Source organism: Chenopodium album, chromosome 1 (genome assembly GCF_948465745.1).
Source record: "Chenopodium album chromosome 1, dcCheAlbu1.1, whole genome shotgun sequence".
NCBI lineage: Eukaryota > Viridiplantae > Streptophyta > Magnoliopsida > Caryophyllales > Amaranthaceae > Chenopodium > Chenopodium album.
Genome location: NC_137834.1, coordinates 86,335,027 through 86,617,743, shown reverse-complemented (window position 1 = coordinate 86,617,743; position 282,717 = coordinate 86,335,027). Strand labels below are relative to the sequence as shown.

At 34.1% G+C, this 282,717-nt stretch overlaps 31 protein-coding genes and 2 pseudogenes across 37 annotated transcripts; 23 read left to right on the top strand and 10 right to left on the bottom strand.

Annotated features, from left to right (window-relative positions):
- The first annotated feature begins 2,802 nt into the window (after positions 1-2,802).
- On the top strand, positions 2,803-15,060 carry LOC145560379 (alpha-mannosidase-like). 4 transcript variants are annotated; one of them, XM_081621632.1, is made up of 29 exons: positions 2,803-3,126; positions 3,247-3,330; positions 4,106-4,194; positions 4,297-4,471; positions 4,603-4,722; positions 4,846-4,932; positions 5,031-5,102; positions 5,215-5,328; positions 5,504-5,604; positions 5,811-5,904; positions 6,150-6,317; positions 6,449-6,538; positions 6,819-6,884; positions 6,965-7,021; positions 8,014-8,233; positions 8,334-8,467; positions 8,928-8,990; positions 9,067-9,123; positions 10,262-10,333; positions 10,589-10,636; positions 11,316-11,432; positions 11,765-11,830; positions 12,341-12,453; positions 12,584-12,668; positions 13,247-13,357; positions 13,436-13,531; positions 13,674-13,721; positions 14,472-14,540; positions 14,665-15,060. In XM_081621632.1, the coding sequence occupies exons 1-29, from the start codon at positions 2,917-2,919 to the stop codon at positions 14,866-14,868; spliced, it is 3,030 nt and encodes a 1,009-aa protein (XP_081477758.1). In that variant the 5' UTR covers positions 2,803-2,916; the 3' UTR covers positions 14,869-15,060. The 4 variants fall into 4 exon arrangements, 3 of the variants coding, with proteins under 3 accessions (XP_081477758.1, XP_081477765.1, XP_081477773.1); XM_081621639.1 differs by having other exon boundaries at positions 3,073-3,126; positions 4,106-4,202; XM_081621647.1 differs by lacking the exon at positions 2,803-3,126 and having other exon boundaries at positions 4,329-4,471.
- Positions 15,061-16,990: 1,930 nt separating this feature from the next.
- On the top strand, positions 16,991-21,177 carry LOC145624705 (protein EARLY-RESPONSIVE TO DEHYDRATION 7, chloroplastic-like). The gene is made up of 4 exons (XM_081677801.1): positions 16,991-18,136; positions 19,025-19,191; positions 19,880-19,964; positions 20,749-21,177. Exons 1-4 carry the CDS (start codon positions 17,163-17,165, stop codon positions 20,939-20,941), a joined length of 1,419 nt encoding a protein of 472 aa, XP_081533927.1. The 5' UTR covers positions 16,991-17,162; the 3' UTR covers positions 20,942-21,177.
- A 2,490-nt stretch (positions 21,178-23,667) lies between these two features.
- Positions 23,668-29,348, top strand: LOC145560369 (histidine kinase 1-like). The gene is made up of 13 exons (XM_081621621.1): positions 23,668-24,069; positions 24,187-24,432; positions 24,538-25,332; positions 25,415-25,662; positions 25,839-25,998; positions 26,179-26,305; positions 26,454-26,543; positions 26,642-26,827; positions 26,943-27,012; positions 27,143-27,185; positions 27,394-27,534; positions 27,694-28,770; positions 28,869-29,348. Exons 1-13 carry the CDS (start codon positions 23,824-23,826, stop codon positions 29,082-29,084), a joined length of 3,645 nt encoding a protein of 1,214 aa, XP_081477747.1. The 5' UTR covers positions 23,668-23,823; the 3' UTR covers positions 29,085-29,348.
- A 1,527-nt stretch (positions 29,349-30,875) lies between these two features.
- Positions 30,876-34,224, top strand: LOC145560359 (proteasome subunit alpha type-7). Its single transcript, XM_081621611.1, has 3 exons — positions 30,876-31,206; positions 32,932-33,346; positions 33,823-34,224. Exons 1-3 carry the CDS (start codon positions 31,034-31,036, stop codon positions 33,976-33,978), a joined length of 744 nt encoding a protein of 247 aa, XP_081477737.1. The 5' UTR covers positions 30,876-31,033; the 3' UTR covers positions 33,979-34,224.
- A 3,201-nt stretch (positions 34,225-37,425) lies between these two features.
- On the top strand, positions 37,426-39,450 carry LOC145624695 (uncharacterized). The gene is made up of 3 exons (XM_081677790.1): positions 37,426-37,537; positions 37,830-37,943; positions 39,086-39,450. The coding sequence occupies exons 1-3, from the start codon at positions 37,520-37,522 to the stop codon at positions 39,215-39,217; spliced, it is 264 nt and encodes an 87-aa protein (XP_081533916.1). The 5' UTR covers positions 37,426-37,519; the 3' UTR covers positions 39,218-39,450.
- Positions 39,451-45,548: 6,098 nt separating this feature from the next.
- LOC145624686 (protein POLLENLESS 3-LIKE 2-like) lies at positions 45,549-47,878 on the top strand. The gene is made up of 4 exons (XM_081677778.1): positions 45,549-45,934; positions 46,024-46,236; positions 46,327-46,482; positions 46,963-47,878. The coding sequence occupies exons 1-4, from the start codon at positions 45,764-45,766 to the stop codon at positions 47,869-47,871; spliced, it is 1,449 nt and encodes a 482-aa protein (XP_081533904.1). The 5' UTR covers positions 45,549-45,763; the 3' UTR covers positions 47,872-47,878.
- A 504-nt stretch (positions 47,879-48,382) lies between these two features.
- Positions 48,383-50,460, bottom strand: LOC145624676 (L-ascorbate peroxidase 3-like). Its single transcript, XM_081677767.1, has 9 exons — positions 50,327-50,460; positions 50,080-50,204; positions 49,914-49,963; positions 49,444-49,509; positions 49,307-49,355; positions 49,126-49,208; positions 48,923-49,002; positions 48,749-48,851; positions 48,383-48,658 (listed from the first exon to the last, which is right to left on the bottom strand). The coding sequence occupies exons 1-9, from the start codon at positions 50,449-50,451 to the stop codon at positions 48,494-48,496; spliced, it is 846 nt and encodes a 281-aa protein (XP_081533893.1). The 5' UTR covers positions 50,452-50,460; the 3' UTR covers positions 48,383-48,493.
- A 372-nt stretch (positions 50,461-50,832) lies between these two features.
- LOC145624666 (L-ascorbate peroxidase 5, peroxisomal-like) lies at positions 50,833-53,493 on the bottom strand. The gene is made up of 9 exons (XM_081677758.1): positions 53,171-53,493; positions 52,972-53,090; positions 52,719-52,768; positions 52,382-52,447; positions 52,221-52,269; positions 51,983-52,065; positions 51,763-51,842; positions 51,523-51,625; positions 50,833-51,249 (listed from the first exon to the last, which is right to left on the bottom strand). The coding sequence occupies exons 1-9, from the start codon at positions 53,305-53,307 to the stop codon at positions 51,148-51,150; spliced, it is 789 nt and encodes a 262-aa protein (XP_081533884.1). The 5' UTR covers positions 53,308-53,493; the 3' UTR covers positions 50,833-51,147.
- Positions 53,494-55,674: 2,181 nt separating this feature from the next.
- LOC145560337 (L-ascorbate peroxidase 3-like) lies at positions 55,675-58,775 on the bottom strand. The gene is made up of 9 exons (XM_081621596.1): positions 58,584-58,775; positions 57,998-58,116; positions 57,829-57,878; positions 57,491-57,556; positions 57,307-57,355; positions 56,704-56,786; positions 56,500-56,579; positions 56,272-56,374; positions 55,675-55,977 (listed from the first exon to the last, which is right to left on the bottom strand). The coding sequence occupies exons 1-9, from the start codon at positions 58,706-58,708 to the stop codon at positions 55,882-55,884; spliced, it is 771 nt and encodes a 256-aa protein (XP_081477722.1). The 5' UTR covers positions 58,709-58,775; the 3' UTR covers positions 55,675-55,881.
- A 9,145-nt stretch (positions 58,776-67,920) lies between these two features.
- On the bottom strand, positions 67,921-71,615 carry LOC145560348 (L-ascorbate peroxidase 3-like). The gene is made up of 9 exons (XM_081621604.1): positions 71,408-71,615; positions 70,589-70,707; positions 70,099-70,148; positions 69,852-69,917; positions 69,619-69,667; positions 69,008-69,090; positions 68,758-68,837; positions 68,550-68,652; positions 67,921-68,212 (listed from the first exon to the last, which is right to left on the bottom strand). The coding sequence occupies exons 1-9, from the start codon at positions 71,530-71,532 to the stop codon at positions 68,120-68,122; spliced, it is 768 nt and encodes a 255-aa protein (XP_081477730.1). The 5' UTR covers positions 71,533-71,615; the 3' UTR covers positions 67,921-68,119.
- An 11,512-nt stretch (positions 71,616-83,127) lies between these two features.
- LOC145560309 (protein ALTERED PHOSPHATE STARVATION RESPONSE 1-like) lies at positions 83,128-88,595 on the top strand. The gene is made up of 4 exons (XM_081621568.1): positions 83,128-84,084; positions 84,179-84,396; positions 84,519-84,742; positions 87,528-88,595. Exons 1-4 carry the CDS (start codon positions 83,313-83,315, stop codon positions 88,312-88,314), a joined length of 2,001 nt encoding a protein of 666 aa, XP_081477694.1. The 5' UTR covers positions 83,128-83,312; the 3' UTR covers positions 88,315-88,595.
- Positions 88,596-89,169: 574 nt separating this feature from the next.
- LOC145638015 (L10-interacting MYB domain-containing protein-like) lies at positions 89,170-90,579 on the bottom strand. Its single transcript, XM_081688991.1, has 2 exons — positions 90,226-90,579; positions 89,170-89,691 (listed from the first exon to the last, which is right to left on the bottom strand). The coding sequence occupies exons 1-2, from the start codon at positions 90,577-90,579 to the stop codon at positions 89,170-89,172; spliced, it is 876 nt and encodes a 291-aa protein (XP_081545117.1).
- A 2,951-nt stretch (positions 90,580-93,530) lies between these two features.
- Positions 93,531-94,552, top strand: LOC145638004 (uncharacterized). Its single transcript, XM_081688985.1, has 2 exons — positions 93,531-94,014; positions 94,113-94,552. Exons 1-2 carry the CDS (start codon positions 93,531-93,533, stop codon positions 94,550-94,552), a joined length of 924 nt encoding a protein of 307 aa, XP_081545111.1.
- A 14,970-nt stretch (positions 94,553-109,522) lies between these two features.
- Positions 109,523-117,103, bottom strand: LOC145624656 (cell cycle checkpoint protein RAD17-like). Its single transcript, XM_081677746.1, has 12 exons — positions 116,619-117,103; positions 116,466-116,523; positions 116,184-116,269; positions 116,037-116,084; positions 115,455-115,511; positions 114,008-114,110; positions 113,303-113,610; positions 112,839-113,190; positions 111,871-111,996; positions 111,002-111,200; positions 110,844-110,904; positions 109,523-110,249 (listed from the first exon to the last, which is right to left on the bottom strand). Exons 1-12 carry the CDS (start codon positions 116,844-116,846, stop codon positions 110,004-110,006), a joined length of 1,872 nt encoding a protein of 623 aa, XP_081533872.1. The 5' UTR covers positions 116,847-117,103; the 3' UTR covers positions 109,523-110,003.
- On the top strand, positions 117,003-122,014 carry LOC145637992 (polyphenol oxidase, chloroplastic-like; annotated as a pseudogene).
- An 8,947-nt stretch (positions 122,015-130,961) lies between these two features.
- On the top strand, positions 130,962-135,598 carry LOC145624649 (3-dehydroquinate synthase, chloroplastic-like). The gene is made up of 8 exons (XM_081677736.1): positions 130,962-131,420; positions 132,329-132,479; positions 132,559-132,726; positions 132,809-133,035; positions 134,039-134,162; positions 134,716-134,778; positions 134,855-134,998; positions 135,235-135,598. The coding sequence occupies exons 1-8, from the start codon at positions 131,083-131,085 to the stop codon at positions 135,364-135,366; spliced, it is 1,347 nt and encodes a 448-aa protein (XP_081533862.1). The 5' UTR covers positions 130,962-131,082; the 3' UTR covers positions 135,367-135,598.
- A 1,289-nt stretch (positions 135,599-136,887) lies between these two features.
- LOC145560320 (rac-like GTP-binding protein RHO1) lies at positions 136,888-140,311 on the top strand. 2 transcript variants are annotated; one of them, XM_081621579.1, is made up of 8 exons: positions 136,888-136,986; positions 137,263-137,543; positions 138,726-138,813; positions 138,902-139,011; positions 139,113-139,176; positions 139,496-139,560; positions 139,650-139,715; positions 139,810-140,311. In XM_081621579.1, the coding sequence occupies exons 2-8, from the start codon at positions 137,445-137,447 to the stop codon at positions 139,909-139,911; spliced, it is 594 nt and encodes a 197-aa protein (XP_081477705.1). In that variant the 5' UTR covers positions 136,888-136,986; positions 137,263-137,444; the 3' UTR covers positions 139,912-140,311. The 2 variants fall into 2 exon arrangements, with proteins under 2 accessions (XP_081477705.1, XP_081477712.1); XM_081621586.1 differs by lacking the exon at positions 136,888-136,986 and having other exon boundaries at positions 137,124-137,543.
- A 3,570-nt stretch (positions 140,312-143,881) lies between these two features.
- On the top strand, positions 143,882-145,078 carry LOC145624640 (ubiquitin-conjugating enzyme E2-17 kDa-like). Its single transcript, XM_081677723.1, has 4 exons — positions 143,882-143,988; positions 144,172-144,314; positions 144,472-144,599; positions 144,701-145,078. The coding sequence occupies exons 2-4, from the start codon at positions 144,245-144,247 to the stop codon at positions 144,947-144,949; spliced, it is 447 nt and encodes a 148-aa protein (XP_081533849.1). The 5' UTR covers positions 143,882-143,988; positions 144,172-144,244; the 3' UTR covers positions 144,950-145,078.
- Positions 145,079-145,265: 187 nt separating this feature from the next.
- On the bottom strand, positions 145,266-157,240 carry LOC145560298 (vacuolar protein sorting-associated protein 35A-like). The gene is made up of 22 exons (XM_081621559.1): positions 156,930-157,240; positions 156,741-156,837; positions 156,504-156,627; positions 154,736-154,921; positions 153,985-154,072; positions 153,384-153,440; positions 153,187-153,276; positions 152,975-153,097; positions 151,578-151,652; positions 151,357-151,416; positions 151,013-151,129; positions 149,200-149,439; positions 149,059-149,124; positions 148,715-148,804; positions 148,095-148,184; positions 147,752-147,841; positions 147,041-147,109; positions 146,881-146,961; positions 146,670-146,777; positions 146,472-146,575; positions 145,880-145,993; positions 145,266-145,763 (listed from the first exon to the last, which is right to left on the bottom strand). The coding sequence occupies exons 1-22, from the start codon at positions 157,020-157,022 to the stop codon at positions 145,553-145,555; spliced, it is 2,373 nt and encodes a 790-aa protein (XP_081477685.1). The 5' UTR covers positions 157,023-157,240; the 3' UTR covers positions 145,266-145,552.
- Positions 157,241-158,592: 1,352 nt separating this feature from the next.
- LOC145560291 (heavy metal-associated isoprenylated plant protein 27-like) lies at positions 158,593-159,681 on the bottom strand. Its single transcript, XM_081621551.1, has 2 exons — positions 159,595-159,681; positions 158,593-159,003 (listed from the first exon to the last, which is right to left on the bottom strand). The coding sequence occupies exons 1-2, from the start codon at positions 159,673-159,675 to the stop codon at positions 158,605-158,607; spliced, it is 480 nt and encodes a 159-aa protein (XP_081477677.1). The 5' UTR covers positions 159,676-159,681; the 3' UTR covers positions 158,593-158,604.
- Positions 159,682-161,562: 1,881 nt separating this feature from the next.
- LOC145560281 (protein FREE1-like) lies at positions 161,563-169,234 on the top strand. Its single transcript, XM_081621541.1, has 10 exons — positions 161,563-162,650; positions 163,029-163,115; positions 163,210-163,341; positions 165,074-165,199; positions 166,955-167,020; positions 167,128-167,238; positions 167,560-167,652; positions 168,389-168,422; positions 168,612-168,682; positions 168,831-169,234. Exons 1-10 carry the CDS (start codon positions 161,835-161,837, stop codon positions 168,906-168,908), a joined length of 1,614 nt encoding a protein of 537 aa, XP_081477667.1. The 5' UTR covers positions 161,563-161,834; the 3' UTR covers positions 168,909-169,234.
- Positions 169,235-175,260: 6,026 nt separating this feature from the next.
- LOC145624630 (GDSL esterase/lipase EXL3-like) lies at positions 175,261-179,084 on the top strand. The gene is made up of 5 exons (XM_081677711.1): positions 175,261-175,605; positions 176,555-176,685; positions 177,370-177,606; positions 178,212-178,467; positions 178,720-179,084. Exons 1-5 carry the CDS (start codon positions 175,299-175,301, stop codon positions 178,911-178,913), a joined length of 1,125 nt encoding a protein of 374 aa, XP_081533837.1. The 5' UTR covers positions 175,261-175,298; the 3' UTR covers positions 178,914-179,084.
- An 8,086-nt stretch (positions 179,085-187,170) lies between these two features.
- LOC145637973 (GDSL esterase/lipase EXL3-like) lies at positions 187,171-189,693 on the top strand. The gene is made up of 4 exons (XM_081688963.1): positions 187,171-187,359; positions 187,764-187,997; positions 188,807-189,062; positions 189,499-189,693. The coding sequence occupies exons 1-4, from the start codon at positions 187,171-187,173 to the stop codon at positions 189,690-189,692; spliced, it is 873 nt and encodes a 290-aa protein (XP_081545089.1). The 3' UTR covers position 189,693.
- Positions 189,694-190,876: 1,183 nt separating this feature from the next.
- Positions 190,877-193,916, top strand: LOC145624624 (GDSL esterase/lipase At3g14820-like). Its single transcript, XM_081677700.1, has 5 exons — positions 190,877-191,235; positions 192,209-192,339; positions 192,490-192,723; positions 193,214-193,469; positions 193,557-193,916. Exons 1-5 carry the CDS (start codon positions 190,938-190,940, stop codon positions 193,748-193,750), a joined length of 1,113 nt encoding a protein of 370 aa, XP_081533826.1. The 5' UTR covers positions 190,877-190,937; the 3' UTR covers positions 193,751-193,916.
- Positions 193,917-194,155: 239 nt separating this feature from the next.
- LOC145624614 (F-box protein At4g35930-like) lies at positions 194,156-197,696 on the bottom strand. 2 transcript variants are annotated; one of them, XM_081677687.1, is made up of 6 exons: positions 197,050-197,696; positions 196,095-196,630; positions 194,973-195,047; positions 194,743-194,852; positions 194,517-194,663; positions 194,156-194,291 (listed from the first exon to the last, which is right to left on the bottom strand). In XM_081677687.1, exons 2-6 carry the CDS (start codon positions 196,491-196,493, stop codon positions 194,273-194,275), a joined length of 750 nt encoding a protein of 249 aa, XP_081533813.1. In that variant the 5' UTR covers positions 196,494-196,630; positions 197,050-197,696; the 3' UTR covers positions 194,156-194,272. The 2 variants fall into 2 exon arrangements, with proteins under 2 accessions (XP_081533813.1, XP_081533805.1); XM_081677679.1 differs by having other exon boundaries at positions 194,156-194,663.
- A 13,522-nt stretch (positions 197,697-211,218) lies between these two features.
- On the top strand, positions 211,219-215,870 carry LOC145624606 (protein PIN-LIKES 3-like). Its single transcript, XM_081677667.1, has 10 exons — positions 211,219-211,797; positions 211,895-211,974; positions 212,066-212,190; positions 212,548-212,669; positions 213,014-213,181; positions 213,279-213,371; positions 214,170-214,270; positions 214,385-214,437; positions 214,523-214,708; positions 215,263-215,870. Exons 1-10 carry the CDS (start codon positions 211,660-211,662, stop codon positions 215,388-215,390), a joined length of 1,194 nt encoding a protein of 397 aa, XP_081533793.1. The 5' UTR covers positions 211,219-211,659; the 3' UTR covers positions 215,391-215,870.
- An 871-nt stretch (positions 215,871-216,741) lies between these two features.
- Positions 216,742-219,837, top strand: LOC145624596 (protein PIN-LIKES 3-like). Its single transcript, XM_081677655.1, has 10 exons — positions 216,742-216,933; positions 217,077-217,156; positions 217,705-217,829; positions 217,927-218,048; positions 218,287-218,421; positions 218,504-218,596; positions 218,753-218,853; positions 218,954-219,006; positions 219,095-219,280; positions 219,510-219,837. Exons 1-10 carry the CDS (start codon positions 216,799-216,801, stop codon positions 219,635-219,637), a joined length of 1,158 nt encoding a protein of 385 aa, XP_081533781.1. The 5' UTR covers positions 216,742-216,798; the 3' UTR covers positions 219,638-219,837.
- A 6,251-nt stretch (positions 219,838-226,088) lies between these two features.
- Positions 226,089-230,584, top strand: LOC145624587 (protein PIN-LIKES 1-like). Its single transcript, XM_081677645.1, has 11 exons — positions 226,089-226,223; positions 226,462-226,541; positions 226,699-226,823; positions 226,922-227,043; positions 227,482-227,645; positions 227,723-227,828; positions 228,409-228,509; positions 229,018-229,070; positions 229,199-229,387; positions 230,052-230,189; positions 230,286-230,584. The coding sequence occupies exons 1-10, from the start codon at positions 226,089-226,091 to the stop codon at positions 230,174-230,176; spliced, it is 1,200 nt and encodes a 399-aa protein (XP_081533771.1). The 3' UTR covers positions 230,177-230,189; positions 230,286-230,584.
- Positions 230,585-231,273: 689 nt separating this feature from the next.
- Positions 231,274-235,865, top strand: LOC145637942 (protein PIN-LIKES 1-like). Its single transcript, XM_081688941.1, has 9 exons — positions 231,274-231,488; positions 231,580-231,704; positions 232,752-232,873; positions 233,084-233,254; positions 234,127-234,219; positions 234,665-234,765; positions 235,176-235,228; positions 235,321-235,509; positions 235,729-235,865. Exons 1-9 carry the CDS (start codon positions 231,274-231,276, stop codon positions 235,851-235,853), a joined length of 1,194 nt encoding a protein of 397 aa, XP_081545067.1. The 3' UTR covers positions 235,854-235,865.
- Positions 235,866-247,457: 11,592 nt separating this feature from the next.
- LOC145624580 (protein PIN-LIKES 3-like) lies at positions 247,458-256,564 on the top strand. The gene is made up of 9 exons (XM_081677634.1): positions 247,458-247,761; positions 247,863-247,987; positions 249,823-249,944; positions 250,089-250,265; positions 250,591-250,683; positions 250,888-250,988; positions 255,601-255,653; positions 255,755-255,943; positions 256,366-256,564. Exons 1-9 carry the CDS (start codon positions 247,547-247,549, stop codon positions 256,488-256,490), a joined length of 1,200 nt encoding a protein of 399 aa, XP_081533760.1. The 5' UTR covers positions 247,458-247,546; the 3' UTR covers positions 256,491-256,564.
- Positions 256,565-261,279: 4,715 nt separating this feature from the next.
- Positions 261,280-266,966, top strand: LOC145624572 (protein PIN-LIKES 3-like; annotated as a pseudogene). Its single transcript, XR_014110450.1, has 10 exons — positions 261,280-261,415; positions 261,569-261,648; positions 261,850-261,974; positions 264,660-264,781; positions 265,112-265,300; positions 265,401-265,493; positions 265,615-265,709; positions 266,058-266,110; positions 266,212-266,400; positions 266,557-266,966. The product of XR_014110450.1 is annotated as a protein PIN-LIKES 3-like (transcript).
- Positions 266,967-267,597: 631 nt separating this feature from the next.
- On the top strand, positions 267,598-270,689 carry LOC145560260 (protein PIN-LIKES 3-like). The gene is made up of 10 exons (XM_081621520.1): positions 267,598-267,735; positions 267,846-267,925; positions 268,084-268,208; positions 268,293-268,411; positions 268,779-268,967; positions 269,112-269,204; positions 269,306-269,400; positions 269,632-269,684; positions 269,770-269,958; positions 270,148-270,689. Exons 1-10 carry the CDS (start codon positions 267,598-267,600, stop codon positions 270,270-270,272), a joined length of 1,206 nt encoding a protein of 401 aa, XP_081477646.1. The 3' UTR covers positions 270,273-270,689.
- A 27-nt stretch (positions 270,690-270,716) lies between these two features.
- LOC145560271 (diacylglycerol O-acyltransferase 2-like) lies at positions 270,717-274,409 on the bottom strand. Its single transcript, XM_081621532.1, has 9 exons — positions 274,038-274,409; positions 273,859-273,933; positions 273,685-273,770; positions 273,077-273,183; positions 272,842-272,997; positions 272,573-272,659; positions 272,340-272,437; positions 271,407-271,494; positions 270,717-270,990 (listed from the first exon to the last, which is right to left on the bottom strand). The coding sequence occupies exons 1-9, from the start codon at positions 274,229-274,231 to the stop codon at positions 270,889-270,891; spliced, it is 993 nt and encodes a 330-aa protein (XP_081477658.1). The 5' UTR covers positions 274,232-274,409; the 3' UTR covers positions 270,717-270,888.
- Positions 274,410-282,717: the final 8,308 nt, after the last annotated feature.

The window sequence follows — 282,717 nt, the reverse complement described above, 5'->3', positions numbered from 1 at the left end:
TCGTGCTTAAGTTCCTCAGGGGGAACACAAAGAGAAGAAGAGTTTCCAAGGGGGAACACAAAGAGAAGAAGTCTAAACGTACAAACGTATTGTTAGACTTTGTATGCAGTTCCTAAGAAGAATGAGAAGTAGTTCTTTGCAAGGAATAAGCAACAATTCGTATGTGAGAACAAGAGAAGAGAAGTTCCTTTAAAGGAACATAAGCTTTGGAGTAGAAGCTTCAAGACAGAAAAATAGGAGTATATTTTTCTAGGAATCATGTAAGTATGTTGGACACGAGAAATTGTTTGGAACATGCCTATGGAACTAAATTGGAACTTCAGTCTCGAAGGAACTGACAGTCTGGAAGGAACTGGGTGTTGCTGACCAGCCAGTTCCTTACGGTTGAGTCTAAAATTCGTGTATAAGAGAAACACACGTTTACACAGCACTAGAAGTCAGTTTTCCATGTTAGTAGTCATTGCATTATCTTTGCCTACTTTTTAGGTAATTAGTTTTGACTTGGTATAATTTATTTTAAATAGATTTTATTTTTTAAAAGATAAGTTTTAAAAAAAATAAAATCTGATTTTCTTTTTAGTCAAAATGATATTTTATTCTCTTTATTTTCTCCTATATTTTAGGGATATGTTTTAGGTTGTTTCCTATCTAATCTCTAATTGGTTTAATATTTCAAATTAAATAGGATAGTTATTTTGGGATAAAATATTTTTATAAAATATTTATTTTTAATGAATAAATTCCGAATCAGTTTTTAATTGATAAAAATCTGATTTGGTTAGTATTTTATTTTCTTGTATTTTCTATTTTTATTTATTAAGTTTTTGGAAAAATAAAAATTACTTTTCACGTTTAATTTGAAACAGCTTTTTACTGGAGAAAAATAAGGAGATCATGGAGAACATGTTTTTAACTCCAATCCATGTCTTCCATTACTTCTTATGTTCATGGAGTTAATGGAGATAATGCCTAGAATTTAGGAAGCACTACTATTATGGTTGAAGATAATGGGGTGAATGGGTTTGTCTTTGAAGCACTATAAAAAGAGAAGTTTTCATTCATTCCAAATGGTCTGGCTTAATTGAGTCATTCCATAATGGAGTTTATCCAAAGTGGTAGAGCAGTAGAAAAGAAATATATTTTCTCTCCACGTTGGTAAGCCAGTTTCTCCAGGTTCCAAGTTCCTTACATATCTCAAAGTGTCCAACATATTAGTTTTATACATTATATCTTTTATATGTATTTAAGAGTTGTTTAAGGGTTTGAGTGAACTCTTGTAATGGGGAATTAATAAGGGTTTGAGTGAACTCTTGTATTGGGGTGAGAACTTGAGTGAGTTCTTTGTATGTAGAGAAGGCTTTGAGTGAAGCTTGAGAGAAAGAGAAAGAGTAAAGTTTTTGAGTGAAGTCTTGAGTGAGAAGAGAGGTCTTTGAAGGAAGATTTCGAGCTGCAACTATTAGAGGAAATAGTTGTTGGGGATATGAGTTCGTTGAGGAACTCGGTAGAGGCTCAAGTTCCTCATAGGTTGTAACAGAGTCGTTGGCCTATTTTAGTGGAATGTTTCGAGTCAAAATCCCTTTGGGTCGAGGTTTTTCACTTCCTATTTGGCCTAGGAAGTTTTCCTCGTAAAATCTCTCTTGCTCTATTTCTCTATTGCGTTAAGTTTCTTTTAATTCCGCAAAAAGTAACTAGCAATATCCATACTATAATTCACCCCCCCCTCTTGTAGTATTTCATCTAAATAACATTAACCTTCATTTCTCCCTTTTTTTCTTAGGGTTTTCAATTAATTCGACGGCAAAGAAAATTACGGTGGAGAAATTCAGCAGGAAATCAAAAATCAATTTGAAGCATTCTCACGAAATGATGTATGTTCTAATCAAAACAAGAATTTTCAGAGATCGAAAAGCATTACAAAGTACATTACCTATTTAAGATGGTTCACCTAAAAATGTAAATGTTTGTTTGTTTGTTTTTGTTTTTTGCTACTATTTAAAATCACATGGGAATGTTCAATTGATTCTTTACTGTTTGCTGCATAATTCATGATACATGAGTGTAAATTCTACCGCATTTAATTAATTTATTTTTTTTATTAGGGAAGATAATGAATTAATCAATTTTGAAACAAAAGTGGGCACATTTTGATGCATATAAATACAAACAAATGTCCCTGTCTCTTTGTTTCTGGTGATATTTTGAATTTTTTTTTTAAATGTTTTTTTAAGTGTTATCCATAAACTGACAAGAATTTATAATTGAGTCAGAGTACATAATAATGAAAAAAAAAAAAAAAAAACTGGGCTGAGGGGGTTGATTTAATAGTTTTGTTGTTCATGTGTACATGATTGATAAATTTCGGAAAAAAGCTAATTATAGTATTTGAATGATTTTTCTGGTCCTTATAATGTGGTAATCGTTTCCTTCAATGTACTTGCGTATTCATTTGACATAGATTTGATTTGGAATGTTAAAGTGGAGTATGAGCTGTGAATGTGTTAATGAAACGGACTCTTATGTACCCTTTTGTTTGTACCACTTTCCTTTTTGGCCCGCCCCTTTGAATTCACCCTCTACTATGTATAACTATAAAGCGTTATCACTTTACTCTCACAGTCACTACATTTGGTCCCACTAATGTCACGGAGGAAATAGAAGCAATGTTGTCTAGTGCTATAATTAGATGGTTGAACTAAGTAGTCTTTTTGAGGGGCCTAGCTCTTTTAATGGCGGGCGGGGAGAAAGATGTGTATAAATTAAACAAATGGGTGGGTGGCCTGGTGGTCCTACTACTAGTTCTAATAGTGTACTGTGAGTTAGTGACTAATGTCAAATGTCCCAATTCATTTAGATACTCTGATAAAAGGTTGCTAAATTTTTTTTCACTCTATTGATCAATCTTTTGGTGTACTGGATATGGGGAAACCTGCTATGAGTATATCTGTTGTTCTTTTTGTATTAGCTGTTTTCGGGTCATTCGAGTTAATCTGTTGCATCAAGTACAAAACCGGTGCTGGTGTTGTAAATGGTAAATTGAATGTTCATTTGGTTGCACATTCACATGATGATGTTGGGTGGTTAAAGACAGTTGATCAATACTATGTTGGATCAAATAATAGCATTCAGGTTATAAAGTGATTTTAGTTTTCTTGTTTACTGTGGTCAGAACTCAGAAGGGGTTGTGTAGTAGCTTGTTTTGGCTGCTGGATTGTTGCAGTACAATTGACATTGTTTTTTTCTTTGTAGGGTGCTTGTGTTGAAAATGTTTTGGACTCGGTTGTGGAAGCATTGCGGCGTGATCCTAATCGGAAGTTTATTTTTGCTGAACAGGTTAGTGTTTTGAACAACTGATTCTTTGGAATATTTAGTTAGTTGTTACTGGTATAATGTTTGTATAGGATGATAGATTGCTTGAATGTTTGATTATTGTCATATTATTCCAATTGCTTTGCAACACACAGTTACAAACTCAGGTGCTGATGGTTTTAGGCTCCTGTAGTCATGAATGAGCTTTGTCAACTTTTGTCCAGTTTAATTAAGCTACCTGCAGGGTATCTGCTCTATGGTTTTGTACGATAAACTAGGCTCGTGATGTGTAATTATTACCTTCAATTTTGGGGTGATAATTGTCCTAGTGTTACTTACAAAAAATTGAAGAAAATTATTCATTTAAATGCTCAAGATTTCAAGAGATCTGCACTGTTTTGGGGCATTTATTAACAAAATGTAGAGAGGACTATTAGGTGTAGCTACCTCAGTGTTAAAGCGTGTGAATTTATTGTAAAATGCTTTCAGCTAATGGATTGAAAATAATGTAGTAAAACTAGTAATTTTCAGTAATATAGTAAATGATTGGACCTAGATGATGTACAAATGTAAGAATAACTACTTACGAACTTTTCAGTAGTAACCTGACATAATTAACACATTGGGTTTGACTGCTGCTGTTTATTGAAAATTGTTCACATGAATGGAAGTGGCTAAGTTTGGTGCCAATATGTTCAATGCTATTGTTGACTGAAGTAGAGCTTTTGCTATAAGTTGAGACCAGTCGTAATAGGAAGAATCTCTGTAACATAATGGAAGCACTTTATATTTGTATCAGGCTTTCTTTCAGCGATGGTGGGTGACCCAAGAAAAGGAAATACAAGAGGAAGTGAGAAAGTTGGTGGATGCTGGACAGTTGGAATTCATGTAAGTCAGTAAGTGGCAATGTGGCAGCATTGTGGTTTATATTTTGTGATTTTGGTGCTGAAAAAACTATGTGATCAAGGCACATCTCATTCTGTTATGTAGTAATGGTGGCTGGGTCATGCATGATGAAGCAGCAAGCCATTATGTAGACATGATTGATCAAACAACACTGGGTCATTACGCTATAAAGAAACAGTTTAATAGCATACCTCGTGCTGGATGGCAGATTGACCCTTTTGGACATTCTGCTGTACAGGCTTACCTCCTTGGAGCTGAGGTATGATATTACTCTGCCTGAATCCTCTTTTTTTCGGACTATGATATTTCATGATCTTTGTATATGGGATATACATTTACTGTTTGACTATAACTTTGCATGGCTCTCAATGATGTATTATATTCATGTAGCTTGGTTTCGACTCAGTGCATTTTGCAAGGATTGATTATCAGGACAGGGCTGTACGCAAAGATCATAAATCTCTAGAAACTTTATGGCGTGGATCAAAGACGTTTGGTAGCTCATCTCAGGTTGACTTGAATTTTATATATAGAATTCTACACTACTGTTGCTTTTTTTAAAAATAAAAATAAAAATTTTGACTCATTGCATCTATTTTTTTTTTTTTTTTTTTGCTCATTTGAACCTTTCAGATATTTTCAAATGCATTTCCTGTTCACTATAGTCCGCCAGATTCATTTCATTTTGAAGTGAAAGATGAGCGTTCCATCCCTGTCCAGGTTTTTTTTTTTTTTTTTTTCACCATAGAGTGATGTGGCATGAAATCATTTTTCTGCTTATTCTCTTTCCTCTTATTTGTTTCGTGATGCAATTGTAGGATAATCCCCATTTATATGATTATAATGTTGCTGACCGAGTCAATGATTTTGTTCATGCTGCCATTACGCAGGTAAAGTTTTTAACTTTATACACTCTTTGATAATTCTGTTTCTGAAGAAGTTGATTACTGCTAATCAGTCACATAATAATTAAATTGTAGCTGATAACTTGTTACCCTATAGGCCAATGTGACTCAAACAAATCACATTATGTGGACAATGGGCGATGACTTTCAGTATCAGGATGCTGAGACTTGGTTCAAGCAAATGGACAAGTTAATCCATTATGTTAACAAGGTAGTGTTCTAATGACTTCTTCTTAGCTCTTGTTAATGGAGGTTTTACAAGTCAAAGACCAAATGTTTGATACCTATAAATGCTCGCTGGTTGTCCTGGTTCTGTACACAATCTATTGGAGTTGGTTTTTTCTACAATTTTATGGGTGTTAAGATCTCATTGATGCATATTGTAGGATGGACGAGTGAATGCTCTCTATTCAACTCCTTCTATCTATACGGATGCTAAACATGCTGCCAATGAGTCTTGGCCTCTTAAATCTCATGACTATTTCCCGTAAGTGATAGCTGACCTTCTGTAATCTCTATATTCACCTTAACCCCTTTGCTTTTGTCTGTCTATTGTAACCACATTGTCAGTTTGTCACACAAGCATGCACTCACACACACTGTTCAAATGCTTTGGATGATTGGATCTCAAAAATTGTAGTAATATGGACTTTCTTCAGTGGTGCTATTTCTGATTTTCGAATTTTCTTACAGTTATGCGGATGGTGATCATGCTTACTGGACTGGATATTTCACTAGTCGACCATCCTTCAAGCGTTATGTTCGGGCTCTCAGTGGATATAATCTGGTAGTGCATTTGATATTTCTGTCGTATAGACCTTTCTAGATTCAAAATAAAGAGGGTCTTCTTCTTACAATTCTCTCTTGAAATAATTAGCTTCATGAAACCTAATAAATGTGAGCTATTCAACATATAAATTTTCCTTTGTTCCATACTTGTTTTCGGCTGTCTGAATTAGACTTCCTTTATATCGCTTTGACATGCAGCATTTAGTGATATGTTTAGATGTGCTAACTTTGTGTCTGTAATAGGCAGCACGGCAACTTGAATTTCTTTCTGGAAGGAGAACTGCAGGCCCAAACACATATAATTTAGGGGAAGCATTAGGAATCGCACAGCATCATGATGCAATTACTGGTACTGCTAAGCAACACACTACAGATGACTACATGAAGCGCCTTGCAGCAGGGGTTTCTGAGGTGAATAAATATATTTCTTATGATTCTTAACCTTTTATTTTTACTTTTCTACTAATAAGGAAGCTTTAAGATTGGGCCATCTCATGTTACCTCCTTATGTAACTTCTAATATATAGTGATTTGTATTTTAGGCAGAAGCTGTTACAAACTCAGCACTAGATTGCCTACTGGATAAGAAATCAAAAGGTCTTTGCAATACATCCACATTTACTTTTGACCAGGTAAAGTTTGATGATAGCAATGTTCATACATCATAATATTCAAGCTTTTTGTGTACTTTATCTTTGGCAGCAGGAGGGGTGACTTCATAATTTGGGAGAATTGAGACTGCTTTTCCTGTTTGTTTTTTTTGATATCAAATTAGCATAAACTCCATAAAGAATTGAAATGCCACTAACAAACCCAACTGATTTTTTCATTGTTATCTGACATGCCAATTATGCATGTATTGGTTAATTTTTGTCCATTCTCCCTTATATTTCTACTGAAACCTCTCAACAGTGTCAACTTCTCAACATAAGCTACTGCCCCTCAACTGAGCAAGAGATTCCAAAGGGGAAAAGTTTGGTAATACATCATTTATCTCTACTTATTGTTATTAAGTAGCTGATTGCTAAAAAGATATAATCTATTTCTCTTTGCTTCAGGTCGTAGTTGCATATAATCCACTTGGATGGAATCGAACTGATGTCATCAGAATCCCAGTGAGCCCTCCTTATTTTACTCCTGTGTTTTTTATTGGTCTGAAGATTTTGGGAGAAAAATGTTTTGCACTTGTTTAGTGTGAATCTTCTTAGGTGATTATCATTTGTTTAAATAGCGCAAAGTTTTGTAGTTGACATGGTCATCATCAATGAAACAGAATGTAGAGGCAGAAAAGCTACTTAATAAGATAAATAGTCTATTTAAAAGCCTAAGTTAGGGATAACAAGCATCAACATTGCCTGTTTGAGGCTGCAGAACAGGGTAGAATTTGTGCAGCCTGTAAAAAGTTTTTGGCTGATAATCAAGGTGCAATAGTCTTTCTAAAGGATTGTTCTGGGGAAGGTGCACTCAAGGAATGTATTGTTTTTTTCTAGGAAACCTGGTGAATAAAAATCATAAATAAATATATATATATATATATATATATATATATATATATATATATATATATAATAAAATAAAAAAATTTGCCTTATCATGGATTACATACTAATAGAATTTGCCAAAATATTCCAATGGGTGGTTGAAATTTATGTGAGCAGCAGTTGGAGAAATTTCTCAATTCAGTTATTTCAGGAAGTACTTTATCTCAACTAATTATGGGAGGACATAATGGATTTGATTGAGAGTAAAACAAATATTCCTGGGCCTCAACCAAAAGCTTAAGCTGATGTTTGAGGGCCCAAGAATATGTTTTATACTGCTCCGATACCATGTTAGAGGACCATCTCAACCAAAAGCTTAAGTTGATGATCGAAGCCCAGGAATATGTTTTATACTCTATTAGGGTTTTTTTAGAAGTTCTAAGCAAGTGGTGGTAATTCTTTTTCCTGATACATTCATTGGCCTGATATTGCTAATGCGAGGCACTACTAGGGAGTAGGGAGATTATAAAGCTTCATAAATTATTTGATACAAACTTGCTTACACTGCACATTGTTATTCAAAAATGACTTTGCTTTTGATGCATTGTAAATTATCTTTTGGCCAGGTTGATAATGCTAATCTTTTTGTCCAAGATTCCTTGGGCAGTGTGATTGAATCCCAGTATCTTGATATGGATAATGTGACCATAAACTTGAGGAACTTATATACCAAGGCCTACCTGGGAAAATCATCAAAAAAGGTCCCCAAGTTCTGGCTTGCTTTTGGAGTCTCTTTGCCACCATTGGGTTGGAATACATATTTTATTACGGAGAGAAAAGGAAAGGGTAAACATCTTTTTGTTTTTAAAATTTTGGATCAGTTTCTTAGCTCACAATATCTGTGTGTTTTTTTTAATCATCTCTTTTTGTTTTGTATGCATCTTAGGACGGATCAATAGAAGCAATGTAACTGTTGTGGACAGAAAAAAGGACCAGATAGTTGATATTGGTCCAGGAAATGTGAAGATGTCATTTTCTTCATCTGGTCAACTACTAAAGATGTCCAATTCTGAAAGTGGGGTGAGGCATCAGAAATTTAAACTGTAGTACATTATATTGCAGACTGGAATAATTGTTAATTAGCTGACTTGATTTCTTGACTATGGAGGCTTTTACGCATAGGGAGCTTTGAGTTTAGCTATCATGAACTGAAAGTCAATCTAATTACTACTCAGGAATAATTACTAAAATTTATTTTTGTATAAAAACTTTACACATCCAAAGAAATGTCACTGTGATGATTGAGCCTGCCTAATATCTCATGAAAATAAACATTTTTGAGATTTTGATGGGTTTTTTTTAACCATTCATGGTGTCGCTTAAAACTGGAAATGAAGTCCAAACTTTATGAAGGTTCATCAAATAAAATCTGTTTCTGGGCATCACTACATCAACATTTGCTTAGTTTCTTTCATCTATCTACATTTTAGTTCAAATCATCAGTAATAAGTAATTGTGGATTTTGTCATATTTTTTCCAGGTTGATGTACCATTACAGCAAAGCTTTCTTTATTATACAAGTATGGGTGGCGAGGATGGTCAGGTATGAATCTCATTACTGAATTAAGTGATTAGTACTGAATTAACTGATAGGTACATTGTTTAATTCTTATTGGCAGGCATCTGGTGCATATATTTTCCGACCTTCTGGTGATCCAACTGTCATCCACAATAAAGTATGCTCATTTCTTTTGTTAGTATCTTACTATCTTATAAGCCTGAATGGGTATAGCAACAAGCCTACACAGTTGATTAAGTTAACTTTGCTGAGAATTTTTCACGCTTCTCTTTTCTTTGGCATCCACAAAGTTATTGATTGGAATCAATATAAGAGGGAAGGGCACATTAGGTAGTAGTGTTATGATTCAGTTATTGGTGTCTTGAAGAATGAGATAGTTACTTAAAGGAAAAGCTCTATAAATAGAGCATATTAGAGAGAGGGAATTCATGTTGAATATTGATGAGAGTACTGCTAATTTTGTTTTTGCTAATGGGAGATAGCAAGCCTCTCAAATGCCTGTAAGGCTAACTATCCTATTTTATTGCTGATTTCCAGATACGATGTCAGATTGAGCATTGTCTTCTTTCCTTAGTTTATCTATTTAAAATCAGTCCAAAGCTCTGCTGATTCTTTGGAGCTATAATTTGAGCAATATTTGTGTTTTTTTATTGATAATGTTTTGATGTGAGGGTGTATTCTATTCACTTGATTTTCATTAATCTGAATTTGTTAGAACTTATTTGAACGTAACTTATCTGAACTTATTAGACAGAACTTATATTAGCTGTAAAGTGAGCTTGGGTAGCCCTTATTTACCCTTACTAGAATTTATTTATCCCAAACTTATCTTATTTGAACTCATTAACCTCATTTCAACTTATTTTTCATGAAATGAGTGGAAATAAAGTAAACAAAACACGGCCTAAGTATTTACTTCATTATGCTTCCAAATTCCAATATACTAGTGGAGGCCAGACAAAAGCTTTGCATTTGTGCATATAGAAAGATCCCTATTATTACTATCTGGATATAATATCACTTCTGATTTCTGGTTGTAAAGTATTATGCGTACTTCTATTTTATTTGTTGTCAAGTTTTACTTGTTTCAGCAAGCACTGCTATAACCCTGTTGTAAAAGAAGAATTCATTCACAGTTGGAATATTTTTAAATCCTCTTAGTAAAAAATGTACCATGCATGTGTTGGTAAGATATAGGGCTGTCTAATTTTGTTTATTTACTCACTGGTGATTAAAATTTGGATGATTGATTGAGAGCTATATGCCTGACTTATTTCTACCCTTTTTTCTTATAGGAGCGTATGGTAGTTGTTCGTGGAGTACTTGTGGATGAAATTCACCAACAGTTTGACTCGTGGATTTACCAGGTTCTGATCTCATACTATGTCTCATTGCGAGAAAATAGTGATGATGTGCAATAAACAATGCATTTGGTTTTTTTAAATCCTCTCTTGAGAAAACTATTGGATCATTCATGCTCTATGAATCCTGCATGATGAAAAATCTTCTTTAGTATAAAGGATGTTGACCCTTTACAATCAGAATATCAATTGGGGCAGTTTGGTATGATATATTGCTCCTCTTCCAGTTAAAATCTGATCACAATTTTATGTCTCTCCTAGGTGACTCGCCTATATAGGGACAAAGATCATGCTGAGGTAGAATTTACGGTAAGTTCTTCACCTTTGCCTCTCCTTGTAAACTTTTTATGGAATAGAGTAATAAACAGTTTATTTGGGAACTTGGATTAAATGAGGAAAACTCAGCAGAACTCTACAAACTAAGGAAACTGTTAGTCTGTAGAAATACAATGTGTAAATTCTCTAGTTTTGTATGGTTTATATAGTTTTCTGTATTTGCATTTCTTTAAAACTAATAAAAAAATGGGTAAATACAAGTTAGTCTCTGAGATTCACAAAATTTGTTTATCACATGGCAATTTTGTAAATAAATCAACAACTTTTTCTATAAAAGTGGGTCCTATAGTGATGATGACTGGATAAAGTTGTTGGTTTATTTACCAAAATGCCATGTGATAAACATATTTTGTTTATCCCAGAGATTAACTGGGGCTTCCTCTAAAAAAATTGTGGAAAACTAAAGAAATGTATTATGAAAGGCAGTTTCAGCTATACATTTCCATTTTTCCTCTCATTTATACACCAATCAATGAAGTACTACGTGAGTTACTGTACGATAGTTTTTCACATCAATAGCAAATAACAAAACTATTGAAAAGTAGAAATATCTACACTTTTTGTAAGTAATACTTTTCCATGAATAACTACAATACTATGAAACTGCTTTACATGTTTGTATATGTGATTTCTGACAAGTTTTTGATTGAAGATTGGTCCCATCCCCGTTGATTTCATTGGCAAAGAGGTGATCACACGGATGGAAACAAAATTGGCCACAAATAATGAGTTCTACACTGACTCCAATGGAAGGGATTTTCTGAAACGGGCAAGTCTTTTTCTATTTGTTGCCTTTTATATCCAGGATCTTATTCCTCCTTGGAGTGGAACCCCTTAACTAGTTATTTCATTTTAATTTTCTGTTTTCCATACCTGGTAGCAGTATTGTCCTCAAATCTTTCTCCTTGAAAGTTCAGTTTCTGTTAGGTAGCCTTCATGTGTTCTTCAAATCTCGGGTCTCAAATCTCAAGCAGCAAAGAGTGAACTGCAATAATTGTCCCTGTGGCAGCAATCATCTAAAGTGCTTTTCATTTTCTTAGTTGTGATAATCTATCCTTTGTGCTATAATGATTCAACAGTTTTTGTTGCATAATTCTGCAGATTCGGAATTACAGGGAGGACTGGAAACTTTCAGTGAATGAACCTGTGGCTGGAAACTACTATCCGGTAAAATACTTTCTTTTTTAATTCCAAATGAAGATTCATTTTTCTGGTTTTTGCATACTCACCTGTAATTTTATTCTTAACAAGAAAGTAGTATATTCACCTATCTGGCTACTGCAGAGAATGAACTTATGGTAATTCAGTATATTAGATGGGGTGTTTATCATTTACTCCTCTGTGTCTCTAGACTTTTACTTCATGCAAAGCAAATCAGCAGTAAACCCTGATTCTGCTTATACTGTTCCATGATAGATTGGAGTAAAATTTGCAGATGAAGCTTTAATAAGATAGATGCTTGTGCTGCTTTTTATCTGTTTTCTCTGGGAATGCAAGTGTACCACCATAGCCATACTATAATATTAGGTTGATTTTAAGCCTCTAGGTTCAGTTACTGTTGAGATACTTGTAAACTCTGGAGCATTTTATAATCCTATTTTGCATTCATCTACTTGATTGATTTTGATATTAATATTCAAGTTTACTTCATGCTTACTTTGCTTCATGTGTTTTCAGATTAATCTTGGGATATATGCTAATGACAGCAGCTACGAGTTCTCAGTTTTGGTGGATCGTGCCACTGGAGGAGCCAGCATTAAAGATGGTCAAATTGAACTAATGCTCCATAGGTTTGGCATCTTTTGACTTGTATATATTGTTTTTCTTAATTGAAGTTGTTATAATCACGTAGGTATAACCTGGTGCAGTATGAGGTTTTTCCCCTTCTTTATTATGGCTTCTCTGTTTTTGTGAATTAAGGCGTCTACTAGCTGATGATTCTAGAGGAGTAGGGGAGCCCCTTAATGAAGAAGTTTGTATTGAAGACTCATGCAGTGGACTTACAGTATGATGCTCTGCAGTAATAACTGTGTTTTCTCATTCCCTTATGTTTTCAAGATTGCAATAAAAGTTTTTCTTAGTCTTGTGTCCGTCTTCTCCTTGTGCCTATGTACATGTTTTACATTTGTTTAAACTATTTGTTTACTCTATTACTAAACAAAAACACCTGATTATGCCTGAACTGAACTGATCTAAATTTGAAACTGAACAGAATTCGAAATAGACCCAATTTAACCCTGTGGTAACCCAACTAAAATCTGTTGAAGTGGTTTATTTTCCAGGTCATAAATCTGAATTGAGATAACTAAGTGCATGATTTATCGAGTGACTTTAACTCTAGTTGTGAGATATCATGGTATGCAAACAAGTTGATTTCTCCTGCTGTCCTGCATAACCTCTGTATACTTCTGAAAGCTCTATTGGGGAAGGCGGGAAGTGAAGTGATTCCTCTAATCATTTTGTTATTAATTATATCATATTTTCACTGTTTCATGTATTTACCATGTGTATGTGTATAACTGTATACGACAACTTATTGCATCAATAGCGGAATGCATCATTGAGCTTGCCATTCTTGGCCAGATTCGCGGACACTATTATGTGAACATCCACAAGTTAGGAGCTGGTGCTCAGTGGCGCAGAACCACTGGTCAAGAAGTCTACTCTCCTCTACTTTTGGCTTTCACGCATGAGGTATGGCTTAAATATTAGCAGATAACTAAAGCAAATTGCTATCTACGTGATTTTAATATGGTCAATCACCACGTACAGAACCTAGACAGTTGGAAGGCTTCTCGGTCAACAAAGGCAACCTCTATGGATTCAAATTACAGCTTACCTCTTAATGTTGCTTTGATAACTCTTCAGGTACCTGTTAATTCATTATGATTCTGGCTAAGCAACTTCTTGTTTCGAAATTGATTCTCAAAAGCTGCTCCCAATGAAAGTATGTGTATTTTCATGCTTGCCTTTCAAGACTTGTCTAACTGATCAATGCTCAACTTTACAGGAATTGGAAGATAAATATGTACTACTCCGCTTAGCACATCTTTATGAGGTAAAACCTTTGTTTCCCTTTGCCCTTAATTCTTCATTTACTTTCATTTGAATCAGACCGAGGCTTTTTTTTTTTTTTAGTTCTATAATATCTCTGAACATATAGGTATCTCAAGTTTGCATACGGAGATCTTCTAGTGTGGACCTTATCTAAAGAGAAGTGCAGACACTTACTGCAACGATATTGCACACAAAAATCTTGAGATTATTAGATACACTCCTGAGGGTAGGGAAACTATGACATCTACAATCGACCTATTGCAAAAAATTTAAATTTCACTTGCACAAGAGAGCATAAACTGGCTAGCAATATGGTGCACATCAATATTGTTTTGGGACTTTCCCTTTGAAATAGCAGTTATATATTGACATCCTAAATCCCACTGAACTGAATCTTTCTGTATATTATTCAGCTCATAATTTGCAGAAAAGGGCACCCTCAAAATAGAGTTAAAAGTTAATATAGAATTTCTGGGCTAGTCTGACATATCCGATCCCCTTGATTATTGGATACAGAACAACTTGGTATATTATCTACCATATACGGAAAACCATTATTTGAAGTTGCACTTTGGTGCAGAAAACATCTTAAGGAGTTTTGAAAGTGCTGATAATCTAATTTATTGTGTCCTTGTGCTACATCATATAGTTTTCTATAATAACTTATTCTAAATGTTCTTATGCTATTACAGTTGTAGTAAGCTATATTTTGTCTTTCCATTCTTATTATTTATGGTTCTAATGTGTTTAGGCTGGTGAAGATGCTGAATACTCGGGAATGGCCATCGTTGAACTAAGAAAGATTTTCTCTGGAAAACAGGTTTGATTCATTAGCTACTCAAGACTTCATGGTCTAGGATTACAATCATATTTCTTTCCTTCCTTATCATCGACATTAGAAACTCTTAGCGACTTGCATTCTGCTGCACACAATATGTTTTCAGATAAAAGAAGTAAAGGAGATGAGCTTATCAGCAAACCAGGAGAAGTCAGAGATGAAAAGGCTAAAATGGAGAGTTAAAGGAGAAGACACGAGTAACGTGGGAGCACGAGAGCACATCCCTCTTAGAGGAAGTCCTGTTGATGGTTCCACCCTTGTGGTTGAGCTTGGTCCTATGGAAATCCGTACGTTTTTGTTGAAATTCTAAATCATAAGTTCCTCATTTCAAAGTTACTAGGCTTAAAATTATGAGCAATAAATGTATTTAAGTTTTAACACCAAGAAATTACTTGTATAAATGTATTACTTCGTACTTGTATGTTTTATTAAACAAAATTCATGTAAAAGCACCGACCCTGTTTTATACAATTACTCGGATAGTGAAAAGTATAGTTTTAAATTGCTCAGGACATGTGGTTGGTCTTTCCAAAGATGAAGTTTTTATCAATATCAAGACTCAAAGAATAAATCAAATAAAATATAATAATTATCTGCCTCCAATTCTCATTGTCAATTTAGTCAACACAAACTTTAAAAAAAATCGGGTGTACATCCACTATAAAGATAGACTAATTTGATCAAAAGTTACCCCTAAAATAAATAAAAGTTACCCTAATATGCATAAAAGTAATCCAATACAAATAAAAATTAATAATAAAGAATCACATTTTAAATGACTAAAATTCAATTATTAGTGATTGAATGTAATTAAATTACCATTATAAAACTTTTCTTATTTTCTATATATATAAAAATTGTATTATGTTTAAAGTTATCCAAAAAAAGGCAAAAAGTTACTCTTAAATTAGGTAAAAGTTACCCTTATACTGCTCGGTGTACAATAATATTAGTGTAAATCGGGTGTATACAAAAGTTTTTGTTTAGTCAAATTGAAAATAAAGTAATTCTTTTAATAAAATGATCTAATAGTTGCATACGTAACTCATCAAGAAAAGATATACATACACGTAATTAGATGTGAGAGTAAATTTATTATGCTTTCAACTAAAAACCTTTTAGACCGTAGTTTAATGTCAAAGGTCATATGTTTTGGTATAGAAAAAGCTTATATATACAAGTTTGTTAGTTAATTATTTAATTTAATGTTATTGACTAAGTTTTTTAATAGGAGTGTCTATTTGGTGTTTAGTTTGAATATAGCGGTCACATTCAATCCCATCCAAATTTAAATCCGATTTGGAAAAGTTGAGTCCAATCAATAAGATTTGATTAATTTTTTTTTTTCCTTTCCAAAATTCAATTCGTTCCAACTCAAGTTAGATTTTGATAGTTTGGATCCAATTCCAAATCTGAATTATAATGAACTGCCATTTTTTTCGAGCCAAATGATTTGCAAACTGGCCTACATTGGTCCATATTCCCGAAATATGTCTTAGAGTAGATTAAAACAAGTTAAGATATGGTACTCCTTCCAACTCATAATAACTGACACAGTTTTTATTTTCACCCGTCTCAATATAACTGACACATTACTAAATACAATATTGGACCACTAATTAAAAACTATTTTTCTCTACTCTTCCATGACCCAATGATTTTTGGGAAACAATTTCTTAAAAGGATTCTTATTTTTTTAAAAGGAATCTTTTTATAATATTTCACTCAAAGTTTTCTTAGGCTATGTATCCATCCCAACGTCCTAGATATTTTTGGATGGAGGGAGTATGCTTCCTACAATTTTTTTTTTAATCCTATTTAATTTTTTTTTTAATCCTATTTATAAATTCAATCAAATTTAATCCTATTTTTAAAAATTTGATTCGAATTCCTTATTCAATTTAGTTAAAATTCAATCACATTCTACATTAACCAATGAAAGTAGTAATAACAAGGGCCTGTTTTCATTGACTGAACTCAGCTGAACTGAACTGAGCTGGACTTAACTGAACTGAAATGAATATTTTATAAGAGAAGGAAATTAGGAGCTGAACTGAAATGAATATTTTATAAAAGAAGGAAATTAAGAGCTGAACTGAACTGAAATGAATATTTTATAAGAGAAGGAAATTAGGAGCGGAGCTGAATTGAATTGAACTGAGCTGAGCTGAACTGAACTGAACTGAACTGAATTCAATTGAATTTCAACATATGAGAACAAACCCTAATACTCTCTTTAGAGTTAATTAACAATAATCCTAAAATCCATTGTAGCCGATCTAACCCAAATCTAATTAACAATATCCAAACTACCAACTCGACCCGATCTGACTCGAACAATCCAATTGCCACCTCTACTCGACAGGTCGGTAACTCAAACAACTCGGTTAAGGGTAAATCTTAACGGTGCGAGCGCGGGAGTTGCACAATTCCCAACAATAAATCAAATCCAAACAAACTGTCTCCCTTACGCGGACTTCCCACGTCAACTGTATTTTCTCTCTCCTCTGCAACTTCGCCATTAAGCTTTCTTCTTCCTTCATCTTCCTTTATATACCTTACCATTTTCACTTTTCTCTCACTTTCTTCTTCATCACAACAACAATGGCGTCTCAAGAACTCCCAAATCGTCGATCTTCATTGTACCCTGATATTGATCAATCTAACCCCAATTCTTCATCCCCTTTTTTGTACAATCAAACTCCTAACCCTAACCCTAATTCCCAATCTTCTAATTCTCTTTACCCAACTCTTCATAGGTCAGATCTCGTCGATAATCTATTTCCCGATGATTATCAACGAAACCCTAATCCTAATCCTACCCCTAACCCTAACCCTGATTCTGTTCCTGGTACTCCATCTGCTCCACCTGAGCTCGAACCCGAACCTATTGAAGAAACCCTAATCACTGTTCCAGGTGCGGTTGTTCATCTAATTGATAAGAAGTACAGTGTTGAGCTTGGAATGGGCGATTTCACGGTTCGCCGCATTCGTCAAGGGGTAAATACTGTCGCTGTTTTCGCTTGTGTTTCGGAGGAGGTGCAATGGCCGTTGGTGAAAGAAGAAGCGATTGTCAAAGTTGATGATTCGCATTATTTTTTCTCTCTATCTGATTCGGATTCGGGTTCCAAAGAAAAATCAGATGATGTTTTGAATTATGGACTGAGTTTTGCTTCAAAGGGGCAAGAGGGTTTGCTGAGGGAATTAGATGCTATTTTCGATGGTTTCGGGAATTTTACGGTGCAGAGCGTTTCGGAGAAGAGTAGGGGAGATTTGGCGGGAGTGGGTGTTGCTGGTGAGATTTCGCCGCAGGAATTGAAGTGTGATGAGAAAAAGAAAGCGGCGATGGAGCGGAGTTGTGGGGCGTATTGGACGACATTGGCGCCCAATGTGGAGGAGTATAGTGGGTCTGCTGCCAAGTTTATTGCGGCCGGGTCAGGGCATGTGATCAAGGGGATTTTGTGGTGTGGGGATATCACTGTTGATCGGTTGAAATGGGGGCATGAAGTTATGAAGAAGAGGCTTGATCCTGCTGAGAAGAAGGAGGTTGATAAGAATACTTTGAAGAGGATCAAAAGGTTTGATTTTTTAAATTAAGCTATTTTTTTTAACTTCTTATGCCTACCTGTTTGTACTGTTCTAAGAGTTGTTCTATGTATTGTTTATTTGTTTATATACAGTTGTGGTTGACATCTTAATTAAGTTTCTGTTATTACTATATATTTTTTATTCTTAGTTTAGTTGATGACTTGTTGAATTGTCTTCATTTGAAACTGTTTTGTTAGAAAGTTCCTTTACTAGATTACAGGATTAGGTATCGAAAAAATAATCAATGTTGACATTATTTTTTAACTATAAGATGGTCAGTGCAAGAAAGTAGCTTTAAATGTAGAAGACTAGAAGGGTGATGCCGTGATGGGGCTATTTCCTCTTTTATTTAGGATGCTGCTAATTGAAGAACTTTTGTATGTTTTGTGTATGCACTATGGAACAATGAGTACGGAGTAATATAAACTGTTTTACCTTGCATGGAAATTATATCAGTGGAAATTGACTTTCAAGCTTCACTTTACTTTAGGGGGGGGGGGATAGAGGAGGAAAGTAAGAAATGAGGTTTGAAATGTGATGTATGTTCTGAAAATGAGAAGAAGTTTGGCAAAAAAACATTTTCAACACAAGAAATCTATGTGTAAAATGCAACCCACGATTAACCTAACAGGGCTATGTAGGAAAACATGCAATTATGGTAGTCAACCCAAGTCTGTCATGGATTGTGTGTTTGTGTGTGTTATATTTTTCAAAAAAATGAATTAAAGGTGCAAGCTTTAATTATTACTGTTCAGTTCGATATACCTAAGTTTTGGTTTTAGTAAATGAAGATTTCTGATACCTATTTTTCAACTTTAGGTATTAGTGGTATCTGACAATCTAACATTGTCAATGAATATGCTTTGCTTGTCTTATAGGGTGAAGAGAATGACAAAAATGACCAAGCAGGTGGCAACTGGAGTGCTGTCTGGGGTTGTTAAAGTATCTGGATTTTTCACAAGTTCAGTTGCAAACTCAAAAGTAGGAAAGAAATTCTTCAGTCTATTGCCTGGAGAAATGGTCTTGGCCTCTTTGGATGGATTCAGTAAGTTCCCTTGCCTGTTTCAGTTTTTGCCTGTTTTTATTCTTTGACATTACTTTGTTCCTTAAGTAAATTTCTAGTATAATTCTTCAGAATTTTTGTTGACTGAATGTAACATCATGATCTGTGTTTTATGCGAATTTTCTGTAGAAAGTGGCTTCTTGAAATTGTTTTTAAAGCCTTAGTCATAGTTTTCCACTTTGTAGCAGTGCAGGTTCTCCTGTTGATTATTATAGCCATTGTAGCATCAGTGGCTCAAAATATGTCTCACAATTTCTGTTCTGTTAGCTGATATTGCATCTCTTATGTGCTTGATGAAAATTTATTCTGGTGATAATACTTTTTTCTTTGAATGTAGTCTTTTAATGTCAGTTGAAGAATTCATGTTTTATGCCAATTCTAGATCAATCATTGCTGTGTGTTTTCTTCTCTGTTTCTTCTGGAGTAATAGAATTATTTACGTAGTTCATTGTTCGGTCCTACTGGTCTGAATGTTTACTGGCACATATGATATACTTTTTGTTTATTTGAGGGGTGGACCTGTTTAAGACTTTAAGCTGTCAATGCAAACTATATCTCCATTGAACTTACCATTCTTGCTGCGTGTTAAGATGACTTAATATAATGACTTTGGGCTTGTTTTGATAGTAGTGTGTATTTAATTAAGTCGTATATTTTGTTTTCTTAACAGATAGAATATGTGATGCCGTTGAAGTAGCTGGAAAAAATGTCATGTCAACATCATCTACTGTGACAACTGGACTGGTGACACACAAGTAAGTGCTCACTTTTTCCCCCCTGACTAATCGGAGAAATTTTCATACAGTTTTTAGCTTTTCAAAACCTTTTTATCTCAGGATTTCTTTGTCATGTTCTCATCTTCTTAGTTTGAAACTTTGAATTGACCTTGGTATACTTTCTGAGCCTCCGAGGATTCACGTATTCTATATAATGTGATGCACAAGACAACTAGTTGCTTGTGAAGTATGCATGCTATTAGGGGCAAGGCACTCTTTAACCGGAGAATATGAGTGGCCATGTACTAAGTAGAGAAGGCTAATTGCTGAATCCTGATAGAATTAATTGTTAGAAAGAACACATGTATGTTTCATTCACTTATTGTCATCTAATTAGACATCTCTGATGGAGGCATGTCAATCGTTACTGATTAAAAACACTTCCCTTAATCGCCTAATTCTTTTGTGTTGCTGGAGCCTGGAGATAAGGAGCAAACTATAGCTGGTTGAGTTGAGTTAAAGTGCGAGACTGAGTAGAAGAGAACTCATTTAATTTACATACTTGGCTTTTGTTTGTGAAGAACCATACATAGACCACTCTCCCCCCCCCCCCCCCCTCCCCTTCTTTTGCAGTCCCAACTAAAAAAGTTAAAGGGAAAGAAAGAAGGTAGGGAGGTCAAATGTCGGTTTAGCTTTTTAGCTGTCCTTCGTCTATGGACTTCAATGAAATATTATATAAGCTAAAAATAATCCACCTCTTGGTCGTTAGAATATATATGGGGGAGAAATAGTTGTAAATGATGCCTTTTGTGTTTCAATGCAGATATGGAGAGGAAGCTGGTAATGCAACACATGAAGGGCTCGGTGCAGCTGGGCATGCCATTGGTACTGCTTGGACTGTGTTCAAGATCCGGAAAGCCTTGAATCCTAAGAGTGTCCTTAAACCTACCACTCTAGCCAAAACTGCTGTTAAAGAAGCTGCTCGTGAAATGAAATCTCAAAAGGGCTCGAAATGATTCTTGCTTTGCCTGGGAGACCCTTTATCCACTTATGTATGAACTGAGCTGTATACTTGTATCTGTAATATAGTCCTTGAGTTTCAAAGCTCTGTTTTTGTTATAGACTAGCTTATTCTTGTAGCTTTGTATCCATGGCTTGATCCATTTGCTTTATAACAGAACATCATCTTGAAATTGGTGCTTGCAAGTGATTACTGTAATTAAAATTTTACTTGCTGATTATCTTTCTTGTATACGAGGTCCTGCGCTGAGGAATTAAATTGGTGCTTGCAAGTGATTCCTGTAATTAAAATTTTACTTGCTGATTATTTTTTCTTGTATATGAGGTCCTGCACTGAGGATTTCACTTGTTTTGTTTTTTATGTTGCTGAATTATGAGGTACCTAAGATTTTCTCTGGTTCATATTTGCAGTGGTATTACATGCATCAGAGATCAACAGTTCGATTATATATGGTTGTACTTGTGTGGATGTAAACTAGCTTTGTTGATTATGTCGTGGAGGTAATATTCTTGGACTGGGATCGAATCTTGTCTATGTTTGTGTCTCTCTTTAATTTACACCAAAAATAGTACTCGTGTTTCGTATTTATTGTACATGGGGAACTTTTTGTGACTCTTGTTAGGTTTTAGAGACAGGGCAATATGGGGCTCAGACATAGAAGAGCACCTCTGCTTCATACACATGTATTAAATGTCACCCACCAACATGAAGCATGGGGATAAGATCACACCACTTTAATTTTTATTATGGTGTATTTTGATTGGTATTATAGATCCAATTGGGAACTTTTAAGGATTTGTTTGGTAGAAACCAATAAATTTTTATTTTCTTTTTTGAACTACTAGAAACCAATAAAATTTTATCATGCATTTTCCTCCCAGACAATTGGACGACTGTGATTGATTTTTCAAAGACAGCTGCACCCAGTTACCTTCAGTTGTGGACATCTACTGTGCAGTTGCTTGGCTTTCATAAATTGGTTTGAATAATGACACTAGTTATCTAGTGATTAGGAATCGTTAATGCAATAATAGACGAGATTTGACCTTCTATTGTTAGAATGCTCCGTAATGCATTACAGAGTACTGTACTAGATAAGCTAGCTGATAATCACATAATTAAATAATTATTCTTAAAAGTGAATAAGTTATTTTTTTTTCATGTAGTGGCGCACTAGGGATGATATTTGTTGGTCATACAGTAGGAAATTTCAGATTCCAATTTAATCTAAGCACATAAAAGTTGCTTTGTTACGTGTAATCTGTCAATAATTCATTTATTCTTGTTTGTACTTTGGCTCGTATTGTATAGTTTTGTATTTTAAATACATGCATTTTATTTCTTGTTTCTGCAGTCTGCACCACTACCCATCACTACCTTTAATCCTTTACTCTCTCTTTCTGAACCACCCAATAACAATTCTTTTCTTGTATACCAAGTGCAGAATCGGATAATCAGATTGTATATAAATAATGCATTCTCCCTTGTACGGAATTAATACTCGTGTATACTATTTCAATGTCGGTATATGATTGAACTTTATAAGAAAATCTTGTGCTTCGTATCTTTCTTTGCTCTACTTGAGTTCAGTGAGTTTGATTGGGATAAAAAGGCAATTTACCACGTTTATTGGTTCTAAAGGAGTATGAAATGAACTGTTTAAAGCTCACTAGAATATATTATGTAGATAATATTTGTAGAAGTAGAACATATTCTATGTCATATTAAGGATAAGTTTGACTCTTTAATGAGATGATAATAGTATAGGAATATTGTGGAGATCTATTAGAACCCCATTTAGGAAGCTTCACAAGTAAACAATTTCTGCAGTTGCAATACTTAATCATACATTTGATGGGTTAGTTTCTCATGCTGTAGGTTCACTGGATTTGTCATCGTCGTGGCGTCGATAATGTTACGTGACATACCCAGGGCCTATGGAGTCATACACTTACATGCCTTGGCCTGTCGATTTCCATAAGCCGCCCCACTAGTCTTAAATTATAATCCTAATTATATAACATGGATGTCATCTAATCCTGTCCTACCTCTGTGTTCTTTCATGGGATGTCTTTATCTCTTTAGTGAAATGAGAAAAAGGAGATTTGGTCTTCTTACCTAAGTTTTACCTATCTTGTTTTTACTAAAGCTTGTTTCTTTTTACACCTTATTGTAAAACATATGTGCACTTTCATCTCTTCATAATAAATAAAAGCAGGGCAGGGCAGGGCATCCAAGAGGATTTTCTCTCATTACTGGACCATCTAATAACTACGGAGTAGAATTATTTTTTATTTTTTTTTAAAAAAACCCGACCGTCCAATTACTGGAGAGAATCCCGATCTTGGGGACCCATTATATATAATTCAAGTTACCCAAGTGTTTAGTACATATTATAGTACATGATTTACTACCAGCTTTGGAGAAGAATAATTGACAGATAGGGTACTTTTCACTACTTTTAGTCTGTTCTAAAAAATGTAAAATCAGTCTCTATCTAAAAGTTTGGTCTCTTCATTAAGACAAAGTTCTATAGCCACTAATTTTTGGACCTTTTTCATCTATAATATTCAATCATGAAAGTATTTTTATATATTTAATTATATCTTGTTATGAATTTTGTTGTTTTACTGAAATTTCTGTACAATATGGTGCAATGGTTATATTATAATGGAAGGAATTCTAATTGTGGATGAGTAAGATAGCCACCATTTTAGCTCTCCACTTCAGAAGCAACAGCTTATGTCATCTTCCAGGCAGAAAAAAAAGGATAAGAAATAAATTTTTGTACTCAATTATTCTAAGTACAATTCTAAAACCTTTAATGGGCTGAGTTTAGTGTTTTTCTTAGTGAGTGTACAAGAATTTTCAATTTCAATGGCGGAAAATTCAAACAAAGCTTCATCAGAACCGTCTTCACCAAAGACACCACCGGTTGAATCTCCTAGGAAAAATAATGCATTCATTAGTAGATTCTTATGTTTTGGCACCACTTGTAAAGGAAGTCCGACTCTGAGACTAAGAAGGCGTCTTAGAGGTGATGTTGAGGAGGAGTTTCAGTATGCTAGCTCTGATTGCTTGTCATCATATTATAGTGTTTTTGTGGTCCGCCTTGCTATTATGGTATGTAAAAGCTTGATATTCACCTTTATATCACATTCATGAAAGTTGTCAGATTTTACAAGGCATTTTATTAGTCTTGGTAATATTGGTTTATTTCTTGTGTTTTGTTTCTTGCAGGCTCTTCTGGCAATTTTGATAGGGATGCTAACTATACTAACATGGCACTTTACTCGCGTCTACACTACAAAATCCTTGGATAACCTTGCTTCTGGACTTCGTTATGAGCTCCTTCAACGCCCCTTGTTACGAATGTGGAATATAGTTAACTCCACAGTTGAGGTAACAACAGCACAGGTTAACCTCTCAGAGCTTATCTTCAAAAAGTACAACACCAAGCCAGTAGTTCAAGAAAATCAAGTTGAGGTTGACTGTCAAACTTTTCCCTTTTATCTCTTCTTCCTCTTTGTAATGTTTGAGTTTGTCAAATCTTGCTACTAATTTTTGCAAAAAATAACCTGTAATCTGCAGTTATATCAAATGATGAAGGATGTAATGTGGGCGCTATTTGCAAGTCACAAAGCACTTAATTCAATGACAATAAATTATAGGAACGGGTTTATCCAGGCTTTCCATAGAGATCATAGAAACAACAAAACTTTCTACATCTATTCTGATCTTGCAAATTATTCAATAAGTGCTGCCTCCTATGAAGTGAGCAAGGTTTCTTCTCATCAGCTTTGGAATGATCAGTCAATACAAGGAAACCTTTCTGCAATCTGGTATCGTGAGCTACTTGATCCTGTCAGTGGTGAGAAGATAGGAAAGCAAGAGCAAATTCCTCCTGACGACTTGATAAATGTTGCTGGACCTTCACAAGTACCTGATGGAGTTGCTTCGTGGCATGTATCAGTGAGCAAGCATACAGGTTCACCTTTGCTTTCTGCTGCACTGCCTGTATGGGACCCTTCCAATGAGAGTATAGTTGCTGTAGTGGGTGTTACAACTGCACTGTATAGTGTCGGACAGTTGATGAAGGAGCTTGTTGAGGCTCATAGTGGTCACATATACCTTACCTCTCAAGAGGGTTTTTTGCTAGCCACTTCTACTAATGCCCCTCTCTTGAATAATTCAACAAAAGGCCCTAAGCTCGTAAGGGCTGTTGAGTCAGAGGATGATATCATACGGCAAGGTGCTCAGTGGTTGCAAAAGGAGTATTCAAACAAGTTTCCTCCGAGCTATGGAGTTCATGAAGAGGATATCAAGCTTGGAGGCAAGAAATATTACATCGACTCCTTTTTCTTAAATTTGAAACGACTTCCTATGGTAAGAACTCGGTAACAGTTGAGACTTTGAGCCATTGATTGTTCCAATACGATTTAAGTGCAACATAAAATTTTGTCTGCAGGTGGGTGTAATTCTCATCCCTAGGGAATATATAATGGGGAAGGTGGATCACAGAGCTTATAAAACATTGGTGATACTTATATGTGCTTCCGTCTGTATCCTGGTAATCGGATGTATTTGCATATTGATATTGACTAATGGAGTATCAAAGGAAATGAAACTAAGAGAAGAACTAATAAACCAACTAGATGCAAGAAGACGGGCAGAAGCATCAAGCAATTACAAAAGCCAGTTTCTAGCAAACATGAGGCAAGTACTAGTACTTGTATTTGAAACCTTCTTATTTCACTGCAAAGTTTATAAGTCAAATGTGTTTCCATTACTTGATTTTAAATTTATAGAATTTTGTGACATGTAAATGTCTTTGTGGTTGTTGATTTGTTTCTATATCTTGGAAAGTAAAAGTTTGGCTCTGTGTGTAACAGCCATGAGCTGCGAACCCCTATGGCTGCAGTGATTGGGTTGCTGGATATTCTAATTTCTGATGATTGCCTCACAAATGAGCAACATGCAACTGTTTCTCAGATTCGTAAATGTTCAAATGCACTTCTCCGTCTTCTTAACAACATTTTGGACCTCAGTAAGGTACCATACATTCAAGCAGCTTGCCTATCTGATAGTTGAAATCTGTTATGCATAGCATTTGTCTTAGATACTGAACTTCTGAAAATATTAGAATATCTGTAAAGTTAGTTCAGGATGTAATACATGATGCTTGAGCCCAATTTCTGAAATTTGTAATTTTGTAAAATAAAAAAAAAACAGGTTGAATCTGGGAAACTTGTACTTGAAGAAGCAGAATTCAATTTGGGTAGAGAACTTGAAGGACTTATTGACATATTTTCGGTTCAGTGTATCAACCACCATGTAGAAACTCTTTTAGATCTCTCGGGTATGTATGTACAACTAGTCAATCTTCTCTTTATGTTGTAGTAAAATGTGTTGCTTTCTTGCAAGAACAATTGGTTTTACAGTCAGTATATCTTATAAGAATACCCTGATTTTTTCTAAAAATACTTTGTTAAACTGTTGCTTTTCAGATGACATGCCTAAGTTGCTTCGAGGAGATTCTGCACGAGTGGTTCAAATATTTGCAAATCTTATCAGCAATTCTATCAAGTTCACAACCTGTAAGTACAACTTTGTTTCATGATGGTATTAATAGCTCTTTTAAGCAGAGGAGGATTAGATGGTATAGTATTACAACTCAATTGTTTTGTCCTTGCAGCTGGCTACATAATCTTAAGAGGATGGTGTGAAAAAACTGGTAGTTGCAGCAACACCGGAAGGCTTCCTCTCAATCAAGGCTCTTCTTCAATGGTGAAGTCAAAGCAATTAGGATCTTTCATGAAAAACCCATACAGAAAAGAAAACAAAGTGAGACTTTGGTTTGAAGTCGAAGACACTGGCTGTGGTACGTACCTAGTAACCCAATGATCTACTAGAAAGTCTATACCATTATAATTTTACTCTATATGTTACTCGTCTTTCTTTAATTAATCACAATAATTTAACTCTCCTTTGATCAGGTATCAATCCAAATAAATGGGAGTCTGTATTTGAAAGCTTTGAGCAAGCTGACCCATCAACTACAAGAATGTGAGCATTTTACTTGATCCTCCTACCAAGTCTTGACATTTAACTATCTGTATGATACTATGTAATCTAAATGGTACTATGTTAACTGATCAAGTCTCTAATGTAGAACGTCTTTTGTTATCTTATTTAGGCATGGAGGCACTGGCTTGGGCCTTTGCATAGTACGAACCTTGGTGAGTGCTCCTCCCTCCTCCCCCAATCCCCCTGTCCTGATTTTACAAAGCAATGAAGAGAAGTACAATGACTTTCTGATAACATTAGTGGCTTTACAAATCTCTGTGTTATACTTTATGAGATGCTGTCTAGTGTCAAGATTAAAACTGCAACCTCGGTATTCTTTTGTGTCCACCCACCTTCTGATGACTTGTAACCATATGACAGGTTCGTAAGATGGGAGGAGATATAAAGATAGTTGAGAAGAATGGGCCTGGGACATTGATGCAAATATCCTTGGTTCTTGGCTCTTCCTCGAATATTCCTGAACAGCACATTCAAGTAGAACTCGCTGACCATAACTTGATGGTCAGTATTCCTAGAGCTTCATTAGTGTTTTTGATAAAAGTATTTATTAATGATAATAATTGATCATACTATACACTTTATTAAGATGGCATTGCTTTTATAAATGAAATTATGCTGAATGTAGTTTTCCATGAAATATTGAAAATTTTCTGAATGTAGGTACTACTTGCACTAAGTGGCAGTACAGGAAGGTTAATTATGTCCCAGTGGCTAGATGAAAAGGGGGTTTCTACATTACAAGCGTCTGATTGGAATGAACTAACACAGATGCTTAGAAGGATTTTTAAAGACAAAGGTCCACCTGATGACAATTTCATTGACATACAAAACCAGATAGAACCATTCACTGCTAAGGATGTTAAACGGTCACAGATTATTATAGTCGTTGATATTGGTTTGCTTGACTTGAGTACCAATATCTGGAAGGAGCAGCTGAACTGCCTCAATAGATATGCAGACAAAGCAAAGTTTGCTTGGATATTAAATCATGACACGCCTAGTTCAATCAAGAAAGAGCTTCGAAGAAAGAGGCACTTTTTGATGGTTAACAGACCGTTGTACAAGTCAAAAATGATTCAAATTTTGGAAGCTGTCATTAAGCAAAGGGATATTGAAGTACAGTTAAAAAGTGAAAGTGCTTCCGATTCAACAGAAGGGGAAATGCATGAATGTCTCGAGGTGGATCCAATTCATTATGATGCCTCTAGCTCTGAGGATTCTGATAAAGGCGATGTTGGACATTTGAGCTCTGGAAGTGCAAGTCAAACTGAGACAACGAAAAGGCAGAGAGGTGTAAAACCATCATTCTCACAATTATCAGCTGCAAACAACTATCTGCTTGAGTTTGATGAAGATGGCTTTCCTGAAGGTAACCGTGACAGTCAGAGAGATTTTGATGACAATAGAAACACTTTGATCAGCAGCAGCTCTGAAGAAAGGAAGGATGTGCATTTTGCAAAGAATTCGAGTGAACAGAAATCACTAGAAGGAATTAAAATCCTCCTTGCAGAAGATACACCAGTTCTTCAGAGAGTGGCTACAATAATGCTGGAAAAAGTAGGAGCTAGAGTGATGGCTGTCGGAGATGGATTACAGGCAGTAAACACTCTCAAATCCTCTCTAAACGCAGAAGGATGCTGCACAACATCTCCCTTACCAGAAGGAGCAGCAAGTGTTATAACTCCAACTCTAAGCCGGAACTTTCCTCCATTTGACTTAATTCTGATGGACTGTCAGGTAATACACTTCATTGAACTATACTGGTTATCCATTGAATTCAGTAATAGTTAATAAGTTCCTGATTACCTACAATATACTGTCTTGTGACTATGCAGATGCCACAGATGGATGGTTATGAAGCAACAAAAGAGATTCGAAGATTGGAATCAGGAACAAGTGTCCACATTCCAATTGTTGCACTGACAGCCCACGCAATGTCGTCTGATGAGGCCAAATGCTTGGAGGTGGGCATGGATGCTTATCTAACAAAGCCAATTGACTACAAGCTTATGGTATCTACCATTCTATCACTAACCCGCAAAGCGGCTTGAGCTTTTTTTTTTGTACCCCATCATTTTTGATGAATCGCGTTAGCCTATAGCAAGCACAGGTTTATACAGTCATACTAGTAAAATAATAACAGTAGAGACTGAGCTTATTAGCATGTTTTGTAGAAAGCAAAAGTTGTACATAATTGATCCTTCATACATCCTGTAAATTTTGTAACTGTAATGTGATATACTGGTAAGTATGCATTACTAGCACAGTTGAATATTAACTGATGTAAAATGTATATAATGCATTTGACCTGTATACATATGTAATCTCATTTCAATACCTTGTTTGCATTAGGCCTTTAATTGAGGAACATCCTGATTGGACCTGTGTGGGTCGGGTCGCAACCCATTAGATACTGGCCCATTTTATTATTAAGGGTAAAGATTCTATTACTCTAAAGTGAGTACAAAATTTGAATCACTGTCATAATTGAACTATGTATGTTTTGTTTGGTTCCTTATCCTTTGTAGAGGAAAGGAAAGGAAAATGTTTAGCACCTAAGAAATTTATTTTTTACCATTGAAAAAAGTGTTTATTACCATTTAAAATACCAATCAAAGGAAAATAAAAAAATCATTTTTATTATTCGTCTTAATGTGTGATTTCACACTACTTACCTATTAGTGGGCGTATTAATGGTTTGAAAATCATTTTCGTCGCGGGAACGGATATGATGCGTTGATCGCGGATTGTGACACAGTTTTCCCAATGTTGATTTAATTTTGAAGTTTTGTAGAAAATTATACTCGTACTTGGTAACACTTTTACACTTTTAGAATAGTTAAGAGTAAAATTGTAGAGGACAGAGTCATCAGAGGAGAGACATGAATCTTTCACTGTATCTTTAAATAGAAAGTAACTTTTGAGTGAAATCAGAGAGATAAGGTTCAATGCAAAGTGATTTGGGATTGGAATGTTTAATTCGCCCAAGATTGTGGTTTTTTGAAGCCTATTTTTGATACAAACGATTTCGATTTGATCAATTGAAAAATTACAATCCAGCCTAGTCGAAATGATGCAGCTGGGTTTAATACGGCGTGGGCTTATCATGTGCTCACACATACACATATTAGAAATTACACCATGGCCATGCCGACGTACGTATGTAACACACTATATAAAGTGTCCAATTATATTGCACTCAATGGGCATGAAGACACATACTAAATTACTAAGCAAAGAAGGAGAGGACACATTACACATAACATAAGGAGTAACTACATAAGCTACATTTATAATCACTTGCCGTAGTTATCTTTTCGTTCTTTTTCCATTCAATAGGATTCAAAACTTATCCATAAACTTCAATTACTCTAATTATGTCTTATATTACTATCTTATTCATTTATAACGATGGCCATCGTCGCTCTCATTATAAATGATTAGGATAGTAATTCAAATGTTGTTAGTTGTACAACTTACAAGTTTTAAGTAACTTTTAAATAATACTCCATACTACTTTGTAAAAGATAGTACATGTGTTTGTTTTTCATATGAATATAACCTCCTACTCCAAATACTCTGTATTAATGAATTTATTATTACTCATATTATATATTACGTATCTGTTCTATCCGTATCCGTATCCATTTTAGTGCAACCTAACATATCATAATTTTTTTTTAAAGCACAAGCACAACTAAATATATTCATATTTATATTTACACTTGTCCATTGATAATTTTTACAAATTCTAACAAACAAATTTTTAATACGGAGTATTAATAATTTAATACTACGTATTAAAAAGAAAAAGAAAAAAAAACAAGGAAAAAAAGCAAAAGTAGAGTCTGAAAAGGGTGTCTTGTTGCCCAAGTTCTGAAAAAGCATTTCGATTAACACCGGAGACGAACCCTCCTTCATCTCTCCCAACACTCAACTCACTCGATCAACTTCCATTTTCAGAGGAGAGAGAAAGTGAACCAAACTCAGTTCTACAACAATGGCGAGATACGACAGAGCCATTACAGTCTTCTCACCTGACGGTCATCTCTTTCAGGTCGAATACGCTCTTGAAGCCGTTCGTAAGGGTAACGCTGCCGTCGGTGTTCGTGGTACCGATACTGTTGTTCTTGGGGTTGAGAAGAAATCTGCTGCTAAACTTCAAGATTCCAGGTTTTCTTTTGCTTTCTCCATTCGATTTTCATTGTTTTTTGTTTTAGGGTTTCTGATTTGTTGCGGAAGGGGGTGATTCAGGGTTTAAGCTTTGATTTATATGATTTTAGATTTCTGACCTAATTTTGGGGAATTTACGATTTAATTAATGATTTTTGCTTGCTTGTGTGATTTTGATTGCTTAATTTTGTGTTCACTGGAAATTATTGATTGACTGTATCATAGCAATGAAAATTTTCCAGATTAGGTTAACTTGATTGATTGTACATGAATTGATGAACAATTGTAAACTGTAATTGAGGAAGATCTTTCCTTAGGTTTTGTTTAAGTTATTTTGATTGTTTGAAGGACAAAGGCAACAACTTGGTGAGACACATATATTGATGTATTCTTGTATCTTCGTTGGTGCCTAAACACGGAATCACGACTGCCAAGCATATAGATCATTATAGAGCTCATTTCATGAATGTATGAATTTGATTTCATTTATGTTTGTGTCTTCGTTTGTGCTAAGAATTGAATCACTGGTATCTTGGATATCATCAGGTCACTATATAGCTTTGTTCCATAGATGGTGGAGTGATTCGATTGAATACATTTGAATAGATTTTGATGGGTTAGCTAGCAGGTTAAACTCGTATTATGTGCAACGAGGCTCTCATAAAAGGCATAAAAACCTGAACCATGAAGCGTTCAATGTTGTATGCTACGTACATGATGACTAGTATGCTCCAGATATTGGCTTTCTTGCTTTCCATTTGGATATAATGTTCAATACACTACATTTTCTTTTACATTTTGCCTCCTATACTGTGATCGAAGCCTCAAAGGCAATAAAGTTTTAGTTTATCAAAGTATTGGCTTTTAGGGGGTGTTTGGTATGAATATTGAAAACGGAGTGGAGAGGAAACAAATAAGAGAGAGGAAAGAAATCATTAAACTCTTACCTTTTCATTTGCTTGGTTTGACCATGTAAAGGTATCACTTAAGCCTATGGGGTCGTTTGGTATACTAATTTTAGATGTAGGAAACGCATTCAATTACGTGTTTCTATTTTTAGTTGTTTGGTATGGGTTAAAAGTAACAAATACCATTTCCAAAGGGTAACAAAATCCCCTAATTTGTTACCCTTGACAAACTAGTGGAAACAAAATACGTTTCCTTACTCCATCACAATGTACTCAAATTGTTTCCATTCCACTAGGATACCAAACATATTGTAAAGGTAACGTTTATCATTAACCTTTCCCCTACTTAGTTGAATCCTTTCCATTTCATTTACGATGCTTATACCAAATACTCCCTAAATTCCTTTCTTTTTGTTTGAGGAGTGTAAGGCTAATTGTTACCTTAGGTTTTACCGAGGGTAACAAATATGTGGAAACCATGGTAATTGTTACCCAAACCTTCTAATCAAACACTTGGTAATGGCAATAGTTGAATTGAATTTGTGTCCAACTCATAAAAAAATTCTTACCAAACATGCTCTTAATGTCATCATATCTGTTCTCCAGTGTTTTAGAGTTCTTTACTCACTGTAATTGTTCTAGCATCATGTATCAGAGCGTATTGAGTGTCAATACTCTCTGATATATAGTGTTTTAGAGCTCTGTTTCTTCTTTCCCTTCTTTTTTCGTTTTGAAAGTGCGAGTTTTGAAAGTGCGAGAGGCATGACTTCGCGCCTTCTGTGTTATATATAAAACACCGTGTTGCTCTCATTTGCAGGTCAGTCAGGAAAATTGTAAACCTCGACGATCATATTGCTTTAGCGTGTGCTGGTCTTAAAGCAGATGCTCGTGTTCTAATAAACAGGGCACGTATTGAGTGTCAAAGCCACAAACTGACCTTGGAAGATCCAGTAACTGTTGAGTATATAACTCGTTACATTGCTGGACTTCAGCAGAAGTATACCCAAAGTGGTGGTGTTAGACCATTTGGGCTGTCCACTTTGATCGTGGGATTCGACCCACACACTAATGTACCTGCACTGTACCAGACAGATCCATCTGGCACCTTTTCAGCTTGGAAGGCTAATGCAACTGGAAGAAACTCTAACTCAATAAGAGAGTTTCTAGAGAAGAATTATAAAGAAACATCTGGGCAAGAAACTGTCAAGCTGGCTATTCGTGCATTGCTTGAAGTAAGTTGTCTTCAAAATTTATTTTATTTTAAAGTAGTGACATTATTATGAACTTCAACTGGTAAGATCTTGCTGTAAAATCCTTACTTATATGTTGCCCATCACCTAGAGGTATTCCTTTGAACATACCTGTCAAATATTTGGTAAAGCTGCCCAAAATGTCATGGGTTGACTCATAATTTAGGGAACTGACGTGTGATGATTACAGTTTGATAACTACATTCTTAATCCTTAGAGCATGTTTTGAATCAATTAGTTGATACTGTAATATATACTCATACTTTGAAATTGGTAGTTCTAAAGCCCGGCCTTGATGTTGTACATTGTTTAGACATTGCAGCTTTGCTACCATCTTGTACAATCTGTTTGAAGTTTTGAAGGTGGATGTAATAATTGATAAGAATATGCTTTTGGGTCTGGAGGTCTGTATCATTGCTACCATATTAGCGACTGACTTTGTTCCAAAAATTTCTCAGGTGGTTGAAAGTGGAGGAAAGAACTTGGAAGTTGCTGTGATGACGAAAAAAGGTTTGCATCAGCTTGAGGAATCTGAGATTGATGCCATAGTTGCAGAGATTGAAGAAGAAAAGGCAGCAGCTGAGGCCGCAAAGAAGGGTCCTTCTAGTTCTTAACTTGCAGACTTATGAATTAGGTTGTTCCTTTCGAGTTTTAATCTATTCCAATTTCTGCTTCTTGTTTAGCTCTAAACTTCTAAAGTGTTGACGAGTCAGACTTGGATTTCATGTATGTGCTGCTAGCTTGGCTTATTAGCCCCGTGATATCATCTGAAAAGCCATCAATCAGTGGTAGATTTGTTGAATCTTTTGGTATTTTGCTTCATTATGACCTTAGTAAAAGTACCTTGTTGACTCTGGCAATTATTTTTAGTTTCGATTAATTGGATGGTGTGAATTGTGAAGGTCAGTGGGTACTACTATTTGCATAGTCAATTACACAATGATGGACACTAGGGGTGAGCAAAAATTCTGGGTACCAGGAATTGGAACCGGAACCGGTTATGAACTGGCGGATCTGGAACTGGAATTAGACCCGGTGGTTCCAATTCCGGGTAATAAATTAAGGACCCGGTTATAACCAATTCCAATTCCAATTCTAAACTATTTGGAACCGGAACCGGTGGGGTACCTGGTTACCTAATATGTGCTAAGCTAAATGAATTTTAAATAATAAAAATATGTTAAATGTTTCTAATTTGTAAATTAAAAAAATATTATTAATACCTAACATAAATACAAATAGCTTAATGCATATATTAATATAAGTATTAAACGCTAAAAAATGAACCTAATTAGAATAAGAATTATAATTTGTATTATATTTTAACAATTACATACATGAGTGGGTACCCGGAACCGATACCCGATGGTTCCAGTACCAATTCCTAAATTTTAGGACCCGGTTGAACTAATTCCAATTCAGGATCCGAATTTTAGGACTCGGTTCCAACCAATTCCAAGTTCGAACCCTAAAATTTTGACCGGGTGCCCGGTTTGCTCACCCCTAAATTGGACACTCTTATTCAACTAGAGAGGAAAGAATGGCTCCAATGTTTATTTTGGTCTTTTAATTGTCGCTGCTTCAATTAGAACTAGCCTTCTGACCCGTGCAATGCACGGGTTGTTTATAGATATATAATACAAAATTTTTATTTTATAATATATTTTTACTGTAAAATAAATAGTTTATAAAGAAGAAGATGGGGTGAAAATTGAATGTAATTGTAGAAGATATTAAGGTCTTGTTTGGTTGGCTAAATATTTTGTGGGAAGTCAAAATTTCCATGAATTTCATTTTCACCCTCTTGTTTGGTTGACACAAAAAAGTGAAAATGGGGGTAATGAGAATTCATGGGAATTTTGACTTCCCATAAAACATGAGAATTCACTTACCTTACCCACCCTTGGTAACTTGAAATTCCCATAGGAATTTATAGGAATTTACTTCCTCCATTCTTGACCAAACAAATTTGTTAAATTCCCATGATTTAGATGATAGGAAATTATTTCCCATAAATTGAAATTTCATGGGAATTTACACTTTCCTAATAAACCAAACAACCACTAAGTTGGGGAAAGTGAACCATGCAAGCAACATTCATTTTTTTTATACATGTACTTAATTAAAGTGTTTTTTTTAGAAAAAAATGAGAAAGGGGATTTTATAAAAAAAAAAAAAAAAAAAAGGTCAAATGAGGTGACATGTGGGCCATGTGACATTGGTGAAAAATAAAGTTAACATGCAGCTTGATGGGGATGGTTTGTGTTTTTAAATACTAAGGGCTTGTTCTCATTTACTGAACTTAGCTGAAATGAACTAAAATGAAATGAATATTTTATAAGAGAAGGAAATTAGGAGCGGAGCTGAACTGAACTGAACTGAACTGAACTGAATTTCAACATAAGAGAACCGACCCTAAGTATAGAAGTATAGATTATTCGTAAATGCTCTACGCTCAGTACAATATTTTGCATTGGTTAATCTAGGGGCTGCAAAACATATCGGGATTCAGTAATTCATTTGCAGGTTATTATAGAATTCACCTCTTTTTTCATAGCCGAGTATTCTAAATGGGTATTTGATTTGCATGGGTAAATAAACCGTGTATAATCGCTATTAAACAAATACATTAATGAAAAAAAAAGTTGAATTTGATTATTATGAAAGCAATAGAAATTCATTTATTTGCAGATTATTGTAGAAATCAACTTACTCCCTCCGTTAATAGTTATGTGCAACTTTGGAGCACATAACAGATACCAATGCAAAAGACGGGAGGCAAAGATTAGAGGAAAATAAGGAAGTTATTAATAGGAGTGGAGAGAGAAAATAGGAACCCCCCACCCCACTTGCAAATTTGGAGGGGAATTTTGATTTTTTTTTTGGAGGGGTATGTTTTCCCCCCTAAATTTTCACCTTAAAATTCAAATTTGGGGATAACATAACATGATTCATTCACCATTAAAGAGGCTTATAAATACCAGCCTTCCTCGTAGCACGAACTTTGGGGGGTGTCCTTTCCCTCTTAGATCTAGGTTTTTTTGGAGCCACAACACTCGCCTCGCCACTCTCAGCAACTAGATCTACACCACCCTCAAAGAAAATCAAACGATTTCTTTCGGGACTCACCTTGACCCTCCTCCCTTTTGATTCTATCATCCTCCTCAATACTTTTAAGGACTTGACCCAAGGCTCTATAAGTGTACAAAGTACAGTAGGGACCAGTTTCACTTGACTCCTAAAATTGACGAGAGAAAGGAGAACCCGTCTCAAAGCAGTGGATGAGGTTTTGGATCAGTTTCTCCTCACCCGATCATTTGTCGCCATGTAAGCATCTTTTAAAGGATCTAGGTTCACTATTGTTGTGGGGGACTTTTTTGTGAAAGATTGAAGAAAATAAGAGTAGATCTGGAGGGGAAGTGAGAAAATCGCAAGTGAAGATGAGAGAGAACCAACCATTTTGGTGGTTGGGAATGTGAGTAAATGAGGAGAGAAGGGGGGAATTGGGAAAATAAAAGGAGGGAATCATTAATTTAGCAGAATCTGATTAGTTTTAGGTTAATTTGATTAGTATATAATGAGGGTAATAATTAAGAAATTAAATTTTTAAAGTAAGGTAATATTGTAATTTCCAACCTTTTTCTTTACTAAAAATAAGAAGAAAATGGAAAATTGCACATATTCCTAATCATCCCGAAATGACAAAAATTGCACATAACTATTAACGGAGTTAGTATTAATATTCTCATACATATAATTTGTGTATAATCGTTATTAAACAAATCCATTACTAACCATAAAAGTCAAACTTTAGCATATAAAAAAACAACAAAGCGTAGATGTTTTTCATAATTTCAATATGAAGTAGTACAAATTTTAAAAGAAAGGGGCAGAGGGGAATTACGGGAGTATGTTGTTGGGGTCTAGTAGAAAAGTCTCACAACCAAGAGGTTATGCAATCAAACTCTACTAGAGTCACTTTAGGTGGGTCGTGTAGTAGTAAGGTCTTTCTTATTATTAGTAAAATAAAAAATACGTAGTAAATAAAAATTGAAAAAGTTAACCACTTGAACATAAAAAGAAAGATCACAAGGGAAAAATAGATCAAAGAAAGAACGTATTAATTTGAGTAAGAAGAAATATTCAATCTGGAAGATGAAAGAAGATTACGAGGTTCAGTACTCCAATCTTTAATTTTCCTAAATACTACGTATTAATTAATTTATCTATGAAATTTTCATTTCTGTAATTCAACTTCATCGCAAATAATAATACTGTATATTTCCCAGTTCTTCTGAAATTTCCTTCAAAATCAAAACCCTAACTCTGCTCTGTAATCAATCTAGTTACTCTCATACTTCATTTTGTGAGCTAAATTATTTATTCACTTGTTTAATTGCAATTTTTTTTTAGTAATAATCGAATTGATTTCAATTCCAATTTTTAATTTTTGGGTAATTTGCAGACAGAAGAGAGAAAACAAGCTGCTGCAGATGTTTTGTTCAATTACTCCAAATTTGTAGCGGCTTGTATTGGTAATCGTGTTCGTCCCGGTGATTTGAGAATGCATCTTATGAAGGTAGTACATCAGATGATTAATTTATGTTTTTGTTGTTTTTACTCCGTATTTTGGTGTCAAAGGTGCCACAAAGAGCAATGATGTAGACGTGTTGTTTTTGTCTTTACGACTTTAACCAACTAAGCTAATTGACGTCTTTAATAGTTTCATTATTGATTGCAGGTTTGTGTGATTGATTCTAATAGTCTTTTAGATGAAAATTTATGCCATGAATTTTGTGGGATGACTCATTAGAGAGACAGATTATCATTCTTATCAACCATAAACAAAAACACTGGAAAAAAAAAAGGATTACTAAAACTCGTAAATAATGCGCTATCTTTAGTTCAGAGGAAGTAATTCTTGGCTTCAAGGCAGATATAATGTAAAACTATTTTGTGCTCCATTCTTGTTTTGATATTATTCCGAAACGAGCATTTAGTGAAATAATTGGGGGAAGGTTGTTGCTATGCCATTTAGGTTTTGATTCTGAACAAATAAGTATGCAATGTTGTCAATTTATGTCAAAGATGCTAATCTTACATGAACTATTGACCTATATCACTTGAACTCGACTGCTAGAATAATGGTGTTTGTTCTCTGTATGAAATTTTGCCTTTTTATTTTATCCAAAAGGAGTGTTAAGCTATACATGCCTTGTTGGAGTTTTAAGTACTTGGCACTGGTATTTAGATAAAAGGAAGAGTTCGAGTAATTTAGAAATTGGATTAGATAACAATTAGCAGCTTTATTGTCTTGATGTATCTACATAAAACTGAATTCCAATTCTACTTGATACTCAAGTCTTGTTTAAACTGGCTTATATTGTTACAAGAACTGTTTGTTTTGCGGTATTTTTACCAAATCCTAGTTTCCTTTTGTGGAATCATGCTTCTCTATGTATAATTGTATCTTAATGATGTTGATGTAAAGGATACAGGTAGTGAAACTGTTGATTACATGGAGAAGTTAAAGCAGTTTATAATTAAGTGCTCAACTGCTCATAAACAAGCAAGCATGCCTTCCGATTTTGTGCAAATAAATTGACTTACCTAAAGTGCTATCTTGCCCACTGGTTGTGTGCTCTATTGAACTTAGACTTGAATAAAATTTTAGGATTAGATTTATCTTATCATGATATATTGCAAGTTTCTACTCTCCAGGAAATATCTGGAATACCAACATCTCTGAAGCGGGAGTCATTTCCAGTTGCAGCTTCTCCAGATGCAATGGGCGAATCATCAAGTTCTGGTACAGCTAGACTCGATAAATCAGATAGCTTTCGTGCACTATGAAACTCATGGACCAAAAGATGTGGACCTATATGTGCACTAGGAACTGGTCATGGGTACTTGCTATCTTTTGGTTTTGTTTTCTTTGGGATGATGGGAATATGTATAATACCAGCTACCAGCTAGTGTATACACATCTGATATGATTGTATGAATTGTATCTCTGTCAAATGGGCAGAAACATTATATTGTAGCTGTGATGTGTGTGAAATTCTCATCGTTTTTGTACATGTCTACCATGAGCTTTGGTGAAGTCATGAATGTTGTGTCCAAATCTAGAAAATCTAGTTATACAAAGTACGTACTCCGTAGTTAGTAAAAATAATTTTCTACCACCTGAACCCGAATGTCATTTAATGACTCTTTCTCCTTTCATTTTTCTCTCTTGATGATGCCAACCCAAAATTGATATTGGTTGTTTTTACTCTTAAACCTCGGTATACAGATCTTGTTTTAGGTTCAGACCAAAAACGTGAATACAAATGACTTACCGATTTTAATTGAAAAAAAAATTCGTAAAAAATTCAATACCGATTCATAAATGAGTATATAATAATCCAATTAAAAAAAGCATTATTCAATCGTTCAAAATTAATTCCCCATTTGTTTCTAAATAATTTTATCACTTGTTTCTAACTCATGACTAGTAGAGCTGTCAATTCGGGTAGTTAAGTCGATTAGGTCTCGATTTAAATCAAGATCAGGTTATGTCGGGTCAATCTAACTTCAGATCAGGTTCAGGTTGGGTCAATTTCAGTTCAAGTTATAACGGGTCGTTCACCTTTTCGGATATAAGTCGGGTTCAATTCGAGTTAAAATCAAATCGGGTTCAATTTTAGGTTCGAGTTGTGTTGAGTCGGGTTTGGATGGGTTAACAAGATGGTACATTCAGGTTCGGGTTAGTGTTGAGTCGGATTTTGGTTCAAGTTCAATTCTAATAATATCGATGTGGCCAAGTTGAACTATATAATTACCCCTTCCATAATTTGATCAAGCATCATCAAAATTTTATTAAACCTATATATAAGCTGAACAAAAGATTTTATTAAATCGGATTGAGGGTTTACAGAATTATACCAGTATATAAGCTGAATAAAAGGTATATAAAATTTTATTAAACCTTCTATGACTCGGGTTCATCTTTGTCCGTTAAGGTTGGGTTCTCGGGTCGGGTCAGTTTTTGACAACTCTAGCTATAATCCACACTTTTTGAGGAAATTTTGAGGTTTCGGGGCCCGGTGGCAAAACGTGTTGAGTCCCTAGGGGATATAAATCGGGGTCATATAATGCCGTTTGAAACCATATATGACCATTATATATTGTCATAAACGTACGTGGTAGGCTTGAGTTTACGAAATCAATGCAAGTTGTGAATGGGTAAAATGACCGTTTAAGGGCATATTGGATGGTTCCACCGACCCAATTAGACACCCGTAGGGTATTAAGGACCATGGTAAACATCTCGACAATTTTTTTTTTTCCGGACGAAAAATGGTTAAAAAATTACAAAATTGAAGGATATAATAATCCACGCTTTTGAGGAAATTTTGAGGTTTAGGGACCCGGTAGCAAAAAGCCTTGAAACCCTAAGGGATACATCTCGGGTTCATATAATGCCGTTTGAAACCATATATGATCATTATATGTTGTCATAAATGTCTGTGGTAGGCTTGAGTTTACGAAATCGGTGCAAGTTGCGAACGGGTAAAAAGACCATTTCAGGACATATTGGATGGTTCCACCGACCCATTTGGACTCCCGGAGGTTAATAGGAACCATGGTAAACATCTTGGAAATTTTTATTTCCTAGCGAAAAAAGTTCAAAAAATTACAAAATTGAAGGCTATAATCCACGCTTTTTGATGAAATTTTGAAGTTTCGGGGCTCGGTGGCAAAACGTGTTGAGACCCTAGGGGATATAAATCGGGGTCATTTAATGCCGTTTGAAACCATATATGACCATTATATATTGTCATAAACGTACGTGGTAGGCTTGAGTTTACGAAATCAATGCAAGTTGTGAACGGGTAAAATGACCGTTTAAGGGCATATTGGATGGTTCCACCGACCCAATTAAACACCCGGAGGGTATTAAGGACCATGGTAAACATCTCGACAATTTTTTTTTTCCTCACGAAAAATGGTTAAAAAATTACAAAATTGAAGGATATAATAATCCACGCTTTTTGAGGAAATTTTGAGGTTTCGAGGCCCAGTGGTGAAAAGTGTTGAGATCCTAGGGTATATATCTCGGGGTCAATTAATGTAGTTTTAAACCATATATGATCATTATATTTTGTCATAAACGTACGTGGTAGGCTTGAGTTTACGAAATCACTACAAGTTGTGAACGGGTAAAATGACCGTTTAAGGGCATATTCGATGGTTCCACCGACCCAATTTGACTCTCGAAGGATATAAGGGACCATAGTAAACATCTCGGCAATTTTTATTTCCGAGATAAAAAAGGTCAAAAAATTACAAAATTGAAGCCTATAATCCACGCTTTTTTAGGAAATTTTGAGGTTTCAAGGCCCGGTGGCGAACAACCTTGAGAACCTAAGGTATACATCTCAGGGTCATATAATGTCGTTTAAAACCACATAATATCATTAAATGGTGTCATAAACGTCCGTGGTAGGCTTGAGTTTACAAAATCGGTGCAAGTTGCGAACGGGTAAAATGACCGTTTAAGGGCATATTGGTTGGTTCCACCGACCCAATTGGACTCTTGGAGGGTATTAGGGACCATGGTTAGCTTCTCAACAATTTTTATTTTCGGACGAAAAAATGTCAAAAAATTACAATATTGAAGGCTAATCCACGCTTTTTTAGGAAATTTTGAGGTTTTGGGGTCCGGTGGCGAAAAATGTTGAGACCCTAGGGAAAATATCTCGGTGTCATATAATGTCGTTTGAAACCATATATGATTATTATATGTTGTCATAAACGTAAATGATAGGCTTGAGTTTACGAAATTACGACAAGTTGTGAAGGGGTAAAATTACCGTTTAAGGGCATATTGGATGGTTCCATCAACCCAATTGGACTCCTGGATATAAGGGACCATGGTAAACATCTCGGCAATTTTTATTTTCAGGCGAAAAAGGTCAAAAAATTACAAAGTTGAAGGCTATAATCCAGGCTTTTTGAGAAAAATTTGAGGTTTCGGGGCCGGGTGGCGAAAAGCCTTGAAATCCTAAGGAATACATCTTGGGGTCATATAACACTGTTTGAAACCATATATGATCATTATTTGTTTTCATAAACGTCCGTGGTAGGCTTGAGTTTAAGAAATCACTTCAAGTTGTGAACGGGTAAAATAACCGTTTAAGGGCATATTGGATGGTTCCACCGTCCCAATTGGACTCTTGGAGGGTATTAGGGACCATGGTTAACATCTTGACAATTTTTATTTACGAGCGAAAAAAGGTCAAAAATTACAAAATAGAAGGCTATAATAATCCATGCTTTTTGAGGAAATTTTGAGGTTTCGGGGCTTGGCAGCGATAATCCTTGAGACCTCTAAGGGTACATCTCGGGGTCATATAATGTCGTTTGAAACCATATACGATCATTATATGTTATCATAAACGTCCGTGGTAGGCTTGAGTTTACGAAATCACTACAAGTTGTGATCGGGGAAAATGATCGTTTAAGGGCATATTGGATGTTTCCATTGACCCAATTGTACTCCCAGAGGGAATTAGGGACCATGGTAAACATCTTGGTAATTTTTAGTTTCGGGCGAAAGAAGGTCAAAAAATTACAAATTTGAAGGCTATATATCCACGCTTTTTTGAGGAAATTTTGAGGTTTAGGGACCCGATAGCGAAAAGCCTTGAGACCCTGAGGGATACATCTTGGGGTCATATAATACCGTTTGAAACCACATATGATCATTATATGTTGTCATAAACGTCCGTGGTAGGCTTGAGTTTACGAAATCACTTCAAGTTGTGAACGGGTAAAATAACCGTTTTAAGGGCATATTGGATGGTTCCACCGACCCAGTTGGACTCTTGGAGGGTATTAGGGACCATGGTTAACATCTTGACAATTTTTATTTACGGGCGAAAAAAGGTCAAAAATTACAAAATTGAAGGCTATAATCCACGCTTTTTGAGAAATTTTGAGGTTTCGGGGCACGGTGGCGAAAAGCCTTGAAACCCTAAGGGATACATCTTGGGGTCATATAATGCCGTTTGAAACCATATATGATCATTATATGTTGTCATAAACATCCGTGGTAGGCTTGAGTTTACGAAATCACTACAAGTTGTGATCGGGTAAAATGACCGTTTAAGGGCATATTGGAAGGTTCCATTGACCCAATTGTACTCCCGAAGAGTAATAAAACCATGGTAAACATCTTGGCAATTTTTAGTTCTGGGCGAAAGAAAGTCAAAAAATTACAAAATTGAAGGATATAATCCACGCTTTTTGAGGAAATTTTGAGGTTTCGGGGCCCGGTGGCGAATAACCTTGAGACCCTAAGGGATACATCTCGGGGTCATATAATTCCGTTTGAAACCACGTATGATCATTATATGTTGTCATAAACGTCCGTGGTAGGCTTGATTTTACGAAATCACTTCAAGCTGTGAACGGGTAAAATGACAGTTTAAGGGCATATTGGATGGTTCCACCGAGCCAATTGGACTCTTAGAGGCTATTAGCTAGGGACCATGGTAAACATCTCGGCAATTTTTATTTCTGGGCGAAAAAAGTTCAAAAAATTACACAATTGAAGGCTATAATAATCCACGTTTTTAAGGAAATTTTGAGGTTTTGGGGCCTGGTGGCGAAAAGTGGCAAAATTGAAGGCTATAATCCACCTCATTGTACGAGTATAGGCTAGGTTAAGATCATTGTCGGTTAGACAGTCCTCGGGTCGGGTCAATTTTTAACAGCTTTAGGGTCACAATACTTTTCGTCACCAGGCCCCGAAACCTCAAAAATTCCTCAAAAACTGTGGATTATATATCCTTCAATTTTGTAATTTTTTGACCGGAAATAAAAATTGTCGAGATGTTTAACATGGTCCCTAATACCCTCCGAGAGTTTAATTGGGTTGGTGTAACTATCCAATTTGCCTTTAAATGGTCATTTTACCTGTTTTCGTACAAGTCTCTTGTATTGGCTATAAGCTCTCACGGAGCCTTTATGTTGCCGGATAATGTTCATATATGGGTCCACACAATATTATATGATCCCGGGATTCATCCCGTAGTGTTCCCTAAAATTCCAACACCAGCTCCCGACACCTCCTAAATCGCTCCGATTTCGTGTATTATAGTAGAGTTTTCGATTCGGGTAATCAAGTCGAATTTGGGTTAGGTCAAATCATGTCTCGGGTTGAATTAGTATCTGGTTATGTCGGGTCAATCTAGCCTCATATCAGGTTCAAGTTTGGGTAGGTCAATTTCAGTTGAGTTTATTTTGGGTTGTTCACCTTTTCGGATATATGCCGGGTTCTATTCGAGCCAAATTCAGATTGGATTCAATTTCAGGTTCGGGTTGTGTGTGAGTCAGGTTTGAGTTGGTTAATAGATGTTACATTTGGGTTTGAGTTAGTGTTGAGTTGGGTTTTGGTTCAACTTCAATTCCAATAAATATAGATGTGCTCAAGTTGAACCTATATAATTATGTCTTCCATAATTTGATTGGCATCAGGATTTTATTAAACCTATATATGAGTAATAGAGAACAAAAGGTATATAACCTGAATCGGATTGTGGGTTTACAGATTTGTACCAGTATATAAGTTGAACAAAAGACATATAAATTTTATTAAACCTTCCATGACTCGGGTACAGGTTCTAATTGGGTCGGGTACTAGTTCGGGTACAAATTGTTTTTGGGTCGGATTAAATCGGTTGACGGTTACTCTCAGGTCGGGAGTAGGTTCGAGTTCAGGTCAAAAAGTATTGGATCAAATCGGTTGTCGGTTAACATATGGTTAGGTTCAGGTCAGGTTACAGGTCTCTAGTTTCACCCCATTGTCCGGGTACAGGTTGGGTTAAGATCATTGCCGATTCAGATCGAGTTCTCAAGTCGTGTCAGTTCTTGACAGCTCTACTCACGAGTTTAATACTTTAATCTTGTCTTGACATATAATCCAAGAAATCTCACCCCAAATCGATCTATTCCCTTTTCTATAATTCTATTCCCATTACTCCATTAGGCAGATTAATGGGCTGATCCAGGCCCAATCACCTTAACAATAGCACAATACACCACCGTATATCTGTAACGGCTACTTGAACAATCAATTATAAAAAAAAAAAAAGAAAAAATAAATAAACAAACATAGTACCGTTGCTCAACGGTAGAATTTCAAACCAAATATCTACCTTGCCCTTTCCCCTCTTCATCTCCGCTCCCCTTCCTTCTGCCTCCTCCTCATATCTCTCTCTCTCCTCTGCTTAAACTGCACTTGAGAGTCTGATTATCTGCATTTTTATCTAATCCCTCTAATTATTTAACTTAATTTAATCTTCATTACTAATAACTCATAATCAAACCTTAAAAAAAAAATCAGAAAAAATGCAAGAAATGTGGAATGGTCCTCCTGGGTTTAGGCCATCAAAATCAGCTTCAGCACCTTGTTCTCCAGCAAAGCCGCTTTCGATGCCTCGAACCCGGTCCGAGTCCTTCCACATTACCCATAAAGTTCCTGTTGGTGATACTCCTTATGTTAGAGCCAAACATGTTCAGGTTTGTGTATAATTCAGTACTAATGTCATTTTTTTTTTGGGTTGTGAAATATTGAATTTTGGTTTTGGTTTTTGGGTTGATTTGATCAGTTGGTGGATAAAGATCCAGAGAAGGCGATTCCTCTATTTTGGGCTGCAATTAATGCTGGAGATAGAGTTGATAGTGCTCTTAAAGATATGGCTATTGTTATGAAGCAGCAAAATCGGGCTGATGAAGCGATTGAGGCTATTAAATCGTTGCGAAGCCGGTGTTCGGAGCAGGCTCAGGAGTCTCTTGATAACATTCTCTTGGATCTCTATAAGGTAGTTTAATAGAGCTTTCACAATTGACTTGAAAAATAATTGGTGTACATTTTATTGGTAATTGATCAATTGGGGTGTTTGTTGTTGCAGAGATGTGGGAGATTGGATGATCAAATAGCTCTTTTGAAGCACAAATTGTATTTGATTCAACAAGGGTTAGCATTCAATGGGAAACGGACGAAAACAGCGCGATCTCAAGGGAAAAAATTTCAGGTCTCAGTTGAGCAAGAAGCCACTCGTTTGCTGGTAAGAAATTAGTCCATAAAATCATTCAATTGTTCAGTTGGTTATAAATTTATTAATATTTTAAATCACAACAAATTCTAGCGTGATACGGTCTCATGTTATGTAACATCACCCCTATATCTTACTTTATCCGAAACAACAGTTACATCTTACCTTTTTACGTGTGCCAATGTAACATTGCGGGGTATGTATAATTAAATGCGTATTTTTGTTAAATAACTCCTACATTCTACTTGATCCGAAACAATTGTTACATTAAATCTTTTTACACATATGTAATTGTATGTTCCAAAACAGTTATAATGTGTACATAAATCACAAATGAGGGTCAATATTGTGTTTGTGAAATGGTGACAATAGTCAAACTATAACAATTATATTAATTAAAATTATTATGTCACAAAGCTTTTGTGGAATGGTGACAAAAGTTAAAGTGTAACGATTATATTAACACTAACCCTCATAAAATTATTATTTCAGGGAAATTTAGGATGGGCACTGATGCAGCAAAACAACTATGTAGAAGCAGAGGATGCATACAGAAGAGCATTATCTATTGCACCAGATAACAACAAGATGTGCAATCTAGGCATCTGCCTAATGAAACAGGGGAGAATCGTCGAGGCGAAACAGACTCTCCGGCGAGTGAAGCCGGCAGTAGCGGATGGGCCGAGAGGGATGGACTCCCACCTCAAGGCTTATGAAAGGGCACAACAAATGCTTGCAGACTTGGAATCAGAGATGATGCAGAAAGCAGGGGACTCTGTTTCAGAACAGAGCAGGCTTTTCAATACTTTCTTGGGATCTTCCTCACTTTGGCAGCCTCAACCTTGCAGAGAAACATATACCTGCCAACCAACCAGCAAAATCCCAGATGAATTTCCTGATGAAAACACAAATTCCAACATTTTATCAAACAATAATCAGAATTTCCCACCAAAACCAAATGGGTTTTTACCAATGGGAAATTCTTGGAATATTGATGCTCCCCCATTTTATTCCTCCAAATTGGGGGGAACCCAATTCAATGAGACCCTTAAGAGGACGAGGTCCGGGAGCGCGGCGAGTTTTGGAAATGAGAATAACAATCCAGCAGTGGAGGAGGAGACTATCAAGATTAGTAGTAAAAATGGTAATCAAGAGAGGGAAAATAAGATTTTGAGGAGGTCATTGGAGGAACCACTTAATAAAGTAGCTGATTTTTTGCCAGATGACAAAGATTTTGAAGATGCTATAATTTCTGCAGTTCTGAATACAATTGATACAGAGAATTCTGCTGCTGAAGTTAAGATAATCTCACAGAAGTTTGAGGTGAAGAAGGCTGCTGCAGTTGACAGGAGGCTGAAAGTTTTTCAGGATATAACTTTGTCTTTGAGTCCTAGGGCTTAACAAAAAAAAAATTGAGTCTTGGATTGATTTAATTTAATTCACTCAATTTATGCTAATTTAATTAATTTAGTATAATAGGAGATGCACTTGTTCTCCTTTTTCTTGATCTTCTTACAATGTTTAACTTTCAGCCTGCTGCTGCATATTGGTAGTAGTTTTGGGGATTAAGAAATAGTTTTAATTGTTTAACCAAGGAATTATTTATATCACATGAAGATAATAAAGTTTTTATTGTCATTTATCTCAGTCTCATCTTACCTTGTATATGCTATTTGGTCCTTGTTGCCATTATTTGGCCTTTATAGCATTGATTAAGCAAAATTATCATTTAGCTAACCGTATGCATTTTAGTTATGGTTTCTCTTTATTCCGTACATTGTTATTTGTTAGAATGTAACACTATTATCGTTTAGCTAACCTTAGGGTTTTCTCTTTATTCAGTACATATTTAGAATGTAGCGCCATAACAGTTACGTATCTAAAGTTTTTGTTTACATAATTAATGCAACATTTCGAATGAGATGGTATTCATTTCCTTTATTGCTTAAATTAGGGAACAGTAAAGAAATTCTCAGGTTTTATTTGGTACAGTACTATATATCAGCATTTGTATTTGTATTCTCTATTCATTCTTGTTTAATTCATACAAGATAATTACAGTAACAGAGACAATTACACCAAGTGCAGCCTTAGAAACTATCTTCCTCCAAGGAAGGGGTGGATTGAACCCCAACTCTGAGAGCTTCTTGTGTGATTCTGCATAATCTCTGAAGAACGCGTCTTCATCCTGATATTTTAAACGATCTCATCAGTTAATTCAGCAGCTAATTTACATGCTCAGAACTGTAAATACACTGTGTTGAAAGCAGTAGATTACCTTAGCATAGAGCTCAACATAGCGTCGAAATTTAGGATCATCTACAAGGGCCTTATCAGTAGGAAGTTTCAATAGCCCCCGTCGTTCACCTCTCAACAACTCTCTGATAATATTACAAGTGTAAGTTGTTTGTTACATCAATGGCTAAATGACATTTTATGATTTTGAACTTACACATAATATGAATTGTCGAATTTCATAGGGTCTTTAGTCCAAAAGCCTTCGTAACCTGATATTTCCTTATGCGCTACACCCTAGATGTTGTACCAGTGACCAAAAATGAGCAGATCAGCAAAATATCAACCAGTTTGGTTTATAAAAAATCAGGTGGAAAGAACAAAGTTGTAACGTTGTGCTAAGGTCTAATAATAGTCTACCAGTGTGTGGCCTCCTGATAGCGCGACAATATCCTTGTCAGTAAATCCCATTCTGTTAAATACTTCTCTCAAATGTTCAGCACCTGTAATCAAATAGATGGTCTTAGTAACATGTCCTTCATACAAACATGTTACCAGAAGATTACTCATATTACTTATGAGATAGTTGTAGAACACACACCGAAATCTGCATTAGGAAGGCGTCCTTCCTCTGGAGATTCTGTGGAGTCCTGTTATTAACATCGATATTAGATAAGAAGTACTACTACATATAACAGATAAAGTGTTCTTGTAACATGTATGTATGTACTGTCTTACCACTCGTCCAGGAACAAAGTCGATGGTTGGGCCACCTGTGACTTCAACTGCAACAACTCCAGCAAGCTGAAAGAAACAAGGGATGTTTGAGAATGAGCTTAAACAGATTGCAGTGGCTTAATTGATTTAGTTATGATAAAGAACATTGTTGAGCATCTAACACTAGTCTAACCAATGTAATAGGTTAAGAAAGTGAAATTAAGCTAGGTACTTGTTTAATTATTAAAGTTGACATCTAAATTTGTTGACTTATTAGCAAAGGAAGGAATGCTTAGAGAAATTCCTTTCTTCTAGATTAGGAAAACTGGTTACATACATTAAATCACAAAAAGAACAGCTCATATGTAGATATTTACGTGTATGTTCATAGTTAACTATCATGTTGTCTCAACCCGGCTTCTGAATAGAGGGATCATTGTGAAAATAATAAATCAATATTTCAAAAAAGTATACGTGACTGATTATTCTACCTGATAAAGATCCGCATAAGTGATCTTTGGGTGTTTAGCCTTTATTTCTTCTGAAATGAACAACAAAAAAAATTTATTAGAGGAAGTTTAATTACTGTTGCTAGAAATTCTTATCCATATACACAAGAAATTAAACCAGTGTTAGGACTAATTAGTTAAAGCTCACCACAAAGAGCAACAGCTGTTTTGAGGCCACGGTTGGCTCTATGCTCCATTTCTTCCTCGTTTCTGATTGAGCCATTCGGGCCTCCTGTTTTCGTCTTTTCATCATATGTACCTGCATCATGCCATCTACGCCACCAGAAGAAAACATGAAGTAAGCAAACATTGAATAAATTTTTTTTTAAAAAAAAAAAAAAAAAAAACCATTAGTACATATTAGTGGAAAATTTGATGCAAGAGAGATTACATACGCTAAGCGAAGCATGCTAGGAGCACATTGCTTAGTAGAGATGAGAGCGCGAAGGTCTCTTCGAGCTCTCTCAATTTCCTTCAAATATTCACCATCCACTAACTGTTTTTTTCCTCTTCCTATCATATTTGTAAAACTTGGAGAAAATGAAAGTGTAGTCTTGGACTAATGGTAAAATATTGGCTATTAATATATAACGAGCTTCATTCGAATATGAAGAGTTCAATTCAAGTTAAGTGAGGGAATTAACAAAGGCAAAGGATTGAATTAATTACTAGAACTGTCCAAGTAAGGGATTGCTTTTATGCTTTTGCTTGTATAAAAGGGAACAGTGAAAATTTGAAATGAGTTTATTCAAATCCCAAGCAAATGCTTTAGGTATATATTTCAATTTTTAGGAATATTGTTGTTTAATTGTAAGATTGATCAAATATCCAATTATTCAATTTTACAAAATCACCACCTCAAAGCGCCAAAATAATTCGAAGATAGATAGAAAATCATTGCTAAGGCATAAAATGTCACCTAGTGATCACAGAACATGATATCAATAAAACTTAGCAACAAGCCAAGTTTTTCTCAGTACATGAGGTAGGGGACTGGGGATTGTACCAGTTTCGAGCAAGTGAACTCGTGCACATACAATTTTCCCCATTATTAGCACTCCTTAATATTACATATATAATACTAGTACATTACTAGGGAAAGTTTATGATTCCACATTTAATTCAAAATAACAACATAGAGTATTAGATCACAGCCTACAGGAACATCCACTACATATCAGTCTAGGCTGCCATCCATTCATGCATCTTCTACCTTTCAGGCTTTCTTAGAGTGGCAGCATGGATGCCCTGGGTGAAACCCGAGCTCTGACATCTTCTTGTGTGAGTCCGCGTAGTGTGCAAAGAAGACCTTTTCATCCTGCCAATTCAAAACAGAATGAATATTGATCAGTTCCTAATCTGACAAAATAATTCAGAACTCAATTAGCTGCTGTCATAAGAGCCTGCAAATCAGAGCCTTGCATAGCTCATTCTTTCGTTCTGCCTGATAATTACGCAGAATACTCTCTATCACTATTCAGAGCCTGCAGATTAAGCCTTATTGCATAGTTCATACTTAGCACTAGTATTCAGAGCCATATTACAGAGTAATATAGTACTAAAACAGTAAGAAATGGATATGCTGTATTACCTTAGCATACAGTTGAACATATTTACGGAAATCAGGGTCCTCAGCAAGAACTTTGTCTGTAGGGAATTGCACCAGTCCAGGAGTTTCACCCTTCCTCAAGTTTCTGATCACAAAAAGAAACTAAATCTCTTAGTAAACATTGTTAAGACAAATAATTCATATATGGAAATTCTACATATTTACATGAATATATATCTTGTTAATGTAATAACTTCCATTGAAAATACAATATAATCTTACACATAATAGGAATTGTCAAACTTCAAAGGATCTTTGGTGAAAGGACCATCAAAACCCGATATATCCTTGTGTGCTCGACCCTGTAAGTTAAGTAAATTTTAAGCTAAAATGTGTACAAAATAAACAATCATTACTAGATTGGTCATTTTTCCATGAAAAAAAAAACAGAACAAATGAAGTTAATACAGATTGCCAAAGGATTATAGAAAAATTAGCTTACCAAAGTGTGAGCTCCAGATAGAACCACAATATCCCTATTGTTCAAGCCCATTCGATAAAATATATCCTTCAAATGCTGGGAACCTACAATGATACATAGAATCCATACAATTATCAACTATACATGTAAAAGATAGGAATGATACAAAAATAAACCACATAAGATCTCATACGCGAATCTAGCTAGATTAAATCATGGCCTTCAATGCTTGAAAAAAGATCAAAGTGTTTTTATTTACCTCCATTAGGGTTTGGAAGGTCTCCGCGGTCTTGTTGATCCAGAGCATCCTATTTGAACGAACCACAATATATATATTTGTAAGGTACAGTTATGATAATCAATTAATAAGGATGATTTTGAGATACACTCTTTCAAATTTGATGTTGATGTGTCACTTACTGGTCGACCAGGGATAAAAGGAATAACAGGACCTCCAGTAACTTCAACAGCAACAACACCAGCAAGCTGAAACAACAAAAATACAGTAGATGCATGCTGAGAAGTTAGACCATAGTACATGCAGTTTCACCGGCAAAATTATGTAGGTACACTACTTTGTGTTTCATGATTGTTGTCACTTTACTAATTCAAATTGCACAGGTTGACAGAGCTCTAGCTCTAATTAATTCTATCCAAAAAGCAGTAATCTTATCACTTAAAACTCTAAGTGTAAAGATAGATAGCACAATAATAACTCATTATCAACATCTTTTTTTTTTCTCAATTAGAAATTTACCTGGTAAAGGTCAGCATATGTGACCTTGGGGTGCTTAACCTTCACTTGTTCTGAGACAACAGATGGCCGAAACTTGTGTTAGAACTTAGAAAAGTAACTTGAATACCTCCATACCCATACTTAGGGCCTGTTCTCATACGTTTATTTTCAGTTCAGTTCAGCTCAGCTGAGTTCAGTATATGAGAACAGGCCCTTACACACACGCACACATGTAGGAGAAAGGAGAAAACAGAAAGCACAAAGTAGGTCTCACCGCAGAAATCAATTCCATTCTTAATACCGCCGTTGGGAGGGTTGTTCAGTTCATTCCTAATCGAACCATTTACGCCTCCGGTTTTTGTTTTGGTATCATAAGTACCTGCATCATGGAATCTAATACACCAAAACCAACAAATTAAACAAGAATGTTTAGGGGGTGAATGGGGAGGATTAAATCAAAGAAGAAAGATTACGCTAATCGAAGAACAATGGGAGCAAATTTCTTGTTGTTCTGAAGAAGATGATGTAGGTCTTTACGAGCCCCTTCAATTTGTTTCAAGTATTCGGCATCCACAATGTGCCCGGCTCGCGATTGTTGTTGATGTGCCATGGTGCAACACAATTTCTATTCAAACACTTAGTAATAAAAATTAATTAATTAAGCAGATTACTGGAAAATGTATACAAATTTGGATTGTCAATGTTTATATTTATACAAGGTTTGTATAATGCAAAGAAAATTCGCAAATTATTAAACTTATTCCAAGTTTTCACGTGCCAAAATTTTTAAGAGTAATTTATTAATATTGTATAGAACTATTTAAAAATTGTACGAAATGTTTCATTTTCATGGGTGACTACTTCTGATTTTTTAATTAGAAGCATCCAATTCTGTGAAAAAAAAAAAAAAAAAGTATGAAGTTGATCCTCATCTATATTTGCGTACATAATCTAGAAAGAATAAGATTCAATAATTTAATTAGTTATGAAAATAAGATACAATAATGGAAGTACATACCACATGATTGGAGCAATTTACAATCAACTTGAAATTTTCACCACTCATTCATTATATTATAAGATAGCATCACAAATTGATAAAATGGTGAAATTAATAATTAAGGATACAAATTTGATTAAAAATTTTCACCTATTTCTTTTTTTTTTCTTCGTATATAGGTCGTGTTGTGGTAAAAAGTTAAAAGATTAAATGTGAAGCTGATTGTGATGTTATTAGCTGATCTTGACTATTTGATTATATTAGCTAATTTGACCAATTGATTGTACTAGTTGACTCTATAAAAGTGTTAGACTTTTTAAAGTTGTTTGAGTAAGTAATGTGAATGTAACTGTTAGGGCCTATATATATTTAGTGTGTAGATTAGATAGCTAACGGGCCTAGTTCATGAGCCCTAATCTCTTGTATATATACACTACTCATACTCTAATATAAATCTCAGATTAAAGGATATTTGACAATTCATATATTAAGAGAATTAAATTCTGTCAAACATTCAAATTTAGTCTTGTCAAGGAACCGAATTCAATTTTGTCAAAAAACTTTGCCAAAGATCAAAGAAAAAGGAAGTTTCGATTCTTTCACTCTCAATCTGAAGACTATACACCCCAATATGAAAGAATTGGGACCAAAATTCATTAATATAATGCTAATTGATCATACCCAATATGGAAGTATCTAATACCATTCGACATTACACTAGCTTTAGATTATGGCCAATTGAAGGTCAATTGAGTTTCCACTCGATCTTTTTTCTATTAATTAATTAGCAATATTAAGATTCTAAAACACTCACAATTAAGGCATTTTTTATGTACACATAAGCTAAATTTATAGTTCTTGTCTCTCAAAATTAAAATACAACTTCATGAAACCCATTGTAATCAACTTGTGAGTTATTTCACAACTTGAAAAATAAACTAGAAAACATTGTTTTAAAAGTCGAGAGAATTGGCCTGTGCATGGTACAATGTCTTACACGTGTTTATAGGCTTTTAACAATAGGAACAAACTTAGAATACAACAAAAATTCATATTTTGTGCACATACCATAGATTAGATGATTGTGTAGCGACATCACATATAAGCCACTAATTGAATAATGAGGTTTATAACGCAGATGAGGTAATCGTAATGGGAAAATGGTATTACTTTTATAAACAAGTAGAATTATTTTTTTTTAATAGTCAAACAAAAGAAAAGGGGTTATACTCTCAATTGAACAAATAAATTGGAGTTCTTATAGACAAAATAAGGTTATACACTCATGAATAATTAAGATAACTCATATTTTTGAATATAGGTGACCTCTTATATGAACAAATGTGACCACATAATGGATATGATCAATATCTCAATTATTTTTATCATCATAAACTTTATTTAACGTGGTTTTCAAATAATTCTAACTAATCATTTAAAGTTACCTTAATATTTCAACACTTTATCATTTCAGGTGCCTAAAATATATCACGAAACAAATTTAACGTTTTTTTTTTTAACCAAATTAGTATTACGTTGTCTCAAACGAACTCTCAAATCAAATTTAAAAAAAAAAAAAAATAAATAAATAAAAATTACACTGGCTAATGACTACTCCAGCAACATATTATTGCATGCTATCTCCAGCAACATATTGTTGTAGACTTTTCTCTGATCTCTTCCGTTTAACTATCTCCAGCATTCCAGCAACATATTGCATGCTATGCTAATAAGTAGTTCCGAACAATTCTATAATATTGTATACAAGATTTTTTTTTTTTTTTTTTTTTTTTATCATATACAGATGAATGAATAGGTTGGGACTAATTGTACCAATTTCAATTAAGAAATAAAGAAATCTCAAATAACACTTTGAAACACTAGAAGTTATAATTAGCATTAAGTAATAGTAGTACATCCTAGCTAGTACATCTGGACGTGCTACCATTTATATAAAATAGTAGTAGTACATAATACTAGTACAACTTTAAGGGAATTATTCTAATTAAACTTGAAATCTCAAATACAACATCAACACCATTAATTAATAAGGATACATACTACATACAACCAAACCATAGTACGTACTACAGATATATTAACATATACGAACATCCATATATAAGACATATCAGTCTAGCTTATTAATTAGGTTGCCATATCATGCATGAATATGCAATGACTTCAAGCTTTAGCACCAGCTGGGCTGGGTGGGTGAAACCCGAGCTCCGACATCTTCTTGTGTGATTCAGCATAGTGCGCGAAGAAAGCTTGTTCATCCTGCCATTGTTAAACAAATTATTCTTGATCAGTTCATTTGACAAATTACCAAGTATCATACAACTAGCAAATACTAAGATCCATGAATTTACAAGTAATGTCGATCTACAGTCTCAGCTCAACTCAGCTTAAAAGAACAGGGTCTTAGACTTTTTTTTTTTTTTTTAACAGAAATAGGGTCTTAGACTTCACAGCCTTACATTACATAATTTAATCGAATAATACTACCACGAACCCAATAATATTGAAATAAATCTAATAAATAATGTTCTATAATTTATGAGAGTGTATTACCTTAGCATATAGTTGGACATATTTATTAAAAGCAGGATCCTCGACGAGAACTTTGTCCGTGGGAAATTTCACCAATCCAGGTTTGTCAGCCTTCCTCAAGTTTCTAACATATATAAATTTAATAAAAAAAACCTTATGAGGGTAACATAAATTAAGCAATCAAAATATATAATGTTGTAATTTAATTGGAACTAATTAACTCTTGTAATATATTACGTATAATCTTACACAAAATAGGAATTGTCGAATTTGAAAGGTTCCTCCGTGAAAGGACCATCAAAGCCAGATCTATCTCTGTTTGCTCGACCCTGTGATTAAATACGTAAAACATAATTAAAGTATAAAATTGCTTGAACTAGTTATAGTATGTAGGAATTAAATAGTTAAATGTTCTCTTCATCTCATGTAAAAAAGGTGTAGGAATTGGCGTACCAATGTGTGAGCCCCCGATAAGACCACGATATCCCTATCTTTAAAACCCATTCGATTAAATATATCTCTTAGATGTTTGGCATCTGACAAAAATAAAAATAAATACATTTATCAATTATTAGTCACAAATTCACAACAAGTATGATGTATAAAAAAAATTAAAATAAAATAAAATAAAGGTTGAGATCTAATCTCAACATATAAGGATAGGTTCACTTCAGCTTAATTTCAGCTCAGTTCAGTTAAGCTCCAATTAGTTCAGTTCAGTTCAGCTCCTAATTTCCTTCTCTTATAAATATTCATTTCAGTTAGTTCAACTCCAATCAGTTCAGGTGAGTTAAGTTCAGTTCCGATCAATTCAATTCAGTTCAGCTCAGTTCAGTAAATGCGATTACTTCACATTTTTTGCTAGCTAGAACAATGGTTTTATTGAATCAACTTGTATTAGTGAGGTTTGATTCAATGACCTTTGAATTGAAGCAATATTTATACTTTAGTACTAATAGTCTTATTTCAAAGAATAAAAATAAAAAAATAATAGTCTAGACTCTAGAACTAGCATAAAGATATCCATAAAGATGACGAACTAGTGTTGCTATGTACCTCCATTAGGTTGTGGAAGAGCACCACTGTCTTGTTGATCCTTAGAATCCTATTTGGAAAAGTCATAAAAATAAATTGTAGAGTGAGATAATTGTAATAAAAATGGATATTTAATAGAAAAATAAAAGTACACAAATCATTGAAAAAAAAAATTGAAGTTAATGTTCCATGTAACACGACTTACAGGACGACCAGGAACAAAGGCAATTTTAGGTCCTCCGGTTACTTCAACCGCGAGCATACCAGCAAGCTACGTCAAGAACAATACAATTAATGAAAAGTGAATTGTACTATATATGTACACCCATTCGTTACCTTTTCTCAAAAAATAATAATAATAATAATAATAATAATAATAATAATAATAATAATAATAATAATAATAATAATAATAATAATAAAATAAATTAAAATAAAATAAAGAAATAAAAATCGTTACTAATTCAAACGACAAATATTTGGGAATGGAGAGGTAATAATCAAATTTTAAATTTATTGTAGTCAATTAATAAGAAATTTTACCTGGTAAAAATCAGCATAAGTAACCTTTGGGTATTTAGTCTTCACTTGCTCTAATATAAGAAAGTAACAAAATATGTTAATTAGTCAAGTGATACAAGTATGTATAAGGTAAACGCATACATCCATAAAATAGCATTCTATGTGAGGAGATTTCAAGTAATAAGCTTACCCAAAAAATCAACAGCAACTTTGAGACCATTGTTGGGAGGGTTGTTCAACTCACGTCTAATTGAACCATTTGGACCCCCTGTCTTCTTTTTAGCGTCATAAGTTCCTGCTTCGTGAAATCTGTAACACCAGAAGTAAATTAGAGGCCTTAATTAAGATGGGTTCGTTGTTTGTTTTAAGCTATACTATGTATTAATTACCTCATATTAATTAAAGTGTGCACAAAAGGTTTATTTATTATTATTTTATTGACACTCCATATTTTAAATTAATCAAATTAATTATATAGAATAACATTAAGTTAAACAAATTTTCACACGTACAACGTAAATGTGTAATATCTATCACTAACACAAGGTATTGAGTGTTCCACAATATATAATGCAATATTCGACCAACATATTGTATCCCACTTTATTATTTATTAGTTACTCAATTCAACTAAACTAGTATGCATCCATCCACACAAAATAAGTGCGAGACAATTATAAGTAAAATTGACTGAATAATACTAATGCAAATTGAAGTATACATTACGGAGAAAGTATATATATTATTATGAGAGAAAAGAGAAGAAGGATGATTACGCTAAGCGAAGCAAAATGGGAGAGAACTTCTTGTTCTTCTGAAGAAGATCAAGGAGATCTTTACGAGCACCCTCAATTTGTTTCAAATAGTCTACATCAACAACGCTCTTTGTGGTAGCTGCCATGGTACCTTGTTAATAACTTCAAATTTCTTTTAAGTGGAAAAATATATAATAGGATTGATATAAGCTAAGATATACAAATATGAGTTCATGGATAGGCTATTTATAGAAGTTCCTAAGTACGTAGGAAGACCATAAAATAATTAAAGTTCGTTAAATTTTATTCCAAGTTGTCACATGCATTGCAATTTGCAATCGTTTTTTTTTTTTTCGAGAATTATTCCAAGTAGTGATAATAGTAGTTAAATAATGCAAGATATGTTACATTTTCATGGGCGGCTCTCGATTAAAGCATTTTATTCTATATTTTAAAAAACTAAAAAAAAAAAAAGTAGGAAATTTAAATAGAGTTTAGTCTCGTCTCTATTTAGTATAATACTCCATTTTAAATATCTCTCACTTTAATCGTACATGTTTGCCAACGTAAAACTTTGACCATAAATATTTTTGATTGAATATTATAATATATAAAACAATTGAATTGTAATAAACTACTCATTTAGACGAATCAAACAAGACTTAACATGACTATATATTTACAGAATATTTAATATAATATAGAGTATGTATTAAGAGTAACTTAAAAGATTCTTTTATCTTATGAATTGAATAATATCAAGATTTTTAAGTGAGAAACATTTATAAAATAAAAAAGTACTCGTTTTATTTAATTTAGGCACAACCTATCATTTTGGATTAACACAAGTATACAACTTAAGGTTGGTGAATGGTGACCATGTGGCATGCACTATTGCGAAGTTCCCTCGCCTACCCCGGGTTAAAATTTTTGTGTGAGATTAAAATGTAATTCTCTTGTCACAAAAATAAAAATAATTACACAAAACGAGAGTATAATCTATTACCAATTCACTCTTTTTACAACACAAACCAGTATACACTCCGTAATTTTTGCTATGTTTTGTAGATTTTATTGTTTAATTTGCCATCTAAAATTAACAATAATTTTCCTTTGTCATCATAATGCTTCAATTCACTGCCAAATTTTAAATCGAATTATCAACAAGTACAGATATTCTTGGAAGTTCATGGATAGATCAGAAGACGGAGCCCATGGAGGTAACCTAGTCAAGTAAAACTCATCATGAAGTATCAAGGAATTTTGTTTATGGTAAAAGATCATAATTTTAATTTACACTTATATTAAAAAAATTAAAAAAAAAAAAACAGAACACTAATATTAGTGTACAACGAGCAGTATAAAGATAACTTTAAGCCAATGCAGGATAACTTTTTGCCCTTTTTTGGGTAACTTTGAACATAATATATGGGTAATAAAATTACTTTCAATCACAAATCTCGCCCTTGTGGCTCTCTAAACACCAAAAAAAAAAAAAAAAAGTCATTTAAAATGTGATTTTTTTTTTTTACCAATAAAGCGTAGATTATTTTTATTTGAATTGGGTTACATTATTTATACCGATTTAGTACGGAGTACCTTTTATTCATTTTAAGGGTAATTTTTTATCACTTTAAGAGATCTTTATTATAGATGTACAGTTTTTATTGTACACTCGATTTTTGTAAAAGTTTGTCTAAGAAAAAGTCGAAACACACCAATTATGGAAATAAATTTAACGTACTCACTAATATAAGTAAACGAGTACATATTACTAGTACATGCATACTACTTAAAGGTGATCAATTCGATCAACTACAACTAAAATATAGAGCAACAATTTTGATTGGTGCAGCAAGCCACATCATGCGGCAGGAATTACCCGAGTTTTTTTCTTAGGGGTTACTTGAGTTTTTCAGTTTGGGGTTACTTGAGGTTTTTAGTCAAGGGTTATTTGAATTACTCGGTCAAAGGTTATTTGAGGGGTTCGGACAAAGATTACTCGAGGGGTTCATTCGGTTAAGGGTTACTCAGTTAGGGGTTACTCGAGTTTCTAAGTCAAGGGTTACTCGAGTTTCTCAGTCAAGGGTTACTCGAGTTTCTCAATCAAGAGTTACGTTACTGGAGTTATTCGGTCAGGCCGCATGCAATAAATTGTAACTCGAGTAACCCTTGACCAAGAAACTCGCGCAACCCCTGTAACTCGAGTAACCCCTGACAAAAAAAACTCAAGTAACCCCAGTAATTCGAGTAACCCATGACCGAGAAACTCAATTAACCTCGTAAACTCGAGCAACCCCTGAACGAGAAACTCAAGTAACCTCGAAAAACTCAAGTAATTATTTTCATAGATAACTAGATTAATTACTTTGCGATGCACGGATATAATAAAAGAATTTATAATTGTGTAAATTTCAAACACATATCAGTTAAAATATGTAAAATCTTTGTATTACATACGGTATTATAAACGTACACCAAACTACAAAAATTAAAATACTATAAACAAAAGAAAATTCACCTCTGCCTTAAAAATTAGCAAACTTTGTAATTGGATGGGATAATCACATATATAAAAGGTTGATATTTGTTTTCCTTAAGATTTTTAAAAAGTTCTTAAAAAAAAGTAATGAAAAATTGAAAACTAAAAAGTTTATGGTACTGCATTAAAATACTTTGCAATCAATAGATTTTTTTTTTAAAAAAAAATATTAAAAGGAAAAAAAAATGTTTAGGCGGGAAAAAAAAAAAGGAAAAGTCGACAAGTGTAGAGTTTAAAAAAAAATGATGATGTCAGCGGTTGTTCCTTTAGTAATATTTATAGATTTTCATAGATCGATAATTATTTAACCTATAGCATTTTCAATAAGATAATTTTCATAGATCGATTAGCATTGGTAATTAGAATATGTATCATTGATAAAAATTACTCTTTAGGGCATGCTTGGATTGGAGATAATACATTAAGGGGGTAATAAAAGTCAAACTAAGCAAAATGAATGTGAAAATAGGGAAGAAGGAGATAGTGATGGTGTGATTGTAACAAAATTATGTAGTGATGGTATGGTGTGAGGTGAAGAAAGAGGAATCAATACCCTCATTTTGGGGGTAATAGTTACACTAGGGGGAGGGTGGGTAACTATTACCCTCATTATGAAAGTAATAATTCATCCATCTCTCTCTTTTTCTCGTGGCACAATTAGTTTAATTCATTTGGAAGCACCATGTCTCCTACAACAACACCTCTAATTACTTTTGTTTTTTCAAGTTTGACTTTTATTACCCCCTTAATGTTTTACCCCCAATCCAAGCATGCCTTTAGCCTGAATTTTCATAAATCGTTCACCGACCGTCATTTAATTTAACTTTAAAATATAGTAGTAGGTGCAAATCATTGTAACCTGTGTGTTTATTTTTTGTACAGAATATTGCTTTAATAAAATTAACCTAACAGGATCTAGATTTAGCACAAATTAAAAAAAAACGAAAAGATGTTAATCAGTAAGATTTAGCGAGTGGTACACTATAATAGAACATTAGTAGCATAAGTAGGATAATGATTTAATAATTTGAGCATCTTGACCTCAAGTCTTCAAGCACCATGTGTCTCATAAATTCAATTCAAATATTCCCTTTGAATTACTATTATTGAGTACAATTCCAAACATTAAGTTATGTTAAAATTTCAGTGCTTTATCCATTTTGTTTGGATAGAAAGAAATAAAAGGAAGAGAAGAGAAAGGAAAGGGGACAAATTCTCTTATTTAGGTAAAGATTGGGGGAAGGAAGGGAAAAGAGGGAAGAGATTATTTTTCCTTCTCTTTTTAATAAGCATAATCCCTTCTATATTAGAGAGATTTGGAGAGAAAAAAATGGAGCTCACCTCTTCCTCCTTTTCTTTTCCCTTCCCTTCCTTCCCTCCTTTTTTTTTTCTCGCCTTCCTTTCCTTCCTTCTTTGATATCCAAACAAATTAAAGTGTTAAGGTGCCTAAAATGTGTTATGAAATAAATTTGCTTAAGTATTGTATGTTGTCTCAAACTAGAGCTGGACATCGTGCTGTGTCGGGCCGTGAAGGTGGCTTGTGTCGTGTCAGGCCACCAAATGGCACACCCAGCCCACGGCACATTATTGACTTGAACCGAACCCGACTATAACCCGAGAATGACTTGACCTGATTCTAACCCGCAAATTATTAACTTGAACAGAACCCGACTCGAACCCAAGAATAAACCTAACCCGTGAAAACCCAAATTAAACCCGACCTATTGTTCACCCGACCCAAATCTAACCCGACCTATTATTAACCTGGCCCAAACCCGATAAGAAGTAGGACCCAACGTGACCCAACTCAAGCATGACCCAATCCGCATAGGTTATGGAATTAATTAAAATTGACCCGACCAGAGTTGACCCGACCCATTCTTACCGACCCAAACTCGACCCCTTTACCCGAATTGACAGCTCTACCCGACCTACAAAATTTCTCAAAAAGTGTGGATATTAGCCTTCAATTTTGGAATTTTTGTCTTTTTTTCATCAAGAAATAAAAATTGCCTAAGTGTTTACTATATCCCTTAATACCCTCTAGGAGTCTAATTGGGTGGGTGAAACCATCCAATTTGCCTTTTTAAATGGTCAATTTACCGATTTACAACTTGCACCGATTTCATTAATTCAAGCCTACCACGAACATTTATGACAACATATAATGATAATAAATGGTTCCAAACGACATTATATGTCCCCGAGATGTATCTCCTAAAATCTCAAGCCTTTCGACACCTGGCCCCGAAACTTCAAAAATTTCTCAAAAAACGTGGATATTAATCTTCAATTTTGGAATTTTTTAACTTTTTTTCGCCCGAAAATAAAAATTTCCGAAATGTTTACGATGGTCCCTAATACCCTCCGAGAGTCCAATTGGGTGGGTGGAACCATCCAATTTGCCTTTAAACGGCCAATTTACCGGTTTACAACTTGCACCGATTTTATTAACTCAAGCCTACCACGAACATTTATGACAGCAAATAATGATCATTTATGGTTCCAAACGGCATTATATGACCCCGAGATCTATCCCATAGAATTTCAAGACTTTTCGACACCGGACCTTAAAACCTCCAAAATTTCTCAAAAAGCGTGGATATTAGCCTTCAATTTTGGAATTTTTTGACTTTTTTTTCGTCCGCAAATAAAAATTGCCGAAATGTTTACCATGGTCCCTAATACTCTCCGGGATTCCAATTAGGAATGTGGAACCATTCAATTTGCTTTTAAACGGCCAATTTACCGGTTTACAACTTGCACCGATTTACCGGTTTACAACGACCAATAATTAACTTGCACCGAACCTGACTTGAACCAAAATTGACCCAAACCCATTTTATACTGTCAAAACCCGAATTTAACCCGACTTGTTACTAACCTGACTTGAATTCAACCAGACCCGTTCCTAACCCAACCCGAATTTAACCCAACCTGTTACAAACCTGATCCGAAATCAACCTGACTTATTATTGACCTGACCCAAATTCAACCCGACTTGTTATTGACCCGACCCAAATTTTACCAACACAAAAATTCAACCCGACCTGTTTCTAACCCGACGCAAAATTAACACGACTTGTTATTGACCCGACCTAAATTCAACCAAAATTGTTCATGACCCGATTTCAAATCCCCTTAAATGCAATTTAGACCACCTTATTATTGTTGATCAAAGCATTTTGTCTGGAGAGATCAAGTCGGTCTAGGCCGGCAAAAGAAAGGAGCATCATCCTCAAATTTAGGATTTAAATATAGTATATATTTGTTGTATGGTCAAAGGAGATAATTATCTTCCTAAATTATAAATTATACTTCCCTAGTATATTGCCATATATATTATAGTCAAAGGAATTTATTAGCTTGATAAAAATGATAATAATATATTTATGTTTACTTGAACCGAATATCACCTGACTTGGAAATGACCCGACCTGATTGTAACCCGCATATTATTGACTTGAACATAACCCGACTTGACACTAAGAATGACCCAACCTGATTATAACCCGCAAATTATTGACTTGAACCGAACCCGACTTGAACCCGAGAATGACCCGAACTGATTATAACCTGCAAATTATTGACTTGAACCGAACCCGACTCAAACCCGAGAATGACCCGACCTGAGTCTAACCCGCAAATTATTGACTTGAACCGAACCCGAGAATTACCCTAACCCGTTTTGACCCGTGAAAACCCGAATTAAACCTGACATATTGTTCACTCGACCCAAATGTAACCCGACCTAAACCCGGCTCAAATCCGATAAGAAGTATGACCCGACGTGACCCGATTCAAGCATGACCCAGCCTAAACCCGACCCTCATAGTTTATGAAATTAATCTGAATTGACCCGAAGCGAGTTGACCTGACCCACTCTTACCCGATTCGTTTACCCGAATTGACAACTCTAGTCGAAATCATGATGGGGATGGGGATGGGGATGGGGATGGGGATGGGGGCGGAATCAGCAGGACGAGGGAAGGGAACGAGTAGGGATCGATCGGATCGGGACTGAAAATTCTTGGGGAAGGGGGTTGGCGTCTTGGCGACTTGGCAGGACGTCGGCACGGTGGGTAAGGGGTCTGGGATCGGCCGGAGTAAGGGAACAGGGCTAGCATGGTGGGCGGTGGGAAGGTGGTTTGGTTAGTGGAGTGGGAGGTGGGTTTTTTTTTTTTTTTTTTTATTTTATTATTTTGAACCTGGTTTTTTAATTAATTATTATAGTTTTTTATTTTTCTTTGAAAAATTTAACTTTTTTAATCAATTAGGTACAGACACATGGCAGATGTATGTGACCGTTGGGACCATTAGAAGCAAATTCATATCAAAGTTCAGATTATTATAAAATAATAGAAAGTTGGGATTATTTTGGGCGAATGAAGCAAAGTTGAGATTATTCTTGTCAATTTTTACTTTATTATTTATATTTTTATAATATTCATTTTTATTCTTTTTATTTTTATGATTTATAGTTTTTTTTTTTAATTATTATGGGTCGTGTTGGCGGGCCAAAACGTGACGCCCACAGGCTTGTACCGGGTTCGTGCTAAAAGTTTTTTTTGTTCATGGCAAGGCCCACCCCTCGTTCCTCGTGCGGCTGTGTCGTGCCGCTAACGGGCTTGTGCCGTGTCGGGCTTTTACTGTGAGCCTGTGGGCCAGTTTGACCCATGCCCAGCTCTATGACTCAAACTTTCTTATCTATCAAAAGATGACGTATCAAATAAATCTACCCATAGTGTCTATTATTTAAGTGCCGTATTCTTTTATTAACAATTAAAAGATTTGAATTGTTAAAAACACAAAATAAAAATAAAAAATAATAATAATAATAATAAAAACGATTTGATAAAATGTTAAGCTGGCTATTGTTATTTTTGTAGATTTTTCTCTATTCTCTTCCATTTAACTATGTCCATGTTGTATACTATATTAAGGTCATGCTTGGATTGGGGCCTTGGGGGTAATATATAAAAAAGGGGTGATAAAAGTCAAGTTAGGAAAAACATAAGTAATTAGAGGTGATGGTATATATGAGAGATAAGGTGTTTATAAATGAAATAAGTACAAGTATTTGTAACTTGTAACATGAGGAAAAGAGAGAGGTGGAGGAATCATTATCCTCATTAATTATGAGGATAATATAGTTGCCCACCTTCTCTCTAGTGTTCTTCACCTATCACCACACCACCATTACATAAAACTCCTTGCAATCATTCCATCACTATCGATCTCCTCCTCCCCTATATTTACATTCGTTTTGTTTAGTTTAATTTAACTTTTATTACCCTAGTGACACATTGCTCTCAATTCAAGCATACCCTAAGCTTTCCTGAATAAGTCTACAATGTTCTTATTGTATACTCTCTCCGTCCCTAAATTACATTCCTCTTTCTCTCTATTATGTGAGGAATAAATGTTAGAAAGAGGAATGTAATTTAGAGACGGAGGGAGTACAAGATAATGTTTATTGTGATCATATATATGCAGATGAAATGATGATCGAATAGGTTGGGATTGCACCAATCGATTGCAATTAAGAAAAAACGAAATCTCAAACACGTACACTTTGTAACATTATTAGAAGTTATGATATGATTAGCGGGCATTCAATAATAGTAATACATCCTAGTACATGCTACCATTTATGCGTAGTATAAAATAGTAGTAGTAGTAGTAGTACAGAATTCTAGTATAACTTATGGCCTGTTTGGTATGGAGCATTTCATTGAAATGTTGGAATTGGATCAAACACCTTGTTTGGGTAATCCAAAAAATTTAGAATTGGAATTGGCCCAATTCCAACCCACTTAAACTTAAGTTTATTTTTCATAATTTGAAATCCAGCATAAAAGTCTGTCATTTGAAATCCAAAAAAATAACGACAATGCATCTTTCTCTCTCCTCGTGCTTTCTCTCTCTTCTCGTTTGCTCTCATTGCTCGTTTGCTAAGAATTTGTGCGAAACCACATCTCTCTACAAGGGTTGTTCAATTTGTTTAGCTTGAATTTGTTGTGTTATTGGTTAATTTCTGAGAAATTAAGGTTTTATTTTCTATAATCTTAGGTTTAATTGTGTTGGATCTTCTTGGTAATTCTCTGATTTTCCTTCAGATTTTATTTTTTTCCTTTGAATTGGCCTAACTTTCCTCCAAATTGGCCCAATTTTCTTTCTATAATGTATTTTGTTTCCAATTGAATTTCGAAGTTGTATGCATGCTTTGATTGATCTGTAAATTTTTTATCTAATGATGATTTGCTATGTTTATTTCATTATGTGTAAGATTATTATCTTTAAACCCTAAAATCCTGAATTAATTGTTGAAATCAATTGTTCACTGCAAAGAAAGGAGCAATTTTGTTCTAGACATGTTGCTGCTAGTAAGCTAATAGTGTAATTTCCAAGGAGTCTGAATTCCAAAGGACAAGACAAAGTGTTGTGAATAGGTTCGTAAAACAATGGATTCGATGAGTTCAATATGATAAAAAGATGTATCGAATTAGCAGAGTTAGTCTAAATTTTATATGTAATGATGAATTGATGATGATTAGTAGATTTAATTTGTTTAAGTGGGAGTGAACTTGAATTACAACTTTGATGTAAGTATGTTGTATTTTTGTGGTGATTTTATTAGAAGAATTTGCCTTTGTTTGAAATTCTGAATTTGAAATACATTGTATTACCAAACATCTTATTAGCATTTGAAATTCCAAATTCCAAATTCATAATTTCCCAAACAAATGACTTGGAATTGAATTCTAGCAATTCAAATTCTGGAATTGAATTTCACTATTTGAAATGAAATAAGAGTATCCAAACGCAACCTAAAGGAATTATTCAAACTTGAAATCTCAAATACAACATCAACTAACACAAGTAATTAAGGATACATACAATAAACCATAGAACTACATATATATAGAAACATCGATCCATAATACATATCAGATCACTGATATCAGTCTAGCTTATTATTAGGTAATCATGCATGAATATGCAATGACTTCAATTAAGCTTTAACACCAGTGCTGGGTGGGTGGAACCCGAGCTCGGACATCTTCTTGTGTGATTCAGCATAGTGTGCGAAGAAAGCTTGTTCATCCTGCCATTGTTAAACAAATTTACTCTTGATCAGTTCATTTGATAAATTACCAAATATCATACTATATTGATCAACTATATCTTAGCTTTACTGGAAATTTACTAAGATCCATAATTAAACTCACAAGTAATACCTATATAACTAGGTCTTTTTCTTTTAGACTTAATTCAGTTCAATTCAGCTCGGCTCAATAGAACAGGACTTTAGTCTTCCCAACCTTACATACATGATTTAAACAGATAATACTAACTTCGGCCTCTGTCTCAAAATACATGATACGTACATAACTAGTACATGTAACACGTATTGTGCACCCAATACATAATTAATGTGTTACCTTGGCATACAGTTGAACATATTTGCTAAAAGCAGGGTCCTCGACGAGAACTTTGTCAGTGGGAAATTTCACCAGTCCAGGTTTGTCTTCTTTCCTCAAGTTTCTAATCAACCATAAATTAAGTTAAAATCTTAAGAATAAAACTTAAATATAAAAGCATTCAAAAGAGTAAAATATATAATTGGAACTAATTCTTGTATAATCTTACACATAATAGGAATTGTCGAATTTGAAAGGGTCCTCTGTGAAAGGACCGTCAAAGCCAGATCTATCATTGTTCGCTCGACCCTGTAAGTTAAGTACATACAAAATAAAGGTTTAAACTTGTCTGAATTAGTAATTTAAATGTTCTCTTCATCGATCTCATTTTAAAAATTATATGTACGTCAACTTTAAATTTGTTAGTAGATTAATTGTTGATCGTGAAGTGAAGAAACTAGAGGTTATTATTGGCGTACCAGTGTGTGAGCACCCGATAAGACCACAATATCTCTATCGTTCAATCCCATACGGTAAAATATGTCTCTTAGATGTTTGGCATCTGAAAACCAAATTATCCAAATTATTATCAATTGCGCAGTCATAGAAAAAAAAAAAAAAAAAAACCCCTTAGATCTCAAGGTTTAGCATGTCATATACAGGGTTCAATCACTTAGGACAATGAGGGGGACTGTGGGAGTAGCTCCTTAGCGTTATTAATTGACAGGACACAATTTTCTCTCTCTCTCTCTCTCTTTTTTTTTTTTTTTAATGTGAAATATACATTTTAGTACTCATTCTTATTTTTACACTTGGGGATTAAATGTATACCTGTATTAAAAAGTCCATAATATAATACACAAGCTTATATTTCTATATAAATTTAACAAGGTGAATGAATCTATTGAATCAACATCTACGCGTAGTAAGGTTTAATTTGATCCATGACCTTGAAATCATAAAGTCAAACGAGTAGGATACATTGACTTATAAATGTGCATAACACGTTATACGTATACTACTTATCATCTAGAGTAGTACGGAGTATAAATTAAAGATGAAACTAGCTTTAAGTATTATTGTTATGTACCTCCATTGGGATTTGGAAGAGCACCACTGTCTTGTTGATCCCTAGAATCCTATTTAAGCAGTCACAAAAATAAAATGTAGGGTGAGATTACACTAATTAAATCTATCAAAAAAAAAAAAAAAAAAAAAAAAAAAAAAGATTACTTTAATTAAAGCCAGCAAAATCGATAAATAAAAATAAAAGTTACAAGAAAATCATTTTAAAAGTCTATGTTAGTTTCATGTAACACTTACAGGACGACCGGGAATAAATGGGATTTTAGGACCTCCGGTTACTTCAACCGCAAGCACACCAGCAAGCTAACATCAACAACAATGTAACCAATGATAAGTTAAATTAACTGTACTATATTCAAGTATTTATATATAAATGCGCGTAATTACTAATTTAAACGACAAACATCCAAGAACGGAGAGAGATAATAACAAGATTTAATTTATTGTATGTACAAGTAATACAATAATCACAAAGAAATTTCACCTGATAAAAGTCAGCATAAGTAACCTTGGGGTATTTAGCTTTCACTTGCTCTGTAAGATATTAAGAAAACCACAAGTCAATAATAAGTTTTCCTCCGTTCTTTTATTATTGCACCACTTGTCTTTTTAGGAAGTTTCACAAATATTACACCATTTCTTCTTTAGGAAAAAAATTATTTGTGTTTACACTACAAATACCCAACATACCCTTGCTTTTTCACACTTACTTTTTAATTTATCAATATGTCACATGGGCAATTTTGTATTTTTACCTTTCTCTCTCTCACTTTTTTCCACTACCAAAATATTTATACCAAACCCTTATGGTGCAATAATAAAAAAAAACGAAGGAAGTATAAGAATACAAGGTCAGAGCGTCCATACCCACACACGTGTACACATTCACACAGAAGGAGAAGGGAATGAAATAACAAGGCAAAGTAGCATTTTAGATGGTTAATTTTATGTACGTAGTATGTTTGACTACTCACCGCAAAAATCAACAGCAACTTTGATACCGTTGTTAGGAGGGTTGCTCAACTCACGTCTAATCGAACCATTTGGACCTCCTGTCTTTGTTTTAGCGTCATAAGTTCCTGCATCATGAAATCTACACACCAAAACCAATTCAGGATGGACCTTATAATATATGGGCTTATTAATTATTTTGAAATATATTATATTTTCAGTTACACGACTAAGTAAGGTTGTACAAGTACTAGCTAGTTATAAAATAATAAGAGGGTGTGCAAAGGTTTTATTTATTATTAAAATTTGTACATATTAGCATTCAATATTTTTAAATCAAACAAATAATATGGAATAATGATAACTTCTTTTATTTTTTGACGGGAAAACAATGATAACTTTGGGACAAGCTTGTTTGGTACTTTGATTTGGGACAAAGACATCAATTCTTTTTCTCGTGGAAAAACTCAATGTTTCACAGTTTACTTTATACTACATATGAGAGAAAATGAACACAAAACTATATTGTTCATGTAACTTTCTACCAAATATAAAAATTAAAGGGACTAGTAAATAAAAAAAGGGACTTGGTTTATTTGAGTTTAAGTTAAACAAATGTCGAAAACCTGCACCTCAAAATAAGTTGATGATAATGCATGCAGTTGTAATACAATTTCAATTTTCTACTTTTATACAGTTATATACGAGGTACCATTTTATGATTTAATTATATCCGACTAATCTAGTAGGTATCCATCCACGCAATAATGGACAGATTAGATCCATCTATATATGCAATGTTATAAGAAATTTAGGGGAGAAAAGAGAAGATTGATGATTACGCTAAACGAAGCACAATGGGAGAAAAATTCTTGTTCTTCTGAAGAAGATCAAGAAGATCTTTACGAGCACCCTCAATTTGCTTCAGATAATCTACATCAACTACGCTCTTTGTTGTGGCTGCCATGGTACCTTGTTAATAATAACTTCAAATTTTTTTTGTAAGAGGAAAAATAGAATATGATTGATAAGCTAAGATATACAAATATGGCTTCGTGGATAGGGTATTTATATAAGGTTTCAAGTACGAAGGAAGACTAAAACAAATGGTAAAAAGTCGTTAAATTTTATTCCAAGTTGCCACATGCATTGCAATCGATTTTCACATTAGTAAAATAATGCAAGATATGTTACATTTTTATGGGCGGCTCTTGATTAAAGCATTTTATTCTATTTACAAAAATAAAAATAAGTTTATCTTCGTCTCATTTTACTTTTTTCTTTTCTTTTTGGTTCGTAAGGAGAAGGGTCCTATCGGATTGTAACCACTTACAGGTTCTTTTGGCCCCGGATAGTATTAATTTATTAACTAAAGAAAATTTAGGCATAAATCTATCATTCGGACTACATACAATGTATAGTTTAAGATGTTTTAAGGTTGGTGACTTGCTATTGAATATTTTGATTTCATGAACTAATTTACATGTGAGTGAAAGTGTTCTTCTCATGTAAAAAATAAAGGAAGTATAAAGACGTGTATTTCATATTGAAGAAAAGTAAAAGCCGTGTTCATTTTATAACATTAAGGGGGTAATTAACTCTTCTTATTGCTATGTATAAGATTTTGAGATGAAATCTTCTTGAATTTTTTAAGTAAGACGCCTTGTGATGGGAAAGCGAGTTGCTTTAAGGTACCCGCTTGTTAGCGTGTAGCCCGAGTACTTGGGTTGTTTTACAAGGAAGACGCCTACGACTCTACGAGTATACATTTCGGTGTGTTAAAAATTAACAAATTTTTTATCATCATAATGCTTCACCACCAAATTTAGTCCATGAACAATATTATTAAATTTATTAATATAAGCTTTTGTACATATTATCAATTACGATTAATACATGGCTCCAATTATTGCCTATGTAATTATTTTTTCTATACTTTTATAGCATTGCTCAATAAAATAAGTTGCATAGATCGTTTAGCATTGGTAAAAAGAATATATTTAGCCTGACTTTTTTACATCGTTCACCGACCGTCGTTTAATTTGACTTTGAAATATAGTAGGTGCAAATTATTGTAAACTATGTGCTCATTTTTTTTTGTACGGAATATTGCTTTAATAAAATTATCCGAAGAGGATATGGAATTAGCACAAATCAAAAAACGAAAAGATGTTAATCACTGAGATTTAGCGAGTGGTACACTATTATATTATAGAACAAAAGTAGCATAGGTATAAGATATTGATTTAATAATTTGAGCATCTTGACCTCAAGTCTTCAACTACCATGTGTCTCATTTATTCAAATCAACTATTTAAATATTATGGTTCAAAACAATTTAATAATATATGACGGATTAAAGGTATAATAATAATTATCATCATAATAATACTCTCACTTAGAATGAGTTTGGTGAGATTCGAACCTTGTGTCTAGAAATCGGAGAACTATCCAAGTATTCTAGCCTTGTATCTTAAATAATTCCTCCGTTTTTTTATTATTGCATCATGCATGTTGGGTGCACCGATTTTGGTAGTGGGAAAAAGGAAGAAAGAGAAAGGGGCAAAAGTACAAAAGTATCCATGTGATTTAAACATGAAATAAAGAATCAAGTGTTAAAACTAAGGATATACTGGGTATTTGCAGTGTGTATACAAATATTTTGTTTCCTAAAATAAATATGATGTAATATTTGCAAAACTTCTTTAAAAAGTAAGTGGTGCGATATTTAAAAAAAAATGAAGTATAAATTATATATACAAATAAAAATACTCCTATTGCTAACCTTTTTTATTAGCTTATTTAGGTCTCCTTTCACTACAAAAAATTGGCCTTTTAGCAACAGGTGAAATCCGTTGCTAATTGCTAAAAATCCGTCGCTGGACATAGCTAGCTACGGATTTATCAACGGAATCACTCCGTTGGTAAAAACCTTGTCGCTAAATGAATTTAGAGACGGAAAAAAAAAATCCGTCGCTGGACTTAGCAACGGAAAAAAAAATCCGTCGCTGGATTTAGCAACGGAAAAAATAAATCCATTGCTAGATTCAGCAACGGAAAAAATGTTTTGAATCGAAAAAAAAGCTGCTATTTGGGTCGACCTCACTCGGGTCAACCCGACTCGGCTTTCCATGTAACGCTCCTTGAATCTCCAATCGCAATATTACTGTTAGTAGGAGTCGAACCCGTGACCTCAATGTCAAATATTGATACTCTTACCAACTATACCAAATATTATTTGTTTACTTTTACGCACATAATTGATAATAAATGAAAGAAATATTAGAGACGGAATTTAAAATCCATCTCTAGTTTAGAAACGGAATCGGAAAATCCGTTTCTAGTTTAGAGATGAATTTAACTTACATAATTCGTCTCTAATGTAATATTTTAAATAATTAGTTTAAAAAATTATCTAGAGACGGAAAATTATCTAGAGACGGAATAAAAAATCCGTTGATCATATTAGCAACGGAAAAAAATAATCCGTCTCTAACTTAGCAACTAAAAAAAAAATCCGTTGCTAACTTAGCAACGGAAAAAAAATCCGTCTCTAAATTTAGCAACGGAAAAAAATCCGTTGCTAGATTCATCAACGGAAAAAAAATCCGTTGCTAATTTAGCAACGGGAAAAAAAATCTGTTTCTAATTTAGAGACGGATTTTCAATTCCGTTGCTAATTTAGCGACGGAATTTTTAAATTCCGTCGCTAAATTAATTTAGAGACGGATTTTTTGATTCCGTCTCTAATTTAGAAACGGATAAAATTCCGTCGCTAGAATTCTGTTTCTATATGGACATTTTTTTGTAGTGTTTTAAGCTCTTTAAATTAATTACCCACTTGAGTAGGTTGATTAAAGTTGTGACAAAGAAAGATTGTTAAACCAGTTGCAAATCCATGTTATTATAGGAATCAAATTCTATCATATATATCTAAATCCACTATTGTTTGATTTGGGACCGAATTAATTCTTGTCTAAGAAGTTTGTAAAAGGGAAGAAGAAGGCAGATTAAAGGGAGTTTCGATTCCAAAAGTTTTGCTACATTACACCCCACTATGAATTTAAAGAACTCGAGCCAAAATCATATTAATGGAAGCTTCTATTCCAAAATCGTATTACTTGGTCATCATATATATATAGGCAACATGGAAGTATCAAATTCTATTGAGTATGTTCACTATTTGAGCATGTTTCCATTCATTTATTTCTTCAAAATGTTACTCCGTAATTAATGGGTGAAAATATTTTTATGTAACATAATTAGTTGAGTTTAGTTTGCCATATTTTAGATCAGACAAGAGAGTCATCTTATTCAAATAAACAACCAATAGTCTAACGTAGAATGAGTATAAGGTTTGCTATTCCAAAAAAAAAACGAGTATAAGGTTTAAAACTATTGAAAGAGTCAAAAGGGAAGAAATAACAATGCAAGTTGCTATCATTGACCAAATTATTGTCAAGAGAGGTTGAGGAAGATTCCTACAAACAAGGTATAAACTGATTTGGATTGGTAAAATGCGTGTGGTCAAATTGTTAAGGAGAAGATCTAGGGGGTAGATTACGTAATTTAAGGGATGTGGACAAACACATGCATGGAATGCGGAATATTACAAGGACTGCTACGTTATTGAGGGAAAATTGTATGTTCGATCCCTTCAACAACAATTGAGACTAAAACCTAACCACTCATAATTAATCTCCAAATATGGTTTAGCCTTGAGAGTGAATCCGGTGAGAACACTAAAAAAAAAAAAAAAAAGTATATTATTACTTAGAAACTTTTTGTTCGATTACTTCCACCGTCAATTTTTAATCATTTTTAATCTTTAAGTTTTGATTATTTTTCTCTTACAAATTTATTTCAAATGTAAAAGTGACGGAAGGGGTACATTTTAGTGTGTTATAGTAGTATCAATTCTTATGTTTTTCTCACTTGATTCTTTCCATTTCTTTCCTTGATATTTAATCTTTAGATTATGACAACCAAAATCAGTAAAATGTTCTTCCTTCAGCCTCCTACAGTTCCAATTGTTTATTTTATAAATGCATATGGACCAGCAATACATTCAGCCAAATTCTATTCCCACTCACACTAACCCTTCTCCCTCAAGGACCATCCACCACTAGCTATTGCTATAATTCAACTCTCTATTCCTTCTATTTCTTCCGTTATATAATAGTTGCAACTTTGAAATATTACATATGAGACAAAAAAATTCAAAGTTGCGACTAATATGTAACGGAGGAAGTACCTTCCTTAGCCAATCATCCGTTTGTACCACCAGGCTACAGTACAAAATCAAAACCTACTAAATCGCTAATAACAAGGAGGGAAAATTACCTCCATGGTTAATCGTGTTTGTTACAACTACTCCAAGAACGGGTACAGCATACAATCAATGTCGTTAAGATATACTACAATATTATTTAGGCTACTATTTTAAGCCTAAAATGCTAACTAAGGAAACTAAGAAAGCTTAAGGAAATGTAAAGTGTTGTGGTTTGATTGTGTGATTCTGACTACTCTCGTTGCTTACATAGAGTGTGATTGCTGACGGTTTCACCCATTCAGTTTTCTCCTTTGGAGCCAAACTTCATTCTTACTCTAAAATCAGATTCGTAAATAATACTGAGCTTAGTATTCTTAAAGCCAAGTACAATTTGGGCTGCATGACTTAACACTAAGCCCATTCGGCCTAAAGGCAAGTGTAATTTGGGCTTGTGTCCTTAAAATAAAGTCAAACAAATATTTTTAAAAAAAAAGGAAAAAAAAATGGTCTAACAATAAGTTAAATAATACGTAGTACTCTTAAAATTTTTGATGAATATCAAGAACAATTTATTAAAACTAAAGTATGATTTTTTTTTATTTTTTTTATTTATTTTTATTTATTTATTATTATTGTTATTATTTTATTTTTTTTTTGAAGAAATATACTACAGCCGTATGAACCAAATTTAGAATCTATAATAATGGCATATAATTTGGGCCAGCATCAAACTTAAGATTAATTTTTTAGTATAGACTTCACTACTTAAGAACTTAAGATCCATAGTCAAATTTAATACTCCCTCCGTAATAATATATATACAACAATACAAGTAGTAAACATAGTCTCTAATAATAAAGGGCCTCTATTATATACGGAGTACCAAGTATAAGTATATATAAGTATAACCCAATAATATTATAACCCAATAAAAAAGTTGATGACCACCAATGATTTGAACAATCATTGGCTTTGATCTAAAAAAAACAGACAATACAGTGAAGCAAGTGTTGATGTCATATTAAGATAAATTATAAATATCATAAGGTTTACGTACGTTCATTTATTGCATGCAGGGAGGCCAGGAACGCTGATTTTCTCAAAGCAAGTTCCTAGCACGTACAGTATTCCCCATTACAACACGTTGTTATTACACACCTCAAATTCATACCATAATAGATATAGTACAACATTGCCAATTAATTCTTGAAGTCATTATATATAATATATATGAACTCCAAGAAATTAATTTTAACGTTCATTATAAAGACTGTTACAGTTAACAGCCATTATATGGCCTATATATGGCCATATATGTATAGCAGGCAATTTAGCAGTAGCCTGGACAGCAGCCATTTCCGGACGAATAGGGTTGAGCGTATCCATATTGTCCGGGACAGCAGCCATCATTGACTTCGCCGTAGGGCTTAGCACACTGATCAACCTCCTCGTAGCATCTGTTGTCTTCATACATGTTGGATCCTTGATAATTGAATCCTAGCTCGGACAACTTCTTGTGTGAATCCGCATAATCTCTAAAGAATGCTCTTTGATCCTGACAATTTCAAACAATATCGTCTTTATAAACCAAAATTTACTTACAGAAATTAATAGAGTATAAAACATATTTCTGGGCCTCAACCATCATCTTAACCTTTTGGTTGAGTTGATCCTCTAACAGAAATAAACCTAATGTGATGTTTACTTAACAAAGTGGATCATCATACGAGAAAACATGTGGCAAAAAATAAAATTTTAGTAGACTAAATTTGTGCATGATAGTGAAGTTGACATACCCTAGCGTAGAGCTCAACAAAGGGACGGAAGCGAGAGTCAGTTAAAAGAGCCTTGTCAGTTGGAAATTTCACCAATCCTGGGGTATCACCTCTTAGTAGTTCTCTGATCAAATCACACACAAAAAATAGTCAAATTCATGATATTAGCCCATTATAGATGTGTCATGTTGATTCAAGAATGTTCAGATGTACACAACCTATTCTTATTAGCTAACTTAAAAACAAATATTCGAGATATTGTTTTTGATACATCAACATGTATGTGAAAGAAGTTTAGGGTGCTATGATATATAGATTGGAGTGTATTACGTACAAGATAGATATAAAATCATAAAATAGTGATGCATCGTATGGATCGAAAAAGGAAAATGTTTGAACAAGTTGATATTTAAAGTACTTACACAATATTTAAAGTACTACACGAGTCATGCTATTTTACTCAATATTCATGCTATTTTTTGAGGAAATTCAAGTTTATCTCCTAGATAAACATGATAAGTATATCCCAGGATACTTTCATAAAAATGCAGTAAAAGTGGGGTTATTTATGTAAATTTGACATTAAATGAAAATTCAACTCCGTCAAATATTGTTTGTCACTTTGGTAAACAATTGTTTCTGGAAAAATCATCGAAATGTAATTTTCGTCAGCAAATTCTGTCAGCAATCATTGGTGATGCACGGTGGTGATGGTAGATATGGTGGTTATGGGGTTTGTTTTTCTTCTCTCTCCTCATCTACATTTTCTTATGTTTTTATGGCGGAATGGCTGCCCGATTTAGCCGCAAAGCGGCAGTTAGGTGATGCTTTCCCTAAAGGGTTTGTATGGCCCTACTTTACACACTTTGCTATTAGGGTTTTTATTTGTTCGGCCGGCAGGGCTACCGCCGCGAAGCGGCGTCACGGAGTTAGTTTGTGGCGGAATTGTTGGCGGTGGAACACGAGACTCTTTGACGGTGGTGGCTGTGATGGATTTTGGAGAGGAAAGGTTAAGGTCGGGGGGAATGGCGTCATCTTCTTCCTCTTCGAGCTCTTCCATGGCTTCACACTAGTAACGGCATGCCTTCAAAAAGTTTACACTGTTAAGTTAGTGGGTCTTTCATTTTTTTAACTTTTTCCTTTTTATTTTCAGATTTAATATTATTTTATATAACTTACACAATTCCATATGCATTTATTTACCAATTTGCCATGGGATTTACCAATTTTGTTTATCTAGGAGATAAATGGGGTCTCCTCCTATTTTTTTCTATTTTTTTTAACAAAGAGTACATTAAATGAAGAACAAATTAAATTTCATCCTAACAAGGCTAAAAGAAACAACAAACCATAGACCAAACAAAACAGGCAGCACACCAAACCCAACCCATAGACAAGTCATAGTGGGCTAGTACAGGTTGCAGCTTGACCCTTTTTCAAAATCTTTAAGGCCGGCTAATTCTAAAATTGGGCCTTTTTGGTTCAACGAGCTGGTAACCTGGTATGGACTTGATTGAAGATCCATACTAGAGTGATACAGATTTAAGATCCCATAAATATCTAAATATGATCTGTTTAGTACAACATGAAATGACTCTGATCCTAATTCTATTGCTTGGTTCATGAGTTAATCTAATAAGATCGCATATAACTATATTTGCTAATATGTATAAATCATAAAAGATCATCAAAAGAAGAGGTTTGAATAATAATGTAAACTTATGAATAAATAAACAAAGTGAGTAAGAAACTAAAAACTAGATCATGATTCAAGAATGGGAAGGGAATACTCACTGCACTCAACTTTTTGGTGATGTTAGCACATGGAAGTGATAAATCGTGATCATTGACCCACACTACTTACACTTTGTGTAACATACAACCAATATGGCAACATACCATCCTCAATTCCTCATATATAATAGTCATAACGTTTTTTATGATCGTCCATATTTTTAAAATTATAAAGTGACTTATAAGTTTATACATTGTTTATTTTAAAATTGGATATTTGCATCAATTTGATATTTTTAAGAATGCCAATACACATTTTAATGATTGATATTTGTAACCTTTTTTTTTTTTTTTTTTTTTTTTTTATATCGAGGGAGATATTTATAACTATCTATTACTCATACAATGCAAGTAGTTTATAAAAAGAAACCTTCACATAATACTGTATTATATATGTGGCATTGGTAATTCAAATTAGCTCAATATATCCTTCATGTCTATTAATTACATATTACCACTAGGCACTAAGGACATGTTCACATTTACTTAATTACAGTTCAGTTCAGTTCAGCTCCAATCTATTCAGTTTAGTTCGATCAGTTCAGTTCAGCTCCAATCTGTTCAGTTTAGTTCGATCAGTTCAGTTCAGCTCCTAATTTTTCTCTCTCATAAAATATTCATTTCAGCTTAATTCAGCCCTAAGAGGGTATTTTATAAATTATTGAAGAAATTAGATGTTCAAAAATGAAAATGCATTAGCATAGCCATTAGCATGATGATTTTTTTACATGCAATATTACATCTTAAGTTATCATAATATGTGCATGTTAACGGTAAAGCACATGGCAACAAATATGCTGGCAACTTCTGCATTGTAGTCGACAGTAGAGATCCAGTTTGTCAGTTATTGAGTACGAGTACATACGAGTATTCAATTTTCCTCCACTCTCATGCATGTCGTAGTTTCTTACTGTATTAATTAAGCTCACTATAGCTTGAATTTAATATTGTACTGTCAACATGATGATTGTACTTTGTATTTTGCAAGTTAAATGTACAAAGATTTTACGTATAAAGTATAATACATACAAGGTTGTATTTGATTTGTTATGATATTAAGGGCATGTTCTTCAGTTTAATTTCATTTTAATTCAGTTTAGTTCAGCTCCAATCAGCTTAATTCATTTTCTAATTTCATTTTCTCATAAACAATTTATTTCAGTTCAGTTAATCAGAACAAGCCCTAAATTAGAAGAAAAATTAGATAAAATTAGTTTAATTAAGTTAAAATCAGATACGAAGTATATGTACATGTTTTCTACATTTTCATATACAGATTAATTAGTTAGTTAGATTTAAATAAAATTTAACAAAAAATGTTCAAAGAAGACAAATTCTTCCACGATGTTTTAATAAATTTAAGCATTTTTATCTACACTTATTAAGTATCAAAATAAAATAAAAAAAAAAAAAAAAAATCCAAATATACAAGTTGACAAAATAAGTTTCAATAAGTTGCTAAACACTTGTGCAAGTAAAATAAGTTTTTTTTAAAAAATTTATTTTATTTTTTAACAAGCAAAAGAAGTTAAATACTCCCTAACCTCTTACAAGTCAATATAAGATACTTGTACAAGAGAACACACTCAAAAAGTGCAAATAAAATGAGGAAAACGATGAACAATACGTATATGAATATTGCAAAAATTTAATCAATTTACAAGTATCATTTTAAATTTTTAATACTCATATGTCACCAACTTTTGTATATGAATAGTGTAAACTTTTTTAAAAATACATCTATTTATAAATGAAGGGTGTACTTTTTTTTTTCGCCAAAGTCTCATCGTTATAATTATAGGGTGTAATTGTTTAAAAAAATAACGGAGTACTCCGTGTATATATATAGGGTGTTATTAAGAACAAATGAAATATTTATTCACCTACTTAAATGGGTACGATGTACACGATTGACGACTTTCCTTAAAAAATGGGGAAAAAATAGAAAATGATGGCTCATTAAAAACTCGTATTTAAATGCATAATTTTGTAATCCGCGTCATCACATTAATGTGGTCGCACCCAACACCATTAATATCAGAAACTGAAACATTCCCAAATAGGCAAACAGGCTAGCTATGCCCGTTGCAATGATCAATTTACAACTATACCCCTAACGCCCAAATTAAATTAAATTAAATTATTTAAAGAAAAATATTTTTCATTGTCTCCTTGCAAATCTTTGTTCACAGGTTAGTTAAGTGCATTAATGCATTCGCTTGATTGTAGTTTGTACAAATACTCTTCAAAATTTAGGCACATTACTCCCTGTGTTTATAAATACTTGTTCCACTTCTCATTTTCAACCGTTTTTAAATACTTAATTCATTTCCTTATTTGGAAATCTTTTACAATATTTGAATAATATTTCACACATTTCGAACTATATGGTCATTTTTTTTTTTGATAAAATTATGTGGTCAATTGACTATTGTTTCATTTACATTACTGATCCAATAAAATACTGTACTAATTTGTTTTTAATGTTGCGTAAAATATCTCTAAATTTGACATTATTATCTGACACTAATAAGAGGTGTAAAGTGATTAAAAAAAAAACAAAAATAAGAGGTGTATAAAATATGATGAACTAGAAAAAATGGAATATAGTTTGAAGTAAAAAGAAAATAATTGATCCAATCTTTGAGCCAAAAGGTATAAGAATCTGGTTTATAGTTTATAGTTTATAGGTTCTATCCCGTGTAAAATCCTTTTTAAAACCAATATTAAAACAAAATGGTTTCAGTTTGTTAATGAGTCGTGACCAATTGATTTGCCAAATCAACGAAATTTGTTTATCTGAGTATTTAATCGTTTTTTCATCTACAAGTGAGGGACACATGCATAATTTGGTACATAGTCTTTTAGATGGTCAACTAATAGTGTCAAAGGCAAGTTGAATAAAATCATTAAACAGCCGTAAAAAGCACAAAACTATTGACCAAACTTTTGCACATATTTACATAACATGCCACCAGACTAACAAGTTTCGTTAATCTGGCAGATTACCTGGTATTTTCCGTCATTAATTATGTATTAATTTTTTAGTATAAGTTTTTTTTTTCTTTTTTTATTTATAATGTCGAAAATTCAAGCATCCAATTTCGAATATGAATCTATACAATTTTGGCAACAATCAACCCTAGTTTGTCTTCTTTGGACACGATTCAAGTAGTGTAAGCTATAAACTACTCCTAATACCAGTATAAAAACTCCAAATTTTAACCTATCATGAAAAATACTTGAGAATCATAAGATAAATACGAGACTACGAGTAACATTAACACGCATTTGACTATATGTTGACTATATGAGGATGCAACGTATTGAAGATTTGAAGTACAGAGTAGTAGTCAACATGGTTCAAACTTTCTGTTGTGAGACTTCTAACATTACCTAGTACAAAACCACTGTCTGCGAGAGGACTCATTTGTCATTTTACCTCATTAAACATTCTTCATCCATGCAAACCCAAGCAAGGGTAAAATCGTCAGTAAAAAAAAAGTTAAAAAAAATCCAAATTACTGGTATAAGAAACAACTATTAACGGCACTCTGCCCCATGCTTCATTGTGCTCCTCTGTTTCTCTTTCTCTCCCTTTCTCTCTCTCTCCTCCAAAAAAAAAAAGCAGATTTCTAGAGAGAGAAAACACAACAAAGCAACCTTAATCACACTTAAAACCCAGCGTTTTGAATCCCTTTCTTCTTCTCAAAAGATTCAACCCTTTTCTTTTCATTTCACTCTTCTTCTTCAAAAACAGAGTTTCTCAATTAAAAAACAGAGCTTTTTTCTTTTCTTTTGTTGTTAACTCTTCAAAAATGGCGTACCCTCCATAACTCAAAAACCCCATCTCCAAATTCACTCAAAAACCCCAATTTTTTCCACCCAAAAATCCAAAATCCAAAAATGGGGTGTTGTGTATCAAGAATTGACAGACAAGAAATGGTATCAAGATGCAGAGCAAGAAAACGATACATGAAACAATTAGTTGAAGCTAGATTATTCCTTTCATCTTCTCATTCTTTTTACCTTCGTTCTCTTCGTTCAACCGGCTCCGCTCTCCTCCAATTTTCCACCGGAGAATCCTCTCTCCTCCACCACCACCACCACCACCACCACCTCAACCGCCGTGAAATCCCACCGTCTCCGCCGCCTCTACCGCCGCTCCCACCAACACCACCACCTCCGCCATCAATGTCACCGAGCACCGATACATGGACAACCACCACTTCAAACACAACAAACACCTCAGCTCTTCCTCCTCCGCCGCCGCCACCGCCGCCTCCGGTTGCCGGTTCCACGTGGGATTTCTGGGACCCTTTTGTTCCGTCTTCGGGTCCGAGGAGTGGGACCGAGGAGGAGGAGTGGGAAGAGGAGGCTCGTACTACTACTAATACGATTTCCGCCACTAATACTACTAATGTTACGGTGACTCCGATGAGGGCGGCGGCGAATGTGGCGGCGCCGCCGTCTGTGGTTAGTGGGTTCTCGAAAGAGAGTGAGATGGCGGTGGTTGTTTCGAGACAAGGGAAAGAATTAGTTGAGATTATTAAGGAGTTAGATGAGTATTTTCTAAGAGCTGCTGATGCTGCTAGTGTTGTGAATGGGGTTTTAGAGGTTCATACCTTTTCTAATCTCTCCACTTCTTCTACTAATTACCATCAATTAAACTCCTCAGGTATTTATTTATCTTGTTGAATTCTTGTTTTGAAATGATTTCATGTAATTTGTTAATTGTTTCGATGATTAAGTAAGTGTTATCGATTTTGTAGGGAAAATGCATAATAATGGGAGGAGTTTAAGTTCAAGTTGGAGCCCAATGTTGTGGGGTTCAAGTGGTAAGTTAAATGGGTTAGGATGTGGTAAGTTATTAGGAGATGATATAATGGTTGGAAGAATGGGAATGGTTAATAATGTCAATGGTAGTAGTCATTGTTCTACTATTGAGAGACTCTATGCTTGGGAGAAGAAACTCTTCCATGAAGTCAAGGTAGTGTTCTAGTCAATTCTCAACTTTCATGTAGTCGTGATTTGATCTCAGGTCTTGGATAACACGTGCTCGCGAGACATTATTATTATTAATGAGATTTGAATTTTTATTGATTGGATCAGAATGCGGAGAAAATAAAGATGGAGCATGAGAAAAGGGTGGAACAACTAAGGAGATTGGAGGTGAAGAGAGCAGATTATTTTAAAACGGAGAAAACAAAGAAAGAAGTGGAGAAATTAGAGTCACAAATTGAGGTTGCTAGTCAAGCCATCCAAACAACTTCTAATGAGATCATCAAATTAAGGGAAACTGAGCTTTACCCTCAACTCCTTGACATTGTTAAAGGGTATATTTTCTCACTAATTTCTTTTTCTAATTAACAAATTTAGTATTATAATTAGTGATAATTTTAATTCAATTGGCCTAAAAATAGAAATATGATCTAATGATGCATAAATTTGGAATGTATGATCACATGTTTTAGGCAGTGGTAGTGCCAATGTATAATTGTGATTCACGTGCACTATGTTGTCCTTAGTTGATTGTCATTTTGCTTGAGTAATGCTAAATTACTACCTTTCCAACATTGATCTCATTATCTCAATTGGTATAAGTTTAACGTTTTTTAATTTGAATAGTTGATGATAAACGTCACATGGTATGCTTAATTGTCAATGAATCTAATCTGAGATTCTGGGATTAGGACTAGTAAGAGGAATCCGAGTATGATACCACCTCCTGAACTACAACCCATTTAATTCTTGACTCTTGAATGATTGCATATGCATGAGTAATGAGATTATGCCTTTAGTTTAGAGACTTTGATTATACTTTGCTAATCTTTGCGTGCTTCTCATTACTAATCAATTAACAATTATTTGGAGGAAAAGTAATAAAGCAATAGTTCTCTAAGCAAACTTTTTTCTTTACAGTTTATGCTTTGGTAAAGATTTAAAAATTAGTGAAAGAAAACAAGTGTGGGTTTCCATTGAGTAAAAAGGCAGAGATAATTTTTTTTTAAACCATAAATAGGAAAGTTACTAGTAATTTGAAACGACTTAAAAAAGAAAAATAGAGCACTTAATTTGAAACAAAATGGGTGAGGTCAACTATTTGGAAAATTTTCAAGGTCAGAAGAAGATGTGCCATTGTTCATTATTTACCACAGTAGGTTAGTACTAACAGATCCCATGCTGAAGAAAGAGATACTTTGATTTTAAGACTTTTGACTGCCTTTATTTTCACTTTTTACTACTCCTAAGACTTGAATTGACCCACTTTTTGCATATAATCCAAAATATACTCCTGTTTTTTAGTAGTACTTAAGAAAATTAAAATAGACAAAATTAGGTTTGAAATACGTAAGATTGCTGGTTGGTAAACCATAAAACACATCTTAGAGATTTTTTTAAAAAAATAAAAATAAAAACAAGTACTTCTTAGCCCGTACTATAATTGAGGTAAGTATATTGTTGCAGCGTGCAGTCATATATAGTACTACGTATGGGTTGGAATTGGACCATTCTGTAAAAAAACACAAAAATTTAATGTAACTTGACTGTTTATGTTGCACTTTTGCATCTTATTGAGGTGTTTTGTTCTTTATATCCGGACTTCTGATGTGTAAAGGATGTAATGAATTGTATTCTTTGGAGAAACGTGGTCTGACTTGTCCACATGCATCATGGTCTAGTCTTTTTCGCAATTTTATGTCCCCGTCGTTGGATCAACTTCTGATTCAACAACGGGGTTGAACTGCAACTATTGTTTTCTCTAGTTATACTTGAATTAGATGGAGATGAAAGAAAATTACTTGCATAGTAAATGAATAGCCTTAATTTAAGCGTAATTAACATTTCAAAGCATTCTTCTGTTTAGTCCTTTTCAAGTCCTAGAACTAATTCCCTGTACACTGATTCTTTTGGCTGTATTCAGTAAAATCACTATGGACTAATATGTAATTTATGTCATGTTTGCATGAAGTATTGACTAAATAGGTAATGTCGTGATTTTTGTGTTTGCAATAGTTTGTTTCGAGGTTTGGAGGGTCCTTTAAAGTTACATTCAGGAATGATTTCCAGTTTAACTCCTGTGCCTTGATCAATGCTCCTATTTCTTAGTCTATTGTAATCTCTTTGATCCACATTAGGCTAAAACTCGGATCGGATACGGATTCGGATACTGGTTTTCAAATTTTCGGATATCCGATATCCGAACTAATATCCGAAATATAAGGCTACAACAGTAAATATAAATATATTTTCATTAAAAAAATTATGATATTCTTAAAAAAATAAAACCAAAATGACACTCTAGATTTCACTTTCTCACTCTCACTAAAAAACCCTAAAGTCCTCTTTCTCTCTCTAAGTTGGCCGCCACCCCACCCTTCACAGCCGCCGACTCCTGCTCACGGCGCTCACACCTCACACCACTCAGATCTTCTTCTTTGTTCAGTCGTTGTCCTAATTTTCTATTTTAATTTTCGATTTTCTTCGTTCAGCCGTCGCCAATTGCTAATTTGTTCTCCGTTGCTCACCAAATCGTCATTCATCGGTATCCTCTAATAAAGGTTAAAAGGATTCATTAGTTGTTGGGAATTTTGATTTTCAATATGTGTATGTGTCGATCTCCTCTGATGATGGGTTTGCTTGCCAATTTGTTGGTCTTCTCGCCAAATGAAAAAGCTGCTAGCATGCTACTGTAATGGAGAAGGTTATTTTTTTTTTTTTTTTTTGAAGGATAATGGAGTAGGCTTTTTGTATTTGTGAAAATTGATTAGACTTTAGTTTATTATGTATGTGAATTTGATGGTCTTTTAAAAGACTACTACTATAGCATACTGTTTAGCTTAATGATACATAAAGCAATAAAAATTAATGTGATATGTAAAATAGTTGTAATCAATTTTCATATTGGATAATGGATATCCGAAACATCCGATCCGAATGATTTCGGATATCGGATATTGGATATCCGAAATTTTCGGATCGGATTTGGATATCAAAATATGATATCCGAAGGTTCGGATATCCGATCCGAAATCACATTTCGGATCGGATATCCGATCCGTGAACAGGCCTAATCCACATGCTAATTGTTTTAGTTTTTTTTTTTGGGACGATGTTTAGGTTTATGTGCATGTGGAGGAGCATGTACGAATGTCACCAAGTCCAAATGCACATAGTGGATCAGCTGAAGTTCCTCAATGCCATACCATCCAACGAACCCACATCTGAGATCCATCGTCAGTCCACATTGCAACTCGAGGTGGAGCTCCAACAATGGCATCAATCCTTTTGCAGCGTAGTAAAAGCTCAACGGGATTACATCCGTTCTCTCACTGGGTGGCTTCGTTTGAGCCTCTTTCAGTTCAACAAAAACCCACTAATGAGATCAATCCAAGACTCCACAATCTACTCCCTTTGTGAGCAATGGCAGCTTGAAATCGATAATGTCCCTGACAAAGTGGCGTCGGAAGGAATCAAAAGTTTGTGGACTGTGATCCATGCCATAGTGATTCAACAAGCTGAAGAACTTAAACAGAAGAAGAGATCAGAGACAGCCAATAAGCAACTCGAGAAAAGGGCGATTGAGCTAAGGACATTAGAGGCAAAGTATGGACCATACTCGATGCCGGAGATGTCAAGTTCAAGAAAGGGGCGGGACCCTGTAGGAGAAAAACGAGCAAAAGTGGACATGTTGAAAGCCAAGGCAGAGGAGGAGAAAGCTAAGCATGAAAAGGCAGTTAGTGTATCTAGGGCCATGACACTAAACAACATGCAGATGGGGCTTCCCCATGTTTTTCAGGCAATGACAGGCTTCTCAAGCGTCTGTAAGCAAGCTTTCGAGAAGGTATACAACGAGGCCAAAAATATGGATCAAGAGCTCGATGTTAAAAGGTTAATGATGGCGTAGAAGCTGAAGCTAAAACCAAGTAATAGGTGACCTTCTTTCCCCAAATCTTTCCCCTGCCCCCCATCCGCCCCCTTTGTATAGCTCCATCTTAGCATTAGGAGGATGTTTTAGTTGATTAAATGAAAAGCTTTAGTATTAGCAAATTGGAGACCTATTAGTATTTACTGCTTTTTAGAATTTTAGATGTTTAAACTTAGTATTATTATTATGTATTTAAATCAAGTTTTAGTAAAGTTTTGAGAGTGCTATGAGCAATAACAAACACCAGCAGCAGTACAGAATCTAATTGCATAACTGTGAATCTGTCAGGTTTGTAAATTGCACCGTTTTAAAAAGCAATTGATTAGTACTAACAAATTTATACTACACTAACTTTCTGGTAAGTGCAGAACTTTGTGTTTTTCTCGTGAATATACACGTTATATGCACTAACCGCCTCGCTTTTTATATTTCCCCAATTATTCCATCCAATATACTGAAAAGAATGGAGTAAAAGTTGCCATAGGCATACAAAACAACCAGCTAAAGAATGCATTGCCATCATGGTGCTAGTCTCCTACATGTGAGGAGCAAATCTTATGCTCTTACTTTTTAGTTTCTACGAATATCACTTTTTCGTTCATCCACGATCCACCTATAGACCCTATCAATGGTATCGGGCTAAATCTAGTTCTTCAAATGGAACAAAATCTATTGACATGAACGATGAAGCATGCAAGTGCTATGTGCTAGCCAATGGATGAATTATTCCTATGTGCTGTAGTTTTGTTAAATCTCGGCTATGTACTAACCATAGTCCGGTGTAAGCCACAGCTTAGTACTTGAGTGTATGTATATCAGCAAGCTAACCTATCTTTATGAACTAGAGGGTACTTTGCACTTACCCTGTAACCACATCAGTCGCTTATCAGCTTTCAGTGACAAAAACATCTCCCTTGCTCCTGGATTATTAAAAAGATCAAGAGCACCAAAGTAGACCTGTTTATCAATGTCACCCAACTCATCCAAAGCATTTACACACTCGGATATGGTATATCTCTGACTGCGTTGCTGAATTGCTTCTGCCCTCATTCTTGATGCAGCTGCCATCTCGAATATTGCATCAGCCATAACATCCTCAAGCCCCTTCCGTCCTCTCTTACGGTTGATTTGGTTAGGGGTTTCAACACATAGAAACTTCTCTTTCTCATTCGCCACACAAGCCACTTCCTCTGATTCTGCTGAGCAGTCCTCTGTAACGTTGCTCACAGGATCCAGACCTCCTTTTTCAGCTAGTCCATTACTCTTTTCAGTTTTGACAGTTTCGGAAAATAATATGCATAATTGCTTATAGATTGGACAGCCAGTGGCTCTCAAAGTATCAGCATCAGGATGTTCCTGCACATTAACAGGATTCCATCATTCACAAAATGATAACTTACATTACACCTTTATTCATACAATGTACGTAAGTTGAAAAAAATCAACTTCTTTTTAATTTGTAAAACGTGTCACAAGACCCTAGAAGAATTGATAAAGAAAATGATGAACAATATCAGTTCCTAATTCAGACCAACATATAGTAGATCAACAGAAAAGCACGCGTCTAGTGATACTAACAGAAGGGGAAGAAGGAAATGAAACACCAACAGAAGCTAATGAATACTCGTATTGTCCATCTTTACATTAGTTAAAGAATGTGAGAAGTTCTGACAAGAAAAGACCGTAAATCCTTCCTGAGATTGAAGGGTGTATCACTAGTGCACACTACTCCACTGCCAAGAAGAACCTTCAAGCGCGGTAAGGAGGGACAAGAGGGAAGGAATGCAGAGAACTTATAATGCACAATTTAATGCAACAATATATGTAACACTCGAGACAACATTTTTGAAAATATTTCTTAACCAATAAACTCGAATGATGAAGCTGTACCTTAATGTACTGATCCCATGCTTTATCTTCAGCTATAATAGCACCAGTATTTTCAAACCAACAGAAGCCCTCTTGATCAAGAAGTGACTTGACAGTAGCATACATCTTCTTCAAGACGGAACATCGATACTTGAGCTGCTCTCTATCCCATCTCAAGCCAGTTCTCCTGTAAAACTCATCACACATATACTTCCATTTGTTACCCACCGAAATCTTTTGACTGTTCCTCTGATTAATCTGATCAACCATCAAATCAACTAGCACCTTAGTAAGGGACATTGTCCACTTTGCCCTTCCCGGTTGTTCATGCTGCGTGGACAACAACCTCCCTGATCGTGTAGCTGGACTAGACATACAAAATTTCGAATAGGGTGTCGAGTGATGACTACCGAGTTAAGACCCTACACGGGTACAATCACAAGAAATGTTGGTAACACTTGACATGCTCAATCAGGCAGTGCACTATACTACACGGCTACACCTAAAGTTGTATAAGAAATATAACATAAACCATGATATTCCTAGTATTTCATCAATGTGTCAAGAAAAAACCATGTACATTGGGACAGAACATCCTAAAGACCGTGAATTACAAACGTTGCAATTAAGAGGGCATAGACACATACTCGGTACTCCCCGTCTATTCAAAAAACTACTACGGTCCTACGGAGTACCGAGTATGTAACTACAATAAACTTGGAAATGTAATGTTTTTTTTTTTTTGTTAAAGACCGTGGAAAGGCAAACGTTGCAACTTCTTTGCCGTGCATTTTGCATTTTACCATCGAAAAAGCTAATAATCAGATGAAAACTTAACAAAATAACACGTATAGCATGAATTACCTACACAATTCTACAACATATTCACAAAAAAAAAAAAAAAAAAAAAAAAAAAAAAAACAGAAATTCTTATAATCTTATCTGATTAAATCAAAAATTTTGATTTTTGCAAAGAATAGGAATTCCGGGCCATAAAGTGATCAGGGTGAAATTAACTTCAAACAAAATGTATGATCGAGAATCTTCGAAAGTGCTTTTTTTTTATTTTTTTTATATGCGTAGAAAGTAACAGAAGATGTATAGAAATTATGTAAATGCAAATTTAAGGGAAATTAAGGATTTTTTTTTTTATTTTTACAAACCTGTGAAATTGACAATGGAAACCACACTATTTGTCTGTTCATCAGCTTTTTGGCACCAAGCAAGCGAGCGATCAAGCAAAAGAGAAACTGAACTGCTATTTGTCGCTCCCAAATTACCAGGTAACGCTCCCTTTTTTACTTGAATGGACCACTATGCCCTTTATGCAATTTGGGTTATAAAAAGAACCTTGTTCCCCATTTGGACACCATACATGAAATGGTCCCCTTACTTCACGACATTACTGTCCCGAGCTTCCCAAAATCGGTCCCCACGACCTTGCAACCAAATCGGTCCCCACGACCACCTAAATTTTCTATTTTCAAAAATTGTTAAATTTTCCGACGGGTCTTGGGTCATGGACGGCGAGTGGAACATACGTACGCCGGAGAATGCGTCGGATCATTCTGTAATTTTTTTTTTTTTTTTTATTTTCGGTAATTAGGACATCCGCCTAAAATTTCCGGATGTTCTAGGTACATCCGCCTAAAATTTCCAGATGTACCATGGAACATCCGGAAATTTCAAGCGGAAGTGGGATCCGCCTAAAAAATCCGGATGTTCCATGGTACATCCGGAAATTTCAGGCGGATGTACCAAGGGACATCCGGAAATTTTAGGCGGATGTCCCTATTATTTTTTTTTTTTTTTTAAATGTTAAGTACGTTTATTAAGTTTTTTTTTATGTATTTTTTGTTCGTGATCTTGTGATTATTGTTGTGATTTAGTATTTGATAATTAATGTTATTTTGTTGTATTAATATGATTATTAGTAATATGTTTATTTTTTGTTTCATTATTATTATTATTATTATTATTATTATTATTGTTATTATTATTGTTATTATTATTGTTATTATTATTGTTATTATTAGTAATATGTTGATATTATTGTTGTTGTTGTAGTTGATATTATTATTGTTGTTGTTGCTGTTATTTTTATTGTTGTTGTTGTTGTTGTTGTTGTTGTTGATATTGTTATTATTAATTAGTAGAAATATAATTTTGTCACCTATATTATTATTATTATTATTATTATTATTATTATTATTATTATTGTTATTATTATTATTATTTATTTATTAATTAATGTTATGGTCTTATAAATTGTTTTGTAGTTGTTGTTATAATTTTTTATTATCATTAATATTGTTATTGTTTTGTATTTGTTGTTATTATTATTAGTATTGTTATTAGTATTGTTATTATTATTATTATTATTATTATTATTATTATTATTATTATTATTATTATTATTATTATTATTATTGTTTTTATTATTTTAATTATAATTATTATTATTATTGTTTTTATTATTATTATTTTGACATAAAGCATGTTTTGTTTAATTTGTATAGGATATGGAATCTGAGGAAGGCGGTGACGGTGTGAATTATAGTGGGAATTTTGTCACCGATACGTTTTTTCCTACATTTGACGATGCTGTTACATGGGCTGATGGTGTTTCCATAAATTTGGGATTTATATTGGTGAAATCGTCTTATAACAAAACCAGAGATGGTCGGCCGTATCGGTATTTGCGATGTGATCGGTCACGAAGGAGCAAGCCGAGAGATTTGGAGAACGCGATACGGAAGGACACCAAAACCAAAGCTAATGGTTGTCCATTCTACATCAAGATATATTATGATGTCAGCACCGAAAGTTGGAAGATCATTGCGAAAAATGATCACACCGGGACACATAACCACCCAATGATTGTGTACCCAGAGGGTCACCGTAAAGTGAGCGGATTGAGTCCGGGTGCAAAACAGGTTGTGCGGGACATGACAAAGTCCAAGGTTGCTCCCCGTAACATCATGTCCACTATTGCCGAGCAATTTCCTGATGATCATCCAAACATCCGACATATTTACAATTGCCTAAATGACTTCAGGATGGAGATGTCCGAAGGAAGAGGAGTTGTTCAGCAATTTCTTCATCTGGCGAGAGAGAGTAAATACATTTACTGGTTCACGAACGATGATCACAACGTTTTGCAACATGCATTTATGGTGCACCCGATCATGGTCAACATACTCCGCACATACCCACATGTCATAGGTATGGATTCTACTTACAAGACCAATCAATATAACATGCCTTTCTTTGAGATAGTAGGCGTGACACCGACAAACCAGAATTTTTTAGTTGGATATGTTTTCATGCGCGACGAGTGCACGGGTAGCTATTGGTGGGTGTTGCAGAGATTAAGGGAGTTGATTGGGTTTGATAAAGAGCCATCTGTATTTATTTCAGACCGTGATCTTGGGCTATGTGCGGCTTTGAGAGAAGTCTTTCCAGGGACGTCACATTTACTCTGTCTATGGCACATCAACAGAGATGTGGAGGCTAAGGTGACGAAGATGTTTGGAAACAAGAAGGTTGGTGTCAGTTTTAGAGCTGGGAGATGGTTCAAAATCGTGAATGCAACAACACAGGCGGAGTATGATCGTGCTCTAACTGCCATGCAAGTGAGGTGGGGAAAATATCCGGAAGTGATTCAGTATGTTGAGAGAACTTGGCTTTGTCATAAGGAGAAATTTGTGAAATTTTGGACGAACCAGGTTCTTCATTTTGGTAACACCACCAACTGCAGAGTTGAGAGCCAACATTCAGCAGTGAAAACTTGGTTAGAATCATCCACAGGTTAGTTGTATTATTTTATTAGTTGTTCTCGTTGTTACTTAATTGTAATTGTATTAATTGTAATTGTATTTGAATTTACTAATTAGAATCATTGGCAGGTGCTTTGGATACCGTATGGGCCCGAGTCCATTGTCATATCGGTAATCGCATCATACAAATTCGTAATGACTTGGAGGCATCAAGGTCTAAAATTGGTCAGATGTACAGACAGTTGCCACTGTCACGTATAAATGGCAAAGTGTCTCAACATTGCTTGAAAGTTCTGGATGACGAGACGAAAAGGATGCGAGATTTGAGTTACCAGGTCCATGAACGGTGTGGATGTGCTATGCGTCTGACCCATGGTCTTCCATGTGCTTGCCAGATACATGATTCGATAGTTGCACAGACAGGATTGTATAGCAGCCAAATTCATTCTTTCTGGAAGATACTGGTTATTGGTGATGGTGTTAACATTCCTGAAGTGGTAAATGATTCGACAATAATAACAACAACAAATATAACCTTAACAACAACAATAACTAACAACAATAACTAAAAACAACAATAACTAACAACAATAACTAACAACAACAACAACAACAAATACAAATTAACAACAACAACAATAACCATAATAACAATAGTAATAACACTAATATCAACAACTATAATACTAATCATAATTCAAAATATTAATAATAGTACTACTAATAACAACAACAACAAAAAATTAAACAACAACAATAACCATAAAAACCCTAATATCAAATTAGTTTAATAATAATACTAATCATATTTTTAAAAATAATAACAATAATAATAATAATAACAATAATAACAATAATAACCTTAACATTAATAATAAAAATAACAAAATCCAAAAAAAAAAAAAAAACAATAATTAACAACAACAACAATAACCTTAACATTAATAATAAAAACCTAATATCAACAAAATAATAAAAATTATCATATTTTTTTAAAATAATTACATTACAAAATATAATAAGCACAATAATAACAGCAACAACAATAATAATATCAACAATAATCACCATAACACTTCAAAATAACAAAAAAAAAAAAACAAAATCCGAAAAAAAAAATAAAATTAACAATTTTATTAACGGGCCAAAAAAACAAAAACCAAAAACAAATAAAAAAAAAAAAAAAAAAAAAAAATTGGAACTTCCGCCCAAAATTTCCGGAAGTTCCATGGAGGATCCGCCTGGAATTTCCGGATCCTCCATGGAACATCCGAAAATTCTGGGCGGATGTCACTTCCGCCCAAAATTTCCGGATGTTCCATGGAGGATCCGGAATTTCTAGGCGGATCCTCCATGGAACTTCCGGAAATTTTGGGCGGAAGTTCCTGGGATCCGAAATTAAAAAAAAAAAAAATTACCTCGTCTCTACCATCGCCGCCGCCGCCTCCGCCGCTGCCACCAGCGCCGTCGAAGGTCCTCCCTCCGAATCTCAGCCTAATCCGCCTCGAATCACCCATTTTATTTTGTGTTTATGATGATTGTTGTTTTTTAAAAAAATGAAGAACGATTTTTGAATTTTATTAAAAAAAAAAGAAAAAAATAGTTTTAGAGAGTTAGAGAGTAAGAGAGTTTGAGAGTAAGAGAGTTAGAGAGAGAAGTAAAGAAGTGAGAAATGTTGGCCGGAAAGGAAAAAACCGTATTTATAGATTAGGGGTAAAATTGGAATTTCAAGAAAAAAAGGGAGCGTTACCCGGTAAAATGGGAGCGACAAATAACAACACCCAAGAGAAAGGGGAATTTAAAATTATTATTTTTTGATGGGGAAATTTGGAAATATGTTTTTAAAACGAATGAGAGAAAAATAGGGTTAAAACTTATAAGCAACAGTGTTGGGCCAAAACCTATACCCAAATGGTTTTTTTTTTTTTTTTTTTTTTTTTTCTTTTAAAAAAAAAAAATATACCCAAATGATTTCTTATACGAATATTATTGTTTTTTTTTTTTTTTTGAAAACAAAGGATTTCTTATACTATTAGTTGTATAGATAATGTATTTTTTTCCCCTTTACCTTAACCCTCAAATAATACTGTATTTTATTTACTTCATAGTTATTCATTTTTTTCACAAGTCATGCACTCAAGAGTATAGGAGAGGATAAGAAAATACCTACTACTAAATACTCATTGGTAACATTCAAATCCCAAACTTTAAGGATTTGGGTTAAACACTTTACCAAGTAAGCTAACACTTAGGTCTCGTTTGGTTGGATGTGGGAAATGCAAATTCATTAAAAATTCATATTCCCATGTAATTAGAATTTTAAGAAATGTTAAATTGTGATTGATTAACCATGAAAAGTAGAAATGCTCTTAGAAAGTTCAACTTACCTAGGTAATTAAATACCTCCATTTTGTGGGCAGACTTTTCATGAATTTGTCAACCAAACAACTCCAAAGAATTTCAACTCCCCATGTTTTTAATTGTCAGCCAAATAATACCCTTGTTGGTAGAGCTGTCAATTTGGGTATTCAAATCGGGTTTGGGTCGGGTCAAATTAGGTCTCGGGTTAAGGAAATTTTGACATTTGCTATCACTTTAAACACCACGCTTCACATTTGCTACCTATTTAATTTTTTTTTTTTTTTTTTACTTTAATACCACCTAAAATAGAGTTTGTTAAAAATCACTACCACTTAACAGAAACCGTTAAGGTTCCGCTAAGTGGGGCCCAATATTTCACTAAATAATAATTTAATTTATTAAAAAAAAAAAACAATTTAAAACAAAATCCCCAGCCATCGAAACCACCAAACAGCCACCTTCCCCCTTCCTCTTCCCGACGCCCAAACCTTCCCCTGACGTCGGCGAACCCCCAGACCATATAATGCCGTTTGAAACCATATATGATCATTATATGTTGTCATAAACGTCAGTGGTAAGCTTGAGTTTACGAAATCACTGCAAGTTATGAACGGGTCAAATGGCCGTTTAAGGGCATATTGGAAGGTTCCACCGAACCAATTTGACTCCCGGAGGATATTAGGGTGCATGGTAAACATCTTGACAATTTTTACTTCCGGGCGAAAAAAGGTCAAAAAATTACAAAATTGAAGGCTTTAATCCACGCTTTATTAGGAAATTTTGACGTTTCGGGACCCGGTAGCGAAAAGCCTTGAAAGCCTAAGGGATACATCTCAGGGTTATAAAATATCGTTTGAAACCATATATGATTATCATATGTTGTCATAAACGTCCGTGGTAGGCTTGAGTTTACGAAATCACTACAAGTGGTGAACGGGTAAAATGACGGTTTAAGGGCATATTGGACGGTTCCACCAACCCAATTTGACTCCCAGAGTATATTAGGGACCATGGTAAACATCTCGGGAATTTTTATTTTCAGGCGAAAAAAGGTAAAAAAAAATTACAAAATTAAAGGCTGTAAATCCACGCTTTTTGTGGAATTTTGAGGTTTCGGAGCCCGGTGGCGAAAAGGCTTGAGACCCTAAGGGATACATCTCGGGGTTATATAATGTCGTTTGAAACCATATATGATCATTATATGTTGTCATAAACGTCCGTGGTAGGTTTGAGTTTACGAAATCACTACAAGTTGTATACGGGTAAAATGACCGTTTAAGGGCATATTGGACGGTTCACCGACCCAATTTGTCTCACGGAGTATATTAGGGACCATGGTAAACATCTCGGGAATTTTTATTTCTGGGTGAAAAAAGGTCAAAAAATTACAAAATTGAAGGCTATAATCCACGTTTTTTGTTGAATTTTGAGGTTTCGAGGCCTGGTGGCGAAAAGTCTTGAGACTCTAAGGGATACATCTCGGGGCTATATAATTCCGTTTGAAACCACATATGATCATTATATGTTGTCATAAACGTCCGTGGTAGGCTTGAGTTTAAGAATTCACTTCAAGTTGTGAACGGGTAAAATGACCGTTTGAGGGCATATTGGACGGTTCCACTGACCCAATTGAACTCCTGGAGGGTATTAGATACCATAGTAAACATCTAGGCAATTTTTTTTCTCTAGGAAAAATGGTCAAAAAATTACAAAGTTGAAGGCTATAATAATCTATGCTTTTTGAGGAAATTTTGAGGTTTCGAGGCCTGGTGGTGAAAAGTAAACATGGGCACGGGCCGTGCCGGCATGCGGGCGACACGGGCCCGGCACGACTCCGGCATGGCACGGCACGGCGGCCCACCTGTGGGCCGTGGGCCGTGCTGTGAACACTTTTTTGGAAATCGGCACAGGCACGACACGTAGCACGGCGGGCGGCTGGCACGTGGGCCGGCACGCTGGCACGACCCGCCGGCACGGCACGAGGCATGGCCGGGCACGACACGAGCCCGCCAGGCACGGCCCGACACGGCCCGTGCCAAATTACTGTTGGAAACTAGCCGTTTTTGGCCGTTTTCCAACAGCTATAAACGGCTAGTTTCCCACCCCATTTCCCACCCAAATCCCCTATAAATATCTCATTATTTCCTCCAAAATTTTCACAATTCATCAACTCATCTCTTCTCTCTTATTCTCTAATTTTCTTACTCTCAAATTCTCAAATTCCTACAAATCCTACAATCTTGCTCTCTTTTGTGAAAAGAAAAAAAATTCCTACTCTCTTATAAATTTTACATCTTTACTATTATTACTTTTATTAGTCTACTACCAAAAAAAAAAAAAAATTTATATTTACATTCGGAAAATTATAAATTTGGGAAAGCATTGAAGCGTCATTGTAAGATCTAACTCAACTTTATTTTAATTTGTTATTATTATTATTATTATTATTATTATTATTATTATTAGTATTATTATTATTATTATTATTATTATTATATTTTTGGAACTACTTAATTATATAAAAACTACTTTCTATTTTAATTGTGGGTTATTTGGATTGTTGAAATCTGTCTAAGGCGGAACCTGGGCTCTGGACAACGTCACTCCTAACCTCTCCTACCTGGGAACTCATTGATCCAAGTAATCTACTATTATTATAATTATTTTTAAAAATTTAATTTATATAAAAACTACTTACTAATTCTTATTCTTATTGTTATTATTATTGTTGTTAATTGTTATTATTATTGTTATTGTTACTTTGTTATTGTTATTTGTATTATTATTATTATTGTTATTGTTACTTTTATTGTTATTATTATTAATATTAATCATGGCATCAAACCCGAACGCTTCCTCCTCCTCTAGAAAAGCCAAGTCAAAACGTAGGGAATCACCAAACCCAAACACTTCAATGCTTATGCCCCCCCCCCCCCAACATGCCCTTTCCCTCCCCTAACATGCCCTTTCCAAACACTTCCACCCCTTTCTTTCATCCCCAAAACACGGGAGGGCAAGAACAAATTGACGATATGGCTCCTTGGACTCAATTTCAACAAACCCAAATTTCAACAACATGAATTTTCTTTTCCTCCTCCTTCCTAAGGTAGCCAAACACAAGCCTCCGGGTCGAGTGAACAATCCACCCAAATTCCCAACACCCAAAGTCCTAACATATTAGAGTGGTGTACCGAAGATGAATTTTGCTCAAACCAAACGAAAGAGTGAAGTTTGGTCACATTATCAATCGAGTAAAAATGGACAAAAAGCCAAGTGTCGGACTTGTGGTAAAATTTTCTCGGCCGATACCAAGGGAGGGACGGGATACCTTAGTAGACATTCAAAAAAATGTGGTGGACCATCTAGTGATCCAACCCAACCCAAAATTTCTCAATTCCATCCACAAGGCTTCATTTACAATTACGAGAGGGATAGGGATGAACTTGGGAGAATGATTGTACATGCCGAACAACCTTTTCTTTTTGTCGAAAATGATTCCTTCAACAACTACATTAACCGAGCACTACAACCAAAATACAAAAATTCTCCCCAAAAATCGTTCGATCTGCTGCCATGAAGACTTATCTAGAGTACAAATTGAAATTAGTAAATGAATTAGCTAATCTTCCTAGTAGATTTTCTTTAACCGCCGATGCATGGGATGGTGGATACGGACTTCACTATTTATGTGTTACTTGTCATTGGTTAGATAATGAGTGGTTGTTACAAAAACGCATCATACATTTCAAAATGCTTGAATACCCTCATACCGGTCTTAACATTTCACATTATTTAATGGAAGCCATTGATGCATATAGTCTTAGGGATAAAATCATCTCTATGACTTTTGATAATGCAACTTCTATGACATATAGTGCGAATTTGGTCAAATCCCAATTGACCGATGTTATATTAGATGGAGATTCACTTCATGTTAGATGCATTTGTCATGTTCTTAACTTGTGTGTGAAGGATGGAACACAAGCAATTGGTCCATTTTATCACAAAATAAGGAATGCTATTATGTCAATTAATAGCTCTAACTTGAGATATCAAGAATGGAAAGGTTTTTGCAGGCAACAACGGATAAAAACCATAAAAATAGCACCGGATTGTCCAACTAGGTGGAACTCCACCTATGAAATGTTGAGTCGGGCAAATCGAGAACAAGGTTCATTTAACACTATTTTATAATATGAAATTTCCACAGTGTGCTTTACTAGAAGATGATTGGGTTAATTGTGAAAAATATATGCAGTCTTTACAATTACTATATGGTATGACACATTGTTTTTCTTCTGTATATAATCCTTGCTCTCATTCTTTTCTTAGCAATGCATGTTTACTTGCACAACTTTTTGCGGAACACCGATCACAACATGTTTATCGTGGATATCTTCCATCCATGGAGGAAAAATGGCGTAAATATTACACCGATATTCCTATGATTTATATTTTTGCTTCTATTTTAGATCCTAGGCAAAAATATGATGGCACCTTTTTATTAATTGATATTTATTATATTAACATGAATTTTGAAGATGATGTTGAAACTTTTAAAAATAAGGTGACTAATGAGTTTTTTTCTTTATATAGAGTTTATGAAAGTAAATATGGAACCGTGTCTCGATTTACCCTTTCTCAAACATCCAAAAATGTAAGTAAACAGGCCAAAGGTTTATTTGCACAAGCTGCTAACATGATGTCCAAGTTTTCAGTTACAGAATCATCATCAAGTAAGAAAACACAAAGCGATGTTTCGGAGTTGCAAATGTACTTAAGTTACGACTTCATGAAAGGCATGGACGATGAAGAGAAGTTTGGCCTCGACATCCTTGATTGGTGGAAATCACAAACCGTGAAACATCCAATTTTGTCGGCAATGGCTCCTGAAATTTTTGCTATCCAAGTCTCCTCCGTTGACTCCGAAAGAGCTTTTAGTGCGTCGGGACGAGTTTTAGACGATAGAAGAACAAGACTAAAACCCGAAACACTTGAAATGTGTGTTTGCTTCAAGGATTGGCTGGATGCCGAAACTCGTTCTCAAGATCGTACTTATGCACAAAACGACGACGAGGATGAAGGAACGTCGACTTCTTTTAGTTCTCATACTTCTCAATCAACTCAATTGGCGGATGAACTTGAACCTCTAGGAGACGAAGACGAAGACGAAGACGAAGACGAAGGCGAAAACGAAGACAACCAATAATAATTACATGATTACATATTTACATTATACACTATTGTATAATTTTTGTATTATCGAACTTCGTATTCCGTATAATAAATGAAGTTATTCATACACTCTTGTACGATTTTTAATTATCATTAATTATTTTGTATTATTGAATTATCGTACATTCGTACCGACTACCGTCATTTAATAAAATAAGTTATTCTTCAATTTTTTGTGTTTTCGGATTATCGCACTCGTATTTTTTTTATTATATGCATTGTTGTTTTTTGCTAAATTAATAAAATTGTTTTTATTTGTTTATATAAACTTAAACATAATTATTAATTAGATAAATAATTTATATAACCTAAATTAAAATAAAGTTGTTCAAAAACTGTAAACAAAATATATTAACATTAACATAAACATAAATTAATCACATATGTTAAGTTGTACTAAAAAAATATATCTCGTTTAATTCGTTTCTTTTTTCATTTATTAAAAAAAAATAAAAAAATAAAAAAGGGTGGCACGGTTTGGCCCGCGGCCCGGCACGACACGGCCCGCAAGGCACGTGGGTCGTGCCGTGCCGTGGGCTGGGGTGTGCCATTTTCAGGCACGGCCCGCCGCAGAGCCGGCACGACACGGCCAGGCACGGCCCGCAGCGCCACGGCACGGCACGTTGCCCATGTTTAGTGAAAAGTGTTGAGACCTTAGGGTATATATCTTGGGGTCAAATAATGCCGTTTGAAACCATATATGATCATTATATGTTATCATAAACGTACGTGGTAGGCTTGAGTTTACGAAATCACTGTAAGTTGTGAATGGGTAAAATGACTGTTTAAGGGCATATTGGACGGTTCCACCAACCCAATATGACTCCCAGAAGATATAAGGGACCACGGTAAACCTCTCCACAATTTTTATTTCTGGGCGAATAAAGGTCAAAAAGTTACAAAATTGAAGGCTATGATCCACATTTTATGAGGAAAATTTGATGTTTCAGGGCCCGTTGGCGAAAAGCCTTGACACCCTAAGAGATACATCTCGGGATCATATAATGTTGTTTGAAATCATATATGATCATTATATGTTGTCATAAACGTCAGTGGTAAGCTTGAGTTTACGAAATCACTACAAGTTATGAACGGGTAAAATGGTCGTTTAAGGGCATATTGGACGGTTCCACCGACCTAATTTGACTCCGGAGGATATTAGGGGTCCATGGTAAACATCTTGGCAATTTTTACTTCCGGGCGAAAAAAGGTCAAAAAATTACAAAATTGAAGGCTATAATCCACGCTTTATTAGGAAATTTTGACGTTTCGGGACCCGGTAGCGAAAAGTCTTGAAAGCCTAAGGGATACATCTTGGGGTTATATAATGTCGTTTGAAACCATATATGATCATTAGGGTTGTACACAGTTTGGTCTGGACCGTAACCAAACCAGACCAAACCGTATTTTAGCGGTTTGGTTTGGTTTACGGTTTATAAAATTACGGTTTGGTCTCGTTTTTTTTTTGTAAATATGGTTTATGGTTTGGTTTGGTTTTGCAAAAATTATAAACCAAACCGAACCGTAAACCAATAAACCGTATTTTAATATTTATATAATTTTTCAATAATTTTTTTTTATATTATATAAAAAAAATTAAAGAATAAATAAAAAAATCATGAAAAATAGAAAAAAACTATGCTGTCAATACTCTATAATTAATGACTATAATGTAGTACTCATATGAATATCTTTTATTGTTATGTATTATTTTTATTATGTGTTAGCACTTGATATTTTTATTGTAACTTTGTAGTACAATTTAATCCGTTTGGGCTACTTATTTAAACATTATTATAAATTAGTGAAGTGTTATTTGACAATTTTTGGAAAAAAAAAAATATCATCTCATCATAAACCGTAAACCAAACTGCACCAAACCGTATTATTACGGTTTGGTTTGGTTTGGTTTGGTTTCAATACTAATATGGTTTGGTTTGATTTGAAAAATTTACCAAACCGTATTTTGCGGTTTGGTTTGGTTTGGACTCAAACCGCACCAAACCAAACCATGTTCACCCCTAATGATCATAATATGTTGTCATAAACGTCCGTGGTAGGCTTGAGTTTACGAAATCACTACAAGTTGTGAACGGGTAAAATGAGTGTTTAAGGGCATATTGTACGGTTCCATCGACCCAATTTGACTCCCGGAGTATATTAGGGACCATGGTAAACATATTGGGAATTTTTATTTTCGGGCGAAAAAAATGTCAAAAAATTACAAAATTCAAGGCTATAATCCACGTATTTTGTGGAATTTTGAGGTTTCGGATCCCGGTGGCGAAAAGTCTTGAGACCCTAAGGGATACATCTCGGATTTATATAATGTCGTTTAAAACCATATATGATCATTATATGTTGTCATAAACGTCCGTGGTAGGTTTGAGTTTATGAAATCACTACAAGTTGTGAACGGGTAAAATGAAGGCCATATTGGACGGTTCCACCGTCCCAATTTGACTCCCGAAGTATATTAGGGACGATGGTAAACATATAAGGAATTTTTATTTCCGGGCGAAAAAGGTCAAAAAATTACAAAATTGAAGGCTATAATCCATGCTTTTTGTGGAATTTTGAGGTATCGGAGCCTGGTGGCGAAAAGTCTTGAGACCCTAAGGGATATATCTTGGGGCTATATAATTCCGTTTGAAACCACATATGATCATTATATGTTGTCATAAACGTTCATGGTAGGCTTGAGTTTACTTATTCACTTCAACTTGTGAACGGGTAAAATGATCGTTTAAGGGCATATTGGATGGTTCAACCGACCCAATTGGACTCTTGGAGGGTATTAGGGACCATGGTTAACATCTCGTCAAATTTTATTTACAGTCGAAAAAAAGTAAAAAAAAATTACAAAATTGAAGGCTATAATCCATGTTTTTTGAGGAAATTTTGAGGTTTAGGAGCCTGTGGCAAAAAGCCTTGAGACCTTAAGGGATACATCTCGGGGTCATATAATGCAGTTTGAAACCATATATGATTATTATATGTTGTCATAAACGTCTGTGGTAGGCTTGACTTTACAAAATTATTACAAGTAGTAAACAGGTAAAATAGTCGTTTAAGGGCATATTGGATGGTTCCACCGACCCAATTCTACTCCCGAGGGGTATTAGGGACCATGGTAAACATCTTAGCAATTTTAGTTCCGGGCGAAAGAATGTCAAAAAATTACAAAATTGAAGGCTATAATCCACGCTTTTTGAGAAAATTTTGAGGTTTCAAGCCCGGTAGCGAAAAGCCATGAGAACCTAAGGGATACATCTCGGGGTCATATAATTCCGTTTGAAACCACATATGATCATTATATGTTGTCATAAACGTCCGTGGTAGGCTTGATTTTACGAAATCACTTCAAGTTGTGAACGGGTAAAATGACCGTTTAAGAGTGTATTGGATGGTTCCACCGACCCAATTGGCCTCTTGGAGGGTATTAGGGACCATGGTTAACATCTCGGCAATTTTTATTTACGGGCGAAAAAAAGTAAAAATAAATTACAAAATTGAAGGCTATTGACAGGGTAAAAGTCATATCCCCAAATCAAAAGTAATACCTAAATCCTCTAACTAATGTAGATAGGGAAGTAGGGTCAAATCCACAGAGAAACGGATCTTTCTATTCCTAATTAACTAATATGATCTAGATTATTAGGTAACCAATTATGTGAATTTGAATAATAAACTAAACTATGGAGATCAAGAATAGGGAGAAAATAATATATAAAAGGATCTAGGGCATAGGTTCACCAATAAATAATACTCCAGAGTAAAACATAATAATCAATCATTGACATTGCATAAATAACATGATTAACAGGCTCTCGCAATTTATTAATCAACATAGATCTAACAGGCTCTCGCAATTTACTAGATCTAAGTTCCTATTGAAAATAGCCTTTAATATCAAATTAACATCTGCTCGATTCATCAATTCAATATTGCTATACTTTTACAAGCCATAATTGTAAAGCGTTAAAACAATTCAACAAGAAATTACATGCAATATCAAGAATCAATAATAGTCAGTCATCAATGCATCAATTAACCAGATCGTAAAGGGCTTTCGCTATGTATTACAATCACAGAATTAATCTACCGGTATTAAATCTCATCTCTCGAATCTCGACTTAACCATTTACAAATTAATCTACCTATTAAAACTAGACCTAAACATCAATTCTCATATGTCGAATCTCGAATCAATATTGTCAAACTCATGCATAAAAGATCAGGCCTAATCTAGTCACAGAGCATTAAATCAACCAATAGGAAATTAATCTAGCATTGATAATCAACAACAATAAATTACCCCTTCATATTATTTAAGGATCCCCATAAACCCTAGAAATAAAACTACTTACACATGGTAAAAACTGAACTAATCAAAGCCATAAAATAAAACATAATTAAAGGAATAGAATAAATAACTAAGATTAAGATAAAAGAAATAGTTACCAAACAAATCTGGAATTAAGAAAGTAATTAAGAACAAGAGTTGAGAAAAAAGTTAAGAGAGAGAAAAATCCTAAGTAGAGAGAGAAAATCTAAGAAAAGAAGGTAATCCCCAAAATTACGTACAAATCTCGTACTTAAAACATTCCCTAAAACAAAAATTAAAACTAAACTAATCAGGTCCCATAAAAACATGCGCCCGATCGGGCCCGCCTTTTTCTTCACACTCTATCTGGGCAGCCGCGCCCGATCGAGCTAACGCTCACCCGATCGGGCACGCCTTCTTGCTGGTGCTCTTCTTTGCGCGCCCGCCCGATCGGGCGCAAGCTTGCCTGATCGGGCCCGGTCTTCTTCTTTGAGGCTCGGATTTCGATTGGGCTCGATTCCTCGGCCCAATCTAAATTTCCTCATCGGGTCTTGATTAAACGATCCGCTAGCCTCGGTGTCTCATACCGAGCCCTTAGTCATCGGCTTTCACCGATCCTGGGCTTCAAAAGTGGTCGTGTCCTTCTAGCTTCCGTAGTTGATCCATAAAGCCCGGGAAAATGCTCCAAGAGTGCAATTTCCTGTAAAATTCAACTAAAACTACGAAAACACTAGAAAACACATATTAGTAATAAAAGTGGCTCGAAAGAGCCAAAAACACTACTAATTATGACCAAGGAACGAGGGTAAATTACTATATAAAATGGACATATTAGGTATAATCCACGCTTTTTAAGTAAATTTTGAGGTTTAGGGGCCTGTGGTAAAAAGCCTTGAGACCTTAAGGGATACATCTCGGGGTTATCTAATGTCGTTTGAAACCATATATGATCATTATATGCTGTCATAAACGTCCGTGATTGGCTTGAGTTTACGAAATCACTACAAGTTGTGAACGTGTAAAATGACCATTTAAGGGCATATTGGATAGTTCCACCGACCCAATTTGACTCACGGAGTATATGAGGGACCATAGTAAACATCTCGACAATTTTTATTTCCGGGCGAAAAAAAGTCAAAAAATTAAAAAATTGAAGGCTATAATCTACGCTTTTTGTGGAATTTTGAGGTTTCGGGGCCCGGTGGCGAAAAGCCTTTATACCCTAAGGGATACATCTCGGGGTTATATAATTCCGTTTGAAACCACATATGATCATTATATGTTGTCATAAACGTCCGTGATAGGCTTGAGTTTACGAAATCACTTCAAGTTGTGAACGGGTAAAATGACCGTTTAAGCATGTATTTGATGGTTCCACCGACCCAATTGTACTTTTGGAGGGTATTAGGGACCATGGTTAATATCTCGGAAATTTTTATTTACGGGCGAAAAAATGTAAAAAAAATTAAAAAAATTAAAGGCTATAATTCATGCTTTTTAGGAAATTTTGAGGTTTAGGGGCATGTGGTGAAAAGTCTTGAGACCTTAAGGGATACATCTCGGGGTTATATAATGTCGTTTGAAATCATATATGATCATTATATGTTGTCATAAACGTCCGTGGTAGGCTTGAGTTTACGAAATCACTACAAGTTGTGAACGGGTAAAATGACCGTTTAAGGGCATATTGGACGGTTTCACCGACCCAATTTGACTCCCAAAGTATATTAGTGACCATGGTAAACATCTCGACAATTTTTATTTACGGTCAATAAAAGGTAAAAAAATTACAAAATTGAAACCACATATGATCATTATATGTTTTGGGGCCCGGTGGCGAAAAGCGTTGAGACACTAAGGGATATACCTCAGGGTTATATAATTCCGTTTGAAACCACATATGATCATTATATGTTTTCATAAACGTCCTTGGTAGGCTTGAGTTTACGAATTCACTTTAAGTTGTGAACGGGTAAAATGACCGTTTAAGGGCGTATTGGATTGTTCCACCGACCCAATTGGACTCTTGGAGGGTATTAGGGACCATGGTTAACATCTCAGCAATATTTATTTACGGGCGAAAAAAAGTAAAAAAAAAAATTACAAAATTGAAGGCTATAATCTTCGATTTTTGAGGAAATTTTGAGGTTTAGGGCCTGTGGCGAAAAGTGGCAAAATTGAAGGCTATAATCCACCCCATTGTTCGATTACAGGCTGGGTTCAGATCATTGTCGATTAAGGTCTGGTCCTCGGGTCGGGTCGATTTTTTACAGCTTTAGGGTCTCAATACTTTTCGCTACAGGACCTTGAAACCTCAAAAATTCCCCAGAAATCTGTTGATTAATTTTGTAATTTTTTGACCTTTTTTCGCCCGGAAATAAAAATTGCCGAGATGTTTACCATGGTCCCTAATACCCTTTGAGAGTTTAATTGAGTGGGTGGAACCATCCAATATGCCTTTAAATGGTCATTTTACCCGTGTTCGTACGTGGCTCTTGTATTGGTTATAAGGACTCACGAGGCCTTTACGTTGTTGGATAATGGTCATATATGGGTCCACACAATCTTATATGATCCCGGGATTCATCGAATCCCGTAGTGTTCCGTGTAATTCCAACACCAGCTCCCGACACCTTCTAAATCGCTCCGATTTCGTGTATTATAGTAGAGTTGTCGATTCGGGTATTCAAGTCGGATTTGGGTTGGGTCAAATCATGTCTCGGGTTAAATTAGGATCTGGTTATGTCTAGTCAATCTAGCCTCATATTAGGTTCAAGTTCGGGTCGGGACAATTTTAGTTGAGTTTATTTTGGGTCGTTCACCTTTACGGATATATGTCGGGTTCAATTCGAGCCAAATTCAGATCGGATTCAATTTCAGGTTCGGGTTGTGTGTGAGTCAAGTTTGAGTTGGTTAATAGATGGTACATTCGGGTTCGAGTTAGTGTTGAGTTGGGTTTTGGTTCAAGTTCAATTCCAATAAATATCAATGTGCTCAAGTTGAACCTATATAATTATGCCTTCCATAATTTGATCAGCTTTATCAAGATTTTATTAAACCTATATATGAGTAATAGAGAACAAAAGGTATACAAGCTAAACGGATTGTGGGTTTACAGATTTGTACTAGTATATAAGTTGCACAAAAGGCATATAAATTTTATTAAACCTTCCATAACTCGGATACAGATTCTAATAGGGTCAGGTACTAATTCGGGTACAGATTGTTGTTGGGTCGGATTAAATTGGTTGACGTTTAATCTCATGTCGGGAGCAGGTTTGGGTTCAAGTCAAAAAGTATTGGATCAAATCGGTTGTCGGTTAACATATGGTCAGGTTCAGGTCGGATTAGGTCACTAGTTTCACCCCATTGTCAGGGTGCAGGTGGGGTTCAGATCATTGCCGATTCAGGTCGAGTTCTCGTGTCGGATCAGTTTTTGATAGCTCTACTTGTTGGTTATAAAGGTTGGTTATAACTTTATACTAGTAAATCTGGTGTGTTACCAATCTTACAATGAAACTTTAACAAATAACCAAGATGTTGACATAACTTTTCTGAAAATGAGGGAACTTATAGTTAGCTTTGCAGCAGAAACAGTATTATAATTACATGCTGCATAATTTCCAAAACATGGCTTCATCAAACATATCAATCGCATCCAATTCTGATTAGCATCACATCAATTTTCATGCAAGCTTGTCATCTGCATAAGTTATGGGTCACAGATGTATACAAGAGTCATCAAAACGTGACTCCCCCATCAGATCAACCTAATATTTTCATTTTATATACAACTTAAGTTATAATACAATACTCTATTTTCTCAGTCCCTCTAGGGTGCTGGCCGATCTTTTAACCAGAATCCCCCAAAAACCATATGTGCGGGACTTACTAATGACCTGCTTCCTCAAGACCAAAACATAAGTAGCAATGCTTTCGGGTTTTCCCTCATAGAGAGCAATGCTTCCCTTGAAGCTTTGCGATGAGATTCTTCCTCCAGACATGATCGCTTCAAAATTGATTGTGTATGAGCTGAAAAAAGAAACAGCCAATAATGGCAGATTCTGACTACCTCAGGTACAACCATGAAATAATAATTACCATTCTTCAATGTCATCATCAGTTAAGTCACTAGCTTGATTTTGGGGATTCATCTGATCAAGTTCATCAACTTCAAGTGAATAATCTTGTACTAAGCTTTTGTTAGCATTAGCACAGTTTAAAGGCGAAGATGCTCTATAACCAAGCCATTTAAGTGCCGGCCTATAATCAGTGCAGATAACAGAAACATTGGACAAGCCTATACTATAACAATGGTCAAGCCTTTGCCTCTCCATCTCATGCTGCCATGACAAAATTGAGAATTGATTAATACAGTTACAGCAATAAGTTCCTTTTTTTTTTTTGGACAAGAATAAGCTCTATTTAGGACATAAGAAAACAGATAAGGCTCCAAAAAGAAGCCGCTATGGCCCTACAGATTCTAAATTGTAATATCAATATATCATGAACGAGAAGGATGAAAAGATTTTCCAAGAATTTTATCAAGTACCATTAAAAAAAAAGAATCCAAAAGATTTTCCAAGAATTTTATCAAGTACCATTAATCTGCCACTTTCTTGCATAAAAGCCTCACTCTTCTACTACAAAATGGCAAGATAAAAAGGTGCTAAAAAGCCATAGAAAAAGTAAAATGATTATTTTTGACCACCAGATTCCAACAGAAAGAATAATATTCCCATCATAATCCACAAGCTTATATGAAGAAAAATGAATCAACCGCTTTTGGTTCCATGGCTACTAATCATCCCAAGTAAGGAGTATATGACAGACCAAAAAGCTTTATATATATATATATATATATATATATATATAGGGGGGGGGGGGGGGGGGTCTTCCAAATATACCACAACAGTACAATGATAAACAGAACTCACCATATTGCGCCTTGTTGATTTCTCTGCCTGCCAAAGATTAGGGCGACGTATAGAGTGCCACCTATCAAACACAAAGGTAATTGGCACATAACTCAGTAGATGTATGAATGGCAACCTGCACGAAATGTAATAAGAAATACATAACACGATTGTCACACCTGGAAGGGGAAGGATGAGCATTTCCAAAGAGCACCCCACGCACAGCTACTGAGGCAGCAGCTGATTGAATAACATTTTCTGCTTCATAATTTCTAGCCAAAGTTCGATGAACTGAGGAAAGAAGGCAGTCAGCATCACTCAAATATGATGCCACAGTCCATGCATCTTCAATTGCTTCCTGACTGAGAAAATCTAAAACTGCGAGAAAAGGTGCAAGAAACGAGAACTTACTGTCAGAAAATGTATTTGGGTGCCATCCATTTTAGGATTAGCTAATAATTAACCTTGACTGCTCAAAGTTTTTAAGACATTGACATTCGAACATTTATTCCATGCAGATACATAGCATAATTCACAATGACGGTTCTCAATACAATCTTCAACAGACCTAATGCATTTAAAATCCACTTGTGTGCAGAAATTTCTCCTGGAAGCAGAAAACAACTGTTCCAGTAGCACTTAATTATGTAAGTTATTTAAGAGTGCGTGTGTGGGACTTCTGAGCTTCCTGGGATGCTATTCCACTTCCTAAGAACTGAGCTGAAGCTAGGAAAACGATTCTCACACAATTTAGTATTTCTGAGTGTGTGGGACTCCTGAGCTTCCTGGGATGCTATTCCACTTCCTGAGAACTGAGCTGAAGCTAGGAAAACGATTCTCACACAATTTAGTATTTCAGTTTACACTTTTTTTCCAGGAGTTACAGGAGTTTACTCAGTATTTAAGATGAAGAAGAAGAATCGTGTGCTCTCTACTTTGGCCTGAAGAGTTATGCTGTGCTCTCTACTTTGGCACGGACATTAAATATTTCACAAGTCCTAGAATAACCACAAAATACAAAGCACTGGTTAAAATTCAAAAAACGCACCATTTTCATGCAGAAATTCAGCTACTGGCCTTGCTTGCCCATATGCTTGACAAAGAACCTTTTCCGGAGCATCCATCTTCAAAGGTAATCTTGTAAATTCTTCTTTCAGATGAAATCCATCTTCACCTACAAAGTAAGTAACAGTTATTGCAAGCATAGAATAAAAAAAATTAATAATAATAAAATAAAAAAATAAAAAAAAAAAAAAAAAAAAAAAAAAAAAAAAAACTCAAAACTAAGAGTTGTACTGTTGAAGATATTTAGTTTTGAGGTTTTCTTTTTTTTTTTTTTTTTTTTTTTTTGGTTGGGGTGGAGTATTGAATGCAAGACAATTAAAATTTGAATGCAAAGTGATCTTTATATAGAGCAATTATACTCCAAGTATCCTAGAAAGCATTACACCAAGCCTGTAAAGAAGCTCCAGCCTTTGGTAAGGAAGACCAAGTTAACTTTCTGTTAATAACTAAATGTTTGTTTGTAATTAAACCCCCATCCAATATGCACAATTCCAAACTCACAATGAATACATTAACACAAGCAGTTCACGTCCTTTCAACATAGTCCATTGTACTTTGTAAAAAAGAACCGTAATTTACAGCAGTAAGTGGCATTATGATTTGAAAAGATGAAATAGAATAATTACACACACTAAAAGGCTGTAGGCAGATTATCATCTTGAACTTGAAGGGTTGAAGTCCATACAATATAGTTATGAAGATCTCTCAAGATGTATCCCAGTAAGCTCTTAAACGTCCTTTGCACAGCACAACCATCCACCAGCAACCCAACCCAACCAAAATAAATAAATAAATAAAACCCATGATAAAAACAGTTAAGGAGAGGTCTTGGGCAGGAGCAAATTTCAATCATCTATTTGTGTAGTTGCTACTATCTGCACTTAGTTACACAATCATTTTTTCAGCAGCAACAGGCAAGCAAACACAACTTAAGCTGTAATAAATGCTTACAATGTGACATGGTACATTCAGTGTCTCTTTTGTTGTGTAAAAACTTCCCAAGGCCGTGAAATAAAGATAGTGTTTGATCCCTGCCAAATGCCAGAGATGATTCAACATCCTTTTCACCATGATCATGAGCTTTAACTTCTGAATCAGAGGTGTATTTCTCAGTTGTCACAAGATTCTTATTCTCTTGTCTCAGACCAGCATACTGCAAAGTCGTGATAGCATGTCTGATATCACCTCCACTTGCATTGGCTATCAAATCTAACTGCTCACGGCTTATGTTGCAATTTTCTTGTTTACATATTCTGGAAAGCACCTTCTTAATTGAATTTACTGTTATTGGATTGAAAGCCATCTGAAAATTTTAGCAGAAATAATACATAAAAATTCAAACATTGCCTGAATTATTACCCACCCCCCTAACTCTATCCCCCAGGAAAAGATAGATACAGTTCAGAAACGGAAACCTTGCAGGCGCCAGCACCCTCTAGAGATGAAGAAAGTTCTTCCCAAAAGCGCATGCCAGCATCAGCAGAGTCAGCTACACTATAATCAGTAATCAAAATCACTGTCGGTACTTGTACTGAATTAACAAGAAGTTGCAAGCAGCTGAGAAGTCTTTCTTGAGCAATTCTTCCATTTGCTACGGGAAGATCTTCAATCAAGAGTACCATGGGCTGCTTTGACCTATTAAGGGATGATGAAAGCATCCCATATTTCCTAGCTCGCTCCGCAAAATTCTCAAACTCATCCAACTTAGATATGTAACGTACCCCTAGAAGTAGACAAGTAACTTGTTATATGCTAACAATAATTCAGCAGCTGTAGATTATCAAATGCAATAATTGCAAGTACATGAATATCAAGGTCCACCTTTTAAACTTAAGAACCAAATTCCCTACTTAGTCCAATAGCAGGGGGGGGAGGGGAAGTAATTGCTTTGAACAACTAAAATTTTCCTCAGCATTTAATAAATAATAAAACACATTTCAAAACAGCATACTCAGCTACTACATTTAATCAATTATTACCACAATTTACTCTGTTTAACCTTACATTAAAGTCAACTTGTTCTTACACCTCATGCTACATCAACAGTATTCATCAAGAAATTGTTGAAGCAGATAACAATACTATAGAAAAAAAACTATGGACATAATAGTAAAGGTTACCTGCATTCGAGTTATGAACATGCTCCTGCCAAATTGTAGGAGTAGGTGTATTCCATTCACAAACTTCAGCTCCATATTGAGATGCAACAACACGGACCGTTGCCTAGTCACGAAATTACTAATCAGCACACGATTAAGGATAACTACACATCCAAAGCCACACAGATGGAGGAGGTCAACCAGTTCGATTAAACTGCAAGGGTACATCTAGGCCAAAAAAAAAAATGAACAAGGCTATTCACAGGAAATATAAATGAAAATTTACAAGGAGTCATCACTGACAAATAGTGGATGTAAATTGAGCACAATTTTGCTCAAACGCAAACATGGATATCCTATTACATTAAAATGTGCAGGCATTCAGCTACATTGATGATTGATAAGAATAACATGTTCCAAAACTACACAAGGTCTAGAGAAAACTGTCCAGCCTCAAATACAATAAGGGCATGGAATTACAACAAATGAAGTAGTTATTGTATAAGACAGAGGAGGGAGGGGGAGGGAATGAGGGAGTTATCACCCTCATATGGGGTTATCCACCACCACACTAAGGTGAGGTATTACATCTAAAACGATGGTATTTGGTCCCCTTCCCTCCCCCTTGTCCATTAATTACTACATAATCCCTTAAAGCACCACCTGAACTCATCACCATTCTTTCTTTTTTTTCATTCAACCCTCATACAGATTACGCCTAATCCAAGTGTGCCCTCAACAATAACATGTATTAAACGGATCTTAGAATATGCCACAACCACTAAGTTGTCGAAGTATCTTCTTTTAACAAGCACTCCATATGCCACAACCCAACTTTGATAGTACAAACCACTAAAGACCCCACAATATGCGGTAATTACCAAGTCACTATTCAGTTCACCTTTACAAAAATTTCTGCATAAATAAGTTATAATCAGCAAAAATAATCCTAATAAGTAAAAATTGGTTAAATCGGCAAAAATCAGTAACCTCAGTGCAATAATGACCATTGTGAATCAATATACCGTTTTAGAAATTAGTATATTCAGTTTTAATTAGTAATTATAACTTCAGTTCAGTAGAGATCAGCTAAACTGAATAAGACCTAAGAAAATAAAATGGAAACACATATCCAATTCCTACCAGCTGCAAACGACAGATGTCACTGATGATCATGCATACCAGCAACATATAAAGACAAGAATGCCACTGATGATCACACAAATGAAGGAAACACATTGCCAAGAGTACTGGTCAGACGAGCAAAGGCAAGATATGGAAATCAAACTCAAACTATCAATAGACAGTCACAATTAATATGAGTGATAGCATTTCATACATAAGATTAATGGAATGTCATGGGGCTACTCTTAGCCTTTACTTCACATCTATACAGCTGTTTAGGACTTCATGCACCACAATAAATACTAATGAGGAAGAGATCAAGACAGGAGGTAGAGCAACATACAGATTTTCCAGTCCCCGCTTGGCCTGTGATGAGGAGAGCATAATTTTGGGATCCTCGCTGCAATGCAGATTAACAAAACATAATTATCAACTCACTGCTTCAACTAAAGTAACTAAACACAAACAATGCAACCAATGGCAGTGCACGTTAGACATAATGAATTATTATATACTGTCACTGGTAGCACAGTTTTTACATTGCCGAATCATCCCCATTGGCCATGGCCATGGCCATGAGGTTGCTAACAGTTCAAAAACTCGAAGTCAAAATTAATCTTATCACCACGTGATATCATCCAGGTTAGTGGACACATTTTTGCCTTGATAAGCATAGCAAGAAATCTATAGGACACTAGTTGGGAACTTAAGGCTTGTATATGATTATTGAATCAAAGGAAATCATCGCTAGTAGAAAGCAAAATGGAGGATCTAATTGATTAAGATAAGTCAATTTCTTCTATGGCTTAGAAGCAACAAGCAATAACACCGAATACATGTATTAAAAAAGAGATCCAAAATTCTTAGCATGTAACAGAAGAGCAAGACATTACATCATATCAGTATTCTCCAAGCACTAAATTACCTTTGGAATCATCAATTTTTCCTCAAACCACATTCTGACTTCTTCCACCTACAAATTAACAAATTGTGGGCATAACCGATCAGCATCAATGAATACACAACAGACAATAGTATCACATTCAATCATTACATTAAAAACTTGGTTTACCTTCTTTTTATGAACAGCTAGCTCTTCCAAAGAACGTGGTCTATACTTATCAACCCAAGACTCCAACCCGTCGAGCCTCCTAGAATCTAATACAATTTCCAAACAAACACAAAATCTCTAAACAAATAAGAAAATAGACGAATATCATCATAATTAACCAATTTCATTATCACCTTATGTTATTCCAGCTTGATCACAATATAAACAGTAGTCCAAATTATAACTTGTATCATTTTTTTATGTTTTAAAACGGAACAAATAGATGTACAGTACATAGCATACCAGTAGATACCTTACACCCAGCAAAATCCTCGGCCAAATCTCCAGAAAAAAATTTGAACTGTATTTCAAAAAAAAAAAACAAGTAACATCAACTCTCAATTAATAAGAAAACAAACACAACAAATTAACTAAATCAATCAAAAAGAAATTCACCTCATCAAAATTTGATAGCAATTCAACGGAAGAAGCAAGAGATTGAGAGAGTCGCGCCTTCTTCGCCGTCGTCGTTTTAACAGAAGAAGTTATTCTAGACTTTGAATTCGATGCAGATTTTGAATTTCTAGGATTCGACTTGGAATTTGAAGTTGAGCATTTTCTAGCAGGGGTGAATTCATCGTCGTCTGACGATAAAACAACAACAGTATTGCGTCTTTTTCCCATCGAAATTGCAAACCCTAACGAATTGTTTGCGAAATTAGTTGATGAAGATTATTGAAACAATCAGAAACCCTAGTTTTCTGACAAGGAACATCATCAGAGTTGTGGAGGTATAGAATTAGTTTGAAATTAAGCGCGAATTTGTAGATTGAAGCACAAATGGTGAATGGCAATGGAGGAGAGAGAAAATGGAAGACGAAAATGGAGAAAAGAGGGTATGCTCTGAGACTGAGTGCAGAGAGTGGGGAAAGTTTAGGTTCGAAAAAGCGCGGGTGTCATTTTGTATTCCCAATTTCCCATCCGTGGCGTACCTTAGAAGAAAGTTTTTTTTTTTTAAAAAAAAAAAAAAAAAATATCTGCCCCGTTCGGTTCATTGGAGCTTAGCTCCGACTACATCTAACAAGAGTTATCTGTGTTTGGTGGGCTCAAACTCGAAACCTCCCTTAAACTACTTAAATACTTAACCACTTGAGCCAACTCTTGTTGGTTTTAGAAGAAGCTATAACAGTGTTGTTTTTTATTTTTTCCATTTGTTTGTTGTGTGTTTTTTTTTCTTTGACAAGAATTTCATTAAAAGAATAACAACTTATAACCTACAAAGGGTAAAAGAAACTAAAAAAATTACAACCAAACATGCAAACAAAAAAGGGAAACCTTATGAAACATAGCATAACACCATTGATGACCCCCGAAGCATAATCACATCTAATGATCAGTTTGGCTGTTTTGAATCCCTTTTGCAGGCAATAGAAACAGGATTTGGCTATGGCGGAGGATCAAATATGGTGGATGCAGAGTTGGCAAAAGCAAACACAACAGAATACAAACCAAGCACGAAATATTCAAGGAAGTGTTGAGAATTTACAACTTGTTTAATTAAATGGATCAATATGACATGATATATTTACTTGAACACCTAGTGATCAAAGTCAGCCCGACCTGAATATGGGCGGGCTTTGGGAAAAATTTTTGGGCCGCCTTTAGATTGGGCCTACCCTTTTTTGTCCCAGGCTCTGGGCATGCATTTTTAAGAATTTTAGTTATGCCCAACTCGTAAAGCCTGCTAGACTTGGTCTTATATTACAAGTTTGGGCAAGCATTTTTTTTGGCCCAACCCGACCAAACTGGCTTAATTTTCTTGCCTTGGCCCAGCCCGGTCCACCCATAAATCACCAACATGGATTAGTTTAGTATTGAATGTTGAGATTTCTAAAGTGAAATCAACACAACTCAACGGCTCAACCCATCTTTGGAAAGGATATAAGAGAACTAGTGTTAAAGGTTTTTAAAACATAACGGGTTTGTACACAGCAAGTACAACACGACACGACACGCAGGGGCGAAGCCAGGATTTTAAAGCTTTAGGGGCCGACTAACACTTTAATAAAAATAAAATAAAATAAAATTAATGTGAACATGGTTGGATACTCTAATTGTATGGAAAAAAAAAATTCATTCAATCTTTTTTTAAACCATGCATTCTACTAAAATATATACAAAGTATTTGTTATATTACTTTGTATGAGATATCCTACATATCACAATTATCAAAATAATAACATACATATCAATCTTGATGATATACAAACACTTCCTCTATTCTTCTTGCATATATGCCTAGATTTATTAAGACAAGCTTCATAATATATTTCGTTAGCTATCAGTATATCTAATTAAGTACGTAGTATAAACATTACCCAAAAAAAAAAGAAAAAAATAACATACGAAGTAATGGATCATATATAAAAGTTTAGTAATGAGTAAACTAATCCTAGTATTTAATCCTTAAACCTTAGCAATTAACATAAAGAAGAATTTTACAAATTATTTTAAAAAATTAAGAAAATAAAATAAAATTATTGATTGAGTAGTGAAACAAATCAACAATGACAAAGCCCTCGGTAATTGGGATTTGAAAAATAAAAAAAAAAACTAGTCTTGTTAGTTAGGAGGCTTGATCCCAGGACCTTAAACACCAATCAATGAGATCCAAACCACTATGGCAAGCCTTCAATATATGCAAATAAGTAACAGGATTATTATTTATCATAAATATTTATAGGGGCCAAAGTTAAAATAATAAACCACGAAATTGGGCCATGGGGGGCCGGGCCTCCACCCGCCCCCCATGTAACTTCGCCCTTGACGACACATTTGCTAGCTCCCTCAAATATTGCAAATCAATATAGTTAAAAGGTGCAAGGAGGTAAAACTAATTGGTAATAATAAGAGTAATCACTCTACCTAAGTAGAATCATATGTCCTTTTTGTGGGCTTTCTATAGGTTTTAAAAGTTTTAACAATAAGGAAATAAAACAATTACTGCGCATAATATGTAGCACCGATTTTCATTAAATTTGCATATAATATAAAACGGTAGTAGTTAATATTGAGCATTATACACTAAGGTGCGCCCAAAAGTTATGATAATCAAAGTAGTTACTCCGTATTAATTAAAAGCTGGTTAAGACAATCTATCGAACAGTTGGTGAGCATGAATTATAATTAGTCTAACAACAAGTACGTAATTAACAACTTACAAATTAAGCCATAAAACTGAGTAATCTCCTTGTAAGATAAGAAAGCTTACTAAATTAATTTCCCACCACAATGTATTCCCCAAAACATTCTAACTATCCATTTCAAAAAGCCTTGTCGTTGCCCTACACCGAATATCTCATGCAAAGTAGCTAAAAATGATGACCAGAACCCCAAACCAACCAATAATAATGAAGGGAGTAGTGTCAATATGTTTGATAGAAGAAATATGCTCATTGGGCTAGGAGGCTTGTATGGTGCCACCACCACTTTAGGTGGCGCGCCATCCACCCTTGTTGCCCCTGTGCAAACCCCAAATGCTAATGCATGTGGGCCGACGGATTTACCCTCAAATGCCCAAGGCCTAAATTGTTGCCCACCAAGGGCCACAAGCATAGTGGACTATGTTCTTCCAACCCTTCCTAGCACCTTAAGGGTTCGACAACCGACCCATTTGGTTGATGACCAATTTAAGGAGAAGTTTGTTAGGGCTATGTCCTTAATGAAAGCCCTACCTTCTAGTAATCCAAGAAGTTTTAGCCAACAAGCTAATGTGCATTGTGCTTATTGTAATGGAGGTTATTCCCAATTAGGGTTTCCAAATATGGATCTTCAAGCTCATAATTCTTGGCTTTTTCACCCATTTCATAGGTGATATCTCTACTTCTATGAGAGAATATTAGGCAATTTGGTTGATGACCCAATTTTGCCTTACCCTTTTGGAATTGGGACACCCAAGCGGGCATGACAATGCCCACAATCTACACAGATCCGAACTCTCCCTTATTTGATCTAATCCGAGATAGGGGGTCACCAGCCCCCAAAGGTGTTGGATCTGAACTACGATGGTATAGATACCAATGATTTGCGGATCAAGACATGATCTCAGCTAAGCTAACGGTCTTGTTCCTCCATATGGCGAATAACTCAAGAACCGCGAGGTTGTTCCTAGGGGCACCTTACGGGGTTTTCCCAACCCGGGGGGTGGATCTGTTGAGAACGTATCTCATGAGACCGTTCATGTATGAACGGGTGACCGTAATCGGTCTAATTTTGAAAACATGGGTAATTTCTACTCCGCCGCACGTGACCCCCTATTTTACGCACACCATGCCAACGTGGACCGTTTGTGGTCCGTTTGGAAAACCTTAGGGGGTGATAGACAAGATTTTACCGACCTGGATTGGTTAAACGCGTTGTTTATATTTTATAATGAAAATGCACAAGCCGTTAGGGTTCGAGTTAGAGATTGCGTAGGTTCACGAACTTAGTTATAATTACCAAAACGTTGACTTACCTAAAATCAATGCACAGCCTACTCAAACCTCAACATCTCGAGTAAGAAGTGTAACAAAAAAACAGCCAATGCCATGGAACCGACCTCAAAATCAAAGAAAGTCATTAAGTTTAATTACAGTGTAGGGTATTCAATACAAGCGAATAAGTTTGAATAAACGACCAACAATATCTACATGCTTCTGCTTCTGCTTCCCACCAATATCAGCTCTATCTCTTCCTCCTCCCTATCCTAACTGTAATAGATTATACATAAAATAAGAAAATATAAAATAAATAATAAATTAAAATAAAATAAAATAATACCTCGGTACAATTTCACAAGACTCCAATCTATACACTTGAGACCCCTTCTTCTATCGTTGCCCTCTATGTTATAGTATTCTCGTGATGTTAAAGTGTAAACCTCCAAACGGTCATTTCTATAATAAGTGTCTACCTTTTTGTTGTTCCGCACAACGTGATCCATAACCCAACTGTCAAAAAACTTGAACCTAGTTTTGTAACCCACCACCCTATCTCCATCACGGACCTGTTTCATGCCGGAACTTTATTCGACCTAAAATGAATGGTTTGCTACAGGGTTAATAGAGGCTTGAATCATATCTTTTAAGTGTTTGTGGGGATGATAGGACCAGTGGTGGATCACTAGAATTGGCCACTCGCGGTAATTATCTTCTTCCCTACGAGCAAAATATTCCCTTATTTTATTAGCAAAAATTAAAAAAAAATAATTTTTTGGCATCGGTTAACCGGTGCCAAAAACTTTGAATTAATTTTTTTTAGGATGTTTTGAAACCGGTTTGAACCGGTGGCATTTTAAACCACTTATTGACTAAGGGGTTTTGAACCAGTGCCAAATTTGTTTTCTCACGTAGTGTATGATTTAATATGATAATTATGATTATGATTATGATTATTGTTATGTCAAATTATATAATTTAACGTAATTTGTTAATTAACGAATTGTTTCACGTAATTTATTAATTTACGAATTGTTTTACGTAATTTGTCAATTTACGAATTATTTCATGTTATTTGTTAATTGACGGAAAACTTTTTTTTTTTTTGGTAAGTAAGTAAATATATTGCTATAAAAAAACTTTACAAAATATACATAGATACAAGCCTGTCAAGCAGGCAACACCAAAACTCCACCAGACCCACAGGTCACACAAACCCCTAGGTTCCAATTCCAAAGGTGCCACCTTCTAGGAAGGGTTCACCAAAGAAACCAGAACACCAAACAACCTAGAATCCCTATAATCTTCTTAGGAAGAACACAGGGAACTAGAAAGCTAACAAACAACAACACAAACAAAAAACAACATCCCTAAAAAAAACTAGTTACATTTGAGGCAATGTAACCATTTACAATCATTCCTAGACCACTTAGTTCCTATCATTTGCTGACATCTACCCAGAACTTTAATTTTAACTGACTGAACAGTTTTGTCTGGGTGTATGATTGCTTTTTGCCAGAAAGCATGATTCCTGGCAAACCAAATCTGGTAAATCACAGCAGCCAATGCAGAAATCATCACCTTCTGCCTAATCTTGACCTTGCATCCATCTTTCCAGATCTTCCAAGCATTTTCAATACTGTACAACATAATAGGAAGATTGAGCCAAATGCAAATCTTGCTCAAGCATTTATAACTGTAAATACACTCAAAGAACAAGTGATTAACAGTTTCAGTGTGCAGACCACACAGCAAACACCTATCATTATCACAAGCATCAAACTGAATTAGTTTATCTCTAGTCCTCAGTCTTCTCAGCATTGCAAGCCAGACCACAAAACAGTGCTTAGGAACATTATATCTACCCCACACCCATTTATACCAAGGTACTTTATCCATATGACCTTGAATCCATCTGTAACAATCAGCAATTCTGTACTTCTTATTCAACCAGTTGTTTGTCATAAAACCATCTTTTAATTCCTCCTTCACTTTGCACAACAATTTCCAACCCCAACCAGCATCTTTCTTAGGAACATGATCCCACCAATCCTGATCCTTGATATAAACTGCATGCACCCACTTAACCCACAGAGAATCGGTCTTCTTTGCAATCTTCCATACATAACTTCCCAAGGCAGCTTTATTCCAAGCTAAGCAATCCCTGATCCCAAGACCTCCAGCAAACTTAGGTCTGCAAATCCAATCCCAAGCCAAAGGAGGTGATCTAGTAAGGGTAGCTTTCCCATCCCATAAGAAGGCTCTACACAACTGCACTATCCTGAGCATAACCCTTAAAGGGATTAGAATGCACTGAGCCCAATAAGTATGAAGGCTCATCAAAACTGCATTAACCCAAACAACTCTAGCACTATAAGACAAGTTTCTAGTGCTCCAGCACTGCAGTTTACACATCATCTTATCAATCAAAGCATCATAGTCTTTCACTTTTAGATACTTATCATTCAAAGGGATACCCAAGTACTTGAAAGGCATCTCACCTGTCACAAATCCAGACAACATCAGAATATCATTCTTAATATGAGTGGGAACATTTCCAAAATAGATGGCTGATTTCTCAGTATTAACCTGCAAACCAGATCTCCTTTCAAAGGTTTTAAGAGCTCTGATTAAGAACTGGATTGAGCTTTTATTTCCATAACAAAACAACATTAAATCATCAACAAAAATCAAGTGATTCAAGGCCAACTTCTCACATCTCTGATGAAATTTAAAATCCCTTTGCTTTCCTATTTTCCTTAACATTCTTGTCAAATATTCCATTATGAGAACAAAAAGAAGAGGAGACATTGGATCACCTTGTCTGATCCCCTTTTTACCAGCAAAAAATCCATACTGACCCCCATTGATCATAAGAGAGAAACAAGGAGTTCTAACACATTGCATAACCCACTGCACAAACTTCACAGGAAAGCCCAAATTCATCATCATCCCTTCAATAAACTCCCAACTAACTGAGTCATAAGCTTTCCTAAGATCCACTTTAATAGTACATCTAGGAGGCTTCCTTTTATTACTGTATCCCTTTAACATATCCTGGCAAACCAAAATGTTGTCAAGGATAGATCTCCCTGCAACAAAAGCTCCCTGGAAAGAGTCAATTAGGAAAGGGAGCACTTCCCTCAGTCTCTCACAAGTCATCTTAGAAATGATTTTATACATCACATTACAGCAAGCAATGGGTCTAAACTGAGTAACCCTATTAGCATTCTCCACTTTAGGGATCAAAGTGAGGGTAGTAGCATTAATCTGTTTGAGAAGCTTTCCATCCACAAAGAAATCTAGCACGGTTTTAGTAACATCAGGACCTGTCACCTTCCAAGTAGCTTTAAAAAACTTGTTAGAAAACCCATCTGGGCCAGGAGCTTTATCATCTTCAATACCCCAAACTGCTTTCTTCACATCTTGAGTATTAAACTCTTTACACAATCCTTCACTCTGAATAGTATTAAGACAGTACCCCTCACTAATAACTTCCAGATGAACACACCCAGTTGCATCAGCTGAAGTTCCTAACTGCCCTTTATAAAAATCCAAGAAAGCATCACACACCTTACCAGGATCAGACACCACACTCCCATCATCCTCTACAATTGAGTGAACTCTATTTTGGATTCTCCTTTTCCTTAAGATAACATGAAAATAGGCAGAATTTATGTCACCATCCTTTAACCAATGAATCTTGGCTTTTTGCTTTAGAAATTTATACCTAGTTGAATGAGCATTATTATAAGCCTGTCTAGCTTCTCTCTCTGCCGAAATCAAATCTTCATTCCTGGGATCATTTTGCAAATCAGCTTGAATGCCAGCCAACTTCTTTTCAGCAACAGCATCAGCAGTTTCCACACAACTAAAGTTAACCAAGTTTAAAGACTTAAGCTTCTTCTTGGTTTCAGCAAGCTTTTTAACCACTTGAAACATAGCAGTTCCCCTTATATTTATAGCCCAAGCATCCTTAACAGCATTCACCTACATATTAAAAAATCTAAAGGGATTCCTCATTTGGACACTATCTTTCAACCATTTCACAACACAAGGACAATGATCCATAAGACCCTCAGGGAAAAAGTTAGCTTGCATATCTGGAAAAGTATCCAACTATCTATTATTAACTAAGACTCTATCAATCTTAGTACTCACTCTATTCAAACCATCCTGCTTGTTATTCCAAGTGTAAAACATCCCTCCAGTTTTCCAGTCAAACAAGCTTGTATCACATAGACATTGCCTAAAAGGTTCCACCTCATCAATAGAGACTACAGAGCCAACTCTATCTTCTAATTACAGCACATTATTGAAATCACCACCCACCATCCAAGCACCCTGCATATTTACATCCAATTCCCTTAATTGGTCCCACAGCTCCTTCCTCTGAACAGTAGTATTCAATCCATACACCATAGTCAACTCAAATTGACTATTAGTTGCTTTGTGAACAACTGTACAATGCACCAACTGAGTCTCAGCCCTGACAACACAAACATCAAACACCTGGGGCATCCAAACCACCCAAACCCTACCAGCATCATGTTTTCCATAATTGGCACAAACAGACCAATCATTACCCATTCTAGCAAAGACTTCCCCAAACTTGTTTCTCTTCACCTTGGTTTCAAGAAGACCAAATAAACCTATACTATGTTGCCTCAAAAACCATAAGACATCACATAGTTTACTAGGCATATTCAGTCCCCTTACATTCCAAAAACCAAAATTATCCATCAAAAAGATGAGAGCATTCCCCCACCTCAAATACACTGAATCTATTAAAACACTGGCTGAGCTTCCCTTTATCATTCTGAGTCTGTGAAATACCCCTCCCTTGCTGTCCATGAGCTATTTCACCCTCAACACCTTTGTCAACAACACCCTCAGTGCTGTCCTCCCTTGAAGCCACATTAATATCATTACTACCAGTTGTCCTGCTCCCAGGCACTGTTTCCTTTTGTTGCATAGAGTTCTTCTTCACCACTGGTCTCCACACCTGCTTCTGCTGAGCTTTCTGCTTCATTCTGGCTTGTACCTTGTGATTAGGGCATTAAGGATCAGCATGCCCCATACCCCCACATACCTTACAAATAATAGGTCTCCACTCATACTCTATCTTCTGAGTCACATTCAGCCCATTCTCATCCAGAAACTCAATATGTTCTGGCAGAACAGCATTGAACTTCACCATCACCATTATTCTAGCAAAATCCAACCTCTCCTTTATAGCAGTTGCCTTGTCAGTTCTAACAGGCCTACCCACCAGAGAGGCCAATTTCATTAGAGCATTTTTCCCCCAAAACTTCAAATCTAGCCTGCCATTCGAATCCACACTGGAACCTCATCAATAGTTTCCTCAGTAAGATTCATCCCCTGAGCCCATTTCTTCATGATCACCGGCTTCCTATCAAAGAGGACAGGTCCTGCTCCTAAAGCCTTATCCCTCCCATCAACAGATTTAAATCGAACCAAGAAAACCCCATTTGACATTAAAGACACCTTGTCCACCCCAAATTTGCCCCAAACTCTTCGAACAAATCCAGTAATGACTGCCAGAGGTGGTTTGGCACAAATAATGTAACACACCAGAGCTGAATTCCAGAAATCAACCTCAGGTTGCACATCATCTAAAGTTAATTGAATCTTCCCAGACTTAGTCTTATCCCCAGCATTTGAAGTTTTCCCCCCCGAAAAATTCAATCCCTCATCATTAGTATTTCGAAACAACTCATGTTTCCAGTTCAATTGAATAGGGTCAGGATCACGAAAAACAGAGGATTGCATTTCAGGGTTCACACTAGGAGTCACAGAAATTGGGAAAACATCATTCATAGTGCAATTAGAGTAACCAAGCATCAATAACGGAGTAGGGTTATCATATTCAAGAACACTTGCACAACATGCATCAGTTTTAAGGTTTTCATCAATGGCGACAGAAGAAGAATGAATTACTTCAATCCATCGATTAAACTCCTCCTGGTGCAATGCCCGATCCTCCTCAGTCACCTCCATCATCGGAGCCTCATTCTCCATTAAATCATCAAGCCAGGTTTGCACCGAAACATCTTCCGAAAGCATACTCTGTTCTTGCTGTTTCGTGAAATTTCTCGTTCTGGATCCAGAGAACTGCTTCGCCTTTTGCTTCTTCTTTGATTTTGACCCCGAATTCTTGCTTCTCTTCCCCTTTTTTCTCTTAGCCATGAAGATCGAGCTTGAAATCGAAGATCAAATCAATGGGTTTCAATCGAGTTCAACCTTTCTCTCTCTAGATCATGAGACTTTCTCTCTCTACGTTACAACTAGAATGACTTTTATTCTCTTGATTTGATTGTAACTAATAGGATGCACGAGAATGATCCTTATTAGTGTAGACCTCTTTCATTGATTTGCCTAGACTATTGCATGAGAATGAATTGTTTAGGTAGACCCTTGTGTTCTTTGGCATATTGACGGATAACTTAAATATACTTTATTATGAATATTATATGTTGCTTGATTATATTTATTTTTATTGCTTGATCACACCTTTTATGCATGTTTAAAGGGAATTTGTATTTGTAATCACGTTTAATAAGATAATTAATAATCTTGTTTAGGATTAATTTGATTATAAATCAAGTGATCGTCAATAATAGATTTATTTGTGCATTAATATTCAACCAACATAGATAAACAGGTTTAGGGTAAACCTAATGATTGCATATTAGTCAGACACCTTATATAATTAATTACTTTAATTAGCTCTTTTAATCAATCTACATCTACTTTCAATCCGTCCTCTAAAGTCTCACCAGATTATACATCGATTCCAAACCCATCAGCTTCCATTTCAGGTGGATGTCTACTATGCACCCTTACTAATGCTATCTTTCCAGTTCACAGCTTGGGCTTGAATATATTTATGTTCCCAATGAGTTCATCATTAATTGTTTTTCATGGCGAAAAATTGTTTTTTTTTTAGTCTCTTTTATGACTTGTATGGCAATCCCTTCGCTTGGTGAAACAAATTCCCAAGTAGAAAACGATTGATAGTAAGGATTTCTAAGTTGGTTTGAGATCAAATAGAGCTTTGAATGGATGGGTTAATATAATAGGAATGGTGGTTAGATTCTTAAATGACTCCCATTTTGAATTAATGTTTTTCTTTCACTTGATTTACCCACTCATTTTTATGAGATGTACTCAAAATGTCATAACTGTAATTTGCCCTGGCTCAAACTTGATTTTTTCTGCAAGATTAATGATTTGGTCTTTGTTAATAGTTCTATGAGTATCCTTTATATAAAATCATTTGGGCAAACAATATATGATATCCAACATGCAGCATACCAATTCTATTAATGGTAGCTGTTCTCAAGGTATAATTTTGGTAAAGGCATTATCATGATTTATTAATATTGAAATAATTCCATATATCCTTACTGTGAAATTACAACACCACACAAACTAGCTACCATATTCTTTACGTCAATGATTATATATTCGTATAAGATTTACAAGTTCATGATATGCATATATAATTAAATGGGCATGTGTTTATTTTTGTTTTCACTGCGTGCCATGTAGCTAGTATTGTATAGTAGAGTTAAATATAAAAGGAACTTAAGTTGTATATTACGCTTGCCATGCCACGAAAAACGATATAATGTTTGTCTCTTCTTCTAGGCCATTAGTATGATATTAAGTTGTATAAAATGGAATGTTTTGTTTCAGGTTATAGAACCGTATCTTGCTGAGGCCTTAGTAAGGCAGGTGGATGAAGTTGCTGAGTGTATGAAAACTCTGAATCGTTGAGACATAGAACTCTAAGTACAGTAGACAAAAATATTTTGTGAACTCCAACTGTTTTTTTTTATCAAAGTTATGGCAAACTACTGTATGACATTATTTTCAGGGGAGGGGAGGATTTATCAGAGGTGGCGAGTGGCGTGGAGGAACGGTGAGTGACGGTGGTGAGCGGAGAAGGGGCGGCTAGGTGGTGGGGGTAGGTTAGAAGGGTGATGGTTGGTGTGTATTTGGTGAGGATTTCTTCATTTCTTATACTTGTAGGTTTTTGTTCTAGTGATGTTGATTTTGATTAATTTAGCAATTGTTTATACTAGAGTTAGCAGTGAAGTGTGACAAATTTGTCATGTCTGTTGCATGTCTTTTATGCATTGTTAATATGTGATTTGTGTAGGTTATATTTGTATTTGATATGTATGGGTATTTATTCTTTATACAAACTAGAGACTTGCTGCTTTTGTTTTACAATGGATGCACATTTTTTTTTTCAATTAAAACCTACTATGTTGATCATTAATTATTCTGTTCACTAATTAAAATAAATAAATAAATAATTTTTGAATACATACATTGAGACCAATTCAATGATATTCGAACTTTCAAAGTTAGCAAATGTATAGTGCAATAAGTCAAACGTTGCATCTATTTTGAAATGTAAATGGGTATGTCACTTCGAGGTGCAGAAACATGGAATCCTTAACCAATAGCCAGTCGGCCAACACTTTCCTTGACACCTCTAATTGCTAGTTTGATAGGTGACATACTGGTTACAAGGAAAGTATCATGCTATGTCCATGGTAATGCAACCCAAATTTATCACTTTGATAAAACTCGATTGCTAATTAAGTGGCCTTTGTATATATAAGTAAACAAACATAGTAAGCATGAGATTTTCATGATATCAACAAATTTTTATAAATATGGGGTGTTCACTTGTTGATTTTTTTCTTATGAAAATGTCATGCCGACGAATTATTCTGATGGATTTATATACAACATATCCACCTGATTCGCAGTTTTCATTTACCATCGTGATATTGGACTTGCTCGAGGTGAAGTAACTTTACCATGGGCCATGGGGCATTGGGATATGACTTTCCTTATTCCGGGTTGAGTTCCAGTACCGTGATTACGGGTCAGTGAAGGTTTATCGCCTAATTGTCGTCTTCTATCTGCACAGGTAACAAGGATTAGCCGCCCTCGGGGTTTGTTCCAAGGAAAATCGCTCCGCTGTGATTAGTGAAGGTTTTTTTTATTTTTTTTTATTTTAATTTTTTTTTTAAAATCTGCCCCGTCCGGTTCACTGCAGCTTAGCTCCGACTACATCTAACAAGAGTTATCTGTGTTTGGCGGGCTCAAACTCGAAACCTCCCTTAAGCTACTTAAGTAGTTAACCACTTGAGCCAACTCTTGTTGATTTTAGAAGAAGCTATAACAGTGTTTTTTTTTTTTTTTTTTTTTCCATTTGTTTGTTGTGTGTTTTTTTTCTTTGACAAGAATTTCATTAAAAGAATAACAACTTATAACCTACAAAGGCTAAAAGAAACTAAGAAAATTACAACCAAACACATCAAATCAAACATGCAAACAAAAAAGGGAAACCTTATGAAACATAGCATAACACCATTGATGACCCCCGAAGTATAATCACATCTAATGATCACTATTTGTTTATCCCCATTAACTTTGGAGCCGAAAAAAGCAAGAAACGCTTATTGGATCAACCCTCATACATATTATATTTCGTATTATATGAACTTATTAGCCTTTAGTCACTGCTTTATATTATCCAAACTCATTTTAATTAATAATTTTTTTTAAAAAAACTTATATGAATTTATTATTATAACGTGTTTTGAGTGGGACTTTTGACACCATATGACCAATTGTCAAAGAAAAAGATAAACCTTCTAACACTGACTAAGGGAGGGCATGTTCTCTTCAACTTAAGTTTAGTTCAATTCAGTTCCTAATATCCTCCTCTCATAAAATATTCATTTCAATTTAGCATTAATCAGTTCAGTAAATCAGAAGAGGCTCTATAGTTTGTTAATTTTTTTTTGGGTTTTCCTAAGCTGTACCCCTAAGGTATTCGAGTTTCTATGGTGTACCCATACTTTTTCAAGTTTCTAAGCCGTGCCCTTCAACTCCTTATCAATATTAAAATGTACCCTTATTAGTTGTTTAAAAGTTATTTGAGAGTGTGATTTCGTGGCTTCAGTTTTCATTATTAGGGTTGCGGTGGCTAAGATTTCTTTCTCCTACCATTTCCTTACCTTTTATCATCTTTCTATTAAATTTATAGTTAACTTTAGGTGACGTGGAAGTCCCAAGGAGGGTATCATTCATTAATGGTAGTGAGTTGAGGGGCACAAGTTAAAAACTTGAAAAAGCATGGTACACCTTAGAAACTCGAATTATAGCTTAGAAAAAAACTTTTTTTTTTTTTTGGAAATTTAGTTAAAAAAAACAACTCCACCTACCAAACGTTTCGTTCTCACAGCCACCACAAATCCAAAAAAAGTGCGGGCTCTTTCCACCAACCCCCTCTCTTCAACTACTACATCTTCTTCCTCCCACCATTAGGAGAGAGAAACTTTCTTCACTCTCCCTCCATTTCTCTCTCTTTCTTCCAACCTCCCACTTTCATGGCGGCCTCAGCTCACCCTTCTTCTCTCTGCTTCTCCCTCAACCCCACCTCATCAAAAACCTCGATTTCAAAGTCAACCAACCTCTTTGTTGGTGGGTCTTCCGTCAAATTGAATTCGGATAATTTGGGCTCTAATCGAATTGCAGTGAGTGTTGGACGGGTTAGATCGGCGATTCATGCGAGTTCGACTCAGTTAACCCCTGCTGAGTCACCCAGTAGTAGTAAGATGACGAGCTCTTCTAGGGTTCCTAACATTGTTGATGTTAATTTGGGGGATCGAAGTTATCCTATTTATATCGGACCTGGTCTTCTTGATCAACCTGAACTTCTTCAAAGGTATTTTATCGCATTTTATGATTTAGAATTTTAATTTGAAGGAAATTGGCGAAAAGACTGATTTTTGTTTTGTTGAATAATGTTCATAATTTGAATCGCATTTTACAATTTGGAATTCTTATTTGTTGGAAATTAGTGACATTAAATTTTCTAAAGACAGATTTTACTTACGCAAATATGTTGAATAAATGTTATTTTTTATGAATTATATGTTGCTGTTGTTATGAGCTACTCGCATGTATTTTTTGTTTGATGCTGGAAAATTTTGGCCATTTTTCTAAAATGATAATGGTAAGGATTGGATTTCGATGATACCTTGATTTAGAACAAATTAGTGAGGGAGGGTGAGAAAGACACATGCACACATTTGTTTACTGGCATTAGGATTACATTGTTTGTAGAATCATATTCATTTTGGGGCCTATAAAGTGATGAACTTCAACTTTGATGAATTGTTTGTTATTCATATCCTTCTAGGGTATAGAGCATAGTGGAGAATGTAAGAAAATTGAGAAAATAATGGAAAAAATATTCTAAGAAAAATAAGATCATTTTGGGGCCAATTATTGTTAAGAAATATACATAGATCATGAGCAACCAAAGATCTCTATATGACAAATATGAGAAACAAATTCAAAATTATTATCAGGTTGATGGATGTTTAGCACTTCTCACAATATTTGGGAATTAACTCACGAAGTAGATTAGGGGGAGCAGTCACATTAATGCCCCAAAACTAGAAATATGTTCAATCATTGAGCTTAGAGATTGGAAAACCAAAAATTATACCCTTTCACGCCCTTCAATATAGCTATCAAATTGATAGTAAATTACTACGTAGTAAATTAATGCTTTGATTGAATGCTTTGAATTTGTTTCAACTGATCAATGTGTTATTATTTGGTTAGGCATGTGCACGGAAAGAGGGTTCTTGTGGTTACGAACACCACTGTTGCACCTTTGTATTTGGATAAAGTTATCAATGCTTTAACTAAAGATAACCCGAACGTATCAGTAGAAACTGTGATTTTACAGGATGGAGAGCAGTATAAGGACATGGTATGTGTCTTTGACTTCGACTTTTGCTTAATAGTGATTGACTTGGTCTTTTAATACATGATTCTTTTTGGTATGATAGGATACTCTAATGAAAGTCTTTGACAAAGCTATTGAGTCAAGGTTGGATAGACGGTCCACATTTGTGGCCCTTGGAGGTGGTGTGATTGGTGATATGTGTGGATTTGCTGCAGCTTCTTTCCTGCGTGGAGTTAACTTCATTCAAATTCCAACTACTGTTATGGCCCAGGTTTGATCCTGACCTATTTATTGTTTTACATTACTATGTAATGCTATGTGTATGTGTTTGTGCTGATGACATTCATGTTCAGGTGGATTCTTCAGTGGGTGGAAAGACTGGCATAAACCATCCGCTGGGAAAAAACTTGATTGGGGCTTTTTACCAACCTCAATGTGTACTTGTTGACACTGACACATTAGACACACTGCCTGACAGAGAATTGGCATCTGGGCTCGCTGAGGTAATAAAATATGGTCTTATTAGGGATGCTGAGTTCTTTGAGTGGCAAGAGAAGAACATGGATGCATTGATGGCAAGGTATTTGAATCAATCATCAACTCCTAATTTTTTTCACCAGCACCCCTACCTCACCACCTGTTAATTTTACCTTCTAACAAATGGAACTGTTGGTTATGACTTCTTTGAAGGAGATCACATTAACTTAATAACTGCATTATATGGTATTTAAAGCCTTTAGCCAACACTGCAATTTGTCTATTTTTCCACCCTGAAATCAAAACTGTGTTGTACAGGTTATGTAACTCTATGGGATCTTTGGGCTTTGTAGTAGGCTAGAGAAAGAAAATGTGCGCTTTTAGCTGGTAACTTCAACATTCAGGAAGCCTTTTTGAGGGAATGTACCCAAACGAAATTAGAAAATTACAAAATGAAAACAACTTGTACCTTTCATTAGTAATGCTGCATCATTGAGCTGGCTGAAGAATGGTTGCCTTACTAGTTGCTTATGCTTCATACTTTTCTCATCATCTTATCTGAACATTTTAAAACTTATCAGGCCTTATCCGCAAGACTTGCTACCCAATGAAATTAATTTTCGCAAAATATATTGTTTCATGGTGAAAAATGAGACATTAGTCTGCTTAAAAATTATAACTTATAAAGCATCGAGAAAGCTAACAGTTTGCCCATCCCCTTTTGTCCAAGGTGTCCGAATGGTTGTATTCTAAGGATCATGGTTAGGCAAACTTTGGCTTTTCAGTCTTTTATTTTTATTCCTAGTTACTAAAGGATATATTTATTGGTTATTAGAATGCAAAAAGATAACCTATCGTGCTAAAGAACGTGTCAGGATTCCAAATACTATGCTATGTGACAATTTGGCTTGTTTGACATAGTTTGGATGTTGATGCCTTGGGTAGATAACCATAGTACATTTTTTGAAGTTTTTTTTTTAATGAATGATGATAGTAAGTGACAAGAGGCTTGTTTGACATTGTTTGGATGTTGATGTGGTTTTAGAGTTTGAGCTTATATCCATTATGGCTGACTAAAAGGTTGTGTCTATTGGCTTGATTTGCAGGGATCATGTTGCCTTTGCATATGCAATAAAACGCTCCTGTGAAAACAAGGCCGAGGTTGTATCTTTGGATGAGAAGGAAGGTGGACTGAGAGCAACATTAAACTTAGGTCACACTTTTGGACATGTGAGTTCTATAATCCCGTGATATCTTTTTCAAATTCTTTCTTATTGAAATTTATTTTAGCCAAGCTGTTAACACCTTGGAGAAGAAAACTTTTGAGGCAGTGTCGGGCATCTGTGAAGTATCTTATATGTTCTACTTGTAAAACGTGCCTTAAATCCATTACAAGCAATTGCTGAACTGAACAACATGTAAATATGTAAGCAATTAGTATTGCATATCTAAGATACACCCTGTTGAGAATTTTGAAATTGAAATTTCAAGCCTGAGCTCTGAAGTCTGAAACCTGGGCTTAAACTGTAAACACTTGCAAGTACTTTATAGTTAGGCTAACTCAGATTTTCTTTCAATCAATATTTACTTCAACTGTACAAGTTAACTTAAGTTTGAGTTGTTTCAGTATTCATCGTCTAAATGAATCCTGTAAAGTTTGTAGACTCAGTAACCATATGATGTGGGACCACATGTGTTCACCTTGGAAAGAGTTTTGGTTTGTGATGTACATGTAAATTTCATTGGTGTTGATCAGTTTGGCTGTTTTGAATCCCTTTTGCAGGCAATAGAAACCGGATTTGGCTATGGCCACTGGCTTCATGGAGAAGCGGTTGCAGTTGGAATGGTATGTCTCTGTCAACCTATTCACTGGCTCTTACGTTTTCATCATCTTCTGCTGATTTGGATTTTTTTATGTTCAGGTCATGGCTGTTGACATGTCACACCGTCTTGGTTGGATAGATGAATCACTAGTTGGGCGTGTTCATAACATCTTAAAAAAGGCTAAGCTACCTATTGCTCCTCCTGAAAGCATGACTGTCGAAATGTTCAAGTCCATTATGTCGGTAAGCTTAGATGACATACTATTGTAGTACTTTTAAACATTTGAAAATTCATAATATGCCCATGCTTAAATTTATTTCACCTATTGTGAAGGACATGTTATATAGTTAGAATTATGTCATATCTTTCATTATGGGAGATTTAGACTATTTGCCAGCTCCATTTCTTCCAGACAGAAGGATTACTAATTATATACCTATCATAAACTTATCTATGTCCATGTAAATCTAACTGGCAGGTCGATAAGAAGGTAGCTGATGGTGTGTTGAGGCTCATCCTTTTGAAAGGTCCCCTTGGAAACTGTGTATTTACCTCAGATTACGATAAAAAAGCACTGGACGAAACTCTGCGTGCCTTTTCCAAGTCCTGATTCGTGATATTAGTATATACCCACTATTCTTTTTGTAACCAGTGGATGGTCAAGCAACCATACCATAAAAAGTGTATCAACTCAACTATATGAATCATTTGTTGTTTTTATATGTAGAAACGGAAATAGTTTCTGTTGTGAGATGAAATACCTGATAGAGTGATGATAGATACACGATGTAATATAACCCTAATAATTATCAAGTAGAAGTTCTCGAATTAGCGTTTTTCCTTATGGGAAGCTTCTCCATCGAATGATCCCGAGTTTCAATAAAATTCACCATGTACTCATACTGCTCGATGTTTAGTTGTTTACAATGTACACTAACCATTGTTCGATGCCTTACCTACGCAGGACAGCTCAAACAAGGATCATTCATTTACGCAATTACACCAAAATGGGCACATCAAGTGGTAGCTGTATATTTATTCTAAAACACTTATGCATGCATACAACTTGATCATTGATGACGACGTGCCCGTTCTTATTACCAGTATATACTATACAGGCCATTTTAATAAATTGACATGAAACTTTGAATATTATTATAATCCGTATGAATTTGGAGCATTTGAGAGTGATATCAACCCGATTTCACGGATGAACAACTACCTGTTTATGGTCCCCCCAACTTATTACTTATACCCTTCTTTAATCTTCACTTATAGCTTCAATCTACTTCCAGAGTCTTGATGTTTAATTTCCAGTTTTCAAACTCGTGATTTCCGTGTTTTGAGCTGTTGTATTAAGGATGGCAATGATTGAATGGGATGACAAAAAATCATTCGAGAATTGAGATCGAGTTGTTCTAAAAACTTTGATGAGTTGAGTTATGGTCGGTTCAAATTCATATGAGAAGTAAATTAAGAAAAGTTTATGTTACAAAAGTAGTTTCTAGTCTTTCTACAAATAAATTTTTAACTCGCCATTACTAATTCACAATAACTCAAACTTGACTAATGTCCTATCCGCCAAATTATGTTTGACTACTTAAAAATGTCATTATAGAAGTCAATGCATATAGTTACAAACCAAAATACAAAAGTCAATGCATCTACATGTGGGTATTATCTTTGTATTGGGACATTATAACCATACAAATTCTCATTTTATCAATTGAATATGTGATTTTCCTAGGATTAGTTATTAATTAATCCCTAGCTACAAAATCGACAATCAGAACACCTGACCAATATTCGAAACTACATGACTCAAATTGATGATAAATACCACCAAAATTAACCCATCAGCTCTCTTAAGATAGATTTTAAAATTACGAGTACTTGACTTGATGAAACTCGACCTAACCTACAAGTAAAAGACACATACTGTAATTCAAATAATGTCTCAATTTACCTAAAACCCGATCTGTCTATCCTAACAACACAATTGCCACCTCTACGCCTCGCCTATCTCTACGGTAGTTATGCAAGGGGGGGGGGGGGGGGGGGGGGGGGGGATAAAAACGAGAGGAAAGAGGGGAAAGGCGTGGGTAGTAAAGCGTAAAACACGTTAGAAGAAGAAACAATCACCCACAAAAACAAAAAAATTAAAAAAAAAAAACACACACACATTATTCATTCATTGAACGCTTCAACGGCATTGTTTCCCGGTTCTCAGGTAACTCCTCTCCTTTCTTCTCTTTTACCTTCTCTCTCTATTTTCTCTCTCTCTTCTTCTATCTTCTTCCCCCAATTTTTTCTCTGATTAATCTTTATTACCAGATCTATTCACATTAGGGTTACATTTTTCGTCATTTCTTCCTCTCAATTTTCTCCATTTTTCATCCACATTTTCATTTCCTCAAATTAGGGCTCCGTTTTTCTAGGGTTTCATTTTTGTTTTTGTTGCGCAATGTTTGATGTTGTGATCGGGTTTCAATTTCTTCTTTTACAGGTTCCTTCATGTGGTGTTGTAATTGAGAAGCGATTTTGATTTTTTTTTTTTTTTTTTCAATTTTTTTGAATTTGAATTTGGGGGAAAATTAGCTTTGTTTTTATTTTTTGATTGATCAAGGTGTAATTTGAGGGGGTTGAATTTTGAGGAGAAGAAGAAATCGTGATTGTTGAGAAAAAAAAATGAGTGCTTCGAGGTTCATAAAATGTGTTACAGTTGGTGATGGTGCCGTTGGTAAAACTTGCTTGTTGATTTCTTACACCAGCAACACCTTTCCTACGGTCTGTTTTCTCTCTCTCTTTCGTTTCAGAATTTCGCTTCGATTTCATGGAAATTATTTGATTGTTTTGTTAAATTCGTCTCGATATATACTTTTACAATCATTTTTTTAACTGTTATGTAAGGTTTCAATTGTGCTTTGGGAATTGTTTTGAATTGTGTGATTCATGGATTTGATGTGGATTGTTTTTTGAATTTTAATGTTGAATTCCAGTAATTCTTCAAATTCAAGGAAAAAAAAAGCAATTAATTTGGTAATGATTGAATTTCTAGTTATGTTGATTTTTTTTTTTTTTTTTTTTTGGGTGCAATTGGGTAAAATTTAGGTTGACGCAAACATTTAAAGGCAGTTTTAGGGGAATTCAGCCATTTTTGAGCTTGAGGATTGATTAACAGTGTTTATAATTCTGATGATATACGATGTTAGTCATGAATAGTATGGTTGATTTATTTTTTTATTATTTTTTTTAATTAACGTAAGGATTGTCTGTGGAGGAGGCGAATTGAGCGTTTAGTTTAGGATTGCCGTTTGTTTCTTCCTTTTACGCGAGCTGTATTTATATAGACAACTCATTTGAAGATTGGATTCAAGTTTTGTGAAAGAATTCTGTTTCTGACCACACAATCATGGATCTTCCTGTCAGGGATATATTTTTGGTTACCTTGCAAAGTAGGAGATGTATTAGTTTCTAGTAGTTGTGATTGTAGTTTGTACCTTTGCTTCTTCTATTGTAAGTTATTTAGTTTGTGGTCGGGAAGTTTCTGTTTAGCTGGATTTGATGAGATTATTTGTTTTTGGCTATATCTTGCTCAGAACATTAATATGATTTGTTCTGTTGAATTCCTTGGGTTTTTGGTTACTCGGCAAACCTCTTTTGCTAAGACATTCTGTTTCTAAGGTTTTTCTTTGATGTATTGAAATCAGATTATTCTGTTACTCTGATTTCCTTTGGTACCATGTGTCATTTACTTGTTTAAAATTGTCATCAGATATGACCCTTGAGGGATTGCAAAATATAGAAAACATGACGTATCCATGTCAGATATTCTTAAATTTGTGAAGAGTCTGAATATGAAATATAATGCAAGTAGTTTGTGAATTGTGCTGAGCTCTACTTCCCAAATTGTTGGTCCTGTTCTGCTATTCTTTTATTCTCTTAAATTTAAATCTTTGATGGAAACAGGATTATGTACCCACTGTCTTCGACAACTTCAGTGCAAATGTCGTCGTTAATGGGGCCACAGTTAATCTGGGGTTATGGGATACTGCAGGTAATGGCTTTATATCTGCTGATTAATCTCTTTGGTTGTGTACTTAATTATTCTCTCTGTACGACTCAAATTGTTATTTGTGTTACAGGACAAGAGGATTACAACAGATTAAGACCTTTGAGTTATCGTGGAGCAGATGTCTTTATTCTTGCTTTCTTCCTCATTAGCAAGGCTAGTTATGAAAATGTTTCTAAGAAGGTAAACATTGTTTGAATAGTTGTACTACTGATAAGGAAGCATTAATGTAAATGAGACTCTTGGTGTTTGCTAATGAGCTGTTGTGGCCACTTAATTTTCAGTGGATTCCCGAGTTGAAGCATTATGCTCCTGGTGTCCCCATTGTTCTTGTTGGAACAAAGCTTGGTCAGAATCATACTTATCTCTTTTGTTTTGTCATTTTGCATTTCTGTCTTATACTGTCATTTCTTTAGTGTAGTAACATTTCTAGAAGTTCTGATCACCCTTGGAAATTTAGCTTTTTTTTTTGGGTTATCATATACTATTTGAGTTTTGATTTCGGTAAATATGTGCTATTTTTATATCTAGTTGGTTGAGAATTTTTCTGGTTGTTGGAACCTTTGTGTTCTCATTTAGCAAGCTTAGCTTTCTGTCTCTGATAAAGGGTCTTTTAATTTAATTTTCTGACGTAGAAGTTATTCCTACTTTTGATGCATGACATTAGATCTTCGGGATGACAAGCAATTTTTCATAGATCACCCTGGTGCAGTTCCAATCACTACAGCTCAGGTAAAAAAGAGTTGTACTCTGCATATGTTTCCCTATGGTCTGTTATGTTTAGAAATCACATGGACCAAATTATTTCTGTTGTTGTTCAGGGTGAAGAATTGAGGAAGCTGATTGGTGCTCCTGCTTATATCGAATGTAGTTCAAAAACACAGCAGGTGGGTATTTGTTTTCAGGTTGAGATAGTTTCACTTTCCAACTTGTTTGTGCCTTTTGAGTCACTAACTTTTGAACTTTGAATTTAAAATGCAGAATGTCAAGGCAGTATTCGATGCAGCCATTAAGGTTGTGCTTCAACCACCAAAGACAAAGAAGAAGAAGTCGAAGGCACAGAAGGCTTGCTCCATATTGTAATTGTGTCAGTTGTAAAGAGAAACAAGCCCTAGTTCGAGCATTCCATCTCGCGTTCGACCTTTTTCTTTCACAATCAAGCTTGAGGATACAGGCAGGCTTTTTTAGCGTATGATTTCTTACTGATTGTACTTAGGTTCTTTTGTGGAGCATCAGGTTGTTTCTTGTTGCTTTCTGGCATTACATTACCATCTAATTTGTGGTTTTGGTTCAGTATTAAATATAAGGTACTGGAAGATCCCAGTTTAGGAAAGGACCGATATTTTTCCCCCTTAACCCTAGCAGAGCAGTTAAATTCATTTCTTCACAACTACTTGTTATGAAGATGTTTGCCTCTGGCTACATTTTTTATGTCTCTTTGATTTCTGTAGTTTAAAGTTTAAATATCGCGCTATTTTTTCAATACGATGTTTTTCTCTGCCCCCTTTTGATTAGTTGATGCTGGAGTTGGTGCCCAAACAGTTCATAGTAGTTGGCTGAACCACTCTCCTTTTGGGAATCTTGTTTGCAGAGGTTGACTCCAACTAACATTGTGTTGGTTGAGCAATGAGCCACAGATTATAAGTATATTTATTTATGGTGATCATGATACTTTGTGTATGACATGATTAGATAGATTGTTAATGTAGAATATTTGGCTGTTCTTGGAATGTTTGATTATGTTGGCTTATTCTATTAGCCGCCCACGTTCTTGGTTGCTGATTTCCTGAAATGCGCATATTCTATGGCCGATTTTGTACGTCTGAAATAAATAATACCTTTGCTATATTGTATAGTTTCTGGTTAAAAATACGTTTAAAAGTGACCCGCTTTCTCTGGGGGAGGTGATGAAATTATGATTGTGATCGCTCTCTGCCTGGTGATTGAATGACCTACTTGATTCGGCCTTTCATGAGTACATACTCAGTATTATAGGAATGACTCTGAGGCTCATACGCTTGGGAGCATTGTGTTTGAAGTTCAGATTGAGCGTCCAGTCTGTCTATCTACAATTTCAGATTTTTTTCACTCTTTTAAAGGAAAAAAAACCTACCAAACTAGCTAACCCTCTTAGGTCAACTAACTTAATTGCATAGGTCAACGCTTGAGAGTTGAGGCAAAAGGTAAGGTTATCTCTTATTCCCAAGCATGTAGGTGGTGATGAGTCCCGAACCTGTGACTTTGGCCTTTAGATGTTCTTACGAATAATTGTTGTATGGCACAATGGCTCCAGCCACCAGATATGGTCATCATCAACAATCTTTTAGTATGTCCTGTTTAGATTAGCAAGATAATATATAGCTGGATTAGCATCTATATTAGTGATGTTCTTTAGCTGGATCCAAGTTGTGCGCTATGTAAAATTGTAAGGCCTAACTTTAGAGAAAAAAAAAAAGGTTGAAGCAGAACACGTATGCTCATATTAACAAATTGAGACTGGCTAATTGGCTAAACAAGGCTTATTTTGATTGGCTGAAGTATCAATCGCATACCAAGTTTTGACTATTCTATATTTCTATAGGTAGCCAAACATTCAATCATTTGCCAAAATTATGTTAATGAGGGTATAATTATGCAACATCATTGTTATACAAACTTTGTTTATAACAATTACTCCGTATTAACTATGAACAGACAAATCTATTTAAAGGTTTGTGTCCTGAACTCATTATTACATTACATTTTATATTATGTTCTGGCGGAGTCCACTCACCTTCAACTTAATTTGAGAAAATCACCTCATACTTTGTAATTTTCGTTAGCAATAATCCACTTTAAAAAAAAAAAAAAAAAAACAAGCCTCTCCACAACCCTCTTATCGCCATTGTTCTTACTCTCTTGGTGAGATGTGAATGACATTGTGATTAGGGAACGTAGTAATTCTTACCATCTAGCTTATATTCAGGTAACCTTCTATAAATGTGTATAAACACCTTATATTATGTATGCACACATCATGAGAAACACGTCTAATGCAATTATCTATCCAAGATGTTTTTGATTATTTTTTTTGTATGTTTCAACTTCTTTCATATCTTTGAGAAGTACTTCCAAAACCATTAGAATACAAAGAAAGCATAAGAATACAACAATCTGTTGGTAAAATAAACAAATTTAAAGCTAAAGAGAAAGACAAGTTTAGAGAATCAGAACAAGCAAATCATATTAAAATCAATGTCCTAAAGATTAACATGTGGCATTGACTTTTCCTTTAATAAACTATCGCTTATAATACGAGTAAATGATTCTATTCTGTAAACACTCAGTAATCCTGAATTTAATTGTTGTATAAAAAAAGCAGAGTTTTTGTCTGAGACAATGTGTGAAACAAAAAGTATACAAGTATAATATATTGATATTCCTAGGTGCTACATGAGGCTGTTCTAAGTCTGGCCGTTTGGGTGTCGAAACAATCGAATCGAAGCAATAATCCGAACCACAGCAGGAAAATGAGTTCATTCTGTTAATACTGGCTCTCCAAATATTGCCATATTGGCCTCACTTAACTGTCTAAGGTTTCTAGCAAATAGCAAATTAATCGTGCTCTGACATGAAAACATAACCAAATTTGCATGTATTGTTCACCCATATTAGAGTAAGCCGTATATTCACCAAGAGTATGAGAATATGACAAATTACTAAAGAGCGAAAAGATGGTAGAGCTATAAACTGATAGAATCTTATTAGAATTGTCTCGATATTTAGTTTCAATATATATGTAACTTTTATAATGTTTAAAAAATACAAATTTAAAGATATCTTTTCAACTTTTATATATACATTAGAAACTGTTTAAAAAGTCAAATGAGACAAACAAAAGGGAACAGAGAAAGTAAACTTGGCAAAAAAATTCTAATCTTGAACTGAAAGACTCATAATCTAAATAGATTAAATTGAGGCGAGGCAAACCTAGGCAATCAGCCTGATTTACAAAATTTTGTAAATCGGGAGCTTATGTGGGCCCCATAGCGTACGGCATATTAATTTTATAATATTTTGTACTTTTCGTCGTTAAGGACGGATTGCTACCGTTACTGTGGGCCATATAACGGCACCATTAACGTCGTTAAGAACAAACCCAATTGAAATTGAGAATAACTTAAAAAATTCGACTGTGTATTTTGGAACTCCATTGACATCTTCATTCAGATCTGTTTTCCCATCCTTGAGGGGCTCTGAAGATGACATAGGTAAACAAAATAATTCTTATTAACAAACAATGCATGCTTTAACATTACAGTAAAACATCAATTTCAAACCAAATATGCCAACCGCAAATGAAATACTGCCGCAATCAGAATATCAATATCAATTCGTGAATTTGATTCTATAATTATACATAAACGCATTAATAATACATGAAATTCACTTACAGCGAATCCACTAAGCCAATGAACTACGAGCGACAGCTGGTATGATTTTAATTCAAAATTCGACAAAGTATGAATTGTTCGAACATGTGAAAGGTGATCTTCAATTGAAATCGCCAGGTATTACAAATTGTTGACTAATTTCGAGCGGAGAAGATCCCAATTGCAATATACGACATCAGAGTTCGTCCAAGAATGTACTACAACAGTCGAAATTTTCATCGGAAAGGATTATCTCCAATCGAAAAAAAAACAAGGGTAATTGAAATTGGGAAAGTGAAAAAAACGGAGGTAACGGCATGTTACTTCGTTGACTGAGGAAGGCGTTAGTCAAATATTATCAGTTAACCCAAAGGTTTCAGTGATGTAACATACTTATCCCTCACTTATTAAGGTTAGTTACCAAAATACCCCTTGATGTGCGTTGGATGTAAATCTGGCTGATCAACTAGTATTTCCTCAATTGAGACAGACCAATATGAACAATCCATTTTTGACCTCTATTAAATTTGCGCGTTGAATTTGCCCACAGAATCATATAGCAAAAGGTTTAGATTGTGATTTGACATAAGGAGTACACATATTGATTATATTCAACATGTACATCATCTCTGCTCTGGACAAAAGAATTTAAATAAACACTTTTCATGTTACCAATTGTAGGTTAAATTAATGGATGGTGCATTGGTGCTCATCAGAAACTTTGAAAGGAATAACATCCAGCAATTTGGTAAGTCGGTCGATTCCCTGAACTATTAGAGGAAAATTTCATTCAGAATATATACCTTCCAGCTTTCAGTCCATTAGTTAAAACAATTTGAATTCTCTTCCTACATAAAGTATATTCTTTTGTCCTCTTATATAATAGACATGAAAACGCTTACATTTTAGCAAGCAAACCTCCCTTTTTCAGTTGCTCCTACTCGAAAAAGAAACGAAAAAACTGCTAAATACCAAGAACTGATAACCATCTAGGTATCAGCAAGATGGCGATGAAGAGGATTCTAAAAGAGCTTCAAGATATAAGGAGAGATCCTCCTACATCATGTAGTGCAGGTTGTTAAATCCTCCTAACACATAATTTTGCCATGCAAGTAATCTTGTCTTATCGAGAGAGGATTCTCTTCACTCGGCCTAGTTGTTGAAGAGAATCCCGATCTTAATCTCAGCTAATTTGTGTGTACTTATATTGTGCATTTCTTGATGAATTCAGGTCCTGTGTCTGAAAACTTATACCAGTGGCAAGCAACAATTATCGGCCCTGCCGATTGCCCCTATGCTGGTGGCGTCTTCCTTCTAAGTATTCACTTCCCCAGTGATTATCCCTTCAAACCACCAAAGGTATGTCATTGCTCAGTTTATAACAAACTCTGTCTTCGTAATAAAGATTTTATATTTACTAAAACTTTCATGAGCATGAAAATCTGTAAAATTGATGACAGGTTGCCTTCAGAACCAAAGTGTTTCATCCAAACATAAACAATAACGGGAATATTTGCCTGGACATCCTCAGGGATCAATGGAGCCCTGCTCTCACTATATCCAAGGTTTTACTATCAATATGTTCTCTACTTACAGACCCAAACCCTGATGATCCTCTGGTTCCAGAAATCGCTCACATGTACAAGAAGGATCGAACCAAATACGAGACAACAGCTCAGAGCTGGACGCTCAAGTATGCAATGAATTAAGTGCTCGAGTCTCTCACCTTAAAGCATCAAGTTTCTTGATATTTTTCCCCCATTGTAACACTTCAATTCAAACAAGCCTTTTTCTATGGCAAGGAAATGCATTTATTACCAAATATTGCTTCTGTCTCATCTTATGTACCTTGAAATTCTAAGTAAATGAATAAACTGAGTTCACATAATAGCACTGCAGTAATATAATGTAAAAAACTTTGGTAACGGCAACAACAATTAACTTACTCCGTACTACTAATAAAGTGGCAAAATTACTGGGAATCGACACCATGCAGTCGTGTGTATATATAATAATAAATGGAAACCAAAAAGTGGTAAAGATATAAAGGGTAAATTATACACCATTTTACCAGTCATTGCAACCAAAGTAATGCCGCATAATGAAGCAACTTGCAGACACCCGCAAACTAAAGAAAACTTCAGATGCAGTGAGATCATAGTTAGCATAAGAGACCCTAAAACCATGCCCTCAGAACGAGGTCAAGCAAACAAGTCTTCCGTCAGGGAGACCTAACTAAACTGGTTACAAAAATACTCAAATATAATTAACTTGTGATGCGTGAAAATGCCTAATTACATGCAATCACAGGTTCAAGCTTTGACAGGTTCATATTTCTCACTAACTGCACCACCTTTTTGCTTTTGGAATTGGATGTACCGCAAAGTGCTTGCAAAGAAAGCCTCGGCAGCAGGATCTGTTGCAGCATTATCACTTTGGTTCTCTGTGGTAATTAATTCCATTAGATCCTGGATTGTATTGACAGTGATCTGGTTGTTCCCCTTCTCAAAAAAATAGAGGTACCTATATAAGAAAGCAAATTCCAAAGTTAAGGTATGCCGTGATTTATCATGAAAGTTCAGATATCCAGACATCCACTACACACAGAGGACAAAATTCCTAGCAAGAAGAGAGCTTACTTATTGAGGATTTCAATGAAGAGCATAACTGATCCACCACTGCCCCGTGTAGCATTAGCCATCTGTTGAGCAGCATTTGCAATTTTTAGAGCCCGCTTCAAGCAAAGTAGAACCCTGCATATACGAAAACCAATTCACTTGAATTTAAGGAATTACAACAGTAGTAAAATCATAATTAGTCATCAATACTCATTTATTCAGTTTTGTAATTGCTATTCTTCAAATAGTATAAGGGTTCAGCGGCTACTACAAATTCCGACATATAGGGCATCATTTTCTGTTTCTCTGACAACATAAGCTTAACTTCAGTTCTGTGGCTCATATAATAAAATTTGTCCATCCCAGCAGTTGTTCAGCTAGAATCTGGAGATACATGCATTTTAGATTTCCTTCTCTTTCAGATAATAAGGTTAACCTTGAAGAGACACTCTGGGTAAAGGTACTGGCAAAGCATTGATAAATCTACTTGCCACATTTCCCAGCATGGGGCAGCTATAATACTTGGTAAGATGCGCAGAAGTAAATGACTCAACTAAATTTCTAATTGTCATACACAACACAAAATCCCCACAAAAAATATAATGAAACATACCTCTCTCCATCCCTAACACCATCCTGGTCATCCGCCCAAAAGAGATGAGAGCATGCATAAACAGCTCTACATTGATCAGGTTTCTTTAAAAGCTTTGCAGAGTACTGCATATGTCAAATGGGTACTAGCTTAGCACAAATAAACAGTATAAAACAGATCATTTAACAGCACAAGAAAAGAAAAGGCTTTAAATAATACCCCTGTTGCTTTGTGTGTCAGAGTATCTCTGTTCTCAACACCAAAGACATGCATCCTTTGAAGAGTACCGATTATTAGGTATAGTGCAGTCACTTGTTCTCTGGAGCCCTAGAGAACACAAAAGCACAGAGAAAAAATGTACCTACAAATTATAAGAATAGATGGACTGGAAAACCCAAGTACAAAAACCATCAACTGAAAATTCCATTACCGAAATTTCTTCCTCGTATAATATATATGCTTGAGTGAAAAATTCACAGGCGACAGGTTCCAAATCAGAGTCATTTGCAGCCTGCTAGACAACAGATTACTTGATGGCAGATTTCACATATATTCATTCTAGCAATTTACGCAGAGGGTTTAAAACTTACCTCAGCACATTGCAGGTACAACCGCAATGCGAGCTCAGGAGCTGGAACAATTGAAAGAGCCTCAATAAGCTGAAAAAGAAAAGGCAAATATTTGTCCAGCCATCTTAGATACAAGAACTCGTACAGAAAGTGAAAAGACCAACAAATGCCAATGAGCAAACTTTCAACAAAAGATAGAAAAAGTATATATGAGTACGCAAAACGATATAATGTTAATCCATACACAGCACCCTTCAGTTTGAAGTTTAATTGTTGTCAGCTGTAATATTTGACATTATAGACACTGTAAGGATGATACAATTAATAAAAGATGTTACTTTCCCCTCCTTCTCATCAAATATTGTTAAAAGAATAAGCATGATTTATATTAACAGAGATGGGGAATATTAACAGCATCCCATCCATTGCACACCAAGCACACTAACCAGCTGTCAGTTCAACCGAAAAAAAGGGCATACTTTGGTACGAAGATAGTTAAACATTTAAAAAAAAATAAAAGGATCTTAGGATATAATGAATAGTAGAGAAATAATAGCCAAGGAAAGTATATGTAAAAATTCAATTTTTTTATAAGAAGAAATTCATACTAATATAGTATAAAACAAACAGCTAATGTTACCATTGATGTGTGTTAAGAAAGATTTATCTAAACGCTCAAACATCAAAAGGCATGACACACGGGTCACTTGCATAATAAATATTCAAAGATACCTGATTCAAAAGCTGAAATATTTTCTTTGGCGTACCCTCTACTTCATCACCAGATTTATCCACATCTTGGTTCTGAAGCCTTCGAATTAACTGTTTAATTAAAGCAAAAGATGAGAATTAGAAAGGTTCAGCAGAGTATAACAATTGACCTGTAACTTTGTTATCAAATAGAGTCTTGGCTGACTAAGCATTGGCACTTTACATGTACCAAATAACTACCAGAGACAACCATGACAGTCATAAGTTACAAGTCTCATAACTTGGGAGGGATAAGATGCTTATTTGAGAAATAACACGTGAACATATGAACGAGACCTATTAGGAGTCAAGAATTGAGTAAAACCTTAAGAGAGGAAAAAACAAGGGGTGGAACAGTAAATGATAGACGTTTCACTCCACCAGCCAATATATGCTTCCGCACTATATTTATAATCTGCAGATCAACAATAGAGAAATTAGGTATATATGTTAGCAAAATAACAAGCACAATCCTCTATTCCACTTGGACCTTTTGGCAATTTTTTTTAAGAAAAAATGTGTTTACTACCCAAGCAACTGGAAACAAAAATAAATAAATAAAATGCAGCTTTATGACCAAACATTGCAACAGGAAACTTTTCCACATAGCAATGAGCTTTAGTTTTCATAAATGTCACTATTACTTTAACCAAGATAAACTGCAGCGGTATTGTAGTTGTATTATATATACTTATGTCATGACTGCTTTTGGTACTCTCTTTCCAACATCAGCATCTTTTCAGTTCTCAGGTTGCATGCAGATAACATTGGGTTAGTTAATGCAACGGTACCCAAAACTGACTAGTAATATTCCATTCATAATTTAAACTGACAAAGGACAACACATTGACACTTCAGCAACAAATAACGTTACATATGCTGAGTTGTTGAGTGGACACCTATTTTGGACAGAAAAAATGAAGAAACCTCATTAGTGAGAAGTACCTTGAACATCTCTTCTGAATCATCGTTGTGCAGCATTTGGATAAGGCGTGCTACAGCATTTTGTTCCTCCTTGAAGTCTTCTTCGTCATCCTAGAATATGACAAACATTCAATTTAACAACGACAACAACCCAAAAAAAAAAAAAAAAAAAAAAAAAAAACATAACTAGCCATGCAAAATATTGGGCATAAGCAAATCATTTGTTCAACAGCCTCAAAATCCAGTAAGTTATGTGAAATAACAAAAATAAACATATCAAATAGACAACCAACTATGAGCAAACCAGGGATTCTAGGCAACTACGTCACACTTCATACATATATATGTAAATGACTCCAACTGACCTCATCATCAACAGCACCATCCGTGTCCTTGATAAGCCCTTTTATTAACTCAAACAATGCTTCGACCTACATACAAGATATCCCAGAGCATTAGGCAGGCAATATCAAAGCAAAAATTAGAAATGTGAATTAAATATATACCTTATCACCCGTAGATATGTAAGTCTCGTTTTTCATAATACTTTGAATAATAATCTTTGCCATGACTTTATTAGTTTCATTGTCAAGGTATTCCATCACCCGAGGATAATTAGAGAGCTTCAAGGCAGTAATAACACTATTATATTTATCCAGCGGAGCACTCAAAAGTGCAACAATTTGCTTTGTTGCCTTGCTGTCATTAAGTTTCCCTATAATGGAGAGTTTGTTGACGCAGGATCCCTGGGTGTAAAGAGAAAGAGCAAGACTTTGTAGTTTGTATTCATCAAAAGTAATGATAATAATATGGATGAACAACAATTTAAAGCAGACTACTGACCAGTAATAAGGAAGTTCATATAAGATCCATGCATGGAAATTAATAAGAAAAAGCATCAAACTATCTCATAAAATTAAGGCCAATCACCCTAAGTTTCGGTGTGACAAACCAAAACTCACTTACATAGGAGCAGATATATATCAGCACTAAGATGCAAAACGACCAAAAAAATATCTTAGTATTAAAGAAAAATTTGAAGATAATCAGTAGGCGTGGCATTTCAGCATTAAGCTGCACAAAAGCTTCACATCAAAAGAGTGGAGTGAGGGCAATAATCGATACACAATACAAAGGAAGAAGTTCAGTTGCTGGAGGGGAGCTTCCTGAACAGGAGGTTATTCAAGACTTTAAATTCAAGGATACTGGGTATTTGGAAAGTTCTGAAGGCAAAAAATTTATGTTGCTTTCCCAAGTCTTGAGATGAAGGGTGTTCAATTGATGCATACTATTATAGATGCATGCAATTTATTGCTTATTCTGAAAATGACAAGTCATATGCTAGATTGACTATTTCAGAGGAAGCAGATGCTTCTCAATTGCATGGAGTAAAAGTGTAAAACTGTCAGTCTTCATGACACTTTTGTAGGAAGAGCCACAGGAATATTGGGCAAGAATCTCACAATAGTCTACAAAAGCAAAAGGCAACAAGAACCAAAAAAAAAAAAAAAAAAAAAAAAAAATGAAGGAGGCATTGGTCCAATATTGATACTAGTGAACTGAACACTGATGGATCTTGGCAACACTAACCTTTTAGCCTTCCACTTTATAGTATATTCAACCACCAATGGTATCTGTTCAACTATTATTGTATACAAAGTTATCAGCCTATTTATTTAAAATATTACTAAGGGGGTCTTTCCAAGATTTACACTCATTTACCTCAGAAAGTTCTACACTTTGGACAAACTAAGCATCTACAATTTCAGCACCATTTAAAAAAGCCCAAGTTATACATTGTTTTCAATTACTTCTCTGCAGATTCTAGCTTCACTCTTACCTAAGGAACTGAATTGTTGTTACTCTTTTTGGCTAGTAAAAATAATAATAAATAAATAAAAATTCAACTCTGGCCGTGCTGGATAATAATTAAATAAAAACTTTTTATAGCAAGTACACAGCAAAGTTCCAAGGAGCAGTGCAATTTGATTTCCGCCAATCTGAAGATGCTTCCCACAGAGATGAAGTCATGGCTTCCAAAGTTCCAATTACACACACTATAGCTAAAAAGCATATCACCTATTCTTTCACACTGTAAACTTAAATAGATTACACTAATGAAATTCAAGCAGAATACAAGTGCAAAAAGAAAATTTTGCAATCACTAATGGAAGAGGCACAAACACTACATGCTCTACTTAATAACAGATTGTGCAAATCTTACAGCAGTAAAAAGAAAATACTGATGCAGCTTGTCAGAAATATGAAACAAAAATCATCTCAGACAAAGGAAATCAATGTACTTGTGAACAAACGTACCAATACTTGATCAGCATAATCAAGCCGATCAGGATGAACATGCAGGGTAAAGGTAAGAAGCGATGAATACAAAGTCACAACAGCAACAACAGGCATATCAGTTTGTGCTTCTATGATCTGCATTTGATAAAAATACAAAATCAGTAAAATTAAAAAATACAAATACTAATACAATAATTCAGAATATTTCTTCCCCTTTTGGCCCTATCATCTATTGATAGTTAACTTAACATACCAATGGAATAAACATAGATAATTCAAGAAAGATAAAAAAGTATGAGGCTAGCATTTCTACATGGTTGCACAACATCAATGGAAGCAATCCGGGTGTGACTACAACTAACCTTCCCAATTGCACTGTTTAATTTCGAGAAGGCATCCACTTGCAAGAAATCCGGCAATACCTGGAAAAACCATATTAGTGACCCAAAAAAAAAAAAAAGAGGCAGCATAATTTTTGTTTGGATAAAAAAATAATAAATAATTTTTTAAAAAAAAACTTGGATAAAAATAAAAAATAATAATTAAAAAAAAATAGCTTTAATGGAGGCATCACTAAACTCACCTCTGGACTTGAGGCAGCATAATTTGAAAGCCTTTCCATCAAACTGGAGAGAACTGACTTGATATCAACGGATGGCTGGAAGAGGAAAATAAAAAAAGGTTACAGGCAAATTTATTAAGTACTTACTATGAAAAATTGAGATAACAATACACATTTCAAAGATAAGAGATATAAATTACGGCTAAGCGACATAAAACTTATATTAGCATACAAATATAGTCTAAGTTTCGTCATATCAAGTCATAAGCAAAGATAAGATCATCAGACCTTCGAAATTTCACACCAACACATCGTATTTCAGGTGAAGGGGCCATAGCCTAACTTTAGAAAGTTTCTATAGAAAGTGAAGTGAAATTTTTACTCCAAAAGAATCTAAATAATGGCATAATCATTCAAAACAAGTGTCAGAAATACATCCCGTCAATATTATAGTTCATTCAGCATTAGTTAAAAATAATGTGTTATCTTGAATAAATCCTTTGACCCAAACATATTGTCCTCATTTTTTGTCTGAATTACTGTCCTCTTTAGTAAATGATTGGATGTGTACCCAATCAACTTTCTTTATTCCCACTATACTATCATCCTAATAACTAGCTTCTTTTCAATGATTACACTTTAATTAAAGTAATAAACCTCATAGACAAAATCTTTGAGAAAAAAGTGAATATAAAAATTATAATCTTCATAAGGGCTGCCATCATCCCTTTGGAAAAGGATTCTTCTTAGTAAAAGTATATAATATTCTAACCTGAAACAAAATGGAATAAGCTCAGAAATTAAAAAAAAAAAAAGAAAAAAAAAAGATGTATAGAACAGAGAAAGATAAGGCAGCCAGAAGAACAATAATGACAGTTTCTCCTCAGGCTAATCATCTAGGGGCATGGTGCGATCTGAAAAAGTTAAACCTCTATCCATTGTATTTGATGGTCGTCTAATCATATAAAAACGATATAATTGTATATGTAAATAATAAAACAAATAGCATATAGATTGTGGTGAATTAATCAGAGATCACTATGAAGCTAGAGTCTAAATAACCAAACGAAATAAACTAGATCCCCAATTGTAAGAGAGAATTTCAATGATCCATAAGATCCTCTTGTGTGCAAGAAATTATGTCACTCACTCTTATAGGAATGTGACAAAGGATTACCCCAAACAGAAATCAATTTGATACGGTATACTTCTTACAGACTTGAATCCAGTACAGCTGAAATGTTTTACATTATCTCAACTTTTTAATGATACTCTAATTAAAACGTATGGGCTCTATGAGAGCACAAACACAATGTAACAAAATAAATAATTTATAAAAATAAAAAAAAAATAAAAAAAATAAAAAAAAACCAAAAGAAGCAAATCATAGCAAGTAAATTTATAGGACAAAGGATAACCTGGAGTTGTGGACAGGCACCCAGCAAAGTATCTAGAGTTTGCAAGTGGTACTCATCAGGAAATACTTGAATTATGCAATCCATCAAATAGTACTGTGCAAGCTCATCCTTACAGTTGACTACCTGATAGAAATCATGAAAAAATATTCATTTGTAAATAATGAATTTTAAAGCACAATTATAAATAAAGAAAGCTCTTTACAAAAACAGACCTGTTCCAAGACTCTAGGAAGAACAGTATCCTTGTACATCTCCAGATCAACTCCCTCAATCTGACTAAGAACATGCAGATTTTTCCCAACCTGCACATCAAAATTCAAGGAACAAACCAGCAGTCTTTATGAGAGTGCACTAGGGATCCACAGCTCTATTGCTTCCATGACAACGAGTTCTAGGTTAATGATATTACAAGATCTCGAAGCTCGCCTCTTTCCTTTTCCCTTCTATCCTTCTCCCGCGCAGGTCCCTGCAGACCAGAAAGCCCGATTGCAAGCCTCAACTCAGGATCAGCAAACAGAATGAATCATTCAAGCACTATAACCTGCATGATGACAAATCATGCCCTCATGACTGACAAATTACCTTCATGGCATGCAAGGGCTGAGAGGAAACATCAAAGGGGCATACCTAGGATAAACAGCTATATTCCTAACCTTGGGAAGAACTAAAATATCTAAAACAATTTTAGTTTTATCCACATTCTGTACTAAGATGTAAAAGACAGGAAACAAAAAATCACATTGCAATAATAGGATACAAGACGCATCACTGCATCAGCTCCTACATCATTTCGGGTTTTTTTTTTTTTATTTTCAAGTCAATCAAAAAGTGCAATTCAGAATGCGAAAACCATATTTTACCAAAACATAGCAAAAAATAAAACTAAAGTTTCCACAAAATAACAAGACAGAGTTCATGGGCAGATTTACCTAAAATGAACACAGTATTCACAGCATGCAGTCACATGCACAATTAAACAAGATGACAAAGAGGATAGTAAGCTAACCAACCTGGTACTGCATTCGCACCCAAAGTTTATTCATCTCAGTAAAATTTTGCAACACAAACTCAACTGCATCCGTGACAGTATCAGCATCCCTGCAAGAAACAAGAAAAGTTAATCCTTACCAATTACCATGCAATGCATCATACAGACAATAATGAAGGCAAAACAAACAGTGACTAGTCACAGATTCCACAGCAAAAATGGACAATTTTTGTGGTGTCTTTTTACAGGTAGTTGTCCAAAATACCAGTCCTAAATTTCCAATTTATATTGAGGAAATATTGTGGAGGAAATCAGTAAAGAACCTGCCATAGGCTTTTCGCCTATGATTGATTCAGAGTCAATTGCCTGTTCTTGTTGTATATTTGACGCAGTCGCTCAATTCAAGGCTAAGATACAAATCTAGAAGGGGCCATTGCAAATTTGCAACAAGTATGGCCATGTTTAACAATTTGCATCCTTCTACTAAGAAGTCGATCTCTATTTTTAATGTTAACAGCTAAAGAAATAAAGAATGAACAATATCCAAAGAAACTACTGTCAAGATCATAATGCTAAGAAACAACAGTGGTAGGACTTCTAATCTTCTTCAAAATGTAGCACATTACAACCCAACTTGGTGCAATAATAAAGCTACCAATCTGCTTAGAGTTCTTACTATCATAAATTGGACAGAAATGCAGTGATAACACATTTTCACCCACCAAAAAGCTAAATTTTGGGATTAGAAATTTGAAAACTTCCTTAGTTCTTACCCTTCATACTCAGAACCAATATCAGGTAACTTATCCCTACTAACTTGAGAAAGATAACTCCTCAAGAAGAGTCCTCGCAAAGGATGTTGAATTCCACGACACATTTCTACTAAATCCTTGAGAATATCTTTTGCAGGAGCTTCCTTTGATTTTATATATACACATCCAACCGTACAAAGAAGGTACCTGAAAAAGGTGAAATACTCAGTGAATCTTGCTAGTTAAGTGCAAAATCACTAGTCTGATACATGCAAAGTATTAACAAAAGATATTACATATAGCACCCAGTAAGAGATAAAACTGATGCCCTATGTAAACAAGACTTTAAAGAAGTTTGTAAGAGGAACAAGATACACATGATCTACTTATAACACCAAAGGTAGAACCAGAGACGTGTGCAATGACTGCCATCCAATCCCCATAAGATATTGGTATTTGCACAAAGTATTTTTTTTTTCCTGGATAACAAAATAAAAGGCAAAGCTGGAGTATAATGGGTCAAGCAATTGAATAGACTGTATCTCCTTTCATAACTTATTCAGCTTGATCACTACCTATGTTCTACAACTCCTTTTTTTGTTTCTCCTAAGGATATACCAGTGAATAAACTATACCTCTTAAAACAAATTCTTTAACATGAGAAAAGGGAAGAATCTACTGCACCAAAAAAAATCAATATATATTATTCTGGAGAACAATAGGCAATGTGCTTCAAGCTCAGATTAAACTACAGATTAACTGCTCATCAACCAGAGTGACCAGGTAGCAGAGCTTAGTAACAATACAATACAAACTAAGGCTATGTTCTCTCCACCTAACCTAAGGTGTTCTGGTTTGAAATTTTCAAGGTCTAATGTGGTTTGGTGTGGTTTGAATTTGAATTATCATCATAATGTGGTCTGGTCTCGTCAATTAGATTTTGAAAAAACAAGTAATACAAATAACGTGAAGAAAACAAAGCCTTCATTTCTGAAAGATGTCAACACTTAACCTATTTAAGATTGTCAATGTAAACAATTTGAGCACTATATCACTAATATCTCTAATTATATTTGTAAATTTTTTTAAAAAAAAAAATGACATTTTAAAAACACTTATTGAGATAAATCTAACAAGACCTTACCTGAATATATTTTTCCTTGCATATAGATTACAAAGATGGGCAAAGTAAAATTTGTGAATAATGCCAAAATTTAAAGTATTAAAATCTTCCAGAGATGTAGTATTAAGCATTAGGCATCACAAGAAATGGATAAAAGGTCAAAGCTAAAACGATCATAACATATCAAGGAAAAATTTTCAAAACCAGTATCACTTACTATTGCCAGCATGGTTCAAATGTTTTAGGATGACAATCTACAGATAGAAGATGAAAGAACAAGCAACGGTGAATCCTAATTGCCTAGCCAGTATCTTTAAACTAACACAAACAGCAACACAAGAGGAAGAATCCAACTTTCGATAAAAATCCATCACATGCACTTCTGTACATTAAATCAGTGTTTGTGCTGTAACACACTAATTACAAGCACTATTCCTAGTCATTTTAAGCTAAATTAGAAACTCTCTGCACGCATTCCAAACGAAAAATTTAGCAACGAGAACTATAGGATACTAATAGCCATTAAAGCATCAACTACAGAAGAAACAGGACGAATCGCAACCTAAATACTTAAAAAGTACTCTTGAACAACTACTCTATAATATAAACCATTTCACTTCAATAACACCAAACAATTGCTTCCAATGATCAAAATTTGGCACTTACAATCGAGGCAAAATGTTGCCAGCATGCTGTACAAGCTCATAAAGTTCAATAATCGAACAGCCTCGCTTCGTTTCTTCATGAAAGAACATCTCCAATTTCCTCAATTCATCAAACGCTCGCATATCTAAATGACTCCAAATAAATTCCACAACATAAACCAAATAAAAATAAAAATAAATAAAATCACAGCATTATGATCATCTTCCAATGAATTCCAAAACCAGATCACAGACTTACAAAGAGCGTAGTATTTATGAGGAGAAAGTCTAGAAGTACGAAGCTCCGATAACATCTGAGCAGAATACTTCAACGCATCTTTCATATTATTCGAATCCTTGAAGAATCAATACACACAATCAATCAAATGCCAAAAAATTAGGGTTTCAGAAATCAAATTGGGGAAATTGAAGGAGAGAGAAAGATTACCAGAGCTCGATGCATGTAGAAGGCGTTCTGTTGAAGGCCGGTAATGGCGGCAGAAAGCCATTTTTCTTCGTCTTCGACACCGTCTGCAATCATTCTCTCTCCTCGATGACGACGATGTGTGAAGAGAGTGAATTTGATTTGACTAGTGTGGTGTTTTTTGTGTTTGGTTTAACTGATTTTTTTCTTAGCGTTGTAGAACAGCGGTTTATTGCTTCGTTGGTTGTTGAATTTTCCTCTTTGGATCTTGTTGTTGCAGGATTCGTTGTTGTAGTCGTCGTCTTTGTGTTTTTTAAGCTCTGGGGGGAGATACCGTGAAAGGCCTATGGTCTATCCCGCTCGAGCCATTACGGTCAGTTGTGTACTACGAGTAGTCTAAAACCGAAACGAGCTTGTTTGGATCGGATCAAAATTCTTATCGTTGTTTGATACAATCATTAAAGATCGAGGTTATTTAATTGTTGGAGTCTTGAGGTGAACTTTAAATTTTACTCGGTAATATAATTTGAGTGATTATGCAAAGCGAATTGACTTGACATGACATAAATTCTCATAAAAATCAATGAATCTGAAATAGAATATACTATCATGATTCTTTACAAGTACTCGTTAAGCAAGAATTGTGGTAGTATTCTTGGAGTTGCTTCTTGTTTGGTATGTGCTAGTATGTACAAGACTTCATCTTCGTGTACTAGGGAAAATTAATCATTTGAGAAATTCATCGAAAACTCAAAATATGTTTAGTTATGGAATTTGTGGTCAAGATTGATTTAATTGTTTATTTGATTCCATTTTTTTGGAGCGGAGAAAGCAAAAAAAAAGAACAAATAATATAAACGTGATTTAATTTCAAAAGTACCACCACAAAACTTTACCAACTAAAATTTTTCCCGCCAAAGCTATTTTTGACATCATCATTTTTTTCTCTATTCTTTTTTCTACTAAGTTCTAAAACTAAATAATTACAATATGTCTTTCAAAATTAATAAATAAGATTATAATTACACTATTTCGAATAAAAAATATTGACAACTATTTTTTTTTTTTTGAATAAAATATTGACAACTATTTTAAACAAATAAAATCTACGTAGTATTTAAACCGTGCAACACATGGGATTAATCTAGTAGTCTTACATTGCAATTTTGTTTAATTTTGTGAAAAAAATCTACATCAACATTTTATAGTTATAATATACTCGTTTTTTACATGCAGAGTTAGGAATTTTGAGTTTATTCATATTACAGCTTCACGTAATTATAAGTTTAATTTTCACATTGTAAAATACCTCATAGGTTGAACAATGTGAATCCATTATCACGAGAGCTTGTTATATACATCTGGGTATACCGTACACCCATAAATGTTTTGTTTTTATTTTGACAATTGTTTATTATTTAATCATCAAATTAAATGAAGAGCAAAAAATAACCTTGAGTTAGTTAGGTGTACGGTACACCAGGGTATATATAACAAATTCTATAATATTCCAATGTAAAATAAAAAAAAAGGCAACCCTACACTAAATACACATTGGAGATCTTATAGACTTCTAATGAAAACAATAATACATGTCAACACAAAATAAATCAAAATTCCTAAACAATGTGCATATGTGTTACACGCAAAACTTGATTGTGTTCCACAACATAAAATTTCAAGCTACATACACGTACAATCACATAATCGCACAAGCATTAGGATTCTCATCACTAAAAGCAGTTGTATACTTGACCTCAGTAGGGCTCTCAAGCGCCATAACAACAACTTCGGGGTCTGTAAGCTCAGGGTTCCGCACATAACCAGGTGGAGCCTTTTTGTCATAAACTCCAGGTGCATATGGGTGGACTAAGTGTTCAACAACATCGTATGGTACGTATGGCCAAAACTCTGCTTTTTTCCCAGTTCGATGCTTGACCCGATTCAAGACCTTATTTGGATCAACATAGCCCATAACTGTAAGTTTATGTAACTTGGGATCCACATCCACTTGGGTAACTCCTTTCATGCCTTCTACACTCTTCTTCACTTTTCTCTCACATCCTTCACAATCTATCCTTACCTTTATCTCCACAGTCTAAAATATATAGTATAACGATAATCATTAAAGTCAATCTAAAAAATCCAATGATTATTTATACTTAGGTCATGAAAATGTATTTTTTACACATGTATCTAAATTAGATATAGATCTTAAGATAAAAGATTAAATAAATTAAAAATCGTCAGAAAATTGAATAACAACTTGCGAGAAACATAAAATGATGATTTACCGCGTAATTTTTACCTAATCTAACCATAAATTTGCTACTTGATTTGCGAAATGCAAAAACATGGTCCATCACTCTCTAAACTCTAATGTACCCAATACGATAAGAACAGTCCTCTTAAAACTTTCTAAGTTTTCCTATAGCAACACAGTTATTAAATGTATCAACGACATCTATCACAAGTTCTTAATACCAAAGCATTTTGCTTGTGCAAAAGACATTGTGGCTAGCAAATAAATAATACAGAGGATCTTTAATCTATAGGCCATTTGAAAATATATAATCGACGGACACTACACTATCAAGTACTATCAACGTAACTATTAATTCTGATATCCAAATAGAGAGGCTAAAGTGATCTGAGCAATGACGAAAAAACAACGAGAGTAAATACATACCTTGAAGGGTTTCCTTGTGATCTTGTGATGATGAGCCAAAACCCATTCCCAGCACTCGAATAAATAGTCCAATGCTCTCATCTCATTCACACTTATCGATGACTAATTAGCTTGAAACTTAGTATAAAGTAATTTAGCTTGAAATTTGCTAGTGCCACTCAAATTTGCTAAGCTGAAATTTTGTGAGTTTAAGGTTTACAAGTTTACCTCAAAAAAATAAGTGCAGTATTAGTTTTAGCTCCCAGATGTAGAAAGTTGACGAACCTTCTAGTTCAGCTCAATAATACTGTATTGCTATAATTGACTTTGAGACTTTATGCCCTTCTTGTAATTTTGTTCATTCCTATCCAAATCCAAATAGTGGTTATACTCTTAAATAGACCCGCTTTATACTAATTTATTGTGTACTACTTATAATAAAGATATTGTGGTCGTTTTATTAATTTTTTAAAAAAGGTCACTATGTTAAAATAATGGTCATTATGTTAAAATAAAAGTCACTGTGTTTTATAAAGGTCATAAGAGATAAATTTTTTTTAATGAAAATTTTAAAATACTGGTTAATATGAATAATATAAGTCATTAGGTTAAAATTAGGATCATAACATCATACTTCAGATTTGCAACAACATTAAAAATCACACAAATTTTATTTAAGGTTACTAGGTTAAAATTAAGGTTACTATATTTAATATTAGGGTCATTATGTTCAATACAAAGCCAGTTACGCATATGTAGAACTTTGGGTCCACAATAATATTGTTGTGAACCAGACTCATACAAGTTTTTCTAGGTTATACGTGTCAAAATTTGTCACTGGTTCGTATAGGCGGATGTACTATGCTTATGGTATATCCGTTTCACCAAAAAAAAAAAAAAAAAAAAAACCCCGAAGAGAACATATTATAAAAATGTAAAGTCCTTTACATTTCCACTTCAAACCATAAAAATGTTGAGATAACAATTGTCGAGTCCCGAGAGTGAGGGATAGCTCAAGTGGTTAGAGCCCCCCCCTCCCGATTCCAAGAGATCTTCGGATCGATTCTCATTCCCCGCCCTTGTGGCTCTAAATATATATATAATTGTCGAGTCCCTGGCAGAGCCACATGCTCAATTCTATCTTAAATACTAGTAGTATTACTTTCCTGTTCTTTAATATTGCAACATAAAAATAAGACATGGATTTTAAGAAAAATAGAGGAAATGTAGATAGGGGGAGGAGAAAGAAAGAGAGAAAACATGTAAAAATAGGAAAAATATTGTAATATTTGTGAAACTTTTTAAAATGAAAGTTGTTGTACGATCTTTTTTCTGTGTGGCTGGCCACAACGTGTGGTCGAAGTTACTTATTTAGAAGCTACTTAATCGGTCAAAGGTTACTTAGGGCATGTTCTCATTGACTGAACTCAGCTGAGCTGAGCTGAACTGAACTGAATTGAAATGAATTTTTTATAAGAGAAGGAAATTAAGAGCTGAACTGAACTGAACTGAACTGAACTGAACTGAAATGAATCTTTTATAAGAGAAGGAAATTAGGAACTGAGCTGAACTGAACTGAACTGAATTTCAACGTAAGAGAACAAACCCTTATTCTGGAGTTACTCAGTCGGTTAGCACACTTTCGTCGGGGTTACATATTTAGGGGTTATTACTTAATCAGTCGATGATTACTCATTCTGGGGTTACTCAGTCGGTTAGCGTATGTTCTACTTCGCATGTAAGAGTAACCTCTGATCGACCAAGTACCCCCTGAATAAGTAATCAATAATCGAGTAACTTTTAATTGATTAAGTAACCTCAGAATAGGTAAACCTGAATAATAAATAAAATAACAGACTATACGGATGTGGGCATGTGGCTAGACACATAAAATTTTTTTTATGATTGTCGTAATATTTGTGAAACGAAAAAACAGTATATTATGGAGTAAGAAATTGCAAATTTGAACCCAACGCGGAGATTCTTGTCAGTTGGCGGGTGTCGGTTGGCGGAACGAAATTACCAGAACCACCATCTCCTCCTTCCTTTCCCTTACGCTCAAGTCTTCTTCTTTCTCTCTCCTCCCTCAACTCTCTTTTATCATCTTCCTGCACTTTTTCATCCTTCTTTCTTCTTCCTCACTCCAATTCCCAATTCCCAAATCCCAATCGAATTCTCTCTCCTCAATTTCCCTCAATCACCCACCCAAAACCCCTTTATCAATTCCCAATCCTTCAATCCCATCAACAAATTCAACAATCATGTATCAAAACATAGGTGACACTGCCACCAATTCATTCTACCCCCATCAATTTCATCAACCCCCTTTTCAAAACCCTAACCCTAATCCCAATCCAATTGTTGATCCTTACGCCAATCAATGGCCTCAATCTTCCGCTTCAGCTCCTCCTCTTTCTTCTTCGTATGCCCCACCTTCCGATTACCCTAACTTCCCTCCTCCTTATGCTCCGCCAAGTTCCGATTATGTTCTAAATTCTGCCCCAACTGCTCCTCCTTCTTACCCTCCAAACCCTAATCCCCAATTCCCTCCCCTTTCTTCGAATTTCCCCTATGATCATAATCAACCTCCGTATTACCCTTATGATCATAATCAAGCTGCCCCCATTTCGAATTTGAATCCGAATTCATCGTTTTCGGCTCCTCAGTACTCGTCCCCGCCGAGTTATGACGATGGTGGTGTGAAATTTGATCGTTGGGGTGGGGTTGGGGAGCAGGAGCAGGGGGGTTATAGCTCGCAGGGGTATGATGATGATGGGGTTTATAGATATGAGGGTGGGAAGGTGGAGCCTTACGGAGCTCGAGGAACGGCTGGGTTTTCGGGGTCAGCTTCGCAGGTTATGTTTGATGATTATGGACGGCCTATTAATGTTTCAAATGGTAATGACAGTGGGAATAGAAGTAGGAGTGATCAGGGTGGAATGAAGGCGGCGCCAAAGGTGGTGAAGGCAGTTCCGAAGGTGGATGTTGAGGAGGATGTTAAGGGTGGAGTGCAAAAGTTTCGTGTCAAGGTATTGGCCGAGGGTTATGGGCAGAATGATTTGGATGTTTTATGCCAGGTATAGTTTTAGCTTAATTGTTTTCTTCATTGCTGTTTTGGATGGTTTTTGTTCTATGTATTTGCATATATACTTTGGGTATACATGTTTTAGTATATTTTCAATGTGAATGATTTGTGTTCTTGTGAAATGAAGCATGATGATATGGTAATAATTCAGCTACTTCGTTTATGATTGGAATTAGAAACATATAGGTTTCATCCTTGTGATTTAGTTTTGGCACAATTGAGTGATGAACATTGTTGAAAGCTTGACACTTTGGGGCCCAAAACACCCCATCGTCTATTTTGTATGCATAGTGATCTTTGGTGGTAGCCATATTCTTTTGGATGTATAATCTTAGCTTTTTGTGACAACTTGATTTTCATGGTAAAACAGATTGGTTTGGATGGGATTCGAATGCTTGATCCTGCTACAGGTCGGACGCTGAGAATTTATCCTTTTGAAACATTGACTAGATGGGAGGTATGATGGTTGCATTAATGTAAATTGAAGAAGGTTTTATTTTGATTTGCTTTACAATATGTTATTCAAACCTTCTGGTTCCTCTACTCTGTAGGTCTTGGATTCCTACATATTTGCATTTTGGGCCAAAATGCCTGTTGACATTGAACCAAAACGCATAAGGATTAAGTCGAGCAGCTATACCACTAATACAATTTTGGATACAGTTACAGCAGCTAGTGTGCAGGTTAGTGACATTTATGTTGTATCGTATTATGATGCTCTCATAGATTTATGTAGTTCACCTGTGTTCTTGGAACTTTTGATTACGTATGATATTATTTATTAGACTATTACTGTTCTGGTTATTGTGAAGCCTCTTGCATGTTTCTACATATAGCGTTGATGCCTTTTTCCAATGGTCTATTTCCTAGCATTGTATTTTCTTCCTTCCAAGACCTTCCTGTACAGGTTTAATTTAATGTACTGGCGTACAGATGTATAATTTGGCCTGCACAGATGTTATATGGCATGTAGTTTTGTTTGTCTTTGCATTGCATCAAGTGATTTATATGGGCTATGATGTGGGAAATTATAAGATATAGTAGATGGTAATCATGATTTCTTGTTAGTTATGAAACTCTTTCAGGTGTGTACTTCCATTATTGCACAGTTTTGGTAGCCTGTTATTATGGAAAACGGTAGTATAGAATACTGAAATTGTGACGTCTTTCATACTAGTATAATTTAATCTCATATTAAATGAATCTTTAATTTTTCCCAAAATGATACTTCTTTTTCCCTTTCTTCCTTTAAAATAGAGATGGGGTGAACTGTTATCGAATTAAGAATGGTTGCCTGTCAAAACCAAAAAAACAAAAAAAAAAAAAAAAAGAAAGAAAGATTGGTTGCTGGCAAGTGGCAATGATATATGACCTTATACAGTTATACACTTTGGATATTGATTGGATTGTATGCCTTCTTGCTTTTCCTTTTGCCTGACAGCATCCATCCCTCACTCTGGCAACTTTCTACTGTATGAGGGGCTTCTGTTGTAGATATATGCAATGTTGCCTATTTTGAGGGGTGATTGATCATGTGAGTCTTGAATGACATATGTCAGCTTATTAACTCTTAAATAGACCTGAATTGTGAACCATTAATATTAGAGACACTATGGTTGTTTTATAATAAAAAAAAGTTTATTATGTTAAAATAAAGGTTGTTAAGATAAAAGTCATTTGTTATTATAAAGGTCATAAGAGGGGTTTATTTATTTATTTTATATATACTGGTCAATAATCTCAATATAAATAATAAAGGTCACTATGTTCAACATATTGTCGTACTTCATATTCACTATAATATTAAAGGTCACACAAATTTTAATAAAGTTTACTAATCTTACTATCTAAAAATTAGGGTTACTATGTTAAAATTAGGGTCACTATATTCAAAATACAGAAAATTATGCGTGTATGGATCCCAAGTCCAAGTTTTTTCGATGTTAGCTAAATTAAGACATCATGCGTGTCCATACATTTGAATTGTATTCAACTTGGGTCTTGTGGTAATTATTGTGATGAATGCTGAATATTTTTAAAGTGACTTTTAGTTGTGTATATCTCAACACTACAGTTGTCATTTCTCCAAGGAGTTAATCAGTTTTCAGTACTTATCTGTGAATATGTATGATATTTTATTTCCTAAATGGTGTGTCCCTTTATCAGTTTCCAATTTTGAGATGATGTCGTCATGTTTAACTTTTTAGATTAACCTTATCAACTATTCAGATCTGTAGACATACTCAACACCTTTTCCCCAATTCAAGTATATAGATTCGGGCCTGTATTTTACCTCTTAATTTGATGATTTTTCTAATTTTTTTTTTTTTAAAGCTGTGTGTCACATAATTATACAGTAGGATTGTCTTAGTTGCTCATTATTTTCTACTTATTTATGCAAACTTGTTGACACAGCTCAAGGAGATTGGTGAAAGAAAAGATTCCAGCTCATCCAAGGTCTCTGAACAGCTTGCTGAGAGGAAGAAAGGTTTTGACTGGATGAACTTGATCAAACCTGCCAATGAGGAGAAAGATTACTGGGTTAGTCATTTCTTTTTTTCCTGTAGAACTGAGTAGCGTAATGATGATATTTTTTAAGTTTTTTCTTGGTCTGTTTACAACAGTACGATTACAAAAATTTTAGATATCCATCATGCATCCCTTGAAATGCAATTTACCTTTTATTTTTCCCCTACTTGTAAAGTAGGTTTTGCAACCAAAAGAAAGGAAAAAAAAAAAAGAAGGGGTGGGTTCTTGCAATTATATCAGATTAATTAGAACTTTGAATCTTTGATAGGTGTTTCACTCTTATTTGTTTAGTTAGAATCTTAACCAATTTACTTTACTGAACCATTGAAGAACGAGGAGAGTAGTTTGATCTATATAATCTTGTTGCATAATTTACTTCCTCCTCCCCTCCCCTCCCCACCCCTACCCCTACCCCTACGGCAGTGGCGGACCTAGAAATTTGACAATGGGGGGACAATTTCGATAATTCAACTAACATCAACCTATTTAAAAAAAAAACGGGTACACAATACAAGTAATTTGGGTTTGGTTGGAAAATAGGAATAAGGGAGTAGTCGAGTGGTATGGTTGAAATAAAACACCCCCCAAAAAAAGGAGTGATGTTACAAGGGGGATTCGAATATCATATTATCTTGTGATGTTAATTTCTTAGCAAACATTTGCCGAAGATGCTCGCTGCAGTCCGTGACTCGTGGTCGCGTGGGTGGTGGTTCGTGCCTCGTGGTTGGGAAATAGGAATAAGGGAGTAGTCGAGTGGTTTGGTTAAAATAAAGAAATTTTTTATTTTTACCACCTCTAAAAAACAACTTAATTGCTTTTACCACCTCCATAAAAAAAAGTTTTATTTTATCTCCACATAAAAAAAATGAAAATTGACTTTTACCACCAATCACCGCCAACTAACGGATTTTGTCCATAAATTCGTCAGTGGGGCCTATCATGTCCACGTGTCACCATATTATTGGGTAATAAAATAAATAAATTAACAAATAAAAAAACAAAACCCAATAATATGGTGACACGTGGACATGGTATGCCCCTAACGGATTTATGGACGAAATCCGTTAGTTAGAGGTGATTGGTGGTAAAAGCCAATTTTTTTTTTTTTTTTTTTATGTGGTCGTAAAATAAAACTTTTTTTATGGAAGTTTTTTGCGGGTGGTAAAAGTCAAAATAACTTAAAATAAAACACTCAAAAAAAAAAATGAATGATGTTACAAGGGGATTCGAACCCTGATTTAGGTAAACCTGAAATTGGGCCCCTTGACATATTATTTTTAGCCCACGACCAACTTAACTAAGGCAAACTTCTTGTTTATTTTTACACTCAATTTTATATAACTATTTTTCCAGTTTTATTTTTTTTCCTAAAATTTTTTTTCCTCTGTTTTTTTTTTCCCGAAAGTGGGGGGACAATGGTCCCCCCTTGTTCCTTCATGGGTCCGCTCCTGCCCTACGGCCCTTCCTCTACTCCCTCTCTCTTTTGACATAATTATTTTCTGCCTATGACACTTACCTATGAGGCCTGATTCTCTTTGTCAGCGGTCATTGTTTTAAAACAACTTTTTTCAGGCTCATAGTTTATCCTTGAATTGGAATGGGAATAAGGGTGTAATAGGATAGAAAATTTGCTCTCAGTGTTCAATTTTCTCACTTTTATGTGCATGAAACTTGAGCTTACCATCCATATGCTAATCAGGAAAGCCTGTATTAGTGTTAAGTCCTAGATTTGTATTTTTAAAATGTTGTCAACCTTGTACATAATAGGTACCTGATGAAGCAGTCAACAAATGTACTTCCTGCGGCACAAACTTTAATGCCTTTGTTCGAAAGGTTTGTGTTTTCAGCTTTTATGATTATGATTCAATTCAAGCGTCGACATTTTCATGATTTTAACTTGTGTTTTCATGTTTTTTTTTTTCGTTCTATACCTACCATAGCATCACTGCAGAAATTGTGGTGAGATTTTCTGTGACAAATGTACTCAAGGAAGAACTCCTCTTACAACAGATGACCAGGCTCCACCAGTTCGAGTTTGTGATCGTTGCATGGTATAGTCAAGTGCTCATTTTCTTTAAATGCTAGCTTTGCTGCGTAATTAAGACTTTTAATTCAGTAGTCAGTAGTGTTTGAAGTGTAGTCACCACGTTATTTATATACTCGCTGTTTCTGATAGATATCTAAGCTACCCATTTGTAACAAGTTTAGTAGTACCTTTTAAAATCCATTTTCCACTTTATTTGAAATGTGATGTATTTTGATGTTTATCATTTTTTTCAGAACTGAATCTTCTCTGTTATCTGACTGAAGTGTATTTTTATTTTCTGTATATAGACTCATGTACTTGTTACCTGATGTTTGATTTGTTACAGGCAGAAGTCACCCAAAGGCTTACCAATTCCAGGGAGGCTGCTGATAGAAGTGGCTCATTGCTAAGTCACGAGGATTTGGCTAAAAAACTTAAGGTGACTTCTATCATTCTATGTCTATATCTTACTTTTTGTGCTGTGTTTTGATAATATCACAAATTTGTGTTTGAGGCAAATATTTATGCTGTTCTCTTCAATGAATCGCTGTGACACTATCTAGCTTCTTAAAATGTTGCCCATTCTATACTTTCTGAGTACCACTTGAGTCATTTTTAGTGTTTTTTCTTTTTTTTTTTTTTTTTTGCTAGCTGGATTACTTTGAAGTTTCAACATAATCAACAACTAAACTGATGAGAAAATCTAGCTAGTTGTATGGTTTTTTAGTTTATTTTCTCATGTAATGGTGCCCATCTTTATCTTTGTTGGCCACTTATCTGGTGACAATAATGTCGTAACTTATAATGGACCCAAATATGGAATATACTAATTAGGGGTCTGACCCTGGGCCTATTGTGGCTGTGTCTGAATACATAAACATATACTTAGTTGTCCTAGCAGTGAAGCATAGGCTCTGCAACGTGTCTGCATTGAGTGATATCTTGCTTTTGTAATTTATTACTTCATACAGTATAAAGCAGCACCTGTCTTGGCTACTAACTCTTTGATCAATAGCTTCCATAGTTATGCACCTTTTGGATAGTTCATGCTTCTCGTACTGGATGTTTATTCTATTCTAGTTCTTGTGGAACATATCTCAAGTGTAGTAATACTGTGATAGATATGATCATATGAATGGAATACTGACAGTTGCCCACATTATTGATTTGATCAGGAGGAGATGAGCAGAAATTCGAAGTTATCAGCAGGTATTCATAGTTTTTAACTTTCCATTTTAAAATTAATTTTAGAAGGGAGTTTTTCACTAGGAAATCTGAAGATGGTTAGATATTCCTAAATTATAACAAAACTTAAATGCCTCAGCTTATACCTGGTACATTCATTATTTTAAAATCTTACTCCGTGTATTGTATATGACTAATTTGGGACATGAACAGGTTTAATGTCTGAAGGGTCTCAGTCACGGATGAGAGATGTTGCCTGTCCTACATGCACAGTCCACCTGCAGGTTTGTAATTACATTTTCTTTATCAGGGCTACTGCACGTGATAATTAATCTTAGTTTACCTTTCATTAGCTTTCTATTTTGGGGATCTCTGGTTGCACAATATATTTACAAAATTAGATTACAAGGAACTGATTGGATTTGGATGCAGGTTGAAGTTCCAGCATCAGGTTCAGAGACGATAGAATGCAGTGTATGTCAACATCCCTTCATGGTAAACGCCCACTGATATACGAAAGCCATTTAGACCCCCTGTAAAAACTAATATACATGCTACATATATTGTTTTGCAACAATATCACGAATTTCACGATTGTATTGATTGAAATGAGTTCCTTGTAATAAATGTTTGGTATGGGTTGCTTGTTTTTGTCCATATACAGTATTTCTTTGTTTGAAGCTTATAGTGTTGTACCATGCAAATTTAGTGTTATTTTGTTTTTTCTTACCAATGTAAATATATGATAAAGTATTCTCATATGCTTTAATTATGTACATACATTTTCATAATTTTATGAGGTTGCATTTTATGTACAAAGACAATGTTACGTGATTGCATTTTGTGTACATACATTTTCATAATTTTATATGGTTGGATTACTTGGATATACTCCTTATCAATTACTAGTTCCCAGCCAAACTGCAAATGATTTATCTTTTCCAGAGTATTTCAGTTTGAGTTGCTTTTATTTTATTTTTTTAATTTTTTTTTGAGGAAATATTTGCTATGGTTTTTATAATAGTGTACTCCTAATTTGGTCAAGTTATATTCCATTTTGTTTTATTTTCGGGTTTTGACTTATGGCCAGGCAACTAGGCAAGCCCACACTCCCTCAGTTTCCAACCACTTCGAAGGCTAGAAACTCCCCATCCTCCACACTTATTAGTTAAGATAAAAAGCTATTTCATACCCTTTTTTAAGGTCAACATGACTTAAAAGCCAACTTCAGACATCCTTCTTGTGTTGCCCAATCAAATTGGTTAAGGTAAAAGGTTAACATAAGCAAGGGTAAAGCCAGATTTAATTGAGGAAGCAGTCGGTCTAGTAAAAATACAAGGTCATGGTCTCATGGGGGTCAATTCAATAGGCGCGAGTAAGACGAAGCACCACAGAGGGCATAGCCCTTTTAGGCAGGCCCTAACTAAGCGACGTCATCCCTGAACATAAGCGGCTAAATTAGACAGCATTGTAAGCTATAATTCATACATATGATCATCTCTTTATGTGGAAATAGTTGTGGATGCATATCTTTTCTTGGATGATTTAATATGTATAGTTTGTATTTTCAAATAACTCAAGAAAAAGTTTTTTTAATACATGGGTGATGTGTCGATATGTTGTGATCAGACTACGTATTTACTAAAGAAGTAATAGTGAATGCAAATATTCTATTGAGATGTTTAGACATATTATATATTTCTCATCATCTATTTTTATATAAATATCCAAAAATATTTAACTCCAACCAAAATTTATTTTTTAATAGACAAAAGTGTTTATAAACCTTATAATATAGAATAAATAAATAATCATGGAGTAGCTTTGTGGAAAAAAAAAATTGAATCATGGAGTAGTTCGTTTTAATTGATGAGTCTGCTTGTAAAAATGTTTTGCCACTGTTCTTTATTCATCTTTGTTGAAAGACTTGTTTTTAAGTGTATACTATGATCGCTTTATTGTCGTTATCTATTACTACATAGGTCTTTTTCTTCTTGTTCTTAAGTCTCTAGATAACTAGATTAGTGATGAATGTACCAAAAAAGAATAAATTAAAAAAAAGAAAAACTTTGCAGTTTTTGACTTTTTGTACAAGGAGTTGAAGATGTGGAATCAATGAACAAATCAATCACTGGCATAATCATGTACATGCTCAAAGATAAAAGCCAATAGTTTTATTTAAGCATCATAAATCGAGACACGATTGCACAAATTATGTAGGATAATCATCATCTTTGGTTATAAAATAAACAATATTACAATATGAGTAAATATAATTTGAGAAAATGATATAAGGTGATTAGTCTTGATTATAAAATTTACAAATTATTGTTAAATGCATAAAACATTACTCCCTCCATACTTAAAATATAATAATCTTTAAGGAATTAGGGAGTATGAAGGTACTATTTAAAAAACATAAACCCAATATTATATTTAATTTTAACACGTGTATCCGAGTAATCCAACTAGACCAACTCCCGAAGTTCACAAATTTTGCAATTCTAAAATTAGAAGCAAATTATATGGGATTTTGGTTAGAAGATATATTTTTGCATTAAAATAATGAAGTAATTAGACCGTCCTTGTGAATGATGTGAGTGGTGGAAATGTTTGATTAGAATAAACCAGCTAATTAGCAGAGCTAGTTGTACTTAATTGACCAAATCAAGAATAGGTTTCTACGTGGGAAAAAAGGTCTCATCTAACCTACATATGGTATGTTTGATTTTGATAATCTCACGCAATTACAAATTTGGTTAAATGCTTAATCTACTTTAATTTATCACCAGCTAATGTGGTCGGTTTAGCCAAATCTGCATATTATGAATTGTACTGTTATATCCTAAATGTAATATTGAGAAACTGCTTAATGTAGATGTTGATTAGTCGTTATAATAGTAGATGAGATGATTGAAAGAAATTGTTGGAATAGTTATAATGGTTAGAATCGTGATGAATTAGTTCTTTATCGGTCAAATAATTTTTAATGGAGGGAGTATGTAAGTTACGTGCTAAGCGTAATCCTACACCCAATTATATATATATATATATATATATATAGGGGGAGGCTCTCGTGAGAATTTTTCTTATGTGAGAATTTTTTTTTATGTGAGAACACTCTTTATGTTCTAAATTTTTACTTGTATGTTCTAAATTTTAAATATGATGTTCTAAACTTTTCCTTAGGTGTTCTAAATTAAATCAAATGTTCTAATTTAGTATTCACATGTTCTAAACCATAAATTAATTAAGTTTAATATCATAAATTTTAAATAACTTGTTACAAAATTTTAACTTATATGTTCTAAATTTTAAAATGTGTGTTCTAAGATTTTTAATTATATGTTCCAGATTTTAAAGCGTATGTTCTATATTTTTACTCATATGTTCTAAATTTTTTACTCACACTTTCTATATTCTATATTTGTTTGTTCTAAATTTTTATTCACATGTTCATAATCTTAAATAAAATGTTCTAAATTTTACTCATATGTTTAAAATTTCATAAAGCAGATTTTATAAATTTTTAATCACTTGTTCTAATTCTTAAATCAAATGTTCTAAACATATTACTCACTTAGATGTTCTAAATTATTACTCAGATGTTCTAAATTTTAATTTCAGACGCATGTTCTAAATTTTTACTCGTATGTTCTAAACTTTTACTCACATGTTCTAAATTTAAAATCAGTTCTCATATAAGTATGAATTCTCACATATGAACCTATTCTCACCGGATCCCTCCCCTATATATATATATATATATATATATATATATATATATATATATATATGCTCTTAAAAGAACATGCATTTCAAAATACAAAGAAAAATAATATAAGAAAAAAATCATACATTTCAAATATAAACTAGTACTCCGTACAAAACATAATTTGTATATTCATTATAAGGTGAACTAAATTTAAAATTATAGAACATAGAATAATAAGTAACAATGGAGTATGATTAAATAACATGTACGCATAGTAAAACTTGAAATAAATAGTATCTGAAAGCATAATGCACGTTATGTACGTTCTCGAGTGAATAACCTAACAATTGCAAATTACTATCCAATCAAATTGAGTGGCACATACGGTATTAATTGCTTGCTGAATCAAGAAGAGTGATTTTTGGGATTTTATAATTTTTTTGGTTTAATTTGAATCTACATCAGGCTACTAGGCCTACTACTATTATATGATGAGCTGAAAATAATGTTTTGACTTTGCTAAGTCAACTTTGGCTGATAACAAATGTTGTTATTACTAATATATATATATTTTTTGAACAGACGAATATATAAGTTACAAGAGAGAATGAATATACTAATTTTTTTTTAGTGGTTTATAAATTATTGTAAGCAATTATACAAGAGTGATGATATAAATTATTGTAATTCCTTGCTGTCAATAATATACACAATTTAAAAAATATTGTAAGGTTATAAATTTATGGGCCATATAATTAAGGTATGGACGTACCGTTGTGCATAATATGATGAATCCAAATTGAACCAATTTTATCAATTGGATTATCGTCTCCATGCAAAAAGAGAAGCTTGAAAAGCAATTTTGTATGGACGTACTTTTAGACGAATGTGAATTCATGGCAATGTGATCCACAACTTTTTTTTTTGTTTTTTCGACGAATTGTGATTGGATTTCACATTATTGATCAAAAAAATGATTTCTTTTTGACTGATTATAAATCGTCGTATAATTTAAAATTTTAAGACTAAAACTCACTTTCGATTTTAGCTTTCATACTTCAAGATCTGATTTAGGACAATTTAGATAAGCGGTTTTATAAATTTACAGCTAGAATGATCTGATGATTATGATATTGGTTGAACCAAATGTATTTCGAGCTATTTGAGTTAAGTTGGACAAACCATTAAGCAAAAACTAACCTTTTTGTTACTGTACTTAATGATATTACTAAAGGTTAATCAAGACTAAATGAAAAGTTGAAAATTGATTCTCAAGCTAAGATTGGTGAAAGTCAATTAGTTTAGACTTGGTAAGTCCATATTGTAGAATACAGCAGTAAAGCATGAAAAACCAAATCAATTACTAATTACAGTATAATGGAATTCATTAAGTCGTTGCAAAATAATGTGTAAAGGATATTTAATTTCTAGAAAATCAATTAATCATACATATAATGGAACTCAAGTTGTTGTAAATAATGTGAAAAGGATCTTTAATTTTTAGAAATCTCGTCATTTTTCAGCCATTAGTTTCTTGAAAGCTAGGCCAAAATCGACCAATATAATGACAGACAATTTATTGCAAATAATGCAATTACTTCATATCTCTAGAATAATGTATACAATAGGATTATATTGTGATATACATATCCTGTAGGTAATAATAGACTCCAATACCAGTTGGATGTTGGTGTAGTGATGATATGATTGAGACTATACTTGATAGGGAGAATCCGTGTTCGATCCCCACAACAACAATTGGGAAGAGACTGGAACCTAACCACCCAAAACTGATCATCGAATTCAAATTAACTCAAAGGGTGAACCGGGTGGAACACAAAAAAAAAAAAAAAAATAAAAAAAATAATAGACCCTATATATATATATATATATATATATATATATATATATATATATATATATATATATATATATATATATTTTTTTTTTTTTAAGTGAAACAAAATCCTTAAAGTTTAAACGAATTATTACATAAACTTTATTCTCGAAGAGTTAATTTCCAAATCTAGCAATTAAGTAATAAAGTTAATAGAAATCTATAGAACTTGATTAGTTGTGATAAGGAAATGTACAAAGATTAGTTACCCAAGTTTTTACCATAATTCTTATGAGTCGTATTAAGTACTAGAAATCGCTTTATAATGGGAAGTAGACAATAACGGCAATAATGTAGTGTAGTAGGCATCAAGGTCCGAATTTGATATTATCCATAGATCTTACTGTCGGAATACATGTAGTAAATTTAAACACACAATTTATCTAAGGGAAATGTAATCTATGACTTGATCATATACTATGTAATAATGGATGGTTTAATTGCTTTCTATACATTGACACTTTAGCACGCCAAATATTTTGCTATATCATTAATTCGTAAGATATTTGCAATTAAATAGTATGAATTTGTCAAATACTTCCTCTGTCTCAAAATTAAATGTGCTCTACGAGTAATTTGATTTAAGTTGGTTTTGATATTTCCTTGCACCGTAGCTTAGTGGTATTCGAAACAGTGAAAATTTTGTCGTACCATATAAAACCAATTTTGCCACTCCAACAACGGTCAATTCAAATTATTGGTTTAGTTGATTTACTAACAAAAAGATACGCACTATAATATTTTAGCTAGAAAAAAAATAACCAATATTCTATTGCTCCGTATTTATCGTTGATAGTAAATACTTGGATTAACCTTATACTCAAACCGTTACAAGGCCAATTCTTGTCTTTGACAAGGATTACAAGTAATTGATAATGATACAATTAATACATTAAACATGCATGTTCATGACATGCTCATAACTCTTGCCGTCTCTCAACGGTTTGTATATAATTATCAATCAATCAATAAACCCATCACCATTAAAGTTTTTTGAACATCAATATTAAAGTTTATTCAATTTATTATTCTTGTATAAATAAATTTAGGGCCCACGAATAATATTTTTTTAAAAAAACCACAATAATCAAAAGAATGCTAGGTTCACACATAAGCAGAATTCATAAGCAATTGACTTTAATTTAATAAACTATTCACGTTTTTCATTTTACACGAAGTATTTTATTTTATTTTATTTTAGAATAAACTCGTCACATATATATAAATACGTGCATGCGTGACATTAGAGGAATACAAACAAAAGGGAGAATCGAGAGAGAAATCAAAGATGAAAAATTTCATGGGAAATGATGAAATATTATTCATCAAATCTTACAAGAAAATCATTAATACAATAGTGATTTATAGTATGATTATTGCAACATTTATGCAAATATATGGACATGCCGTAGAATTTCCAGAAAAAGGAAAAGTGCCAGCATTCATAGTATTTGGGGATTCAATTGTTGATCCAGGAAATAATAATTACATAGCTACTATTGGAAGAGCAGATTTCCCACCTTATGGGAGAGACTTTCCTGGAGGTGTTGCCACTGGAAGATACAGCAATGGCAAAATTCCCTCTGATTTCTTTGGTAAGTTAGCTTCTACTTTGGTCTATGTCGTTTTGAATTTATGCCGATGGTTTTTTTAACGAGTGTCCATGAGACCAGGTTAATCTTTTAAGTTGTTCTTTTAACATGGTACAAGGGTCAACATGAATAAAAAGGTCACATGCTTAAATATCATTCACCCCTCCTTTCAAGTGAAATAATTAGCGTTGAGCTGAGTATGGAAAGACTCATGCTGCATCCACATTCTAAGCCCAATGAGGTTTCATGTGAAGGGATGTGATAGTATAAACATCAATCATAAGGTTCAATTATCAGCTCAACCTTTTGATCTGATTGAGTTAGTCCATTGATCCTCCAACAGTTGCTATGTGATTCCTTGACTTTTAAATGTTTAATTACATAAATATACTTTACTTATTGATCTATTACATTATATTGATCCCTTAGAAGAAGAATATGATCCAGCCTAACCTCATGAGCACTCGTAATCAGAATAAATCGTGATACCATATATCGTACAAAAGTTGCACCTTTATGATATTATTCCATTTTGATTCATATGTAGTAATAATAAGGCGTGTTTTGGTCGTTCGTTCTATACATGGTTTTTACTTCTATATCTTACTTTTTCTTATTGGTTCAAATGGTTTCGATTGCCCATGTTCTTATGTTATGTTGCAAACCTAATTCATTTAGCATTGACTATTATATATATTATATGTCAATAATTCATCAAACCAAATTACCAATTAATCCCATTAATGTTCCTAATTAATAAATTGTGTACGAAACTTGCATTGCCCGATGCCCATCCTACCTTTATAATCCTGATAATTGATAATATATAATAATATGCTTTAACTTTCTTCATTTATTCTGATTGGTTGTCCCTTGATATGTTATCTTATACAAAATGAGTCGTACGCATGTATAATGATTTAACTTAATTATTTGTTTCTTATTTTTATAGCTGAAGAACTTGGAATAAAAGACTTTGTGCCTCCATATTTGGATCCAAAGCTCGATATTAGTGACCTCCTTACTGGTGTTAGCTTTGCATTTGGTGCTGCTGGTTATGATCCCGACTCTGCTAAATTAGCGGTATCTCTATCTCACTCTCTCAAAAACCACTTATCATAGAATTTTTTTATCAGGACTTGCTATTTTATTTTATTTATGATATGATGTGACATAATTTTGTTGATTATAATTGCTAAATTATTTATGAGAGAATAGATTGAATTGTATTGATGATCTTGGCTAATATTTATAGCCTACAAAAGATAACCTACACAATATAAACTCTACCATATAAACTTCCATAAATCTATCTTAGAATATCACTAAGATATATTATTATCCTAAATATAATATCATAAGTTCTATATGAAAAATATATCACAATAATATATTTTTCTATATTCCTAACAATAATCAATACAACATCAGTCTATTCTTTAGCTGATACATTTTTTTTTTTTTTACGATCTTCAAGCTAAGCTAAAGCACGCTTTGAACCATTAATATCTCCAATCATGCATTATAATAACTTAATACGGAGTAAGATTTAGTCAAATTCTATTGATCATATCATGTCCTCTTCCTAACAGTTGTACATTTCAATTTGTCTTGGGGTCGGGGTTGCAATAAGTTTCTCATCTAATACAAATACGAAATACTATGAAATTTATAGTTAGAGAGAAATTACAATCAAAGTTACAAATCTTTATTGATTTTTAAAAGGTATGACTTATTAATTAACATAAATGTGTATGATTATTGCAGAATGTGAGGACATTACAAGATCAATTGAATTTGTTCAGAGGATATATAAAGAAGCTCAAGGATGCAGTAGGAGAAAACACAACATCGACCATCATTTCCAAAAGTGTATACCTAGTTTGTGCAGGAAGCAATGACATTACCAACACGTATTTCTCATTACCATTTGCCAGACTTCATTACAAAAATGTCTCAGCATATACTAGTGCCATGGTCAACTGGGCATCCTCTTTTGTGCAGGTAACTACAAAGGACAAATAATACGATAGCTAAATTTATCGGGCTAATTTAATAATTAAAGTTTTATAACTAGTGCTTATATTAAAAACAAATTAATGTACGCTTTTGTGTAAGATGATGCATGAGTCTCATCTGATAGAGTATAAAATCTATTTGCTAATCGTTATGGACCTCAACCATCACTTAAACTTTTAGTTGAGTTGGTCGGTTGGTCCCTACTCCCTAACACCAACCTGGGTGAGGGATCATATTTGGGGCAATTAAGGCCCCGAAAGTAAGACAAAGCTTCTTTTTTTTTTTTGTTGACGGGAAAGACAAAGCTAAGTAAGGGTCTGTTCACATTTATTGAACTGAGCTGAACTAAACAGAACTAAACTGATTGGAGCTGAACCGAACTGATTGGAGCTGAAACTGAACTAAACTGAACTTAAATGAAATGAAGTAAATGTGAACTGACCCTAATAGGCCACCCCTCTACATCTTGCATTCCCATGCATTGAATTTAGATTGCCCTAATTTAGTGGGAAAATTTTATCTATATAAAACATAAATAATTTTTTGTGTTACTTATACAAAATTATGGTTACACAATTGAAACTTTTCAGGAACTATACGCTTTGGGAGCAAGAAGGGTAGGTGTGATCAGTGCACCGCCATGTGGTTGTCTTCCATCACAAAGAACCTTGCATGGAGGTTTATTTAGATCTTGCGTAAAGGATGAAAACGATGCTTCGATTCTTTTCAACAATAAACTCTTTACCGAGCTAGGTTCTCTCAATCAAAAGCTTGTAGGATCCAGATTCGTGTACCTCGACATCTACAACCCATTGCTCGATCTCATAAACAACCCTTCTCAATCAGGTATTAATTAAAATACTTATTATTTCCGAGAGTTTTCATTGCTACATGTGTCATGCATCACGTGTAATGATATAATATATATACCAAAGATGTATTGACCTAGTGACAAATAATGAAGGTTTGAGTACGATAAATCATAGTTTTGAACCGCCCTTTCCCAATTAATGCCAACATGAATATGATTTGAATACTAACCATCACTTTAATAGTTTAATCACGAATATTAATTCAATATTTTTGTAAATTTTACAGGATTCACAGTTGTAAATAGAGGATGTTGTGGCACCGGAAACTTAGAGGTTTCTTTTCTTTGTACAAGATTGGATCCAGGGACTTGCAAAAATGCCTCAAAATTTATATTCTGGGATAGTTTTCACCCAACTGAGGCTGCTTACAAAGTCATAGTCCATGAGGTCGTCCAAAAAAGCATAGACAATTTCTTTTAGATTTTTATTTCATAAATTAAAAAAAAAAAAAAAAGTGTACAAATTTGATTGGAATTCCTCATACAAAGGTGGGAAAAATATATCTTCTATTCATGATATACAAATTGTATTATTTACTAGGATTCAAATAGAAAATTCAACAAAAAGTTTCTATTATCATTGTATTTAACTTTATTGTTTGCAACAAAATTCTGTCCCATATTTTATGTTCTCTTTAGTGTCACTTGTAATAATTAGAACCTCTCAAATTTTCAATAATATGTTATTTTTAAACTTTCCCAAAAAGTAGCAAGATTTTTAGTTTTAGCTCGAACTAGTACAAAATATTAGACTCCACAAATATGGCACATACAAAATGGGACGAAATTGGTGGACTTGATTGGTTGTGATCTAGACACAAGAGAGTCATGGAGTGTAAAGTTTTTGAACTAATTGAACTACTAATAAATTCATACAAAGTATTCATTAAGATTCAAATAGAAAATTCAACAATTGTTTGTAATGTATTTCACATAAATTATTTGATTTACAGTAATTAATTATTAGCAACAAAATTCTTTGTCCCAATTTTTTCTACTCTTTAATTAATGTCACTTGTTTTGATTGGTACCTTTCATTTTACTTTTAATCTCTCAATAAGTAGTACGGTTTTAATGTAAATTTGTACCCATGTAAAATACTCCACAAAAAAGGTACACAAAATTAGATGAAATTGTTGGAATCAATGTGTTTTGAGCTAGATTGTCATGTATATTAACCCAAAATGTGTATTGTTACTTATTATATTATTTTAAGTACTAGATCTAAGGGTGAATTTACATACTTTTCTTTTCGCGGCTATACATAGATCGAGTTAGCATCAAGGAAATACAAGTTGATATCTCAAAATCAACAAAAATTATATTTGCAGAATAAGGTTGCATGAGATACTATTGTATCTTCAATTGACTTCAATTATTCATAGATTTTAGTGTCATAAATTCATCATTATTGCATAGGGCCAACAAAAGTACAATATGAAATTTCGGTTGAATGACAAATTTTTACAATCTAGCACAAAATGTAAAAAAAATAAAAAATCATCAGCGCCTTTTTGGTGCAGCAGGCCACACCGTGTGGCCTGCTTCCAAGTCAGTAAAATAACGGAGAACGACGCACGTATAACGGGATTAGGAAACAAGCGCTGAACAAAATGGCTCTACAAAACACGCACAAATTTCTAAACCTTAAAACCCATAATAACTCATTTACGAGGAACGAATGCGAAAATTGAGCGAAACCTCACACAATTTTTCTTCCAGAAATTAAAGAATAACAATGGCAGAAGAATTCGAAAAATTACCTGATTCACAAGAATCATTAGAGATCGAAAAATTGAAGATTCTTTGATGAATCTTGAAATCCAAACCAATAATCAGGTATTGGATCTGGAAGATGAAAACAGATATAATGAAATTGAAGAAATTAACAAGTAACCCCTGTAAAATTAATATGTAATCCCTGTAAAACTAATAACTAACCCTTGTAAAATTAACAAGTAACCCCTGTTAAACTAACAAGTAACTCCTAAAATAAACAAGTAACCCTAACAAAAATTAACAAGTAACCGATGTTAAACTAAAAAGTAACCCCTAACAAGTAACCCCTAAAATAAACAAGTAACCCTAACAAAAATTAACAAGTAACCGCTGTTAAACTAACAAGTAACCCCTAAAGTAAACAAGTAACCATAACAAAAATTAACAAGTAACCCCTAAAATAAACAAGTAACCCCTATAAAATTAACAAGTAACCCCTGTTAAACTAACAAGTAACCCCTAAAATAAATAAGTAATCCTAACAAAAATTAACAAGTAACCCCTAAAATATACAAGTGACCATAACAAAAATTAACAAGTAACCCCTATAAAATTAACAAGTAACCCCTGTTAAACTAACAAGTAACCCCTAAAATAAACAAGTAACCCTAACAAAAATTAACAAGTAACCCCTAAAATAAACAAGTAACCCTAACAAAAATTAACAAGTAACCCCTATAAAATTAACAAGTAACCCCTAAAATAAACAAGTAACCCTAACAAAAATTAACTAGTAACCCCTAAAATAAACAAGTAACCCTAACAAAAATTAATAAGTAACCCTTATAAAATTAATAAGTAAACCCTGTTAAACTAACAAGTAACCCCTAAAATAAACAAATAACCCTAACAATAATTAACAAGTAACCCTAACAAAAATTAACAAGTAACCCCTATAAAATTAACAAGTAACCTCTAAAATAAACAAGTAACCCTAACAAAAATTAACAAGTAATCCCTGTATAATTAACAAGTAACCCCTCCTAACAAAAATTAACAAGTAACCCTAACAAAAATTAACAAGTAACCCCTAAAATAAACAAGTAACCCCGAAAATAAACAAGTAACCCTAACAAAAATTAACAAGTAACCCCTGTTAAACTAACAAGTAACCACTAAAATAAACAAGTAAGTCTAACAAAAATTAACAAGTAACTCTTAAAAATAACAAGTAACCCCTATAAAACTAACAAGTAACACCTGAAACTTAACAAAAATTAAAAAGTAACCCCTCTAACTTAACAACAGATTCTGTAAAACAAACAAGTAACTCCTAATAAACTACGAGTAACAAGTAATAACCCCCTAAAACTTTACAAATAACCCTTGTAAAATCAACAAGTAACCCCTCCCTATAAAACCAACGAGTAACCCCTAAAAACAAGTACACTGTAATTTTTAAAAGTAATCCCTACATAATGAAAAAAGTAACTATTGTTGTATCTTCTACATTAGCAAGCTCCTCCAGCATCTTTTTAGCAGCCTCCATTTCATCTGCCTTTTTTTTTTTTTTTTTTTTTTTTCTTTTCATTCTCTAGAAATTCTTCATAAATTGCTTGATTTCTACTCACGAATTCTTTCACACCACCAAAAACAATCTCACGATACTTGTTCAAATTGCAGAGCATAGATGACAGGAAAATCGAAAAATTACTAAAATTAGGGTTTGATTTATATCATAAGTAGGAGAGTTCAGCGTATATGTCAATCCTTTCTTTCCCTTGGGGAAGATTATCTTGATTTTAGTTATTATCAACGAAAAGAACAATTTAGAGGAGAGAGAATTTGAGGAGAAGAATTTGAGAAGAGAGAAAATGGAAGAAGAATAGTTTGAGGAGAGAGAAAATAGAAACAGAGAAAATGAGAAAACTTTGGGAAAGAAGAACCTTTTGATGTAATAAAATGAAAAAAAAAAAAAAAAAAAAAAAGACACCTTTTATTTTATTTTTTTAAATTTAAAATAACGGACCCGTTTAATATAACGGAGTCCGTTATATGAAACGGACTGGGCCACATATAAAAATTTGCCTATATCATTCAAGCCCAAAAGGTTAGCATTAAACTATGTAGTATACTTTCGTTCGTTTTTATTTAGTTGACACATTGCTTTTATCACACATGTTAATGCACTATTTTAACAATTAATGTCTCTAGTGCTGGAAAATTATAAAAAGTAAATATTGATAAAATATACATTGAGATGATTTAAACAAGATCTAACTTGACTATGTTTTAAATTATCTTAGCTATTGATCGCAAAAGCTAGTCGAATTTGTAATTTGTAAATAGGGTAAACAAAACGGTGTCAACTAAATAAAAACTGAGGAAATATTTTTATTGTGGTCAAAGAAGATGTGGAGAGGATCTGGGACGCTTGATGAAGTACTCTTCCCATTTTCAATGGATTATATTAACTAATAATAAGTTTTTTTTTATAATTCAAAAACTTTAATTAAGGGTCTGTTCTCTTACGTTGAAATTCAGTTCAGTTCTGTTCAACGCAGTTCAGTTCAGTTCAGTTCAATTCAGTTCAGTTTAGTTCAGCTCAGTTCAATTCAGTTCAGTTTAGCTCCTAATTTCCTTCTTTTATAAAATATTCATTTCAGTTCAGTTCAACTCAATTTAGTTCAGTTCAGTTCAGCTGAGTTCAGTTAATGAGAACAGGACCTAAGACTAAACCTCACTTTCAATTATAGCTTTCATACTTCATGATCCAATTAAGGACAATTATAGATCAGTTGAGTAATTTTATTAACGTACGTACAGAGCAATAAATGATACATACGTATAGGTTGAATCAACTATACATGTGTGTCTTCTACCCAAAAAAAAAAAAACTAAACTAGTATGTCTTTAAACTAATTGATGAGTCAAGCTGGACTGTACTAATTAACAATTAACCGAAAATTATTGATATTATTTCATGAAATAGTACAAGCTTATTAAAGGCATTTGAAAACTTTAATAAGTCAAATAATTTCCATACATGAAAGTCAAAGCTACAACTAGCAGAATCAGCTAAGCACCAGTAATAAATGCATGAAAAGCCAAATCATTCACAATATTATGTAGATGTAACTCAAGTAGTGCCAAGTCATTGCAAACTTAAATAATGTGAAAAGGATATTTAACTTCTAAAAATTTCGTCATTTTCCAGCCATGCATTAATTTAATGAAATCCAACCCAAAATCATTATCATCACAGATAAAGTGTTGCAATTACGAAAATGAACCCTAGCTAAAATGCTCATTATCATGACAGATAAAGTGTTGCAATTACGAAAATGAATCCTAGCTAAAATGCATTATATTCATCTAATGTAATATATTTACCCATGATTTTCTTCTCAAAGTAATAGAGAGATCTTATGGAAGTAAAATCTAAAATGCATTATAATTTTTCTCAACATGGCCGACTGGCCTTTTATATAAAACAAAACCTATCATTAATGGAATACATACTTGCACTCCTTTCTCGGACAGTTAATTTCGAAATCTATCATTCTTGGATGAAATAAGAAAAACTACACCATATAAAGCTTGATTAAATTAGTTGTGATAAGAAAACCTACGAAGTATAGTTTCCCAACTTTTTACCATAATTCTTGCTTATGAATTGTATAAAAGTACTAGAAAGACATTAATAATGGGAAGTAGACAATAAAGCCATAAAGTCAATAACGTAGTATAGTAGGCATCAAGGCCCGATGAAGTTTACATTCTTCATTCTATTATTCATTAGTATGAATAATATTAGGGTCCACCACTATTAATAAATCAAAATAATTACATAAATGTTGGGCACAAGAGCAGAATTCCTAATTAAGTACTTGTTGAATTCAATTTAATAGCCACTTCACGTTTTTTGAATGGAAATCTAATATATATATACGATCTTGCTAACGAGCGTCCCGGGGCGTTAGTTAAGTATAAATTATATTGGTTGAAATGGTATTAAGTTAGGAATTCATGACAAAATCACGTGTCGTTCGGTGTAATTAATGTTAATTTTATTCTAATATTTGCATTTTAATTCTCTTATCTAACGCCCCGCGGGCGCTCATTAGCTTTTGCCATATATATATAAAGGGGAGTACGTTTTTCCCCGAGTTTTTAGGGAGTCACGTAGGATTTAACTTTCTTAGCGCGCCATGTAGGATTATAAATTTAAGTAGTAGCCAATTAAAAAAGAGATTATTAATTTCTTTTACAATTAAATAATTCAAATGCCATGTAAGAAAAATTAGCGAATGAGATTTTAAAGTTTAAATTAATTAAAACACCAAAAAAAAAGTTTAAATTAATTAAATACAAAATATTATCTTTTAATATTAGGAATTTTATCTAATATTCTAAAACTAATATAATAACAATTTTAATCACATAAATATGAAAATATTTTTTTAAAAAAAATACTAACAAACCGTGCATCGCACGGGGTTCATCTAGTTTGCTTTAATTTGGTACTTGGTAATACTTAGCCTTTACTTTTTCTCTTTGTTAAATGAAAGAAAAAAAAGTAATTAGTATCTTTGGTAAAAGAAACAAAATGTTATCTTTTGTTTTATTTATATATTTTAATTTTTTACTACCTCAACTACATATTATTGCAGCAAATGAGTTTGAATGGACTCTTAGGCAAAATTTATCTAGTATATATTAAATGGAGATTAAAAAAAAAAAGAAAGAAAAAAGAAGCTAAAATTGCATATGATAATGAGAGAGATTACGAGAAGTAACAACTTAGGGCCAAATTTTGAACTAAACTGAATTGAATAGAGCTCAAATGAATTGTTGATGAGAAGGAAATTAAGAGTGAACTGAATTGAAATTAAGATAAAGAGAATAGACCCTAAGTTAGAATGGATAAACATCCATTTTTGACAAATGTTTCAAATTGAATAAAATGAAATAGAAGTAGTATTTATTTTGTATCCTCCATCACATAATATAGTATATATTTAATTAATTATGCATTTTATACGGTGTCAAGATACATTTTGACCATTAATATCTTTAATTTCATATAGAGAAAAATTATAAAAAGTTGATATTATAAAACTATGTGTAGCTACTGGAAGATTCAGTAATGGCAAAGTTCCTTCTGATTTCATTGGTAAGTTGAATTGATCAGCTTTTACTTTGATCTTCTCCTCCTTGTTTTTCTCTTCTTGCCGGGTTTGTATTTGTACTGAATGTTCTTTCTAACGCGCGTCCATGGATAGTTATTTGAGAGCAAATACAAGCTTATCAACAAAATAAACGTTAATCTAGCTAGTGGCATTGTTGTAAATAAATCAACAAATTTTTATTGTGGGTCCACTGATACTGATTTTGCATGTCACGGAGATTTTATGTTGATTTATTTACAAAAGTGTTACTAGATAAACGTTTCTGTTTATCACAAATATAAATTAGAGCTTCCTTGTTTTTGATTTCCTAATTGACTTGACTTATTCATAACATGCATATCACCCAGTGGCGGATCTAGCGGGGGTTCAAGGGGTTCAACTGAACCCCGTTAGATCCGGGGAAAAAATGAAAATATTATTCCTTGAAAAAAAAAATCCGAAAAACTATATAAGTATCATTCAGAACAAAAATATTAGATGAGATGAGGCGCAGCTCAGTTGGAAAGGGTATTAATTTTCGGACAGAAGGTCCCAGGTTCGAGGGTCATCAAGTGCATATTTAGAGTTTTTTTTTTCTTTTTAATCTTCTCCTTTTCCCTACTCATCAGTTAATCAGTTTCTCTACTGGCTGCGTCGGCAAGATAGCTTCTCTTCTCTTTTTTTTTTCTTCAATTTCTTTAATGTTTTATACTTGTTTAAATTGTAGATTACTAGATTGTTAATCTTTTTTTCATTTAAGTGTTAATTTGTTAATTGTTGTACTGTCATATGTTTAACTTTGTTTTAAAAATTTTAAAACTCTTTTTTTTTTTTTTTTTTTTTTTTGGTGTTTAGAGAGCCACAAGGACGGGTGATGAGAATCAATCCCAAAATCTCTTGTAAAAAATAAAAATAAAATTTTACTGGCTCCGATAACATGTCAGGAATTGAATTTCCTTAGTTTGTATTACTGTAGAGAAGCGTATATATACAAGTAAATCGGGCTTATAAACACATATGGCCCACAAAGCTAACTATACAATATACTACTAAAATACACGGCATAACATCTTGGAACTGAGAGGGGAGCTCTAACCACTTGAGCTATCCCTCACTCTCTCTAAATCTATTTATTAATTGTTACTTGTTTAAATTGTTAATTTTGTTACTTGTTTAGTTGATTGATTAATAAACTGAATTATTGTCAATTGTATATTGTTAATCTAATAATGAATAATCTATTTTGAGTTTTTCAATTTCTTAATTGTTAATAGGTTGATTGTTTAGTTGTATTTTTAACTATTAAATGGGCAGTAGAGTATTGTGAGTCATTTTTATTTTGCATTTTATTGGAATTTAGACTTATTTTGTTGTGTACTTGTGTATTGTTATTCATTTGAACACTCTATTTTATACTTGAATTTCCGATTTATATCCGTGCATTCGGACATCAGGTTTTTAATGAAGTTCGAACCCCCTGTGTGTAATTCCTGGATCTGCCACTGATATCACCTTAAAATCGAATATTTACCTTATTATTCTTTGTTCCATTGGGTGTGTTCTTTCATTTATCTGAACTTATCAAAACTTATTTTAGTTGCAATTTGCACTTGAGTAACCCTTAGTAGAACTTATTTTTTCTAAAATGAACTTAACTGAACTTTATTAGCTAGATCAGAAATAAGTGAAAATAAGGTAAACAGAACCGACCTAATTGATAATCCCTTAACTTGTGGTTTAGAAAAAAAAATTTGATAATACCTTGTTCTATTTGTTTTCTAGTACAAAATGAGTAGTATATATGTATACTTGTACATAGCAATTAAACTCAATTTGTTTCTTGTAGCTGAAGAGCTTGGAATAAAAGAGTTTGTGCCTCCGTATTTGGATCCAAAGCTCAATATCAGTGACCTCCTTACTGGTGTCAGCTTCGCCTTTGGTGCTGCTGGTTACGATCCTACATCTGCAAAATTAGCGGTCTCTATTCACCTCCTCGCCCTCTTAAGAATTCACTTATCATAGAAACATAACTTTCTTAGCTTTGTGTGACTTGATTTTTTGTTTATTATGACTCCATTGTCCATTTGTCTTTTTTATGTTTTACAAAACACATACATCGAGCTTTACCAATTGGATGTTGGCCTAGTGGGGATTGGGACTATACTTGGTAGGGAGAACCTGTATTCGATCCCCCGCAACAATAATTGGGAGGAGATTAATTGGAACCTAACCACCCATATATAACTGATCCCCAAATCCGGATTAGCCCAAAGGGTGAACCTCAAAAAAAAAAAAAATACAGCTTTGGATTTCAATTTTTAGTGGTTAGTTGTTAAGTGTTATCACATGTATACTAATATGATTGTTTTGATCGAGTGCAGAACGTATTGACATTAGAAGATCAGTTGAACTTGTTTAAAGGGTATATAAAGAAGCTCAAGGATGCAGTTGGAGAAAACACAACATCGACTATCATATCCGAAAGTGTATACCTAGTTTGTGCAGGAAGCAATGACATTACCAACACTTATTTCTCTTTACCATTTGAAAGACTTCATTACGATATCTCAACATATACTAGTATGATGCTCAAATGGGCATCCTCTTTTGTACAGGTAACTACACTGTATTATAGTCTAAATATCCCAACTCTAGCTTATAAAAAAAACGAAGGAAGTACTTAATTTATTTACATTTTTGTCATTTGATTAATATATTTTAATTTGTTTATCAAAGAGATAAACTTTTATTTTCTCTTTTTTTATTATTATTTTATTTTTTTTCTGTGAACTTAATAGACAAAAGTATAGTATTACAGTACAAACAATGAAATAAGTTCACTAAAAACTACTCAGAGGAAATAGACTCCATACTAAACCATTAAATTTATTTATGCATAAGATGTGGGTCACATTGGTACCTTAGCTTGAGGCAAGGTACGGTCCTTCAAGCCAGAGTCATAGGCCACTCCTCTTCGAGCTCTTATTCCATAGAATTAATTAGATTGACCCTATTTTTAGTGGCAAAATTTTTGTACACGTAACTTATTACATAAATGCACTCGTATACTTTGGGCCTATTCTGATTTACTGAATTGAAGTGAACTGAACTGATTGGAGCGGAATAGAACTAAACTAAATTGTTTATGAGAGATGAAAATTAGAAACTAAAGTGAACTGAATTGAAATTAAGCGGAACAGACCCTTTATTTGTTTTTCACTATAGGCAACAAGTTGATTTTTAAGAAGTGTATAATAAAGTTAACATGTTGCATATATTTAGAATCGAAGCCTTGAAGGTATAGCATGTTTGTGTGAAGTGTTATTCAATCACACCTTATTAAACATATAATAAGAATATAATTCCAAAAGCTTGAGATTGTGTTAATTTAATAACATAGATAATAAATGTTTGAAACTTCCAGCAACTATACGATTTGGGGGCAAAGAGGATAGGTGTGATCAGTGCACCACCATGTGGTTGTCTTCCATCACAAAGAACCTTGAATGGCGGTCTATTAAGATCTTGCTTTGAAGATGAAAACGAAGCTTCAATTCTATTCAACAACAAGCTCTTTTCCGAGCTAAATTATCTCAATCAAAAGCTAACGGGATCCAGATTTGTGTACCTGGACATCTACAACCCATTACTCAATCTCATAAACAACCCTTCTCAATCAGGTATATATAAAGCTATTGCTTAGAGTTTTTCTATATCATATTATATGCTAAAAATGAACATATTCATAAAATAAAATATTGACCTAGCTAATAATGACAAATACTAAAGGCCTGTGTATAATATGTCATGGATTTGAATCAGCCTCTCGTTGTATGCATTTGTAATTCGTACACTGAAAAACTCTAATCAGTAACCACTTGAGCTATCCCTCACTCACGAACTAATATGAAATTAACATGACCTAATCTATTTAATGCACATGTAATGTATAGTTAAATATTAAAAATTTCGACATAATACTAAATGCATGTCATACATCATGTTTAATTAATGTTAATAAGGGCAATAGGATATGATCATATGAATCTGATTTGACTGCTAACCAAACTTAGCTTTATACAAAAAGTTTAATATAATAAAAAATTATTTTTACAGGGTTTGAAGTTGCAAATAGAGGATGTTGTGGCACTGGAAATATAGAGGTGACTTTACTATGTACAAAGTTTGCTGTTGGTACTTGTAAAGATGCCTCAAAATATATATTTTGGGATAGTTTTCATCCAACGGAGACAGCTTACAAAATCATTGTCCATGATCTCCTCCAAAAAAGCATAGGCGATTTCTTCTAAATGATTATTTCATATACTACCTCCGGATCATATTATATACAACTTTGAAATTTTTTATATCTCACAAATAATACCCCAAAGTTACATATAATACGATCCAGGATTAGTATGTACATGTATGCAAAATTGGAATTACTCGTACAATGGTGGGAAAAAAAAATTGTTTTATTCATGTTACTAAATTCATATTTTTTTATGAAGTAAAATTCAAATAAAAAATTCAACAAATATTTGTAGTGTGCTTTTGCATAGTATATTTGACTTTATTGTTTACAATAAATATATTGGTCCCAATATTTATGAACTCTTTCTTCTCACTTGTTTCAATTTATTACGAGTACCTTTCGACATGTTATAATACTTCTAAAATATGTGGTAGGATCTGGTTTAATTTTAGTAAATTTTCCAATAATAAAGACTCCACAAGTCTGGCACATACAAACTTGGATGAGGAAATTGTTGAGAATCGGTATATTTTGAGCTAGATTGTCATTTATTGAATGGTTGAACCCAAAATGTGTAATGCTATTCTATCAAAAGGTAAGTTTATATATATAGAATCAGAGTGGGTGTAAAACTATATTAGGGTAAAAATAAAAGTAACGTTTAGTGGGTTCAAAGTCTGTTACTGAAATAAAATAGAGACAAACATAAAAGAAAATGTGATGAATTAATAAAAGTGTCTTCTATTTACCTAAATGTTATCTAAATGAATTTATTTGAAATTAATTAAACTTATTAGAACGGTACTTTTCTAAATTTAAAATTAATTTTAGATGCATATTCAACTTTTGTAACCCTTATTAACCTTTATCCGGATTTTTCAAAACTAATATATAGTCTATTACTCCACTCTATATCGATCTACTTTATCTGAACTTATTTTTCAAATACTCCATAGTGTTAAAGCAACTAGGCAAACAGGATACAACGACCTTACTGCTTCCACTCAGTGTCTTAGCTTAGTGTTATGCAGTGCATTTACTACATACACATTAAATTTCACATAAATCTCAATCATATTACTTTACACCTAACTAAGAAGGTTCGTACATGTAGTCGACTACATAATACACAAGTTAAATTGAGTTAAAAATCAAAATTGAAATGACACACCCTTTATTATGTATATATATACAAATATACAATATACAAATATACAATATGCCTATATAATGTACACTCTTAGCTTAAAATTGGAAACATTGATTACAAACAGAGAACGAGAGAAAACAGAAAATAGAAATGAATAATATATTGGGATATAATGAAATTATATCTTATTCAAAACTCAATAATATTATGGTTTTTAGTATAGTCATGGTCTCATATTTACACATTTATGTACATGCTATAAGGTTGGGAGGAAAAGAATATAAAGTACCAGCCCTTTTAGTTTTTGGAGATTCAATAGTAGATCCAGGAAACAACAACTACCTTCCTACTATTGCTAAAGCTAATTTCCCACCTTATGGGAGGGATTTTCCTGGAGGTGTACCTACCGGAAGATATAGCAATGGCAAAGTCCCCTCCGATTTCATTGGTAATTTTACTTCTAGTACGCGTATGTTTTTATTTTAGATATTGATCTTGTTTGATAAATAGCTTTTGGCTTTTTATTGGTAAATAGCTTCTTAGCTGGTTAAAAAGTTGGTTAACAATTCAAAGTAGGGTTTTTTTTTTTTTTGTTTTTTGACTTGTTTAATTTGTCCTAATAGAAAGTTAGTTGTTTGTATAGGCATGTTAACTAATGGATTAACTTATTGTATGAGTTGGTTTGGCTAGGTGATTGTAAGTCTTTGTCAAAAAAAATAAAATAAAATGGTGATTGTAAGTCTAGCTGCTTGAATACTACGTATTTGTTTGTGTAAAAGTCTTCTCTAATGTGTAAAATAACCAATAAGAATATATGCATAACACATTAACTTATTTTTAGTTTGAGAATTCTTAGTATAAGTAGTTATTTTACTTCATTCCCTTCATATATTACATCAAACCTCTCTCACTAAAAAGCTCATATTACTAGCTTTTTCAAAATTAACCTTTTCAAAATAGCTTTTTTAACTCAAAAAAAATTCGTTCTAAATTTTCTCAACCAAACATTATACTCTCTTTTGCCTCAAACATGTTATAGTCTTGCTTTCAAAAAAAACATGTTATAGTCTCCACTAAATCAACGTTTTCAAGTTCTTAAAATCTTATAAGAGATACTTCGTAAGTTCGTATACATTATCAAAGGGGATTTGAGAAAGCTGAAATTATAACATGCTAAAATTTGAATAACTTTTGTATCCGGTGTATAGTAATTTACTGTACATCGTGTTACTTTTATCAAATTTAGGGTCACTTTTACAATTTTTCGAATAACTTTTATCAATAAGGCATAAGTGTAACTTTTTTCAAGGTAATTTTTATTCATATTATGATAATTTATAACGGATTTACAATATTTTATTGTAAATCCGATTTATTTAAATTTACCCCTAAAATTTTTACTTCGATTGTGTTTATTATAGCTGAAGAGCTCGGGATAAAAGAGCTAGTGCCTCCATATCTGGATCCAAACCTCCAAATTAGTGACCTACTTACTGGTGTTAGTTTTGCGTGTGGTCTTGCTGGTTATGATCCGTCATCAGCTGAATTCGCGGTTTCTTTCTCTCTTTCAAGCATTCTTTTAATTATTTTAAGACAGAGAGAGTCATTAACGTTTTGATACAAATAATTAAAAGAACATGTGAAATTTCAAGTTAAGCTAAATGGCACGACTAACATGAATGTATGTTTTGATCAAGTGCAGAATGTTATGACATTACAAGACCAATTGAATTTATTTAAAGGGTATATAAGCAAGCTCAAGGATGCTGTAGGAGAAAACGCGACATCATCCATCATTTCCCAAAGTGTGTACCTAGTTAGTGCTGGAAGCAATGATATCACTACCACTTACTTCTTATTACCATTCACAAGATTTAAGTACGATATCTCCACATATACTGATTTACTAGTTAATTGGGCATCCTCTTTCGTGCAGGTAATTTCGAGGCACAGTCATTATTTTAGACAACTTATACTCGCGACTTTCTCTACACCAAAATCTAATGCTACTTTTTAATAAATCCTAAGATACATGATATTAGGGTCTGTTCTCATACGTTTATTTTCAGTTCAGTTCACCTAAGAACAGGCCCTTATTAGGACTTAGGTGTGTTGGAGAATTGTGACAATAACTTAGGAGTGAATATTACGAGTATAGAAATAAAAATAACACCTACATAGATACGGACTGTAGAGCAGTTAGGCTATTGTCATAGGAATTGAAAACCTGTATACAACGGTTGCGTCACGTGACTATACAACTCTCTCATAACCCTCAAAAAAAGTTAATACAGAATTAAATTACAATAAATAAATACCAACATGTTTTTTGACTAGTGTACTATGTTATCATCTCTTAATTATAGAACAGGCTTTGATTACATTAATTTTGTTGCCAATAGTAATTGTACAATTGAAACTTATAGGAACTATATGGTCTAGGAGCAAGAAGAATAGGTTTGCTGAGTGCACCACCTTGTGGTTGTCTTCCATCACAAAGAATATTTCATGGCGGTCTCTTAAGATCATGCGCTGAAGAAGAAAATGAAGCTTCCAGTATTTTCAACAACAAGCTATCTTCGGAGCTAAGTTCTCTGAACCAAAAGCTTGAGGATTCTAGAATCGTGTACCTCGACATCTACAACCCATTTCTCAATCTCATAAACAATCCTTCTCAATCAGGTAACCAACATTTTCCATTAAAAGAAGAGAACGCACTTAGATTTCCTTACTACATAACGCGTACTGTGTTTCTTCATTTTTTGCTAGGTTTCGAAGTTGTAGACAAAGGATGTTGCGGAACTGGGAACCTAGAGGCGTCTGTACTTTGTGCAAAGCCGGATCCCCTGTCCTGCGAAGATGCCTCGAAATATTTATTTTGGGATAGTTTTCACCCAACAGAGACAGCTTACAGACTCATTGTCCATGAGCTCATTCAAACCAGCGCAAATAAATTCGTTTAGAAAGCAAATAGAGATAATGAACTACATGTACTTGGCATCATCTGCAGGAAGTTAGAAACCAAGCTCGAAGAAACTCTCCTGTTTATACATAAATTCATCTTATGACTTTGTTTTACTCGTATGCAGTATAAAATTTGTCCATTAGATCCTCTAGTAATACATTATTCATGACTTGTCACGATGTAAGAATATCGTGTTCATATAAACAGATCTTTAATTTTGTGAGTGATGGGTCATTAACTGCTTTAAGACACATTAGGTTCAAAAAACTGTATACAGAATTGAAGAACAGAATAGAGACAGCATTATACAGATGAAGGTTTTATAGCCATTTTCAAGAAAACAAGGGATTTTTCTTCGACTATATATAGATATACTATATAGCTTAATATATACAGGCAGCCATTCCGAAACACGTTATTTTCTCTATAATAAACATGACCTCAACCCAACCCAACAAAAAAACAAGGTCACTGAAAGCCCTAGTATACGCCTCTCACACTACAAAACTGCATGCTCCTCCTACTTCACCTGAGATAACCTAATAGCAAGCAAACAAAGAAAGACTCTTAACAGAATACACAAGGACAACAAACCCTAAGGAATCAAAGACAGACTATACACAAGCGAGCATGAGCTTAAAAGCAGCATCGTTATAACAGATCAACGAAGCTTGTTCTGAGCCACAGCTTGACATAGTTCATCTTCATAGAAAAGTACTCGATTTTTGCAGAGGGGTTTTGACAGAACAGATGGGACCATGCACCTTGAAGGGAGTGACGCTTCTTGAAACAAAGCAGCAGCAGCCTGCCTCATCTCTGTATACTTTAACCGAGAAGGTGGCCGAGGGCCATGTCTTGGCGCTTTTGGGGTATGTGGGCTTGCCAATCGTAAACCCCTGCCTTCTCCCTTGCTGCAATTACATCCAATTTTAAGGATTTTTCCGTATATTATTTACAATTGGGAAAAATAAACAATTTCAGCATACAAACCTGAAGAACGGCCAGTGTTCTGTTGCAAGTGGAGTCATTGTACTTAACATTTCCTGGCGAGATCGATCAGGAGTAGTATAATTAAAGTGAAACTGTCGAGCAAGAGTGACCTGCCACATAATATCCACAAAAATATTACGATAAAATTTTCTTTTGATAAACAAAAGAGGGAGATAAAAGAAAGGGCGAAGGGCTTGAATAAGCAGAAAGCAAGGAATACAGGAACTTACAGCCATTCTGATTCGTTGGGAAACATGAAATACTGCTTTTAGCTGATCATGGTGCAAGTGACAAAGGACTTTAACCTAAGAAGATTCATCAGACATAACTTAGGCAAAACTGGTACCACAGATTATACAAAAACAGAACAGATAACCGTCAAGAGCAAACTGAAATTTTAAATTAGAGATAACACATCAGGAGCATATACAGTAATAACTGAAGCTTCCAATTAACACATAACCATCACGAGTGTAGTTACTAAGTCCCTCTTATATCATAAAACTGGCAAGTGGCAACTGCAACTCTTATACAAAGTACGAAGTATAAAACATCTTGGTTCATTCTTTTTCACAAGATACATCACTTTCACAACCCCTCCATGTTTTCTTAAATTACAGAATAAATACAGAATCACAATATACAGCAAAATATAACCTGACTCCTTGCTGTCTTGCCATCTCCTAGCCAGAGAAAACCTTAAGTTAAAACCATGATGACACTACAGAACTTTTTCTAATTAAATGTATTAAGATCGGTTGTCTCCAACTGACCCTAGACTGTTTACCACTTCATAGTGAAAAGAGCAAATCAAAAATCCATTTTGGTTACTGAACAAATATTTTGGCAGCCTTAAAAGATGAAGAGATTTTTATAACGATTTGTGTGCGTCAATAAGCTATTGGCCCCAAGGTATTGAAAAAAAAAAAATCAAATAACCATTAGGTGTTGGATACACGATATTTTAGATTGTATTTACAGCAAATGACACTCAAACAGACTCAGAACTCCCTCAGCAAGTATTCACTTTACAGAATATTCGACATCATTAGAGTTCATATATTATAGCTCTCTAGTCTTAAAAGAATGGAATGAGGAGTGAAACTAAGAAACATAAACGATGACTGAATAGAGTTCTTTAGCAAAAGGTACTTTTTCAACAAAATACTGTCATTTCAATCAACATATAAGCAATCAGGACTTTCAAGTTCAATACTTTGAATAACACAGTAAACTCCACCCAAAGAATGATGAATAATGTCACTTTACCAAACGACATAATCAATGCAAAAAAGTCAAGTCATCACATACAAAATAATGGTAGAAATAAAAATCACAGGAAAGTAATATACCAATAAATCCATAGGAAGAGACTCGAGCCGGGACTCAGAATCAGAGTCTTCAAACCGAGGAGTCTGCGGAGTCTTAAGAAGACTATTCTGTCTCACTAAATCAAAAGGTGACACCGCAGTAGGAAACCCGAATCTTTCAGGTGACATCAAGGGAGTCTCATGAATAGGAACAGGCCTTTGTGCAATCACCGATTCATTATCATTATTATCAACCTTTTTGGAATCTGATAATGCAATCCTTTTCTTCCCTAAATCGGTGCAAGACTTTGTAGACGACGCTTTGCTGTACCGGAGCTGAGCAAGCGCCCCTGGTCTCAAATACTTATTGTTCGAATTCCTGGGTCGTCTTCTCTGTTTCGGGGTTTTCGATTCCTTCTCTTTAGGAGATACTTTCCCCATTATCAACCTTAATTTCACCTCTTCTATTCAAATGAATCAAATGATCCCTTTTCCATAAACCACTTACCCAATGAATTGCTTTTCCCCAATTATAAATATAAATAGATAGATAAATAAACCAATCAATCTCCTTCACCCTGAAACAAGCAATTAATACCCAGAAAAAGGTGAGTCAAACTTCAACCTTCAAAAAAGTAGTAGGAAATGAAGCAGAATAACAAGAAATGATAAATTTCAGGAAAACCCACAAAAACCCTAAATCATAAAAACCAATTAAATTCCCCCCAAAATCAACCAAAATCCCTCAATTTTTTTCCCCCATTTCATGAATTTACCAACAGGTGAAAAACAACCAAAAGGAAGCTAATTTATCACACCCACAAAAAAATCCAAACAAACCCAGAAAACCCCACCAAAAAAAAATGGCAAAAATCAACAGCAAAAACACTGGAAAAACGAAATGATATGCAATTAATCCAAACCCCAATTAAAACAAACCAACCCAGAAAAATTCATCGAAATAATACTCCGTCGTAAAAAAGCAGAAACCACAAACCTTGAGGAGAGAGAAAGGGGGGAACTGACGAAAGCGCCGTTGAGGAGAGAGAGAGAAAGAAAGGGGGGGAAATTAGGGTTTTGTTTTGGGGGTTGGTTTTGAATTTGTTGTGAATGCCCGCCAATTTGTTATATATCCAAAACAATTTCCAAAGTTTGGATTTTTATTTAGTTTTCATTTTTAATTTTGATTTAAATTTATTGTTGCAAAAATAAGAGGAGCAGAGAATCTAGGTGGAAGTACACGTGGCAAGATGGGATTGGGAGGTAGCAGTTGTGGGCCGTAGAGTGGGGGAGTTGAGAATCCTATGTTCATTATATGACTGGGCCAGGCCCTACGCCGTTGATTTCGCTTTTTTGTTGTCATTAGGAGTTATTCTTTTTTTGTCTTTAATTATTAATTACACTAATTATTTTTTTATTAATTAATTAGTTTTGGCTTAATTGTTACTCCGTATCAATCAACAAAAAGGTGCTTAGAAGAATGGGGTATTCTTCTTCAACAAATAAAAAAAAGGAATGGGGTATTCTTTCATTAAAAATAGAAAGAATGGGGTGTTTTGTGGGATCAATTTTTATGTATAAAGTGAGGTTTTGGGAGGGAATTTTTTTTGTAATTGCATGGATTGTTTTTTCTTTATAGATGACTGGTTGACACTAGATAGATGAGGGGAAAATCCGCATTAGTGGAGTAGTTTATAGATTTTTTTAAAAACAAAAAATCTATATTTTGTTAGCCAAAATGCCAAATTATTCATCTTACTTACTACGTATTTTGTTGAACAGTGGATTGAAATAGTTTGTAACCTACTAACCTAGCCATGTACAATTGTATCATTTGTATGAATAATATTTACAAGTTGATTAACAACATAATAATGGATATCAATGTGTCAGAATGTGAGTTACATACATGAGTGACATGACTATAAGGATCTGTTCACTTCAGCTTAATTTCAGTTCAGTTCACTTCAGCTTAATTTCACTTCAGCTCAGCTCCAATCAGTTCAGTTCAGCTTCTAATTTCTTTCTCTCATAAAATATTTAGTTCAGTTCAGTTCAGCTCCTAATTTCCTGCTCTCATGAAATATTCAGTTCAGCTCAATTCAATTCATCTCCAATCAGTTTAGTTTAGTTCAGTTTAGTTCAACAATTCAATAAATGTGAACAAGACCTAACTCTATATATGTTTGATTGTTTGAAGTGTCCATAATTTTAATATGATGAAATTGAATGGTACATAAGAAAGAATAGCTCACACATATAGAAAAGGAAAATGTAAACTTATTAGACAACCCTAAAATAAGGTGAAAATAAGTGAACAGAGTAGACAACCCTAATTTTAAATTTACCTCGATAATAAGATTAGGTACAATATGCTATAATGAGTGATGATAAGGGTTAATAAGGACAACTTGAGTTCAATTCTTAGCTAAATTAAGTTTTGATGAGGTATAATACATTTTAATAATTAAGTTTTGAAGATTGGATGAGATAAGTTAGGACAAGTGAAGATCGCGTGAAAAAAGCACAGCATTGGAATTACTAATAGAAATCAAATATCATTATTGTAACATGCATTAATTCTCTATTTTAGGTTGTTGTTAATTAGGTTCAATCGAGTGTACATATAACATAAAAGCCATTGCTAATAAGTAATTAGCTCTCGATCTAATAATTTGATTTCAGATAAGTTCAAGTCCATCAGAAACATTCTTAATCATTAAAACTATTGAGAGGTATTTCATTTAGCTACGAGTAAATATATGAATCATCATAACTAACGTGTTGAAACTTATTTAAACCTACGGTGTTGAACTTTATTGTAATAGTAAGTTAGAGTTATTATAAATTGTTAAAAACAATTTTATATTTCATTAAATTGTTTGAATTTTTAAGCACATCAATAAGTTCAAAAGTTGAATAGTATACCAGTAAATCTCAAAAAAAAAATCATCGAAAATTCAAAATTGTCTAAAACAAGCTCCTAACCTCCTAGCGTTTTGTACATATCAAAGGGGTCATCATAGAGTAGATTGATTTTTATTTTATTTTTTCAAATAGCCATTTGATGCTTTCAAAATTTCAAACAACTAGGAAATAAAACAGTCAATTACATTGTACAAAAATAGCATGATATGCAACGTGACATAAAATTACAATAAATGACAAATAGGGGAGCTACATATAAGCCGCATAAATCACACTCCGACAGGGTGGCGCCTAATATACTCGTATATAACTATATAAGCATGTTCATCCAATTTTCATGAAATTCAATATTTTAATTTTCATTTTCATTTTCATTGATTATATAGAGCCAATAATCCCGTGAAATTATGAATCTGAATTTCTTATATAGTAAAATAAATATAAATTCCTAAAAACTGAAAGTCAAATAATGCACTTATTGTATACAACTATACAAGTATTTCATTATTAGATGACTTATCATTTACATAGGATTCTTTTTTGCTGACAAATTTTTCATGTGTTTAGCCACCTTAATATAGCAATTAAATTATGAATAGCATACTATTATAAAACAAATTCAAATTAAATAGCATACTATTTTAAAAATAAAGTAAAATTAAAGAGCATAGAGTAATTTATTGTACATGTCACAAGTAATACAGAATACATTAATTAGTAATACCCCCTATTTTTACGGGTGGAATTGCTATTTTGTAGCGGAGTAAAAAAGAACAACAAAATGGTTCAAGTTGCATATTGCCAGAATTGCCACTTATTGTTGCATGCATGAGTATTGGAAATTGTTACTTCATTCATGCATCTGAATTCTGATGCATGGTTAATTGGCTCTGTTCAATTAGATTATCCTATCTTCGGCTTATCCTCTTAGAAAATAAAATGAATATATTACTTGTAGATATAATTAAATTATCAGTTTCTCTAGTGTGTGGCTGATCACATCGTGTAGCCACTTATAAAAAAAAAAGTAACTCCAATAACACTAACTAAGTGACCCCATAAAACTGACTACGTAAACTTATAACACTAATGAATTAACCCCTGTACCAAGTAATTCCTATTATCATACACTAACGAATTGAAGTAACTCCTATGATGATTGACCACACTATGTGACCATCCACATATGAGAATTAATATAAGCTCTTATAATTATACTTCGTACAGTATATAATTAAGCTTGCAAAGTTGTTAGCGGAGCTTTATTCACTAGTGAAGAAATAAACTAGGCATTTTATAGTAGTTAATTACATTTTATGAAGTATAAATGTATAATACCCAAAAATTAGGGTAGAACCCGCCAAATGAGTGCAACATACGAGTGAGTACAAAATTTTTAGTTGCTTTTGTTATTTGTTTGTTTTTGTTTGTTGTATTAATGTGCAGTAATTTTTTAATTAAGTGGCAAATTACTGTCATTAATAGTCGTACAGAGTAGTAAATAGATACAGTAAAACACATGAAGTGTGTATGGAAATAGTGAATGAATAACCTCGAGCGATGGAATAATTAGGGAGACATTAACATTTAACAACATTATTACCAAAAAGCTACTGTGCATGCACTAGATCCGAACTACCTGATCAGTCCGCACGTGTTTTTATCTTTCTTTCATTAAACTAGATTCTCTCTTTACTATTTTACACTACTAAGCAAAAGGTATAACCTAAAACCTAAAAGTTAATTTAAGGGTATATTGATGTCCCAATGTTATTTTAGACATGATCACATGTAGAGATTGACTTGTAAAATAGACATCTTTAGCCATTTTATTGCCCATGTATGTGTAATCCTTTAGATGTGCCTTGTAATGCATGTCGTTTTGTCAAGCTTTGCTCTTTCGAGTTTCTGAGCAAAGCAGAGTAGATTTTAGCAGAATAAAATTACTTTTAGAGAGCAAAGCGGCTTATTAATTACTAAGCAGAGCAGAATATATTTCAGCAAAACTAGAGTATACCATAGTAGCTCAAAAGAACAAGGCTATAGTTAGACCGCTTAAATGATTCTAACAAGTACTTGTACTCATATGTGAACAGAGAATTAGGCAAGCAATTATGATATTTTAATTTTTTAGGCAGGCGACTAAGATTTTTTAAAAAAAATTTCCCCTTTTTAGTTTTAATGTTTCAGTTAGAAAGAAAATTATAACTACACATTTCAATGTCTAGACAATTCCAAGGCAGATCTACTATGAGGCCTGATTATGGCATGGGCTTTACCAATAGCATTTTTTTTTTTTTATTCAATGAGGTGTTGTTTATGTTTTGATATTTCATTCGTTTTAAAATACGAGTAAATACTCTAGTTTGATGATGGATATATTTGTTTATATAGAACTCTGTCCAGCATTTTTATTTATTTCTATAAATTATAAGAAATTAATACACATAGAAACTAGATTCTAACAAATATCCCACATATAAATAATGTAAAAAAGTTAAAGTGGGACATTTATTTTAAAACAGAGGAAGTATTGATATTAGTGTACAAAATGACATAAATCAATTTTGATCGAGCAAAAAAGCTAAGCCATCATTCATCAGTTGCCCTATCAACATTGATTAGTAATGAACTTCTACGTAGTTGTAATTGTTATTAGTAATTACAGTATTGAGATATAATTATACACAGTAAATGTATATTGATACTTCATGAGAGAAACTTGAGATGTGAACAGTAAGAATGGAACAAGTACAAATTGTTGCCATATATATGAATACGGGAGTACTCAATATTACTTCCAGAACATGTAAGGAATGGACAGATGAATCAAAGCCCAATAACAAGCCCAAGCTTAAGCCAAGTCTTTATTGTCTATAGATATTAGATAGTACTAATAGCCCAATAAGGTGTTATACTAGCCCATTGTTTATTAGATTATTCTATTAGTAAACTTGTGTAAGTTTTTGAGAAAAGTTGTCAGTGTCAAAATTGTTGTTATTAGTATTTCTTGTACACTCAATTGGGAAAGAAGCAAATTGCAATAAGGGGCGGATCTTTGTTTGGGCAGGCAAGAATCTGACCCCCTAAGGGCCTAAGTATTTTTGACTTGTTGATTATATGTAATTTGATGACTAATACGGAGCAATTATATTATTTGTATATAAAGTTGTAGCATAGACGTATAGTGGTAAATTATTGTTATCTTTAAGTAAAAGGTTAGGAGATTAAACCTTAGCCTTTATTTTTTGTGGCCTAAGATCCACCAGTGACCGTCAATAATCGACAAAATGTATGAATGTACCTTAGATAGCTTTAATAGTCTTGAAAGTGAAATATATTTATATTCGAGATTTGATATAAAGTGCACTCTCCTAGATTTACAAACAAGAAAATGAAGTGAATAGGATGGCCAACAACTATCAAATTACTCTTAATTTAAATGCATTATCAAAAATATTTGGTAAAATTATACTCGAAGACAGCTTTTAGCTAATATTTCGTTTTAAATTATGTGTAACTCTGTCTTGAAAGAAATTACAAGTAAAAGTTAAGAAAGTAATAAGTAAATACTTATTATAATAACATTTCTTTTGAAATCACTCGTACTAGCTTTTGTTATATATTGATCATAAGAAATTACATAATAATGTACTTTTAGTGTAGAAATGTGTAAATCTCCTTGAGAGATGTTATGTCATTGCTTCAATATAAATAGCAAATATACAAGCATAATGAAGAGTCTCTCTACATAATTACACAAATAATAATCACAGAATATGAAGTGTTTCATATTCTAACACACCTCCGCAGTCGAAGCGGGAGGAGGCCGTACGCTGAGACTGGATCTGAAGTCAAGGAAAAGTTGCCGAGGTAAACCTTTAGTGAAAATGTCTGCATACTGATAGGAAGACGGGACATGGAGAACCCGAATATGACCCATAGCCACCTTCTCTCGTACGAAATGAATATCCATTTCGATGTGTTTGGTGCGCTGGTGCTGAACGGGATTACTAGACAAGTATACGACGGACACATTATCACAATAAACCAAGGTTGCCCGTCGTAGAGGGCAATGGAGCTCCAGAAGTAGATTCCGGAGCCAACAAGTCTCGGCCACTACATTAGCGACGCCTCGATATTCCGCTTCTGCACTAGATTTCGACAATGTAGCTTGTCGTTTAGCAGACCATGAAATAAGATTATCTCCTAAATATACGTAGTATCCAGAAGTAGACTTGCGAGTATCCGGACAACCGCCCCAATCGGCATCAGTGTAGGAGATCAAACCAGAAGGTGCAGAGCGATATAGATGAAGACCAAGATCAAGAGTACCCTGAATGTACCGAATAATGCGCTTCAACGCATTGAAGTGAGGTTCCCGGAGAGCATGCATAAACAAACAGATTTGTTGCACGACATAGGCAATGTCGGGTCTAGAGAAAGTGAGATATTGGAGAGCCCCGGCTAAGCTGCGGTACAATGTGGGGTCAGTGATAGGAGAGCCATCTGAAGCACCAAGTTTTGACTTGGTGTCAACTGGAGTAGAAATAGGCTTGCAATTTGACATTTGAGCTTGTTGAATAATTTCTTCCGCATACTTCCTTTGAGACAGGAACATACAATGTGGAGTCCGAGTGACCGAGATACCCAGAAAATAGCTCAATTTACCCAAATCAGACATAGCAAATTCAGACTTGAGCAAAGCAATAATGTCAGATTTAAGAGCTTCTGAGGACGCAGTCAACACAATATCATCAACATAAAGCAAGAGATATGCCGTAGATGCACCACGGCGAAGAATGAACAAAGAATTGTCACTCTTGCTACACACGAACCCAATTTGCAGAAGAAAATTAGCAAATCGCTGATACCAAGCTCGGGCTGCCTGTTTTAGGCCATAGAGAGACCTACGAAGGCGACAAACATGTGTCGGGGCACCCGGGTGCACAAAACCAGGAGGTTGATGCATATAAACTGTTTCTTTAAGGTCACCATGTAAAAAGGCATTTTTGACGTCCAACTGATGTATCGGCCAGTCCTTGCCCATAGCTATACTCAAAACTGTACGAATGGTTGCCGGTTTGACTACCGGACTAAAAGTCTCATCACAGTCAACCCCCACCTGTTGTGACTTTCCATTAACAACAAGTCTAGCTTTATGCCGCTCTAAGTCACCATTTTCCCTGTATTTGTGTTTGAAAAGCCACATACAACGAATAATATTCACACCCTCGGGTCTAGGAACTAGATCCCAAGTATGCTGGTTAGTGAGAGCATTATATTCCTCAGTCATGGCTGCATTCCAATTAGAGTCTAGCAGGGCTAATTTCGGACTTTTTGGTATAGGGGAAATAGTTTGGGTCGCAAGGTTAAATTGGACCTTGGGTTTGAAAATGCCAAGTTGGGCTCTAGTAGTCATAGAGTGAGTAGGAACTAGAGTGGGCCGAAAAATTGCTGAGTGTGGAGTGGAGGGAATTGGGCTGGGGGAAAATCACCAAACCGTATAGTAGGAGAGGAAGGAGTTTGGTTTGGGCCAGTGGGAATTGGGCTGGACGGGGGGGTTGGGCCTGCGGCATGGGTAGCCCGCGTGCTGGCCGTGTCAGGTTGCACTGACCCACGGTCAGCCCGTGGGCTATTCTGCCCGGTTGCAGCAGGAGAGTGGGGCGGGCTGTGATGTTGGGCCGGTTGTGGAGTGGGCTGGGCCGAAAAGGTTGGATCAGCAAGGAGAAGAGGAGGGATGTTGAGAGTATCCTCTTTTAAGAAATCATAATCCGAATTTTGGAACTTCTTGATGTCAGAGAAGGGAAATATGTTTTCTTGAAATGTTACATGCCTTGAAATAATTGTTTTGTTAGAAGAAAGGTCAAAACAAAGATAGCCTTTATGGTCGCTAGGGTATCCCAAAAACACACATGGAGTGGAGCGGGGAGCCAATTTGTGGGGTGCCGTAATGGACAAGTTTGGGTAACAAAGACAACCGAAAGTGCGTAGATGATCATAAGAAGGGGTTCTACGATATAGAATTTCGGTTGGAGTTTTGTTGCCAAGGGTAGAGGTTGGAAGAATATTCAAGACATAAGCCACCATGTGGACGGCATAGACCCAAAATGATGGTGGAAGAGATGCGTGAAAGAGCATAGTGCGTGCCATGTTGTTGATTGTGCGAATAATTCTCTCGGCCTTACCATTTTGAGAGGATGTATGAGGGCAAGAAAATCGAAAGGACATGCCATTGTCCGCACAAAAGTTAAGGAAGGGGGAATTATTGAACTCACGGCCATTATCCGATTGAAAAGTTTTAACATGCTTTTCAAATTGGGTGTGTATATATGCTCTAAACTGAAGGAAGAGAGAGTAGACTTGTGATTTATATTTGATTGGATAAATCCAAAGAAAATGAGAAAAATCATCTAGAAACACCAAGTAATATTTATGTCCCAATTTGCTAGCAATAGGAGAAGTCCATAGATCAGCATGAATTATATCAAAAGGAGAAAAAGTTTCACTCAAAGAAGACTTAAAAGGAAGTCTAACATGTTTCCCCAAGGGACAAGAGTAGCAAAAATGGGCATTGTTGCCCTTATTACAATTTATAAAATTGTTGTTTCTAAGAAAATTAAAAACTGGTGCTCCTGGATGTCCAAGTCTACTGTGCCAGGTTGAAGGAGAAATAGCAGTAAATGAAATATGGTCATGTTCTCTTATAGCGGAAGACGAAGAGAAAGGATAAAGGTCCCCTACACTATTGCACCTCGCTAGAACCGTCCCCGAATGAAGGTCCTTCACAGAAAAACCAAAAGGGTCAAACTCAATAGATACGGAATTGTCACATGTAAATTTCCTAACAAAAATAAGGTTCTTAATAATATTAGGAGCATATAAGACATTTTTGAGTTGAAAAGGGGTTTGAGGTGGTGGTGTTGAGGTGTGGCCGTAGCCCTGAATAGGAATGCGTTTGCCATTACCAACTAAAATAAACTGAGGAGTGCTCAAACTAAACAGTTTAGGAAGATTACCAGCATTGTGAGTGAGGTGAGAAGTAGCTCCCGTATCCATATACCACCCGTCATTAGGAGGTTGCAGGCTCATAGAATTGTATGCTTGACCCAATTCGATGGGAGACATAAGAGGTCCATACCCCTGCTGCTGCTGGACTGGAGCAAAGTAGGCCTGCTGGGCCGGTCGAGAGCCCAAAATTGAGCCTTGAGGTCTCTGGAAAAACGCAGTAGGCTGTGTGGGATATGGGCAAGGGGGAGATGCCCATCCTCCTTGAACTGGGTCGGCCCACTGCTGATGAGGTTGGGCCTGTTGCTGGTTGGCCCATGTGGGATTGGGCGGCTGGTTGAACCGGTGTTGCTGTTGGTGTTGTGTGGCATTTTGAAGCTTGCCACGCCCACTGTCACCACGACTCTTACCCCCACGAAGGTTGCCACGACCACGACCACGGCTGTTGGACCCACCGCCATGACCGCCGGAGGTCCTTTGTGGTTCGCTGGTGGTTTGCGGTGAAGCCGAAGAGTTGCCGGTGGGAGATTGCGCCACCAAGGCGTGCTAGGAATGTTCTTCCTGCTTTGATTTTCGTGTTTCTTCCAAAAGAAAATGTGAGCGGGCTGAGTTAAAGCTTGGTAGGGGGTCAGTTTGTTGTATCATGGCGGCGACGGTGTCATACTCCCCTTTAGGCAAACCAGTGATCAATTGCAAAACCATCTTGCTCTCCGATACGGGATTGCCGACGTTGCTTAGTTGATCCGCCAAAAGCTTGATCTGCCTTGTGTACTCCGACATGTTCGCGAAATTCTCAAGACGAATGGTGTTGAATTGCTCCTCCAAATAGATAGCACGAGTGTGCTTATTGTCATAGAAAAGTTCCTCCAAACGTTTCCAAAGTACGAGCGTGGTGGCGCCGGGTTTCATGATTGTGTTGACAAGGTCCTTTGAAATGGTCCCATATATCCATTGTTTAACAATGGCATCCAAACGTTTCCATGTGAAGTCATCAATGTCAGAAGGACGATCGACGGTAGTGTCTATGTGATCCAAAACGTTGAATGCACAAGCATGAATTTGGAAGAGCTCCACCCATGTGGCATATTGGCTTTCCTCTTGATCAAGGGTGATAGGCATGAGATTCTTGATGTTGGAGACAGCATAGGCCGGGTGGAAGGCTGGGGAAGAGGGGGGAGGAGGGGGAGGTGGAGTATCATTATCACCGTCAACCATGGTGGGAGGCAGAGGAGGGGCTACGGTGAGATTCCCAGGAACAGGGTATTAGGAATTTGAGGAGAAAAAAATTTTCTAATGTTCCTAGTGGCTCTGATACTATGTAGAAATGTGTAAATCTCTTTGAGAGATGTTATGTCATTGCTTCAATATAAATAGCAAATATACAAGTATAATGAAGAGTCTCTCTACATAATTACACAAATAATAATCACAGAATATGAAGTGTTTCATATTCTAACATTTAGGATCTTGTTAGATTTCTTTTCATAGTGTAATTAAAATTTTTAATTTTTATTTATTCATAGTTTAAGATAATTACTAATAAATTTAAGTATTTGGGTACACTGTAAACGTGATAAAAAAATGTATAACTAATTTGGGAGGGAGGAACTAATAAGTATAGGCCATGTTTGGTAATTGGCTTTTTAATGGCTTTTTGGTTAGCTTTTGGCTTTTGGCTTTTTAAGGTGGTCAAACAGCCAAAAAATGTGTTTAGTAATTGGCTTTTTAGTCAGCGAAAAAGCTGGCTTTTAAGCCAAAATGAAAAAGCTGCTTTGAGTAGCTTTTTTGTTGGCTTTTGGCTTGTTGGCCCACAAATTATCTAATAAACAGCCAACAACCACCAATTAATTTACCAAACACTTTTGTAAACAGCCAACTTAAACAGCCAATTTCAAAAGCCATTATAAACAGCCAAACATTTCAGCTGGTCAAACAAGCCAAGTGAACCAGCCAACAGCCAACCGCCAACAACCATTTGCCAAACAAGGCCATAGTAATCACTTTTTATGATAACACTATCAATTTTCAATGAAATGATTTTGTGCACTTTAAATCTTCCAAAACAAAAAAAAGTGCACTATAAATTATTTTTTTAAACACTCTAAATTTCGCGGTTTTCACTTCTATTCATTGTTATTAAAATTTTAATTTAAATCTTACTCCGTAGAATTTTACTCGATTCATGTATGTCATATGATTCGATTTACAATTCTACCCGATTTTATATAAAAAAGTATTTTTCTTAACTAGCGAAATCCTTATAAGTAAAAAACATGTTTATACATATCTTTTATTAGAAAGTTAGGAACATTTGTTAATAGATTAGTATAGATAGGCCTATTCACTCAATCAATGATTTTTTTTTGACAAATATTTGTTTATAAAGGTGACAGTACAGAATTCAAGAAATAAACGTATCTTTTGATAGGTCCATCTTGCGATCAATAATTTTCATTTAACCTTATTCGATCACGAAATTTCTGAGCAACTTCACATGAGAGAATTTCCAATAAATAGGTTGCATAAATACGGAGTATTGGAGTAACATCTGCTGTCTACATTCTACAACAGTTTTAAGTAAAGTTGAACTTAACAAATATTTTACGTAATTATGTTTTGGCATTTTGCTGATTAATGAAGATCGTAGAAGAATATGTAGGGGTCTGATGGAGAGTGAAATTATGTGGTATAGAAGCATAAGAATTAAATTACCTAGTACTGCACTTCAAGTGAGAAGGTACGAAGTAATTTTTTTATTATGATTTTTTTTTTTTTTTTAAAAAAAAATTTAAATTTTTTTTAGAATACTAGTTTGTGGTATGAAACGTCAATTCGAAATTAACAGTCAAACATACCATTGGATGTATTCTGAATTCTAATTCTATTTTTTTTATTGGTGCAGATTTCCAAAATAATACCATTGGATATTCTAAAACCTAATCTATATCTATACTTAGTATTTAAAAACACAAACCAAAATTGACACATGTCATCATTCTTTCTCACCTTTCTTTATTCATTCTCCCTCCTTATGTTTTCAAAGAAATTCTCTCTTCATCTCCCCCTTTATTTCTCAATAACTTTTATATTTTGTAATCTTTATTTTAATTCAATAACAAATTAAATTTCCTAAACCTTCTCCTCTTCTCATTATTCCATCTATCAATTCAATTTATTCACATTCATAATTCATTTCTTTTAATTTGACCCCTTATCTTCCCCCTCTTCTTATATAAATACAAATTTTCAATAAAGATTTTTTTCATACTCATTAAGTTTCAAAAACTAAAAAATTAGAGAAACGTCTCTCAAAATTCTATGTGAAATTTCTACAACAATGAGGATGATGATTGAAAAGGAAAATATTGAGGTGGCAAGAATACTATGGAAATTCCATAGGATGACATTTTTTGCGTGTCATGGGGCTTTAATTTTGAAGATATTAAGCGCAATATAAGAGACATATATTGGTAAAGACTAAAGAAGAATATCATGCCTTCACATTTGATGTAAAAATTGTAAAATTATATTAAGTGTTTGGTATTTACAAAGTAGTTTTTTATACAAATTGTTGATTAATATATCATGCGATAGAGATATGATTTTACGATTTTAAGCCATTTTTTCTACAACTATTAGTCTATTACCACTAATTCATAAAATATTATAATATGTCAAAAGACGATAAAATAAATTCATTCAAATAATTTGTAAAGGGTTTTTTTTTTTTTTTGGTGACAAGATAATTTGTAAAGTTTCAAATAAATTTATAATTTAAGCATAACCCGTGCGTAGAACGGGTCCAATAGCTAGTTCTATTTGATTGTTGTTACCACCACAAAGGGAATTGCCGATTGACGACTAGCTTGTAACATTGTATTACCTTCCTTCTTACTATTTGCAAAAATAAAATATTTTATACCTCATAAAAAAAGCTAGCCCCGTTGTTGCAAATTATAAGAAATGGAAACATTGATCATCTGCCTCATAAATAATGTCTCTTTATTGCAAATAATAAGAACGGAGGTAGTATTAAAAACACTGATTAATAACTGTCATGATTAATAATTTCCATGAATCAAATAATTTGCCGTGTCCTATTCACCTTATATAAGTAATAACTAGCCTTTTAGCCCGTTCGATGCACGGGTTCATATTTAGGTTATTACATATGTATGTATGTTTTTCAGTAGTTGAAACTTTTGATATGAAATACGAAGTAATTGTTTCATTGCTAAAACTTAAAAGGAAAAAAAGAATGAGGGTAGAACTGGGGGAAAAGATAAAGGAATTTAGTTACATACATATACATGAAGATTATAGGATATGAAATGACATATTGGTTTAAGTTATATTTTAAGTCTATTAGTTGAAAAGACAATTTTAATATAATTCAATTCATATGTTTATGTGATTAATATTAATTGGTTCAACTTTATTTTATTACGATGGAAATGAAACACTTCATTCTCTTAATTGAATTTGCAAGTTATAGAATGTATAAAGACTTAAACAAAAAGATTAAAAGGGGTGACATGTGTCATATGTGGTAGTGAGTGAATTGTGATGACATGTGTCATATAGATATAGATTAGTGAAAACAAGTAAAGGTAGTAAATATGATTTAAGTTTAGTTAAAATAAATTAAGTTTGGAAAAATTAATTACAGTTAAATAAATTTTAATTTATCTATAATACCTCACTGTTGAGTAAGGCGTACTATGTATTTCTATATCCTCATGAAATGCGCATTAAGGACCACCAGATCAATTGTAACCACGTACCAACTCAATTTCTTTCGGCACACTTTGTCCTCACTTATGAGCACCTCGATTGAGAAAACTTGGAAATACCCATCCGAAAATTACTTCCGAAGAAAGATGCATCTTAAGACTACGTTTGGACAATCATACTTGACTATGGAGTATTTTAACATATGATGACTTTCCTAAAATAAATATGTATTTGTTGGTATAAGTAGTACGTACATCAAATCTTATATATTAAAGTAAACATAGGGAATATTACATAATTAGTAAAAATTAGCTAACTTCAAAGAACCAACAAAAATAATAATGAATGATAGAAGAAAAAAGTTCTATGAAGTAATCAATTTAAATATCCAAATTCAGTAAAATTTAATACGTAGTATTATTTAGTAAAAATTATTTTAGAGTAACAAACTTCAGGTGAAAAGAACACGACTTTAATTAATGGACACAATTGCTAGTGGGCGAGACTAGCTAGAAATCTAGAATACACCATGACAATACATATTGTAATGGATGATGATGTGATGAATTGCCTCGAAAGGGAGAGATATCCTCCCATTATCCCAAGCCTTGTCCTACTTAATTGATCGACATAACACTTGCTTAATTGGCCTTGTTTTTTATTCTAAAGTTACAAAATTTTCAATGAACTACTAGAATTATACAGAAAGAGGTTATTGTCCTATTGATCGATTGCTCTATGTCATTACAAAAGGATCGGAGTATCGTTATTTTGTATTTTTAGTTAAATACTCAAATGTACGAATCTATAAAAGGTTTTTGTCTCAACATATAATAGTATGTATATATATGTTGTGAGATCGAACAAACAATAGTAATAGTAGTCGGGAGGAAACAAGAATTCGAGTTAGTTAATTTTTCTAAAATAGTTAGAAAAAATGGGTGCAATTATAAATCTATTAGTGATGGCTTCAATGCCAATAGCAAAGGTGCTATTACTTGCGGCCATTGGTTCCTTTCTTGGTTTAGATCGCGTTAATATTTTGGGTGAAGATGCTCGTCACCATTTGAACAAAGTAAGTATAAAAAGTTCTGTTTACGTCGACTTATTGTGTGCATATATGATTTTTTTTTTTCCCTTATAGAAATTTTATTATGTTTTGATATGTTTAGGTTGTGTTTTATGTATTCAATCCGGCGCTTGTTACTAGCACCTTGGCAAAGACAATAACCTTTGAAAGTTTTCTTACATTGTGAGTATAATTTATGCATACATATACATATAAAAATTGGCGTAGTTTCAGATTTAAAGAGCTAATCAATTCGTTTATTATGTGGTTGAAGATGGTTTATGCCAGTGAACATCTTTATTACATACCTACTTGGCTCAATACTTGGGTGGGTCCTTATCAAAATTACAAAAGCTCCAAGGCATCTCAAGGGCCTTATTATAGGAGCTTGTTCAGCAGGTAAATTTTTTGTGTGAATTATTATTTGCTTTTTTGTTTTGAGGAAGAAGGATAACATATCAACTAAATATTATCATATAATTTCCTAAAATATAATATCCTCAATAGTCCGCTAATAGGTTAAAATCCAGGTGATGATACCTAGTATTGGAGATCAATTACCGTACATATAAAGTTTGTCCTTTATTTACCAATAAGGAGAATTTCCGACACATGAGACCTTTATTTATAAAAGGAAATTAAATGGGATCACGTTATTGTCATTAACATTATTGGATGTTTTTCAATATTCTTGCATTATATTTGGTAGTCTTTATGTTTGATTCATTGTTTGTGTTAAATTGATTGTGATAATAGGTAACTTGGGAAAACTTCCCCTCATCATCGTCCCAGCAATGTGTAGAGAAAAAGGCAGCCCTTTTGGAGACGTTGATGTTTGCCAATCATATGGTTTGGCATACGCTTCACTTTCTATGGCGGTAATAAAGACTTGTTTATTATTGTTTCACATTAAAATAATTTTTCGAGGAACAAATACTACCTCCGTTATATATTATGTGCAACGATTAGACATTTTTCCTCTCTACTTTATGTCAAATCATTGCAAATAATATATAACGGAGGTAGTATAATCGATCGATTAATTTAAAATTCATATCTCCAAAACTTAAACACAATTGTTACTAATCATGTGTTAGAACACCGACTTGTTTCTCATTCTCCATTCATTTTCAGATAATACACCTTAATTTGAATTAGTAAGTTATGCAACATTTGAAATTTCAAAACTAACTATGCTATGTTGTACATGTATGTATTTCAGCTCGGGAATTTTTACATGTGGTTATACACATACAACATCATCCGGATATTTTCAAGGGACGTTATAGATGATGCAAATCACCCCGAAGTTGGAGATGAATCATTTGGAAACAACACAGAATTCCTACTTAAACCTACTGAATATTCTCTAACGACTCCTAACAGCAAGGTTAGAACTTAATTAGCTCAATTCGTCACTTCATCATGTACTTAATATTGATTTTTCTTGTTTGTATGATGATACATTGATACATACATAATTGCAGATTCCAATGTCATCAAAGTTTCAACAGTTGTTGTCCAAATTATCAGGAAAGATCAATCTCAAGCCATTGTTTTCACCTTCTACTATTGGCGTGGTACGCTTCTAACCACTAACTAACTCAATTAATGTTTAGTCCAAAAACTTATTTTACCTCTTACCTAGGATAATTTTGACGTACAACTGTACAAGTCCCTTTTTTGACGTTGAGTAGGTTCAAGTACGGGTGGTACCACTAAAATGAACAAACACTTTGGATAGAGGTGATTAACATGGATTCAACCCGATTTTAGGTGGACTATGGACATAAAAATTCAGTTAAAAGTCGGGTCGGGCTCAGATTGTTTTGGTGTAGGCCATTTATTAGCATTTAAAGCATTTTTACTTGTTTATTTGGCCCGGCCCAAAATGGTTAGAAAAGTCATGTAGGCCTTTTATGTCAAACCTTGGTCCGACCCATATTAATGGGTTGATTTGATTCTTTAGCTTTCGTCTTGCCCCAAACCTAGTCGGCCCCTCCTACGAACACCTCTAGACGATATCTAATTTTAAATACGTAGTAATTTAATTGATTTTAATATGATAAAATGTAAATGGGTATTTTTGACGTTATAAATCCTTACAATTATACTACCTCCGGTCCAAATTACTCGCAACTTTGGAATATTTTATATCTCACAAATAATACCCCAAAGTTGCGAGTAATTTGGACCGGAGGTAGTATGATATATACTCATCGTGAAAGAGATATTTCATACGGAGTAAAAGTTTGCAACTCTAAATCTAATCGTCATCACTTACATCATCCGAGTCGTCTTTTTAAAATTAATTACAACATTTAATACTACTTATTCTATGCTCATGATTGATTGATTAGAATTTCTTGATTGTTCAGCTAGTTGGATTTATGATTGGTTTAATTCCTCCTCTGCGGAAGTTGCTGATTGGTAATGATGCACCTCTCCATGTAATTCAAGATTCAGCTTATATGCTTGGGTATAACTTAACTAACGCTCTCTAGTCTCAACTCATCTTATTCCCCTTTACCATAATATATATGTTGCTTAATTTCTTTTTAATGAATACTCTCTCTGTTCGGAATTAATACAGGGATGCAGCTATCCCAACCATCACGTTAATCCTTGGAGCAAACTTGCTTCTAGGTACGTTAAATAATAACTCCGGCCAACCGTTATTTTCTAATCAATTTGTTTGAGAGTCCTCACACTAATAATTTTTTTTTTCCAGGTTTAAAGGGATCCCAAATTCAGTTTAGAATTGTAATTGGCATAGTAGCCACACGTTACATATTACTTCCCTTACTCGGCATCCTTATAATTAGAGGAGCTATTCGCGGTGGTATTCTAAAATGTGATCCCTTATTTCAGTTTATTTTGCTACTTCAATATGCAGTCCCGCCTGCAATGAACATAAGTACGTTATTCTAATTATCCATTGAATTTTTTTCTTTAATATGTGCATTTGATCACCATACACCAATAATACTACCTCCGTTACAGGTTATGTGCAACGATTAGACATTTTTCCTCTCTGCTTTATGTCAAATCGTTGCACATAACCTGTAACGGAGATAGTAATATTTTCTAACCATGATAAACATATTCCTAATAGTAATTACATGTATATACGTGGATATCACTATTTAACCCATATTTGAAATCCCATTCATACTTCCCTGTAAGTCCTAGAGAGGGTGGAAGTTTCCCAATTAAAAGTCTTTATGACGTGACACTTGATATAATGCCTAATGAGTATTTGTAAGCGCATGCTAAGTTTAACAACACTTTAATATTGATAATCCTTAATGTCACGTTTTATGTCAAATTATTGCAAATAACATAAAACGAAGGTAGTAGAAATTTAATTACCACCTAATAATTTGTCTAATATCACCTACCAAATACGAAGTATGTGTTAGTTTATTACGTACGAGTAGCTTTTAATGGTCGAGCTTTGAAAAATGACAGGTACAATGACAGAGCTATTTGGAAATGGTCAAAGTGAATATTCGGTGATATTGTTGTGGACGTATGGTCTAGCTGCGGTTGCACTCACTCTTTGGTCCACTATCTTTTTGTGGCTTGTGGCTTCTTAGTAACTCTTCATTTTGAACTACTTTCCCGCTCATTAATCCACATATAGTACTACAACAAGGTCTACAACTCTGTGGTTCGCATGTGAGAGGGGCAGAGGGCATGCACTTAAAATATCGAAGTTATATTACTTCTTACAAGTAGGGGAGAAATTGGAGATCCCGGCCTCTTACAAACCCTGGAAGGGAGAGCCTCGACTATTAGGTCAACTTTGGTTATCGATCTCCTTTATGAAATGTACACTATCAAATGCTATACTTTTGCATTATAGATTTAGTGGTAATATACAGATAAATATATATACGTACATGAGTACTCTACATATATATTGATCTTCAATCTTTATAGAGATGTATCTACACTAAATGCTAGCTACCTTAGTTGGTTTTATCTGTTGAATTTAAGTATTAGGATCAAATTTCATTTGGGTTATTTGTCGTTTGTCTTTACGCACACAAACTGAATCAACTATTTTGTAACAAAGTAATAGTGTAATGGGAATTGGAGATGAACTCTTTTGTAACAAATTAATAGTGTAATGGGATTTTGGAAATGGTAACTTCACAAGCCATTTGTTAGCTTCATTCCCTATCTATTAAAATTAGTCTAATAGCCAAGAAGATCACCATCACCTTATAAATTATTAACCGCATATGCACACATCAATATGCGCGCATCAATTTTAATCAATAGTTGATAACTACATAAATGCTTTGTTTTGCTTTAAAAAATGATGACATGTAAATCAAGACATTTCTTGATACGAGACATTTTTTTTGGCCAAATTCAAGTTCAATTTAATTTGGATCTATAGGCCTAAAATAAACCCCAAATTAAATATTTAGCGGAATAAATTTAGCATGTAAATCGAGAAAAAGAAAGTAAAAAAATCAAGCCTATTTACGGCTACATAATGACAAAGTCACCATATGGTTATTAATGGTACTAGAGGGTTACAATGAGTAACTCTTTAGAGAAGAGGGTACAACTTGGAAAAGTCAATAATAGAGAGTTATTGTATTTTACAAAAATCCAATAATTTCAGTTTTATAAAGGATTGTTAAGTTCAGATGAGGTATACTTTGTATTAAGCACACATATTTCATTAAAAAAAAAAAACACTAAAAAATGTAGATGAATAGAACACATTACAGAGTAATTCATTTTAGATACAGGGAATAGTAAAAGCTAAAAATCACGTGTGTGGACTAAAGTATCCAAATAGAGTACGTACGTTGTGCAGTTATAATTTATATGATTAATCATTTTTATGGACAATAATTGAGTAAGTACATATAGCTTCTTCAGTACACTTTCTGATGTTGTCTTGTATAAAGCTTCTTCTACGTTGATAAACTATAGTATAGTCATAATTCCCATGAGCTAGTGAAAATTACACTAGTTGAAAAAATGAGTACAATTAATCTATTTGTAATGGCTTCGATGCCAATCTTGAAGGTGCTTTTGATTACTGCCATTGGTTCATTTCTTGCGTTAGATCGTGTTGATATACTCGGCAATGATGCTCGAAAGCATTTAAACAAAGTAAGTACTTCGTATATACAAAGATCATATCATATAACATCGTTTTTTCGCCTTTTAATTTAAGGAATGATGTTCATTTAGTTTTGAACTCATGTTAATCCATTAAGTCTTGAGTTATGACTTGTATTTGGTATGTTCATCAGGTTGTGTTTTTTGTATTTGGTCCGGCACTTATAGCTAGTAACTTGGCAAAGGCCGTCACCTTTGAAACATTTCTCACTTTGTGAGTTTCTATTCATCTCTCCTTAACTCCGTTAGCTATTATTTCTATTTGATTGATTACTCTATATAAATGATGTAATAAGGCTTGTTCTGATTGACTGAACCGAGCTGAACTGAACTGAACTGAACTTATTGGAGCTTGATTGAATTGAACTTATTGGAGCTGAACTGAACTAAACTGATCTTAACTGAATATTTTATGAGAGAAGGAAATTAAAAACTGAACTGACTTAACTTATTGGAACTTAACTGAAAATAATCTAAAGAGAACAAACTTTAAATAATATATATACATCTGCTTCACTAAATAATTACACTTGTATTTTTTATTGTTTATGTACAACTTTGATGATTATCACATTATTTTCATTATAGTGATTAGACCCTACGTGATAGTATGAGTGACAAACTTTAGCAAGCCTAAAATTTCATAATTTGACCTTATAAAGTAGTCATATTCCCCATTAGTCACTTCAATAATTTTTGGTCTATTTAATTTTTTTTATTTGCATAGTTAATTAGTTATTGATTTTGTTTGTGCAACTATAGGTGGTTTATGCCAATAAACATCTTCATTACGTATCTAATTGGTTCCTTACTTGGGTGGATACTTGCCAAAGTTACAAAAGTTCCAAAGCATTTCAAAGGCCTTATTATAGGATCATGTTCTGCTGGTAAATCTTTACGTATATATGTGTAGAAAATTGTACGTATTGCTAACAGATGATCATGAAATTAAACTAAGATTTTTCTATTGCGTTATTCTAACAGGGAGTTTAGGGAAACTGCCCATCATAATTGTCCCAGCAATGTGTAACGAGAAAGGCAGCCCCTTTGGTGCAGTTGATGTTTGTCATTCCTATGCTATGGCTTACGCCTCACTTTCCATGGCGGTACGTTTATTAAATCCTACAGGGCTCTTAATTTAAATCAAATGTACCAAAATCTCATTCGTCGTTTAACTAATTTAAGCTCACAAAGTCATGTTATAAGTACCATGCATAAAACATACAAGTATTTAATTAGATTTTGGGACGACATGACAACTATTATTAAATGGAGACAGTAATGTACTATGTAGCTAGTGATGATGTTTACCAGTACTTATGTGGTTTAGTCTTTGAATTTCAGTTGAATGGTATTTTTATCTGGGGGTACACATACAACATCATCCGAATATCATCAAGAGAGATTGTAGACGAAGTAGATCAGACATCACCAAACAGAGAACCTCTGCTTCCATCATCACAGAACAACCAAGTTAGAGCTTCACACCCCTTAATTATTTTTCTTGGAACACCCTTAATTTTGATAACAATTTCATATTTGATGATATGTTGAAATGCAGAGTCCATTATCATCTAAAGTTCAACAATTCTTAACTAAATTTCCAAGAAATATCAATTTCAAGGCATTTTTAGCACCTTCTACTATAGGAGTGGTATTACTTTAACCCTCAATTTTATGTTTTATCCAAAATCTAAACTCGAGTTGAGCTTGGTGTGACGTAGTAGTCCAAAGTTAAGCTTCCCTAAACTCGAGTTTTGCTTGATTCATTAATTAGTCAATCAACAACTACATTTTGATTTTCTTGCAGATAATTGGATTTACGATTGGGATGATTTCACCACTGCGAAATCTGCTGATTGGTAATGATGCACCTCTCCATGTTGTACAAGATTCAGCTTATATGCTTGGGTATCCACTTTAACCAATTAACGATCTCATCTTTTCTAATCAGTTACGAGTAATTTTCCAACAAATAGACTAATTTACACATAACAAAATTATATTGCAGAGATGCAACAATTCCAGCCATCACATTGATTCTTGGAGCAAATCTTCTACCAGGTATAATACTTAACATAAATCCGGTTTTAACAACCAATAAGGCATTATATTTTATCAATTCTTACAATTAAGTTGATGCTTTTATCAGGTTTAAAGGGATCTCAAATACAAATTAGAACTATTATATGCATAGCAGTTGTTCGATACATACTGCTTCCTCTGCTAGGCCTTGTTATAGTCAGGGGCGCGGTTCATGTTGGTATTCTACACACTGATCCCTTATTTCAGTTCATTCTGCTGCTTCAATATGCACTCCCACCTGCTATGAGCATAAGTACGTTACGTACCTTCACTATTTCATTTGATCTACATTCCTTAAATTTTTTTACCTTCATAAATGGTCATCAATGTGCATGAACGAACATTATTAGTGATATTAAATTTAATCGTTTCAATTTAATTTTTTAGAAGGACCATGGTCCTTAACTACCCAATAATTTATCTTTTATCGTGATTTAATCTGTCGTATGTTATTAATTAGCGGTGTTATGTAATATTTGTAGGCACAATGACTCAAGTGTTTGGAAGTGGCCAAAGTGAATATTCAGTAATTTTGTTGTGGACATATGGTCTAGCAGCGGTCTCACTTACACTTTGGTCCACGTTCTTTTTATGGCTTGTGGTTTCTTAATTTTGTTTAATAATCACGATATAATGTGTTCGGTGTTCCTAATCAAAATATGTACCGCCATGCGGGGCCATGTGAACTAATACTTAATTAATGTAAGTATTGTTGGATTAGTTTCTATATATATTATTAATATATTATTTATTTTAATAATACGGAATATTTCGTAACTTTTACAATTAGAGATATCATTGGTTGAAGGTGCTTTAATGTTCTCAATTTTTTTACAAGTCTCATTAGTTCTACACAGCTACGTTCCTACTCTCTTCATAAATACAAGTATTTTATTAAACTGACCATGGTTATATAATGTACTTAGTGGGCCGAATTCTGGCCCATCTATCTCTAATTTGCTCACGCTTAAAGATAAGGCATCACTTTATTCACTTTAAAACATCCTTGCAACAAAAATTACAATCATTGTTACAAAGCATATATCATTACAAAGCATATATCATTCATAACCTCTTTCTTATTGTTATATTTGCAATCTTCTTCGACGAGAGAGTCTATCAATCAATCAAATGGTTTAACGCGATAGAATTATTTAATCATTGTAAAATGAGGTACTTCATGATTTAGTTAAACTAGGGCGGCTAATGTCAAGCCATAGCTTGCCATGTGCACCATAACTAGCCATGTTCGCGGAGGTCTTTTTGTTTGGTCTTATGTCACAAATCTAGTCATTGATAGTTAACATTAATGAAGGAAGGTGAATATAAATAAATTAAATATTTTTATACACCTTCAAAAAATCTTTGTACACTATATAATTTATAAGAGTTAAGAAAAAAAATATATTAACATCAATGAGGGCAAATAAATAAACAAAATTTTAGGAATCGATATAAATCTTTACACACTATCCATAAGAGTTTGCTTGAATTTTATAAGAGGTAGCTAGGGAAGGAACAATATGTTTACTTCAATATGATCGGCAACATAAAACACATCATTATTTATTATTACTTATTATTATTATTATTATTTGTTAAAAGACTTTAGGTAGGCACTTGTACCATACTCTTCACTAAAAAAAAAAAAAAAAAAAAAAACCTAAAAACCTAAATATTTAGTAAAAATAAGTGTTATTTAGAAGAAAAAAAATTTCAAAGGGTTTTCAAAAAAGAATCCGTAAATTTAAAGAACAAATACAACATTATATCTTTAGGGTATATTCTCTTCAACTTAATTTCAGTTCAGTTCAATTCAGCTCCAATTAGTTAAGTTCAGTTCCTAATTTCCTTTTCTCATAAACAATTCATTTTAGTTCAGTTCCAATCAGTTCACTTCTATAAATCAGAGCGTGCCCTTAATAGTTAATTATTCATGTTTGAATGATGATTGTTTCACATAAAAGTCCAAAACATAACTTTTAAAGATAGATGTGTTTGGGGTCATTTTACCCTGACACGTGGCCCAGTCAGAGAGTGACACGTGTCACCTTAGGGTTGGTCCATATAGGACCAATCCCTGTTTGACACGTGTCCTCCCAAGGAAATGGAGAAAAAGGTGGCCCTCGTGGCCCAAATCCCGAGAAAGCCGCAATGCGGCGCAACCCATCAATGATTAGGGCTTGATGACCTAATTAGGGGCACAATTCCCAAGGATCCTATAAATAGGGAGATTTCCTCCTTATGGAAACACATTTTTACCATTTATTACACATTTACTCTTCGAAAGAGACATCTTGAGCTTGGAATCCGAGCAGATAACCACCTAAATTTCCGCACTTTTTTACTCCTACTCAAGTTACTAACTTGATCGTCGGAGGCAGAGCTCCAACCACCCGGAGTTTCCGTTGTTTTGCAGGTACAGCTCACGCCGGACTAGACTTTGTGACGTAACTCTCCCGAGGGACAAAAACACCCAAAACAAGATGCAATAAGAAAATATTAATCAGTCAAGATAAGTTAAATTTATAAAAATTAGTTTTAATCGATACAAACTATATATTGATATTTGGAATAATACAATGTGTAGAGTATATATATATATATATATATATATATATATATATATATATATATATATATATATATATATATATATATAGTTTTAATCAATACAAACTATATATATATTATGAAAACTGATTTGAAATACATCACTACAAAAAATTACTATTTTTTTTAGGGGGTGGGGGGGATTTAGAGCCACAAGAGTGGATGGTGAGTATTGATCACAAGATTCCTTGAAATTGAGAGAGAAACTTAAAGTACCTGAGCTATTCCTCACACACACAAATTTTATTACTCTACCTATCAAAACTGATTTCATCAACTCATTAAAACCTATTTGTATTTTAAATTATATTAATGTACTCCTTTCGTCCCTTAATTATATGCCTATTTTTCTCTATTATGTGAGTAATAAATGAAAAAATTAAGCATATAATTAAGGGACGGAGGGAGTAATAATTTTGAAAAGTTGATGAGATGAATAACACCTTAAACATATTTTAAAATATTGACCAATGACAACAGTAATTGCTCAATTATCATTATCAATTTATCAATAAAGTTAAATCAACTACTACCTTTGTTTCATACTGTTTGCAAGAATTATAATCATTAGATATTTTTACTCTCTATTTTATATCAAATCATTACAAATAATATGAAATGGATAATACTACATACAAAATGCAGTCTCACCATGGCACCAATCTAAAGTAAAGTAACGAAAAATTAAAACAATAAAGTAACTTCCTCCAATCAATCAATCAATCAATCAATCAAAGCCTTAATCCCAAAAGTGGGGTCGGCTAACATGAACCAAATTTGATTATTCCGTGTAGTCATCAACATAAATCTTTCTCCTCCATCCCTTACGATCCAAAACTTCATCCTCACGTAAATCCATGCACTTCATATCCTTCCTCACTCCTTCCAACCAAGTCATCTTTGGTCTCCCTCTTCCTCGTTTAATCCCTCCATGGTCCCACTCTTCCACTCTTCGCACCGGTGCACCCTCGGGTCTCCGTCTTACATGTCCAAACCAACGCAGACGATTTTCCCTTAATTTATCTACAATGCCCGCCACACCTACTTTCTTGCGAATAACCTCATTTCTGATTCTATCTCTTAAAGTGTTTCCACACATCCACCTTAACATGCGCATTTCCGTAACCTCCATCTTTTTAATATGCTCTTTCTTAGAAGCCCAACATTCTGTACCATAGAGCAACACTGGTCTTATGGCAGTCCTGTAGAATTTTCCCTTCAACTTTAAGGGAATGCTGCGGTCGCATAACACTCCCGTGGCCGCTCTCCATTTAAGCCACCCTGACTTAATCCTGTGGGTCACGTCTTGATCAATGTCACCATTCTTCTGGATGATCGACCCTAGGTACTTAAAACATTCACTCATGGTCAAATCCTTTCCATCCAAACTCACCACTTCATTGCTTGTCCCCCTCTGAGTGCCAAAACGACATACCAAATATTCAGTCTTACTCCGACTTAGCTTAAACCCTCTAGATTCCAACCTTTGCCTCCATTGCTCCAACTTGACATTAACCCCATCCTTAGTCTCATCCACCAAAACGATATCATCTGCGAACAACATACACCATGGAACCTCATCTTGAATTGGTCTAGTTACTTCATCTAGAACCGTTGCAAAAAGAAAAGGGCTTAATGCAGACCCTTGATGCAATCCGATTGTAATAGGGAAATCTTTTGTCAACCCTCCGCATGTCCTCACATTTGTTGACACATCCCGATACATATCCTTAACTAGGTCTACATACCTTCGTGGGATACCTTTCTTCAACATTGCCCACCAAAGTATCTCTCTTGGCACCTTGTCATATGCCTTCTCTAAATCAATAAAGACCATATGAAGATCTTTCTTCTTTACCCTATAAAACTCCATCATTTGTCTTATCAAATGGATTGCCTCCATAGTAGATCTCCCAGGCATAAAACCAAATTGGTTATCTGAAATGCTTGTGCATGCCCTCAACCTTTGTTCAATCACCCTTTCCCACAACTTCATAGTATGGCTCATAAGCTTAATTCCTCGATAGTTAGAACAATCTTGAGCGTCTCCTTTGTTTTTATAAACCGGGACCAAGGTGCTCTTCCTCCAATCTTGTGGGATCCTTGTAGCCGTCCATATCTTGTTGAAAAGGTTTGTTAACCAATCAATACCAATCTTACCCAAACACCTCCACACCTCTATCGGTACCCCATTAGGGCCAACCGCCTTCTTAGGTTTCATCTTCCTCAGTGCAATCTCCACCTCTACTCTCCTAATCCTTCGCACATACTCCATGTTGATTTCTTCATCACTCATAGAGGTATCTCCTATCACAACTCCATTACTTCCATTAAATAATTCATCGAAGTACCCCTTCCACCTGTCCTTGATGCCCTCCTCTTGCACTAGGACCATTTGGTTCTTATCTTTGACACACTTCACCATGCCAATATCCTTCCTTGCCTCTTGTCTTCTCTTTGCCATCTTATAAATGATCCTTTCTCCCTCCTTGGAATCAAGCTTTTCATAAACCTCCTGATATGCCTTTTCTTTTGCTTGGCGAACAGCTGCCTTTGCCTTACTCTTAGCCTCCTTATACGCTGCAAAGGTTTCATCACTCCTACATTTTCCTAAGGCTTGATAGCATTCCCTTTTTTGCTTAATTACTGCTTTCACCTCTTCATTCCACCACGAAGTATCTCTCTGTACCGAAGTTCTTCCCCTTACTTCCCCTAAGACCTCTTTGGCCACTCTTAGGAAACAGTTCTTCATTCGTAACCAAGTCATGTCCGGATCCACCTCTCCATCCCAATCCGCTTCTTCAATTACCTTTTCTGTAAAAACCTTAGCTTTTGCATCCCTTAGGGTCCACCATCTTATCCTTGGTTCTTCTTGTCTAACTTTTTTCTTCGCCTTCTCTTTCAGACGAATAGTCATTACCAATAGCCGGTGTTGGGTGACCACACTCTCCCCTGGGATAACCTTACAGTTTATGCAACTTTGTCTATCTATGCTCCTTGTGAGCAGGAAGTCTATTTGAGTTGCATTTGCTCCATTCCGAAAAGTTATCAAGTGTGAATCCCTCTTCTTAAACCAAGTATTAGCCAAAATTAAATCATATGATTGGGCAAAATCCATAATAGCTTCACCACCGGCGTCCCTCTGCCCATACCCAAAGCCTCCATGGACACTCTCATAGCCATCTCGGCTCGCCCCAACGTGCCCATTTAGATCCCCTCCAATATATAACTTCTCTGAGTGGTGGACACCCTGCACCACCTCGTCTAGGTCCTCCCAAAATTGTCGTTTCTCTTCTGCATCTAAACCCACTTGGGGAGCATAAGCACTGATAACATTCACAATCTCCTTGCCACATAGCAACTTCAGCCTTATCAACCTATCGTTCTTCCGATAGACCTCGATCACCTCTTTTGCCAACCTCTCATCGAGAACCACACCAACTCCGTTCCTAGCTCCACCATTCCTTGTTCTGTGGCTCGTTTCTTGCCCAACATACCATACCTTATACCCCAAAACCAAGCCTCGAGCTCCTTCTCCTGTCCATCTTGTCTCTTGGAGGCACATGATGTTCACGCGTCGTCTTTTCATTACTTCTACCAATTCTGCTGATTTTCCCGTAAGAGACCCCACATTCCAAGAACCAATCCGCAAACTAAATTCTTTTCTCCCACGCTCCCTCCTGATCCCAACTCCAAGCCCTTGATTATTTGACACCACAATTGGGCAATATGGCGCGTCGCTTCTGGGCGACGACCTAGCAACCCTTACATACTTATCACTGCACCCGGGTCTGGGAAGTGCAGCGCGTCGCTCAGTAGGGAACGCCCCAATGGCACGCCCTTGCTCATTTGACACCACACTCGGGCAATGTGGCGCGTCGCTTCTGGGCGACGACCTAGCAACCCTTGCATACTTATCACTACACCCGGGTCTAGGAAGTGCAGCGCGTCGCTGAGTAGGGAACGCCCCCACGAAAATATCTGTTTGGCTCATGTCATGGGATGTGACGAAGTTTTATACTGGCTGTCACTGGCCTACCGTAACCCTCCTCCTTTATCCAGGCTTGGGACTGGCAGCGGGAAACCCACTGGCGGAGTTAAAGTAACTTCCTCCAATAGCAATTATTTTAAAAATTTTTAAAGTGAAAATTATCCTAACTTCATAACCCTAAATGTAAATAAAACTCCAGTTAACTATACAAAGGAAAGTGTAAAAAGTCAAGGAACGTGTAAAAAGTCGGGCGAATATTTATCTAATCTGCATGCGTATATAAAGCAGCTATTTCACCTAAATAAAGATACAGTATAATTTAATAATTAGCCAGTCATATCATAGACTTTTAGGATCTAAACTAAAATATATTAAATTATTACAAATTAATGGGAGATAGAAAAAGGAATTTAATTTGTTAATTTCACGAAAGTTGGGAGAAAATAAGGAAGATAAAATGGGATTAGTAGATTTGTTTGTGGTAGCATCATTACCGGTTGTGAAGGTTCTATTAATCACTGCCCTAGGCTTGTTTCTTGCTTTGGATCGTGTTGATATCTTGGGTGATAATGCTCGACATCACTTAAACAAGGTTAGTATTGATTTATTTATTCTTATTATAGCTAGATTTTCGATTATTAATTGGTTAATGGAATATATGTATTTGATTTATGAAAGGGCGCATACATTTTTATTCAAGACAGTGTTTAATTTACAATAAACGATCTATTATTATGCTAACAATTGTTAATAATTAAATTGTTGCCCAAGTTAAAATACTTAATTAATACAAGTATAGTATATGTTTGACTAATATTGTTGGTTTTTAGGTTGTGTTTTATGTTTTTAACCCATCTCTAGTTGCGAGCAACTTGGCAAAAACGGTCACTCTTGAAAGCTTTATTACCTTGTAAGTTGACCTTAACCCCTCTTATTTGTTTCTATCCCAATTTTCCTGTTTTTTAAATCTTGTTTTCTTTAGAATTTGAAGTACCTGATTAATTAATTATGTTACGAGTATCTATTTTAATTTTCATAGAATTTTAACTTATTTATTTTTAATGTAGGTGGTTTATGCCAGTGAACATACTGATAACGTTTATAATAGGGTCAGGACTAGGCTACCTTCTTGTGAAGGTTACAAAAGCTCCAAAGCATCACAAGGGTCTTATAATTGGAGCTTGTTCTGCAGGTTAATTATATTGGATTCGATTCCATTTTTTTAATTTAAATGAGCATGTATGTTCTTCGTAATTTAAATTTTAAAAAAAAGGTTATAATTGAAAACAGGAAATTTGGGAAACATGCTTATCATTCTAGTTCCTGCAATGTGCAAAGAAAAGGGCAGTCCATTTGGAGCATCAGATGTTTGTGAGATTTATGCTCTATCTTATGCTTCTCTTTCCATGGCGGTATGACTATCTTTATCATTTGTGAAATTTTTGCTTTATAAATATAGACTAGAGGCGTAATAAGTTCAATTTACAACTTAATTAATTTCATCAACGAGTTTATTAAGTTTAGATAAATATATAAGCCTGATTCAGATAAATTGAACACACAATAGTCTCTTCTAGTTTAATTTAATTGCATCCCATTCCCAATTTTCATTTATGAAATTTGGATGAATGATGTATATTGAATGATACTTGAAAGTCATAATTTCCCCACAAAAATTCCATATGTATTAGACGAACAATTTTATTAAGAATATTACAATAATTAATCATTTGATCTCTATATATTGTGCATTCGTGCACTAAAGAGAACAAATGAATAATAGTGAAACAGAGGAAGTATTGGTTCTGTTATTAAATTACGGAGTATTTGATTTGTTAATACTATTTCAGATCGGGGCAGTATACTTGTGGTTATATGTTTACAACGTTGTACGAGTCACGGCTAGTGAAGTAACGGGAGAAATGAATACAAAAATTAAGGAACCTCTTCTTCCTTCCAATGCTAATTATGTCTTGGCTTCCGGAGACCATAATATCATAAGTTCTTCATCGGTAAAATTCTTGCTTTGCTCTCTATGGTTTTCCTTTTATCTATAGAATTCTGTAATTTGATGGACTATTTTGAATAATATAAATATGGACAGATTTCATTAACAGGTAGGTTAAAACAATATGTCATAATTCTGTTAGAGAAGATCAATGCCAAAGCCATATTCGCACCATCAACTATTGCAGCGGTACGTACCCTCTTAACACTTTTTTTTGTTACATCTTGGTCTCATTTATTTTTTCGGTTTTTATTTATAAGTGTTGGAGTACGTTTGAAGTGTGGATGCAACATGAGCCCCTTATATTTTAATACTTGAAAGTAGAGGGTAAATGAGATTTGAAGTAGTGACCTTTGTGTCACGTTGGTTCTAATGAACCAACTCAACCAAAAACTAAAGCTGATGGTTGAGACCTAATTGATATACTATATCAATAAACGCTCTTAAGCCTCATTTAGGGCCTGTTCTCTTTAGCTTAATTTCAGTTCAGTCCAGTTCAGCTCCAACCTGTTCAGTTCAGTTTCTAATTTCATTCTCTCATAAACAGTTCAGTTCAATTCAATTTCTGATTTCCTTTTCTCATAAACAGTTCAGTTCAGTTCAGTAAATCAGAACATACCCTTAGTGTACTTAAAATTGCTCCTTTGAAAATTAGTCATTAATTTTGTATTTAGCCCTTTAACAATTCATGTGTCATATGATTTGAAAAATTCTGTCATAGCAAATTGGTAAGGCACATCATGAATCAATTAACGTGTATCTAATGTAGGTACTTGGGTTTGGCATTGGAATGATGTCTCCAATCAGAAATCTGATGATTGGCAATGATTCTCCACTCCACGTCGTTATGGACTCGGCATTATTACTTGGGTATGCCATTTCAATATTATATGCTAATAAAGGGGCACACTAATAAGGGCGTGTTCGGTAAAATATAGCTGTGGAGGTAGCTGTTAGCTGTGTAGGTAGCTGTTAGCTGTCAACAAGCTGTTAGCTGTGAAGATAAATAATTTAGATATGAGTGTTCGGTAAAGTAGTGGTTGACTAGCTGTTACATATAAAAATCAATATTTTATTTTTAAAACTATAGATTAAATTTTCAACAGCTACTTGAAAAACTATCTCTAATTTCAAAAGCTAATATTTCTAACTTTTCACAAAAGCTACCTCCACCACTAAAAGCTACCCTAACCACTACTTTACCAAACACTCACATTTTTTGTTGAGTAGTGGTTTGACCAAGTCAAACCACTAAAAGCTACCTAAAAGCTACTCAAAAGCTAACGCCGAACACGCCCTAAATCAATAATAGGGAGATAGAGATTGTTTAAGCCGTACATCACACAGTTACTAACCTAGTTCGATTCATAATATACAGAGATGCAGCTATTCCGGCGGTTAACCTAATACTTGGGGCCAATCTCCTTCAAGGTTATGTTTTTTCCTTCCAATCTTTTCAATTGTACAATCTCTTCAAATTATTAAGTACGTAGTAATGTAGTATAATACTAGTATATATTGGATGTTTTTAAAATATGTTTTGTTTATTTTGTTGTCAGGTTTAAAGGGTTCTGGTATTCAACCTAAAGTTGTTATTGGGATAGTTGTATCTCGTTATATAATTCTTCCTCTGCTTGGCATTCTTATTGTTAAGGGTGCGATCCAAGCTGGTTTTGTGCCAATCAACAATAAATTATTTGTGTTTGTTCTTTTAGTTCAATATGCCCTGCCACCAGCAATTAATTTAGGTACGTCATTTATACTACGTATATACTTTATCCGTTCTCTTAATATTACAACAATTATTTTATGAAATTTCACAAATATGTTTTCTCTCATTATTTCTCTCCGCATCATATGGGTCTCTATCCGTTACTAATTAAAATAAAATAATAAACTAAAGTTTTAAGTAAAAAAAATCATAAAGTTAGTTTAATGTAATAGTTTTATAGTATGTATTTTTATATCCTATTTTTGGATTGAAATCATTTTGGTGAAATATAATTTTTTTATATAATTTTTGGTTTGAAACAAGTGATCAATGATGGTGACTCATAAGTTCGAAAATCCTAAATCCGCCACTGCAGGGCCAAAGATTAGTTTCCTCTTGAAAAAGAGTAATATACCATTTTCTTTTCTTAAGAGGATCCTTTTAATTATTTGAGCATCAATAAGGATTCTTTTAGCCGCCAAAAAAATTAGCTAAAAGGATATATATTCTTATTGATGTTCATTACGATATTAAAAAGTTAATACGGAGTATTAAACAGTAAAAAAATTTATTCACCAAAAAAAAAAAAAAAAAAAAAAAGGTAAAATGACCATAAACTAACATCAATGATCAAACAAAGGTGAGCTTATTCTTGGTTTTATATTTTCTAATGTTAATTTAACGATGATTATGCATAATAGGAACAATGATGCAGTTATTTGGAGCTGGCCAAAATGAGTGTTCAGTAATTATGTTATGGACTTATGCTTTGGCATCTATTTCTCTCACACTTTGGTCCACATTATTTCTCTGGATTGTCACTTAATACGAGGCACCTTGTAAGTTTCTAGTACCAATCTAAAAATTGGTTGTTTATTTTTTTTATTTTTTTTTTGGACTAACTATTGAATTTGTTCTCCTCGTTTAAATGACAGTAATCCATCAACGTCCAACTATTATGGATCAGAAATTCTTTTGTTTTTTTCGACATTGTTACAAGGCAGAAATCGAGAGATGTACTTGCATTTTTTACATAGACATCAATCTAAAGGACGCAAATTTAATTTCATCATTTTGACCCACTAAATAGGCTCAATGGTTTCTGCGTTATGAAAAGTGTGGCTCCATTTGATTAAATTTGGGAGGCTTATGTACTTTGTGAGATGAATGAAATTTCTAGGAAATAGAGCTATGTTTTAATTTCTTTTGGACTAAATTGTTAATTCTTTTTTTAAAAAAATTGTATCTATCTATGCTAATGTACTAGACATTCCGAATTGATAAAGAAAGACCATCTTTAATAGCAAAGGATATTACAGGATACTTCATATAAGATTTTTTTGCTCTACTCCCAGCAAAACAAACAATCTTGAGTATAACCACCAATAAACTTAATTTTTCCTTTGGATTTTCTTTCCTCCTTTGAATAAAAAAAAAAAAAAAAAAACTTAATTTTTTTTTAATAGACCAATAAACTTAATTATATCCTGGAAAAAAAGAGAAAAAAAAAAAAAGGAAAATGTTATACATAGCCCTTAGGGCTACATATAAGCATTAAAAACAGTCTTAAAAATTGTATAAATTTAGAAAATTATGACAAAAACACACTTATTACACTAATCTATGCGTGTAAAAAAAATTAAAAAAAAAAAAATCTGAATACGTCATCGTTGTTCAAACTCCGTATAAAGTAATAAGCACAAATTTCAGTAATACAGAATACAAGGAAAGCAATCACAACTTCATGCACAAATTCTGTAATCTTAAAGACTCAATCACATATGATTCTCATGTCTATTCTTAGTTGTCAATATCAATCTCAATATCTCTCTTCACTTCTCCTTTTTATTCTTCTCTCCTTTTCCAAATTCAAGAGAAAAATTGTTAATCTCCAACCAAAAAAAAAAAAAAAAAAAAACCCAAATGGGGTTTATACATTTATTAGTAGTAGCATCAATACCAGTTGCGAAAGTGCTATTGATAATAGGCGTAGGAATGTTTCTAGCATTAGAGCGTATTGATTTATTGGGTGAAAATGCTCGCAATCATTTAAATAAGATTGTGTTTTATGTTTTCAGTCCTTCTCTTATTGCGGCTAACTTGGCTAAAACGGTCACTTTACATAGTTTTCTAAGTCTGTAAGTTTTTCTAAATTATTTTTTTCATAAAATTAAATTTGTGTATTTAATTTATTTGTTTTTAATTAATTAATTATGATTTTGTTTATAGGTGGTTTATGCCAATAAATATATTGGTAGCGTTTATAATAGGGGCTATTTTAGGATGGTTACTTGTTAAAATTTCAAGACCACCTAAGCACCTCAAGGGCCTCGTTATTGGAGCTTGTTCTGCTGGTAATTTTCCCTTTTTTTTCTTTTTTTAATTTTTTTTTAAAAATACTTCTATATATTTTTATTTCAGTAATTGTAATTTGGATCCTAGGATTATTGATGGTAAAGCCTAGCTTTTAACATTTAATTTTCATTTAAGGTGTTCTTGTTTTCCTCGTGTTTTCAAATGCATTATTTTTTTATTTATTTGGGCTTGTTATTGAATTTTTTTTTCAATGTTACAGCTATCTAAAGTTGTTTGTGAGAATTGTGACTACAAATTAGAGGAGAAAATACTTTATATTAGTGCTGTATAAACCGATTCCAAAATAGCACATGTGTATAGTATTCCTTTTGCTTGGTAAGGTTATTTTTAATTTTGGTTAGACGAAAAAAAAAAAATTTAATGACAGAGAAAAGTGGTGGGATCAAATATAATGATTATGATCACTCAATAGCATTAATACTGTCATTAATCATTTAGGAATGTTTCTAGCATTATTGGTCCATATTAATGCTAGAAACATTCCTGTGCCTCATGACGTATGCGTGAGTCCGTAGGATTGTTACTAGCATTTAAAACTTGCAAGTCTTGTGGGTTGTGACTCTTATGAGGATGAATGAGTTGTCCTTACATTAGGCTAATAAAAAAAATGTAGGATAATGATTCATTTGCCTGATCTAAAAAAATTGGTGATCTTTTTTTAAAATTTTTAAGTATATGACCTGCTATTTTGGTTTTGGTTATATAAGATCGGAAATCTTTACAAATACTGGGTTTTAGAGTTGGATACAAATATCATATTTCCGAAAATTTAAAAAGAAAAAGTATATATATATAGTGCAATGTAATAACACATTTGATTTGTTTTAAGCTTAAAAGGACAAAAAAAAAAAAAAAAAAAAAAAATTGCATCATAACTAAGGCACATAATAGTTCTACGTATATTTTTTTTGGTGTTCTATTTATACTAATAAAGTACTCCCATGCATTTTAAGATTAATATTTACACTACGTCTCAATTTAAATATCTTACATATAAGAATGACACAAATTTTAATCATAAATAGGGAATATGGGAATCTTCCCTATCATCTTAATCCCTGCAATATGCAAGGAGAAGGGCAGTCCATTTGGAGCGATTGATGCTTGTGAGACGTATGCTCTATCCTATTCTTCTCTTTCCTTGGCGGTAAAATTTCAAAATCCGATTATCTATCTGTTTTTCACTCATTTATCATGTTGTAAACAAGTCTCTAAGAACAAAACAATGACCATAAACTTAAGTCTTATATGATCAATCGAGTATACTAAGATATATTCGTTTATCGTACCCACTTGCCATCCCTACATATATACGACACACCAGTATAATACTTGATTAATGAATTGTTGTTATCAGATAGGGGCAGTATACATATGGTCACTTGTTTACAACATTGTGAGAATGTCTGCTGAGGAAATAACAAGAGATAAAGGGCTAATTGATAGCTCAGGCATCCACATTAAGGACTCCAATCAGGAACCCCTCCTTCCTTGCAGTCAAGATCATTGTCTCGCAGCTTCTCATCAGGTTATTTACTCTTTCTAGCTTTTGTAAAACTAATTACTCATCTGTATCAAAATACTTGCACCACTTTGACTATTGTTAGGGCCTATAATTAGTGTTTATATTGTATAGTTAACGGGCCTATTTCTGGAGCCCTAATCTCTTGTATAAATACTCTACTCTACACTCTAATGAAACTACGGAATTTATTTCGTGACATGGTATCGGAGCCAAAATCACTCTAATCCTTTCGTGACAACCATAAATCATACACTATTTCACCACGTTAGTGGCGGATATTTGGCCAAAAAGTTTGGGGGGCCAAGGTTTGATCCTCCAACCTTTTGTTAAAAAATAACAATACTTAACCACTATGCCATAACTTTTTAATTGTAATTATTAAACATTATATTAGTTTTAACCAATAACTTAGAAAAATTAAGGGGGGCCGGGCCCCCGACCCTCCTTAATGAAGATCCGCCTCTGCACCACGTATGGTAAGGTTTACAACTTTACATATCACAACCTTTGGGGTTGTCAAATCAAATCCCACTAGAGGTCTTTTGGGGTGGAGATTTCCTTACCACCCTTTCCTCCCATTCCCAAAGTGTCTAGTCCGCTAACTCAAGTCAGAAGGACCCGTGAGAGGTTTTGGCCTAATCATTGGGCCCTTTTCCCTACCAACCAAAAAAAAGAATTTTATATACTTTGTGTTCAGAATTGTATTGACATTGACCACACTTTCTTATTCGGATATGAAAAATCATTGTTGTTGTGTAATACACTAATACATCATCAAGTTGGTTTTAGGGTATTTGGTGCACAAATAGATAAGTGTACCACGTACTTGTTTGATCATATTTAAATTTTAAAGTATTAAGATTTATTTGGGGCAGGTTTCATTGTCAGTCAAGATAAGCCAATGCATAAGAACTTTCTTAGGAAAGGCCAACCTCAAAGTAGTGTTTGCACCATCAACTATTGCTGCGGTATGCTCTAAACTATCTTTATTTTGCCAATTTCAATCATAGTATTCAATATCTCAATAAATACAAATTCTTATAAAGACCGTTTGTTAGTAAACCATTAGACCACATACGATGTCACACAAATCCTACCGAAATGGCATACTAGTGAGCATGGTTTCTTAGTTATGTATAATGCGATTTGAGGACTTGTGAGAGATTCTGACACGGTAAAATTCTTTTTCTAAACAACCAAAGGTTTGACATGGGAGACTAGCTATTCAAATCATCATATCTAATAAAACTTTTGATAGAAATTTATTAATTTTGAAGGAACACGTACATTTCTCATTGTAATCCAATAAAGCATATATCGACAAAAAATTATCATGGTAATTTTATGTGCATATCCTAGTACTACTATGAGTAGTATTTTGAAGTAATAGCGTCATTCTTGATATGATTTTAGATATTTGGTTTTGCAATTGGAATGATTTCTCCGATCCAAAAACTGATGATCGGCAATGAAGCTCCACTCCATGTTGTCACGGACTCGGCCTTCATGCTAGGGTACCCTTTACACTCTCCTCTCTCTTTTTTTTTTTTTCTTTTTTTTTTTTTTTTTTTTTCCCTTCCTATAAAAAAGTTACGTTCATTCTGTTACCAATTACATTGAGAAAAATACGTTCTAATGACATTTAATAAGTTCTAATTAGATAAATTTATGAATTTAAGTTATGCTAAGGAGTACTAATAACGGCTAAATTTAAATCAAACATATTGTTTAATAAAATAAGTTCTAAACATTAAGTGAATTTCATATGAATAAAACGCACCTTTAGTTTTGTCGTACATAATGCTCCATTGCTACCTCCTTCGCCACGTAACCCCCAGCATACCCTATTATAATTAAAACAGGGGAAAACATCAATACATCATAACATTCAATCTAATCTAATACATGTATCCCAAATATACAGAGAAGCAGCCATTCCAGTTCTCACCATAATACTCGGAGCCAACCTCCTTCAAGGTATAATCTCATCTCCTTCCAATACAACCAATTAATCATACAAATTCAAACATTCAATAACTTCCTAAACCTTCCTATGTTATGATGGTCAGGTTTAAAGGGTACCGGTATTCAACTAAGAGTTATTCTCGGCATAGTTGTAACTCGCTACGTACTTCTTCCTCTTTTCGGAATTCTCATTGTTAAGGGTGCACTCCAAGCTGGTCTTGTTCCGTCTAACAATAAATTGTTCGTATTTCTTCTTCTTCTTCAATATGCCATGCCACCAGCAATAAACCTAGGTATGTTAACACCACATTTTGTACATGTGTTACAATGTAACACAATATTAGTATATTATGTATACATGTGTTACAAACTTGTAATATTCAGTACAAGTAGGGCAGAGCATGATCTGTTTAATTATCTTATTATTATGCGTCATATTTTTAAATAGATTGAGTGATCGATGAACGATAATTTACATTTTATTTATTAATGGTGTCTTATGTTTATGCTAGGCACAATGACACAACTGTTTGGAGCAGGACGGAGTGAGTGTTCGGTAATTATGCTATGGACTTACGCTTTGGCCTCTGTATTTCTTACCCTTTGGTCCACTTTTTTCCTTTGGATTATTACATGAAAAACAATATCATCCTCTTCGACCGGATTTGATAGTCACATTATAATAGTTTAATTAAATTTTCACTGTATCGGATATTGAAATTTTTGTAAGATACTCGCTCTAGACCAACTATTTTTTTTTTCTACATAATACAAAAATGTGTTGAGAAACTTGTTAAATGAAAACTCTAGCTGCGCTATATGGACTTGTAACGTCTAAGTTGTATGAACTCTACTACTCCTTATGGGTTGCTCAAGTCCGTTTCATATTCTCTCATATTTTATACTATAATTTTGTTGGTGACTTAGTACAGAGGGAATTATAAAAAATAAATGATTTCATATCACATCTTGAATACCAATTTAAATTATTCTAACCGATTTATTTAATTAGCATCAAAATAATGTGTGGAGTTAAGTAAAAATCAATCAAAATATAACCAAGGAAGAGAGAGTGTGAAGAAAGGATTTGTTGATTTCACCAAAGTTGTTTTTATGTTGGAATGAGCTGTCAATTCGGGTAAATGGGTCGGGTTTGGGTCGAGTAAGAGTGGATCGGGTCAATTTGGATTAATTCCATGACCTATGCGGGTCAGGTTTGGGTTGGGTCATGCTTGAGTCAAGTCACGTCGAGTCATACTTCTTATCGGGTTTGGGTTGGGTTTAGGTCGGGTTAATAACAGATCGGGTTACATTCGGGTCGGGTGAACAATAGGTCGGGTTTAATTCGGGTTTTATCGGGTTAAAACGGGTTAGGGTAATTCTCGGTTCGAGTCGAGTTCGGTTCAAGTCAATAATTTGCGGGTTAGAATCAGGTCGGGTCATTCTTGGATTCGAGTCAGGTTCGGTTCAAGTCAATAATTTGCGGGTTATAATCAGGTCGGGTCATTCTCGGGTTCAAGTTGGGTTCGGTTCAAGTCAATAATTTGCGGGTTATAATCAGGTTGGGTCATTTCCAAGTCGGGTCATTCTCGGATTCAAGTCGGGTTATGTTCAAGTCAATAATTTGCAGCTTACAATCAGGTCGGGTCATTTTCAAATCAGGTCATATTTGGGTTCAACTAACTATAAATAGATAATTATCATTTTTATCAAACTAATTATTTCCTTTGACTATAATATATATGGCAATATACTAGGGAACTATATTCTATAATTTAGGAAGATAATTATCTCCTTTGACCATACAACAAATATATACTATATTTAACTCTTAAATTTGAGGATGATGCTCCTTTCTTTTGCTGGCCTGGACTGACTTGGTCTCCCTAGACAAAATGCTTTGATAAAAAATAATAAGGTGGTCGAAATTGCATTTAAGGTGAACTGAAATCTGGTCAAGAATAATTTGGATTAATTTAGGTCGGGTCAATAACAAGTCGTGTTAATTTCGAGTCAAGTTAGTAACAAATCGGGTTGAATTTTTGGGTCGAGTAAATAATAGGCCTGGTAAAATTTGGGTCGGATCAATAACAAGTCGGGTTTAATTTGGGTCAGGTCAATAACAAGTCGGGTTGATTTCGGGTTAGGTTTGTAACAGGTTGTGTTAATTTCGGGTCAAGTTAGGAACGGATCGGGTTGATTCAGATCAAGTTAGTAACAAGTCGGGTTCAATTCGGTTTTGACGAGTTAAAACAGGTTTGGGTCAATTTCGGTTCAAGTCGGATTCAGTGCAAGTTAATTAAATTGGCCGTTGTAAACCGGTAAATCAATGCAAATTGTAAACCGGTAAATTGGTCGTTTAAAGGCAAATTGGATGGTTCCACCCACCCAACTGAAATCCCAGAGGATACAAGGGATCATGATAAACATTTCGGCAATTTTTAGTCCGAGCGAAAAAAAGTCAAAAATTTCCAAAATTTAAGGCTAATGTCCACACTTTTTGAGAAATTTTGGAGGTTTTGCGGCCCGGTGTCGCAAAGTCTTGAGATTTTAGGGAATACATGTATGGGTCATATAATGTCGTTTGGAACCATATATGATCATTATATGTTGTCATAGATGTTCGTGGTAGACTTGAGTTAATGAAATTGGTGCAAGTTAGTTGTAAACCAGTAAATTGGTCGTTTAAAGGCAAATTGGAAGGTTTTACCCACCCAATTGGACTCCCGGAGGGTACTATGGACCATGGTAAACATTTCGACAATTTTTTTCCTAGGCGAAAAAAAGTCAAAAAAATTCCAAAATTCAATGATAATATCCACGGTTTTTGAGAAATTTTGTAGGTTTCAAGGCCTGTTGTCGAAAAGACTTGGGATTTTAGGGGATACATCTTGGGGTCATATAATTCTGTTTGGAACCATATATGATCATTATATATTGTCATAAATGTTCGTGGTATGCTTAATTTAATGAAATCGGTGCAAGTATTAAACGATAAATTGACCGTTTAAAGGAAAATTGGATGGTTACACCCACCCAATTGGACTCACGAAGGTTATTAGGGAACATGGTAAACATTTCGGAAATTTATATATTCCGGGCGAAAAAAGTCAATAAAAATTCAAAATTGAAGGCTTATATCCACGCTTTTTGAGAAATTTTGGAGGTTTCGGGGCCCGGTATCGAAAAGCCGTGAGATTTTAAGGAATACATATCGGGGTCATATAATGTCGTTTGGAACCATATATGAACATAATATGTTGAAATAAATGTTCGAGGTAGGATTGAGTTAATGAAATCGATGCAAGTTGTAAATCGATAAATTGGTCGTTTAAAGGAAAATTGGATGGTTCCACCCACCCAATTGGACTCTTGGAGGGTATTAGGGACTTTGGTAAACATTTCGGCAATTTTTATCTCCGGGCGAAAAAAAAAGTTAAAAAATTCCAAAATTGAAGTCTAATATCCACGTTTTTTGAGAAATTTTGGAGGTTTCAGGGCCCGGTGTCGTAAAGTTTAAATATTTTAGGGAATAAATTTCGGGGTCATATATTGTCATTTGGAACCATATATGATCATTATTTGTTGTCATAAATGTTCGTTGTAGGCTTAAGTTAATGAAATCGGTGCAAATTGTAAACCGGTAAATCGGCTGATTAAAGGCAAATTGGTTGGTTTCACCTAGCCAGGTGGACACCCAAAGGGTATTAGGGACCATTGTAAACATTACGACAATTTTTATTTTCGGGCGAAAAAAGTCAAAAAATTCCAAAATTGAAGTCTAATATCCACACATTTTGCGAAATTTTGGAGGTTTCGAGGCTCGGTGTCGAAAAGTCTTGAAATTCTAGGGGATAAATCTCAAGGTTATATAATGTCTTGGAACCATATATGATCATTATATATTGTCATAAATGTTCGTGGTAGGCTAAAGTTAATGAAATCAGTGCAAGTTGTAAATCGGTAAATTGGCCGTTTAAAGGCAAATTGGATGGTTCCTCCCACCTTAATGGACTCCCGGAGGGTATTAGGGACCATGGTATATATTTCGGAAATTTTAATTTTCGGGCGAAAAAAAGTCAAAAAATTCCAAAATTGAAGTCTAGTATCCACGTTTTTTGAGAAATTTTGGAGGTTTCGAGGCCCGGTGTTGAATAGTCTTGAAATTTTAGTGAATACATCTAGAGGTCATATAATGTCATTTTGAACTATATATGATCATTTTATGCTGTCATAAGTGTTCGTGGTAGGCTTGAGTTAATGAAATCGGTGCAAGTTGTAATCATTTCGGCAATTTTTATATCCGGACGAAAAAAAGTCTAAAAATTCCAAAATTAAAGGCTTATATCCACGCTTTTTGAGAAATTTTGGAGATTTCGGGGCCCGATGTCGAAAAGACTTGAGATTTTAGAGAATACATCTCAGGGTCATATAATGTCTGGAACCATTTGTGATCATTATATGTTGAAATAAAGGTTCGTGGTAGGATTGAGTAATTAATGAAATCGGTGCAGGATGTAAATCGGTAAATTGGCCGTTTAAAGGCAAATTGGATGGTTCCACCAACCCAATTATTGGACTCCTGGAGGATATTAGGGACCATGGTAAACATTTCGACAATTTTTATTTTCGGCCGGAAAAAAGTTAAAAAATTCCAAACTTGAAGTCTATTGTCCACACTTTTTGTGAAATTTTGCAGGTTTCAGGGCCCGGTGTCGAAAAGTTTAAAAATTAAGGGAATACATTTTAGGGTCATATAATGTCGTTTGGAACCTTATATAATCAATTTTTGATGTCATAAATGTTCGTTGTAGGCTTGAGTTAATGAAATCGGTGCAAATTATAAACCGGTAACTCGGTTGTTTAAAAGCAATTTGGGTGGTTGCACCTAGCCAGATGGACTCCTAGAGGGTATTAGGGACTATTGTAAACATTACAGAAATTTTTATTTCCGGGCGAAAAAAAGTCAAAAACATTCCAAAATTGAAGTATAATATCCACGCATTTTGCGAAAATTTTGAGGTTTCGGGGCCCGGTGTCAAAAAGTTTTGAAATTCTAGGGGATAAATCTCGGGGTCATATAATGCCGTTTGGAACCATATATGATCATTATATGTTGTCATAAATGTTCGTGGTAGGGCTCGAGTTAATGAAATCGGTGCAAGTTGTAAATCGGTAAAATTGTCGTTTAAAGGTTAATTGGATGGCTCCATCCACCCAATCAACCAATGGGACTTCCGGTGGGTATTAGTAACCATATTAAACATTTCGGCAATTTTTATTTACAGGCGAAAAAAAGTCGTAAAATTTTAAAATTGAAGCACTTTTTGAAAATTTTTGGAGGTTTCGGGGCATGGTGTCGAAAAGCCTTGATATTTTTGGGGATACATCTTAAAGTCATATAATGTCGTTTGGAACCATATATGATCATTATATATTGTCATAAATATTTGTGGTAAGCTTGAGTTAATGAAATCGGTGGAAGTTGTAAACCGGTAAATTGGCCGTTTAAAGGCAAGTTGGATGGTTTCACCCACCCAATTGGAATCCCGAAGGGTATTGGGGACCATGGTAAACATTTCAAAAAAATTTATTTCCGGGTGTAAAAAGTCAAAATATTGTTAAATTGAAGACTAAGGCCCTGTTCTTTTGAGCTTCTGGGTAGAGCAGAGCAGGGGTCAACAAGACAGAACAGAGCAAATTAAATTTCAGCAGAGCAAAGCAGAGCAGATTTCAGGATAGCTGCTGCTGCTACTACTACTACTACTACTACTACTACTACTACTACTTTTACTACTACTAGCTACTGCTGCTGCTAATTATTACTTTTACTATTACTATTACTATTACTATTACTTATCCATTGATTTAGGTGAGTGAAAACATAAAGGAAAATTTGTAAAAAATAATCCCAACTTTGGTGTATTCGCTTTTAATAAGCCCAACTTGCGTATTTTCAAAAATAATCCCAACTTTGCCATGTCTTCGCTTTAATTAGGCCCAACAGGTTACTTCACTTAAATCACCTATAATTCCCGGTTACAATCCTACGTGTCATTGCCCGTTAGTAATAGGATTAAATTTAATCCTTTTGCTTTAAAAAGGATGTTTAATACTCCTTTTCCCCAGCTTTCTTTCTCCCTCTCCCCTGTCTCTTGCTTTTCTATGGTGAAGAAAATCCCAAATTTAATTTTTTTTTTTTTTTAAATTGTTTTCGTTTTCTTTTCATTTGACTATGTCTAGTGGAAGAAGGCAAATCTCTAGTGGGTCATTAGGGTCATCTTCAACATCAAGACATCTTAATCAAGGAAGAAAGCCACCCACCACCACTCACGCGCAACCGCTGCTGCGCTGCACCTCTCACCAAACACAAACCCGAGCAACAGCGATTTCCCAATCACAAACCGCCACCATTGCGCCGCATCAAACCACCATCAATAATCGCCCATCAATCAAACCACCAATCAGCACCCGCAGCAACCCAATTCAGCATCTGCAGCAACCCAGACCACCTCTGGCGCGGCCTTGGGTCCTTCCACCCCTTGCAAATTTTCGGGAGATTACTGGGAGCTAGATGCCTAGCCGCGGCCGCTCCGAGTTTCGCATGTGAGTTGTACGGAATTAATAAGCTTCAACGGTTGAGATTAATTCAATTAATCTAACAGCCAGGTTTATTTATGTGATGAGGATTTTGCTGATTGATGATTGCGAACGGTGATGATGCGTGGGTGATGATGATGGAGCAAAGCAGCCAAGAGAGGAGAAGAAAGTCTGATTGATTTTTGGGGGATTTTCGTGGGTTTTGGTTTGTTTTTCCTTTTTATTTTTAGTTTTGTTATTTAATTATTTTAGTTAGTTTTATGTTCTTGGGAGTGTATGTTCTTGAGTTAGAAGGGGAAGGAGATGATGTTGACAGAAGTGGTTGGGGTGATTACTGAAGCAATTCATTTTTTGGGAGGGAAATTTCCTTTCGTAAGTCAACAGAGTCAACAATGCATTAAGTTCACAATTGTAGCCGGTTACCAGTAAATAGGCCTAATTAAAGCGAAGACATGGCAAAGTTGGGATTATTTTTGAAAATACGCAAGTTGGGCTTATTAAAAGCGAATACACCAAAGTTGGGATTATTTTTTACAAATTTTCCAAACATAAATATATGTATACCATATTTAACATATGTTAATAGTAGAAAGATAAAAGACAATGGTTTACTTATATTTATTTCACAAAAAAATTTAAAATAAAATGATTTAATGAGTAATAATGATTTTACTTATAAATTTATCTTAATCATATATTTTTAACCCTAAAAATAATAATGATATACAAAGTAGTACTTGAAAACAACCTCTTTTTTTTTTAATTCTTAAATTGTATGGAAAGATTTGAAAAATAATTCAACTCAATGAACTAACAATCAATACCCACATACATATAATGTTTCTACACATTGTGATTCTAATATCAAATGTTTATAAAAGAAATTGTTATTAATTGTTATTATTATTATTTATTTTTTTGAAAGAATTGTTATAATTATTAGAAATTACTAATTAATAATATTATTAAATATTAATTATTAATAGTTTGAATTATTAAATATTAATAATGATAACTATTATTATTAATTATTATTATTATTAATAAATATTAATTATTATTAATATTAATAATTATTATTATTGAATATTAATTATTATTATTGTTATTAATAATTGTTATTTGAAAATAGAGCAAACAGAGCAGAGTAGAGCATAGAAGATCAGAGCAGATTTCTTTTGAGCTGAGCAGATTTGATTTGAGCTCAGCAGAGAAGAGCATAGCAGCTCTAAAGAACGGGGCCTAATCCACGCATTTTGCGAAATTTTGAAGGTTTTGGGGTTCGGTGTCTAAAAGTTTTGAAATTCTAGGGAATAAATATCGGGGTCATATAATGTCGTTTGGAACCATATGTGATCATTATATGCTGTTATAAATGTTCGTGGTAGGCTTGAATTAATGAAATCGATCTAAGTAGTAAACCAGTAAATTGGTCGTTTAAAGGAAAATCGGATGGTTTCACCGAGCCAATTGAATTCACGGAGGGTATTAGGGACCATGGTAAACATTTTTGAAATTTTTATTTCCGAGCGAAGAAAAGTTGAAAAAATTTCAAAATTAAAGACTAATATCCACGCGTTTTGCGAAATTTTGAAGGTTTTGGGGCTCGGTGTCGAAAAGTCTTGAAATACATCTCGGGTTCATATAATGCCATTTGGAACCATATATGATAATTATATGATGTCATAAATGTTCTTGGTATGTTTGAGTTAAAGAAATCGGTGTAAGTTGTAAATCGGTAAATTTGCCTTTTAAAGGCAAATTGGATGATTCCACCTACCTAATTGGACTCCCGGAGGATATTAGGGACCATGGTAAACATTTCGACAATTTTTATTTCCAAGCGAAAAAAGTCAAAAAATTCAAAAATTGAAGGCTATTATCCACGTTTTTTGATAAATTTTAGAGTATTCAGGGCCCGGTTTCTAAAAGTATTGAAAATCTAGGGATTACATCTCGGGGTCATATAATGTCGTTTGGAATCAGATATAATCATTATTTGTTATCATAAATGTTCGTGGTAGACTTGACTTAATAAATCAGTGCAAGTTGTAAACCGGTAAATTGGCTGTTTAAAGACAAATTGGATGGTTCCACCCAACCAATTGGACTCCCGTGGAGCATTAGGGTCCATGTTAAGTATTTCGGCAATTTTTATTTTCGTGTTAAAAAAAGTCAAAAAAATTCCAAAACTGAAGGCTTATTAATATCCATACTTTTTAATAAATTTCGAAAGTTTCGGGGCCCGGTATCAAAAAGAAATGAGATTTTATGGGATAAATCTCGAGGTCATATAATGCCGTTTGGAACCATAAAGGCATAAATGATCATTATATGTTGTCATAAATGTTCGTGGTAGGCTTGAGTTAATGAAATCGGTGCAAGTTGTAAACCAGTAAATTAGCAATTTATAGGCAAATAGGATGGTTCCACCCACCCAATTGGACTCCTGGGGGGTATTAGGGACTATGGTAAACATTTCGACAAATTTTTTTTCGGGCTAAAAAAAGTAAAAAAATTCCAAAATTGAAGGTTAATATCCACACTTTTTGAGAAATTTTGGAGGTTTCGGAGCCCGGTGTCGAAAAACCTTTAGATTTTAGGGGATACATCTCGGGTTTATATAATGTCGTTTGGAACCATATATGATCATTATATGTTGTCATAAATATTTGTGGTAGGCTTGAGTTAATGAAATTTGGGCAAGTTGTAACCCAGTAAATTGGCCGTTTAAAGGCAAATTGGATGGTTTCACCCACCCAATTGGGAGGGTATTAGAGAGCATGGTAAAAATTTCTGCAATTTTTATTTACGGGCGAAAAAAAGTCCAAAAATTCAAAAATTGAAGGCTATATATCCACGCTTTATGAGAATTTTTGGAGTTTTCGGGGCTCGGTGTCGAAAAGTCTTGAAATTTTAGGGCATACATCTCGGGGTCATATAATGTCATTTAGAACCATAATATGATCATTATTTGTTGTCATAAATGTTCGTGGCAGGCTTGAATTAATGAAATCAGTGCAAGTTGTAAACCGGTAAATTGGCCTTTTAAAGGCAAATTGGATGGTTCCACCCACCCAATTGGACTGCCGGAGGGTATTAGGGACCATGATAAACATGAAAATTTTTATATTCAGGCGAAAAAAGTCAAAAAATTCCAATATTGAAGGCTAATATCCGCGCTTTTTGAGAAATTTCGATTGTTTCGGGCTCGATGTCGAAAAACATTGATATTTTAGGGGATACATCTCGGGGTCATATAATGCCGTTTGGAACCATATATGATCATTATATGTTGTCATTAGTGTTCGTGGTAGGCTTAATTTAATGAAATCGGTGCAAGTTGTAAACTGGTAAATTGGTCATTTAAAGGCAAATTGGATGGTTCCACCCAGCCAATTGGATTCACAGAGGGTATTAGGGACCATGGTAAACATTTTGGAAAATTTTATTTCCGGGTGAAAAAATATCAAAAAATTCCAAAATTGAAGGCTAATATCCACGCTTTTTGAGAAAATTTGGAGGTTTTGGGTAAACGGGTCGGGTTTAGGTCGGTAAGAGTGGGTTAGGTCAACTCGGGTCAGGTCAATTCAGATTAATTCCATAACCTATGAGGGTCTAATTTGGGTTGGGTCATGCTTGAGTCAGGTCACATTAGGTCATATTTCTTATCGGGTTTTTGTTATAATCAGGTCGAGTCATTCATGTCGGGTCATTCTCGGGTTCAAGTCGGGTTCTGTTCAAGTTAATAATTTGCGGGTTATAATCAGGTTTGGTCATTTCCATGTCGGGTCATTCTCGGATTCAAGTCGGGTTATGTTTAAGTCAATAATTTGCAAGTTACAATCAGGTCGGGTAATTTCCAAGTCAGGTCATATTCGGGTTCAACTAATTATAAATAGATAATTATCATTTTTATCAAGCTAATTATTTCCTTTGACTATAATATATATGGAAATATACAAGGGAACTATAGTCTATAATTTAGGAAGTTAATTATCTCCTTTGACCATACAACAAATATATAATTACCCCCGTTTTTTATTAGTTGACACGTATTCCTTTTTAGTTGACACGTTTCCTTTTTGGGTAAGTTTATACCTTTCTTTTTAAGTGTACCCCACTTGCTTTATCATTCTATGTCACTATCTTTCATCTCCTTAATATGTGTGCCTAAATTGATGAGCGAGTCAACTTAAATAGAAACGGAGGAAGTACTATATTTAAATCTTAAATTTGAGGATGATGATCCTTTCTTTTGCTGGCCCGGACCGACTTGGTCTCCCTAGACAAAATGCTTTGATCAACAATAATAAGGTGGTCTAAATTGCATTTAAGGTGATTTGAAATCGGGTCAGGAACAATTTGGGTTGAATTTAGGTCGGGTCAATAACAAGTCGTGTTGATTTTGAGTCAGTTGGTAACAGATCGGGTTGAATTTTTTGGTCGGGTAAGTAATAAGTCTTGTAAAATTTGGGTCGAGTCAATAACAAGTTGGGTTGAATTTGGGTCAGGTTAATAACAATCCGGGTTGATTTCGGGTCGGGTTTGTAACATGTTCGGTTAAATTCGGGTCGGGTTAGGAATGGGTCAGGTTGAATTAAGGTCAGGTTAGTAACAAGTCGGGTTAAATTCGGGCTTTGACGGGTTAAAACGGGTTTGGGTCAATTTCGGTTCAAGTCGAGTTCGGTTCAAGTCAATAATTTACGGGTTACATTCGGATCGGATCATCTCCAGGTCAGTTCATGTTCGAGTTCGGGTCTCACATACTTGGGTCAACTTGGGTTTTAGGTTGGTTTCAGGTCGGGTTTGGTTCACCATTTTTTCGGGCTCAGATGGTTCGGTTAATAATCAGATTTGAGTCGGTATTTCGGGGTCGGATCAACTTTTGACAGCTCTAATTGGAATGAAACAAGATCAATAGATTCGTTTTTGCCTTTTTGGAGATTGGTTTGCTCGATATATTTATAGACATCTATATGAAGGATGCAATTTATTTAAACTTTTATGGTCCACTTAAAATGACTGGACAATTGTAGCCTAATGAAACTGTGGCAACATTTGAACGAAAATGGGAGGCATGCATGCTTTGCGGTATACGTACTATATATGTAAGGCGAAATTTCTAGGAAGTAGGGAGTGATGTATTTTTTTTTCCGTACTCGTAAAAGAATTATCAAGGTCCGGATAGAGAAAATATAGGGTTATAAGGATTGTGTTTTTAGCTTGAAAGGTATATATTCATATTTATTCCATCTCTTTTTTCAAAAAAACCACAAAATATCCTGCTTGAAATAAGGGTTTGTTAGATGAAATTTGAACTCGTGACCTTTTTTTTTAATCACGTTGACTATAATACCATGTTAGAAGTCTAAATTAAAAGTGGCGAAAACTTTAAATTAATTAGTAAAAGTATAATCGTATACACCAACTACGGAGTAATAAACAAAATTCGGATGTCAAAACCTCAGCATCCATCAGTCACTCTATACACCATATAAAGTAAGTACTCCGTAGTAAGTAACCATCCAAATATTGACTAAAGACAGTATCTAAGGGATTCAATCACGGGTCCACAATATATGCACTATAATTGATTCAAACACTTTTCTAATCTTAGAATTTCAACCCAACTTTTCTTTCTCTGCTTCCTCTTATTATATATTTTCCTCCCCTTTACCAAATTCAAGAGAACAAGTTGAAAACTTGCGCAAAAAAAATTCCAAAAAAATGGGGTTTATAGATTTATTAGTGGTAGCTTTAATACCAGTTGCGAAAGTGCTATTGGTATCAATTGTAGGATTGTTTATGGCATTAGAGCGTATTGATTTATTGGGGGAAAATGCTCGTCATCATTTGAACAAGATTGTGTTCTATGTTTTTAGTCCTTCTCTTATTGCAGCTAACTTGGCTAAAACCGTCACCTTTCAAAGTTTTCTTACCTTGTAAGTTTATTTATTTATTTATTTTTATAGTTATACAAAGTATATAAAATTTTAATTATGTAGTAGTAATTAACTTGATTTTGTTTATTGAAAATGTATAGGTGGTTTATGCCGATAAATATATTGATTACGTTTTTAATAGGAGCAATATTAGGATGGATGCTTGTTAAAGTTACGAAACCTCCTAAGCATCTCAAGGGGCTCATAATTGGAGCTTGTTCTGCTGGTAATTTGCTTTTACATTTTTTTTATAGTTAAGTCAAATTTGGATCCTTGATTTATGATCAAGCCTTTGACTTTGAGACTTATATAAATGAACACTTGATTAGCAACATGTCATTTTCGTTAAATTGTCCTTAGCTTGTTCATCTGTCTTTTTTACTTTAATTAAACTAGTTCCGTAATGACATTGACTACAACGGAGTAGTTACATGTAAGTTGTCATAATTATTTTAAAATAGACATAAAAAGTTGTCACATTTCAAAAAAAGTGTTCTTCAAACTAATTTAAACTAGCTTTTGGACCCGTTCTACGCACGGGTTATGCTTAAATTATAAATTTATTTGAAACTTTACAAATTATCTTGTCACAAAAAAAAAAAAACCCCTTTACAAATTATTTGAATGAATTTATATTATTGTCTTTTGACATATTATAATATTTTATGAATTAGTGGTAATAGACTAATAGTTGTAGAAAAAATGGCTTAAAATCGTAAAATCATATCTATCGCATGATATATTAATCAACAATTTGTATAAAAAACTACTTTGAAAAATACCAAACACTAATTATAATTTTACAATTTTTACATCAAAAGTGAAGGCATGATATTCTTCTTTAGTCTTTACCAATATATGTCTCTTATATTGCGCTTAATATCTTCAAAATTAAAGCCCCATGACACGCAAACAATGTCATCCTATGGAATTTCCATAGTATTCTTGTCACCTCAATATTTCCCTTTTCAATCATCATCCTCATTGTTATAGAAATTTCACATAGAATTTTGAGAGATAAACTAATTTTTTAGTTTTTGAAACTTAATGAGTGTGAAAAAATCTTTATTGAAAATTTGTATTTATATAAGAAGAGGGGGAAGATAAGGGGTCAAATTAAAGAAATGAATTATGAATGTCAATAAATTGAATTGATAGATGGAATAATGAGAAGAGGAGAAGGTTTAGGAAATTTAATTTGTTATTGAATTAAAATAAAGATTACAAAATATAAAAGTTATTGAGAAATAAAGGGGGAGATGAAGAGAGAATTTCTTTGAAAACATAAGGAGGGAGAATGAATAAAGAAAGGTGAGAAAGAATGATGACATGTGTCAATTTTGGTTTGTGTTTTTAAATACTAAGTATAGATTTGTCTAAATTATGAATGTATTTGAAATCATTTTAACTAATTTTGTATCATGAGATCATTTTAACTAATTTTAACTATTACGAGTATAAGGTTTCAAAAACAAAAAAAAAACCTATTACGAGTACATATTTTATATGACTAATAATGTACTACTCCCTCTGTTTCAATATGATAGTCTCATATGGAATCAATCACATAAAATAAGTAAAGGAGAATATTTGGAATCTAGCATTAAAGTAAAAAAAAAAAAAAAAAAAAAAAAAAAAAAAATTCATAAATAGTTTTGCATTATTTATTTTTTTGATTTTTTGAGTAAAGCATTAGCCATAATTGCATAAATCAAGGGAGTAAATTCTTTATTTAGAGTCATGTCATTAATTCATAATCAATTAATCTAACAAATTAGAATTTAATATGTATAAAATAGAAAATAAAAAGTAAGTTAAAAGTGAAATACATTCAATATGGGTAGATAATTTTTAAACGCTCAAAATAGTATATGGGACTAACAAATTGAAACGGAGGGAGTACTTAGATTTGAATGCAATATCAAGTCTTAACTAGAGTGCGCAATATTTAGTCTTAACTAATCTGAATGCAATAACAATGTTTATTCGTGTCCCTAATCAACTTATCTATACGGAGTACGGAGTATAACCAAATGACACAATTTTTTTTTAAAAAAACAGGGAATATGGGTAACTTGCCCATCATCCTAGTTCCTGCGATGTGCAAAGAGAAGGGCAGTCCATTTGGAGCTACTGATGTTTGTGAGACTTATGCTTTGTCCTATGCGTCTCTTTCCATGGCGGTATGACTTTGGATTTCGAGAAAAAAATATTTTTTCTTTTTCACCCATCAATCACGTTTTAAACTGATATTTATGATATTTTTCTTATCCATATCCTAAGGGCTATATTTATTATTTTCCTACAATTAACTAAAATGTTTTCAGATAGGTGCGGTTTACTTGTGGTCATTTGTGTACAACGTTATTAGGATTTCTGCTGAGGAAGTAGCAATAGATAAAGATGCAATTAATTACTCAAGCATCAATATTAAGGAGTCCAATCAGGAACCCCTCCTTCCTTGCAGTGAAGATTTGGTTATACACCCTCACTCTAAATCATTGGTAAACTCACTCTTTTTAGCTAGTTCAAATTACGTAGTATTTGCTACATCAATTTGACTGTTGCACTACGCCGCTACTTATGCATTAACTTTGACCACATGCTCGTATATACCTGCCTTAAACCACCTCTTATACATAACTGCATATATTTATGGTCAAACATGTGCATATTGGCAATTTGTCAAACATACTAATTGTCAATGATTGACGCATTATGTTAATAAAATAACTAGCTACTTCTAAAATTATTATTATTATTATTATTACTTTAAATATATACATCGATATTGAAATAATTCTAAGGTAACGAGATTTTCTCGGGCAGGTTTCATTACCAGTCAAGATACACCAATGTATAAGAACTTTTTTAGAAAAGGCCAACCTCAAAGCAGTGTTTGCACCATCAACAATTGCAGCGGTATCCACTAAACAAATCTACTTTGTTAATTTCAATCATTTGTAGTATTCGATTTATCAATGTATCATATTAAAATAATTAGAAGTAAAAATAGTGTAAATGAAATTTTTAATTGTCCTAATTTATTTATAGAAATATTAATTTACTTTGGATTTCATTCCATGATAAATTATGAGCCTAATTATAGCACCATTCTTGATGTAGATACTTGGGTTTACAATTGGAATGATATCTCCGATCCAAAAATTGATGATTGGCAATGATGCTCCACTTCATGTTGTCACTGACTCGGCCTTCATGCTTGGGTACCCTTTATTCTCTTCCCCCCCCCCCCCCCCTCTTTTTTTTGTACTTTTTATAAAAACATAATTATAAAATTATAATCATTACACCTTTAAACAAAAAAAATATTAAAAAAAAATAATAATCGGACTAGGGTTCAGTTTTTGACTTGTATGTTGTAGACTTAAATTTTGCAAAATCTAACAAATTAAAATACAAATAGTCTTATATGTAGCTGGCTACATCGTATGGCAAGGGTTATTTCGTTAGTGTAATAGGGGTTACTTGGTCAAGTGTTAAAGGAGTTACTTTGTCAGTGTTATAAAATTACTCGGTTAGTGTTATAGGGGTTACTTGGTCAGTGTTATATGAATTATTTGTTCTTTTACAAGCAGTCAAATGATGTGAGTAGCCACACACAAAACGAGATGAACAAAATTAGCTTTCTTGATGCTCTATTGTAATACTCTAAAAATAGCTAAGTTGTTGGACTGCATGCAAATAACCTTATAAAGAGTACAAGTATCACCTAACCTTGAATTAGTTGGCCAAACCCCTAAGTCTACTACAATGTCTACTATACCAATTAATTTTACCGAACATACTTTTATCATAAGTCATTAACGGTCCCTTTCCTAGCCCATATCCACACTCGGCCCCTATCCTATTCTGATCCACTCTAAAACCTAATAAGAGCAACATCGTATTCTCTAATTCCAAAAAGTCAAGCCACCATTCTTCAGTGATGAGCTCTAGCGAAAAAATTTTATGTGTTTTTCTCAGAGATAAATGTCTTTCCACTAGAAAAAGAAAAAACGAGCCGAGCCACTACTTGCGTGTGTGTAATTCATGGCAGTTTTCTATTATAGGGCTATTATCTTTCTTAGATTTTCTTATATTTATATTATAGTAGAGAGCGGTAAGTTAGTGTTGTTCTAAGGAAGTGGTAGCTGTTCCAGTACACAAACAAAGTTGTTGGGGTTTATGAGGTATTTTAAGCGCATGCTTTTTTCTTTAATAGAGAAAGGGCTTGGCATTTTACTCTTTGTTGTGGGGTTGTCATGGATTGGCCGGCCATACGGAAAGGGAAATCTATGGAGCTTTTTCTTTTTGGGGGTTTCACATCACATTAGTCATTCTATTCTTTTTGGATAACCTAAAATGTGTGGGCCTACCTAAAGAGAGGGTACTTTATGATTTGAAAATAGGGTTATATTACAATGTATACGATAGGATATATAAGAAGAAGAAAGCAGGTTTTTCTCTTGAGCCTATTTTGTTTGATTGATCTTGCCACTTAAAACTGGTAGGTAGGTCTGTCTTTCTCTGGATCCCACTGAGCTGAAAGACATGAGACATAGATAACAAATCGTTTAGATCCAGACCGGGCTCTCGAAAGCTCATGTGACCGGAGGTGAGAAGATATGGGCTAGAAAAGCGCATGTTAATAATCACCGCGGGGCCCTTATGCCCCGAGTGCTCAGCTTCGCTCCAGAAGTGGAACTAACTGGAAGGTCAGTATGGGAAGCCTCTACGGCTACCTTGTAACAGGAGTGAAGAATGCCCCGACTCGGCCACAAGAAAACAGGCAGAGTGGCAGGGCAATGGTATTAGATGTTAAGGAGAGAGAAGTGAGTGGGTCTCGATGAGAGCCCAGGCGAGTCTCGTGTGTGATAGTCTAACCTGGATTAAGGATATAGTTCCCTTCCAACCAGGTCTGGGGTAGGGTTCCAAACCTGCCCTATCCCTTAAAGCCCCAGAGCTCGAGGTCTACTTCTACCTAAATACATAAAGCTTGCCTTACTATCATTTTAGAGCCAAGTTCTTTCCCTAATAGGGAAAGGGGAGTGAAAAAAAAATTTCGGATCGCCTAATTCAATAGCTCAAAAATAGGTGAAGGGTGAAGTTCGCCCTGTGAAGCATAGTAAAGTGTTGCAACAGGGAGGTTGTTCAGCGAACGGAAAGCAAAGTCTCCATACTAACATTGAAGGCTTCGCAGCTATCCAGAAGAGAGCCTTACTCTATGGGAGTGCTAGCGCTTTACTACTAGAATCAAAAAGTAAAGGCTCTTCTCATCGAGAGTAGGTTCTTTTCAGATACAAAAAGAAAAGAAACATTTTATACTTCTTCTGACTTTCCGTTTTCCAACAGCAATTACACATTCTCTCGGCCTCTGATTACAGTCGAAATGCCATTGCCCATACATATATGAAGAACCTAGTTCTTCAATCATATCTGCACAAAATTCTTCTTTTCGGAAAAAATATGATGCGAGGACCCGATCTACCAACTATCTGAAATGTTGGCAAACGGGGTCTATAGTAGTGACCAACACTATCTTTTCCTGATCATCATGGCTTTTTCCCTTTGTCCCTCTTTTATGGGCACTCAAAACTCAAGTGACCTTTCTTCTTGCAAGATCAACACTCTTTTCAGGTCCTTCTGCACTCACTTTGTGCTTATTCTTCTTTTGAAACATATTCTTTTGCGCAGCATTAGTCTTTTCAGACTGCTGTTCAAATCTCTTTTCTTTCAGAACCTAAAGAAAATGGTCAGATCAATCATAGTTAAAGAAAGAAGGAGTTTCACGGGAAAGAGTGGTTGTCAAAGACTCAAAGGACTTCAGCAGACTTCCTGGTCACTGATCACGATCAATCATTTTGACTCTCACTGCTACCAATTCTTTGATCATCTTCTTTATCTTGTCTAAGTGCTGAGACAATTTCATTGCCTCTCTTGCATCTTGTTTGGAAAAATCGTTGCCGAAGAAACTTCATGTTCACCATTGTCACTGACTTATACATTCTCTGTGGAGTCCCCCAGATTTTTCATGCAGACTCAATGTCTCCCACTGAAGGTAGTACCTTATCCTTGACCACCATTAGCACAGCTTCGAAGAACTTTTTTTTTACTGTTTACAACTATAGATGTTGTTCATATGCTTTCTTTTGTTGTTCGGCTATAACAACATCGCTTGATTGAAGAAGCCATTAGCGCTAGATCTGCGGGTTTCTCTTTTCTCAAAACCCAACCTCAGAAAAACAGTGGGCTCCCCTTCTTTGTGTCCTTTGATTGAGTCCTTTTAAAAGACCCAACTGATCCCCCGCGTGTCTAACTACTTCATATATAGCATCCACAAACAAGGCACTGAATTAGCCTAGAAATGAATGCACCTTTTTGCTATCTTTATCGAAAAATACAAGAATAAATCTGTACACTGGATCTGTAGATTTATGTGTATTCCAAAATTCTGGTCTTCTTCAATCAGGTTCTCAAACCAATCAAAGCGACGAAAACTCTCGCGAAATTCCCACGGCGAAACCTCGAGATACTTTTCACTTGTCTTCTGCGAGTCTGAGACCTTACTTTTGCGATTACTCGACTTTTGCAAGTCCTTATCTCGAAAAAATCTCCTTAAAGTCTTCTTTATCTCAAAGTCTATTCTAAAAGAGAAATAATCTACCAATAGCCTTACTCTATCTTCTAAGCGAATTGGCATTACCTTATAATGGATTGAGTTAAATAGTGTCACCCAGGGTTGGAACCCACTCTTTAGAAGTTTATATGCACGCATGCATCATCACTCCATTGCATTGGTCGGAAGTCCAATGAGTCCAAAAAAGAAAAAGATTCTTTTTTTAGATTCTTAGTTGTTCTTAGAAGAGAGAAAGAGTAGAAACAAAGGGTATGCTCTCTAGAATATTTGCTCGGGGCTGTTCACTTTCACTCGGTCGCTTGGTATCTTGAAACCTCTTTGCTTGCGGGGGCAGGAGTGGAAACGTCTGAGAGAGCGCTTCGCAAAAGAATCGTGTGGCGCGGTGAAAGGTTTCCGTTAGGGGTTCCGGCCCTCCTGGTCTTCCCCTAATAGTGGAAGAAGGGAGGTGAGTTGATACTCAACTTTCTCTCTCGTGCCTTTATTCAGTTTGTTCCTGTTTGTCTATTCGGGACGGGGCAGGCAGCCCACATACATGAAGAGAAGAAGAGAGGGTGGTCGTAGATCAGATTCTCTTAGAGAGAATCGCAAGTCGAAGAAGGCCACAAGTTGAAGCAGCCAATGCTTTGGTCATTCAGTTGACTCCTTGCTGTCATGCCGGCAAAAGCAGGGGTTTCGGCCGGTTTTACCTACTATTGGATTTGAACCAATGATTCTCGCCGTATGAAAGCGATACTCTAACCGCTGAGTCAAGTAGGTCAAGCTGAGTCAAGTCAGAGAAAATAGACCCCTATAAGAGAAAGCCGCGTAACCAGAGTTCCAATGCGCATATTCGGAGAATAAAGCGGATAGCGGAGCGCTAAGAAAGAGAAAACGTTATCACTATACGAAATGAGACGGCGGCTAACACGCTAAGATCGGCCACTTAGGCAGGGAGAATCCAACACCAGTAGAAGTAGACCCTGCCTAAAAGGTGGTGAGGGTATCTGAGTCAGCATAGCCAATAGCCCAGAAGCACGAGTAACATCATTAGTAGATAGAGTTATTGATCCATGGCCAGTAGCGTGAAAGGCATATCCTGTTACAGATGAAGATCCAGATTGATCATATCCACACTCGGCCCCTATCCTATTCTGATCCACTCTAAAACCTAATAAGAGCAACATCGTAATTCGTAACATATATGTATCCTTAATGTACAGAGAAGCAGCCATCCCAGCTCGCACCATAATACTCGGAGCCAACCTTCTTAAAGGTATAAATAATCTCATCTCCTCCCAATTTATCCAATTATACAAACATTCAATAAATTAAATTAGATTTTGTTCAATAATCTTTTGGACTTTTGATGGTCAGGTTTAAAGGGTACAAGTATTCAATTAAGAGTTATTCTTGGGATAGTTGTAACTCGCTACGTAATTCTTCCTCTGCTCGGAATTTTCATAGTTAAGGGTGCACTCCAAGTTGGCCTTGTTCCATCCGACGATAAATTGTTCGTATTTCTTCTTCATATTCAATATGCAATGCCTCCCGCAATGAACATAGGTATGTATGTCAACACCATTCTTCATCCAATTCTAATGTCATTGATGCATGAATTCTTAATGGCCTAATAATTTTGATTACCAATTGGTGCATGTGTAACGTGTTGGTTATATTATATATACACGCTCAAAAATGCTACAAATTTGCAATATTAAACGCCTTAAAAGTGTTACTCTTTTGGTTTATGAATTCAAAACCCTTTTTAGACAAGTTACCGGTCATTATTTAATTAAAACCATTAAGTTCAATAATTTGAAGGAAAAATATAGTTAGTCAAAAAAAAAAAAAAAAAAAAAAAAAAGTGATTAAGCAATTTTTGATTATTTATCCTATTGTGCATAATTAAACAATTAACTTGGATTATAATTAACATTATTTTACTTTTTTTTTACATGTGTTTAATGGGCTTATGACTTTGGCAGGTACGATGACACAATTGTTTGGATCAGGCCAAAATGAGTGTTCGGTAATTATGCTATGGGCTTATTCTTTGGCCATTGTGGCTCTTACTCTTTGGTCTATTTTATTTCTTTGGATTGTCACATAATAAAATCTACTACAAGTCTACAATATCATTTTCTTTGGCGGGATTTAATAGTCACGTTGTAGTTTGTTTATACAGAGACACAAGGTATAAGACTGTATTCAAAAATGAAATTTAGCACTCCGTAGTAATAAGTATAGATATGGTAATATGGATTATATAGAGTACTCCCTTCGTCCCTTAACTACGTGCCTATGCCTAATATTTATTACTCACATACGAGCAATAAAGAGAAATAGACACGTAGTTAACTAGTTAAGGGACGGAGAGAGTACAAAGTAAGTAATAATTTTTTTTTTTTTGAAGACAAAGTAATATATAACCTTAAGTAAAGCAAAGTTGCAAACACTCAATGACCAAAAATGAACCATTTCAATATTCGTAGTATTTTTTTTGTTGCTACAAGACGAGATTTAATCTCAGGCTATGTATTTCGTATCACTTTTATTAATATTACCAACTAAACTAGCTAATAGAATTCGCTGGAGAAATGGAGATGTACCATATTGGAGCTGAGTAATTTCTTGTCATGAAGTTTCTTTTAACATTAAGTAGGAAAAGGCAAAGAAATTGATAGCAATTAGGCAAATTACAGGCTATCTTTTTATTCTCAATGATTATTGCTATGTATTAAATTGACCTTTAAAAAATTATTCAATCAATTTTTGCTATCATTGTTATGAGTCAAGATTTGATCATGAATTGATGACTCCTAGTCTCCTAAAGCATAACTTATTTTGTTATACGAATATAAGAATTCTGGAATATGTGGTCATCAAATCAAATTAATTACTTGATTCTTCTCTAAAAAAAATTAGAACATAATAATTACTTGATCCTACATACATTCTCTCTTTTTTTTTTATAATCGGAATCAAATTAAATATATTCAATAAGTTGGCAAGCATATTGTATAATGATTTAAGGGCCTAGTGAACTGAATTGAGTTAAGCTGAACTGAACTGAACTTATTATAGCCGAGTTGAACTGAACTGAACTAAATAGAGCTGAAATGAATATTTTATGAAAAAAGAAAATTAGGATCTGAACTGAATTGAACTGAGTTGAACTAAAATTAAGCTGAAATGAACATATCCTAAGTTGTATAAATATGTTATATGTATGGTATACTATTTTAGAATGTTTAAAAATATATTTCATAAGGAGTATTTCTTAACATAATGTTTCTAGTGGTTTTTAATGGAGTATTCTTAATTTTCTCCTTTTTAGATTATTTCTGCTCGTTCAAGATTGATGAGTAATAATCTTATTATAATCAAATAATTATTTCATCAAAATAAATATTGTTACTTAAAGTTATATAAATCTCAAAGACAAGAAACTTTTTTGTTTTGCTATCAATTGTCACGTCATAACTATTCTATTACATATGAACATATGTATACATTACATGAGATTTACAACATGATAAATGCTTTATTCCAAATATTTTGGTCACATAATTATTGTCTCTCCAATGGGTTGGGTATATAATCTGGAAAGTTGATGAGCAACTAGATAAAAGCATCAAAGCATCCCAATTTAGGTCGGCAAAATTACAATAATTTAGTGTGACTGTGTGAGACACTGAGATTACGTACACGTTAGTCCCAAAAAGAGCAATAAGTCCGTAAGAAGAAATTCACTAGATCTCACAATAAATTACTACAGAGTATTATAAGATCTCCTCATCATACAAATTCTTAAAGTAGTAAGTGATTAGGTTAGCATGGACATGGATTAACACCCCTAATCAAGTATTAATTGATCTACAATTGTAAACCCAAAGAAGGAAATAAGAAAAAGTATATTCTAACTTCCCAACACCTCACAAAATGTTGGACGAAAGAATAATTCAGTGCAAAGTACCAGATTCTATTGATATTAAAACCATAAACTAATTGACATTCTATGTTTATTTGATGGTTATAAGTGCACGACAACATTAAGATTTGACATTTTGACATGATAATAGATAAACAGTATTTAGCAACTTTAATTTATGCCAACTTTGGGTTCTTTCATTTCGTGCTATGACATCGTTGGGTTTGATCTTTAGCTCGATCGGGTAATCTCAAGTAGATTTTGGAATTTCATGGATTAAGAGTTGAAAATTTGTTATTAGTACTTCAAGGTTTTTTTGTTTTTTGTTTTTTTTTTTGTTTTTTTTTGTTTTTTGTTTTTTTGTTTTTTGTTTTTTTTTTTTTTTTTGTTTTTTGTTTTTTTTTTTTTTTTTTTTTTAATATATATAGGAATTAGTACTTAAAGTTATCAATGATGTCTCAACTCATTTGTATGGTTAATAGCCTCTATTTTCTCTTATATATACGAATTACTTGCTTCTTCCAAAATTACTTGCGAAGTAATTAAATTCACTTATTAATTACTTTAGAGAGAAAAAAAAATATACTCCGTATTTTGAAAAACTGCTAGTAAGTTGATATTGTTTGTAAGTAGCAATTATAACATTATCCAAACCCCAATAGTTCTTGGCACCTTCAATCTCTTCATTGTAAAGTATTTCACTATATTAGCTCCCTAAAGGATGGATGTAGTGATGTACTTTATTGGTATGAGTTTAAAAAAATTTATGTAAAACAATATTATTTTTTTTAGAATTCTGTAAAACAATTATGAGCAATATTGTAACAACATTGCATGGATAAAAGCATTTAAAAATAAATAAATAAATAAAATGGGGGACTACCTTAGGTAGTGATATGAGATAGAGAGAATAAATAATTGCAAGTTTTAATACAAACATGATCTTTCGATTAAAAAGATAGATAAATAAATGTTCTAATTATTATTAAAGATGCCACTGGGCCGGACCGGTCCTGCCCGGCATGGCCCAACACGAAAAAAACGGCACGACACGGACAAGAAAAAGCGGTGCACGATACGACACTGTGTGTGTGGGCCGTGGGTTGGGCCTTTAATTGGGAGAAGTACGATAAGACCCGACACGACTGGGCCCGGCACAAAAAAAATGCTAAAATCAATGCAATTTAATTTTGCTTTAGCATGCAAGCCTGACACGATGACATGTGGGCCTGGGCTATGCATGGGCCAACCTTTTTGCAAACTTCGGCCTGGCCCGGTAGGACACAAAACTCATGGGCCGAGTTATGGGTCGGGCCTAACTAATCTTAAAACACGTGGGTCTATCACAAGTAGGGGTGCTTATCGAGCGAGTCGATCACGAGCACGAGCCGAGGGGTGCTCGATTCAACTCGAAAACTTTTTACATGTGCTCAACTCGTGCTTGTCAAAGTTTCGAGCAAATAAAACCTGCTCGACTCGTGCTCGTTAAAGTTTCGAGTCGAGTCGAGTAGCTCACAATTGGCTCGTTAAAATTTTAGTCCTTCTATTATTATATGCCTTTATTTATTTTTTGTTCAATTTATATTGCTTTCCTTATTATATATTGATATTATTAAACATTTACTCTTTCTTTTTTTATGATAAAAATTAAGTCTTAATAAGTGTCAAATTTGTTTAAAGATAGTAACTTTGTTTGCAAATTCTGTAGTTATATTATATTATCGAGTTGCTCACAAGCTTATCGAGTCGAGTTAGAGCTTGCTCAACTCGTGCTCGTTAACATCTCGAGTCGAGTCGAATTCGAGTCGAGCTAACTCGAGTTGAGTTTTGACCGAGCATTGACCGAGTCGAATACGAGTTGCTCAACTCAATTAGCACCCCTAATCACAAGGCACGACCCAGAGCCATCTTTAATTAGTTAAGCATGTATCTCCTTCCTTTTTTTTCTACATTTCTCAGAATCTTAGTCGTCTTGACGTCTTCCTTACCAATCTAGAGGCTACCAAGAGTACCAACAACAATCTTTTGACGGGTGGTAACCTTTTTTCATAATAACCAAATGTCACTGAATATGAGTATGTGAATAGCTTTTTTGACAGACAGAGTACCTGAATAGCTTAGTGTAAAAATTAAAATGACACCTAAACAATATTTAAAAATTATCATCATCAAAAAATTTATACGTGGCAAGAGTTACTCGGTCAAGGATTATTTAAGCTGTTCGAACAGGGGTCATTCGAGAGGTTAATCAGTCAGGGATTAATCGGTCAGGGGTTACTCGATCAGAAATAACTCGAATAACCCTTGACCGAATAACTCGAGTAACCCTAGCCACACAGAAAAATCCCTCTTGATATTAAGAAACACATTAATATTAGACCCTAAACCAACAATGATGTTAGTAACTACAATATTATATATCATAAGTGCTTAAAGTTACAGAATGGTATATAAATGGTGCAATTAGTACGTCCGATCCAAACGTTATCACATCTATTGAGAAATGGAAGAAGGGTAAAAGACATATCTAACATCAACTTTTTTCTGACTTATTAATCAACATGAGCGGCTGAGCACACAACAGAATGCGCAACTTGAAGTTGAAAGAAAACTTTTTAGGTGTGATTCTTAACTCCAACATTACAATTCATTCAAGCACTAATAAAATTTCCGTCTTAGCTTAGCTTTCTACCACTTGATATAAGAACAAGCTAAGGCCCCTCATCTCTAGATGCTGCTGCCAATTACCATATAAAGTGAAGTAGTTAGTCATAAAATACTTGCATTGTAGAATACTTAAATTAATTATGACACTTTACAAAAGCTTTTGCCAAAAGATTGCATTATTTTTGCCTATATATATGTACGCAAGTGCATGCATGCTTTATAATTTTGTAGTTAGCAAATTCTCTAACACTTTGCTAACTTAACTTTTTTTCAAGAAAAAAAAGAAAGAAAGAAAGAAACAATGGGGTCTTTGTTTGATCTATTTTTTGTTGCATCAATGCCTATTTTGAAGGTTCTTTTGATCACTGTTAGGCTTGCTTCTTGCAATTAATCGTATCGACATTTTGGGAGAGACGGCTACACATCATCTTAACAAAGTTGTTCATCTTTCTTCTTAAGCATTATTTCTTCCCTCTTCCTCCTTTATATTAACATATGTTAGGTTTTATATAATTTTAGAGTCAAAGTATGTTAAGTTTTAAGTGTTTAACTAATGAAGTCATAGCTCCTTTTCTTTTGTGTTTGCCTAGGTTGTGTTCTTTGTTTTTGGTCCTGCACTAGTTGGTAGCAACTTGGCTAAGACAGTCACCATCAAAACCTTTCTTACTTTGTGAGTAATATTCTCTTCTTGTTCCATAATACTAGTATTTGTTATTTATCGTTTAAACCTTATAAAAAAGATTATATTTAACAAAGATCGGGTGGTTAACAACAGTACTTACGTGTGTGTGCATGCATGCGTGTGCACACACTAGTTACAAATGTATTATAAATTGATGATATTTTTTCGTTTCGTGTATTATGGTAACAGATGGTTTATGCTAGTAAATATCCTCCTTACATTTGTATTGGGATCAGCAATGGGTTGGGTACTTGCTAAGTTTACAAAAGCTCCAAAACACGTCAAAGGACTCATTTTGGCATCTTGTTCCGCTGGTAATTTTCGTTATTTTTCCCATCTCATTGTTGTTCCATTGATCTTTTGGCCTTATTATATACTACGTATAACCTTTCTCAACTATATCAGCTCGATAATAAATGAAATGAAATAATAAAATCAGTTTCTTCAATTCGTATGTTGTTGTTCATTTATGTTAATGAGCTATTATAAAGTATCATTACTCGTACTATGAGGGAGTCGGATTATAATAAAGCCTGCCTGATTTCCCTTAGTAAGCAAAAATAAAGAATAAAAAAAGAAAAAAAGTTAAAGAGTACACAAGAGTTAATTTGAGTTAATTAGCATTGTACTAGTATTTGTTAACGATGCTTCTCCTTTCTTATTTTGATGGTTTAAGCTCATATGTTGCACGATTTTTTTTTTTTTTAATTATTTTTTTTTTTTGTGGGGGGGGGGGGGGAGTGGATGTGTATTCTACTTTATTTAGAAAACATGTATGGAGTAGGTATAATTACATTATTATTATCATTATTATCTGTTTAAAAAAAACTATTCATAACTAGTTTAGAATGGTTGTTTCAAAGAAAAAAAAAAGTTTAGAATGAGAAAATTTTCATAATATGTATAAATGTGTTAATCAATGACGCCAAAAATGACTTGTTTTGATAACAGACAATGAGTTATAGGGTTTTTTTTGCTTTACTTTCCCTATGCAACAAATTGACCATTGTGATATGGAAACTTTTTATTAACATAATTTATAGATTTTTATAGGTTTTAATTTGAGTCTCTTTTTTCTCCACTACGTATATAGTATTATAAATTTGAATATTAAATAATTAATAAGGGTCTGTTCACATTTACTGAATTTAGTTCAAATGAATATTTTATGAGAGAAAGAAATTATTAGGAACTGAACTGAACTGATTGGAGCTGAATTGAACTGAAATTATAATGAAGTGAACAGACCCTTAATTGCTATTTAAAAATGACAATTGATGATGGCATTCAAAATCTTTGTCATTATACGTATATATTCAATTTTGAAATAAAAATAATTGTTAGCATTGGAGTATGCATCAGTGCATCACTTACAAAGTCTCAAAAAGCAAGTTTATTTCATTCTACTTACGACCATCTAGTCATATTACTTTAATTTCCCATGAGAAAACATGTGGTATACTATTTTACTTTTTATTTGCTCCATTGAACATACATAGGAATTAGGAAGTACAAAGTACTAAAAGTTGTGTCAAACTTTATAGAAGGAGAAATTATTAGTATTTCCTACCCACATATTCTTATGATTCTACTCCTAGATTAGCTAATAAGCTTTTATTTTCTTAGAACAAATTTGTCTTTAAGTTTAACAATTGCATACATAAGATCTTCTGTTTATTTTTATTTGACATGTTTATTTAAACATGTTTGCTGATTAACAATTAGTATTATATACACAATTAGAATATAATATATACAACAACGTAAGTTTTTACACAATATTGTAACATATATTAACTTATTTGTAAAATTAAAACGTGTTAATTAAAAAGAAATGAAAGGAAACTTCTTTGCATATAGATTTTGGCCTAGTTTTCAAAATGACAATTAACCAAAATTAAGTTTTTAACTATTTACTATTTTTACAGTACTACCTTTGCCACCGGACCCACAACCTTGTTGTGGCCACGGCTTCTTTCACCCTGTCCCCCACTGTCTTGTTAGTCCATTAGCTGTAATTACCAATTAGTAGCCACATTCTCTTAATTTAATTGTGAGTTGATTATAATTATTGTTGCTAATGACCCTAATCCTTAGCTCAACATTGACTAATAAAATCCATTATTCAAAAGCTATATGCAAGTATGCAACTCTTTTTTTTTTTTTTTTTTGGTTAGTAAAGAGAAAGTTCTACTAGATGAGAATATTGGGACTAGGGCTGTTCATCGGTCTATGACCGAATCGGACCGAAGGCCAAAAAATTGAATTTAAAGAACCAAAGACCGGACCGATTAAGTTAGGATTGGACCCGGACCGATTTTAGATTTTTTATAAAAAAAATTTGTATGTTTAGTATAAAAAGGCTCGTATGGCTAAAGTGTTCAAGCTTGGTAGGATAATCTTAATCATTATTAAACATTTTATGTATAACTCTAAAGAAAAAAACCGGTCCTGTCCAAGACCGGTACGTTTTTATAGGGTTTTGGGCCGGACCGGACCGAAGACCGAAAAAACCAATTTCTCGTGCCGATGACAAAATTGATTAATTTGGTCCGGTCCGGACCAAACTTTGAACAAAACATATAATCATACATAGCTAGATTTACTATAAGTGGTTCACTAAGGCTCCGCCCCTGTTACTAACAATGTGTTAGGTACGCCTACAAACAATGAGAGATTAATAGTAACTAAAGAGTTAATATAGTACTCACATAAGCCCAAATAAAGGCCAAAACTAAAAACTTAACCAACATGGATTAACAAATATTGTAAGTAAGCATTTTAAGGCACAATGACGATGAGAAAATATATCCTTTTCATGTGCATCCGATGCATTAGATCGATCACATGCTTAATTCCATGCCATATCATGTTGTTAATATTCGTATTGGATTTTGTTGTACGAATAAATGCTATTGAAATAATGTTGTGCATTACGCAAGCAATTTTAGAGGAAGTTTCATGCAACTAAATTTTACTGTCGATTGTGGTGGAAACAGGAAATCTAGGGAATATGCCTATCATCATCCTACCTGCGATGTGCAAAGAGAAAGGCAGTCCTTTTGGAGCACCCGATGTTTGCGAGCGCTATGGTCTAGCCTATGCTTCACTTTCAATGGCGGTAATTTGCTACTTTTAGCTTCTATGTTATTCCTTCCATTTCTAAAAACTACTACAAACTATAACGACTTATTATGAAATACAGGGAGTATAAGTGTGAAATGAAAAACAAACAAATTTACGTATCAGATACAAGAATTTTCATGTGGTTTATTTGAATCATGTAAAGTTCATATGAAACATTGTAGGTTACAAGTCATTCAAATTGTGTCACATACATATCTGATGTCTAGTATCGATGGACTTGTTATGATAAACTACTAATCAATATTTGGCGTGTTAGTAATGGCTTGGGTTAAGCTCATTGTGTATAATTTTCACAAAATTTCAGATTGGAACCGTATACTTTTGGCTATATGCCTACAACATAGTTCGAATCACTTCGAAAGAGGCCATAGCAAGTGCAGGTGTAATTGATGAAACGTTGGTGAATGTACAACCACAAGGAGAACCACCCTTACATTCTTCAGATGATTACGCTCTTGAAGATCCAGGCCTTTCCAACTCTTCTAAATCAATGGTGATATTAAGTTAAATTTTTATGTACAATTAACATATGTTTTTAATCTCCGTGCCAAATTTGTGTGAGAAATTAATATAAGACGAATTTGTGTTAACAGGTTAAATCATCTTCAAGAGTAAAGCAATGTTTAAGAATTATCTCCAAAGAGTTCAACCTTAAGGCAATTTTAGCACCTTCTACTATTGGAGCGGTATCAACGTCAAACAACAACCATTTATTGAAAAATATATACTACGTATATATTATTTCCTATTGAATATACTGAAGGAACTAATCCTTTTTTAAATTTATCCCTTATTATTTTGATGTAGATGGTTGGATTTTTTATTGGGACGATTGCTCCACTTCGTAAGCTGCTCATGGACAATACTCTTCATGTTGTTGGGGACACAAGTTTCATGATTGGGTATGTAATAAGCTATATAATAATAACTCATCCTGGATTCTTTAATAATCGCTACAATTTGACTTTCACATTGCTACTTTAAGCAGTGGTTAAAGACGAGGAAGTTCCAATTTCTCACAGTTATGGAATTTTCGTAAATAAACCAACAACTTTATTCAATTGTGGAGCTCACAATAATGAAAAAGTTGTTGATTATTCACAAAAATGCTAAACAAATTTCGTTTCTCAATATGAGAATCAGGGAATTTCCCGTCAAAGACTAATCTACTTCCTAGTCATTAGCTTAGCATAATTCCTACAGTTAAGTTCTAACTGTATGTCTTTTTAATTATGTTGCAATCGTCACAGAGATGCAGCCATCCCTTGTTCAATTTTGATACTCGGCGCCAACCTCCTGAGAGGTACTAATACTTGCACATCTCTTTTGCTTCACCACTCCACATTCTAACTTTGCTAGTAATAAGTTTTTGATAATAAAGAAATGGGTTTCTTTATTTATCAGGTTTAAAGGGATCAGGAATTCGAGTTACAACAATTGTGGGAATAATAGCAGTTCGGTACATATTCCTACCCTTGTTGGGCATTCTTGTTGTTAAAGGCGCTGTTCTTGCTGGGTTTGTGCAATCACATGATATATTCCTTCAGTTTGTTCTTCTGCTTCAGTTTGCCCTTCCTCCAGCAGTTAGCATCAGTATGTATCCTACAGTATCATAATCATCCTACCAAACTATTCTGTGATTTAATTATTACAGAATCAACTTATACAACATGATTATGATTAGTTTATGTTAGTTTTCAGCATTTTTTTGATTCAGTAACTAATGAATGATTTTGATGCTGATAACAGGTACAGTGACAGAGCTGTTTGGAGCAGGGCAGAATGAATGTTCAGTTATCATGCTATGGACTAATGTTTTGGCTCCGATAACACTCACTCTTTGGTGCACATTCTTCCTCTGGCTACTGGCTTAACAAGGCCGAACGATTCTTAGAACCAAATCTTTCTCATTAGACAACATCAGTGATCAGTGAAGGGCTAACAATGGGATTATGCAGACATGAAGACGTTGTCTTCAGAAATACGTCGTTTGTACTAGTACAGTAGGCAATTTATCTTTAGAAGATCAGATTTATTAGAATATAGATAGGAATTTGAAGAGAACTCCAGGTCTCCTGCAAACATTCTGGTTTTTACTTCACTATTTTGATGTAATTCCTTCTTAAGTCCAGTTGATCTAGTTTAACTGTCTCGCTAGGAAAAACTTTAAAATCTCATTTCAAGTTGTTAAAAATGTTGTCTTAACACTATTCCCATTTCAAGTTCCATCTGTTCCCAAAAATTCTTCCCAATTGAAATCTTAACACTATTCATAAGGTGAAAGAATTTTAAAGTTAGTTTGAATATATAAATTATAACATATTCATGTTAGAGCTTATTTGATTCGTTAGATCTTGATGAGTAGTTTATTAATACTCGGTATTTAATTATTTGATTCGTCTCATCAATGAATATATAGATTATAAATATTCAATCATTTGATTTGTTTCAATGAGTAGATTCTTAACATATTAACTTATGATTCAAGCACTAACAAATTTGCCATCTGACCGTTCTTCCACTTGATATAAGAACAAGGCCCCTCAATAGATGTTTCCAATTGCCATATAAAGTAGTTATAAAATACTTTTAGTGTATACTTAAATATCCCATTACCAATAGCTTTTGCCAAAAGACTAAACTGTTTTGCTTCTATTACCTATATTATTATTATTGCAAGCAAGTGCATGCTTTACTAATAATTTTGTAGTTACCAAGAGTTAGAAAAGAGATATTCTAACACTTAGCTAATAACAAGTTTTTTTTGGAAAAAAAAAAAAATAAAAATATATGAGGTCTTTGTTTGATCTGTTTATTGTTGCTTCAATGCCTATTTTGAAGGTTCTTTTGATCACTGCCTTAGGCTCAATTCTTGCCATTAATCGTATCGACATCTTGGGAAAGACGGCCACACATCATCTGAACAAAGTTGTTCATCTTTCTTCTAAAGCATTTCTACCCTCTTCCTCCTTTATATATGTATATGTTAGGTTTTAGAGATGAACTCATAGCTTGTTTTCTTTTGTGTTTGCTTATAGCTTGTGTTTTTTGTTTTTGGCCCTGCACTAGTTGGTAGCAACTTGGCTAAGACAGTAACCATAAAAAGCTTTCTTACTTTGTGAGTTATTTTCTCTTCTTGTTCCACAATTTTTCCTATTTCTCCTTTACATCTATACAAGATTATTTTTGAACGGAGAGAGCTATCGATTAACAGCAGTACTTACATGTGCATGTTGTGATTATTTTTTTCGTTCCGTGTTATATGCATGGTAACAGATGGTTCATGGTAGTAAACATCTTGCTTACATTTCTATTGGGGTCAGCAATGGGTTGGGTACTTGCTAAATTAACGAAAGCTCCAAAGTACATCAAAGGCCTCATTTTGGCATCTTGTTCTGCTGGTAATTTTTAAAATTCATCCCATCTCTTTACTTTTATTTATGAAATACTAGTAATTTTGGCATCTAATTTTACTGTAAAACCAGGAAATCTAGGGAATACCATCATCATTCTCCCTGCAATGTGCAAAGAGAAAGGTAGTCCATTTGGAGCACCTGATGTTTGTGAGCGCTATGGTCTAGCTTATGCTTCACTTTCAATGGCGGTAAATGACTACATCATCTAGCTTCTTTCACCTTCTACCATATTCCTAAGTCATAGTGAATGCTCTCCTTCAATTTTGGAGTATCTTAATTTAATCCAAAATTATTGCTATTGTTATATGTATTTATTCAACTCTACATATCACTACTCCTGTTTATTTAAACTATTGCAACTAATAGAACAAAGGGAGTACATAAGACAAATACAAACTATTGCAACTAATGGAAAAGAGAGTATATATAAACTGATACAAAATAAGAAAAACAAAATTATAAACAAAATTAATAGAAATACTAAACAATACTATAACTGTTAGTTGATAAGCAAATTAACAAGCTCAATTCTAATTAATTTTCTCAAAATTCCAGATTGGAACCGTATACTTCTGGCTATATACTTACAACATAGTTCGGATCTCTTCGAAGGAGGCAACACCGAGCACAGGTGTAACTGATGAAACATTAGTGAATGTACAACCCCAAGAAGAACCACCCTTGCATTCTTCAGATAACTATGCTCTTGAAGATCCACCTCTCTCAAACTCTTCTAAATCAATGGTAAGATTCAGATGATAATTTTTTTTTTCCTTTCCTTCATTCAAATTTTACATACATAGTTTTTCGTATACATTCAACATATGTTTTTAATCTCTTGGTGAATTCGTGTTGAAAGTTAATTATAAGACGGGTTTATGTTAACAGGTTAAATTGTCTTCCAGGATAAAGCATTGCTTAAGAATTATCTCCAAAGAGTTCAACCTTAAGGCAGTCTTGGCACCTTCAACTATTGGAGTGGTAATTTCATCAAATAATAACCATTTCTGTAAGATAATTTATATCCTAATAAATATAATACTGAGAAACTATCCCTATCTATTCCCTTTATTTTGTTTTAGATGGTTGGATTTTTTATTGGGACGATTTCTCCGCTTCGTAAACTGCTCATGGATAATACTCTTCATGTTGTTGGAGACACAAGTTTCATGATTGGGTATGTAATAACTAATAAGCTATGAATTCTCATTTCATCAGTCTATAAAATAAAACACATCCTCAATTCTTTGATAATCGCTAAAGTTTGACTTCGACATTGCAACTTCAGCCATTGGTTACAGACTAATTTGACTTTCAGATTGGCTTGGCATAGTTTTTACAATTAAGCTTTATCAGTATCTAGAACTGTAAACTCAATCTTTTCAATTATTTTGTAATCGACTCACAGAGATGCAGCCATCCCCTGTAAAACCTTGATACTCGGCGCAAACCTACAGAGAGGTACTCATTACTTAAACATCTCTTTTGCTTGACTGCTGCATATTTTAGGTTGCTGGTAAGTTTTTGACGAAATTTAAATTTTCAGGTTTAAGGGGATCAGGAATTCAAGTTGCAACAATTATGGGAATAGTGGCAGTTCGATATCTATTTCTTCCTCTGCTGGGTGCTCTTATTGTTAAGGGTGCTGTTCTAGCTGGGTTTGTGCAATCGCACGATATATTCTTTCAGTTTGTTCTTCTGCTTCAGTACACCATGCCTCCAGCAGCTAGCATCAGTATGTATTAGTGCCATCATTAATTATTCATTATCCAACCAAACTGCCCTTTGGAGTTAATTAGTACAAATTCCATCAATACAACAAAATTGTGATGGTCTATGTTAGTTTTCAGCATTTCTTTTTTCTTGTTCATGTAGTTTATTTTTCGGTATCTAATGAATAATTTTGATTTGATGCTCATAACAGGTACAGTGACAGAGCTGTTTAAAGCAGGGCAGAATGAGTGTTCAGTTATCATGCTTTGGACTAATATTTTGGCTCCGATAACACTCACTCTTTGGTGCACATTCTTCCTCTGGCATCTGGCTTAACGACGTTGAACGTTTCTTAGAACCAAATCTTTCTCACAAGACAACATTAGTGACTGGCTAACAATGGGATTATGTAGACATGAAGACATCATCTTCGGTTTTACGCTGTATGTACTAGTACGGTAAGCAATTTTTCTTAGAAAATGGGGATCAGATTTATCAGAATATATATAGAAATTTGAAGAAACATTTTGGTTTTACTTCACTATTTTGATGGTTTCTTGCAAATAATTTGGTTTTATTTCACTATTTTGATGTAATTCCTTTATAAGTATTCCCTTTGTATTCAACTGAAAATTTTAAGACCATAAAATGGAAATTACAATCATTTTGTTAAAAAATTAATCCTTGCAACTTATTCACATTTTAACCAGTTATAATATGTAGATGTCATTTGGTATTTAGTACTACTGAAATTCGATAACATTTGTGCACATATATTAAAAAAAAAAATTAAAAAAAAAAAATTCTTGACAGGAGTAAACAACACATAATAATGGCTTTAGCACAAATTAATGATACAATTATGGCATAATTCTAAAGGGCTGAAGATTACAACATCAGGGACATTTTTTGGCGTGTAATGTAATGTGTATATACAGCACAATCAAAGGACTTAAAGAATTTTTAATTGGAGTTTGGCATGGCCAACCCTTTCTTTGTGCCTTTCAAACAAGTCTTGAAGCGCCTCAACGTACTGGCTATGAATTTCCGAAATCTACCAAAATGTGGAAGAAATATCTGTTAAAAAAGGGTGAAATCCACAAAGGAAATCCACATTTTTATAGCCAATCGCTTAGGACCAGGCACGTAAAAGGGACCGGAATGAGGAATCTAAGGAAGATCTATTACAGAACTCAGGCTATTGACCATTACTATAGCACCAAGTATTACTCGTACTTATGAGTGACTACATTAGTTCATTGCTTTGTATTACTGTTATTTGGATTCAACATGTGTGATTGTGTGGGAATTGCAAGCTAAAATTCAATATCAATCCAATGTGTTACCTAGCAAAGAGAGATTTCTTGTTGGGGGGGGGGGGGACGTTTTTATAACGGCGGCAGTGAACAAAAGTAATTTAAAAAAAAAAAAAAAGACATTGATGATTTTGGAACGCAATAGAACCCATACCTCTTCTGCAGTGGGCTGTGGATTTTGCTTAACATCTATTGGTCGACCAATCACCACATGCATTGGAACCCGATAAGGTAGAGGAGAACTGCAAGCACAATTAAAACTTGATTATGAGAAAGCAGAGGAAAATATTACACAGTGACAGATCTGGATATCAGCCAAATGTCCACAAGAAGATATTAAGCAATAAACAACATAATAATTCGTCATAGCTAGATCCCTCCTCAAAAATATAGACGTATCAGATTCTCAACTAAGGCCTTGTACTTTCCATTATCCTTACACCATTCCTAATTATAGTTCTCCTTTTGCACAGTTATCAAGATTGAATTCTGGCTGATACTTAACCATCCCTAACCATCAACATTGTCACATAATCCAGAAAGAAGCTGATCTAATTCTTTGTTTCATATCCCCAAAACATTATAGCTTTTGGGATTCTAGTAGAGCATTTTCCAGAGCTGTTATCCCAAATTCAAAACATGCTACTATGCTAAATTGCTAGTCTGCAATTCTGCAAGTGATACTATCCCAGGTCAACTAGCATAACTCTTAACAAACTTATATCTGTTCCACATCACTTATTTGGACTTTGTCATTCTCCGCTGTCACTAAAAGAAGCAAACAACATTTGACTTAAACTTGGGGATGTAAGTCCCCCTAATCCCTCTTTCATCATCGAGAATGCTGGGAAGTATAGATAATAGGATGTTGGTTTCCCACATAGAATTTCCTTCTATAGCTACAAAAGCAACCAACGACACTTGCAGAAATTGTGAATCTGCAATGGAAGGAGACAAAGAAGTGCCACCCTGAACCACTTATAATTCCCTTTTGGAGCCCAGATAAGGGCCATTGACCAGAGAATTTTATCAACGAATACATAAATTTTCCATTAAACTAAGAAAATAAACAAAATTTAGAACTTACCCAAAAAGTCCCCAGAAAAATATAGGGGTGAATCTTATAGCTCTGGAGAATTGCAAGAACAATTCTCCACTGGGCTTCCACCATTTATAGGCTTGTGACTGCGAAAAAATGTAGACAAATAGACAATACATTACTACTTTATAACTCATTATAGACCATAAAATAATGTTCTTTCTTGTAAAACTTCAGCTGTAAATTTTAGCAGAGTACACAGTTAGTGAACAACACAGCACCTGACCAAAGCTGAAAACTGGAACCACTGGGGTGCCCATTTCCAAAGCTAGGCGAACAAATCCTTTCCTGTTCTTAAGAAAAATGACCTGAAACAACGAAAGTAGCCAAAGCTAAGCAATCACTAAAATCTAGCTAGCAACGATTGAGCCGGAAATGAAAAGGAGCAATACGAAGCTCATCAAGTTACTATAAGGAGAGAGTCCTCCTCCAATAGAATTTGGGCATGACAAGCAGACAACCACATAATACGTGGCATGCAGAACAATACCTCAGAGCCATGTTCCATATGAAATGTCTCTTGTACTCCACCAGGCACTATAATGCAACTATAATCTGAAGACAGGCAAGCTTTAAAATTCTTTCTAGTTGCCGGAGATAGGCCCAACCATGTCCATATATGCCTCAAAAATGGAGTGTAGAAAACCTACAAAATAGAACGAGATAAGACGCTGAAAAAAAAAAAAGGCACAAGAAGGTGACAAAGTCAGAGGTGGAGGACTTACAGCAGAACTAGCAAGGACCTTAATCTTTGAGAAAGGCATAAAACCCGTGAGATCAGCAAGCGCAACAACACCAATCGGCAAAACCGAGTGTGGCTCATAGCCAAAAACTGCATATAGCATACGACATGACATTAAATTTGATGCCTTAAAAGGGCGAACTTTGTTGCACAAGCAATTGAACTCGGTCCAACAATACACAGCAAACAATGTGTCATAACAACCATAATCATTGAAAGTCAAACTTTCTCTTTTCAATATGAAATCCAATATCTATGCCATGCTTTTTAATACTACAAAATAACCTTGATTCTCAACATTTACAACAACTGAAAACAAAATAGGACATACAATTCCTAACTCCCTTAACAACTAGTATATCACACATTTTTCGATACACGAATTTCCTCAATTAAACTATACTGATTAAATCCAAAATTAGTAAAACTTGACAAAATTGGAAATATTATCTCTATGCAAAAAATATTAAAACATATCTCATACAAATTCCATTTATTACATACAATTAATTATAAATTTTCAAGCAAAGTATGTTTTACTGCTTATTAATTAGCTCAAATAATGAGATAATAACATAAAAATGAAGTTACCATAAGCTCGATTTCGATCAAAGGCATTATAATCTTCGACATGAAGTGTAATCGGAAAATAACCACAAGCATGTTTACATATAAACCTGCAAAATGACCAAAAATTCATCAAATTCCACAAAATTCAAGCTCAAAATCTTAAATCTCAAATCGAAGCAAAAATCAACAATTTACCTAGCTAATTTCCGCCCAAATTTGTCCTTCTCATTGATCGGAATAAAAATTAATATCAACAACACACAGAAAACCCTAAAAATTCACAAAAACAAACACATAATCAATCCTAAATCAACTTCAAATTAAAAAAAAAATAAATAAAAAATAAAAAATGAAGATAAGAGTAGAATACAAACGTTAAGGCTTTAGAAAGAGAGAGAAAGAGGAAAGAAGATAAAACAATGGCGACATTGAAATGAATAGCACCAAGCCAAATTGCGACGGCGAGAAACGTGTGAAACGTGGAGTCGCTTTTTCCGGTGAACGTCGTAATTTCCGACGAAGTAGATGAGGTGAGTGGTTTCTCTCTCTTCGTTTCTGACACCTCCATTATTACTCTCTTACTTGCAGAGTACAACTTTGATTTCTCTCTCTAAAAAATTGAATTGAATTAAATATAATTTATAAAATATTGAAAAGAAAAAAGGGTTGAACTTTTTTGGAAAAAATTGATTGAAAAATGTAGATGTAGAAAGTTCTAGGGAAGTGAAAATGAAAGAGGAAAGATAGATGTTTGTTTGTATTTATAGCGTTTGATGAGACGCAAACTAGTTTAGAATTTTATTCACGATCGATTCATGGATATGCCACGTTTTTGTTTTATTTGGATTTTGTTATACGTGACGTCTTTGCTCATTTGAAACACATTAAAAATAAAATAAAGCCTACGATTGCTTCTAAGTGTTTTATTGGATTAATCTGACTCAACCTAGCAAGGTGGGTTTCTTAAGAGATGAGGAGGATATGAAGAAAATAAGAAACCAACTAGTTGAATGTTGGTAGCTATGGGTGAAAGTTCGGTTTTCGGTTTAGTTTTTTACCCAAATCGAAATCGAACCATCACATTTTGGTTTCTTGATTTTGCAAACCACACCGCACCACTTTAGCTTTGAAACCGAACCAAACCAAACCACCTAAATTTCGGTTTTCTTAAAAAAAAAAAAAAAAAACCAAACCGCACCGAACTTTCACCCCTATTGGTAGCTGGTATAGTAGCATTGGGACTGCATTTGTAAGGAAAGATTGTGTGTTGATTTCCTGAATAATAATTGAGAAGGGATTGGAATCTAATCACTTAAAACCGAGTATCGAATTCGAGGTAGTCTGAAAAAAAGAAAGTAAGGAACTCCACCCTTAACTCCTTAAATACTTAACTATATGTTAAGGTATATACCCTATATGATTCTTCTGAGATTATATCTAACGAGCTAGTGAGCTACAAAAAGACCATACCTTGCACAAACTATCTTTACTCAACATAGCAAGATACGGAGTAGGTTTCTTAAGAAGTTAAGAGGAGAAACTAACCCTTAAAGTAATTCCTTATTCCCGGTGGCTTTAATATGTACATAGATGGTTGTATGAATGTATCATGTATATATTTCTGCTTTTTTTTTTTTTTTTTTTCTAATTGCAAGGTTACTACATTCGAATAAGTTATAAAATGTATATTGACAAATGTAAAATAATCTTTAACCTGTTATTAAAAGGTATATAAAAACAAAATGAAAAAGACAAAATATGAGTAAAATCAAAATATGAACGAGACAATAATTCAATTATGCAGTGACGTAGTAATGGTAGTATAGTAGTTGGGACAATTAAAAATACAAGAACTCCATAGCTGTTATTGGCTCAAATGTAGGTGTCGGTTTCACAGGAGAGAGTGACAGGGCGTCGTAGAAATTGGGCCTTTGGAATAGGTGATGTTGATGCCATGCTTTACGGTTACTGCTTAGGCCCATTATTCGACTTGTATGGTTTTGGTACACTATTAGGACCTGCTGTTTTGCTCCACTTACTTTGATTTTGTACAGGGGTGAAAGTAATTCGGATTAAAACCGAAGCGAACCGAAAATCAAACCGAATTAGTAATTCGGTTTGGATTTTTTTAAAATTCGGATTGGATCGGATTGGAAAAATTAAAAAATATGGATTATGGATTGGATTCGGTTTGGGGTTTAAAAAAAACCGAAAACCGAATTACAAACCGAATTTCGACCCAATACTTTAAGCCCATTTTCTTTTTCAATGTATCCAACCACTTTCCCCTTTCATATACAAACTTAAAAAAAGAACCTGATTATTCTCAATTCTCCTTTCTCAATATCTTACTCTCTCACAAAGAATGTAGTTAACAAGGAATGATTGTAGGAATTTTCAGGGTGAAGTTCGAGTTTCGGATTTGAATGTTGCAAAAGAAGGGAACAAATTTCGTTTTGGATTGGATTCTAATTTGAAAAACCGAATTAATTCGGTTTGGATTGGATTGGATTGAATCTTAATTCGGTTTGGATTCGGATTGAGATTTCCGAAACCGAATTAATTCGGATTGGATTCGGTTTTGACTATAATCCAAACCGCAAACCGAACTTTCACCCCTAATTTTGTACTCTATAGTATTCTTGTTTTCATTTTGCATGTTTGCCTCAATGCTTTAGATGGGTCAAAACTCAAAAAGGCAATGCTAAGGTTATGTATTTAAAATGAAATATTTACTTATTCACAGGATTTTAAACATATATACATTTTCAAATTATTTACAGGATATTAAACACACGTACATCTCCAAAAAAAAGTTCGAGATGGTCTTATAACTTTATGTATTTATATAGACTAATTACAAGTATAAAACTTTCATACGTTGATGTATTGTGAAACAATTCGTCAAATGAAATGAGATCTTTTACAAAATGAAGGTTAGTTCTATGTTTTAAAATAATTTGAACCTCAAGGAAATATAATAAAGATGTAGTAGTAGTGCGTAATATGTTATTACAAATACAACAAATATATTGTTTAAGTGTGGATTAAATATTCAGTCATATTGATTTCATCATTAGATAAATGGCAACACCATTTTAATTTGAAAATTGATTACTTGCCTTGGTATTCTAGGTCTTATAATTCTATCATATACCAAGCATAACATTAAGCTAAATTCTATGGAGTATAAAACAAACTCTATCAAATAAGATAATACATTATCATCAAAATATGAGGAGGATTACAAAACTAACTAAACATTATTTAAGTAACAAATTATAAAATTATGTAATAATAATAGTTGTTGCAAACCAAAGCATTAAAATAAGATCATGCCACCCTTCTAGAAAGTCTTGAAAATTGCATGTATCATTTGGATTGCTTAATTACCTCTCATGCATTGCTTATGAAGAACATTACTATTATAATCATATTGTATGATTTATTAATGAATTTATATAAATAGATAATGGACAGACATATTCACGTTAGCTTTAAGCAGGACATTAAAGCCTTACTATATTCCGTACTATATTAAACTTTTAGAATTTATCATTATGAAACACGCACTTTGTTCTATTGCTAATTACGCTTTACAGGTTGGTTTGATTATTTCATAAGCGTGTAACTGGCCTGGATTAAACTAACACTTTTATCACAAATTTTTATTAGGTGGGTTGTTAACCATGTTATTTTGGCTGTGATTTTAATGTATTATGGACTAATACATGAAATTATTCTAACCCTAGCTAACATATACGAGTATTTGATATTTTGAGGTGTACTTAATGTCGGCAATTAAACCTTAATATGACAACTTATCATTACTCTCACCGTTTCTAAATTAATGGATCACTTTGACTTTCTCATTGTTTATAAATTAATTTTGACTTAATTTTATTTTTTTTTACTGGTGAATACCTCGTTCAAATAAAGTAATGTTACTTGATACTCTCGACATATGTTTCAAATTAAGTGTTTGACTAACACATCTTCCAACACCAAACTTTGACCAATAGTTGATAAATTCTAGTTAAAAAAATTTGATATTTAGAAACTATGCACCGAGACAATTCTTGTATACAAATATATATACACATCATTATTATGTATTTCATACCATGCTTAAAGCATCACCATTAGTCAACAATGTTGTGTTTGCTAATAGTGTAAAAGTCAAACTAAGACACTTACTCGTATTTTGAAATGAAGGGAATTTGTAAAATAATGTTATTGAGTAATTAATCGGAACGTATGATCTGATCATAAAAGCAACGGTTTATTATGATATCTACTAATATTAAAATTAATTATTCTCGTATTATTTAAACAAATAAAGTTATGTAATCATTGATGAAAAAATGTGCAAATCAAACTGAAACATTTATTTCGAGAAAAAAAACATTATTACCACTCAAAGTCAAAGTCAAACTAAAGACAATATAGTGATCCTTAGAGTCCTAAACTATACAAAATTATCGCACTTCACATTAGTCATTATAAATAAAATGATTAAAGGAAATTGGTATAAATTGAGGTATATACTTTACTAAAGCACATGTACTGTATTACGTGTATACGTAGTCAGTAGTCGTATAAATGTAATGTGAACCCACATTTTTGCAGACATAGCACCGAATCTCCACCTCGATCTTGGTTGGAATATTAACATAGCTAGTTAACTACTCTACATTTGTATTTACGTTGGATCCGAATTTTACATAATTTTCTTAATGTTCTTTTGTTGGGTGTTTGTCGGGTGAGCGTATAATATAGCTACACGGATAGTATTTTGATGGTCCAAATATGAGAAGGAAGGAATGAATGAATACTATGATAGATTTACATACGTATATATAGGTTGTGTATTTTTTTTTTTTTTTTTTTTTTTTTTTATTTTTATTTCAGATTCTAAACAGGAATAATACAAAATTCATTTGACCATTAGCTGAATATCCGTCCATGGTAGCTACCCGTTTGTGACAGTTGTGTAGAATAATTTGTTATATATACTTGGGTGTACAATTCACCTAAGGTTAATTTTTTGCTCATTATTTGATGATAAATGAAAACACAATCATCAAAATGAGAACAAATCATTATGGGTGTACGATAAACCCGATGCGTATAAACACCCGCATCCTTTAATTGATCGATATTCCTATTATGACATTTTTATATGAGACTGTGTTAAAAAAAAAAAAAAAAAAAAAAAGAAAAAAAAAAGACATTTTCATAAGATAGAACAAAGTAAAAACAAATATTAGAGACGTATGGCCTATTTACTTCAGCTTAGTTTTGGTTCAGCTCAGTTCAGTTCAATTCAGCTGCAGCCTTAATCAGTTCAGTTCAATTCAGTTCCAGCTCCAGCTCCAACCAGTTCAGTTCACTTCAGCTTCTAATTTTCTTCACTCATAAAATATTCATTTCAGCTCAGTTCAGTTCAACTCCAATCACTTCACTTCAGTTCAGCTCAGTAAATGCGAACATGCCCGTAAAGAGTAATACATTATATTGATCATTCATTTATTGTGAAACAAAAGTCCAATAATAAAGAACCGAAACTAAATGTTGTATGTCTTTGCCGGTATGATATATGATAGAGAATATCTATAGAATATTCTCATCCTAGGTTTAGGATATATTTTGTATAAGATTATCTTTGATATCTGTACATATCTTATAGTTACCTAATATGATTAGGTTTCTCATTGTAACCCTATAAATATTGATCAATGGAAATCACTCTATCAAGGAGTTTATATTATCTGACATGTATCACAGCTTAGGTTAGATCTTGGGATCATATACAAAAATTCTCACCCTGCCGGTGGGTTAGAAAATTAAACCCACCGGCGGAATATTCAAAGTTTTTTTATGCTTCCGCAAACACACATATAGAATTTTTTTTTCTTTTCTCAAAGTTTTTTTTAGAATCTTTATGTAACCTTGCGCCTCCTACCAACAGTAGAAATCGCGAAAAGCCTCCTCCATCGTTGTTGGCAATCGCATACACTACCGCCTCCCACTACTGGCAGTAACCACATCTGCCAACCTACTCCATGTGCCGCACTCTACTTCCACCTCCCCATGACCAACAATGATTCTTACATTGCCTCATTGGTTTTTTTTACACATAATCACATAGATTTTGTTCTGGTGGTGGTATATCACAATAAGGTCAACTTTTGCACATCTCTTTTGCTATCAAGTTAGCTCCTTTTATTGTTGCAGCACTTGGAATCTTTGTGGAGTATTAATTTTTGCTACCTGGTTTCTCTTTTGAGAATTGATTAATTTCAAGCGGTGGGATTTAATCTTTTCTTGCGCAATTTTATTTGTTTTTCTTCAACTGTGATTTCACGTAGTAGTGTAGTGTCTTCTCCCTGATGATGGTTTGATCCCTTAACTTATTTTTCTCTGGATCTGCAACTTGGCCCAAGTATATGCGTGACTCTTCTCCTTCGGCCTAAAAGCGCATATCTCTACTATACGTAGGTCGTGGTTGTTGCTTCTCATCGTCATCACCAGCACACGTCTACTACGTACTTCTCTTTTGATCATGGGTTACTATACTATCCTTACCGTTCGATGCGTGATTCAGATCCAGTCTGAGCATCCGATTTTCTCCCGCTCTGACTGCGGGGGTGTGATAGAGAATATCCATATAATATTCTCATCCTAGGTTTAGGATATATTTTGTATAAGATTATCTTTGATATCTTTACATATCTTATAGTTACCTAATATGATTAGGTTTCTCATTGTAACCCTATAAATATTGATCAATGAAAATCACTCTATCAAGGAGTTTATATTATCTGACAATATATGTATACATTCAAAAAAGTTTGACCATTTATTTTTTGCATCCGGCCTCTAACTTGAAAAAGTATCAAGATTATTTAGCGCGTTTTGAATAATAAGCTTTACTATTAGTCGTCTTGGGCTGTTTTTTCAATTCTTCATGTAAATATTACGGAGTATATTATATGTATTATATCCCACGTACAATTGTATATTTGTATTATTGTACTTGTATCAATAGCTTAACCAAAGTCATACTATAAAGCAACACAATTATTGTACTTGTATTAATAGCTTAACCAAAGTCATACTATAAAGCAACAAAATTATATAAGGTCAAAAGATTATACACTAATCACTACTTATTGTCGCACGCACAGCTACGCACATAAAGCATAGATAAAGAAAGGATCTATACGTGTAGATCTTTTACCAATTAGGCAATTACCATAATTGATTTGAATTATAGTCATTATTAGTTGAATTCACACACAATTTGTGTTTGTTTCCTTCGATTCTACAAAGTACAAACCACCACAAACCTTAACTCGTGGGATGATTGAGCTACTATAGAAAAATGTGTACGTAGTCATCTTTTTTCAGTGACTTATTAATAACATACTTTCCGTACAAAGTAATAAGTCTAACACCTACATTTTCAAACAAAGTAGTATGAGTAGTTAGAAAAAGTCATTTTCAATTGTGTCAAAAAAAAAAGAAAAAAGAAAAAAGAAAAAAAAAAAAAAAGTCATTTTCAAGCATCGTGACTTTATATTTTTTATTAGAATTGTGGATAACATAGTTTAAATATGAAGCAAGCATTTTTCCCCCGAAAAAAAAAAATGAAGCAAGCATGTTTACATTAATTAAAGGATCGTTTGGTTAAATGTAGAAATTGCAACTTTTATAAAATTTATTTTTTTAAAAAAATTAGTTTTTTTTTTTTAGAAAAATCTCAGAAATATTTGGTTAATCATGAGAAATAGTTTCAATTATCTAAATATCTATAGGTAATTAAATTTCTTCATTTTGTGGGAAATGAAAAACAAACGCACAATTAAATTTGTGCTTCCAGAAATTTTAACTTTCACAAATTTTATTATTATTTTTTTTGTCAAAAAAAAAAGCTTTTTTTTTTTTGTTAACAAATGACACCTACGTTTAAATAATTTATTGAAATGTAGTACTACTTACTCTAATAATAATAATAATAATAATAATAATAATAATAATAATAATAATAATAATAATAATAATAATAATAATAATAATAATAACTTAATTAAGTTTTTTTTTTTCCTGTTAAAGAAAAGTTAATTAAATTTTTTCCCCACAAGGTAGTAGATTACGCATCACGGATAGTATAAATTAATGGTATTAGTGTATCACAAAGTATTATTAGGTGCAGGCTGCAGCAAGCCGCACTCAATGTTTCGTCAATCGAGACTCGAGAAATTACCATATTATCTTAATCTTCTTGCAATGAAGAACAAGTTTTCACCCGATGACAAGTTGATGGTAGTTACGACGAAGGAGAGCAGCAGGGTCATCCATTGCGGAAGAGAGAGAAAACTTGATATTCTTGATTTTTTTTTTAAAAATGCTCAAAAATCGAATTGAGGCTTTCTTATGTGATGTATAATTGTTGAAATTGGTTGTCCCATATGATTGCATGTTAAATTGTAAGCATTTTGATAACATATGCATATATTTTGGTTGTGTAATGAGCAAGTTATTATGTTATATACCCATGACTTTTAATAATACGAGCACTTTAATGGGGTTCCACCATTGGCTATATGATATCTTTTATTACCCATATAATATCATTTATGATTATTGTATCTATGATATTCTTTATTGGCTGGATGATATCCTCTACTAGTTATATGATATCATGACTGGATGATATTCGCTACTGTCTATATGATATCATGATCCAGCCAATAAAGAATATCATATAACCAATAGAGGATATCATCCAATCTGTAGAAATAACATCCAACCAATAAATGATATTATATAGCTAAAAAAAGATATTATCCAATGATCCAATTATATTAGTATAGGATATCGTCTAGCTAATATAGGATATCATCCAGCCAGTAGAATTATCATCCACCCAACAAAGGATATCATATAGCTCATAAAGGATATCATCCAATTGGTAGAGGATATTTGGCCTTATTTGGCAAATGGCTGTTGGCGGTTGGCGGTTGGCTGGTTCACTTGGCTTGTTTGACC

Bases quoted from the DNA above. Each gene is read 5' to 3' on its own strand.
- LOC145624705 (XM_081677801.1), top strand. From the start codon at position 17,163: ATGGCGTCTCAAGAACTCCCAAATCGTCGATCTTCATTGTACCCTGAT. The intron at 19,192-19,879 runs GTAAGTTCCCTT...TTTTCTTAACAG, and splicing joins GGCCTCTTTGGATGGATTCA to ATAGAATATGTGATGCCGTT. The intron at 19,965-20,748 runs GTAAGTGCTCAC...GTTTCAATGCAG, and splicing joins ACTGGACTGGTGACACACAA to ATATGGAGAGGAAGCTGGTA.
- LOC145624580 (XM_081677634.1), top strand. From the start codon at position 247,547: ATGGGGTTTATAGATTTATTAGTGGTAGCTTTAATACCAGTTGCGAAA. The intron at 249,945-250,088 runs GTATGACTTTGG...AAATGTTTTCAG, and splicing joins ATGCGTCTCTTTCCATGGCG to ATAGGTGCGGTTTACTTGTG. The intron at 250,266-250,590 runs GTAAACTCACTC...TTTCTCGGGCAG, and splicing joins ACCCTCACTCTAAATCATTG to GTTTCATTACCAGTCAAGAT.
- LOC145560298 (XM_081621559.1), bottom strand. From the start codon at position 157,022: ATGATTGCAGACGGTGTCGAAGACGAAGAAAAATGGCTTTCTGCCGCC. The intron at 153,441-153,984 runs GTTGGTTAGCTT...TCTGGTCTGCAG, and splicing joins GGGTGCGAATGCAGTACCAG to GGACCTGCGCGGGAGAAGGA. The intron at 151,417-151,577 runs GTGAGTTTAGTG...TGGTTTTTCCAG, and splicing joins ATGCTGCCTCAAGTCCAGAG to GTATTGCCGGATTTCTTGCA.
- LOC145624649 (XM_081677736.1), top strand. From the start codon at position 131,083: ATGGCGGCCTCAGCTCACCCTTCTTCTCTCTGCTTCTCCCTCAACCCC. The intron at 132,727-132,808 runs GTTTGATCCTGA...ATTCATGTTCAG, and splicing joins CAACTACTGTTATGGCCCAG to GTGGATTCTTCAGTGGGTGG. The intron at 134,779-134,854 runs GTATGTCTCTGT...TTTTATGTTCAG, and splicing joins AAGCGGTTGCAGTTGGAATG to GTCATGGCTGTTGACATGTC.
- LOC145560281 (XM_081621541.1), top strand. From the start codon at position 161,835: ATGTATCAAAACATAGGTGACACTGCCACCAATTCATTCTACCCCCAT. The intron at 167,021-167,127 runs GTTTGTGTTTTC...TACCTACCATAG, and splicing joins TTAATGCCTTTGTTCGAAAG to CATCACTGCAGAAATTGTGG. The intron at 167,653-168,388 runs GTGACTTCTATC...TGATTTGATCAG, and splicing joins ATTTGGCTAAAAAACTTAAG to GAGGAGATGAGCAGAAATTC.
- LOC145560291 (XM_081621551.1), bottom strand. From the start codon at position 159,675: ATGAGAGCATTGGACTATTTATTCGAGTGCTGGGAATGGGTTTTGGCT. The intron at 159,004-159,594 runs GTATGTATTTAC...TATATATTTTAG, and splicing joins TCACAAGGAAACCCTTCAAG to ACTGTGGAGATAAAGGTAAG.
- LOC145560369 (XM_081621621.1), top strand. From the start codon at position 23,824: ATGGCGGAAAATTCAAACAAAGCTTCATCAGAACCGTCTTCACCAAAG. The intron at 24,070-24,186 runs GTATGTAAAAGC...TGTTTCTTGCAG, and splicing joins TGGTCCGCCTTGCTATTATG to GCTCTTCTGGCAATTTTGAT. The intron at 27,013-27,142 runs GTGAGCATTTTA...TATCTTATTTAG, and splicing joins GACCCATCAACTACAAGAAT to GCATGGAGGCACTGGCTTGG.
- LOC145560320 (XM_081621579.1), top strand. From the start codon at position 137,445: ATGAGTGCTTCGAGGTTCATAAAATGTGTTACAGTTGGTGATGGTGCC. The intron at 139,177-139,495 runs GTCAGAATCATA...GCATGACATTAG, and splicing joins TCTTGTTGGAACAAAGCTTG to ATCTTCGGGATGACAAGCAA. The intron at 139,561-139,649 runs GTAAAAAAGAGT...GTTGTTGTTCAG, and splicing joins TTCCAATCACTACAGCTCAG to GGTGAAGAATTGAGGAAGCT.
- LOC145624640 (XM_081677723.1), top strand. From the start codon at position 144,245: ATGGCGATGAAGAGGATTCTAAAAGAGCTTCAAGATATAAGGAGAGAT. The intron at 144,315-144,471 runs GTTGTTAAATCC...TGATGAATTCAG, and splicing joins TCCTACATCATGTAGTGCAG to GTCCTGTGTCTGAAAACTTA. The intron at 144,600-144,700 runs GTATGTCATTGC...AATTGATGACAG, and splicing joins ATCCCTTCAAACCACCAAAG to GTTGCCTTCAGAACCAAAGT.
- LOC145624596 (XM_081677655.1), top strand. From the start codon at position 216,799: ATGAGTACAATTAATCTATTTGTAATGGCTTCGATGCCAATCTTGAAG. The intron at 216,934-217,076 runs GTAAGTACTTCG...TATGTTCATCAG, and splicing joins CTCGAAAGCATTTAAACAAA to GTTGTGTTTTTTGTATTTGG. The intron at 218,854-218,953 runs GTATCCACTTTA...ATTATATTGCAG, and splicing joins GATTCAGCTTATATGCTTGG to AGATGCAACAATTCCAGCCA.
- LOC145624587 (XM_081677645.1), top strand. From the start codon at position 226,089: ATGGGATTAGTAGATTTGTTTGTGGTAGCATCATTACCGGTTGTGAAG. The intron at 226,542-226,698 runs GTAAGTTGACCT...TTTTTAATGTAG, and splicing joins CTTGAAAGCTTTATTACCTT to GTGGTTTATGCCAGTGAACA. The intron at 229,071-229,198 runs GTTATGTTTTTT...TTTTGTTGTCAG, and splicing joins TGGGGCCAATCTCCTTCAAG to GTTTAAAGGGTTCTGGTATT.
- LOC145624686 (XM_081677778.1), top strand. From the start codon at position 45,764: ATGCAAGAAATGTGGAATGGTCCTCCTGGGTTTAGGCCATCAAAATCA. The intron at 45,935-46,023 runs GTTTGTGTATAA...TGATTTGATCAG, and splicing joins TTAGAGCCAAACATGTTCAG to TTGGTGGATAAAGATCCAGA. The intron at 46,483-46,962 runs GTAAGAAATTAG...TTATTATTTCAG, and splicing joins AAGAAGCCACTCGTTTGCTG to GGAAATTTAGGATGGGCACT.
- LOC145560379 (XM_081621632.1), top strand. From the start codon at position 2,917: ATGGGGAAACCTGCTATGAGTATATCTGTTGTTCTTTTTGTATTAGCT. The intron at 4,195-4,296 runs GTAAGTCAGTAA...TCTGTTATGTAG, and splicing joins GCTGGACAGTTGGAATTCAT to TAATGGTGGCTGGGTCATGC. The intron at 6,539-6,818 runs GTAAAGTTTGAT...ACCTCTCAACAG, and splicing joins CCACATTTACTTTTGACCAG to TGTCAACTTCTCAACATAAG.
- LOC145560348 (XM_081621604.1), bottom strand. From the start codon at position 71,532: ATGGCAGCCACAACAAAGAGCGTAGTTGATGTAGATTATCTGAAGCAA. The intron at 69,918-70,098 runs GTGAAATTTCTT...TGTTGATGTTAG, and splicing joins CTTATGCTGACTTTTATCAG to CTTGCTGGTGTGCTTGCGGT. The intron at 68,213-68,549 runs GTAACACATTAA...TAACAATGGCAG, and splicing joins ATGTTCAACTGTATGCCAAG to GATGAACAAGCTTTCTTCGC.
- LOC145624614 (XM_081677679.1), bottom strand. From the start codon at position 196,493: ATGGGGAAAGTATCTCCTAAAGAGAAGGAATCGAAAACCCCGAAACAG. The intron at 194,853-194,972 runs GTAAGTTCCTGT...ATTATGTGGCAG, and splicing joins CCCAACGAATCAGAATGGCT to GTCACTCTTGCTCGACAGTT. The intron at 194,664-194,742 runs GTTTGTATGCTG...ATGTAATTGCAG, and splicing joins GAACACTGGCCGTTCTTCAG to CAAGGGAGAAGGCAGGGGTT.
- LOC145560271 (XM_081621532.1), bottom strand. From the start codon at position 274,231: ATGGAGGTGTCAGAAACGAAGAGAGAGAAACCACTCACCTCATCTACT. The intron at 273,934-274,037 runs GTTTGTATTCTA...GTGAATTTTTAG, and splicing joins TCTCTTTCTAAAGCCTTAAC to GGTTTTCTGTGTGTTGTTGA. The intron at 273,184-273,684 runs GTAACTTCATTT...TGCTATATGCAG, and splicing joins TGATCGAAATCGAGCTTATG to TTTTTGGCTATGAGCCACAC.
- LOC145637973 (XM_081688963.1), top strand. From the start codon at position 187,171: ATGAGTAGTATATATGTATACTTGTACATAGCAATTAAACTCAATTTG. The intron at 187,360-187,763 runs GTCTCTATTCAC...GATCGAGTGCAG, and splicing joins CTACATCTGCAAAATTAGCG to AACGTATTGACATTAGAAGA. The intron at 187,998-188,806 runs GTAACTACACTG...TGAAACTTCCAG, and splicing joins GGGCATCCTCTTTTGTACAG to CAACTATACGATTTGGGGGC.
- LOC145624666 (XM_081677758.1), bottom strand. From the start codon at position 53,307: ATGGCACATCAACAACAATCGCGAGCCGGGCACATTGTGGATGCCGAA. The intron at 53,091-53,170 runs GTAATCTTTCTT...TTGGTGTATTAG, and splicing joins CCCATTGTTCTTCGATTAGC to ATTCCATGATGCAGGTACTT. The intron at 52,769-52,971 runs GTGAGACCTACT...CTGTTGTCTCAG, and splicing joins GAATGGAATTGATTTCTGCG to AACAAGTGAAGGTTAAGCAC.
- LOC145624676 (XM_081677767.1), bottom strand. From the start codon at position 50,451: ATGATAGGAAGAGGAAAAAAACAGTTAGTGGATGGTGAATATTTGAAG. The intron at 48,852-48,922 runs GTAAGTTCAAAA...TAATATTATCAG, and splicing joins TTCGACAATTCATATTATGT to AGAGTTGTTGAGAGGTGAAC. The intron at 48,659-48,748 runs GTAATCTACTGC...TTAAAATATCAG, and splicing joins ATGTTGAGCTCTATGCTAAG to GATGAAGACGCGTTCTTCAG.
- LOC145637942 (XM_081688941.1), top strand. From the start codon at position 231,274: ATGGGGTTTATACATTTATTAGTAGTAGCATCAATACCAGTTGCGAAA. The intron at 231,705-232,751 runs GTAATTTTCCCT...AATCATAAATAG, and splicing joins TATTGGAGCTTGTTCTGCTG to GGAATATGGGAATCTTCCCT. The intron at 235,510-235,728 runs GTATGTTAACAC...TGTTTATGCTAG, and splicing joins GCCACCAGCAATAAACCTAG to GCACAATGACACAACTGTTT.
- LOC145560337 (XM_081621596.1), bottom strand. From the start codon at position 58,708: ATGGCAGCTACCACAAAGAGCGTTGTTGATGTAGACTATTTGAAACAA. The intron at 58,117-58,583 runs GTAATCATCCTT...CTGGTGTTACAG, and splicing joins CCCATTTTGCTTCGCTTAGC to ATTTCACGAAGCAGGAACTT. The intron at 56,787-57,306 runs GTACATAGCAAC...TATTTTTGTCAG, and splicing joins TCTTCCACAACCTAATGGAG to ATGCCAAACATCTAAGAGAT.
- LOC145560309 (XM_081621568.1), top strand. From the start codon at position 83,313: ATGGGGTGTTGTGTATCAAGAATTGACAGACAAGAAATGGTATCAAGA. The intron at 84,085-84,178 runs GTATTTATTTAT...TCGATTTTGTAG, and splicing joins CCATCAATTAAACTCCTCAG to GGAAAATGCATAATAATGGG. The intron at 84,743-87,527 runs GTATATTTTCTC...GACGATGTTTAG, and splicing joins CTCCTTGACATTGTTAAAGG to GTTTATGTGCATGTGGAGGA.
- LOC145624695 (XM_081677790.1), top strand. The intron at 37,944-39,085 runs GTAGTACATCAG...TCTACTCTCCAG, and splicing joins TGAGAATGCATCTTATGAAG to GAAATATCTGGAATACCAAC.
- LOC145624656 (XM_081677746.1), bottom strand. From the start codon at position 116,846: ATGGGAAAAAGACGCAATACTGTTGTTGTTTTATCGTCAGACGACGAT. The intron at 116,085-116,183 runs GTAAACCAAGTT...GTTAATTTGTAG, and splicing joins TAGCTGTTCATAAAAAGAAG to GTGGAAGAAGTCAGAATGTG. The intron at 113,611-114,007 runs GTAACCTTTACT...GTCTACTTCTAG, and splicing joins TGTTCATAACTCGAATGCAG to GGGTACGTTACATATCTAAG.
- LOC145638015 (XM_081688991.1), bottom strand. From the start codon at position 90,579: ATGTCTAGTCCAGCTACACGATCAGGGAGGTTGTTGTCCACGCAGCAT. The intron at 89,692-90,225 runs GTACAGCTTCAT...GTTAATGTGCAG, and splicing joins CATGGGATCAGTACATTAAG to GAACATCCTGATGCTGATAC.
- LOC145560260 (XM_081621520.1), top strand. From the start codon at position 267,598: ATGAGGTCTTTGTTTGATCTGTTTATTGTTGCTTCAATGCCTATTTTG. The intron at 268,209-268,292 runs GTAATTTTTAAA...CTGTAAAACCAG, and splicing joins TTTGGCATCTTGTTCTGCTG to GAAATCTAGGGAATACCATC. The intron at 269,959-270,147 runs GTATGTATTAGT...TGCTCATAACAG, and splicing joins GCCTCCAGCAGCTAGCATCA to GTACAGTGACAGAGCTGTTT.
- LOC145624624 (XM_081677700.1), top strand. From the start codon at position 190,938: ATGAATAATATATTGGGATATAATGAAATTATATCTTATTCAAAACTC. The intron at 191,236-192,208 runs GTAATTTTACTT...TGTTTATTATAG, and splicing joins AGTCCCCTCCGATTTCATTG to CTGAAGAGCTCGGGATAAAA. The intron at 192,340-192,489 runs GTTTCTTTCTCT...GATCAAGTGCAG, and splicing joins CGTCATCAGCTGAATTCGCG to AATGTTATGACATTACAAGA.
- LOC145624606 (XM_081677667.1), top strand. From the start codon at position 211,660: ATGGGTGCAATTATAAATCTATTAGTGATGGCTTCAATGCCAATAGCA. The intron at 214,271-214,384 runs GTATAACTTAAC...GAATTAATACAG, and splicing joins GATTCAGCTTATATGCTTGG to GGATGCAGCTATCCCAACCA. The intron at 214,709-215,262 runs GTACGTTATTCT...GAAAAATGACAG, and splicing joins CCCGCCTGCAATGAACATAA to GTACAATGACAGAGCTATTT.
- LOC145560359 (XM_081621611.1), top strand. From the start codon at position 31,034: ATGGCGAGATACGACAGAGCCATTACAGTCTTCTCACCTGACGGTCAT. The intron at 31,207-32,931 runs GTTTTCTTTTGC...TCTCATTTGCAG, and splicing joins GCTAAACTTCAAGATTCCAG to GTCAGTCAGGAAAATTGTAA. The intron at 33,347-33,822 runs GTAAGTTGTCTT...AAAATTTCTCAG, and splicing joins CTATTCGTGCATTGCTTGAA to GTGGTTGAAAGTGGAGGAAA.
- LOC145624630 (XM_081677711.1), top strand. From the start codon at position 175,299: ATGAAAAATTTCATGGGAAATGATGAAATATTATTCATCAAATCTTAC. The intron at 175,606-176,554 runs GTAAGTTAGCTT...TTATTTTTATAG, and splicing joins AATTCCCTCTGATTTCTTTG to CTGAAGAACTTGGAATAAAA. The intron at 176,686-177,369 runs GTATCTCTATCT...TGATTATTGCAG, and splicing joins CCGACTCTGCTAAATTAGCG to AATGTGAGGACATTACAAGA.
- LOC145638004 (XM_081688985.1), top strand. From the start codon at position 93,531: ATGCGCGACGAGTGCACGGGTAGCTATTGGTGGGTGTTGCAGAGATTA. The intron at 94,015-94,112 runs GTTAGTTGTATT...AATCATTGGCAG, and splicing joins TTGGTTAGAATCATCCACAG to GTGCTTTGGATACCGTATGG.